At 40.8% G+C, this 288,358-nt stretch overlaps 3 protein-coding genes and 2 long non-coding RNA genes across 10 annotated transcripts; 3 read left to right on the top strand and 2 right to left on the bottom strand.

The window, feature by feature from the left end:
* Positions 1 to 16,256: 16,256 nt before the first annotated feature.
* LOC116518601 (membrane-spanning 4-domains subfamily A member 12-like) lies at positions 16,257 to 43,230 on the bottom strand. Its single transcript, XM_032232112.1, has 6 exons — positions 43,141 to 43,230; positions 36,732 to 36,851; positions 28,007 to 28,063; positions 20,638 to 20,769; positions 19,400 to 19,510; positions 16,257 to 19,075 (listed from the first exon to the last, which is right to left on the bottom strand). The coding sequence occupies exons 1-6, from the start codon at positions 43,228 to 43,230 to the stop codon at positions 18,953 to 18,955; spliced, it is 633 nt and encodes a 210-aa protein (XP_032088003.1). The 3' UTR covers positions 16,257 to 18,952.
* A 24,347-nt stretch (positions 43,231 to 67,577) lies between these two features.
* Positions 67,578 to 91,155, top strand: SLC19A1 (solute carrier family 19 member 1). Of its 4 annotated transcripts, none has more exons than XM_032219467.1 (6): positions 67,578 to 67,763; positions 77,704 to 78,019; positions 83,559 to 84,315; positions 85,328 to 85,520; positions 86,217 to 86,358; positions 88,017 to 91,155. In XM_032219467.1, the coding sequence occupies exons 2-6, from the start codon at positions 77,843 to 77,845 to the stop codon at positions 88,209 to 88,211; spliced, it is 1,464 nt and encodes a 487-aa protein (XP_032075358.1). In that variant the 5' UTR covers positions 67,578 to 67,763; positions 77,704 to 77,842; the 3' UTR covers positions 88,212 to 91,155. The 4 variants fall into 4 exon arrangements, with proteins under 4 accessions (XP_032075358.1, XP_032075344.1, XP_032075353.1 ...); XM_032219453.1 differs by lacking the exon at positions 67,578 to 67,763 and adding an exon at positions 68,305 to 68,448; XM_032219462.1 differs by lacking the exon at positions 67,578 to 67,763 and adding an exon at positions 68,455 to 68,562.
* On the bottom strand, positions 89,473 to 284,267 carry COL18A1 (collagen type XVIII alpha 1 chain). 2 transcript variants are annotated; one of them, XM_032219441.1, is made up of 41 exons: positions 284,180 to 284,267; positions 283,747 to 283,814; positions 164,087 to 164,631; positions 155,749 to 155,832; positions 154,260 to 154,313; positions 149,531 to 149,651; positions 146,337 to 146,443; positions 140,063 to 140,266; positions 137,744 to 137,770; positions 136,842 to 136,904; positions 136,607 to 136,693; positions 135,799 to 135,852; positions 135,218 to 135,376; positions 134,556 to 134,618; positions 134,351 to 134,395; positions 130,066 to 130,188; positions 128,442 to 128,513; positions 128,301 to 128,345; positions 127,480 to 127,524; positions 125,443 to 125,505; positions 124,203 to 124,238; positions 123,593 to 123,673; positions 122,788 to 122,817; positions 121,419 to 121,472; positions 120,318 to 120,392; positions 119,926 to 119,961; positions 118,816 to 118,869; positions 117,099 to 117,173; positions 115,697 to 115,762; positions 115,513 to 115,555; positions 114,862 to 114,915; positions 106,289 to 106,332; positions 104,432 to 104,542; positions 101,004 to 101,157; positions 100,830 to 100,906; positions 100,275 to 100,403; positions 99,384 to 99,419; positions 97,624 to 97,935; positions 95,736 to 95,933; positions 92,548 to 92,663; positions 89,473 to 91,588 (listed from the first exon to the last, which is right to left on the bottom strand). In XM_032219441.1, exons 1-41 carry the CDS (start codon positions 284,188 to 284,190, stop codon positions 91,375 to 91,377), a joined length of 4,035 nt encoding a protein of 1,344 aa, XP_032075332.1. In that variant the 5' UTR covers positions 284,191 to 284,267; the 3' UTR covers positions 89,473 to 91,374. The 2 variants fall into 2 exon arrangements, with proteins under 2 accessions (XP_032075332.1, XP_032075323.1); XM_032219432.1 differs by lacking the exons at positions 283,747 to 283,814; positions 284,180 to 284,267 and adding an exon at positions 192,658 to 193,409.
* LOC116510092 lies at positions 192,030 to 278,179 on the top strand. Of its 2 annotated transcripts, XR_004255616.1 has the most exons (6): positions 192,030 to 192,114; positions 204,159 to 204,225; positions 269,050 to 269,128; positions 269,851 to 269,913; positions 277,230 to 277,331; positions 277,930 to 278,179. It is a non-coding gene; the product is annotated as an uncharacterized LOC116510092 (long non-coding RNA). The 2 variants fall into 2 exon arrangements; XR_004255614.1 differs by lacking the exon at positions 269,050 to 269,128.
* On the top strand, positions 214,677 to 242,256 carry LOC116510101. Its single transcript, XR_004255617.1, has 2 exons — positions 214,677 to 214,720; positions 241,604 to 242,256. It is a non-coding gene; the product is annotated as an uncharacterized LOC116510101 (long non-coding RNA).
* Positions 284,268 to 288,358: the final 4,091 nt, after the last annotated feature.

The following is a 288,358-nucleotide window of genomic DNA, read 5'->3' as shown; positions in this document are numbered from 1 at the left end:
GGCACGAGTGACTGTTGTGAGGGCCTCCCGGTTCAGGTAGGGACGCAACTGGTGCACCAGGCGAACCTGGGCAAATGCCCCCCTGGTCACAGCTGACAAATGGTGTTCAAAGGTCAGCTGTGGGTCCAGGAGGACTCCCAAGTTGCGAACCCTGTCTGAGGGGCGTACAGTTTGACCCCCCAGCCTGAGAGATGGAACACTTGGCCAATTCGTGGGAGGGAAACACAGCAGCCACTCGGTCTTTTCTGGATTGAGCACAAGCTTGTTGACCCCCATCCAGTCTTTAACAGCCTCAAGACCCTGGCTCATCACATCCATCGCTTCGTTGAGTTGGCACGGGGCGGACAGATACAACTGAGTATCGTCCGCATACTGGTGGTATTTTATCCCGTGCCGTCGAATGATCTCACCCAGCGGTTTCATGTAGATGTTGAAAAGAAGGGGGGACAGGACCGAACCCTGCGGCACCCCATATGTTAGGGGCCTAGGGGTCAATCTCTGCTCCCCAACTAACACCGACTGCGACCTGTCCGAGAGGTAAGAGGAGAACCACTGTAAAGCAGCGCCTCCCACCCCCACCTCCCGCAGTCATCGCAGAAGGATACCATGGTCGATGGTATCGAAAGCCGCCGAGAGGTCAAGGAACACCAGGATGGAGGCATGGCCTCCATCCCTGCCTCTCCAGAGATCATCGGTCAATGCGACCAAAGCGGTTTCTGTGCTGCAGCCAGGTATGAAGCCTGACTGGAAAGGATCGAGATAACTATATAGGGAGGAGAACAGAGCAGCAATACCACTTAGATATATACAGCTTCACAGTGCTTTACAGCCCTCTCTAAGCAGTTTACAGAGTCAGCCTATTGCCCGCAACATTTTGGATCCTTATTTTACCCACCTCAGAAGCAAGGGTGGGATTCAGCTGGTTTGAACCTGCTTGGGTGAACTAATTTTGCTAATTTTCCATCTGATTCACCAAATCGGTACTTGGAAGGAAGGGCTGGCTCAGCCCACCCTGCCCCTCCCCTCCCAGGAGTCTCTACGTGGTCCATTCATCATGCCAAGTAACTGCAGGGCCCGCACAGAGGCTCTGGAAGGGTGGAAAATGGGCTTCCCAGAAGTTCCGAAGTTCCCAAAACAGGCCTGTTTCAAGCCTCCAGAGGGCCTCCGGAGTCTGGGGGAAGATGTTTTTGCCCTCCTGAAGGCCCACAGAAAGCTTCCGGAGCCTGGGGAGGGCGAAAAACAGGCCTCACGGAAGTTCTGGATGTCCAGAGGTCCTCCAGAGCCTGAGGAGACCATTTTTACCCTCCCGGAGGCTTGACAAAACCCTCCAGAGCCTGGGGAGGGCAAAAATGCTCCTTTGCGTTACTGTGCAAGGGCCAGGAGTTGCTCCGAAGCTTCAGGCACCCGGGGAGGGGGAGAAATGCTGCCTGACTGCCCCCTCTAGAAGCAATCTCAGAAGTTTTCAAGCTCGTATGGAGAGGCGGGTTTTTTTTATTTTAAGAAAACCCTGAAAAAGTCACAAGATCCAGAGCTGCCAGTCTCTGGTAAGATGCACCTCTTGTGGCCCACCCCATCCCTTGCCCCACTTGCCACTCTAAATTGCACCCCACTGCGAGAGTCTCTCAGCCATTGTGTGCAGGGAAAAACCTTGCACAGTAAAGAAAAACTTCTCATGAGTGTGAGGCAATTAACAACTTCTTGCACTCACTGAAATCTATTCTTTACTATGCAAGGTTTTTCCCTGCACACAACAGCTGAGAGACACTTGTAGTGGTGTGCAATTTGGGGGTGCAGGTGGGGCAGAAAATGAGGCGGGGCGGGTCACGAGATGCGCATCTTACCAGAGATTGGCACCTCCAGATCTTGCGGCTTTTACAGGGTTTTCTTTAAGAAAACCCGCCTCTCCAGACAAGCTTGAAAACTTCAGAGGTTGCTTCAAGAGGGGGCATTCAGACAGCATTCCCCCCCTCCCCAGGTGCCTGCAACCTCAGAGCAACTCCCGGCCTATGCATAGTAAAGAAAAACTTCTCATGAATGCGAGGCAATTAACAACTTCTAGCACTCGTGAGAAGTTTTTCTTTACTGTGCAAGGTGGAGCGGGTGAGCGATGAAGTGGAGGAACTGCAGGGAGCCTTCTGTGTGTTGTCCCCCTCCCAGCCTTTGAATGCACCTCTGTGCCATTTTCGGGTGCCCAGCTACCAGGCTGCACGGTCCTTATCCCTACCGTGGCTACAATGACAGCAGTTTCAGGATATGCTAGCCTGGCTGGGAGGGGGGTCACCTACCCGGCAAGCTTCGTAGCCACATGGCTGCAAAGCTTGCCAGTCTGCCTCCCCACCCCGCTGTCATGAGCCAGCGGGTGGAGATACTGCAGGGCATGGCTGGGAGTATGCTAACCTTGCCCTCCCTGAGTGCCAGACTATCCTATTGCCATTGCCCCTGGCTGGCTGGCTCCTGCCCGGCTCCCGAGCTAGTAGGTAGCAACCTGTTCCTTTTGCCCTCTGGATTGCCAACATGAGCATGGCTCTCCAGGAACTGCAATGGCAGCGGCTTCATCCAGGTGCCCCAGCAAGCTTCATAGCCACATGGCTGCAAAGCCTGTGGACTTCACCTGTCCCCGCCGTGGCTGTAACAGTGTGGGGAGGAGGGTAGACTAGCGCAAATGCTTACCTGTGTGTAGCAGGAGGAGGCATTTCATTTTCATTTCATTTTTTTCATTTATTAAAATTTATAGGCCGCCCTTTTCCCTGAGGGGACTCAGGGCGGCTTACAATCACAAGGGAGGGGGGTGCAGTATCAAAAAACAAAACAAAATGTGAACAAAGAAAAATAATAAAACACAACTTTCGTTCAGCAATCAAACACTCGGGCGGGTGAATTGGGAACCTATCCCCAGGCCTGCTGGGAGAGCCAGATCTTGAGGGCTGCGCGGAAGGTCTGGATGGTGGTGAGGGTACGGATCTCAACGGGGAGATCGTTCCACAGGGTCGGAGCTGCAACAGAAAAGGCTCTCCTCCGTGTGGTCGCCAGTCGGCATTGACTGGCAGATGGGATTCGGAGGAGGCCCAGTCTGTGCGATCTAATTGGTCGAAGGGAGGTAATCGGCAGAAGGCGGTCTCTCAAGTACCCAGATCCACTACCATGGAGTGCTTTAAAGGTGGTCATCAGTACCCTGAAGCGCACCCGGAGACCAACAGGTAGCCAGTGCAGCTCGCGGAGGACGGGTGTAACGTGGGCGAACCGCGGTGCGCCCACTATCACTCGCGCGGCTGCATTCTGGACTAACTGTAGTCGCCGGATGCACTTCAAGGGCAACCCCATGTAGAGCCCATTGCAGTATTCCAGCCTAGAGATCACAAGGGCTCGAGTGACTGTTGTGAGAGCCTCCCGGTCTAGGTAGGGCCGCAACTGGCGGACCAGGCGAACCTGGGCAAATGCCCCCCTGGTCACAGCTGACAGCTGGTGGTCAAAAGTCAGCTGTGGGTCCAGGAGGACTCCTAAGTTGCGGACCCTATCTGAGGGGTATAAAATTTGACCCCCCAGCCTAAGTGTTGGTACATTAGCCAAATTATTGGGAGGGAAGCACAACAGCCACTCGGTCTTGTCCGGGTTGAGTACCAGTTTGTTAGCGCTCATCCAGTTCTTAACGGCCTCTAGACCCTGGTTCATCACGTCCACCGCTTCATTGAGTTGGCACGGGGCGGACAGATACAGTTGCGTATTGTCCGCATATTGGTGGTATTTTATCCCGTGCCTCCGAATGATCTCGCCCAGCGGTTTCATGTATATGTTAAATAGTAGGGGGGATAAGACCGAACCCTGCGGCACCCCACATGTTAGGGGCCTCAGGGACGATCTCTGCCCCCCGACCAACACCGACTGTGACCTGTCCGAGAGGTAGGAGGAGAACCACTGTAAAACAGTGCCTCCCACTCCCACCTCCCGCAGTCGTCGCAGAAGGATACCATGGTCGATGGTATCGAAAGCCGCTGAGAGGTCAAGGAGAACCAGGATGGACGCATATCCTCCATCTCTGGCCCTCCAGAGATCATCGGTCAATGCGACCAAAGCGGTTTCTGTGCTGTAACCAGGTCTGAAGCCAGACTGGAAGGGGTCAAGATAACTAGCTTCCTCCAAGGCCCGTTGAAGCTGGAAGGCCACCACCTTCTCAACAACCTTCCCGATAAAGGGGAGGTTGGAGACAGGACGAAAGTTGTTTAAAATGGCTGGATCCAAGGATGGTTTCTTCAGGAGGGGTCTCACCACCGCCGTTTTAAGTACGGCGGGGAAGTGCCCCTCCCGAAGGGAGGCGGTCACGACCGCCTGGATCCAGCCATGTGTCACCTCCCTGCTGTTGGCAACCAGCCAGGAGGGACACGGGTCCAGAATACAGGTGGAGGCACTTACAGCTCGAATGGCCTTGTCCACATCCCCAGAGGCAACATCCTGGAACTCAACCCAGAGATGATTTGCCAAGTGGTCCTCCTGTGTCTCGGCTGGATCTACTGCGGTGGAGTCCAAGTCCGACCGAAACCGAGCTACTTTGTCCGCCAAGAATTGAGCATAGTCCTCAGCCCTACCCTGCAAGGGGTCTCCCGCATCCCTCCTGTTAAGGAGGGAGCGGGTTATCCTAAACAGGGCGGCTGGGCGTGACTCGGCGGACGCAACCAAGGCAGAAATGTATGATCTTTTGGCAGTTCTTAATGCTCGGACATAGTCCTTGGTGCAGGTAGTTAGAAGCGCTCGGTTCGCCTCGGACTTATCGGACCTCCACAGGTGCTCTAGGCATCTCCTCCGGCGTTTCCTCTCCCGGAGCTCCTCGGTAAACCAAGGAGGCCTCCGGGATCTACTGACCCGGAGGGGCCGTAGTGGCGCAATCCGATCAAGAGACTCCGCCGCCGCCGAATGCCAGGCGGCAACCAGAGTCTCCGCCGAACTGTGGGCGAGAGTATCAGGAATGACCCCAAGCTCCGTCTGGAACCTCAACGGGTCCATAAGTCGCCTGGGGCGGAACCACCTGGTCGGTTCCTCCTCCCTACGGTGGGGGTTTGGCCTCCGGAAGTCAAGCCTCAGTAGGCAGTGGTCTGACCACGACAGGGGTATGATCTCATTACCCCTCAGACCAAGATCACACATCCACTGCTCCGAGAGGAATACGAGGTCGAGCATGTGACCCGCTGCATGGGTTGGGCCCCAAATTACCTGGGTCAAGCCCATGGCTGTCATGGAAGCCATGAACTCCTGCGCCCCATCAGAGCATTCACCGAGCGATGGCAAATTGAAGTCCCCCAGAACTATAAGCCTGGGGAACTCAACTGCCAGCTCGGCTACTGACTCGAGGAGCGAGGGGAGGGATGCTGCAAAGCAGTTGGGAGGCAGGTACGTTAGCAGCAAACCCACTTGACCCTTGAGGTCCAACTTTATCAGCAGGGACTCACACCCGACAAGCTCCGGAGCAGGGACCCTACGAGGTAACAGAGACTCCCGGATTACAATAGCCACACCGCCACCCCTTCCCTGGGCTCTCGGCTGATGAAGCACCTGAAATCCCTCTGGGCACATCTCTACAAGGGGGACTCCTCCTTCTGTGCCCAGCCAGGTTTCAGTAATACATGCCAGGTCTGCCCTCTCATCAACAATTAAGTCCCGGATGAGAGGAGCTTTGTGTACAACAGACCTGGCATTTAGCGACAACAGCCTGAGACCAGGGTCCTGACTACTCGCGCCATCTGGTCTTGGAGTGGGGCTCATAGGGCCGGAAGGAGGGATCTCTGTGATGTAGCGAACCCTCCTTCCCCGGTAATGGCCAGCCCTAAAGTCCCCGCCGTATCTGCCCCTCCCCGTAATGACCGTAATGCTCCGACCCACTCCCGTGACAGTAGTCCCCCCAACCACCCCACTGACCCCCGCCTTCCCCGGCAGGCCCTCCGAGTCAAACATTCTCATTTATCCACTCTAACAATTCCCACGTAATATTTAAAACATATAAAATACAATAGTAACAATTAATAAAAGTGGGCCATTCATTCAATTCCAGTCAACTCCCATACACTCAACATACTATTTTAAAATTGCGCAGTTATAATGTATAGTAATATGGAAACAGTGGAGGAAGCGGTGATCCGCTCCTCTCCCTTCTTATGTCCTGGGGAGATGTCCTTGGCCACCAAGTCAAAAGTGCGTAATATATAAGGTGGCTGTATACAAGCAAGATAGAATGTGAAGATCCAAAATTCATAGGCGGCAACCATGTAGTCTTACCCCACTGGTGAAGGTTAGCGGGCTGTATATTCAAAAGTCTCTTTCCTAAAGATGGATAAGGGCCCCAATGTAGGGGGCCAGAGTTCGAGGCTGACTTGTGCCACTCTCGCAAATGGAGGGAAAAGTACTGGTGTTTTCGGGGCTCAGTCCTCGCCACTGCAGCCGCCATCCTCTATCGCTCCCTGCTAGCTCAGCCACAATCCTACTCCTCCTAATGGTTAAGTAAGCCAGGAGCAAAGTCCGGAAGAGGCTACAACGACGCAGGGCCCAGTTCAAAAATTGTCCTCTTCCCTGCCCGGGTAAGCACACCAGTCAGCCTAGGATGGCCAGGTCTTTCCTAGGGGCCGCGGGAGAAGGCAGCAGATAATAAATAGTAGGATAGGTAACAGATAGTAAAGTGAGTAAAGATAGATCCGAGGGGGGGGGGCGTCTGGGGCGGCAGCAAACACAACCATTCAGTCCGCAGTTTCAATGCAGCTTCCGACAGCCCCCTTCTTTAAGATGAAAAACTAAGTTAAAAATTAACCCCTCTCAGCTCACTAGTCACCAGGGCTCACAGTCACAGTCACAGTCACTCGGCTCCAGCAAAGTCAACAGGCTGGCCAGAAAAGGAGGATGTAAAGATGTAAATGCTGTGAGTCAGCTGTTTGGCGCCGCCATCTTTCCCTCCACGCTTTCCTCCACGCTTTCCTTCCAACTCCAGCAGCTGCTGTTCTGCTGCTCAGGGGCGACTGATAGGACCAGGGGCCAGCAGATAAATGGCCAGGGGGCTCACCAGGCAGCACCAGGGGCTTCCAGGAATCCAAGGTGGTAAGGTGGTAAGGGGAGACGCCAAACGTCCACGCGCCGCTATCGCTGCCGCGCACCGCCGTCGCCGCCGTCCTCACGCAGCTGGACAACCCGGGCTGCCACTGTGGGGAAACGTTAAGCCTCCGGATTTCTTCGGGTCCTTTGGGTTCCGCAGATCTCAGGCTCTCCCAGGGACTCTTTCCAAAAATTTTGCGGTCCATTTGGAGGCTTCCCGGTGCTTTTTCGCCAAGTTTGCATGGAGCGAAAAAACCCGGTCGCCATTCCAAACCCGCACATGCGCACTATTGAATGAATTTCATTAGGCAGTTCTGTGGATGCACGTGGTGGGTGAGGCAGGGCAAACATCTGAGCCGGTTCAGGGGTGTCTACCAGTTCAGCGACCGAGGCCCAATTTCCACTACCGGTTTGCCCGAACCGATGCGAACCAGTAGGAACCCACCTCTAGAGTAGGCCATGCCCCCCATGGCCATGCCCACCCAGCAACTGGGCAAAGAATCGGTTGCTAAAAATTTTCAATCCCACCCCTGATATAGGCTAATTGTAAAACTAATTCATGTACCCAGCATATTTTGCACTTGAGAGAATGGGAAATCAGCTAATCTTTAAATATTGCCTTTTCCTCTTATGGATTCTTATGTTAACAAATGCCAGTGAGTAGAATATTTAGATAGTCACTAAGCAACAAGACTTACGAGATAATCATACATTGTGAGTTGACACGATCTGTTCTGTTCAGGATCCAATCTTCTTAAAGGCCTTGTAGTAACATGTAGATATGGGAAATACAGCTGAAGTGCCTGATGTCTATGAATGCATTTTTAAATATCATTCCCATCCATTGCATTGTCAGAAGTGTGATATTTAATGGTTATACAGTAGCTAAGTAAATCTTTACATTTACAGAAGGATTTTCATTACCGAGAAATTGTGTTTCTTATACACACAACTCATGGTTCTATGATGCTGATCAGTAATAAAAGTAAATATGACTCCTCCTTTTGGAGAATGTATTTATTTTAGTGAAGTCTTGATAGTCCCATGGCTTTCCAAGGGCAAGGAACTTGCAATACTGCAAACAAAAGAGGCTTGTGCTTTGACATCATTAAAAATAAATCAGCAAACTGGAGACAATTCCACAGATGACACAAGGCCATAGCTTTTGAGCTCTTGGAATGAAAAAGAGGTATTCTGTTTTGATATAAAGAGGCAACCCAATTGCAAATATCCCTCCTGCTATTTTGCGGTGCAAAAGTGACCATCATCCCAAGGAAGAAAATGCTAGAGTTCAGGAGGACTTGTTAAAAATAAGACCAAAATTAAACTAAAAATCAATTGTGGGAAACTGGAGGAGGCTGACTACCAGTACATAAAACAGCCAGTTGATATAAATAATGGCTGAAAATCAAGTCTGATTACGTCAAGGCTACATCTGGGGGTACTTGTTGGGAAACCTCTAAGATAGGGGTTGTCCAACCTTGCAAACTTTAGGAGTTGTGGACTTCAATTCCCAGAATTCCCCAGCCAGCCATTCTGGAAGTTGAAATCCACAAGCCTTAAAGTTACCAAAGTTGTCTCTTTACTCTAAATATGCGATTTAGAGGTTTCCAGGCAAGCACCACCAGATGCAACCTTGCTTGCCTTCCATCTTCAAATAAAATATTGTTAAGACTACTTAGTAGTTAAAGATGAAAAAATGTTTTTTAAAATTCTCTTTTGCACATTGTATGTTTAAACATGCTCTGTATTGTCTTTTCAATTAAGTCAATTAAGGCTAAGAAATATGATCTTTTGAAACATTTGCAATATGTTAGATTGGCCACTCATTATATGGGAGGTAGGGTTAAGTAACCAGGAATGGATGTGATCTTTGGTATGTTTGGGGAGCATTGGGGGGTACAAGCAGAACCCCCTAGACCCCTCCACAGCTGCCTTCTCAATCATTTCCCTCCCCATGTTTGTCCTCTGCAATGGCACTGTATTTCTTGTATTACTACCATTGAAACTAACTTTTCCTCCTGGCTTCCAATAAAAGGTAAAGGAGACACTGCTTCCATTGGGAAGAAAAGAAGGATCATGTTTGAAACATTCCCCAATATCCGTGATGGTGAACCTACAGCAAGTTGGCATGCAGAGCCCTCTCTGGGGGGAGGATGCGTGCTGTTGCCCCAGCTCAGCCAGCTGGTCATTAGGTTTCCGGCGCCCGGGCGCATGCACATGTATGCACACTGCACACCTTCCGGTTTGGGCACTCTGTGCCTAAAATGTTCTCCATCACTGCCCTATATCTATCCATTTCAATCCCTTCCTCTCCACACCCCTTGTGCAAGAAGAGCTGAAGAAGCCCAACAACTAATTCATTTCCGTTCTCCCACTCTACAGGACCCAGCACATAGTCACAACAGAGTTTAGTTTCCTCATTCTTCTATCTATCTATCTATCTATCTATCTATCTATCTATCTATCTATCTATCTATCTATCTATCTATCTATCATCTATCTATCTATATTGATTGATTAGCCTATATGCCATATCAACGTACAGGTTCAAACAAATTTACCAATAAAATTATAAATAAACAATTTAAAATGAGAGTAGAGTAAAATACAATAGTTATAGGATAAAATATAATAATTTAATACATAAATACACTACATTGCCAAAAGTATTCGCTCACCCATCCCAATAATCAGAATCAGGTGTTCCAATCACTTCCATGGCCACAGGTGTATAAAATCAAGTACCTAGGCATGCAGACTGTTTTTACAAACATTTGTGAAAGAATGGGTCGCTCTCAGGAGCTCAGTGAATTCCAGTGTGGAACTGTGATAGAATGCCACCTGTGCAACAAATCCAGTCGTGAAATTTCCTCACTCCTAAATATTCCAGAGTCAACTGTCAGTTGTATTATAAGAACGTGGAAGTGTTTGGGAACAACAGCAACTCAGCCACGAAGTGGTAGGGCACGTAAACTCATCCAAGATCAGTGTGTGACCTCACTAATGCTCTTCTGGAAGAATGGTCAAAAATTCCCATAAACACACTCCTAAACCTTGTGGACAGCCTTCCCAGAAGAGTTGAAGTTGTTATAGCTGCAAAGGGTGGACTGACGTCATATTGAACCCTATGGATTAGGAATGGGATGTCATGCACAGTAAGTTCATATGCGAGTAAAGGCAGGTGAGCGAATACTTTTGGCAATATAGTGTATATAAAATAGAATAAAATGACATAAAATTATATTTCTGTATCACCCCAGGATTCTACCCCAATCAGTTCCTATATATGTCGATCTCAGTCGTACCATTTTAGTCAGAAATTGTGCTGTATTAAATGTCATTTTCAGAATCTGGCCACACATGAGATAAGTTGTTTTAATATGAGCCTCCCACTGAGCCATACATTTAATATGTGGATCAAGGTATTTCTCTCTCACCTCCTTATACAAACAATAATCGAACAATATATGAGTCGGATCTTTTAGTATCTATTTCTGTCCCAGAATCTTCTCATATATTCTTGCTTTCATGCATTTTTTAACTTGGGAAATGCCCAAATGGGGTATGAAGGATGAGGCAGAGAAGCCCAGGTAGAGTCCCTAAACAGATCCCACCCTCCTTCATGCTGTGGTGCCCAGATGTTTTCCCTGCTACTTATTGACATGTTAAAAACAGCAAAGACTAGAGAAGAAAAGCATTCAACGACTTGCACCGCTTCATTTGGCAGTTATTTGGAATAGCTACAGAGGAGAGGAAGGAAGGACAGCCCGATAGGGGTTGGCAACAAGGCAGCAAATTTTATGCAGACACTGACATTGTTTTATGTGTATTCAAGTGTACAGTACTTTAGTTCAGTAGTGTGGAAAGGCCTTTAGAGAAAGAAGTGAGACAATTGGCTTAAATCCTGGCATGTAAAGTCATGACCTGCTACCTATCACCCTTCGACTAATTCCCTTCCATTCTGGAGCCCTAGATTACCTTTCTGTTTCACTAATGAAATACGTAAGCACCAGTCCCACTTTATGTCAATGTCCCATTTTTAGTACAAGCCCAGCCTGACCAGAAAATTTGTGGTGCCATTTCCTTTTGCCTTGCCAAATAGTTCTCCCCAGAGGGATTTCAGAAGCATCAGCCTGGCTCCAAATCCAGGAAATTTACATTAAAACAAAAACAAAAACAACCACCCATAAATTGAATTTTTCCAGTGCTCTATATTTAGTTGTTATGTGACATTGAATCAGAAATTGCCTTGCTACTTGGAATATCTCCATGTGTTTATGATTTTATTCTTTTGAACTGGACAGCGGCATCTCCTCTTTTGTGAGACACACACACACGCACACTCCTGCACCTACCTTTAAATTTGTTATGATACCCTGAAAATATAAACTCCCGTGGGATAAATAAATCTGTCATTTCACTGTAGTCAGCAGAGCTTCCATAATTTAGTCTAGCTTGATGTTCTATCCTGTTTTCTATATTAAGCACTCTTGTCTCCTATTAGCTCCAGGGTGTTTTTCTTTCTTTCAATTATTATGAAGCTCAGTCATCTCTTTTCACAACCTTCTAAACAGTTCCCTGGGTCAAGATCTTTTGAAATTTTCCCTTAACCCACGCAATAACTTACGAGAGCATTTTAGTCATCAGCACAGCTTTGTGGGCTGCCCCTGGCAGAGCAAAAGGGCTAAGAGGGGGAACAAGGGAAATACTTGACTTCATATCCGAAATTCATACAATAAGAAAGGACGTGCTTCCAGATAAAACTTTCATTATGTAGAGATATCAAATGTTTCAGCAAAGAGAGGAGGAGGAATTCACACGTTGCAGCCCTCCTGTATCTTCCTTCACATAAAATCATCTTGATGTTCAAGTTGAGTTTGATTCCTGGTGACACACCATGTTTTCCCCCTTTGACAACTAACTCTTAGCAGTAATTGCTCTGGTTTACTCTTTCCTTTTTCCATGTTGCTTTTCCATTTTCCTGATGATCTCCTGCAAATATTAACCTTAACATTTTTCAGGATTCACTCACAGAAGTTAATCAATCACCACCCATTATGACATGCTTTCTTTAGGGATGGACAATTATTAACATTTTCATTTTTTGTCAGTTTTTATTTCCCCACCAAGATATTGTTTCCCCTTTCTCGCAGTATTTTCGCCATTACTGCTGAATACATACTTTCCGTACCTGGTGTCCTAATAATCAAATGTTTGCAAACAAGACTCCATAAAGCATGGTTTATTATTAGAGAAATTAAACATTTAAAAAAGCAAATTTGAGATTTCACAGAATTTTGGTTCTGGAAATACAAATGAGGTAATTTTATATTTAAATACTAAGTGAATAATTATCTCCAATTCTCTACTTATTTTTTTTGTAAAAAAAACCTCCAAAAATATTGAAGGAAATACTGAATAGCAGCAAAATGAAAATATCTTTTGTTAGGGAGTGAATCAAGCTATTATTCTGAAGTATCTCTGGATTTCTTTAAATATGTTTGGCATGGTAGAATTTTATTTATATGTTTATTTGTTTATTCCATTTCAAGACTACCTCAATTATAGACAGCTTATAGTACAGGATTAATACATCAGATAAATAACAGCTAAAAGCAAATAAATAAGACCAGAGTAATGCATGACATACATCATGGAAGAGAACAAGTCAAATATATCCCCTACACACACACACACACACACACACACACACACACACACACACACACAGAAGACCATAAGGAAATACAACTGTCTGACTTCCCCAGGAACAGATGAAAGACCCAGGGTTTTACAGCATTGCAAAATCCAAACAGAGTTTAGGGCAGGTTGCTCTCAGGGGATATGCCAGTGATGGCTAACTTTTTTGGTGCCGAGTGCCCAAAGCAGGGGCGTGAAACCCCAAAATGCAATGTGAGCACCCCCACATGCACTCCCCTGTACATGTCCCCTGCCCCCGGCATGCATCCCGCCCTCACGCATGCACCCTGTGCATGTTTCCCATGCATATGCCCTGCCCCATGAATGCACCCCGCCCCGTGCATGTGCATCCTCTGTGCATGCGCCCTACCCCCCCATCCATTTTTGGCTTCCAGGTTAGTGCAGGAGGTTTTCCAGGCCCAACATGGGACATGGGGGGGCGTGCATCACACAACTCCCAAAATGCAATGTGAGTGCCCCCCGCACATGTGCATGCATGGCAGGCAGAGACCCAAAGACCAGCTGGCTGGTGGGAGGTGTGCATGCATGCACGGTGAAGCTGGGCTGGGGCGATGGCTGACGTGCCCACAGAGAGGACTCTGCGTGCCACCTGTGGCATGTGTGTCATAGGTTCACCATCATAGGGATATGCTGTTTTCCACACATCTACCAAGAAGTCACATCTCTTAGGTCCTGCAAGCAAGAATGCTTGCCAGCTTGTCCAGATCTTATGGATTGGGCATGAACACCAGGAAAAGGGCAGAAGTGAGAACCTAATCTCTGTGTAGGTGAAAAGCCTTGAATTTTACCCTCAAACCTACCAGTAGCCCAAGGCCACTCACAGAGCAGTAGTGTTATATGAGTGAAACAAGAAGCACTTAACCAGTTGTAGGTTCTATGCAACTTTCAAGAATAGCCAATGTAAAACTCTTAAGTGGGCTGCTGGGGGTTCTCAAGGGTTTGGGAGAACCTCTAGCTAAGTTTCTGTGCAGTTTGGAGAATCCCCAAATCCCACTCCTGGCTGGCCCCACCCCGCCCACCCCTCCCCTCCCAGGAGTTACCACTCAGCCAGTTTTGGATGCAGGCCGCATGCGGAGGCTTGGGGAAGGCAAAAAATGAACCTACCCGATGTTCGGGAAGGCCGGAAAGTGGCCCATTTCCAGCCTCCAGAGGGCCTCCAGAGCCTGGGGAGGCCATTTTCACTCTGCCGGAGGCTCAGGGAAAGCTTCCAGAGCCCAGGGAGGGCAAAGATGTCCCCACCCTGTGGTGCAGAAGGGCGACTAGGCCATGCCCACCATGGCCACGCCCACCCAGAAACCGGGCAGAGAACGTTTTGCTAAAATTTTTGCAGTCTAGCCCTGATAATACCTATAAAGGGAGCTGACTAAGCCAAGAGTGTCTGTGAGAAGCACTTCCCTTTCTTTAAAAGGATGTAACTGAAACACAAGATAGATCTCTGTAAAAGCTGTCTTGGCCATAGATGCCTCCTGCTCTTTGAGCAGGAGCCAAGTATCCAAGATGATTTTAAATTTTATACCAGTTCTACCTGGGGAAGTGCCATTCTGCTGAGTGTTAAAGATGGTAAATCACTATGAGTGGCAGTTTCTTGAAACCAAAGCCACTTAGTCTTGGCAGTGTTCTTAAGCTTGTTCTTCTCCATTGAAACACTAATACCCTGCATGCATGGTGACAAAATTTCCTGTCCAAAATGTCACCGTCCAACCTGGGGACAAGATGTAAAGCTGGATATAATTTGTCTACTTATGATACCTGACCTCATTCAGAATGGATGACTTCACTTATCATGTAGATCATTGGTTGTCAACCTGTGGTCCGTAGACTCTTGGGGTGGGGGCTGCGATGTCATCACAGGAAGTCCGTGAAGAAATATTATGATTTAAATTTTGAGTTGAGTCTTGGTGGTCCTTGGCCCTAACCCACAAAAGGTATTTAAAGGAGGGTGGAGAAAAGGTTGAGAACCAATGACTTAGATGTTAAATAGGAGTGGAGAAAGCGTTGAGACTTTTGGGACTCCACGAAAGAAAGGGCCTTGGGGTAGATCTGTCCCCATTTACCAATATTGAATAAAACTGGTCCCAAAGGAGGAGAACCATTGTAAAAAAAAGTATCCCTTATTCCCAACCCTCAAAGTCAGTCCAGAAGGATAAGAGCAGTGGTGGGCAGTGGTTAGAGTGTAGTACTGCAGGCTGCTTCTGCTGACTGCCAGCTGCCTGCAATTTGGCAGTTCGAATTTCACCAGGCTTAAGATTGACTGAGCCTTCCATCCTTCTGAGGTCGGTAAAATGAAGACCCAGATTGTTGGGGGCAATATGCTTACAGCCTTAGGGCTGTAAAGCACCGTGAAACGGTATATAACTCTAAATGCTATTGCTATTGCTATATTATGATGTATCAGGTGCATACTGAAAGAGTATCAAATGCAGCTAAGACCAGGATGATCATATCATTCCAATCCCAAACTCACCAAAGATTATCAACAAACATGCAATCTTACTGTTGTACCCAACCCTAAAGCCTGACTGGAAAAGGTCCTTTATCAAAAAGGAAAGATTGGGAACTGATTAAAAAAAATCCATCAGTGGCTTCTTGAGAAGGGGGCATACCAATATCTCCTTGAAGGTAAACAGAATGACCCCCTCATTCAAACACTTGAAACCAGCAGTTTGTCACCTCCTGGGAAATCTAAGCAGGAGGGACATTGAACTAAAACATAGAAAGCAGCTCTGATATTCCAGAGAATCCTGTGCAATTACTTGACTTTTGCAGGCTTAAATTCCGCTTAGATAATAGAATTGTTCATCCAGGGTGCACTTCTTAATGAATCCATCAGATGCCTATAATATTTTTCACAGCAGCTGTTCTTCAGTTGTTCATCCTCAGCCCTCATGAGAGAGCAGGTTACCTTAAAAAAGGTTACTGGGGACATTTCTGCCAATGTATAATGTGAAGGAGGAATAAATAAACTTTGCTACTCTTTTCACTACTGTGTGAGCCTTAATATAGGACCCTACACATGTGTGATCGGATGAATTCTTCATCTTTCTCTAGCAGTACTTGATGTGTCACTTCTGATGCTTCATTTCCCAGAACATCTCCAAAAACCAGTAAGTCCAACAGATCAAAGAAGAAGAGAGGCAGATCAGGTGTAATCTTCTTTATTAAGCTGGATTTTATTTCATTTTAGCATTCCAATATTTCTTGATAAGTGGACATGTATGTATATGTATGTATATGGAGTTTTAAGACATGTATGTATATGTATGTATATGGAGTTTTAAGATTTTTTTTTCTCCCATTCAATCAAGCCTGATTCTCAGAGACTATCTGGACAAATCCATGCATTTTGGGGGGAAAGCTTTTTCAGAAGTAGTTTGCCCTTGCCTCTTTCCTAGGCTGAGAGAAAGTGATTCATTCTAATGACCAGAAAGTGACTACAAGTAGTCCCTGACTAACAACTGTTCATTTAGTGACTGTTTAAAGTTACAATGGCACTGAAAAAAGTGATGTTTTTCGCACTTACAATTGTAGCAACCCCAGTCATGTGATCAAAAGTAGGTAACTGGCATGTATTTATCCCAGTTGCAGGGTCAAAATTCACTTAACAACTGTCTTGCTTAAAAACATAAGTTTTGGCCTCAGTTATGATCATAAGTTGAGGATTACCTGTAGTCACAAGTTGGCCTCTGCCTAAGGTGAGACCAGAACTCTCAGGGTCCTAGTTTCTAGCCTGATTTAAACACTGCACTTCTCTGATTCCTGAGAAATTTATGAGCTAACAAATGTATTGTCTTACATTCATTTAACATTTGTCTGTCAGACCACTTACAGAAGAAAGTAACAGGGCTCTCCTAGTTAATTTTATGTTATAAATTTGGTTTACATACAGTATAGCACTACAGATCAGAGTATACAGTCACCATGTGCTTTACTGCTTAAATGTTTAGCTGTAACAGGAAACAGGAAACTCTACATAGAACAAAAAGAATATACCTGTAGAGTGTATACCATAGATCCAAACTTGTAAACACTGCCATCTACTGCCTGAATATTACTGTAATTGTTGCACAAAAACACATTCCGACAACATATTCCATTATTTTCATCTGGAGAAGTTAAGGCCATTCAACATTATGAAGGTGGATTCTTTGTTAAGCATCAGATAAAAGCCAAAGGACAGACATGAGTTGTCTCAAGTACATGTTTTATTGCAGTTTTTAAAAACATTCATGAAAAACAAGGTTAATTTTTTAAAAATAGTGAATCACTGAAGAAATCTAAAACTTAACTTGGTCTAAAATCAAATAAACAGCTACAAGAACCAGACCTCAGTGAAGTCACCCAAGTTAGGTATCCCTGTTTCACAGATAGGCATTAAAATTGTAGAAATTTCTCTTAAAACATGCTCTGAAAAAAACATTAGTCAAGATGCTTAGAAGCCAAGGAATCCAATCTCAAGCCAGAGAATTCCAAACTCTGAAAATAATACAAAATACATAATATGGAGCCAGAAACAAAGAAAGAGGAAAACATCCCAACCTAGCGTTTTTAGAGGCCAGGATCAGGGTCTATCAAAACTTCTCCTTTCCAAATTCCATGATCCATGTTCACAAAGTTTACGTGTCTTATGAACCTCTCACTCATTTCAGTGCTGTGTGACCAAGAGAATTTCCTGGTGGACTGAGAAGCAGTCCTGCATTCTATTACAGCCATGGAAGCTGCACACTTGGCTAAGGGTCAGGATCTGGTCCAAATGCTTTCCTTCTTACAGTAGACACTTTTAAATGAAAAGCCAGTTCTTCTAAGCCAGACTTTCCAAGCTTAGGTCACTCTTAATTTTGCCTGTCCCTACATCCTCTCTGAACATTGCCTATACTAGCTGCAGTTATAGTCTTAAACAGTTGGAGGAAACCATTTGAAGAATAGTAAGCTAAATCCAGAACCAATTCAGTCTGATTATCAATGTAGGACCAGACATCTATGCCCATGTTTCTGCTAGTGTTTCTGGTCTTGCATCTGGGTTACAGCTGCCCTTCAGTGGTACAAAAAACTGTCAGTGGTCCATCAATAGAAATGATTACTACAAAACACAGTCCAAGATTATCTGATATCCCCTAGAATTTGTGCCTTCTTTCTTTCTTTCTTTCAAGACATGGAGGTACTAAATTGCATGTCCAACTTTGAAATACATAAAGTTGAACTAGGTTTTAATGTTCTGGGGTGGGAGTGTGCTGTCTCCTCTGATTTCTTATTTGGTACAACCAAGCCAGGGCCAATCGAAAGAAACCTAAACAGCAATTTTGGCTCAACAAAGCTGGAAGTGAGACTGTCACAAACAAGCGGTCCTTGCAGAGAATAAAGGATGGAACATTTCCCAAGGCTGTTCTATGAATATCTTAATAGGATGTACTAAATGCAAATATAGATGGCAAACAGTATAACAAGCCTCCAAAGTTGCAAGTATGCTTCATGTAAAACCAATCAGCTTTGCTCAAATTAATCTGCAGATGCTGCTTTCTACAGTATTCTGATTTCCAGCTCCCATAAGAAAACATGAGGAGGAATCAATTACAGAGACTGAGGCCAGGAGAGTGGCATATACTGGGCATTTGCCAGGACACCTAAGAATGTTACAGAGTCTTTATTAACCAGCTGCAAGACAGGACTTTGGCCAACAGAAATTAACATCATGAACTGGTTTCTGTGTCAACATGTCCCGAGTCAATAACAGAGCCAGTCAGAGCTGAAAAGATGCATTAATGTCCACATTGGGCATCTATTGGCTTCCGTTCCATGTTCTCAGTCTGGGTCGCCAACTATTTTGTGACTATTTCCAATATGGTATCACGAGTATCCTCGAACCTCACTTTGACAGCTTAACAGTCCACGTGTCACATATGGTTATTTCCATACACAGCCCATGCAAAATGAAGCATTATTACCTTTTACTCCGAGGCAAATAATATCAAGTCACATGTCTGTTATTCCAGGCTTAAATTGAGACAGTACAGGAGAAAGTAGAGAGACAGGCCCTTTGTCTTTACTTGTCAGCTAGAATACTGACAAAAATAAAGGAACTCTGTCATGCAGGAAAAGGTTAACTTTTATGCCCCAAAAGAAATGCAGCTGATGTGACTTCTCCATACAAATTTTCCAGCCTAGTCTTCTACACGTCCTCAACTTTTAAATCATAACTTACATCATTAGAGCTTGGTGGATAATGCATTGAAGATTCTACAGAAGGGACTTCATTATCTGTCCTGACGGTGTTTGGGTCAATCAATATAGCCTAGAAAACAAACCACATTAGTCTTGCCTCCCTTCTAGGTTTTCACACATTCATTTGAGGAACTCATTTTCTCCCCCACCCCCAAGCATCAAAACTCAACCAATTGGATCATTTTTTAAAAGGTATTTTCATTTTCTGACCTCATTCCCTCTCAGATTAATTCTGTTTAATTCCCATTCATCTGTCCATCCTAGCTACAATATGCCATTGTTTTCATCAAAACCTGACACACAATGACTGATACACTTTAATAATCAAAATCAGAAACATTAACAATAAACTCACAGATGTAGCTGCAATTATAATTTGGGTATGAAATCTCACCTCATTGGAGTCAGAACGGGTCGCCCGGCACCAAAAATATGCAGTTGCTGATGCAATGCAGAATTCCACAATGGTGAATGTCAACAGCACAATGGCGATCCGATTGCCTGTCTTTTCCCCAATGGAAACAATGATACAAGCCGATTAGCATTTACTTCTCTTGGAGGCTGTCTTAGTCCATATAATTGCTTTGTTCTGTTCCCAGGGTCCCACTTCATGCCTTGGAGCCCCAGGACTCTTGCAGACATCTCCTACTGGGTCTGATTGGTTTTGTCCTACCTCTGTACTTCTAGGTCCATTTAATTTCAAAACCATAAAAGTTGCTATAATACAGTGGCTTGCAGCAGCATCTTCATTTCTAATAAATGTTTCAAATGGTCCTATAAGCTATTCTTAGAAAATAGTGATGAGCAGCAGCAGCAGCAACAGTCCAGAAACAGCTGAGCTGCTTAAAAGGGGGCAAAAGTGATTGGGGGAAAGAAGGCAAAAGTAATTGGGAGAGAAGAGAAGTCCTCTAGAAAGAGGGTTGGGAGAAAATATCACATTTGGATAAAAGAACTCTGTCCCTCAGCCCTTTACAAGAGCTCCTCAAAGACCAAATGCCCCCTTCAGATTTGAAAGGTTCAGGACTCCTTCTCTAGTGCTTGTGAACATAAGCCTTTTCAAAGTGAACATATTTGAATATTCAACATTTAAACTGTGTCATATCCATTCTCTTCTGCATTGTGATGAAATTATCAGGTGATCCTGAGGATGCCTTACTCCAATTCACATTGGAGAGCCAATTCAGAAGTAAAAGTAGGTGTCATGCTAAGGAAATCATGCCTAATAGTATAGTCCAGGGGTGTCAAACTTGGTTTGTCGCATTGTTGTCACATGACATATTGTGATTTCCCCCCCTTTGCTAAACTGGGAGTGGGCGTGGCCAGCGCGTGACCCATCCATCCTGTGGGCTGAGAGTTTGAAACCCCTGGTATAGTCTAACACTAGAGAAGGGTGGTGCTGAAACCTGGCTAATCATAGCTTGAACCGAGTGACCAGTTTGGACTCAAGTATCTTCATCTGGGTTTCAGCTGTGCTGTATATAAATGATTGACTGCCCACATGAAATTTTCTTCAGTTGGATACATCCTTATATTTTGATGTTTTCCTTCTCAAATATACAATAACTAGACCATAAACTCTTCTAATTCCTTTGCTAATGTCAGATACACTATATCTGAACCTTTGACACTTACCATCACTAGTGAATACTCGTAGTTATCATCTGAATGAAACGGTCCATTTATGCTCAGGTCTACTATAAAAGTCAATATTCCAAGTAACGCAAAAATGGCACTGATGATATTCATGGCTTGTGAGCCTTTTACCTAAAAGGCACAAACATTGAATGTTAGGTAATCACAGCAAGAACATTTTTTACTGTATTGAGATTTAGGACAACCTTACCCAATCAGGTGTCATCCAGATGGGTTGGAACTATAGCTTTGAGAAAGAGGTTCCTCTAGTGACTTAAAGCATCTTCTAGCATCATCAATCATTGTGTTGCTGATTATATTCAAAGTCATAATAATGATTTAGTGATTCCAGATGTTCAAAGTAGTAGAGGAACAAATGTTTCAAAATCTCCAGAGCAAATAGCTGGGAACTTGGGAATTGTAATCCAACATGTTGGGAGAGAACAAGGATAGTAAAGGAAGCACTGATGATGTTACCTAGTTTGGATAATGAAATCTCTGCTAGAAAACAACCAAGCTCAGAGACCACCAAAGACCCTTCATAGTGAATGTTGATTTAGAATATTAATACATGGGAAGAACTACTTCAGCTCTACTTCTGCTTCTCATATCTTTGGAAATTCAACGTTTTCATAGAGAATTAGAAAGTTTCAAGTAGTGTTGCCTTCTACAGATGTTGGTTAGACTGGAGACAGAAATGTTTTAGAGGGGTGAAGGTGATGACAGAGATACCATTTTCAGTGTTGAGCACTCTAATCTCTTTGGTCCTACTCTCACCTTTGTTTGAAATAGGTACAATACTCCCTGCACAATCTATACACCCAGCTGCAAAATCAGCAGTACAATAAGATGGCATATAGTGTTACATACTGACAAACAGTATGGTACTTTCCACCAAAGTCCTCCGTTCCAACGGGAACAGTATTCAAATCTGATTGGTTGAAAGGTCTGACAGCTTCCTATAAAAGGGCTGCTGCCAGACAGAGTCGTTGCTGGATTGTATATGGTTGTCACTTAATAAAGGGCTGTTTGTTGCTGAAGCCTGAGTCTGCCTCATCCATTCACCCTATCTAACACTGGTGACAAGGATGGGATTGGAAGGCAACTAGGCACCAAAAGAGCAAATAGAATCCAGCGATCCAATCCAGCCCGGAGCAAAGCGCAGCATCAAGCAGCCATCTTAAAGCAGCTAATTCAAATCCGCTTGCCAAGACAAGATGACTACAAACGCCCCACCAGCTCCGTATGACCCAGCCACTGAGCACCGGGACTCATATATGATGAAGTTCGAACGCTTTCTTGAAACCAACGAAATGAACCTCACTCTCCTGGGCCTGTCCGAAGGCCGGAAGAAAGCAATGCTCCTGAGAAACTGCAGACCAGACGTGTTCGAGATGGCTAAAGACTTGTTGAAACCAACGCCGATCCAGTCGGTCACTTGGTCGGTCCTACAACAGATGCTGTGGACACACTACGCTCCCAGACCACCTAAATACATGTGGAGGCACAAGTTCAACCTCCACAACCAGAAGGAAGGAGAAGCAATCAATCAATATATTGCTGCACTTTGGAAGGCTGCGGCTTACTGCAAGTTCAGGGACATAGATGAAATCTTGCTGGACAGATTATTTGTGGTGTTTGGGACATTACTTTACAGAGGAGGTTGCTCACCAAAATGAACCTCACTCTTACAAATCATCCTGGACGAAGCCAGGGCTACCAAGTCTTCGACCAAGTTGATGGAGACGCTGCAGAGGCAGAGCAGCCCAAAGAGTGCATGCAAAACTGTGGAGGTTCATCGTGAGTCTACGGAGCCAGAAGCTTCAGACAGCAAGGACGACATCTACAGCATGCACCGTGACTGCAAAGAATCAGCACAGAATTTTGAAACGCATTTCCCGGCTTGTGCCGGCTGTGGAGGGAACTACCAGAGATCAGCTTGCTGCTTCTGGGACACCATCTGCCAGCACTGTGAACAAAAAGGACACATTGCCAGGGTCTGCAGAAGTGAGTTCCCTGCAGCACCAAAGCAGCTGAAAGGCTAACCTGCATGCCCAAAACTGCCAAGAAGAGACTCATGGCAACCACGGCCAAAACAGCCTGGGGCAGAATCTGGTGCAACTTTCCAGACCACCATTGGTCAAGCACGGATGCTGCGGGCTAAAAAGCTGAGGGGCACCATCTTCCTTGAGGGATCTCCATGCTGTATGCAGATTGACACAGGGTCATCACTGACCATTATGTCCTGGGCTATGCTTAAGAAGGCCGTCCACAACTTGAGGAGGCACAAGCTGAGGGTTCCAGACCTATGCCTGAGCGAATACCATGGGAACCAAATCCTGGTTCTGGGCCAAGAAAATCTCCAAGTGCAATTCAAATCCTTTGACAGACTGTTTCCTGTGACAATGGTCGGCAGAGCCCTGTAGAGCCTCCTAGACTTAAACTGGTTCAAATCCCTGGGCCTGGGAGTGATTGGAATTAACACTGTTCGTGATGAGAGCATTGAAGAACTCCTTAAGGAGTTTGAGGACGTCTTCGGCACCGGTCTAGGTAAGTATGTGGGGACTCCACAGTCTCTTTTAATTTGGACCCCAACATAGCCCCTATTAGGCTTAAATCCAGGAAAGTCCCTTACGGTCTCATCCCCAAAATTGATCTTGAATTGGACAAATTAAATGGCCAGGGAATCTTAGAGCCGGTAGAGCACGCATGCTGGGAGACCCCTATAGTGACACTGGTCAAGCCTGACGGGTCAGTCCACATCTGCGTGGATTACAAGTGCACAATAAATAAAGCTTTACAATAAAGCACTTATCCTGTATCCATTGTACAGCATTTACTACATTCACTAGGCCCTGGAAAAGTGTTTGCTAAATTGGACATGGTGCAGGCATACCAACAATTGCCTGTAGATGGTGCCACAGCGGAGGCCCAAACCATTGTGACACATAGTAGTGCTTTTAAATGCACCCGGCTACAATTTGGCATTAGTATTGGCCCTGGACTGTTCCAAAGTGTCATGGAACGGCTTTTGCAGGGGATACCAGGAGTTGTCCCCTATTTTGACGACATATTGGTATCAGCTACAAATAAGGCGCAACTTTTCGAATGACTTAGGGCTGTTTTGACTAGAATTAGCAAAAAAGGTCTCCGTCTTAAAAAAGAAAAATGCCAAATCAATGGGCCAAGGGTTGAATTCCTAGGGCACCTCATCGACAGCTCTGAGATTCACCCCACAAACAAAAATATTAAAGCAATCCAGAACACCCCTACACCTCGCAATCAGACCAAACTCCAGGCATTCCTCGGACTCCTTAACTTCTACAGCATCTTTCTTAAACAGAAAGCCACGGTTGCTGAGCCTTTGTATCAGCAAGAAGGCGAAATGGACCTGGGGCAGAGCTGAAGCTGCGGCATTTGCCATGGTGAAAAGACTGCAGTCAGCGGACACGTTCCTGGTCTAGTACAACCAGACTCTCCCACTTGTGTTGACTTGTGATGCTTCCCCATTCAGCATTGGGGCCATCATCAACCACCGCATGCCCAATGGAACCGAGGCACCCATCACCTACTACTCAAGAACCCTGTCAGCTGCTGAGCAGAACTACAGCCAACTGGATCGTGAAGCTCTGGCTGCAGTAGCTGGCGTGAAACAGTTCCATGAGTACTTGTATGGCCATGATTTTGAAATCATCACAGACCATAAACCATTTCTGGGCCTGCTGGCCTACCCCAGCATCACTGTCACCGCAAATGACTCACTGGACTATTTTCCTCATGGCCTACAGCTACTGCATCATCCATCGACCTGGCACCACATTAGGGCATGCTGATGCCCTCAGCCAATGCCCTCTACCAGAACGGCTTGCCGATCCGACCTCTGAGACACCAGTCCTACTCATAGACTACCTTGAGGCTGCTCCTGTCTCCTCCAGTGAGGTCGCCCACCACTCAGCTAAAGACTGAACTCTGAAACAGATTTTGAACTGAGTGTGGATGTGGTGGCCCAAGGGGTCGGTTGGGCCAGAGTTTAAAATGTTTTTTGGTAAAAGGGATGAACTGTCTGTTGTCAATGGTTGTTTACTGGGGGGGACAGGGTCGTTGTTCCAACCAAACTGCGAGTTGCAGTATTAGATGCTTTGCATATAGGGCATCTGGGAATTTTCTGGATGAAATCTTTGGCCAGGAGCTATGTGTGGTGGCCTAACATAGATAGGGGGATTAAGGAATGGGTGGCTACCTGCACACCATGCCAGGAGTCCAGACCAGCTCCCCCAGAGGTGCTCGCTAAGGAGTGGGAGTGACATCAGTCATCCTGGTCTAGGGTAAGACATTGGCTTTGCCGGTCCAGTTCATGGCCAAGTATTCATGGTAGTTGTGGATGCCTACTCGAAATGGTTAGAGATAGTCCTCATGGCCACTACCACAGCAGAAGTGGTCATCAAGGCACTACAGAGACTTTTCTCCACTCACGGCCTGCCCGGCATCTCAGTCTCTGACAACAGGCCCCAATTTACGGCCATGCAACTTAGCTTCGCAGGGAATCAGGCATGCCCTGGTCGCTCCATTCCATCCGGCTAGTAATGAACAGGCGGAGAGAATGGTGTGATCCACTAAAGAAGCCTTATCTAGGATGGGGCCGGGAGATTGGCAAATATGGGTTGATCAATTCCTCCTCATTCAGCACATCACGCCATGTGCTACCACCGGGAGAAGCCCCTCTGAGCTTCTAATGGGTCACCGGCTAAGATTGCTCTTAGACCGGCTACATCCAAACTACTCTGCTGCGATGCCCCCAGATTTGACCACCAAAATTAGACACTTTAGCATAGAGAATCGAGTTTATGTCCACAACTACGCTGGGGGGGGGGGGCTCTGGATTCCTGCCACGGTTACAAGAATTACCGGACCTCACTCATATCAATTGGAGCTTGAGGATGGTAGAACTTGGAGGCAGCACATTGACCAACTCTGTAGCTGCCTCTCCCAATCCAATCTTAGGCAGCCAGAGGTAACTCCTGCACGAGTTATCCAAAGCCCTACCCAAAAGGAGCATGAATTCACTCCTTCCACAGACTTCTCAAGCCCAAAGGTATCAGGGTACTTATCTGGTGAAGTTGCAGGGCCGCAATGAGTTCCGAGTGAACCGGCTCCAGAAACTCCAGCAGCGCCCTGTGGAAAATTCCAGGAGGCTTCCACCAGGCAAAGCCAGAGAGACAACAGGTCCATCTGACCTGACTGAAGTTCCAGTACTGACTGAACTGCACAGGTCTGGGCAAGTCACCAGAAAGCCCACCTACCTGCGTGAGTATGTTACAAGCTGGACGATCCCAACTAAGAGGGGAGGGGTGTTACATACTGACAAACAGTATGGTAGTTTCCACCAAGGTCCTTTGTTCCAGCGGGAACAGTATTCAAATCTGGTTGGTTGAAAGGTCTGACAGCTCCCTATAAAAGGGCTGCTGCCAGACAGAGTCTTTGCTGGATTGTACATAGTTGTCACTTAATAAAGAACTGTTTGTTGCTAAAGCCTGACTCTGCCTCATCCATTCACCCTATCTAACATATAGTGAAGAATGCTGCCTTCTGTTTCTCAAAAAGCAAACTCAACTTCCAAAGTTTGAGAAGTTCACTAAGAAAGATGAACCAGTGAGTACCCTCAGACTGAATCTCTTCCTTTGTGGATGTAACTTCTTTCGTGATAACATTAGTCCAAAATCTCCTTAGAAATGTTTGCTGCTCCTTTCTAGAAATATGGTCACTAAGAAAAACTCAGAACCTCTCTATCTCCTCCCCATAGACAATTACTCAGACCTAAGCCCAATGAGTTCTGTGTGGATATATGCAGAGGCAAAGAACTGCTGCATAGTGGCTACAGATAACAGAATAACAGAGTTCAAAGGGACCTTGGAGGTCTTCTAGTCCAACACCCTGATCACACAGGGACCCTATACTATTTCAGACAAATGAAATAAAACTATTGAATAACAAATATTCAATTGCACAAGGGATATCAATAGATACAAACTAAATGTAATCCGTTCTAATCTTGATTGCAGGAAAAACGATTTCAGCAATAGAGTAATAAATGAGTGGAACACCCTACCTGATCCTGTTGTTAGTTCCTCTAACCTCCATACCTTTTACCCTAAGCTGTCCACCGTGGACCTTACGCATTTCCTAAGAGATCCCCAAAGGGGCAAGCATAAGCGCACCAGCATGCCTACCATCCAGTGGTGGGATTCAGATAATTTAACAACTGGTTCTCTGCCCTAATGGCCAGCTGGGTAGGCGGGGCTCAGTGGTCACGTGACTGGGTGGGTGTGGCAACTCAACGTCACTCCCATCGATCGGCGCTTCGCCTTAGCTCTTACAATGTAATCAAGGTTAACCGGAGAGACAGTTTCAGTAAGCAGGTCAACAAAGATGAGGCTAGAAACAACACCAGAATGTTTCCTTCCTGCCTTCCTTACAGGATTAGCCCTGTAAAGTGGGGAAAAACAAAAGGAGATTTCTTCCAACAACCGGTTCTCCGAACTGTCTGGAAAGTTACCAACTGGTTCTCCTGAATAGGTGCGAACCGGCTGAATACCACCACTGCTACCGTTCCTGTCCCATTTATATGTACTCTTTTTATGTGTTTATGGCTATGTTTTGCTTACTTATATCCATTTATTTGTGCCACTTTTTCATGCGTTTTCATACTTGTTTCCTTGTACTTGTTGACAAATAAAATAAATAAATATATAAATAGCTGCCCAACCTATTATTAAAAGCCTCTAGTGATGGAACACCCAGCTGAAGGCAAAATCTAAAATACAGTTTAATGCCCTGGACAGAGCATATTACTTTTGGGAACAATATTTTTGGTTCTAATAACTGGTGTTATACGAAATATTGTACTAAAAGACAGTTAAAATCCTGGAATGGAAAAAGAAATCTCTTCTAAAAATGCAGTGGGTTTTTAATAGGACAAATGAACAATGTCTATGTACTCTAATGCCACCTTCACCCCCGGCCTCACCACATGAATATTCTCCTCTAAAAGATTCACATGCATTTAATGGCTTGCAAATCTTAAAGCAGTCATACTTGCTCCTGGGAGGCAATCAACACCATTTGCAGCAACCCGGATGATTTCCCAAAAAATATCTTGCATGTGGTAAGATCATCATACAAATGCCACACTTATGTACTTGTATCCCCATGTCCAGCAGAAGTAAGTTGTGGCATTTGTGTGATGAAGTTGCCACACTTTTGCTCCCTTCATGGATGTAAATGAAGTTGTTTCACTAAGATCTTTTCTAGTATTTAAAGCATTAAATTGCAGATCATAGTAAAGAAAAAAAACAATGTGAGGCAGACTCACTGCACATTCCGTAGGGCTCTTCTCAGCACCAATTGAGAGACATCCAGAAACAATGAACTGTGTGGAAAGAAGGAAAGTAATAATCATTTACATCTCAATTAAGAGAACATCCCTTACAACCTTCACTAGATAATCTCTCATGGTGGTAGAAATGAAGAGGAAGATCGGTACCATGAAATGCTTTGTCAAGAAAGAAAAGCTATCTGTAAACTAAGCAGTGGGATATATAACCCAGTGTCTGCCCTGGAGGTCAAACATTTAGTCAAGGATGGGAGACAAAGGGCCCTTCTGCTAATAATTCATCTGAATCCACAGTGAAAACACTTAGCTTTAATCTGACACAACGGGGAGGAAAAGACAGACAAAGAAAGAAAATAAAATAATATCTCCCATAAAAATAGGATAGAAAGGGAGGTATCAGTAAGAATAGGAGTGGGGAGAATCTTTCACTTTTGGCTTGTTTGTTTGTTTGTTTGTTTGTTTGTTTATTTATGAAAACATATATGGCCGCCCATCTCATTGCAAAGATATTTGCTTATATACTTTCTATTAATATGTAAATCTCTATTAAAAATATTGTCCTATTCTGATATCTGAGAAGTCTTATCTTTTCAGGCAAGTCAGTCTCATATCCATCTATATTGTTTGTCTGTCTGTCTGTTTGTCTATCTGTCTTTCAGTTTATCTGTCAATGTCTGTCTGTCTGTCTGTCTGTCTGTCTGTCTGTCTGCCTGCCTGCCTGCCTGCCTGCCTGCCTGCCTGCCTGCCCATCCATCCATCCATCCATCCATCCATCCAGCTATCTAGCTATCATCTATCTATTCTATCCCATCCCATCCCAATCTTCCATCTTGTTCCAAGACCTTGAAAAAAGGTTGTTCCTGCTCTGCCTTTTGGTAGGCAGAAGTTAAGAGGCACTCTTTTGCCTTCAAATTATAGATTCTTTGCTTCGGAGCTATAGAACAGTACAGTCTGTGCTCAATTATGATTCATTTTAGGGCTGAGATGAATGTATTTGCCATATTTGTGTGTTTTATATTTAAAAGCCAGTTTCCCAACCTCCCTTGTCCTCATTTGCCAACATTGCACTTTAGCCCTGCTGGCTGTGGTAGCAAATCTAAATAGTTTAGTAAATAGGTTTATCAAAATTATGAAGAAAAAAAGTCTACTCAACATAAGCACATAGACCCTCACAACAAAAATTCAATGGCACTGAGCAAATGAGGACATGAGTAGTGAGGACAAAAATGTGATTGTTGAGTGAGACCAATCTTTTTATCAATAATAATTTGTGTTGATTTGTAGAGGAGATTCATTGCAGCCCTAGTCAGATAAGGAAAGTAAATGAATTTTGGGAAGTGATTTTGCTAATGTAGTTTTGGGTATTTCTCTATATGAGGCTTAAATAGACTTTGGGTTCTTCCCTTGCTACTTTTCATACATACAAAATTGTGATTGTCAGATTCAGAGTCAGCCCCTAGTCAGTTAATAAGCATCATAGCCATTTTAATGTCCTTTGTGGCATTGTGGGAAAGTAGAGTGCAGATCTGTAGGGAAGCCAATAGCTAGAGTCCTGTTGACCAAGGAGAGGGTCCAAGGTAAGGCATTTGGTACAGCCAGCATCAAACCAGCATTGTTGTTAGTTGCTGGAAAACAGGAGAGAGTCAGAGTTTTGATTTCAGACTTATGTCACATGCTCGTTTAAGCAAACCTCATCTTAAGCCTCATATAGGAATGTACACAACAATAAAAAAGAATGCTGGGAGGATACTAATGAAAAGTGAGCCAGGGTGATCAGACTGAAAACTGGTTTGAGACATATGGAGAAATGAAGTTGTGTGAACAGAGGCAACTACATAAACACAGGTGTAAGAATATGGACACCTACGCAGGAAATTGATGGTGAAATTGTTCAGATGACAGTCACAGAACTGAACACGAGTCAGACTTAGCATTGACAGTACCTCACATTGCTGCTTCACACACAAACAGAATTTGCTGGATGCAGTTCTCCTAAAGCTAGCAAAGAAATATCTGGGTTTATGTATAATCTGTTAGAGATTGTACTTTCCAGATTTGTCTTATTATATGAAAGTGCCTTTGCTATTAAGCATGAAGATATGAACATAGAGTTTACATTATAAAAACAAAGACTTAACCACAAAAAGGTTTAGACAAAACTTCCATGGTATATCTTCCTGTTCCCACAAACACTATTCAATATTTATTTATTAAATTATTTCTATATTTTTCTATTGGCAAGGGTGCATCATTGTGTCCAGGTAGACTTTGTTGAGGTCTTTGGTCTTTTCTCTCTCTCTCTCTCTGATAATTATGCTTAGAGGACACTCAACTTATCTGCTACATCATCTAACTCAGTGTTTCTCAATCTTCACAACTTGAAAAGGTGTGGACTTCAACTCCCAGAATTCCCCAGCCAGCTAAGCCAGCTGGGGAATTCTAGGAGTTGAAGTCCACACCGCTTCAAGTTGAGAAGTTTAAGAAACACTGATCTAACTGATCCTTTCTCATTTTTCTCCCCATTCTCACTCTACATCCAATGCATCAGGATATATAAGAGTGCAATTTATAATACAGTATGTAATAAAACAGAACAAAGAACAGAGCTTCATTTCTAGGTTGAAAAGGTACAACAAGAATGAGGAAATAGTGTAAACAGTGAGGGAGAAGTGAAATAAGAAATGGATGCCAACAACAATGCAGATTTAGACACATCTAAGACTAAAAAAAGAAGTGTGTGTGCCTATGTGGGTGCATCCGTGTGTGTGTGTGTGTGTGTGTGTGTGTGTGTGTTGCAAGATAGGCTAGTTCCAAGCCATATACCAAATAAACATCTGGTAAGAGGACATTTTACCACTTTCTGGATTGACTGGATTTTGTCCCCAAATGAAAGAGTCATTTTGTGAATAAAATAACCAGAAGACCCTCATATGTGTTCATTAGCCCTTATCTTAAAGCTGTTTATTTCAAATTAAATCTATTAAGATTTGTATTCCAAGAATTAGAGCCGGTTAGAATGCCATACTGCAGGCTACTTCTGGCTGCCTGCAATTTGGCAGATCAAATCACCAGGCTCAAGGTTGATTCATCCTTCCAGCCTTCCAAGGTGGGTAAAATGAGGACCCAGATTGTTGGGGGCAATATGCTGACTCTGTAAACTGCTTAGAGAGGGCTGTAAAGCATTGTCAAATGGCATATAAATCTAAGTTCTATAGCTATTATGTTTAGGAGGCATGATAATTGATAATACACAGCCCCTTCATACAATATTTTGCATTCTACATGAATGAAAAATAAATAAATGAAAAAACAATCCAGACTGAGAGAAAAGCATGTTGAAATTTTTCCAGGATGGTTGTATAGTGACATCCCATTCATTGTAGAGAAGATGATTGGCACACCATTTTGCCCCAAAATTGCAGTAACAGAACCAAAAAGCTGTGCTAGACTTATATCTGAGCTGCAAACATTCAGACAAATAGGTGCAGCAGAGAGCTAGCAGTTTCTGTATCTTTCTGCTGGTATCCAATAATCACCTAGTTGGTGTTAAAGCTAATGTCCCATTAACTACAAATGTGTGAATTATCAAGGCCATGATTTTCTCAACTGAAACACACTGTACTGTAAGAAAAGGGATGCTTCTAAATTGTGGTTTGGAAAAATTACTGAGGACACCTTGGACCACAAGAAGAGTACATAAACCATTCATTATTAGATGAAGTTAAAGTAGACTGCCCATTGAAGCATGACGCTAAAGCTTAGCTGTGTTGGACATCTTATCCAAAGGTCACTGGAGAAGCCCCTTGTGTTTAGAAAAAGCTGGTTGACCAAAGACAAGGTGACTGGATATCCTCTCAGGTGATGCAAGTAAGAGATTACAAGAACTTAAAGAAACAACTATTAACAGACAATCATGGCAACATGATGCTTACCAGGTCAACAACAGTCAATGTGACTGAATGAGGGAACAGCAACAGTGGCAACTCAGATCCAGGCAACACAGAGATGGTAGCTCTAAATCCTAATTATTTATTTCTTAGATTTATATTCTAGCTCTTCTCTAAGTGCTCAAGGCTTACAGAAACAGAGGGATTTCCCCTTTATTTTAGGCCCACATCAGCAATCCTGTAAGATGGATTGGGTTAAAGAGTGACTGATCCAAAGACATTGAATGTGGACCCAGAAATATTTCTAGCATGAATGACGTTCTTGCAAACCGTATGTGACAAAGACCTTTCACTCTACTGAATTAAAGTGTTCTCCACACATCCTTGAGGCATCAGAAAACTCTATTGGCTTCAGGTTTTTTCTCTCCATTGCTCACTCCTGTCCTGCCTCTGTTGCCTCTGGCTCAGTTCACTGCCATCACCTGATTCCTCCTCAAAAATGGGTGAGAAAGCCTTGTGGAATGTCCACACCTTGAACATTTTATGAGAATAAAGGAGAGGACATTATTTGAATAAAAGGTAACTAAGAATGACTTTGATGGATATGTCATTCAGAGCTGGAAATAGAAGAATAGAATAAGAACTTGCCAAGGTGTGTTTGCATCCAGATTTGGCAGAAGTGAAGAAAATACTCTCTGTAAGCTGAAAATGAAGTGTATGGGTTGATTAAATAATTAGATTAAATAATTAGATTAAATAATTAGACATCTTAGCCTGTCTTCATCTTTCAGATCTCCCAAACTGGGTGTCAGTTGTCTCTGATCCCACAAAACACCATAGGATCAGAGAGCCTGGTTTTTGGAACAGCTGCCTTCCCTCTTGATACTCCTTCCAGCCTGAGCACAGACAACCTGAGCTCTTTAAACTTGCTAAGACTGCAACACTAAGGCCAAAGCAATGGCTGGCAGTGGTGGTGGGGGGTTGTCTGAGGCAGCTACAGTCTCCTTCCCATTTCATGGCACATTGCCCCTTCCATGATTGAGGTGTTGAGTTCAGTGGTGGGTTTCAATTTGTTTTAGAACTTCTTCTGTAGGTGTGGCCTGCTTTGTGGGAGTAGCTTGCTGGCCATGTGACTGAATGGGAGTGGCTTGGAAGTCATGTGACTGGGTGGACGTGGTCAACTTGTAAAATGTGGTGAAACTCACTTAACAACACTCTTGCTTAGCAACCAAAATGTTGACTCAGAAACTCTGGCATTTGAAGCACACAAAGTCTTAAAGCTGTCAAGTTACAAGACCCTTGCACTCCTAACCCTTTAGGAAAAAACCTCAGGGGTGTTCAAACTTGACAACTTTAAGACTCGTGGACTTCAACACCCAGAATTCCTCCCCTTGCTCTTCATCTTGATGATGTGCAGATGGGCGGGGGGAGGGAGCTGGAATCGGTTCTAAACGGCACTGTAGATTTGTGGAACCTCTTCTATATAAGAGGTTAGAACTGGTAGGAACTCACCCCTGGGTGAGTTGGAGGGATTCTACTCTCTGAGATCAGGATTGACTTAGAGATAAGTGAGTACAGGTGAAAGGCAGATTTGTAAGTTCTGGACTCTCCCACTGTCCCAAACAGAATAATCCAGGGAAATAGTGCCTAGTCATATCAACCCCATACCTCAAGTAGTGGATGAATGCTAGGCTGATTCCAATCCCTGAATTCTCCACACAAAGCACCAACTATTTAATGAAGTGTACAGATTGTGCTCACAGGAAAATTGCCACAAAGTAGGCCATTTAAGAAGAAATGATATATTGTTAATACCAGTAATAATATTGATATTGATATTAATATCTCATCCATCATTTCACTCTGAATTTAAATAAAATGAATTTCAATACTTTCTGTTTTTTGGTGCATATTTGTCAGGTGAATTGAAAAACAAACTCTCAGAAGCTATAGAAAAGGGATCTGAGTTTTAAATCCCACCAAGGTTTCTTAACTCATGTTCTTCTGCTGTGTGAAAAAGCAGCAGTTTGACAATTTGTGGCCCTTTTCCCAAAAGCAGTGACCATGGTTGCAGGTTGCTATGGTGGCTGGGATGGAGAAGCTGGAGAGCAATCAACACTGCTTAGAGACAGGAAGAGGATGCTGTACAGCTTTGGAAAGGGAGGTGGGAGAAAATGCAGTGGGTGGTTTGACCTCAGAAGATGGAAGATATGAGAATCCTTGCCAATAGGAAAGCAGATTTCCTACAAGGGTTGCAAACCTTCAGTGATTCCAAGGAAAACACCAGCTTTGCTGCTATCACTAATAAAATGGTGCAGGCTTACTAGGTTCCCAAAATAGATGATAGTGAGAGCAATGGTGATGATTTGTTAGGTCTACCCACTCCAGAAGACAGTATAGATTCACAACTGATCCCTAAGAGATACAAATGTATGTGTGGAAGAATATTTTAAGTGACAACCTTCTGGGAAGTTAAATAAGCTGTTCTTTTTTTAAAAAAATGTAATTTTGCAGTTTGGGGCCTGCCTTTTTGCCTCAGTTTAAAAAGGATATTAACAAGCTAGAGCAAGAGGAGAGAAGGGCTACCAAGATTGTGAAAGATTTGGAAATCAAGTCCAAGAGGAATGGTTCTAGGAATATTGAGCTTGAGAAGCAATGTCATTGCTGTCTTCAAATACTTGAAGGACCGTAGCATCGTAGATGATTTAATTTCCGATTATTCAGGAGGAAAAGACTAGAATCAATGGGATGAAACTTCAAAGATTTAGAGACAGATTAGAGATTCCAAAGAACTTCTTGACAGTAAAAACTGTCAATCAGTGGAATCTACTGTATTTTTCAGAGTGTAAGATGCACCTCCCCCCCCCCAAAAGACCGTGGAAATGTTAGTGAGTCTTATACAGCAAATACAGCCATTTTTGGCCTTCCGAAGCCCCGCCCCCGCATCCCATTTTTGAGAAAAACAGGCCGTTTTTTGCAAAAACAAAGGCATTTTTGCCTTCCCCCAGCCCCCAGAAGCAGGCTTCAGCAGGGCTGGGGAAGGCAAAAATGCCCCCATTTTTGCAAAAAATGGCCCATTTTCTGCCCGTTTTTTTTGCAAAAACGGGGGTATTTTCCCCTTCCCCCCAGCCCTGCTGAAGCCTGCAGAGTCCTCCTGGGGGCCAGGGAGGACAAAAACTTTTTTTATTCCTTACCTCTTCAAAATCTTGGTGTGTCTTATACACCCGTGTGTCTTATAGTCTGAAAAATATGGTAATTCTTCCCCTTCAGTGAAGGTTTTCAATTAGAGGCTGAATAGTCATCTATCAAGGATGGTGTAGTGAATCCTGCAATATGCGGGGGTTGGGGTTGGGGGGTTGGCTTGATGTCCACTTAGGTCCAGGGGTAGGTTCCTACCAGATGAACAACTGGTTCACTTCACGCGCATGCGCAGTTTAGCAAAAATTGATCTTTCACATTGCAAACAAGAAAAGGAGCAAGGAAAACAGCTGAGAAGTGGCAATTCAATCTGCCTCCACTGATCAGCTGGGCTTCGGAAGCAGAAATAAAAATCAGTATAATCCAGGGGTGGCCGACCGGGCCTACTTTCACACAAACAGAGAACCGGTTTGCTCTCGGCTTGCAATCAGAACTACCGGTTTGGCTGAATTGATCTGAACCAGTAGAAACCAACCACTGCTTAAGTCGCTTCCAACTCTATGGTTGTTTCATACATGCAGCAGATTGAAATTGCATTTTAAAGCAAATGATAAGCACGTAGTAGAAGAAAAACAAGATACATTCCTTTGGCATGAAACTGAACCCACATCCTAATGCTATTAAATCTCAGAGCAATGGTGTTTATATTTAGAATTTAAATCCCTCTCCTTTTTTTTAGGAGAATAATACTGTGTTTCCCCCTCAAACTAATGATGCTTTTAACAAAATGGAAAAAAAAGGCAGGTGGGCCAAAGTGAAAGTACTTTCTTTTTAGCAAGAACATTGGTACTAATAGAATAAAAAAATTACAAACTAAAAATTTGGATGCTTCAAATGGAAGAAAAGAAGGAAGGACATGCAGCTCTGTAACATATTTTTTTGAACAGAGAGGACAGTTTTCAGCAAGAGCTAATGATGACTCATGACGGGGCAGACACTTTGAAGAACTCATGCAGGCACCTGAAGGTTTGTTCCACAACATCAAAAGGAATCTCAGCTAAGGGCTGGTTTAGCTGGGAGGAAACAAGACTGAACTCATTGAGGAGGAAACGTATGGGTAGTCCTCGACTTACGATCACAGCGGAGCCCTTGAGTTGCTAAGTGAGGCATTTGTTAACTGAGCTTTGCCCCATTTTACGGCCTTTCTTGCCTCAGTTGTTAAGTGAATCACTGCAGGTTGATAAGTTAGTAACTCGATTATTAAGTGAATCTGGCTTCCCCATTAGCTTTGCTTGTGAGAAGGTTGCCAAAAGGGATCACATGACCCCAGGACACAGCAAGGTCATAAATATGAACCAAGCATCTGAATTTTGATCCCATGGTCTTGGGGATGCTGCAAAGATTATAACTGCAAAAAACAGTCATAAGTCACTTTTTTCAGCACTATTGTATCTTTGAACAGTCACTAAACGAACTGTTGTAAGTCGAGGAGTACCTGTTCTTCATCATAGAACTCGGGAACTATTTTGCCTTCATCAGCTCTTTCTCACCCAGGACCTCCCACCACCCTTCCTCCCTTCTTCTTCATATATAATCTCTCTGTCCCCTGCCCTTCTGCTCTTCCAGCCACCACTACCTATCTGGAGGGAAAGGGGGTTTCTCTGGTCTGTGATACTCACGGATGCTCCTCCCAAGAAGGGAATCTCTCCATATACAAAGAATGAGGTATATACACTGGACAGGGTGCTGAGAATGATCCCAAAGCTAATGTGTATGAAGCCAGTCATGATCTGGATAGTCTGTGGGAACAATCAGGGTAATAACATTCAACACTTGATGGATAAAATTCACACATGCACACACACACACACATACACACGCACACACACAAACCTTGAATGATTACACTGACTTCAAAGGGTTGGCACCAGAGGATCTCCTGTCCTATCACCTATTTTATTTTAAAGTAGTTTTTGCCATCCTGGAGATTTGGAGATGTGTAAGAGATCATTTCACCTCTCCAACTCACCATAATTATAAGCTGGGTTGACAAAATCAGAAATGAGGAGGCGATAAGCCACCTGGGAAAGCAAAGGGAAATCATCAAAGCCCTTAAAAAGCCAAAAGTTCAAATATTTTGGACATGTGATGTGACCCCCAGAAAAATACGGCATCCTTCACTTAATACTCCAGGGGAAGATTGAAGGCCAACGAGCTCCAGGCAGAAGACAAAACATCATGGCTTCAAAACCTAAGGGACTGGTTTGGAGAAAACTCAGCAGCACTTTTTCATGAGGCTGTTGACAAAAATAGGATTGCCAACATGATCGCCAATGTCCGATGAAGGATATGGCACACGAAGAAGACGAACTCACCACAGCCAACTCTCCATGGTCAACTTGCCACAGGACAACTTACCGTACCACAGCCAATTTGCCATAGGCATAGGACAACTCTCCCTGGGACAAGAGTTACACTAATATTGAAGAAATCATGGGATAGAATCATTAAATAAAGGATGCCAAAGGAGAGACAAAATGAAATGTGAATGACAAAAATTAAAATATTAAAAAATATATTTTAAATAATTAAATTGAATTGTCCCGTGACAAATTGGCCATGGCGAGTTGTCCCGAGGCGAGTTGTCATGGTGAGTTGGCCAATACAATCAGTTGTTCCATTCCACCCCTCTTCTCCCACTCAGTTTAGCCAAAAGTTTGGAAAGTTGCTCTGGAGCCTGATCAGGCACTTCTCTCTCTCCTCACCGCTGCCCTAAATTTTATGTTGCAGATTATCAGCTTCTAAGTAAGAACTCCTAAAGATTAGTGAGAATAATTTATGACTGCTGGTGGAAAGAAATCCGGGGTTTATAAATCTGTTTAATTAACCATTCATTTTGGCAGCAACTAGTAGATATCCCGTCCAAAGTTGGCCCCAGTCATATTCACCTGCAAATCTCTTAAAATGAAGGTTTTTTTTCAGCAGGCCTGGGGATCCTGTGGTCACAGGGACCCCCACAAGTTGGGTATACTATATGTGAGATTCTGATGCAGTCTCCCAAGATCTGTGCTTAATTCTTTTTAATAATTACTTACAACTGTTTTAATTGTTAGTTGTAGCCTCAGGACTGTCTGTAGCTGTCACCTCAGAAATGTGACTTTAGGTGGCAATAAAACTATTTGTTCAATGATCTTTTAAAGTTATGATGGCACTGAAGGAATGATGACTCCAGTAGTACTGGTCATTGCAGCATCTCCCTGATTATGTGACAGAGATTTACGATATTCCTGGCCACCTTCCTGACCAAGGAGAGATTCAACCTAGAAATAAGGAGGAACTTTCTGACAGTGAGAACTATCAACCAATGGAACAGTTTGCCTTTGGAAGTTGTGGGAGCTTCATCACCGGAGGCTTTCAGGAAGAGACTGGACTGCCTTTTGTCAGACATGGTGTAGGGTCTCCTGCTTGGGCAGGGGGTTGGACTAGATGACCTTCAAGGTTCCTTCAAACTCTGTTAATCTGAATCTGAATCCTTCTTTCGAGCAAAGTCAATGGGGAAGCCAGCAAGAAGTTGGAAGTCATGGTCACACGAGGTCCTCACATAATGACCTGCACAGTCCTCATTTAATGACAGCTGGACTGCTGGAATTGCCATCGATAAGTGACATGGTCATGTCACATCACAATTCATGCCTGCATTACTTAGTTATAGCAATTCTAGTCCCTATTGCCATCATAAACCAAGGACTACCTGTATATAAATTCAAAAATAAATAACTAAATAATAAAATCCAGGTGACTCTGTGTCTGAGGTTTGGGAAATGGGATGCTCATCAGCCTAGAAGAGTTTGTAGAATGAATCAAACTTCTTTTAGGGCTCCCAGGGCTCTGGTCTCCTCATCACATGGTCCTTAGCTCAACCAGTGTCAGCTAGAGATCATAGAATGGTTTTACACAAGGTGTGCCTAACTGGTTATATTGGAGCCACCTAGTCTGCATGAAATAAGGAATTTATGGGAGCATTCTGGTGTTCCTATCTGCTTGGGGTCTACCTGTTGTTGCTTGATGGACCATCTACAGGTGCATCAGAGATGGTACAGTGCTGTGGATAAGGATCTGAATTGGGACAATTAAAGATACGGTAGATCCTCTTCACACAGGGAGCAGCTTAGGCCTTTTTATTGGTTGCCTTAGATCAATCAATCCTAATTAGGCCCTTCCTGGCTTATAGCTTCCATCTTCACTATTCCCCAAGCACTCAAGCAAAGTCATTGTCTGTGGTGAAGAAGGTTGCCATAGCGAATATAAGGACTGTGTTAAAATCCAGCTTTTCATTCAACCCAGATTTCATAAATACAGTACTTGTATCTTTAAGATATGGGGGATGGGAACAAATCCCCCTGCCCTCAAATAGTACACCTGAAAAAAAACTTGTAACCTTTTCACTTTTGTTGGTGGTTTATGTAAACCTCAATTGGGAGCAGTGGTGGCTCAGAAACTCTAGCATTTGAAGCACACAAGTCTTAAAGCTGTCAAGTTACAAGACCCTTGCACCCCTAACCCTTTAGAAAAATACCCCAGGGGTGTTCAAACTTGACAACTTTAAGACTTGTGGACTTCAACTTCCAGAATTCCTCCTCTCACTCTTCATCTTGATGATGTGCGGACAGGCGAGGGGAGGCAGCTGGAACCTGTTCTAAACAGCACTGTAGATTTGGGGAACCTCTCCTATAGAAGAGGTTAGAACTGACAGGAACCCACCCCTGATTGGGAGTCATAACAATGGGTGTAGCTAGTTGGAACTGCAACTAGAAGACTTTCCAGGAGCAGCTTTTTATTGCCACCTGGCCTATGTTGATTTGAGCACTCCAGTTTTTACTTTTAATCTCTTGACAATAATCAAAAATCTAGAATGGACAAATACAGAAGAGTAATATAACAAGCCCTTGATTTACTGTAATTGGGGAGAGAATATCTGGTGTTCTCAAATGTCTGTTAAAACTCAAAGTATATCATTTGTGTCAATCTATGTCATCTTTACAACAACATCATTTTCATCACTCATAAATATTATCAAATTAAAATTTAATTTAATCCCCTTGATCAATTATTTTGGATGCAACAGCCTTGCCTGTTATTTCAGGAGATAAATGATTGGAAATGTTAGCAGTTGCATTTAAAGTTCATTACATAAATTCTGAATTATTCAATTGGAGCAAGTTTCATTGTAGTAAGGAAATGCTTACGTCTACTTGATTTTTATAATTTACTTCTCTTTATGAAGGAATTCCTAATATATTGCCTCTGTCTGTAGAAGTGTCCTTTTAGATACAAATACTGGATATGAATGTTTAAAATTCCATTTCACACCTTTGGGTGGAAAATGAATTTTTATGGGAAATTAAGCAGGAGTTTGGTTTTCAAATTTTGTTTTGTTCTGCTATGGTGCAATTTTTGTTTCTTTGTTTGTTTATTGTGGATGAATGGATGGATGGATGGGGAGGGAGGGGAGGGGGAGAAGGAGAAGGAGAAGGAAAAGGAGAAGGGGAAGGAAGGAAGAGGGCAGATTTTCAGAAGAGAGTCCAATGTTTGGGTAAAAGCTACATAGTTATTGTAGTGTTGCCAGACAGCCTGACAACAGTGTTTGGGTGGATTATAAGTAGGAAAATTTATCATTATCCTCATGGTAAAATGTGAAAAAGGTACTGGACTGGAATCAGCAAACTCCACACAATGAGTCTGGTAGCTTTGGGATTGCTTGATTAATTTTTCTAAGTTAAGAGATACTGATGCATCAGATGAGGCTGGCAGATGTCTGGGAGAGCAAATGCCAGTCAGAGCAAATCAGTCAGAACACATCTAAAATGGCAACATGCCATATGGATGTCTTTACAGAAGGCATTCCTTTGTCCAGGGCAAGCTGAAAGACCGGGAGAAACAGAAAGACAAAGGCATGGAATTGCTCATAAGTAGAGAGGACCTGGAATGGCAACTGTGCAGGAGAACAAGCCATCTGCTCCCTTCTTCCCCACTAGGCCTGGTTTTTCTCTGTAAAATGATTATTGCTAAATGTGAATTTTGCCTATGCAGATCTACCTTCTGCTTTGCCACTGCGTGGAACATTTTTTTAAAGGCAGAATATCTGGTTCAAAAACAGATAGAATCTGCCATCAACAGATGCCCCCCTGCATAACTGAAACCTAATGGGAAAAAATGTTACGATAACCCTGATCAAAGTTTCTGGATTTTCTTTTTAAAAAAAACAACCCTATGATATTTATTGCCTCCTTTTGGTTTTTTGTTAATTATATAATCTGTATCCCTTATTTCTATTGGAACATTATCTTCATTTTAATACTTTGGTACACTGAAAGAGACAATAATGCAACTTCTGCAATTAGCTGGGACGGGAAAAGTGAATATATAGTTCCTTCCATCTAAGCACGGCTTGAAAAACAGGGCAACATGCTGTTACTGCTTTTTTCAACCAGATATATATATGGATCCAGAGCAATCTTACAGCCTATCTGATATTTCACAATCCCAGTCATCCCAGTTAGAAGCTCTGTTGCCTTCAAAAAGGGACTTAGTAGTTGTCATCTGGGCAATCCCAAGAGAATACCACATCTATTCTTAGAAAAGCACCTTTATGTGCTTCTATAGTAGCAAAAAAGCACTGACTCAGTTGCAGGATTTCCCTTTGCAATGTAGCCATTTATTTATTCAGCATTTCTCCATGGCTGATACCCTTTAGAGAGTGCATGGCGATTTCTGTACAAAGATGAATAGAGATGGGTTTATGCTTAAGCTTCAATCTTTAAATGTATTTTGTCTCTAGAAGAAAAAACCTTCTTACTGACTTACACAATGCAAGAGAATGCCACAGCACTGGACAGGACTACTTATGATGTGCTCTTGAAGGACAGTTCTAAATGCCTTTATTTTCCCCAATTATTAATCACTGTGGGGGAGACATGGAAGAAAGATGGAGGGTGGTGGCAGGGACAGGGTTAAGAGAATGCTATTTCTCTCTAGCTGCAAAAGAAAACATGCATCTTTTGGCTTAATTTATAGAAGCTGTGGCTTTATCCTTTGAAGATCAGGTTTTTTTTAAATTAGAACTTACTAAATTCTAACTGCAGCCTTAAAAAAAGGCTGCAGTTAGGCTGAGCACTGGGTGGACAATATGGATTTAAAAAATAATAATAGAAATCATCCCTGTGGGTATGTGTAATCACAGATACAGGGACTCTGGGTTTAGTTTTCTGGGCAATCCAGGATCAACCTAATCCTAGAAATGTTTCCCCAATTAGGACCCACGTAGCTGAACTTTGTCATTAACTTGAAGAAGCTTTAAATGGCATAGAAATGATGGGCATTTTTAATGGCTGGATTTAATATTTGATATTAAGAGCTAAACCTCCTCTAAACAAACAGGTTTCATTGATACAATACAATAATTCTCAGCTGTGAACACTGTCGACAGCTTTCTGCTGCATTTTAATAGATTTTCTTCCTAGATTGACATTATCCACTTCTCCTATGTACTTAGGGCATTGACTTCAGCATTTAATCAGAAGAATGCTGCTCTCCCAAGTCAAACACTGAAGATAGTGCCCAGTCTTCACAAGAGAGAGCAATTCTGAAGTTGTGGGTCAGCCAGATCATTTATTACTCTCCTTGCTGGCACCAGACTTCATTCCTACTGCTGGGGATATTTAGCACTGGAATATATATAAATATACATATGTTGGCAGAAGATCATTCTTAAAATGAACAAAGCAAGCTATTTTCAGAAAGGTGTTCTAGCCAAATTGGTCATTATTTTCCCTAAATGGGGACATGATTGGTTCCCACGTTTACATTGATTTAGTCTAAAGCTTTTCTCTGATTCCACCTCTTCCCAGCCACCCACCCACCCCCATTCACACATACACACACGCATCAGAGAATCACACTGCTTAGCCTAAATCAAGAGAGCCGGTACCATGCAGGAGAAACCCATCCCCAACTCTTCTATCCACCCCCCAACCTTACCCAACCCAGCTCCCTACCCAGAGGGGGTTCTCCCAAGCTTCTGTCACTCACCCCCAGCACTCGGTTCTTCCCTTTAGGAATAGTTTCCACTGTGTACATCACAGTCCTTCTCCCCAGTCGGAAGTTCCCCATTCCCTGCATGGGAAACAGCTGTCGTGTGTGCTCCTAGGCCCTCGGGACCCTAGCAACTGAACCCTTCGCTGCATCAGCCAGATTGACTGAACATGGATAACAGCTCACTGCTCAGCTCCAGCACACGCTGTATTCCAGAGAAAGGGGGAGAGTGGTCTTATTGGCTTCTGTCAGCAATGATGTCACAGGCAGTCAGAGAGGCTGCAAGAGACTGAGGGGGGTAGGGAAGGGAAGATCTGGCTGGTAGGTAAAGCTGCCTTCTTTCTCAATTACCTTCTCAGCCGGCAGAGTGGCACCGCAGAGCCATGGGATTTACACAGAATGGATTTCTGAGCAATCAGATTTGTGCTGTAATAGCCATTCATAGAGGTGTCTCTTTCACAAACAGAGGAGAAGACAATTTTTTTTAAAAAAAAATGTGTCTGGGAACTGTCTTCTCTAGTCAGTAAAGAAAAGTTCCCTGAATCTTCTCCATGGTGGTGTTAATACCTCTGGTGAAAATGCTGCTGATCAGTTTGGGTTTCATGCACACATTCCGCCCACCCCCCCAAAGACGTAACATCAGTGTAGGTGATACACTGCTTTCTTCTTCCAGCACTCCCCACCTATTACATTTTATTAACAGGTTACTGATGGACTAAACTCAGAGAGAGTCTGGTTCAAATGCATCTTCTGCCATGGAACAAGACTTCTTTGCAATATTTCCAATTTGCTTTTTGGAAGATTTCATCGGCACCTTCAAACTCCTGAGCTTATTTATCTTACTTTTGTGTTATTTGTCGAGATTGTTTTCTACTTGAAATGTACTGGAACAATGACCACAATGATTGGACTTTTTATGAAGTGAATGAATGGCATCTCCTTCCCCACCATCCAGTCAGAGCTGAAGAAGCTTCTTGGGTGAGAAGTGAAACGACTTCAAAGAAAAATCAGAAAGTCCAGTTGCCTCTTTAAAAAGCCCCTTTGAGACAAGCATGACCTGGATGATTGAGAATCTCCATAGACATGGCGTCTCCTTGTTAATGATAAACTGAAAACCAGCTCACTTGGTTGATATTCTGTAAGTAGCAGCAGAGAATCATCTCCAGGGCTGTGAAAACCTTCAGCTCCTTTCACATATTCGCTCTGCAAGGAACCATTTGAACTTTTTCTCTTAATTTTAATTCACCCTTAAACTGAGAGATGTGGGGTAGAACCTACTGGAAACTTTAGCCCACTCTTTGCCTATGCAATCTACCTTATAGCATGTGAGGATAAAATGCAGATTCCCATTAAACCATATTGAGTTCCTGGGAGAATGATGGAAGACAGAAAAATAGTTTTCCTTATTTAAAGATGTGCCATGGATGTATACAGTGGTGGTGCATGATTAGAATGCAGTATTGCAGGCTAACTCTGCCCAATGCCAGGAGTTTGATCCTGACTGGCTTAAGGTTGATTCAGGTGGTTGAATAAAATTAGGACCCAGATTGTTGGGGGCAATATGCTAGCAATATATAAGTCTAAATGTTAGTGCTATGCTATTGAAGGTGAGGGTGGTGGTTGAGAGTAAATGCTAGATGTTGCCATGACTTAAGTACTTACATCAGCTGTCAGGATGTAAATACATGATGGAACATTGGCGGAATGGTGTCACCTAATGCATATCATTGTGCTGGCACCGTTATAGGTAGTTGTAGATGCTACTGAGAAGTATGTGCCTATTAATTTGGTATCAAATAAAATAATAAACTAGGAACATACACCAGTGATACGGTTAAGATTCACGATATTTCTGAATTCAATATTTCCATGGCAACATCTAAAATAGTCAGGAACTCCCTTCCCACATACACACACAGAAAAGAAAAGAGAACTGAATAGCTGAAACTGCTGAGTAGCAAGGACCCTTAAGTCCTTGCTACTCAGATATACATAGCCTTGTATTAGGGCTTTTATGATGACATTTCAGTGTACCCTAATGATGTGACTCATGGCCCATCATGAACGTGTAAAGACTCCCTTGAGGTAGTCTCAATAACTGGTGCCTTAACAGAAGTGCTTGGCTAGGGTTTTTCCCCACCTCAGTGTTTTTGCAACTGGCTTCTTCCAGGACTTATATGGAGTGGAGGGAGTTCCAGGTCTGACCTGCAAGTCTAATATTTTCCAGTGATCTGTTTACCAAATCTGATTCTACTACGTTTTTCAAGATCAGCCCAGGTTAGTTATATGTTTGAAAGCAGGGAGGAGAAAGAAAGAAATTTAAGGGTTGAGGAATTTGACTCATACTATAGCTTAACACAAACAGGTGCAATTTCCCCTTTGAGCAAATCATCTGTAGGGCTGGGCTGTAAATCTATTATAAGCTTAATTCCCCCTTTGATTCCAGAACTGAACAATTGCAGATAAGCTAAGTCACTCTATTAATTTCCATCCTGTGCATTACTAAACATTTGCTTGGGGCAGAGACAGGTTTTATTTATTTATGGAAGCCTCCATAAAAGCCAGAGCACTGTGGTGTTCATGATCCATCTCTCATTAAGGCTTTTCAGTGTCATAGTCATCCTTGCAAAGCTTTCTTCTCAAAAGACATTCACCTGCATGGTTTGCAAGCCCAGGGAAGCAATGATGTATAATGTAACATATTGGAAAGGAGCTATATGTTTTACATCCAAGAAAATCACTGGATCAATTCTGGCAATAATAAAAATACTAAGCTGCAGGTCATGAAGCCAGAATCCTTTAGGCTTTGATCTCTTGACAGCAATATTGCCTTACATTGTACCAATACAATACAATAGCAGAGTTGGAAGGGACCTTGGAGGTCTTCTAGTCCAACCCCCTGCCTAGGCAGGAATACCGTTTCAGACAAATGGCTATCCAACATCTTCTTAAAGATTTTCAGTGTTGAGGCATTCACAACTTCTGGAGGCAAGCTGTTCCACTGATTAATTGTTCTAACTTGTCAGGAAATTTCTTCTCAGTTCTAAGTTGCTTCTCTCCTTGATTAGTTTCCACCCATTGCTTCTTGTTCTACCCTCAGGTGCTTTGGAGAATAGTTTGACTCCCTCTTCTTTGTGGCAACCCCTGAGATATTGGAACACTGCTATCAGGTCTCCCCTAGTCCTTCTTTTCATTAAACTAGACATACCCAGTTCCTGCAACCGTTCTTCATGTTTTAGCCTCCAGTCCCCTAATCATCTTTGTTGCTCTTCTCTGCACTCTTTCTAGAGTCTCCACATCTTTTCTACATCGTGGTGACCAAAACTGAATGCAGTATTTCAAGTGTGGCCTTACCAAGGCATTATAAAGTGGTATTAACATTTCACGTGATCTTGATTCTATCCCTCTGTTAATGCAGCCTAGAACTGTGTTGGCTGTTTTGGCAGCTGCTGCACACTGCCCGCTCATATTTAAATGGTTGTCCACTAGGACTCCAAGATCCCTCTCACAGTTACTACTACTGAGCAAGATAGCACCTATACTTTACCTGTGCATTTCGTTTTTCTTGCCTAAATGTAGAACCTTACTCTTTTCACCATTGAATTTCATTTTATTAGATAGTGCCCAAAGATCAAGTTTGTCAAGATCCTTCTGTATCTTGAGCCTATCTTCTGGAGTGTTGGCTATTCCTGCCAGCTTGGTGTCATTTGCAAATTTGATGAATTCCCCATTTATTCCCTCATCCAAATAATTGATGAAGATGTTGAAGAGTACTGGGCTTAAAACAGAGCCTTGGGGTACTCCACTGCATACTTCCCCCCATATAGCAATAGCAGTAGACTTATATACCGCTTCATAGGCCTTTCAGGCCTCTCTAAGCGGTTTACAGAGAGTCAGCATATTGCCCCCAACAATCTGGGTCCTCATTTTACCCACCTCGGAAGGATGGAAGGCTGAGTCAACCCTGAGCCGGTGAGATTTGAACCGCTGACCTGCTGATCTAGCAGTAGCCTGCAGTGCTGCATTTAACCACTGCGCCACCTTGGCTCTTGCAGGCTAACTCTACTTACTGCCAGCAGTTCGATGCTGCCATGTAGATGCAGTTCCATTGAGGACTACACGTTGAGTGCGGTTGGTCAGCCAGATACGAATCCATCTGGTGGTGATGCTATCCAACCCACAGTGAACTCCTGATTCTCTCAGATGACACCCACACAGCACTAGCAATAGACTTATTGTGTATATACCATTTCCCGGTGCTTTACAACCCTCCTTAAGTGGTTTAAAGAGTCAGCATATTGCCCCCAACAATCTGGGTCCTTATTTTACTGAGCTCAAAAGGATGAGTCAACCCTGAGTCGATGAGTATCGAACTGCTGGCAGTAAGTAGAGTTAGCCTGCAATACTGCATTTTAACATTGCGCCACCACTGTTTTTGTTGACTTTGCTTCCTATCCAGGAGCCAGAAGGACCTCATGTCACCCTGCTCTATGCTGACTTGAAATAACTGCCCACACCAGGATTCTGGTCTATCTTCTAGAAACTAAATCAGCACTGCAAAACAATTACTGATGCCAGATGGCTGCCTGAAGGGACTCAGCCTCATGAAAGTTCTGACAGACCAGCAGATCAACTGGGTATAAGGATATCACAACTCCCAACCGGATGACCTCAAACCTTCTTTTCCCTGTACCATATATTGTCCTGATGGGACAGCTTGAACCAGAATAGTAGAGGAAACATCACTTCCAAAATGGAGTCCTTAAAGCCAGTGGTGGTATTCCACCAGTTTGCACTGGTTTAGTCGAACCCATTGTTAAATTACTCACCACCACCACCACTATCAAAGTGGATCCTGGGCACTGTGCTGCAAGGGAGAAACAGGCAATGGAGCGGAAATAATGAGGGAAGGAGAAGGATGTTTTCCCTCTTTCTTCTCCCTGCTCCTCCTCCTTCCCTCATGCCGGCTGCTCCGTTGCCCATTTCTCCATTGCAGCGCAGCGTCCAGGATCCACTTTGATAGCAGAGGAGGTGGTGTAATTTAACAACCAGTTCACCCAGGATCAGGTTGGGCGATGCCTCTCACGACAACCAACCTGACCCTGGGCGAACAGGTTGTTAAAATTATTTGAATTCCACCACTGCTTAAAGCTGTCTTTGGGTTGCCTCAGGGGTTGCATGAAGATATGTTCTCTAGAAGTGCTTCATGGGATGTCTTTGTGCTGTGAAGATGCGGCCTAAATCTGCAATGTCCACATCCCCCAAATAGCTTGAAAAGCTTCTGTGAGCACCTTCAACAATAGAGAAGATCTTATTACTTTTTCCTTCAACATATTTTAGCACACGCTTCAGCCAAGAGCAATTATTGAAATAGAGCTGAGTAAACTACATCATAAGACTTTAAGTTAGGAGACAGTGGCTTGCCCTGGCCTTCCTGCTATGAATGAGAGAGGTCTTTACAGGTCACTTGTGGTGGCAAGAACAGAAGTAGTTTTCAAAGAGCATTGTGGAGAATCACAGGCCCTTGCAAGCTCACAACCTTGAACATGCAGGGTAACATTTCATCCCCTCCGAGCGAGGAAGGCCCTTAGATACTGAGCTGGAGAGATGATTTCTGTAGGGACTGCCAGCCATGCCCTCTGAAATGGCAACCTCCAGAGGTTTTTGTTTCCTTTAAAAGAAACTTGAAGTCTAGGCTTGGGATGAGGTGTTGTTTTCAGGTGACTATTTATAATCAGACCTAGTTTCTTTCTTTCTTTTTGTTATATTTTTGTCCTGCTAAATTTGAAGATGAGGTACTGTAAGCTGCAGTACAGAATCAGTTGAGTGGGAGTCCTGTGAAAATATGATAAAATAAACGCCTCTCTTTTCTCTCTGCCGAAGTCTTTCCTATCTCCACTTGAATCCCTCTGCCTTCTTATTTTTATTCTAAATAATGGAAGGATCTTTGGGACCTCCTGTTTCCCACGGCTTCAGAAGAATATTGCCACTTATAGCAGCTCGAGCAGTTAAATGTCCCCTCCGCCACCACCACTTTAAGGGGGCAATCATTGTTTCAGGGGTATAAGAAGCAGAATGTGGGGACATTAGCGTGCAGAGTGACATGCTTTGTTCTCATCTTGGGGAAGAAAGGAAAGACATCCTTGGGGTTTCATGGATGAGCTGTGAGAGGGAGCATATTTAAGTCCTTTGACAGACCTGTCTCCTGCTTGGGGGCGGGGGCTGAACTAGATATCCTATAAGGTCCAACTCTGTTAATCTGTTAAAGACCTGAGATCAGCGATCCAGGGAAAGAAGCGTATACTGATAGGGTTTCATTATTATTATCATTCAGAGCTTCTGTATTTCAGAGACAGATACATTTCTACATAGTTAAAGCTAAGCAGAGTTCAAGAGCTCCCAGGCCAAGATCTCAACCACAGACAGACTGAGTCATTGAGGAAGTTTACAGAGTAAGTAGCCACTGTTCCCTTCCTTCTCATGTCAGCTGCTGAGATTATATAGCCTCTCGATAGAGATACCATGGTTTTGACTGACAGGCATTATCTTTAACACTTCTTAGCAATGAATTCTAGAATGCAATTGTGTGAAGGGTGTTTGGTTTTCAATGCTAAAACCACTGCCAAGCAATATAATTGCTTGTATTATGAAAGATGGGACAAAATTATCTCTAAACAATATGTTTATTTTATGGAATTTATAAAGAGGCTGCCCAATTCTGTATCAACTCTGGGTAGCGTACAATAAAATCAATACTAAAACACAAACCAAACCCCCAAACATCCAGAAGAAGAAATAGCATTGTAAAACAATAGAAACAGCAATCTTAAAGCAAGGCTTGTGAGAAGATTCAGGATTTGAAAACTGTTTTAAATACAGCCATGATGGGGGGGGAGGGTCAGTTATACATTAGGTGGGATGGTATTCCAGGGGGCAGGTCCTGCTGCAGAAAAATCCCATTTCCTAGGTCTCATCACAAGACAATGAGGTATAGACTAATGTTTCTCAACTACTGTATGAAAGACTTGAAAGGGAGATTATGAATAATAATAGCAAAAGCGCTTAAATTTATATACTGCTTCACAGTGCTTTACAGCCCTCTCTGAGCGGTTTACAGAGTCAACCTATTTCCCCCAACAATCTGGGTCCTTATTTTACCCACCTCGGAAGGCTGAATCAACCTTGAATAAAAAGTACAGTAAAGCGTTGGAGCAAAAAGGAATGAGAACAATTTGGTCTGAAACAAACACTGAGATTTGTTGTTGTTGTTGTTGCTGCTGGTTTTTGCTATGCATCGCTATAAACTTGCAGACACGCATGACTACAACCCAAAAATATTAGGGTGAGCTCCATTCCACTCCTCCTGTGCCATTTGCTGTTCATACTAAGTGGGCATATTTTGAGATTTATAGGAACCTATATAGATGATCAGTAGCTAGTGGGAGCCTATCCTGTTCTCAGCCAGAAGAGGACTTCTCCGCCCTCACCTCACTTCTCTTGCTGCTACCCCAGGGAAATTGGATGAAGTTGGCCTACATAATTTTCTTACAATTGTTAAAAATACTGAAAAATAGGTGTTTCACTTAGTTAAGATGAATGATGATAAATATGATTATCATATTTAACACCTAAGTGAGTTTCTTTGATGTGCTGCACAGAGGAGGTATTTTAAATTTTAAATTAACCAATTATTTCTTTTTGTTTATTCATCATATTTGGTATATGTACATGATGGTATATTTGCTTAGTTTCTGTTGGTTATTTTCTTGATATACTAGGAATTTTTATAGTTTCTGTTTCATATAAGTCCTTACTCAGCAGAGCATTTTGTATGATTTCTAACTTCTAGCATGAAATATAGGGGGATGTTTTGACATGTGATGGGCACATAGCAGAGCTTAAATTACCATTGCAGTGAAATGGAAGTGATTGTGTTGAAATGAAATCTACGATTCTCCAGTATTTATATCCCTGAAAATTGTGATCAGGGAATGAAATCATTAGTTTAAAATTATCTATCTAAACATGTTTTTATAGAATAATGCAAAGATATGTAGTTCATGTTAATTCACTTCATTTTTTTTCTGTCTCCATTTCTGGTAAAATATGTCTGTCCTGGAATTTTTAATGTTTCTTCTTCAATGCTGATTTTAAAAAACCAAATCAAAACCTTCATATATAAGGATTTTGAGACCCTAATGTATTTTTGAGTTTACATTTTCTGAGAAACTTTTCACTACAAATGCATTGTTTGCTTGTAAAATGTCCCAATGAGAGTTTTTTTAAAAAATATCTCCCCCCTTTATTATTTTTTAGAATTATTTTGACACAGCTTTTAAAAACATGATTTTTTTTTCAAATGGGAAGTTTTGCTGCTTAGCTCCTCAATATTTTTTCAGCACTCTGCTTATGTTCAAGAGCCTAATCTTTCAAATAGGCTTCTGCTGAATTCAGATCTCCAACAATTTTATTTTGTTCTGGAACCCTAAAAAGCAAACGAAAAATAAAATAAGATAAAAATAGAGAAAAGTTTTCTCACTGAAAAAGTGTTTAACATGCCTATAAAGGAAGCAACAAATAATCTCACAAGGTTCTAATTTTCACTGCATGTATTCCTTGATTTATGAATATAATTGAGCTCATAATTTCTGTTTCTAAATGAGACAGTTAATTTGAGATTTGCCCCATTTTACAACCTTTCTTGCCACAGTTATTAAGTGAATCTGGTTCCCCCATTGATTTTATCAGAAGTCGCAAAAGGTGACCCCGGAACCCCACAACTATTCTAAATAACAGTCAGTTGCCAAGCATCTGAATTTTATTCTTGAATACATTTTATTTATTTCATTTTCATTTTCATTTTATACAATCACTTATATACTGTGCGTAAAAAAAAAAGAGAAAAAAAAAACCCAACATGACACTTCATTCCCCCATACACCCTCTCTTCTCCCCCTCCAACTTTCATTTCACCCCTCCAGCATTCCTCTCTTCTACTTCCCTTCCCCCTCAGACATCTCCCCCTCCCTCCATCTCACCCTCCTTACATTCCCTCTCACTCCCTCTTTACTTCTCCCTCCTCTTTCCCTCTTCTCCTCGCTTTGGTGTATCCATACATTTCAGTTTGTTTTAAAAGAGAAAAAGAAAAAAAGAAAAAAGAAAAACGAGCCGCAGTATACAAGTGAATTCTTATTGTTCTAAGAATTGAAACTGTAATTCCACCCTCCCCCCTCCCCCCTATAATCCCCCCTCCCTAACCCCCTTACGGCTTCGCAGGTCCCATACCCGGCATAATTCTTTAACAAGCATTTGAGTATAATAAGGCCAGCTAACTTTAAAATTAAAAAAATAAAATAAAAGTAAAGCCAAAGAAAAAAAAAAGAGAATAGTAAAAAATACAAAATAAAAAAAAACACACACACACACAAAAAGAAAGGAGAAACAAGAAGGGTCAATAAACCCACTACGTTAACACAGCTTCCCATTATCTGTAAATCTTAAACAATGTAGCTCATTCCAAATTTCGGTTATTTTACTACTTGCAGGGTTTCAAACTGTATTAGAGCCAGGTAAGTTGATCAATTAGGATTCCCCAACTAAAAGTCTCATTGCTTTGTCTATCTATTCAGACCTTTAATTTATCTCTTTTTTATCCGAATATCCAAACCTTTCTATAAAACCATTAAACTCAAGTACTTCTTTCATTTTTCATTTCCAACACCTCCCTTTCTATCCTTACCCACCTCCACATGTAAATTTTTTTACCTTCCACCCTGCCTTTATCCATATCCACATATATATTTTATCCGCATCCATTGCTCCTCCCATATTTACTCCACTTTCCTGAAGACTCTCCGACCAATCTTTCTTGACCTTATATTGAAATAGCAACTCAAACAAACATCAGCTTGCATTCTAGCCCCAGGTAGTCTAATTAAGCTTTCGCTACCCTTCCCTCTCCCACGCGCCTCCCAACTCCGTTCGTCCCAGACCACAACTCAAAAAGATCGCAATCTCCGCTCTCCTCGCCTAGGAAAATAATTCATGCGCAATTTGAGTTAGAGTTCAGACAAATCTTATATACAATATGTGTCCACAATCAGCAACGCTTCTTTCAGTCTCCATGTCTCATCATCGATATACAACTTTTCCATTTTATCCCAGACGGAAATCATAAAGCTTTAAGAACATCGCTAAGTCTTTATTCTTTACTCTTCTGCCCTTCCGGAAGAGGAAAGCAACACCCTCCGCCTTGTAGCCACGTGTCTCGCTGTTTGTCTTCTCCTTCTCCTTGTCTCTCCCCAGGTCCGGATGAATCAGGAAGTCCCGCCTTCAGGGTCTCGTAGTAAAATTCTCGGGCTTCACAGAGAGAATTAATGCGGTGTTTTTGGTTGCCAAATGTAACTGTAATACCAGCTGGGACTTCCCATTTGTATGGAATCTGAGAATTTCTGAGTTCTTCGGTTAAGAAAGCGTACTCTCTCCTTGATCTTAATATTTGAGATGGTAACTCTTTAAAAACAATCAAGTCCTGTCCATCAATTCTCAACCTCTTGCTGTAAAGCCTCTGTATTATCTCATTTCTGGATTCCCTTGTGGTAAAGTATATAATTATGTCCCTCGGAAGCTGTCGCTGTTTTGCTACCCACGAATTCTGGCGGTAAATTCTTTGAATCTGCCAATCAAAGTTAAATCCCGGACTTCCCACCAAGCGGCTGAAAGCCTCAAAGAAGATCTGTTTCAAATTCTCCTGTTGGTTTTCACGCAATCCTCTAACTCTTATGGCAAAGGCAGTCTTATTATAATTTATCATGACAAGTTGTTTTTGAGCATTTTCAATTTCCTGTTGTAACGTTTGAATTTTGGATATCAAATTAAGATTAGTTTCTTCCAAAAGTTCCAATTTGTCCTCCGTTTCAGCAATATAATCTGTCATGACTGTCATTACTCCGATCATATCCTTCTTTGCCTGAGCAATTTTAGCATCAAATTGATCATATAAATCCGATATCAGTTGATTAATTTCCTGTCTGAAATCATTAAGCGTTTTGAGAAGAAATTCTTGTGTTAACAAATCTCCCGTGGAGGGTGTAGGAGGCAAGGGTAGCGGCTTCATAGCAGTTTTTGGAGATATGTTATTAAGGAAGCGCTTCTGTTTAGATTTGGGAGCCATTCCAGAGTAAAAATAAAAGACAAGCAATCAAGCGAGCCAAAAATCAAAGTCTCTGCTCCCCTCAGTTAATCTTTTAGCAATTAGTACGGAGAAGCCTTCAGGAGGGTAGGGCTGACTAAGTACGTCACATCAAACACAAAAGCTACGAGATCGCCATCTTGTGACGCAGCTAAAAAAGAAAGGGAGCCTTTTGCGAAATTGAAGCTGGTATTTTAGATAGTAATAGAAGAAATTCCTCAGGAATGGTCCCCGCCCGGATTGACTTTTAAATAGCTTAGCTTTGTCCTGGGGGGGGGGCAATCTGCCTAGGGCTGCAAAAAAGGCAGCGCGGAAAACTGGCCGGAGTAAAGGCTCAGCTAATGTTGAACCTCTTCTCCATTCACAGCAAAAAAAGGCTATGAATTACAAAGAGATCCTAACGACTGACCTTCTCCCTGCCCCTTTCTGCCAGAAAGGGGAGATATCTATAGATCTTATAAGATATACGAACCAGAATCCTGACAGGAGCTTCATTGAGCTCCCGACGGCGGCAGGCTCCTCCCCCCGAAGCCCCAAGCATCTGAATTTTGATCACGTGACCAGAGGGGTGCTGCAACAGTGATTTTAAAAGTGATAAGTCATAAGTCACCTTTTTCAGGGCTGTTGTAACTTCGAACGGTCACTAAACAAACTGTTGTAAGTCAAGGACTTCTTCCCTATTACCTGTCTCCTTATCTTCTTATGACTTTCACTTTGTGCTTGCATCTTATGATTTCTATTGTTTACTTAGTATCCTAGTTGATTTATGTTGATTGCTTATTTGGCATCCGTGACTATCAATAAGTGTTATAGCTAATGTTTTATGATGAATGTATTTTACAATGTCTATGATAATGATGTATCACTATTGTTGTATGACACTAAGAGCTTATGCACTGAAGACAAATTCCTTATGTGTGTCTAATCACACTTGGCCAATGAAGAATTCTATTCTATTCTATTCTATTCCATTCCATTCTTTTATAAATGATACATAATCTGTCGTATTGCAGTGAATGTATTCCCTATACAATAACGAATGGGACAGTTCCTCTGGTTTCTCTTTCTTTCTGTGATTGGAGGCTTTGCAGGATCTGTAAAAGAGAAGTAAGAAGTTTCTCTCCTTGCATAATTCTATATTCTTTAGTTTGCTTAAGCAGCATTTTAGATAAGGGCTTCATCTGGCAATCAGTGAACAGGGACTAACTGGAACCACCAACATTGTGGAAGGTTTAGAAGGCTGACCCTCCCTGAATTGGCTTCGTCACTGACTGAGGATAGTTACAAGAAAAGTAAGTTTCTTCAAAGAACTCACTGCCCTTGGATCTACTTGGTTATATTCCGCTAACACCGGCAAAAGACAAAAGTCAAGTAAATAACCAGACTTACAATCACTCCCAGGAGGATTTTATTTTGTTTGATTGGGAATAGACAGCTAATCCTGAATTACTTTTTTATCAGAACCTTAGAATAGAATAGAATAGAATAGAATAGAATAGAATAGAATGGAATGGAATGGAATGGAATAGAACAGAATAGAATAACAGAGTTGGAAGGGACCTTGGAGGTCTTCTAGTCCAACCCCCTGCCTAGAAAGGAAACCCTACACCATTTCAGGCAAATGATTATCCAACATCTTAAAAACTTCCAGTGTTTGGGGCATTCACAACTTCTGGAGGTTGTTCCATTGATTAATTGTGCTAGCTGTCAGGAAATTTTTTCTCAGTTCTAAGTTGCTTCTCTCCTTGATTAGTTTCCACCCATTCTACCCTCAGGTGCTTTAGAGAATAGTTTGAGTCCCTCTTCTTAGTGGCCTATGTTTGAACCATATGTTTGTTTCCATCATGATTATGTACCTTGATTTAGAACTGAAATGTACCCGATTTTTGCATAGATTGTAACTTAAAGTCTATGGAGAGCAGGGCAACTAGAAGAGAAAGTTGATGGATAAGTTCTCCCACCAATTATTTTAGGTAGGGGCAGCTATTAGTATACTCTTGTGTATCGTATCATATGACTTGGGGACAAAGCAAAGCGTGTGTGGTACGGGAAGAAAATGAGTAAAGAATTTAGGAAATGTTAAAACCCATGTGTCAGCGTTCCAAATATCATGCAAAATTAAATTAGAGTCCAAGGCAAAACTATCCTTAAAGTTCCAATTTAATAAGACAGACATATTGGCAACGACTGTGGAATCCCAAATCTAACCCTTCCTGGGATTCCACCTAGTTGAAAGTTCATGATCTTATCCCCACACCCATAAATCTATCACATGGTCCAATCTTCTTTGGCCACGCCGGCATCTCCACCCAGCTGGTTCCAGTTAGGTGCAGAGGTGCGGAAGATGACCTTGGGCTTCTAGAAAGGAATGACAACAACACATTCCACAATTCTACTCCTTTCTATTCCCCCTCCCAATTACTACACTAATGAAACAGCATAGGAAAATAATAGAGAGTGTGGCAGGCCAAAAATCCCAAAAGGAAATTAACTGCAGGCCTGACACCATAAATAAGATGTTCATCACACACACACACACTCACACACACACACACGGAGGAGGAGGAGGAGGAGGAGGAGGAGGAGGAGGAGGAGGAGGAGAAGGAGAAGGAGGAGGAGGAGGAGGAAAGGAAAAATAGAACAATTTTCTCAGTAGCTGAATTGTACATCAGGCCCTTGGTGCACTAGTCAATAATCTTACTGCTATGTTCGCAGTGCTTGTTGCAGTTTCTGGACCACTGAGAAGGGTAGCTCCATGGTAACAGAGAAGAGATTCCACTATGGTAACTAAGAGCCTTTTCTGTCATTCATGGCCTGGAGCCAGAAAGCATCAGTGTCAAAGTAATCTTTGTTCAGGAATGCTTATAGCTGGCATATTAATCTAAGATGTTTCTTGGTTATTTCATCATTAGTGATTTCTACTGGATTCTGGAATAATCTAACGATCATTGTGCCTATCTAATGTTATGAAGGCAGGCTTTATATTGTCTTAGTGATGGCTGAATAATGCTATAAAATGCTATTAGTCCCCATAGCCACTTGGTCTTTGGTGATCATTACAGTCGTAGAAATATCTCCGAATGATACAACTGTTTCTTCAGAGAGAGAGAGCCATTTTGTCCAGTCATCCACTCATGTACAAAGCCTCCAATGCACGCATGCGTGCGTGCGCGCACACACACACACACACTTCAAGTAGAACAGCAGCTCTCAGCTTTTATGTCAGCTGCTATGTCTCCATCAAAAGCTTTTGAGAACTGCCTTATCCCAGAGATGATTTTTGTTGCTATCACTTAGGGTTGTTATTTTACTTTTAACTTTGTAGTTTTCTAAAAAGATTTGTTCCATTTGAAACGTAACGGAACTTTAACTTTTCAAAATGTAGGATTTATGGGCTTATTGTCATTTATTTGCTAATGGGGGTTCAAGGTACATTAAAATCTCTGAAATATTTAAGGGAACAAAAGAAGATGGAATGCCGGTTGCCCCCTCACTAAATGAAAAGAATCACTAGCATCTGTATGATGAAATCTATATTTTGGCCACAAATGCTTATATTTCATTATTCAGTCAAGAGTTCAGGATCTAGAACAATCCAATTCCTCACAAGTTGTCAACTTTCAACTGAGGGGGGAAAATGTGTCTTGGAGTTACAGATGGACAAGCTTACTTTGTAACAAACAGATTACTGTTTCTTTTCAGACTTCAAATTTTTATTAGTTTATCCAAATATAAAATAAAAGTTAAAGGTAAAGGTTCCCCTTGCACACATGTGCTAGTCGTTCCCGACTCTAGGGGGAGGTGCTCATCTCCGTTTCAAAGCTGGAGACCCAGTGCTGTCTGAAGATGTCTCTGTGGTCATGTGGCCGGTATGACTAAATGCCAAAGGTTCATGGAACGCTGTTATCTTCCCACCAAAGGTGGTTCGTATTTTTCTTCTTGCATTTTTACATGCTTTCGAAGTGCTAGGTTGGCAGAAGCTGGGACAAGTAATGGGAGCTCACTCTGCTATGTGGCACTTGGGATTCAAACCGCCGAACTGCTAACCTTTCTGATTGACAAGCTCAGCGTCTTAGCCACTGAACTATCATATCCCTACAAATATAATATAAAATAGAGAAATACAAAAAAAGTGAAAGTCATAGGAAAATAGGAGAGGAAACAGGGAAGAGGGAAAACTGTAGGGGAAAGAGGAAAAGAAAAGAAAAAGCCAAATTCTTGTTTTTCAATAAAGTAACCAAAGATGAAGGACAACATAATGATGGACTAGCAGTGATGACATTACCTAGTTTAAGTAATGAAACATCTGCACGGAAACAACCAAGCTCAGAGAGTACCAAGGACTCCTCAACATGAGGCTTCCCAGAAAAAAGGAGCTGGTATTGTATTCATAAACTCGGGTTCTTAGAATTAATGCCTTCACATGTTGTGCCAAGCCAGCCAACTGTAAATTTTTCAATAAACCATGGTTAAATGTAATTGTTTATTTAGGGCTGTTTGAAATTGTAACAATGCAGGATTGGCAAACACTTGGCAAGTCACAGGACAAAGCAAGGCACTGCTTTCTTGCTTCTGTATGATTTAGGGATGTCCACAGGGTATGGTCAGAAAGGTCAGCTGTGATCTTGAAGTTCTGCCCTTTTTCTATATGTAACATACATCTTGACTTTTCAACCATATTCTATGGACACCCCGGTGGAAACTAAAGGTTTTCCCCCATTGCTATTGAAATGCTGTCACTTTTTTCCTGAGCTGGCAGGCTCCCTTTCTAGACTTTCTTTTCGCATCACAGCTATCACTAGGTTTCCTTCTATGGTAGTGAATGACTAAAACCTGGCATATTTTTCCACCTTTTTTAAAAAAAATACTTTTTTTATTTTCCACTTTCATAACATATAATCACATGTATACTATTACATAGACAGTATCCTATTGTATTAAATAGTAATTACATCCGTTCCTCTTGTCATCAACGCCCAGAAAGATAAAAACCCATTATTAGCTCTTCTGCTCTCCATACACCTCTTTCTTCTACCTCTCTCCTACCTCCTTTCTTCCCTTCATCATCCTTTTCCTACTCTACTTCCCCTTCCTTTCTCCTTCTCCTCTCTCTTCATTCCACTCCTCCTTATCCTCTTCATCTTCCCCCCTTACCCTCTCTCCTATCCCTCTCTTCCTATCTTTCTTCTCTCCTCTGTTTCCCACTCTTCCTCTTATTGGTGTATTTCAGCTTCTGAGCAAACTTCATTCTATGTTGATGGTATTTATGCTTTCATATCAATATACTTAACATATCTTAGTTTTAATGAAGAAATAAGAGAAGACAGTATACATGTGCAATCATATTACATTAAAATCTAACACCCCTCGTCAAGCCTAATATTCATCCCTCCCTCTCACCCTCCCCCCAACCCGCCCCCAGCCTTCCCTCCCCCGACTTCCCAGAACCCATACACGGTATAAATCTTTAACAAAAACAGTCTAAAATATATTGGAAAAAAGAATAAAAAATTGATAACATCTTTACATTGAGCTTAGCTCCCCCTTGCTAGGCTAACTTTAAACAATTTATATCATTCCTGATCTTAATCATAAGCTATCTAGAATTTCTTAGTCCCATATTTATTTTGTATATAATCGATCCATTTTTTCCAGTCTTGTTTATATCTCGTTTGAGTGGTCCTTAAGATATGCAGATATTTTAGCCATCTTGGCTAAATTTATGACTTTCAATGTCCATTCTTGAATTGTAGGCAAATCTTCCTTCTTCCAGTATTGCGCCACCAACAATCTAGCTGCCGTTATTAAGTGCAAAATCACATTAATCTCTACAGCTGTACAATCAGTAATTATGCCTAACAAAAATAACTGAGGGGTAAACTTTATCCTTTTTTAAAGAACATTTTGCATAATCCACCATATTTTTATCCAAAATGCCTTAACCTTTTGGCAAGTCCACCATATATGAAAATATGTAGCGTCGAGAGAATCACATCTCCAGCATTTGGGTTGTAAGTTCGGATACATAGAAGCCAACTTTTTAGGATCTAAATGCCATCTATAAAACATCTTATAAAAGTTTTCTCTCAAGTTTTGGGCTTGTGTAAATTTTACATTTCTTACCCTGATCCTTTCCCATGTATCCAACATTATTGGTTCTTCAATATTTTGAGCCCACTTTATCATACAGTCTTTAACTAATTCTGTTTCGGAATCCATCTGTATTAATACATTGTATAGTCTCTTTATATGCATTAAGCTTTGATCTCTTATTTGTTTAAATAAATTATCCTCCACTTGCATAAAACTAATTTTTTTATCTGATTTCCACCTGGCCTGTAGCTGTCCATACTGGAACCATGTTTGAATTACCTTTTCCTTTTTTAATTCATCCAAGGATTTTAGTTGTAATACACCCCTTTCTAGGGTAAGAAGCTGTCTGTAAGTAATTATATCCTGTTTTTGTACTATGTTCATATTTTCTATTGCATGTCTAGGAATTGCCCACATGGGTATCTTATCATTTAATTTGTATTGATATTTTTTCCAGATCCACAGTAAAGCATTCCTTAAAATATGACTTTTAAAATTCTTGTCCACTTTTTTGTTATATAGCAGGTAAGCATGCCAGCCATATACCAGATCATACCCCTCGATATTAAGTATCCTATCATTTGTTAAATTAATCCAATCACTAATTACAGATAAAGCTACTGCGTCATAGTATAGTTTTAAATTGGGTAATTTCAAACCTCCCCTCTCACGCACATCTTGCATTATTTTTAGTTTTACTCTTGGCTTCTTCCCTGCCCATACATATTTTTCCACCTTGACGCTGTACTTGGCAGTACAGAAACAAGGAGGAAAATATCATATTACTTAAACATGTTGTTCTTGCAGAGCAGGACTGAGCTGGGGGCCAATGCAGGATATCAAGATGGGGGAAGGGTTTTTTTGTGATTTTTGTTATTATGATCGGTGTGTCCTTCTCACTCAGTGAATTATAGCCTATCTGATGATGATTACCATATTGGAGATGGGCATTGTTTCTGTCAACTTCAGCAGTTGCCTGCAAAATACTGTATTGTATTGTATTGTAACATTAAGTATACATTTTGAATAATACTAGGCTTTGGATTGGGGTGCATGGGAGACTTAACTTGGTACCTCTTTGTCTGTGAATTTCAACTAATCGTGACTAGGTCTCCAGCAGAGATGAGGAATTATCTGCATTTAATCTTTTAAAAAATGAAACATTAAGATAATTTCACAATAACTAGTGCTAACAAGAGTTCTTTCCCATGGCCCTGTTAAAGCGCCATCCATCAATCCTTCAAGTGGCAGAATATTATTCCAGCGTATTTGCTGCCACTACTGCCAGTCCCTAGTAACCTACCACTGGAAGCATATGGCCAAATGTTGTTGGTGGATTCCCCTACCTTAGTTTCCTTCCCTCCATCCCATCCTACCAAAGTCCCATTCATTCTCCTCAACTGGAATGAGACCCAGTGAATTTGGACAAATGGCTAAGACTCTCAGATTTAACCCCCTGTGAAAACTCACTCCAGATTCTGCATAAGCTCCTAGCAAGTAGTCACCAGGGCAACACCGTAACCTTCCAATATTGGTCAACAAAGCCTCAAAGTTCAATTCATATTGGTTGCTGGGAACTTGCATAGTCAGATGTTTTAGGGGCTACATGCAAACACGGATTGAATAATCTTCTGAAAGAGCACTAAACCAGGTTCAGCACAGGTTCAGCCTTCTTTCTGAAAAGTGCTGAGTTGGTTTTTAAAAGTAGCCTGAGTAACTGTTGAGAGATTTTTTTTTGGGGGGGGGGGGAGGGCAGGGAGGTGGCGCAGTGGTTAAATGCAGCACTGCAGGCTACTTCAGCTGACTGCAGTTCGGCTGTTCAAATCTCACCGGCTCAGGGTTGACTCAGCCTTCCATCCTTCCGAGGTGGGTAAAAGGAGGACCCGGATTGTTGTTGGGGGAAATATGCTGACTCTGTAAATGGCTTAGAGAGGGCTGAAAGCCCTATGAAGTGGTATATAAGTCTAACTGCTATTGCTATTGCTACTGCAGTGGTGGTGATGGATTGCATAGGTAGGCAGGAGAAAGTCCTGCCATTTCAAGATCTAACCTCCTCCTACTCCCTGCACCCACTAGCTGTTGCCAGGTTATTTTAAGCACAATTTTAGCACAGGCTGAGACAAACTAGATAATATAAATGCCTTGGCAATGAAGCATGTCTTAACCTGATGACAAAAAGATGTAAACCTTACTGCCAATTAAAACTGTGGAGAGATCATTCAACTATAAAACTCTGAAAAACTCTCTTTTAATATTTCCCCATTTATATTCAAACCTCTCTACCTTCTCGGTATGTTTACACTATATAGACAGATTCAGGTTGATTTATTTGGTATTTAATAATCCTGGGAAGATTTATTGTATGAGCAGGATACAGACTTGGCATCCCTTGCCAAATTTTCAGCATGCTTTCTAAATTAAAATTCTTTGAAGGAAATTAAAGGTTCAGTCTCTCTTGAGTCAAGCTCTTAGTGACTACAGGGACTGGTCCATGGTGTTTTCTTGGCAATTTGTCCAGTAATTTGCAATGGCAATGGCTTTCTTTTCGTATACTTTGCAATTGATTGCATTTCTATGCCATTCTCCTACAAAACAATTGAGTTGCACTTTGCCTTTAATTTCCATAGAGCATTTAAACTAACACCAATGTGGATGTATGTGTCAGCATTTAGTGCCTTGTGGGAACCTAACTAATGTGCTTTATGCAATAAACCAGAAATAAATAAACTATAGCTCAGTATAATCCAGGAACTGATCCTCCTCTTTATTCGACACACTCTACACCAGGGGTTCTCAAACTTTTAAAAAAGGGGGCCAATTCACGGTCCCTCAGACTGTTGGGGGGCTGGACTGCCTGGGTGAGCATGGTTAGGTGGTCATGTGACTGGGTGGTGAGGGCCAATTTAACAGTCCTTTGAACAATGCACACACATTAAACTTTAATTTCTTTTGCTCCTGGGGGTATTTTATTTGCTTTTGTTTGCATGTTGCTCTTTCGGTTGCCTTTTCTTTTTACTAGATTGTTTTTTTCAGTTATTTGGGAGTCTAGTGGTCCAGAATGCAGCTGCGCGAGCGATATTGGGTGTACCTAGATACACCCATGTTACACCCATCCTCCGCCAGCTGCACTGGCTCCCGATTGGTCTCCGAACGCGCTTCAAGGTGCTGGTCATTACCTTTAAAGCCCTGCATGGCTTAGGGCCTGGATATCTACGGGACCGTCTTCTGCCACATACCCCCCAGCGACCGATAAGATCTCACAGAGTGGGCCTTCTCCGGGTGCCGTCAACTAGACAATGTCGTTTGGTGGCTCCTCAGGGGAGAGCCTTCTCTGTAGCTGCTCCGGTCCTATGGAACGATCTACCCCCAGAGATCCGGACCCTCCACACTCTCACGGCCTTCAAAAAGTCTATTAAGACCGGGCTTTTCCGGCAGGCCTGGGGCTGTTGACCTCTTGAATGAGGTCCAGCCCCACTACGGTTGAGTGTGTTGTGTTTTTAACCTGCTTTGTTTTCTTACTTTTAAACTTTTTAGTACTTTTTAAATTGTCTTTTATGTAAGCCGCCCGGAGTCCTTCGGGATTGGGTGGCATATAAGTTTATTAAACTAACTAACTAACTAACTAGGAAACTCGGTTTTGCAGCAATTCTTCTCAGCCTCAAGGAGCTTAAGAAATGTCTGTCTGTCTGTCTGTCTGTCTCTGTCTCTCACTCTCTATCTCTGTCTATCTCTCTAGCTATCTTCTAGAGGCAGGGGAGGTGAAAAATGGGCCATTTTTGCCCATTTTTTGGCCTCCTGGGGCGTCTGTGTGCCCCTTTTTTTACCCCCACCACCTCCAGAAGCATTCTGCAGGCCAAAATTGTTGGCCTTACCTTTCAGTTCCAGCCCGCGGGACTTGCGAAGGTAAGTCCTGTGCTAGGCCGAAGGATGGGTGGGGTGATGTGGGTGGGGCACCCTCATGGTCCTCTGAGGACCCATGTTCTACACATGTTTCATTCATAGTCTTGATGCTCCTAATAGCCCCTTTACTAAACCTATCAGGCTTTACAAGGAGTCCTCAACTTACGGCCACAATTGAGATCAAGATTTCTGTTGTTAAGTGGGACATTTGTTAAGGGAGCTTTGCCCTTACAATCTTTCTTTCCTCCATTGTTAAGTGAATCACTGTAGTTGATAAGTTAGTAACCTGGTTGTTAGGTGAATCTGGATTCTCCATTGATTTTGCTTGTCGGAAGGTCGCAAACGGGGATCAGATGACCCTGGGCCACTGCAATGGTCATAAATATGAAGCAGTCGCCAAGCATCTGAATTTTGATCACATGATCATGGAGATTCTGCAAAGGCCGTAACTCTGAAAAACGGCCCTAAGGCATTGTTTTCAGTGCCCTTGTTTTCTGTTGAAAGCCCGAGGTGAAACTAGGTGAAACTAAGAATGCAGCTCAGGATATGGACAACAGTAACTGAACAAGCAGCGAGAAGGGAGGGGGAAAAACCAAAAGGAGGGGGGAAGAGGAAATGATTTCAAACCATGAGGATCCAGCTTTCAGTCACGCTTCAGCAGCTGGTGCTTTTTTTAGTTTACTGATTCCATCTGTGCCTACTTAGAATTGTGCTTGCTTGCTTTCTACCTAGATAAAAACTGCATGGGGATCAGCTACCAGTGTTTCTGAGCCCTCATATCTCCTTATGGCTACAGGTAGTCCTCGGCTTACAACCAGTCACTTAGTGAATCTTTGAAGTTACGATGGACTTCCCCAGGGAAGTCCATCGTAATTTCCCCCCCCTGGTCACATGATCACATTTGTGCCGCTCAGCAACTAGCCTACATTTATGACCTTTTTCATGTCTTCTTGCCACATGACCACAATTTAGAATGTTTTTTGCTGGAAACTGATATTTATTTCTGGTTTCTGGCCAAAAAAATGCACATTCCAGACAAAGGATTTGCAGAACGACCATGGTGTTTGCTTATCAACCATGGTGATTTACTTAATGACTGCTGCAAAAAATGTCATAAATCATTAAGTGGAGAAAGTTTTTAAAGGTCACAATTCAGCATAAAATACTGGAGTTCAGTTTATCTTAACCAAAGTTTGGTGGGAAGGGGACAACTTGCTGCAGACAACTCACATGGCCAGCTCGCCAGGGGACAACGTGCTGCGGGACAATGTAACAATTCTATTTAATTATTTTAATTAAATAAATAAATAAACATTTTAATTGTTGCCATTCACATTTTATTCTGTTCCTCCTTTTGCATCTTTAGTGATTCTATCTCACCATTTCTTTGATATTGGTAACACTTGTCCCGCTGCCAAGAGTCAAAAACTCTTATTTATTTATTTATTTATTTATTTATTTATTTATTTATTTATTTATTTATTTATTTATTTATTTATTTATTTATTTATTTATATTTATATGGCGTTCAATCCTGAAGGACTCCGGGCGGCTTACAAAAAATGTAAAAAAAACCCCACATAACAATAAAAGAAAACAGTTTAAAAACAGCAACACCCTCACACATTCATTCTAATCAGGGCTGGACCTCAACAGGGATCTCCAGGGGTAGCTGGTTCCAGAGAGTCGGAGCAGCCACAGAGAAGGCTCTCCTCCGAGGGCCTGCCAGCCGACACTGTTTGGCTGATGGCATCTGAAGGAGGCCCAATCTGTGGGATCTTACTGGCCGCTGGGAAGTATGTGGCAGCAGGCGGTCTCGAAGGTACCCTGGCCCTAAGCCATGTAGGGCTTTAAAGGTGATAACCAACACTTTGAATTGAGTCCGGAGACCAATTGGTGGCCAGTGCAGCTCATGGAGGACAGGTGTTACGTGGGTGTACCTTGGCACACGCAATATTGCTCGCGTGGCCGCATTCTGAGCTAACTGCAGTCTCCGAACGCTTTTCAAGGGTAGCCCCATGTAGAGCACGTTACAGTAATCCAGCCTCGAGGTGACAAGGGCGTGAGTGACCGTTAGAAGTGCCTCCCGGTCCAAATAGGGCCGCAATTGGTGCACCAGACGAACTTGGGCAAAGGCCGACCTGGTCACAGCCGACAGATGATGTTCCAATTTCAGCTGCGAATCCAGGAGGACTCCCAAATTGCGAGCCCTCTCTGAGGGGTGTAAATTTTCACCCCCCCAGGGTTAAGGATGGACTGTCCAAGCAGTCCTTCGGGGGCAACATCCAAAGCCACTCAGTCTTATCGGGACTGAGCACAAGTTTGTTTGCCCCCATCCAGATCCTAACAGCCTCCAGGCATCGGCACATCACGTCCACCACTACACTGAGCTGGCACGGGGTAGAAAGATACAATTGAGTATCATCAGCATATTGGTGGTACTTTACCCCCAAGTTAAAGGCACGAGCATGAATGCATACAAAAGAAGCACCCTATGGGAGCCCCCCCCCTTTTTTTTTACAATCCTCTAATCTCTTACCAGTCGGTAATACTGGATGGAGATGAGCATTTACTGGCCAGATGCCCTTCCTAATGCCACAATTCTGAGAAAAACTGTTCCAGAGTAGAGGGAGGTTAGTTGAGTCCTAAAGTGGACTCTTAATTTAGGGGAAGCACGGGGAAATTAATGAAACTGACCAATGCAGGAGAATTGGAAATTAAGCTGCCAAACCCCTTTTCAACATCCTTATTTTCTGACATTAGGAAGAGCAAGGGTCCTGCATCTAAAGCTGAAGATACATTTCAGAATGTTATTAAAGCATTATGCAAAAAACGTTCTCCTATCTCCTGATCAAAAGCTCTGCTTTCCTCCGCTCTCTCTTTTTGGCCAATGTAGAGTGAGGCTTTTCAATGGGTGACTCCTGGGAATTCCAGGGCTGGAAGTTGAAAAAAAAATATCTGCAAAGAAAGCAACAATAAGCCACTTCGGTAGTACCGTAAAGAAACTGCATGGAAAAGCAATAAAAAAGAATCAGGCTCTAGGGTGTTCTTATTCCTTTGCAATGTAAATTTAAGAGTCAGTCGCCACTGTCTGCAAACAAGCTTGTCTAAGGTTAGAGAAAGTGCGCACCAACTCTGTCCTGTTTCATCAGCTAAACTAAGGATTAAAGATGGGACGCTTGTGAACTCTAGTGGAGAAGTCCAGCGGCTACAAGGGCAGGGAAGTAACTCACCAAGTACAGATGGGCTGTTCCTTGGCAAGCCTTGACAAGAACATAAAACCTTCAACAACCTCACTACCCAAGGCAGGCATCCTATGATAAAGAGCCCGGAAATGGAATTCTCTTCACGTCAGCATTAGAAGTGCTCTCAGATAGTTAGACCCTAGATTAAAGAGAGGATTGGATGGATTGTGGCCATGTGTGTTACTTTAATTGTAAGTAAAATATCATGTCGTTTGTCCTTCTTTCCATGCCCATCCCATGTGTGTGCTTTATAATTGCTGCTCCGTGTTATCTTAAAAAAGAGAAAAAGAAACGAAAGCATATTGAAAGTAAACGAATGCGTAATCTTAACAGAAACCGCTTTGCCTTTTAAAAGTCATTTAACTCTTAGGAAGATGGATCACGACTATAACAATGCAGTGTTGTTTTGATTTTGTATAAACACACCCAACGTGGGTCTGCCAGTGACTTGCGGCTTCCAATGTTATACGTTATTACCAAGTAAATGGTTGTGGATTGCAACTGGAGGGTAAGAACAGACTGATAATATTCGGGAGCGCGATGATCACTTTATTCCCAACAGGACGCGTCGTTTTCTTGGATTAAAGATCAAGGCATACATACATACACGCACATATTTCTATCGCTCCTTTTCCGCCCTGCTTGCATTGTGGGAATAGTAGTTTAATGGCGCTCTTGCCCTGTCCTACCCACAGTAAGAACTACACTTCCCAAGGAGCCGTGAGTCCCTCCCGCCTTCCACGTGCGACAACTGCGGATTAGTCTGGGCGATAGGTCTGTAAGGCAAGAGCCTGCAGCCAGGGAATCTCTCTCGCGTAATAAACGCGGGACTCGTGCCCCGTTCATAAAGCCGAGCCAATGGATTAAAAGAGCGAGGTAAGGCAGAGGCAGAACACTTCGGAGACCCGTCGGAGAAACGGGCAGTTTAGGCTGGCAGAGAATATCCACGGGCCACCTGGAAACCGCAGGACAGCGATGTGCCTTATCCAGGTTATTTATCTTCTTAAGGAGGGAGGGAGAGTGCGTGGGAATGGTGATCATTTGCTGTGTACTGGGTGCAGAATAACAAGGCGCACTTCCACTAAGTTGGACTATAGTACACAACACGTGCTTATGGATCTAGTTTGTCGCGTTTGCATCCCCGCTAATTGTTCACTACTTCTGTGATAAAGAGAAGATACAGGGGACAGAAGCATCTATTTGGTCCTGAGTGCACAGAGGTAATCTTATTGGGAAACGGAGATTAGGAAAGGGCAAGTGATTGTATTCAAAGCTTTATCTTATTTGCGGATGGGAAGTAATGAATTAAAAACATTTTGTTTAATTATCAATTTTATGCCTTTTCTTACATTTTTTTTAAAAAGTTGGATACAAGTATCAAAGGCAACAAAATTGGAATGTTAAAAATAATTAGGCTTCTTTCAACAGGTATTCCATACAGCAAGTTCAGTTAAACCCCCCCCCCCCTTCATCAAATGCAGTTTGTGTTATATTTTAAGGACACAATAACAATATAATACATGCATTTAAGAGCCATTCATGGTTGAAAAACCTAGCTAAATTAGGAGGCTTTAGCCTTTCTAGACAGTCTAGACAGTTTACTTGTAACATGTTTTCACACAATAGATTTCATTGCATTTCAAAAGATTTATACCTTCTTCAATTTAAGGTTGTGGTTTCAGATTGTTGGAATGTAGTTGCAGTATATGCCAAACATGCATGATAAAGTTAAAATGAATATTTGGTCTTTGGTGTGTCACGTGATCAACAGGCTGTTTTGTCTACCGATCTATGTGCTCTGTTGGAAAAAGGCCAGAATGAGTGTTAACTGTGCGCCATCTTTTCTACAGAATGGGGGTGACTAATCCTGATCTGCTTTATGATTTTGGACAATAATACACAGTTGCATATATGGCCCAGTTAGGAGTCCGACAAGACCTGCTGGTGTAGAATTGGCACATGATTGTGCTAGCATGCATATGGACAGTATGAAGACCTCCAGATGTCAATGTACTCCAGATCTCTTAGTATCTCACCATAGGCCCTGTTAAATCAGGAAAATGGGAGTTATAGTTCAACAACTTCTAAAGTCACACATTTTTATCTTATTGCTAGAAAATTGTTGGACTGAGACAAAGTGGAGAGTCCTGTCTTAGATAGGTTGTGATTAGTCTTTTAACTTGGCCATGTTTAACAGTGCATGATTTTTTCTTTTATTACAATAAATACTTTAGACTTGAATTCTGACTGAGCAAAATTCATATCTTTGTTGCAAGAAGCATAGGGGTGCAAGCAATCACTCATAAATGATACTTACTAGGATTAATTGGGGTTAAGCCACTTCTAATGACTTGCAGGTGATGGCTAGTTGACTGTTGCCTTTGTGTTTATTACTTTCCAGAAGCTGCCCCATAAACCTTATCTAGCTATCTGGTTCCTGGCTCGGTTTCTGTACATGTTCACTGGGCAGAGTTTATTTAACTGTTTATTTCAGATATTTAAACTAGAAACCCTGCAGGACAAATGACACAATTCTGAAACTGGCAAAATTCAGGGAATCGGGAACTGATTTCCAGGATAAAGTTTATGAACTATGGTTATAGAAAAAAAGGAAACTAAAAACAAAACCAGAATTATAGAGAATTGTAATTACAGAGGAAAAAACAATTTAAAAGTTAAAAATAACCCACCAACACTAAGATGAATTTCCGGAGGGAATATGGAGAGCTGAATTGACAAAATGAACATATTGTATGTTATGGGAAAACAATTTTTATTATTTAACCAATTTTAGGGACATCTGCAAGGGTGGGGACTCATAAAAGTCAAAATGGCAGCTGTGACTATGCAATTAATGCCTTGTCATACAGCTAATCCTCAACTTACAACCATAATTGAGTCCACAATCTCCGTTGCTAAGCAAGGAATGGAGCCATGTTATTAAGGAGCCATGCCCCATTTTATGATCTTTCTGCCATGGTTCTTAAGCAAATCATGCGGTTGTTAAGCAAATCTGTCTTCCCTCATTGACTTGGTTTATCAAAAGTTTCCTAGGAAGATTGGAAATGACAATCCATTGTAAATGCATCCTGGTTGCCCAGTACCTGAAGTTTGATCACATGACTGTGGGGTGCCCCAGTGGTTATATGTGTGAGAACTGGTCATGTCACTTTTCACTGCTGTTGTAACTTTGAATGGTCATTAAACAAATGGTTGTAAGTCGAAGACTACCTGCATCATATTTGTGGCACAGATAAAAAAGGGGTGCCATCATGACTTTTTTACTTCTTCCTACATCACACACTTCAGCAAAATGCTGACCTAGCCACAGAAGCAGCTCTAATTGTTTTGCACTTTAGAATTGGAAAAAAAATCCAAATAATCAAACAGCCAAAGAAACAGTAATAAAACCCTATTATATTTCAAGGAAAAAGCAGACCAAACTCAGTTACAGTCATAAGATCCACCACACTACAGGGAAATAGCTCATAGCCCATCCTTCTTCAGGGATTACATGGCCATCCAGTTATGGCTGGTGCCAGGGGGAAGTCTTGTTCCCTTGTGCCTGCCAACTGTGGTTCGGATGCTGGGCAGTCATAGTCAGTTGGTAAGATCATGTAAGGAGAAGAATGGCTTCTGCCTTGAATGGGACCAGTAACAAACTGGCATTCATAACAGAGAATATTGGAAAGGCCTTGTGTGCTCTGGAAAAACAAATTTCATACATCAAGTGCCTCAAGCTGGGGTAACTAAGCTATAGTGACTGCCAGAATAGAAGGGCCATAGAATTACCCTCTTCAATTGTTTGAAAAATGTAACTTGCGTGGCTTACAAATTGAAGTAGGATAAACATTTTTTTAAATCTGTTTTTTAGGAACCTATATTCCGAGTACTCTGCATTATTGGAAATGAGTGACTCAGTTACCCCGAGGGTTAATGTTCAGTTGGAAGTTAATGGTCCAGGTGATAGTTCTTTGAGAGTTTCCTGACATATGCATGTTTGTTCTGAGTCTCCATGAGCCTTCATGTGTGTTTGGGTGGAGAAAGACCCAAGTGCCTTCAATTCAAATACACTCATTGTTTTAATTTTACAGCAATATGGAATTTTTCATTTAATTTAGAACAACATCATTGGACAACATTCAGATTTATCCATACTACAGAATAAATTCATAAGAATCAATGAAGCTTGTTAGTCATGAAAAATTCAGACCTACTGTTGACACTATCAAGTAGAAGTCTACTCAGTATTTTTATTTAAAGGCTGTTCTAATGGCTATTGAAGGAGACCAATTCCGTGTCCTCTAAATAAAAAAGTTTTGAAAAGATTAACAGTATATTTGGGAGCATATTTGCTCTGCTTTTATAAGTGCATTGAGTTTGTTTACCCCATAGAGATTGGCATAGGATTTCAGACTAAGACAAAAATCCTGTACTTGTTTACCTTGGCATCAAGCCTCATTTATATCAGTTAATGGTGAGTATGTAATGTAAACTCCTTCAGGTTAAAGTCAACTTCTGGAGATTTCATGTACTGTAAGTGACGTCTCTCTAGCTTTATTGGAAACAGTATGAAAGTTGGTTTACAAGTGATTCCTGCTAGGATGTTTTGAAAACTTCCCAGTCTAGTTTATAGCCCTGTTATTTTCTGGTGGTTCCTCATCCATGTATTAAGCAAGCCTAACTTTGATTAGTTCCACAAGCCAAAATCTAGTTGGGGGTTTATTACAAAAATGTACTAATAAGATACCATAGATTGTATGTGTTGGTATCTTCTTTCACATATAACTAAATTTCTATGGAGATTCTTAGTCATCCAGGTCATGGTTACCTTAGATGCTTTTTCAAAAGGAAACTGGACTTTGTTTTCTCCTTAAGGAAGATATTTTGCTTCTCATCCAAGAAGCTTCTTCAGTTTTGACTGGGTGGTTTGGGGGAGAGGAGGATGGAAGGATTTAGATTCCCTTGTGGTTGTTAGTACTCTTTCTGAGAGCTGTTGAGGCCACTGAAGAAGCAAAAGGTCATTTTCAAGGAAATAACAAAGTCCAATTGCCATTTGAAAAAGCACCGTTTACATATACAATAATTTTACTATTCTGTACCCATTTTGCAAGATATGTGTTTTTTTGCAGTACGTGATACAGTTATAGTATAGTTAAAATTAGATAAAAACCTGCATGTGACATATTTAATTTGGAGTACAGGTACAGGTAGTCCTCAACTTACAATCGTAACGGAGCCTGGAATTTCCATGGTAAACCATGATGGTTGTAAGATGAGACATCACATGATTGATCAGATTTTACGACCTTTTTCATGGTAGTCATAAAGTGAAAGCCATGATTGTAAAGCTAATGCAGTGGTGGTCAAGCAAATAGCACAGTCGTTAAGTGAGTCAATGCGTTCTAAGGGACGTTTTGTTTTTTTCTGGCAAAAAAACTCATTGTAAATCACTTCACACGGACACAGAATGCTGCACCTGGCCATAAAGCCTGGTTGCCAAGTGCCAAAAATTAGGTCATGTGACTGTAAGCGAAGTACCGCCATCGGAATGCTGGAACTGTGCCACTTTTGGGGGAGGGGGGGATGAGTTGTAATTTCAAGCAATCACTAATCAACCAGTCATTACTAAGGACTACAATATTGTGAGCTACATTTGAGAACAGGATTTCCATCCTTAAGTGATGCTGCTATAAATCTCCATGTTACATGAACACATCACTTAGTGATGGCAATCCAGCATTCTCTGTTTTGTCATGAATCAAATCCTGTCTGTCATTAGCCAGACGCCACTCCTGAGGCTTCACAGTTCTGAGGCTACGTGGCACGCCACAGCTCTCTAAGGGCTGCAAGAAGCCATGGCCCAGCATGAAACTGCAGCTACCTTGGGCAGCTATAGCCACCCCAAACCCAGCCTCAGGCACCCTGCCGTTCATGTCTCCTGCCTCATTGTGCTCCACTGCCCCAGCTGACTATTGCCATCTTCTTGTTCCCACTGCTGGCGCCATGCCTGGCCTGATGCTTTGTGAGGCCTTCTTCCCCAGTCTTCAGAAGCATGTTATCTATGGTAATCCATGGTCTGCTTACAAAACAGAAGATACAAATGGCTTAAGTGCAGGGTACATTTAAGAGAAAAAAAGTAATGGATAGCAAAGGCTTAATTAGCATCAAATTGCTGACCATAAATACAACATATTTGAATCAGAATAAAGGTTTGTTTTCGAGGTAAAGGCGACTACAGGCATATCTCACAGTTACAGCGGGTTCGTCTCACACAAATTTGTGATTCCTGTACATATAAAATTTATGTTTGCTAAGTGTGCAATAGCATTAGGTCTAAAAAAATAGTGTGCAAACATGATTTTAAAAAAACTTTATTGCTTAAAAAAAAGGTTAATTTGTAAAAAAAAAAATCAAATATCTGTAAAGCACAATAAAGCGAAGCACAACAAAATGAGGTGTGCATACTGACTTGGAGAATGACTTTATTTCTGTCTTGTGCAATTAAGCAGGTTTGAACTTTGCTCCGAGATGATCACCTGTAACGTTCGTATATGCTATTTTGAGGCCTTTTAGGAAATAAATTGACAAAGCAATAATTGACTTGTTAAACCTAGTCTGCCACTTTCTTTTTAGGCAGTTATTTGGCTTAATACAGGTAATATGTAGCAGTAGTGAGAAAAATCCAACTTCTCTGGATTTCAGAATTTTAGAAGGTGGCATCCAATGATTTGTTTTTATAAAGGGAGCTCTTGTGGCTTTTAAAGTTTGACTTTCTAGGATTGGAGGAGATGCTAATATGCTTGAAGAGTGGGGTAATTTTTTGGATATGTAAAGCTTTGTTGATTCTTTAGAACTTGAGCACATTATAAAGCTCTTATCAGAGATATATAATGAACTCAGCTATTCATTTTCCATGACTTTGGGGAGAGGCTGGAGGAGACTTGAGTGGATCCTGGAATGACTGAAGCCTTTGTGAAACCTTCCAGTGTAGTCAAAAGTGGTTTTTTAGGAAACAGAAAGGGGCAGCAGATTTAAAAACTGGGAGCAGAGGGAAGTAAAACCAGTATTAGTAATTGCTTCCTAGAGATCTCCACGTGTTCAGTACTTCATGTTTTTTTTCTTTAAGAGATATGTTAAGATGTCTATAAAGGAGATGGTAATAACTGAGAATAGCTTTCCCATAAATGGGTAAAACGTAAACAAAAGGCAAAACAGAGTAACGACTCTATGAAATAATGTAATCCAATCTGGAGGAGGTTGAAGGTGGGATCCAATTACAATATGGATCTCTTAAGAGATATATTTGATCATTTCCCCATTAACTCATATGATGCGCAACGGCTTGTTAATCAATCTGTGTGGTATTCAACTGCCCTGCCTTTTCTTTATCCATGTGTGTAGAGTAGTTCTCTCTTTAATGGTTGGACCATAACAGCAGCAAATTGCTAGCATCAATTCTGCAATGAAGGGTCCATTTTTCATATACTGTACAACTTTCATATAGAACTGAGTTCTATAGGATGATTTAAACACTGTACAGAGTTTGGTGAGTTGTTTTTCCTTCTGGGAGGAAAACTGAAACCCATTCCATAATATTGAAACAGATTGCGAAAATAGGCAGAGAATAAGAGAGGATGTACATTAGTTATCTCTCACTTTTGCCAGTCAGTACATTGCATTACATTTTAAATCTGTCACTATATTGTCAAAAACAGGGAAGGTGAATTGATACATATTGTAGTCCCATTTTCATTAATCTGTCTTCTTAGCAGAACAGGCCTTATTTCTGAATAGGCACGGGAAAAGATGGACAGCTACCCTTGACGATTTGTTCAATGAGAGCGTATGTAGAGTTCTGGGAAAGCAGCAGATAAAACATCTATTTTCTATTTTTAAGTATTTTCCTTAATTTTAGATACAAATACTTTCTGCTTGTGACTAGGGATTTTTTCCTCTTTATAGTCATATAGCTTAAGTCTAAAGTCCTTAAAACTTTATTAAGAGTAACTGAAATGTAATAATTGCAAGCTTTGCAGGTTCCTGTGGTAATAATTAAAAACTTTCCTGAGTGTGTGATCTTGACTATTCAGGCCATTCTTGTACCAGGTTTCAAGCTATTTTCCTACTAGTCACTTGTAATCTCATCAAAGTATCAACCAGCTGTTGTTAAAAATAATAGAAAGCATGTCCTTGCTGTTATTTTGGGCAATGATAAATGGATGACTCTATGACAGTATTTCTTAAAATGTGATCCAAGGAGCCCTGAGGATTCCCCAAGACCATCTCAGGGGTCTTTGAAATAAAAATTATTTATAAGATATTAAATATATTTATAAACTCTTACATTAACATCACTCTCCTCATTATTTAAATTTGTTAAAAATAAGGCTTTTCATGAAAAATATTTTATTAATGTTAATATAGAATGGGTTTAATATTATTTTTACATGATTCAATAAATATTCTATGACTGCATCAATTGTTAATATGGTAAAACAGTGATAAATTTAACCCACACAAACGAAAGTTCTTTTGGCATCCTCTAATTTTTAAAAGTGGTCAGGGATCCTATTGCAAAATATTTTAAAAAACACTCTTTTAGAGGATGCTATAAATTGTTAGTGGGGAAAATGCCTCACCTGTAGGGAAATATAGACCGTTCAACACATTGCAGTTGCTAGTGTAACTCTTAGAAAAATAGGAATATGTCTTTTATTGAGTTAAATCATTGATCTACATCACTTAGTAATGCTTATCCAATCCTTTCTTGTCTTTAACAGAAACTGGGACTTTCTCCTTGACCATTAAGCAACAATTTTCTTGGCAGACTTGTCTTGGATGCTAGTGAGAGCTTTTTTGTAGCCATGTGATGTGGCTGAAAGTTCCAGTTAACCTTGAAAGACAGCTTTATGCCTAGTGCATTACAGCACCCTAACTAGAATAAGATTCAACTGAGATAAAACTGAGTGAATAAGAAATTGTTAATTATCAATGTTCACAGATGTAGCACCAACTGACTTTCCTTGAGTTTCAAGATTAGGCAGAATACAGGTAGGAAACTACCACAATATTTCAACAATGTAAGCTAGACAGGAAAGTCTAAACAGGCACACAAAAAAGCCAACAGGAAAATATTTCTGCATTGGCAAGAAAAGTGCAGATATGAACATGAAATCACAAGATGTCAAAGTTGACTTGAAGGTGTCTTTGTACTTTCTAAATTGGTAATTATTGCAATATTATGATCAGAATTTAGTATTGTTGTTAGTGTTGAAGTTGTCTCCGACGCATCATGATCTCATGGGCAATGTTCCTCCAGGCCTTCCTGTTCTCTACCATTCTCTGGAGTTCTTTTAAGCTCACACCTACTGCTTCATTGACTCCATCCAACCACCTCATTCTCTGTCGTCCCTTTCTTCTTTTGCCCTCAATCTTTCCCAGCATTAGGCTCTTCTCCAGTGAGTCCTTCCTTCTCATTAGGTGGCCAAAGTACTTGAGTTTCATCTTCAGGACCTGGCCTTCTAAAGAGCAGTCAGGGTTGATCTCCTCTAGGACTGACTGGTTTGATTGCCTTGCAGTCCTAGGGACTTGCAGGAGTCTTCTCCAGTACCAGAATTTAGTATAACAGAATGCTATTCTGTATTGTAGTGTTGAGTTTATGTGTAGTTCAAGTCATTCCTCCATTGTGAGGAACCCTGTATGCTCTTACATTTTTGGCCTCCTTGTCTGTCCTCAATGTAGTAGATGAAGAAATGATATTAGCATTAGTTATTATTTATAAAGATAGCAGTACAGCTGAATAAACTTTGCTTCACCAAAGTTTTCCATGTTTCTTTATTTGGGTTTCCTGATTTCCTCAAAAAAAAAAAACATTTTTTAAAGAAAAGAAAAGAAATATTCTGACCTGGTTGACTTGACATTCCACTGTGTTGGTCACTAGTATCAAGTAAATATTTGCTAGACCATAGAAGACATTTGTGGAAACTGAGCACAATTTTGTTCAGGAAATATTGCAAAGCCAGCACATTCCTGGCAAGATGAAGGTAGGGATTAGTTTGTGATCTTCTCACCAGGAAATTTTCTGACGTGCCACTTTCTCTCCTTTCCCCCCCCCCCTTTTTTTTACAGACATACCAGCGAGGCATACCTCTGCATGTTGGAGTTTCTACACAGCAGTGAAAAGAGAAACCGAACAAACAGTAAATCAGCACTGTGGCTTTCACCGAAAAGAATCTTTTCAAAGTGACCAAGAAGCTACCAGGGAGTTATGTCTGAAGAGGCTAAAAAAATGGAAAAACAGCCTCCTGACCCTCCACCAGACCCACGCTGGAAGTTCCTTGTTGGCTACCTCTGTTTCTACGGCTTCATGGGCCAGATTAGACCTGGGGAGAGTTTCATCACACCCTACCTGCTGGGATCGGAGAAGAATTTCACAAAGGAAATGGTGAGGTCATCTGACATATTAGCCACACAAGGGATAGATTAGTTGCAGTGGTGTGAAGAATGCACTGAAATGTGGGGTGTTGAGTGGTCTTGCAGAAGACTTTCTGAGTAGCAATAGTTTTGACAAGATGCTAGGAATGACTGTTAATTGGACAGTGGAGGGAGGGAAGAGTGTGTTGCAACAGTGCATGGAAAGAGTGATGAATCCTCATTTTTTTCTTCCTTTTTATTTGGCTCTTGGATCATGGACTGATGGAGCAAAGAGGGATGATTGGGTTAGGAACAAATGGACCTACATAGACCTTTTGTGACTAAAGGCCAGCATGAGGGCTGAGATGGGAAGAGAATTCCACAGAGCTAGGTTGCTACTGAGTTAAATTAGAAAATGTATGGGTATGCTTGCAATCTGCTCCAACATATTAATGCAGTAATGGTAGTTATTAAAACTTATTTTGCAATAATAAAGCAGTGGGATGACCTGCCTTTTTCCCCAGTTAAAATAAAACTGAAAGGAATCTCAGCTTGACCTGCTGCCTGTTGCCCTGATAATCTGAAGCGGAGACTTACATTTTAACTTTTGATTCAGCAAATAGTTTGACAATGCAAGCTAGCAAAGTAAATGCCTAATCCAATTGCTTCTGTGACCGTTCATTCCATTCTTTCCGTTCTGGATCCCTCCAGAACACTTGGACTACAGTTCTCATCATTCTTAGCCAAGTTGGCTATGTTTGGAGTTGAGGTGCAGTGCACCTGGAAGAAGGTATCACACGGCCCATATTAGAACCCTTAAAAATACCAAAAATATATACCCTTGTAAAGTTTTCATCCTCTTTTGGAGTTATTTTGTCCTTCTTTTCCTTCACCATTTTCTTTCCTGTTTTTCTTTTTTGTAGAAGTGACTCGGTGATTATTCTGTAGTAACTCTGCCTCATTTAATGCTTTGTGCCAATTACAGGTGGTCTCCTAAATTTAGTGAAATCAATTAACAATTTCTCTAGCTTGCTTGGAGCTTTTTCATCCCATTCCAAACTGTGATATTGACTCCATTGATGAGCTGATGGAAGGCTAAATTTTGAGTGTCGCACTGTTGCCTTAATCAAATGAATGGTTATTCGCAGCTATTTCCATGGATTGAGTAAAATCGAGCCGACCAAAGGCTGCATTTAACATTTACCAAGGTCGGTAAAATGAGGACACAGATTGTTGTGGGTAATATGCTGACTCTGTAAACTGCTTAGAGATGCTGTAAAGCACTGTGAAGCGGTATATAAGTCTAAGTGATATTGCTATTCCTAAGTAGCGGAAGACCGTGACCCATCAAAAGCGCGGTCGACGAAATCGCGTATGTGACGTCATCACAACGCGACGAAAAAGATCGAAAAATTGAAATAAAAATTAAATTACAGCAAGCCGATTCACATAAAGGTAAGGGTTAGGTTAAGGGTTAGGGTTAGGTTAAGGGTTAGGGTTAGAGCGTTAGCGTTACGTTTAGCGTTAGGTTAAGGGTTAGCGTTAGGTTTTTCGTTACGTTAAGGGTTAGGTTTAGGGTTAGGTTAAGGGTTAGGTTTAGGGTTAGGTTTAGGGTTAGGTTTGGGGGGGTTAGGGGAAGGTTTTAGCTTTATTTTTACATTTTTCGATCTTTTTCGTCGCGCTGTGATGACGTCACATACGCGCTTTCGTCGACCGCGATTTTGTCGTCCGCGGTTTTGTGGTAGAACCGCGGAAGACTCCTGGGAGCTTGAGATACTGATTTTTAATATACACACTACATTGTTCCACTCATTTTTAAGTAGAAAGCTGAGTATAACTATTTTTATAGCAGTATAAGCATTTATAAAAATGATTATAAGGTTGGGTACCTCCCAGGTATTGTTTTATTTAAATAAACATTCTAAATACAGATTAATATTTATTTCCAGGCTATTTTCCTAAGAATCCATTGACCAATCTCTCAACTAGCTACTATACTACTGTTTTGTTTCTTTAAAAAATATTTCAAACACTTAATGTTCTATGCATTTCCCTATTTAGTAGTTTTAAAGAACCGAAAGCTTAGAATGAGGAATTAACTGCCCTCCCCAAAGGTGGATTTTTGCAATGGCTGTGTGTAGGTGGCTGTGACCTGCTGCTCTGGTTTCATTAAGTTTCTATTTGAACACTTGATCTTCTTTTAGTAATGAGCAAGGTCTATTTTCTCTCCGATCCCTTGTGAGGTCTCTCTGGGACATTGGCAGCTCTTGTCGTTTTGGCAAAAAACAATCATACACAGGTTATCTGTTCCCAAACACTTCATTCTGCCTGACTGCTGTGCTTTTGGATGAGTGAATGCTCAGCACCTGAGGTTATCAATTAGTGCATGGCAGCTTTTTCGCATGCTGAGAGCAGAGTTAGATGTCTGATTGGGGGGGGGGATCACTCCTGACTTATGGAAACCTCTTTTTTTTAGTGCTGTGTATCATAAAAGAGCCTCAGTGGTGCAGTGGTTAGAATGCAGTACTGCAGGCTATTTCTGCTGACTGCCGACTACCTGCAATCTGGCAATTCGAATCTCATCAGGCTCAAGGTCGACTCAGCCTTCCATTCTTCCGAGGTGGGTAAAATGAGGACCCAGATTGTTGGGAGCAATAGGCCGACTCTGTAAACTGCTTAGAGAGGGCTGTAAAAGCACTATGAAGTGGTATATCTCTAAATGCTATTGCTATAATGGGTGGAGAGTTGTGGAGTAGAATTTTCACTTTAATCTGTCCAATAGCAGAAGTTTTGGGGGCAAAGTATTTATTTAAATTTATTTAAAACATTTATATAGCTGACCATCTTTCAACCAATTCTGGGTAGCTCCGTCAAAAATGAAGACATATAAAATCATATTAAAACTCAACCAATTAAAACATTAAAAACAGCCAGCAATAAAAGTTACTTAAAATATGAAAACCCAAAGAATAACTTCCCTGGCACACAGTATTGCAAGTACTAATTAAATTAATAAACTATTGGTAGTCCTCAACTTACAATAGTTCATTTAGTGATCGTTCAAGGTTACAACGACGCTGGGAAATGTGACATGAACCATTTTTCACAATTACAATGTTTGCAGCATCCGCATGATCATGTGAGCAATATTCAGATACTGAGCAACTGGTTCATATTTATGACGGTTGCAGTATCCCAGGCTCATATGATCCCCTTTTGTGACTTTCTGACAAGCAAAATCAGTGGGGAAACAGATTCACTTAACAGCCAGGCTACTTACTTGTCAACTGCAACGGTTCACTTAACAATGGTGACAAGAAAAGTCGTAAAATGGGGTAAAACTCATTTTGCTGCAAAATTCAACAGAAATGTTGGGCTCAATTGTGGTTGTAAGCTGACGACTACCTGTAGTTACAAAAATTATTCAGCAAGAGAAACGGGCTGGCCTGATATTAAAAAGACACCAGAGCGAATATCTCAATAGGCAAGCAATATCAGAAGACATTTTCAGATGGAGTTATAAGAGAAGATTCACGGCTGAATATGCTAAAGCACGGGTGTTAAACTCACCGCGTTATGTTGCCATCACATGACTTTTGTGGCATTTTTTCCATTCACGGAGCTGGGGTGGGTGTAGCCTGCGTGTGACGCATCTGGCCTGCAGGCCACCAGTTTGACACCCCTGTGCTAAAGGTTGGAATGGGGTTTGAAGGCATTTCATGATGGGCAATGTTTTGCAGGGTGAAGGACTTCATTATTTCTGAGGAATCTGGGTACCACATTAGGCAGAACTATAGCTATTAGTGGAGCTGATGTATTCACTTTATTTTGTCCTGTTTTGGAAGGGAGAGCAGCTGGGGAGGGCATTCGTCACTAAATTTAAGCCTAAATTCTTCGGTTTGTGCTATTGTTTTTCATTGTTCCTTACCTCAGTGCCATCAAATCATGTCACTGATTTTCAGCCACTGTGGTTCAAAGGGGCTCCAATCCTGCAAATCAATTCATCTACCAGCCAATTGATCCCTGGAGCTCAGGTTGTCCATCCCTGATCTAGAAGTATAGATATATGAATCCAAAGATAGAGGAGGCATCATATATTCTGCATCAACTCCATTTGTAAACTGTGCTCAGCTACTTTTGCTAAAATATCCCAAACGTCTTGACCAGAACAAATGGTCACGTCCTTTGAAGGTAGAAGAGAGAGGAATGATAAAGTACCAGATGGCAAGTTGTAGTGATCTCATGCTAACAGGGCTGATAATACTTTTGAGTTACGGAAAAGGAATTATTCATCCTTCCTGAAGTATATTCTTACATACCATTCTTCCCCCTGGAGTATGTCAGAAAGTTGGACTTCGCCTCCCCAAATTCCAAGGAAGAACGCTCGAAGAGAAATTACCTCTGGGAGATATCAGGCTGGGGAAATTCTATGGGATATTTTTTTTTAAAATGACAAGATGGTCCAGAGAAAGATCTCTTGAATCAAAATCTTTGGCATTCTTGTCACTGAAATTTAATATTATTTCCACTCTCCTGTCTGTGGGAGATTTAGAGGAGCAGGGTTGGTCAGCACATTCAGTCCGGTCAAAGTTCAGAGTCTCCTGCTATTCTGTTGCCATGGCTAAAACACGTCAAATTCCAGTCTAAAGCAACTGTAAGAAGCTTAATCAACCTCCTTGACAAGAAATACGTGTGGATTTCAACCAGAGCGGAGATCTCAGAATGAACGTTTGGAAAAACTAAAGGGGATGGGGGTGGAGGCGGTTTCCTAAGACACCAAAACATGAAAAATTCTAGTGTGAAATGTCCAAGAAATATTACCAATCTAACAATGGTCTGGTTTGGTATAAAGCAGCTTTCAGTTTTCCTATACTTTGTATTTCCATAAACGGGGGGTGGATGGGAGGTATTCTTCCAAATAATTGTCTTCAACATTTGAGTGGAGATTTCCCCCCCCCCCTTTTCCCCTTCAGCCACCATGGTCCTTACTTTTTGAAGGTGCTTTGCCTTCTTTTATAAGCTACCTGCTGTCATTTCATTTCCCGTTGTGGACAACTCCATTTCATCCCTAGGAATTTTGATTAAAAATGGTTTGTCTGATGAACTAGGACATAATCTAGCGTTTGATAGCTTTCTGGGTTAGTTGTGAATCTTTGTTTTCTCCTTTCAGTCCTGCCCACCCAATGATCAATGTATTTCCATTCATCCAGAATTCCATCAAGTTCTTATAGCTATGGAGGCTTCTTTCTCTTATGGATACTCCAATCCCAACCCTGGTGTCCCTGAATCAGCTGATCCTTCTTGTATAGTTGTTTTGTTTCCAGCTTCCCAAACACAGGATGGCTAGTACCTAGAATAAGTCTTGGTGCCTGTTGCTAAAAAAAAGAATGTGAGTAAGAAGCACCCAAATTATTAGTAAATCATGAAGGAGGGGGACCTGCCATAGATGATTAGAATATAGGTGAGATAAGGTGAAAATGCATGTGACCTCTTTCATACTAGAATTCTTTATCCCTCTGGTTTACTCACTAGCCTAAATCAGTTGCACTTTGTTTGGTTTTCTCTTGCAGGTGACCAATGAAATAACACCTGTCCTGTCGTATTCTTACATGGCAGTATTAGTGCCCATCTTTCTACTCACAGACTATCTGCGGTACAAGCCAATGTTGGTGCTACAGAGCTTGAGCCACATTGCTATCTGGCTGCTGCTGATCTTTGGTACCAGCATCATTGCCATGCAGTTCATGGAGTTCTTCTATGGAATCACGATGGCTACGCGAATAGCCTACTCCTCCTACATCTTCACCCTGGTCACTCCGTCACGCTATCAGCGCATGGCCAGTTATTCCCGGTCTTCCGTGCTGATGGGTGTCTTCACCAGTTCCGTGGTGGGACAACTCTGTGTCACAGTTGGAGGCACCACCTTCATGACAGTGAATTATATCTCATTGGGCTTCATGTGCTTTGGGCTAGTCTTGACCCTCTTCCTGAAGCGTCCGAAACGCAGCCTCTTCTTCAACAGGAGCAAGAGCTGGTGTAATGGTACCTCGCCCTCAGAACTGGACAAAATGAACCCTGGGGCAGGAGAGCCCATGTGGTATAAGATCTCTTCCTGGAAAAATCTGGTCTTATTCCGGATGGTAAAGGAGTTGGGCATTATTGTACGAAAGCCACAGCTGAGACTTTGGTCCCTTTGGTGGATATTCAATTCTGCTGGCTACTATCTGATGCTTTATTATGTGCATATTTTATGGAATGAAATATATCCCACAAAGGACAACAGAAAGGTCTACAATGGTGGAGTGGAAGCTGTTTCTACCCTGCTTGGTATATATGGATATTACTCGTCTTCTGTAGTTGGATTTTATGTATTTGTCTTTTTAGTCTGCTATGCCCCCTAAAAGGACTAACCAGGAGCTCCACTAATAATGAAGTAGACTATCCAATTCCACTGCCCTAAGCAGCTTCATGCAAAGGCAGGTTCTGTTGTTCATACTAAGGTCATCGCGGATATTCTATAATTATTTGGTTGTGATTCCCATTCTTGTAGAACTAAGAAATCTGCAGCTGTTGTTGTAAAAATCATTTGGGAATGATGAGATGGCCTGTGTTAGTCACCTTGCATAGAAAGTGGTTGGGAAACATAGCCAAGGTGCTAAACCCTCAGTGAGTGTGCTTTTGCTTGGTCAAATCCTATTAGGTATGCAACTTCCCCCATTGCCAAGCATATAAAATTAACATCTTATCTGGTTCACTAATGACAGGGATTACAGGCTCAGTTCATGTCATCTTAAGTCAAAAAGATAGGGAAGCACCACTTCCAGCAAGAAAAAAAACCACCATTGGAAGAAGTGATCAATACTTTATAAAAAGAACTCAGATATTTCCCTGAAATATTTCTTTTTATATTATTTCACAACAGTTCTACTGCAATCATAACCCTCTTAAATTGGAACTTTACCCCCCCCCCCCAATTAATTTACACTATCCTAAAATCCATGTGAGTCCGAATGCATTCACTTTGATTCATCGTATCTCAGGCCTTGGACAAAATCTATTTACCTGTATGCTATTCAAAGTGAGTCAACATCCTTGAATAGCCTATATGTAGTTGATATTTGTGTCAGCTATAATGAATGGATGCAGAATAATTGGAGTCGCATTCCATTAAATCAGAAAGTTGTCAAATTTAGTTTTAAGGATATTTCCCCCCCATGACATTTCTGGTATACTATGGCTGCTTCATCACAGAAGAAGGTAGAATACTGCATAGAAAACTAGAGCCCGGTTTAGCTATAAAGGACTTGTCTCCTCTTGACAATCATTTGTGTTTTCCTAGGTGCCATCACTGCTTTTTCTGCTGGCTTTGTGAAGATCCGATGGGCCTTCTGGTCAAAACTGGTGATTGGGGTTGTGACAGCAGTCCAGGCAGGCCTACTGTTGTTGATGAACACAACTGCCAATATTTGGCTGTGCTATGTGGCCTATGTCCTCTTCAGGGGCTCCTACCAGTTTCTTGTGCCTATAGCCATGTGAGTGATGGTGGTGAGAACTGACAGCTAAATTTACATTTTTACACTGGTAAAAATGGATACATAGAGCTTCCGCCAGCCAACCTAGGAAACTAGTTCAGCATTGGAGCGAGAGCTATCATCCACGTGTCTGTAAAGTTACACGGTTGCACACGGAGCGAGATCCAAACAAAGTGCAATATTCCAGGATAATGCAGGGTTTTTGTAAGGATGTTAAAACTGAAAAATACTGGATCAGATGTTCCTACTATCTTACCAGGCCAATGGGTTAATGCACCTAATCTGAAAATAGTTCGCTAATAATGATGACAAATAATTTTGTCTTCTAAATATCTTATTTTCCAGGGGTTTTTCCCTCTAAGGGCCCTCCTCCCACAAATTTATAGCAGTAGTATGTATTGCGGTAGCATCCTCTTCCCTAGTTTGCTGTCCTCAGATGGGTTGGCTGTAATCCTGCACATTTTGTTGGTGTATTATAAATATCAGGAGGAGGATGGAAGAGTCTGCTGTAACATTTTGAGACTTTAAATAAAACTGACAGTAGCAATTGTGGGTGACCCTCGTTTGCCAAGATGTTTCAACAAATCAGCAGAATCCAGCCAAAAGCTGATCCCTTACCCAGGATGTGTGTCTTCTTTCTGCTCAGGATATTTTGAAGTGGCACAAAGCTAATTTGTTTTCTCTCTCTGACTGAAGCTTCCAGATCGCATCTTCGCTGTCCAAAGAACTCTGTGCTCTGGTGTTTGGTGTCAATACTTTCCTTGCCACAGTTCTCAAAACCATCATCACTATCATCATAACCGATAAGAGAGGTCTGGCTCTCCCAGTCCATTCCCAGGTAAGGAAAAGTTACTCTACAGTTACCTTAGCTGCTCCTTGTTCAGTGGAAGCTGCCTATCAGGAAGGCTTTGCCTTGCCTGTTATGGGAAGCCATATAAAAGTTGCCCCTGACCAACAATTTTGTTTGGAAGCTTGTGTGGAGATAGATAACTCCTCACAGTGGGGCTTTCCCATTTTTCCCAGGTGGCAAGATTCCTCTGCATGTCCCTCTTCCTTCTTCTCTGTGTTCACAGGAAGGAGATTGGGTCTGACTGCTGATGGTTAGGTAGGGCCAGTGTTTGTGTTTGTGTTCAGGCACTCTAGGTCTGGGATGGTGAACCTACGGCACGCGTGCCAGAGGTGGCACATAGCCCTGTCTGTGGGCAGGCGTGCTGTTGCCAGCTGCTCTTTTGGTTTCTGGCGCACGCGTGCACTGTGCTCTTTGCAGGTACCGGAGTGCTGGAAAACAGCCTGAAAATGGCCCAAAAACGGCCAAAACCAAGGCCCAAAAATGGCCAAAGAATGGTCTGAAAATGGCCCAAAACAAAACAAAAAAACCTGCATGGCATGCCGGCCAGCTGGTCTTCAGGTTTCCAGTGCACTTACATGCACGTACATTCTGGTTTGGGCACAAAAAAATTCGGCATCATTGCTCTAGGTCTGGGATGGCGCACACATGCCACAGGTGGCATGCAGAGCCATTTGTCAGGCCACACAAGGCATTGCCCTGTCAGCTGGCCAGGGCACATGTGTGCATTGGCCTGCTGACTTCAGCCTTTTTTGAGGCCATTTTTCGCCCTCCTCAGGCTCCAGAGGCTTTATAGGAGCCTGGGGAGGGCGAAAACAGCCTCCCCCCCCCCTCCCGAAAGCCCTCCGGAGGCTTCAGGAGCTTCTCTGAAGCCTCCGGAGTGCAAAAAAACCCAGCCCTCTGGTCAAACCGGAAGTTTGGGAATGGACTCCGGTTTACTTGTAGGCCAGTTTTATCCCTCCAGAGCCTTCAGGGGCCTTCCAGAGCTTCCCTGGAGGCTCTGGAGGATAAAAAATGACCCTGCGAGCAAACTGGAAGAATTTTTAAGAGGCATCTGGATGGTCACTGTGGGCAGTAGGGTGGTACACTGAATGGCCCCATTGAGCCGAGCCAATTTCAAGGCCCTTTTACAGCTAGTCCTCGACTTACAACAACACGTTTAGTGATCGTTCAAAGCTACGACGGCACTGAAAAACGTGACCATTTCTCACACTTAAGACTTGCAGCACCCCCATGGCCACGTGATCAAAATTCAAATGCTTGGCAACTGGTTCATATTCAGGATGGTTGTAAGTGTCCTGGGATCATGTGAGCAGCTTTTGCAGCCTTCTGACAAGCAAAGTCAATGGGGAAAACCAGATTCATTTAACAACTGTGTTAATAACAGCTGCAATGATTCACTTAACAACTGTGGCAAGAATGGTCGTAAAATGGGACAAACTCCCCTAACAAATGTCTCACTTAACAGAAATTTTGGGCTCAATTGTGGTCGTAAGTCGAGGAGTACCTATACTATTCTTTTAATGGTCCTTCTTTTCAATCCTTAAGTGGATTGATGCTTTCATTTTTGTGTGTTTGTTTGCATTGAGGTTAATGAAGTAAAGGTATTGTTCTTTCTCAAAATATTCCTGCATTTTCTCCTCTTCCAGTTCAACGTTTACTTTGGCTACTTCACTGTTCTGGCCACGCTGTATCTTTTGTCATTTGTGTACATGATGGCAAGGCACAACGCTTGCAAGACACCCCAAGAAGAGACCACACCAGCCAAGGAACTCTGCAGCCCAGTTGAGGAGGAGAACGTGGACAAGGAAGGAAGCCCGGAACTGGCTAGTTCCAAAGCCTGAGAAATACCCCAATCTATGTACGTACATGGAGATGGATTTTCCTGCAAGGTCTCAGTTGAGATGAGACCAGTGCAGCTCTCGTGACAATCAGCACTTATCAAAGTCAATGCATCCCTATTTTCACAATATTGGAGCTCTGTAGCTCAGAGAAAAGCTTGCTTGGTTTCAAATGCAACGTTGATGCAGTTGACTCTTCTGGCAGCTACAGTTCTCCCTGTTTCTTGAGCCAAGTTACACTGAAATAATATTTACCAATATTGTAATTGGGCACTTAATTTTATGATTGTGTGAATTTGCCTTTAAACATTTATCTTCCTAGTTCTGTCGTGTAAATTTGCCAGTCACCAGAGCATCGAGACTAAAGCACTTTTAATGTTGCTACTGGTTAATATACTGTGATGCGATTCGTAGTAACGCGAGACACATTTCTGTTTTCCCCTTTATAGGAAAACAGATGCTTTTCGTATTTGACCCCTGATGATTGTAATTGCCACACTCAGAAAACATATTGCAAAGAATGAAATTACCAGGCTTAAAAATGCCCTTAAATTCATGAAAATACTAAGATAGGACCAAAATGAACCAGACAATCCAATCTTCCAATTCATTTAGAAACCAAGAGCTTGCATTTTTGATTGATGCTTGTGCTCCTCTTTCACAAAACCCAAGCATTTCTTTTCATTTTATGGAGCTGACTCACGTGATCCCTTCAGGAGCCCGCTGGAGAAGCACGATTTGAAAGGAAAGTAGGTCAGAACATAAGCAGAGGCATTTCAAGCAGCAGCTTGTATATATTTCTAAGCTTGTTGAATATGTCCACAGTTATAGTTTACAATGCAATTTTTTTTTAATTTAAAAGATGCAGCAAGTCTTATGGCTTAGGAGTCGTAGTTTCAACACTGAAGCTCCCCAGATGCTGGTATCTCTGCTTCACAGATACCCAGAAGCATCTGTCACCAGTTCTTATGCTCCAGGCCAGGTTTAAGATTTCAGTAAAGACCCAATGCAACAGTCTGGAGGATACTTTCCTTTATTCAGTGCCTTTAGAAAACAGTTTATAATACACAACACGCAACTGACAAAGATATAAAGGTCCACAGGCTTTTAAAACTGCATTAAAATGTCACAAAATACAGTAGACAGTAAAAAAAAACTGACTGTATGGACTTGCATGGATTTTCCCCACTGCAGTAATAACATTTTGTTAGGACAATAAAAACAAAGCTTAGGTAGGAATTTAGCACCTTGGTTTTTTTTTAAAAAAAAAACAACTCAAATGGATGGATACGGAGCAAGCATCAGCCTGGCTTGAGTTTTGGACACCAAAATGCAAGACCGGTGATGTGGATGAGACATTTCCATAGCGGTTAAGTCTACATGCAGAGGAGAGATGCCAAGCTGTTTTGCTGTGACTTGCCCTTAAGATGGCTTTTGAAAAGGCTGAAGCCAGGATCAGGAATCCAGCCATGCTTTTATAGGGGAAGGAAGCACTTAAGACACAACCCCAGCCTGTGCTCCAGAGGTCTCCACCCCTTGAAATAATGCTTTGGAATGTGTAGGCATGGTTCCTGTCCCAGTATTAGGAGCAGAGGAAGACTAGAGGAGTGGGTCTCCTTTAACTTTGGTTTGAGAGGGGTGGCAAACAGCATTTAACTGATTTGAACCTCCAAGCCTGCACTAGCGCTGGAGGTGGGGTTCGTCAGGATTTGACTTAACCCGATGTGACATGCTGAAGGCAGCTCCTTGTGGGTGCATTTGGCTTTCTTGTCTAATCCACTGTTACCTGGCAACTGCTTTTGCCCCCGCTGTGTGTTCCCTGGTTATTTTGTAGTTGAGATTTGAAGGTGAATGGGATGATTGGCCTGGAACAAACTCTCTCTCCAAGAGGTGGCTGCTATCAGCAGGGCCAGGGAACAAGATTGGCAGGGCTCTGATAACTAATGGGAACTCTGGGGCTCTCCATATTTTTCTGTAACCCAATTTGTATGGCAAATGCTGGGCAGAGGTTAAAAAAAAATTGGCAACTTCCCTGCAAGGCAGAGAAGAAAAACATCTTTAACAACAACAAAAATCCTCAATAAAGGAACAAATATAAATTCTTTTTGTGTGTGGCAACTTTGCTCGGATTGTGCTCCCCTCCAGGAGAGCCCTCTAAGGAAAATCCTACATCTAAATTACCTTTAAGGTGGTTCCTTTTAACCCTTTTGCCTCTTTGAAGAACAAGGAATGAGCAATTAAAGGAAGAATGGTGCCTAATAAGGACTAAGTGTTCTTTGTCTCTTTCTTCTGACCCTGTTTTTGCAAAGGATGTTGTAGTAAACTGTGTATCAGGAATTGTAAATAGCCTTTGAAGGGAGCATTATTACTTCCTTCTGTGTCTGAAATTTAAAAAGCAAAAGCAGCTGAGACGGCTGGCAGTTGCTAAGGCAATTTTTTTTTTAAAAAAGAAAGTTTTTGAGATAATGTGGGGCAGGTGCAGGAAAGCCTGCCTGGGGTGGGGGTATAAAACTCTCAACTTTGGTCCTGAATTTTTCAGCAAGATCCTATGTTTCCTTTAGCTCCATGCCCCTCATAGAAGAGCAGATGGAACCCAAGTTATTGGGATTCAACATGCTCACCATCAGGGCTTCCAAAGGCAACGTTTTCCTCAGCACTTCCCGTGTTTGGGGAAGACTTCTTGTACTAAGTCAATGCAAATAAATAGATCTTCTGACATCACACTCCACCTTGGTTTTCTCTTTTAAAGAACGGGTGGACTATTTAGAAAGGCAAGAGGGAAAGGGAGGTGATATGGGAAACAGGAAATTTTACACAGGGGCAGGAGAGAGAGAGAGAGAATCAGAACCATTTTGGGAGCTGCATTTGCCTGGAGACTTGCCTTGCACACAAATCCTGCCCTGTCTGAGCCCCTCCAGCAGTGGTGCTCAAGAGGAGACGAGAACAACAAAAAAACACAGCATCAGATCTGTGCTGGACTCATAAGAAGACGCTCTTTGGCTTTCTTGTTCATTTATCTGCTTGGTGGATGCTATATTATGAAAGTGGCTGGACACATTATTCTGATTGATGGTGTAGGGGAAGGAATCTCTTGCCTGCTCCCCATTGCAGAAAGGGGGACATTTGGACTCCCCGCCTCCACTCGCAATCAGCACATTCAGGGGTTCTATTTCTTGGAAGATGTCATGAAGCTGTTTTCGATGCACAGGACAATAAAGGCATTTCTGCAGCTGTTGCTCTTCTGTTCAAGCAGCTTGCCTGATGCCAGCGAGGAAGCCTGGCCAGTCACCACGGTGTCATCCGTCCGCCACGTCTCGCAGTAGCTCTCTGTTAGCCGCCGTCCCTTGGAATCGGAGCCGTGCCACACGTACTTCTGCGGCCTGAAAAATACCCTCACGTCAAGGCCATTTCACACATAGAAGCACTATGACTGTGTTCATATACCCTTCTATGTTACTGTTCAGCTATAACTGAGTCAACTGTACTTGGCTGGGTCAGTAGCAATAGCAATAGCACTTAAGGTTTACATACCGCTTCACGGTGCTTTACAGCTCTCTAAGCGGTTTACAGAGTCAGCCTATTGCCCCCAACAATCTGGCTTTTCATTTTACCAACCTTGGAAGGATGGAAGGCTGATTAAACCTTGAGCCAGTCAGGATCAAACTGCTGGCAGTTGGCAGAATTAGGTTACAATACTGCATTCTAACCACTGTGCCACCATGGCTCTTAATAGTGCAACTTAATAAGGGATAAATCGTAGTTTTAAGGGTAGTGGCTAGGCTCATAACAGTGTAACCATCCTATGGCTTAATCTGATGCATGAACTCTGCCTCCTTGGTTGGTGGATTTTGTGTAGGCTTTGCTGTGCTTAATAGTATCTTAACTGTTATGATCACTACTCATGCGCCATAATGTTAAAGAAAATCTGAGCAAATCTTAATATCTATCCCCTATCCTCAGGGAAAGGAAAAAAATAGGTTGGGGCCACACAGTGGCTTCACACAAAACTTCTCTGCTTTGGACCAAATTCTACAAATAATTTTACAAATACAAATGTTGCTAAAGGGCTGTACATAAGACAAAGCAAAGCTTTGCATCTGTTGTCTTAAAAAGTTTTGCAAAGCTTTGCATCTGTTGTCTTAAAAGTGCATCATGTGGTGTTGGGAAAGGGGGTAGGGTGGAGACATAAACTGCATTGCTTACAAAGGTTGATCAGAAAGGAAACCTTGGATTCCTTTGAAAACACTGCCACTCGGCAGGAAGTAGCATGAATTTACAATCTAAGCACATTCCAAAATCTTCACTGGAAACTAAATCTCTCTCCTCAGCCCCAACTTACCATGCAGAGTCTCTCAGGACATCCCTTCCATCAAAGGAGAGGATGCGAACCCCAGTTCTGAATGGAGCTTCAGAGCCTGAGAAGAGGTTCTCCCAGTTATTAAACAACACTTCATCCTGGGAAGAAACAAAGCAGAGCAACGTGTTTGTTCAAGCAGTATTAAAAAAAAAACATTTTCTATCTAGAAATATTCTTCAGTCTGAGCTTTCCATTTCAAGAATTTTTCATCAGCATCTTTCCAATTGAAGGAACCTGGGAAAGAACCCTATCTAGAAAATACTCTTGTCTATAGCCTTGGGAATATGAATGTCAGTCATTTGTTCATTCATTTATTTTATAAAGCCACATTTAACACAGACTCTGGGGAGTATAAAATGCAAGCCAATATAATATCTAAAGAAAGAACGTAAAAACAGATTGAAACACAACAGGGAACACTTATCTCATTGGGCTCACCATCAATCTAGTCCAGAGCTTGGGAGAAAAGAGAGATTTTTAGAGGAAGTCTGAAGACTTGCTAGGTTGAAGCACTCTAAATCTTGGGGATGCCAAGAACAGATTAAGCTTCTATAGATAGTCCTTGACTTACTACCATTCAAAGTTACAACGGCACTGAAGAAAGTGACTTATGACCAGTTTTCACATGGCTGTTGCAGGATCTCTATAGTCACATGATCAAAATTCAGGCATTTAGAAGTTGTATATATTTATAACAGTTGCTGTGTCCTGGGGTCAAGTGACCACCATTTGCAACTTTTCCATCCAGTTTCCAACGAAGTCAGTGGGGAAAGCTGATTCGCTTAACCACCACAATAATTTGCTTAACTGGGGGGGAAAAGCCATAAAACAGAACACAATTCACAACAGCTTTGTTTAACAATGGAAATTGTATGGGGTGAAATTGTAGTCAAAAGACGAGGACTACCTGTATTAAATTAATTTTTGAATATTCTTTGGAAATTAAACATTCAGAGTCCAACATTGAACTTGTTGATCTGGACAACGGCATTAAAAAAGGTGGTTTTTTTTTTAAAAAAAAGGGTCAAATGGCTTTTAAAAGCCATTGCTCAAGTGCCTATCATAAGTAAAAATTGTTCTTGCAAAGAAAGATATTACTGTAGTCATTTTGGATTGCTCCAAAATGACAAAAAAGACATTAATGTGGTCTTGCATTGCTGAATTTTATTTGCTGTACTACAGGTAGTCCTCGACTTATGACCATAATTGAGCCCAAGCTTTATGTGGCTAAGCGAGACATTTGTTATGTGAGTTTTGCCCCAGTTTACAACTTTTCTTGCCATAGTTTTTAAGTGAGTCATTATAATTGGTAAATAACAACGCGGTTATTAAGTGAATCCCATTGACTTTGCTTGTCAGAAGGTTGCAAAAGGTGATCACATGACCTCGGGACACTGCAACCGTCATAAATATGGGTCAGTTGCCAAGCATCTATATTTTGATCACATGACCACAGAGATGCTACAACAGTCATCAGGGTAAAAAATGCTCATGTCACTTTTTTCAGTGCCATTGTAACTTCGGTCACTAAATAAACTATTGTAAGTCAAGGACTACCTGCAATTCACCTTTTGTCAAGGCCTTTTATCAAGGCCAAATTGAACCTGGCCGCAGCCATCTCTCTCTTCCTCAGTTGCCACACTCGGGAATGGGGGGAAGGAAGTTGGAATGCATTACTAGACACAACAAAGAACTACATCATGAGAACCAAGGTCATCTCTACTGGCAACAGATAAGGTTGAGGAAGGAGTGCCTGAAGAGCCTGCCAATTAACCCAATTGGCCAACATGACCTGTGACGGATGGGGATGGGATTATTTCTTAGTTTTAATTATACTGAAACTAAGGGAAAGATTTAGATTTGATTTCCCATTGAAGCCGTGCTGATATGATGTACTCATTAAAGAAGACCTTTGAGAAGGAGCCAAGTCTCAGGGTTCTGATTTGCTTGGGTTAGTTGGAGTCTTGATACATTTGCTTTAAAAAATTACCTTTAAAATTAATCTCTTGCTATGTTTACCATCTTATTGGCCATGTTCCATCAATACCTTAATTTTATATGCCACCCATACATTTAAATAAATAAACAATACCCTTAAAACATCTGCATTTTAACACACTACTATATTCCAGGAGAGATTTTACTAAATATGAATCCTAGAATAATTCTAGATTGCCTCTATGGACATTTTTTTCCATAGATGTAAGTAGACATAAAATGTCCAGAGGCAATCTAGAATTATACTAGGATTTCAGTTGCTTTCCTGCCCCGCTGATTCATATTTAGTTTGTAGTCAAAAATTATGTTTACAACTTTTCCTATTGTGAGTTTATGGAACCTATATATGTGGGAAATGACCCTTCCTATTGAAAGACAGACAGATAAATCCACTCAATTTTTTCAGGTTTTGTTTTTCTTTTGCATCCATCAAAATCTTGTTTGCTGTACTAAAATATCACCCGAAAACGTTACAAGCTTTTCCTTTATTCTTTTGCTCAAAAATTTACAAAAATGTTAAACAAAACCCATCACAGAACATGATGCCTAGCTGCCTTTTTGCATGGCTGGACTGAGACTGGTAAGCACTTTTGTTTTCATATTACCAACAAGAATATTGTGATCTATCTATCTATCTATCTATCTATCTATCTATCTATCTATCTATCTATCTATCTATCTATCTATCCTATCATCTCTCTTAGTCATCTGTACTGTAGCTCTCTATTAAAAATTTAAGATGAAAAATAAGAATATTTAGAATAAAAAAGAAAGCAGAGAAAAACAAAAAAGTGCAGGAAAGAAAAATATATAAAGAAATGACTTCCAATTTTCTTTGACAGCAGTTATAAATATAAATTAACCTCTTGATCCATGGTGACAATGCTTATATCTTTTTCTATAAACTATTTTTTTCCAATCATCAAAGCCATATATCATAATTTCATTGTGAGCTATCTTGTGCAAAGTCTTGCTTAAAGTAAAATCAATTAATTAGTTGCATAGTACAAAATATCTTTTTCTGCAATTGTTTGGGGGAGGAGCTACGTTTAGTCTGCTATGATTTGTTCCTGCTTTCTGGGATGACAGTATTTTGTCCTTTAAAGGCTAACAGATTGTCTTCTCGGTACTTTAATAAAGCTTAATTTGCTCGGGTCTGTGACCCAACATACCCTGAGATTGACAATTGGCACTGTGCTCCTGTCTGCTCTCCGCACTATGCTGTAGAGGTCTTGCAGCCGAGAGGAGAGGAATGCTCGGAAAGTGCCAGACAGTCCAACCTGCCGAGCTTGCTGGAAACACTGGAAATCAGCTCCTCGGATGCCTCGCATGCTGCCGCTCTGGGGAGTGTTCAGGGCTATAAGATGCAGCTGGAAAAACAAACAGAGCCAGGATAAATATTTCATTTGGTTTGAAGCCTGCTGTGACTTCCTAGCAATGGAAACTATCTGTTCTTATCTAGTTTTTCAGCTCACTGCTGAAACAGGGTTTTTTGTTTTTTGTTTTGGCTATTTAACATCTACATCCTGAAAAAGAGTCAGTGTGATACAGTGATTAGCAGATTTCAAATTCTGATTCAGTTCTGAAGCTCATTGATTCTCACTGTTTGGGGGCAAATCATTATCTGCTAGTCAAATCCATTTCAAGATAAAATGGAAGAAAAGTCCAGTGATCATATTCATCCAAGCTGTTTAGCATGGTTATTCAATTAATGCATTGTCTGGAAATACATAATACACAGAGCCATATATTAACCAAACAAATTAGTATACTGTGCTAATCCATAAATAGAAGGCAAAACTAGCAATTCTTATCATTATCATGTTTTGTACAGATAGATACTGTATCCTGAAAGAAGCACCAGAATAGCTTGTCTGTACCATTTTAGTGGAGGAATGGATTATATATACCGTATTTTCACCCATATAACCCGCGGGCAATATGCGTTTTTACCTACCCCGCATGCCCCCGCGGAGTATAAAAGTGGGCGGGGTATACGGAAAATATTTTACACGACAGCGACTAACAGATTAACTAATCTGTTAACAGATCTCAGCACTTTCCCTTCTCCTCCGTTCCTCCCGATGCGGGAACGGAGGAGAAAGCCTGGGCGAGCTGGGGAGGGGTTGGAGGAACGGAGGAGAAGGGAAAGTGCTGAGATCGGGGAAGGGACGGGAGGCAGGAATGGAGGAAAAAGCCTGGGTGAGCTGGGGAGGGGTTGGAGGAACGGAGGAGAAGGGAAACTGCTGAGATCGGGGAAGGGACGGGAGGCGGGAACGGAGGAGAAAGCCTGGGCGAGCTGGGGAGGGAAACTGCTGAGATCGGGGAAGGGACGGGAGGCAGGAACGGAGGAGAAAGCCTGGGCGAGCTGGGGAGGGAAACTGCTGAGATGGTGGAAGGGATGGGAGGCAGGAACAGGCAGGAACGGAGGAGAAGGGAAACTGCTGAGATCGGGGAAGGGACGGGAGGCGGGAACGGAGGAGAAAGCCTGGGCGAACTGGGGAGGGAAACTGCTGAGATGGTGGGGAGGTCCCTTCCAATGCAATGTTTGCCGATTGGTTTTAATGGGGAGGTCCGATGGCTTACTTGTCGCGGGTTATATAAGAGGGTGGGGTATATGGAAAATATTTTACACGATCTTGAAAACCTGTGGGTTATTCGCGTGGGCGGGTTATTTGCGTGGGCGGGTTATATGGGTGAAAATATATTAGGGAAGCACGAATGCCATGGTGAAAATGGCAAGATAACCCAGTGGAAGAAGTTACGTTTGCCCCTAAAACCGAGTCCTCATGTTTTTCATTTTGCATTTGTATTGAGTTCAGTTTGTTCTGCTCACTGGCGGGATAACAACCTAAAGAAATCATTTCAGGAGTTTTATTATTATTTTTGTCCATTCTTCAAAAGCCACCTCCATGTGACATCAACCCTGATCTCAACTCCGTTTACATTGATGCTATTGCTAGCTGTTTTCATAATAGCAACTTAAATCTGAGTTGACACTACAGCAAGCTGCGGCAGATACTAAAATGAAGGACACATTGATGACACATGGAAACTCACAGCAGGCTGGAAGTCTTGATGTGTGTGAACTGCCAAAGGAGCAGTCTCAGCCTGGCGGTTGTTGGGAAAGAAATGGTCCAAGGATTCTTGCTGGGCTCCCTGGCGAGGTGGGTGGACGGCAGGTTGCTCAGGAAGGTGGTGTGGGTCGACGACACTCTCGTCACCTCTCCAAGGCTTGGCTGTAGAATAAGCGCTATATTCCGGACGTGCATGTACTGGTAAGTGTGGCTGAAATGGACGATGGGATCCAGAGGAGGCTGTCCCTCCATGAGAGTAGTGGATGCTGGAAGACCTTTCATAGACTTCATTGTCCTGGAATGGAATGAAGAATCAGATTCCTTTGGAGTGTTTGCCTGAGTAATCAATGCTACAGAGCAGAACCCTTCACACCTCTACCACATTTTCTGTCATTCATGGTGCCATCCACCCACCCACCCACGCAACCAGCATGCTGGTTTGCATTGGTCTACCATTCAGTATTGATGCTTCAAGATCTTCACTGGTTCACTACAAACTAACAACTCATGGAAGAAACTGGCTGTCTCTCCCAATTTAAATGTACCTTCTGCTCAGAAGAGAATTAGCATGGTCACAAAAAGTGTGAAAGCCATTTTTTAAAAAAGAGCTCTAGTGTACTCGAAGAAGTGCTAAATCTGTTTGTAAGAAGCTGTCACTGGAAAATGATAGTCACTAGCAGGTGCCTTTGTTAAAGCCAAACGTCTGGTCTCTACTGCCACATTGTTAATGAAACATCCTAGACAGTATCAATGGCAAAAACTGTTGTGAGAAGAAAAACACAACTTGAAAATTGAAACATCTAGAACCAACTAAACTGCCCCAGGTATGAAAGGCATATGAGCCAAAGGCAATATGAGGACCTGCCACAAAAAAAGGGTTTCTAGGACATTTTTGTGCTGAAGTCAATGAAACATGTAGCTACGGTGACAGCCAATCTAGTTTTGCAAGGACAATGGATGGCTTCTCCCTCATTCAAATGAGTGAATGATTCTCTACTCACTCAGAGTCACAGGCAAAGGCCTCCGTGCCAAAAAATGGGATGATTTTTTAAAGGATCCTTGAGCAATAGGAACTTCCCTTCTTTTCTTTTTGTTTTTAGCAGTGCAATTTCTCCCTTTACAGTTGGCCTAGACTTACAACCATAATTGAGCTAGGAATTATGGTTGTAAGTCATGGAGTCATTAACAAAGACTGCACAATCACACCCGGTTATTTGAGTTGATCGAAAAACATCAAAAATCATGGTCACATAACCATGGAATGCTACAAGTGGCCATAAATATGAGCCAATTCCAAATCATCCAAAATGCGATCATATGACAACACGGAAGTGCAACATCGGAACTTCAAAAATGGTTGTAAGAATCTTTGAGGACATATTTTGTAACTTTGAGTGGTTGCTAAGAGACCAATGATTAAGCAAGGATTACCTGTTTCATGTGAATGAGGAAATCATACAATTTTGTTTGCATAAGGGAAAAACTTGACCTCCTCCTAATTTTCACCGCCTAATAACTCTATAGTTATATTGCATTCTGTTAAGAGATAAGCTGTCTTGATTTGTTACACACAAAGGAAGGGCACAAAGGAAGTAATTACTATGGAAATCCAAGCATTAAACAAATCCTATAGAACCATAAATATTCTCGAAGCAGAAAAGTCTTAGCAGCAAGTGTAGGATGTTCCAAATATAGTAATTTTTCCAGCTACTGGTTAGTATTAGACAATAATGTTCTACCTACCAGTCCAGAGCTAGGAATGGATATTCTTTCTTCCATCTGAAATTGAACCAAAACAATGATTGAAGAATTTATATAGCACTTGCTTACAGCAATTCCCAGCCAACCTCTTGAAAAAGCTAATTTTTTGGAAATAATACTATTGACATACAGACATTATAGGTGGAAAAAACCCCAAATATTTTCAGCATGTCATTCTCCTTTCCAAGAGTTTTTCTGGGGGGGCAGGGGGACAACAACATTTGATAAGTCTGTTTTCTGCTGCCTCAATCTTCTGAGTTCCAAGACATAAATGGTTTCCCCAAGACTATGAGGACTTAGTGATGATGAAGCTGGGTTCATAAAAATTCTATTTATTTGCATAGCATAAGACGAGAAGATCAGATGCCAAAATCTGGTTGCATTTGAACTGACATTACCAAATCCAATGGGAACTAAGCTTACTTATCTCAAAGATGCTTTTTCAAAAGGCAACTGCACTGTTTTTTCCTTGGGGAAAAAAAAACAGTCCAGTTGTTTTTTTGGGGTGGGAGGGAAGCACCTTTGAGAGAACTATGACCTGGATGACTGAGAATCTCCGAAGACATGAGTTTATTTTAAGAAAGCCCTTTCTAAATCAAGAGTGGGAAGTTCACCCAACCTTATGGGAGATTGTTCCTGTCCGATCCCATTCTCTAGTTCTTTTTCGCTGAAGAGAGTTTTCATTCTGCTATAATAATTGTGCATCTAAAGTTTCATCCCTTAGGTCGAAGCAGAGTAGTGTTTCTCAACCGTGTCAACTTTTAAGTTAAGTGGACTTCAATTCCCAGAATTCCACTGCCAGCATGTGGGGATTTGAAGTCTATACATCATAAATTGCTATGGTTGAGCAGTGCTAAGTCAGAGGGTACTCACAAGGATTTTTCTGAAGCCATTGTGGACACGGATGTAGAGCTCTTCTCTCTCTCGGATGAAAAGGAGCTGCCCTTCAGGCACCTCATGAGCTCTGCTCATCAGGTTCTGGTAGGTTGCTAAAATCCGTACCTTTGGGAGAGAAAGCATTTTAAAAACATGAGGTAAAAAAACTTGTATTTTTGCTATTATTGGTTAGTGTTGGCAATAAAAGGGGAGCAAGAGTGAAATGGAAATGAAAACCCTCCAAGAAGTGCAATATTATCGTTCTCGTCTTAATTAACCCAAATACCACCACTCACATTTGACCATTCTGTTGCCAGATTACAGCAGTAATCTTGGGAGGTTGAGGGGGAAGGCAGTTGAAAGCTACAGGTTCTCCATCTTTGTGTGAAGACAATGGCTGGGTCTGTTGAACCAGAGACTGACACTGCTATAGTCTAATCTGTACTTTGTGTAAACCCAGATTAAATCTGTGAGGCTTAATTTTAAGCTCAACAATCCGGAGTGTAATAAATTGGAGAATAATGCCCTAAAAATACGAGTTTTTCGTCTTACCCCCAAAGAGGGTGGGTCACTAATGCCTGGAGATCCTGGGGGTCCTGGAGGCCCTGGGGGTCCTGGAATACTGATATCTGAAAGAAAGCAAAACCATATTTAAACCATGATCATCCGGAAGGCGTCTTATATTTATAACAAATTAACTGAAAAGGCATTAAGTATCTTACTCACGTTGCCTGTGGGGACCTGGGAAAGAAGGGGGCCCTGGAGGACCCGGAGGGCCAGGAGGACCTTGCGGCCCTGGACGTCCTTCAAAACCTGCCCCTGGAGGTCCTTGGGGGCCTGGAGGGCCAGGTGGGCCCCTGATGCTCTCACCTTTGGGGCCCTGGAAAAGCAAATATTACATAGATGCCATTACAGTCATAAAAGCAGAGAGTGATCCAATATTAACTCCTTGCCCAAAGGAAGGAATGTAGTTATTAATTAATAATCACAATTATTGATTAATCTAAGCCTGAGAAGGGGAATATCCAGTTTACACGGCTGTTTCCCATTCTTACTACATCTGCAGATGTGATTTGGTAGCCCTTTTTACAGTGACTTGTTCTTTGCTGTGGAGAGCAAACCACAAACCACTCTGCACGGCTAACATGAGGAATATCCTTGGATTTGGTGGATAAAATCTGTCAGATTCATTCAGATTTGGTAAGATCCTGTTAAGGTTTTAGAAGCAAGGCTTTGCAGAGTTAGCTGGGATGAATTCAAGCTTTTAACTTCCATGGAAGTGAATAGGATTGTCAGGTCTGTTAACTTGGCTACCTATCCATTAGATCCTCTTCATTGGTGAAGACTCCCCAGGATCTGATATGATTAGATCCATGGAAAAATATTGGCTTTGGGAAGGGATGTTTTCAGATGCTTTGAGAGAGGTGGTGGTGGTGTGCCCCCACCTTAAGAAACCATTGCTGGACTTAACAGTTGTAGAAAAGACAGGAGGAAGGAGTATTAGATATGTTTGCCACCTTGACCTATAAATAATAAAGATGCGATTAAAAATAAAAATTGAAAAAAAATGTTCATCCCATCTCCAACATTCTCTTTTAATGGAAGGTTGTTGAGAAGGTGGTCAGGCTGCTGCCCAGAAAATCCAAATGAAGAGATTTTCCTTGTGGAGTTAACAAGCATTGCAAAGACAGAAGAACCTATATCAGTGTTGGCTAATCTTTTTCCCATCGCGTGCCAAAAGTGGGGAGGAGCACAGGGGGGGGTCATGCACAGGTGTCCCCACACCCATAATCCTATGCGCATGACCCCCCCATGGACACCCTCCCCCCGCCTTTGGTGCACATTGGACCCGTTTTTTGCCCTCTCCAGGCTTCTCTGAAGCCTTCAGAGGGCGAAAAAGGGGTGAAAATGAAGGCCAAAATCAGCTGGCCAGTGCACACATGTGCACTGGATTGGTATAGTTAAGGATGAAGGATGTGCGCCATTTGTGGCACGCATGCCGTAGGTTCGGGCCTATATAATTAGACTAATTCTTTGGAACATTTTCAAATAAGGAGATATATGAGATAATATAAGGAGATAATATGTGCTCACAATGAATTGTTGTAAGTATTTTGCTTCATATTAAAGATAAGTGACTTTATGGTTTAATGAATTGGACACTAAAGCTTCTGAGTAGAAGAAAAAATTACAAGCTAATTTTTGGAATCAATTAACTAGGACTTACAAAATGACACAAAACATCTTAGTATTAGAAATTTTAAAGGAGATCTTTGAAGAACACAGCCAAATATTAGTAGCTATAATATCAACAGTGTCAGTAATGAAGCCTGGCCAACACTTGAAGCCGACTGAGAAGAAATTAACCTCAGAGTGACAAATAGATAAATCCCACTCTTGCTTTCTTCAGCTACTGCTGTAAACTACAGATAATCCTTACTTAGCAACCACAATTAGAATCAGCTGGGTCAAAAAATTATGTGACCACAATGAGCTTTTGATCTAACTCCCCATTTGGTTGTTAAGTGAAAAATCATGTGATTGCAATTTCTGATTTCTAGCCCTGCATTCTCTATTAACTCTGTTGCAAGCTGGTTGGGAAGTTTGCAAATTGCAAACACATGACCACAAGATGTTGCAATGGTTGTAAATGTGTGCTGGTTGTGAAACTCCCAAATGGCTATCACATAACTGCAGGATATTGAGACAGTCATAAATGTGAGGACTGGTTGCAAAGCTGGTTTTTTAGATACCATTGCAACTTCAAATGGTTGCTAAATGTGACCATCGCTATGCAAAGACTGCCTGTGTCAGGTCCCCTAGACCTCTATTGGGACCTTGCCATTCTGGTGAGAGGAGGGACGTTTGGGGGTTATGTTTGCATGGGGTTTTCCTTTGTTCCTTTCTCTGCTTTGATGTACCTTTGGGGAGTGGGGAGTGGGGAAAGACTGTGCCTTGGACCATCTGTTTTGTCTCAACTCCGGAGGAGTGAGATAGTAGCACCTGGGAATGCCTCTTATAACCTTCACAGCCTGAAATTCTCACATCTTTGCATCTTGGAATTGGCTCAAAGTTAAACTGAACATTGGGGGAGGGGGCTCAAAGAAGTGGTTTAACTTGAGAGGATGAGCCAATGTCGCGATGAGATGGTTGTGTGGTCTCAATGCTCTGAGACCACAGCCAACACTTTTGCCACTGGGTGGTCCAAACGAACCTAAACCATCCAGAAGAGAAGTTTGTTATTAAATATTATGGATGTTCAGCTAGAATAGGACATAAGGATTTGGTGTCATTGGAGGATTTTAGAAATAGTAAATGAAATGCCAGTATGTGGTTATGTATTAAATCTAGGTATATTTTATGATGAAGGACGTTTAAACAACTATAGTCAAATTAAAATGGAGGTATGATGACGGCAACATGTATAAATATTTGAGTTAAAATACTTGAGTTAATATGAATTATGCTTGATGACTGTGAAGAGATGCACGAAAGTCTTTTGTAACCAACTGATATACTTTCTACAGTATGTAAAGAAGGACGATTTTATGTGTTGTGTTTGTTTTGAAAATAAAAATAAATTCTATTTTAAAAAAGAAGTGGTTTAATTTAATGCTTTGGCGCGAGAAATGCAGATTCTGCCTACAGTCTTCCTGCTATCAATGTCTTCCAATAACAGTTCCTTTTGAAATGCCATTTGTTTCAAGAGTTCTACTTTCTTGAGAAGGCTGGTGAGGCAGGACCTTACAACTTATATTCCAAACGTGCCTCAACCCTATTCTAAATTATCATTGTCTTTACACTAGAGAACACTAGTTTTTGCTAAGCAGCAACACTGAAAAGCTTCTGTTCTTTGAGAGTATAGACTTTTTCCTTTTCAAGACCACATAGACCAGAGTCGTCAAACTCGCAGCCCATGGGCCAAATGCATTATGAACTGGCCATGCCCACACCCAGTTTAGCAAAGGGGGGGGGGAAGTCCCGATACGTCACATCACACTGCCGTGATGACATGAGTTTGACACCCCTGACATAGACACCCAAAGCTGCTACATATATGGTAACATTTTCACCCTCTTGAAAACTATCAAGGAATATGGCAAAAGAACATCCCATTTTATAAATAAATTGTTGTATGCTATGAAAACTCTCACCGGAAGACCAGGATACCCTTGGGGACCAGGAACTCCAGCAGCACTTGATCCACCACCTGATTCACCCTTTTCGCCTTTCATTCCAGGATCACCTTTGTCCCCTCTTTCTCCCTATGGAAAGAGAAATAGTCAGCAAAAATGCTACCATCATCAACTGAAATGCATCTGCTTTTTCTCTTGCTTGAGGCAGCAAAGGAACAAGTGAAACCTCCCAATGGGAATCAAAGAAAAAGCAAGAATGAGACATAAGGACCAAATTTCTAATCCTGAACTTGGCGACTATGCAAGGCTGATTTAGGTGATGATGATGATGATATTGTTGTTGTTGTTGTTCCTTTGTGTCAATTTCTGATTCTTGGTGTCTGCCTGGACAACTCCCTGCAGTTTGCTTACCAAGATTAGAGCCGAGGTGGCACAGTGGTTAGAGTGCAGTACTGTAGGCTACTTCAGCTAACTGCTAGTTGCAGTTCGACAGTTCAAATCTCACCAGGCTCAAGGTTGACTCAGCCTTCCATCCTTCCCAGGTGGGTAAAATGAGGAGCCAGATTGTTGGGGGCAACAGGCTGGCTCTGTAAACCGCTTACAGAGGGCTGTAAAAGCATTGTGAAGTGGTATATAAATCTAAGTGCTACTGCTATTTTGGAACTTTGTGCCTAAGGCTGAAACAGACGTCCCAGTTTCCCATTTCTAGCCTGCTGCTTAATCACTAAAACAAACTGGCTTTACATGCCCAATTGAAGACAAAACTCTTTGGAGATAATTGTCAAATACCATTGCCTCTTCCATATGGCTAAATCAGACATGTTTCAAATGATTAGGTTCAAAGGTTTTATGTTGTTATTCAGCAACAGAATCAGATAGTTCTGCTTAATAGTAATAATCACTGCCAGAGTAATAGCCAAGTAAAATGTCAAAAGTAGCTTTTTTTTTGCACTAGAGGTTTTTTATTTAATAAATGTATGTTTAATGGCATATTGGAACATACTTAATTTTGGTTCCCTAGAGACCTACATTATTGTATGAAAAAGCTTATGTAGCTTATAGGCTAATGAACTTGTTGCCATGACAGTTTGAGCTGGGAACTCCTAGTTAATGTTAAACTATATGAAGGCAAACATATTAAATGTCTGTGTAATTTGTGAATCTGTCACTGAGAAGTCTGAGCGAATGAATGATTATTTAGTCGTTTGAAGACTAACATTAATCAATTTTGAATGTGCATACCTTGATCACGGATAAGTTATAGGTAACCAAATACAACATACTAGGCATGCTTTTTGCAAGACTAGATAATCTGAGGCTGCTTGGTTTAAAAAGCTACATTTTCAGCAATTTGTATCCTGAGGATATGGAAATCAACCCAATCCAAATAAAGTTGTGTAAAATTGATTCATTGACTAGCCCACCAGCCTCATCAGTATAGCAGCAAAACTTTAGCTCTTGCACACCCACAGGAATCATCAATAACATAAGGGTTGGGCTTTCAGCCATATTTAGTAGAATACAACTTCAATGATGTTGAAATGTAGAAGCAAGTGCAATATTGAAAAAAAAAAGATAAAAAAAAGCTTAGAAGGCAGCTATGCTCACTAATGCAGGTTGATACTGAATGTAACTCACAGAAATAAGCCTGCAGTGAAAATTTCAAGCCTCCTTATATTATTATCTAATCTCTAATAAACACATGTTGGGCAAAATGGATTTGCCATCTTGCTGAGGTCCAGTGTATCAATTACCCTAGCAGTCTTCTTGGGATAAAGAAACTTTATCATAAACTTCTTCATAACATATCATAAAATGTGGGTTTATGAACTTCTTCATAAACCCACATTTTCCTCCCAAGTGAAGGCTACTTACCCTGAAGGTGGAGCTGAATCTGCTGAGGTCATAAGGAAACTGGCCTGGTGGAGAAGAAAGAAAAAAGAAGTAAAAGAATTCAGTTGTCTTCCTGGCAAAGCATGTACCTTGCTGAGAAACTTGCTTCTTTTCTCCTCTCTTTTACAATGGACTTTCAAGGCATGCCAAACCACTCAGGGTTATATGAAACAAATATTTACGTATATTTTACTGGATGGACATTTTGGAACTCACTTTCCAATAACTATGGCTCTTCCTGAATAAATACAAGCAGGGCTGAAGTGAGAGGAATGTGCCGGTTTCTGACAAAACTCAGTGGAGAGCTGAGTTTTAGCAAAGAAAAGCAGACCCCAAAATCTTTTAGTTCATTTTAATGATAGTGGGAGAAAATAAATATAGAAAACCGATACCCAGGGAGAAAGACAAATAACTATCACCTTTTTTTTTCAGAAAACAAAGATAATGTGCTTGAAGACAAGGGAATTCGATGCTTAAAGTGAAGCATGTAAAAAGCTGGTTTCTCAGAATTGATGGGTTCGCTATTTTTGCAGACACGGCTTGTTTTTTTCACTAGTTTCACATTGTGAATTCTAGGGAACATTTAATAGGCAATATAGTTACACCTGCATCGTGTGCAAATGTTCATCATCCTCACATTTGTATTCAAAAAGTCAGGACATATATACTCTGAGAGAATAAAGATGAACTCAGTTGAAGGTTGGCTTCCTTATTTAAGAGATAGGCCATGCCATAATTCTGGTTTTGCATTGGTTTTTGACATCTCTGTTTAAAGGAACTGAGGCAACAGAGCTGGAGAATCTTCCAATTCAAATAATGGGCCAAGAACCGTGATGGTGAGCCTGTGACATGCATGCAGAGCCCTCTCTGCTGGCATATGAGCCATCATCCCAGGTCAGATCTCTGTGGCATTTCTTTTGTGAGCTTCTGCTTCCCTGCAAATGGCGAAATAGAAGCTCACAAAAGAAAAAGATCTTATCTCTTCCCACGCTCCTGGTGTTGGGATGTTCCGCCTCCTGCCAGCCAGTGTTCTTCGGTTCTCTGCTGCACATGGGTGCATGCCCGCGCATGCACACTTCTGTGCATGTCTGCGCATGCACCTTTCAATTTGGGCATACGCGTGCACGCAGTTTGGGCACTTGATGTATAAAAGGTTCTCCATCACTGGCCTAGAAGATTTATTCCAGGCTTAAGATTTTATTATTATTATTATTATCATTATTATTCTGAAGGTCTGAAGAGATAACCACATAGGAAGGACCATCAGAATGCTGTGTATAATTGCTTACTTGCTTGTTTGTTTGTTTGTTTATTGGATTTATTAAAGCTCTCCAATTCCAGTAAGATACTGGGCAGTACAGAATAGTTAGCAAGACAGCAAGACATAGGAAGCAAATCAAAGGAAGATGAACTGATACAAGAATAATCAGTTGCAAAGCAAGAACTCATCTGGGTCACCCACAAACCAGCCCACCCTGAGGTCCAAGCATGCTATATTTTCAAATGGGTCAAACAAATGAAGGAAACCATAATGAGCATCTCTTCTACCTTCAGTGACATGACACACGACAAGTCTTTATTTCCATCCACCATATCCAAATCTTATTTTAATGTATTGATTTGTGGGAAGGTTCTGTTATTCACAAATTTTAAACTTTTTATTATTTATTTTATTTATCAAAATATAAAATACAAAGAAAAATGAAAATAATGGGAAAGTACAGGAGGAAAAAGGGAGGAGGAAAAAGTATAGGGGAAAAGTGGGGTGGGGGGGAAGAAAAGCATTGACTTCCAACCCTTTTTAGCACTGTAGAATAAGGTAATAATCTGGCGGGCTGCAAATAATCAGCAGTGGTGGGCCGCAAATTTTTTAACAACCAGTTCTCTGCCCTAATGACTGGCTGGGTGGGCGTGGCTAGGAGTGTGATAGCACTCAGTCTCCTGCAGCACTCTGCCAGCCAAAACTGGGCGGGGTGGTTAATTACAAAATGTGGGCTTTGCTTTGTGACCTCCAGATCCAGCAAGCAAGGGGTGTGAACTGCACTTTTGTTTGGTTATGAAGAAATATCCCCAAGGTCAGATGTAGACAGACTTTTAGCTATACACCTTCCCAGCAAACAGCAAATTTTGAAGCTCCAGGTAAAGAGGATTCATTTTAGGAGGAGAAACCACTTTTTGCATGTTGGAGGTTCCTAAAGGAATGCTGGGAAACTCTGAACTTCAAAGAACATTTGAGGGAGGGATGCAGAATAGCCCTTCTCTGCCTGAGGCTATAGAGACCTGACACCAGTCAAACACTTTTTGTGAAGCAACTGATCAACACTGACAGGGTAAGCTACTAGTATGTGAAAATAAGAGCAAATGCCACTCCCTTCTGGTACTGATGATGTTACCTAGTTTGGTAATGAAGCATCTGCAAGAAAACCATCAAGTTCAGAGAGCACTAAGGACCCCACAGTTCTACCCTGAGCTACAAAAATTATCTTCTATCAATAAACACTTTTTGGTTAGAGAGACTCAGAGCCTGCCTTATATAAGATGGCTCCCAGTGGATTTCATTCTAAATCTTGATATGATTTCTATAAATAAGGAATGCAGAATTATAATGAATACTTGATCCTTAATACATCAAAAAATACAAAGCTAAGTGATAAATGAATAAAAAACAGATTTGAAAAAAGAAAAAACACAGGAAAGAAAAAGAGTGAAAGTGTAAGAAAAAAAGAAGAATAGAAGGAAACCCGAAAAAGAATGACTTCCAACTTTCTTTGGTACAGATATAAATAAAAATATATCAAACTCTTACTCTAAGATTAACATTTGTCTACATTATTTCCATAATTCCACGTCTAATCATCAAAGCCCCAGATCAACTTTTAATTTCTGTTTCTCACAAAAAGTCCAGTAATGATTCATATCACTTTAATCACTATGTGGGGGGGTGGAGAGGCAGTCGGTGCAGCTGGAGCGTGTTTTATTTTATTTTATCAATTTTTAGTACTCCCGTTGGATCCTTTTTTATTTAATTAACATTTTTCAGTGGAGATAACAGCGTAGAACATAACACAAACAAAAACTTTTGCTGCTACTGAGGAGTAAAAAGGCATGGGAAAAAGAAAGAAGAGCCGAGAGGACAAGGGATTGCATGAATACAAGATCATGGAAAATAGAAGCCAAGACCCAAAGGGGGTTTTAGAGGTCCCAGTAGAGATGGAGATGCTCTCATCCCTGTGTGAATATTCCATGATACCTTCAGCACCAAACCAAAAAACTGAGAGACGACCCATGTCAGAGCCACCATCTCAAAGAATGAAATATGACGTAATAATGCCTTGTCCTACACCCAGAGAAAAGGCCTCAGAATGGCAAGCTCTATTAGTTGGTGCTAAAACCTCTTACCCTGAACAAGTTCCTCAAGAGTCTACACAGGATTTAGATGGGACCTCCCTACTTTCAAAGAAGGCCAATTCTGTGTGCGATGACACCTCAACCCATGGCAACAACCAGACAACTTCCCTTTGTTTAAATCAAGTTTCCTGATGAGCTGCAAAAGATGACCCACTTTTCCTTATGACCTGGAATATAGCGGGTTGGTCTGTTCCATCAAAACACCAACTCTTTTTTGACTATATATCACAATTTGACATCTTCTTCTTACAGGAAACCTGGGCCTCCACAGAGATTCAGTTAGATGGTTATTGGGTTAACTCAATCTCGGCTGTCCCAAACAAGGTGGGGGGGGGGAGCTAAAGCGGATATTGTGACATTAGTTAATACACCCTTGCAATTTAAATGTGTATCACTGCCACCTTTCCAGCCATGGGTTGTAACTATATTACTCTTATTTAAACGGGTGGTGATTTTGCTTTTTAATATCTATATTCTTCCACTTAACAAGAATAATGTGATCAACAAGATTTGGGACAGCATAGAAGATTTTATTCTTAGTTGTTCAATCAAATACTCCAAAACAGAAATAATTATAGGGAGGGGGACTTAAACGCTAGAATGAAAATGAAACAGGAGAATCTTTGCATTCCAGACAATTTTAAGACCCTAAAGCAAATCGGGCAGGTTTGTGTGTAAGACAAATGACTGTACATTTGGATCTTTGTATCCTTAACGGGTCCACATGGGGGAACTATCCAGCAGAATATACATATTGGGGAGCAGGAAGAAAATCCACAGTTGATTACTGGATAATATCATATGACCTCCTGAAGTTCTTACAGAAGATGGAGGTAGACTCGAAACTGGAAAGAGATCATGATGCAATACTCCTTACTCTCACATTACATCAGAAATCTCTAAGGGCAGGCACAGCCTACCTCCCCAGGTTAGAGAGTCAAATTACCCAGGTAAAAATTAAATGGAATGAGAAAAATGCTAAGGAAGTTACTAAATGGATGTTAGTTCCAGAAACTACATACATCTCTATTAAGGAATAAGTTTGGAGGATCTTACTTAGAGGGGTTTGAAACTTTAATTTTAAATTTGAATTCACTTCTCATTATCAAAACATTTGCTCACTCCAAAAGGCCGGTTTCAAAGAATAAAAAATGGTTCGATAGAGATTGTGTGCAACTAAAAAGGATATATAATATGGAGTACAGGAAAAGTAAAAATGCCCCTTTTGAGGATCACACTCACTACTTAAAGCAGCTGAAAGCACAATATAAGACCCTTCTAAAAGAAAAGAAAACTGCGGCTCTGAAGGAGTCTTAGCATAGACTAATTACGAGCCAAGGTGGCGCAGTGGTTAAATGCAGCACTGCAGGCTACTGCTAGATCAGCAGGTCAGCGGTTCAAATCTCACCGGCTCAGGGTTGACTCAGCCTTCCATCCTTCCGAGGTGGGTAAAATGAGGACCCAGATTGTTGGGGGCAATATGCTGACTCTCTGTAAACCGCTTAGAGAGACCTGAAAGGCCTATGAAGCGGTATATAAGTCTACTGCTATTACTATTGCTATTGCTAATTACGTCAGTCAGGACAAAAAATACATCCCTTTTTTGGTACATCACCAGAGGATTGGGAAAACCTCCCCTACCCCCAACTAACCAGGCACTGATTCATGCCTGGGAAGAATATTTTAGGGAGCTTTATACAGGCCCTGACTATGTAACCAAGGAGAGCCAAACTAGTTTGGACCAAACTCCTTACTGGCCCCCTGTTACACCAGAAGAGATATCCCGGTTGATCTGAGCCCTAAAGGCTAATAAGGCATCTGGTGCTGATAATGTCCTGCCAGAAATAATCAAAAAGAACACCAGTTGGTGGGCTCCGCTTTTAGCATCTCTGTTTACATTTATAGATAAAACAGACCATATGCCTAGAGATTGGGGAATAGCAATTATCATACCAATTTATAAAAAAAAGGTAATAGAAATGACCCAGGCAATTATAGATCCATTAGTCTTCTGAGCATTATTAGTAAATTGTATGCTAAACACCTAAACTATAAACTTCAGGATTGGCTAATTTCAGGGGGGATAATCAAAGACGAACAAGGCAGTTTTAGGAAGGAAGATCTACAGTGGATCATATTTTGGTACTCCACCTTTTAGTACATATATATATATATATATATATATATATATATATATATATATATATATATATATATATATATATATATATATATATATATATATATATATATATATAAAAATCCTCTCTTTTTGTGGCCTTCCTTGATTTTAAGCAGGCCTTTGATTCAATATCCAGGATCACCCTCTGGGAGAAATTAAAATGCACCACTATCGATAAATGCCTCATCTTCCTCATACAAAAATTGTATACCAATTCCACCTTGAGGTGCAATCCCCAACCGGCCCAGTAAGGGTACAAAAAGAGGTACAGCAGGGTTGCATCCTGTTCCCCTCCCCCTTTAACTTCTATATGAATCCCCTGATTGATCTCTTACCGAACCCTGATTTCCATCCTCCTAACCTAGCACAACGCAAAGTTCCAATTCTCTTATATGCTGATGATGCCGCTATTATTTCACAAACCCCTGTAGGACTGAAGAGAGCAATTAGGGCAACACTCGGCTATTGCAGGCAAAACAAGCTGGTCCTTATCTTTGATAAATCAAAAAATTTAGTTTTTGGTAAAAGACCTAGCCAATACCCCTGGAAAATAGAAGGACATAGTTTGGAACAGGTTAGAACATTTAGATACCTTGGGGTGGTTTTCCACTCGCAAGGGACATGGAAGGCACACCTGGATCACACATTGCAAGCAGCCAATAGGTCCTCAAACGCAATTAAACGTTTCTTTTACACAGGCAGAGGTCAGTTAGTACCTGCTGCCTTAAAACTTTTTGAGGCCAAAACATTGGTATAAATTCTATATGGGGCACAAACAGGAATCTTTGCAAAGAAAGACTTGCTAGAAACCATGCAAACCAAACTCCTACGAGCCACCTTAGCTGCACCCAAAGGAACTCCAAATGCCCAGTTAAGAATTGAGACAGGCATGCCTCAAATTCAGGTTAGAGCCTGGAAGATGATGATCATTCATTGGCTTAAAATGCATTTCTTTCCAGAGGGACTGTCCCCACTAGTGTTGACTGACAACTTCCCCTCCCCCTGGAAACAGGCAATTAATCACAAGCTGGGCTCTTATGGGCTCTCACCGGTATTTTTAATGTCTCTAGGCTTTGACAAAGCAAAACAAGTAGTAATCAATAGAACGAAGGACATGGAGTTCCAAGAAGAACTAAATAGGTTGCCTCTCCACAGTAGGGACAGAATCAAACAGGGTGTGTGGGAATCGGCAAGATATCTTAATGACCTGATCTTCCCAAAACAAATAATAGCTGTCTTCAGAGCCAGATTTAACATTCTTCCTTCAGCACTCCTCCAGGGCAGGTATAAGAGAATACATATAGCAGAACGCGTTTGTATATGTGGTAAAGGAGAAGTGGAAGATATCTCACATGTTCTATTACACTGCGAGATATACAGAGGTTGTAGGTCTGCACATATTCTCTCCTTATTAGAGAGATTGCCAGAGAGGGCAGACAATTTTTATCTAGGCTTTTTCCTCCAGGACACAAACCCGGCTACCACGTATGCAGTGGCAAAGTTCTATGCTGCTGCAATGTCCACAAGAAAAAAATTGCTTTCAGAAGTATAGTTGTCATCTTGTACCAATTATTTGGACATACCTCTAACAATTTCTGGACCATTGTATTTACTCCCTACTTATCGGCTTTGCACCCAGGTAAACCAGGGAGTGACCCAAACAATTTGAGAACATGTATGCTATTTTCCACTTCTGATGTCAATACTTTTTAATTATATCCTAATGTCAGTATTTTTTAATATAGTGTAAAAAGTAATGTGTATTGCTGGTCTTTGACCATAGTAAAGATTTATACTATACTTATACTTAATCACTATTTGTTAGGGAAACAACAACTGAACTCTAAATAAATCAGGAATGGGAAATCCTAAATTGCAGTGTAGATCCATGCTTCTCAACTTTGGCAATTTTAAGGTGCATGGGCTTCAATTCCAGAATTTCCAAGGCAGCATGAAGTTCACCCATCTTAAACTTGCCAAGACTGAAAAACGCTGATCTACAGATAGGGATTTTTTCCATCCTTCTTTTACTAGTTCTTATTTACTTATAAGCAATCATAATGCAAAATCTTCACTTCCACCCCATTCCAGACCATTGATAATGCAAATTCCTCACTCCAACCCCATTCTAGACCAATGATAATGCAAAATCCTCACTGCCACTCCATCCCATTCTCTGACTAACCTGCCTTCCAGCTCTGTTCTCCTATATACAGGGCAACAAAAAAAGACCATGTGACTTCCAGTTTAAAAAAAGTTCAGTGAGACCTTCCAACTTCTCGGAGGGGGGGGTGGGGAATCTGGCGAAGTTGGAAGGTCTGACTGAATTTTTTTTTAATTGGTGGTCACATGGTTCTTCTTTTGGCTGCAGGGTGGATGGCAGCCTCCCAGCTGATTGGCCCTGTAGGTTAATTCACACTTTCAGAACGTCCCAGGTGATCAGTGTGGCCCCCAGTCAGGCCCTTACAGCTTCCCCACCCTGAATGGCAACCCCAAGGGGGTGGGGGTGGGGTGGAGGGCAATGGAGTGGCTTGGGGGGGGGCAGTCAGTGGTGGGATTTGCTGGTTGGCTGAACTAAGCAGAATCTTAATATCCAGTTTGCTTGAACCAGTGCAAACTGACTGCAGCCCACCACTGGTAATAACATACCGTATAATGCCAACTTTTTGTAATCATATATATTAATCATTATTATAACAACAAACCTATCTAATCAACAAAACCTAAAATCAAAGTTTCATTTTTGACACCTCAAGGACTAAGTCCAGAAATGGTTTCCAAGTGGAAACAAAGTTAGCTGTGCCCTTTGATTAAAGCAGTAAATTTAGCCATCTCTGCTAACTCTATCAGCTTTTGCAATCAGTCGCCCATTGTGGAAATCAAAGTATCTTTCCGTTTTTGTATGATTCATGACAAGTCTTGATAATGTGAAATTAAATATGTATCATATTTTAGGGAATCTTACCTGGCGGCCCTGGAAGACCCTGTTCACCTTTTTCTCCCTTCTGACCATGGTAGCCTGAAATAGAAACTGGCATAAGGCTTGGCACCCCAAGAACTACTGAGAAAGCATCGCATTCCAAACCCAAGTGAAATCTAACAGAAAACCAAATGTTCAGAAACTGCTCATTTAAACAGCCCTGTAAACATAAGTGTAAATTGTGGCTTCCTTTAAAACAAAATTATTTAAAAACCTTTAGGTTTTAAACAATGTAACGATTCTGATATAAAAACTACTAGATGGGGGGAAAGTTATTTTTTTTAAATGGCAACTCAAGACATTCCGAAGAAGAAGGGAAAAAATTATTACATTTCTATCACAGTATTTCCCACTTGGGTTCCTCCCAAATGTTTTGAATCACATCTTCCATCAGTCTCAGCCAACGTGGCCCTTATGCAGGGTTAGTGGAAGCAGGAATCCAACAATCCAGTATAGCTGGCTGAGGAATTCTGGGAGTTGAAGTCCACACATCTTAAAGTGGCCAAGGTTGAAAAACACTGCCCTATTGCAACTAGCCCTCAATTCAAAGTTAAAACATGGGCGAGAACCCCCATGGTTGTAGGCCTTCTTAAATCCACCTCCCTCTTCTTTTATCCAGATCTAGCACTTTCTTACCAGGCAATCCTGGAGGTCCTGGAGGGCCCAAATCACTAAATGCCTGAAACAACAACAACAATAATAATAAAGTTTCTACCAAAGCATGTGGCTGTAAAGAAAATTAGGCATTCCATTTTCTGCCCTAAAACAATATATCCCCTTAGTTTCCTGGAATATGAGGTGTATTTTAGCTATTACTCACATTATTCTCATAAACCGGTACAGGGCTGCCTGGGGGGCCTGGAGGCCCTGGGGGGCCAGGAGGACCCTAGGGGAAAAGGGGGAAAAACATGACATTCATTACATTTAATAGGGTGAAATATTAAACAGAGGACTGAGGGAATGCAATACATCAGCAGCCACTCAACTCTACCTAAACACAATAGAAAGAAATGGAAAGTATCATCGCCAGCGAAATCTTGTTCCAGCTTTATCGTTTGCAACATAGGCAACGATGAAAACATACAATTTTGTGTATCATTCCATCAGTCATAGATTAAAAAAATAAAATATAATTGCTGCCTGCAGCTTTGCAAAGAATACAGCAATATATCCCTTTTCATTAGTCTGCACTGGCAGATGGCTGATTACTCAGTGTGTTTGAGAAATCTGTTGAGATTCATATCACTGGATTAGAACATGGAGACCCACAAGTGGAGTCATTGCTGCTGCTTTCTCCCTGACTGTGTGCTGCTTCCCATTGCTTAGACCTCAGGCAACCAAAGGGGAGAGCAGACTCTTCAGAGCAAACTGTATTCATTGGTGGGATTCAGCCAGTTCGCACCACTTTGGGAGAACTTTCTGAGCAGTTTGGTGAACTGGTTGTTGGAAGAAATCATTAGGGCAGAGAACCGGTTGTTAAATTATTTGAATCCCACCACTGACTATATTCCCTATGAAGTTGTACTTTTGTAGTAGAGGGACTTGACTGTCAAAAAACTTGGCCAAAACATCGAGCAATTGTCTATGCTGGACAAAGTAAATGAAGGCTACATTTGATGTTGTTGTAACTTCATCTTTTTCTCCCCACCACCACTTTTTCTTTCAATAATAGAACCTGAGAAGCTTCACTAAATACTGGCTGAACGCAGACAGCATCGCTGCCCACCATCCTTCAGCCTAAGGTGCAATATAATTATGTCCCTCTAAGTCAGGCTTGACTCTGGCAACTGGTTGGCTATATCTCTACAGATTTTTTGGCAAGAGTTTTGAAAATCATTTGCCACTGCCTCCTTCCTAGAGCTAAAAATGAGGGGCTGGATTGAGGCCACCCAGCTAGTCTACTTTTCTAAGGTGGGACTAGAACTCAAGATCTGTTGATTTCTAGCCTGATGCCTTAGCCACTATACCAAATTCCAGTTTTTTGGAATTGTATTCAAATGGATTTAAATGGAACTGACAAATTGCAAATACAAGCTGTATATTTGAATGCCAACTGCTAGAGAGGAACAATGGCAAACAGATTTTATTGTACAGCCTGCGTTTCTGAGTTTCCCAAATAAACCTGGTAAGCCACCATGGGACATAGGAAGCTACTGGAGAGGCCCCTGGTCTCATGCAGCACATCTATTCTTTTCTTATCATTCAAAAAATTACTTACTTACCCTTAAGCCCAGTGCTCCGCTTAAATCTGCTGGGTCACCTTTTTCTCCTTTCAATCCATTCATACCAGGCCGCCCCTAAAAGGATCAACAAATCAATGGAATTGCCTTCAAAAGATGGTGAGGAGTAGCTGGATAAAATGCAGTCAAATATCCACAAAAAGAAAATACTGCATTTGCTTATTTATAATTGGATTTATTTATTTAATAACACAAAACAGAGAAGAAAAAAGAGTGAAAGGGGGGGGGAAACGAAAAAGGAAAAGCAATGCAACAAAACATCTCTATCTATCTACTTCATTTATATATCTACATCTGGGATTATACATGTATATGAAGCTAATCTTTCAACATCAGAAAGATAGCTGTATGGATGACTTATTCAGTAGATTAAAGATCTTACGTTACCTGCAATTTATGAATGAGCTACATACAGACGTAGATTATAAAAGGCAAAGTATAATGAAATATAAGCTTTCAAATACATTTATAGTGAAACAAAACAATCAAAATAAAACATGCACAATTTAAAATTTACAAACTAGTAAATAAATTAATTACAATCTGTTACAATGCTTGCAGAAATGACATAATGTGAGGAGAGCTTTCATCTTCCCTGCTTCTAATGGATGCAGAGCAAAAAAGTGGAAAGAGATTATGGCTGTGCATTTATTCGTGAACAATTTGGGGAGACCATTCTTGTGTCTAAAAAATCACGAGGGAGAGCTAGTATGTTACAGTTTGTCTTGAATGGGTGGATAAGCTAAAGAAGCTCAGGCTTGACCACTGGAGGATAGCCAAAAAGCGTGAAGGACACTCTTGGCCCTAGAGAGATGCTCAAGGATGATTCTGGCTGGTGCCTTGTGTGACAGCTGCTCTCCTTCATTAGTGCTCTTTTGACATTGCCAGAGAATCTAGCTGAAGTGCAACATGCACTGGAAAGTCATTCCAACAACAGCTGCAGATGTGCCATGTAAGTCAAATTGTGGGCTAGTGGGATTATTTTATTGAGCAGCTGGATCCTGGCTGGAAAAGGACAGGCCCTAAAAGAAAGGGAGCCATTGTAGTGAGATAGCCATGTGCTTATAGGAAGATAGAAAAATACCATGAAGTTGACATAGCTGTATCTGTATAGAGCCAAAATTCTGCTCTGGAGAGGAATAGCTAAGAAGACTCATGAGTTCTAATAAGGATTCAGGAGGTAGTTCACTCATTATTGTCAGTGAATTGATTCACCAGTCTACCAGTTCACAGAAAAGCAATAAAAATACAACAAAGAAGAGTTTATCCTAATGACTTTAGAATATATTGGTTGTAAAGGGACAATAGTTCAGTTGCTGGATTCTTGAAATTCCCTGCCTTTCCTCTTCATAAATTTTGCTAAGGAGGCTCTGAGAATAATGGTTGGAAAAGGAGTTACTTTTAGTTCGCACAGATACTATAGAGCATGGCATGGGTATTTATTTCCTGGAGCAGTTGCCTGCATTCCTCTTTTTACTGATTCATTGTTCATTTTCAAGAAAATATACATAATTTTAATTTCTGCCACTTCTTTAATTCCAGCAAAATACAGGATGATGAGTTGAATGTTTTTGTTTCTTCTTCATTTACAGAAAAGAATATAGATTGTATATCTCAGAAAGGGACTAAAACCTGAATGGAATAATGGATGATATATAAATGAAATAATAACTAGATAGATAAAAATTAAAATTCTTACAGGTCTTCCAGGAAAGCCAAGTTCTCCCTTCCGTCCATATCGCCCAGGTGGCCCCTAAAAGAAAGCAAAACGGAAAACTCTATTTAAAAAGATAGAAAGAGATGGTTAAATGGGAAGACCCAGAATCACTGCAATGTTATTTTCTATTTATATCACAGGATTCATAACCCCAGCAGGAAGCAAAAGGGCTATGCAACTGTTCCTTCCAACAGAAAAAAATTGCCTGAGTCCTGGCAAAATCAAGGTCAAATGCAGCAACTGGACAAAAAATAGTACTAAGGCTCCTGGGGAAATTACAGAGGTCAAGAAAATGCCCTGATTTAGATATATTACAGCAGTGTTCCTCAGCCTTGGAGACTTTAAGATATGTGAACTTCAACTCCCAGAATTCCCCAGCCCATAAGATACCTGGGGAATTCTGGGAGTTCAAATCCACACACCTTAAATTTGCCAAGGTTAGGAAAACACTATATTAGAGAAAACCCTAATATTGTCCTCTGCCCCACAGAAAACCCAATGAGAGCATGCTGGTCAAGCATGAAAAAACTAAGCTTCAGTATGAAAAATAACACAGGACATAGGATAGAAATGGCTGTCCTGGGCTTTTTAGGTTTAACTAGGTCTGGCTGGCAGGTTTCAGTCACTTTCAGGTGAGGATGCCTACAATATTTTGTTGCAGACTTTACTTTCATAATCTATCCATAAGATTTCCTAACTGTACCTACCAAAACAAAGAGAAAGGGTGCAGCAGTATTTAAATCACAGTCAGGACAATTACGAGAATACCATATTTTTCGGAGTATAAGACGCACCATGATTTTGAAGAGGTAAATTTTAAAAAAAAAGTTTTTGCACTCTGTAAGCCTCCCAAACCCTCTGCATGTCCATTTTTGCAAAGGGGGCGGGAGGCCAGAAATGCTGTATTCAGTGTATAAAACACACCCAGATTTTCATCCTCTTTTTTGGTTGAAAAAGGTGCATCTTTTGCTCCGAAAAATACAGTAATTTTATAAAGTTTCATAAGTCAAAAGAAAATGAAATAAAAAGCATTGTGAATTAATTTTGGAATTAATTCCTTGCATAAAAGCAAAGATACCATTTATAACTTACTGCTGGTCCCATGAGTCCGCTTGGGCCTGGTTCACCCTATAAATAAAAGGGTGTATGGTCAGCAAGGCACATCATTTTTGGAACAGTTCCCCCTAACTGGACACCTCTGTATGAGACTTCCTCTTTCAGCATCGCCTAATTACCGCAGAATTACAAGAAGTGAAGTATAGCATAATCTGTAAATAACTTCGAATAGGAAGGTAGATTTAAAGAATCCTAAAGCCAACTGAGGTTTTATGTCAAAAGCTGAGTTAGGGGCCCTCTTTCCTTTCTTTCCCTTACAAGGAAGTCCTTTACTATGTGAGAAGCAGATCCTTTAGTATCTTGCTGCACAAAAGCAATAGTAATTGGAAAACAATTTTTCAAATGTAAGCAAAAAAAAAAAGCTATACCTTTTCTCCTTTTGCTTCAGATGCAAGGATTGTTCCATCAAACCTAGTTATAACTCCTGGCTCTCCTTTTTCACCCTGTCCAGGGGGCAAAACACAAGAAGGAAACAGTGGTTTATATCATTCCTAGGGCAAATGCAGCACACATTATAAGCATCTCTTTAGTACAATGCAATCATTTTATAAAGCAAGGAGAAATTAAACTGGATTCCAAAGTACCAAACGATTTTTTTGCACTTATACCCAAGGCATACATACTCCCATTTCTGACACAAATTAAGTACTGAGTGCAATTATTATTCTGAAGCTAAATAAAATATTATTCCAACTCTCAATTTTTAAAATAAATTATTCAAGCAAGCAAGTTGTATGTACTGTAAAAGCTGCAATACAGGAATGAGACGAATCATGCATTTTGGCTAAAAACTCTTATAATTTTTACTTCTGACTGTGCTTCTTTACTATGTTAGGGTGCTCATGCAGCGACATGGTCAGTACAATTTTACAAGGGAATGTAATATCTAACTAAACCAATCTTAAATATGATATTTCCTAAAGTATTTGCACATTATGTATATCTTTGCTGTAAATTTCTACAGTGGAAAAAACATGAATATGGCAATAAAATGGGGTTTTTTTTTTCCTACCAATGATCACACAATAAGAGATACTGCTCATTTAACAAAGGAAAAAATAAAATACCATACAAAAGACATTTTAAATAGGGGAACCTGACTAGTAGCAATAGCCATTCAATCAGTTATTTTTAGTTATACTCTTCTTGTTTTCCAGAAATTCAATTACCAGCACATCATCAAATCCAATTTCTCCTGCTTCATTTTCTATTTAGCTTTTCCACAAATTCCAACCAATGAAAATGCTTGCTAATATTATTCTAACTTAAGGAAGACTTTTAAGGGAATCTTAATTTAAGGTTGAAAATGAGCCAGGGATGGCACTTCTGATGATAGAAACAGAGTCCGTTATACAGCAATAGTAAAATTAGAAGCAAACTAAAAACATCTTGGATAAGAGACAATTTTCCATTATGATAATGATCTTTCAACCCAGATTTCTTTTTAAAAGTACTTTATACAATCTTACCTTCAGTCCAGGATAGCCTGGAGTTCCCGAGTCACCTTTTGGTCCCCTGGGTCCCTAAAGAGGAAGGTAGACATTTCCTGTTATCAAATCTCATGTCCGATTCTTTCATGGGGCTAATGGGGCAATTTTATTTTTGAGCGCTTTTATTAACTGCATATGCGTCTCCTATGGCACATTAAAGCATGTGGTAAACCACTAGGGCCTTGTTTCCTTCATTAACCTACTTTGAAATAGAACCTGCTGGAGAAATATTGCCCTAAATATAATGGTTTCCTGAAGATTTATTATTAAACTGTTTCTTTCTTGGAGTTTGTAACCAGTTTGGCTATCTCAGAGTATAGAATGCTATCTCCTGCATTCTCTTCCTGTAGAAGATGATTAATTGCTTGACTTGACAGTTAGACAGATAATGAAGTTTTCTAGCTACAAATTTGAATAACTTATAAAGGACATGAAAAAAAATATAGGACAGGAGGAGAGGAGAGAAGAGAAGAGCTTTAGGATCAAAGGAAAGCTCAGAAATATTTCTGTGGCCTGAAAAATATAATAACTCTCTCAGCTCCTGACACAGAGGAGCATCCAGGCAATTTTAATAGTTCTGCAAACTAAAGTTCCCTTTAACATGCTGAAAAGGAAAAGAGAAAGAAGACAGCTTTTCAATACCCCAATAACACATACTTGTTTGGTTTCATTTCATTACATGCCCAATTCTTACCTGCCTAATTCTTCACCACTACACAACAGCTTTTCCTCATTGCCAAGGTTCAAAAACTGTTATTTTTCATCATAATGGAAGATCTTCCCTTAATTATACAGCACTTCAAGGGTACTTCAAGGGCAGTTTCAAAAGCTTGAAATTACATCATGTGGGATACCCATGTAGCACCACTTCATAATCTATGTATGTTTGTTCTGAAGAGACCTCAGATGGTCCCTTTCCAGAACAGAATAGAACTGTTTCAAAATATGCAACAGAACACTCCCTAGAATGCCTTCAGGAGAAATCTAAGCAGAGCGAATCCTTTCAGAGTGGGCAAGTAGATAAGACCTTCAAAGAAAAGCAACTTCAGATCATAGATTTCATGCCTATTACTCTTCAACCACCTCCAGGACACTGTCCACTCATCAGACAATGTCCCAAAGGAAAAACTGAGGAAATTTAGCCCTACTTCTTGAGAGTTATATTGAGAAAAGATTGTCATAACTTTAATCTTAATAATAAAAATTCAAATAAGGACCAGATTTACCTAGGAAAAGCTAAAGTTTATACTGTTGCAGACAATCTAATCCTATTTTAGGCACCTAGCAACAAAAACTAAATGTTTCTAAAGCTGGAAGCAATATTTATAAAGCCTTCCTTTCTACTTACCTCTGGGCCTGGCAAAACAGGCACAGTTTTCTAAAAATAATAAAACCATTTGTTAAACATGAGATCACGACTGCTTTTCCTTAGATTGCTCAGCAAAACATTTAAAGAGAGCAGTTAAGCAACATAAAATGCTGATGAGCACACTTAAATCTGCATCTGCATTGCATGCATTGCATCTGCATATAACTGTGTTTTCAAATACTTCTATTCGGCATATGCCTGAAAACTCAGAAATTCAGGATTTAATTTTTTTTTAAAAAAAAACCACAACCCAAAGTATCTTCATTTTAGATGTTTAGCTATACAATAGCAGTAATTGTATAGTAATATCTTTATGATTACAGCATGTTTTTCTCAACCTTAACAACTTTAAGATGTGGGGACTTCAATTCCTAGAATTCTGGAAGTTATAGTTCATACATGTTAGTTTCTAAGATTGAGAAATATTGGGTTAAACCAGGGGTGAAATCCAGCAAGTTCTGACAGGTTCTGGAGAACCGGTAGCGGAAATTTTGAGTAGTTCGGAGAACTGGCAAATGCCACTTCTGATTGGCCCCAGAGTGGGGTGGGAATGGAGATTTTGCAGTATCCTTCCCCTGCCATGCCCACCAAGCCATACCTTGTCCACCAAGTCACGCCCACAGAACCAGTAGTAAAATAAATGAATTTCACCACTGGGTTAAACATAAAATAGTTAACATTTAGAATTAAAGTACTGTAATTTCTGGAGCATCACTCCCTCGCAGATAACATTATTCCAGAAGAGTAACAAAATATAGTTAGTAAAAGGTAAAAATATGCTTACATCCTCACTAGACAGGTACACAGCTTGTCCTGGAGGGCCAGGAGGGCCAGGAAGTCCTATTCCATCTTGACCCTTTTCACCCTTAAAGAAAGAAATAAAAAGTCTTGACATACGTTCTGCTCAAATTGTGTTCCTGTATCGTTTAGAAAAAATATTTGCAAATTTTAGATTTTTAACTTAGATTTGGGGGGAACATATAAAAATTCTCCATCCACATCTCTTAATGCAAAATTCAGTTCTGCATAGGTTGCTATTATTTGCGGGCATTCAAAGATGGAGCCATATCAATGCTAGTCATTCATTCTCCTGCCTAGCCAACAGTTATCTCAGTCTTCTCTAAGAGCTGGGTACAGATAATCCTCCTCATGCTTTATAATCCCAACTAGACCACTGAAGATATAGATTGCACACATTTCAGCAATAGGTGAATTGGAGGTATTTGTTAGATGTCATAGGAATCATCAACTAAAAGTTTTGAAATGTGCAGTTTAAAGCAAAATAAATTGTAATGTTCTTCAGACTTCAACAAAATTCCTCAGGGGGAAAAATCCAAATTTTGTATTACACAACACACAAACATAATTTCTTCTCAAATCTAGATGGTACTCACTTTAGACCCTGGGCTTCCTTCTTCACCCTTTTGTCCCTGAAATAGGGAGGAAAAGACATTTTTAAGAAATAAGGCAATTTCACACAATGGACAACTATGGAATTGCTGTAAATGATAGTGACTGTAGTCTAGCATATGGAGGGCTGAACTAGGATCCAGAAACTGCGGTATAACTAAAAGGTCACTGTTGATTCACTTGTTTGACTTCTATTTTTCATTTCATTTGGTCTATTAAAGCATCTCAAATACTTCGGCTGACCTAATAAAAAGGGCTGTTGGTATTGGGAAAGATTGAAGGTAAAAGGAGAAGGGGACGACAAAGGAGGAGATGGTTAGATAGTGTCATTGATGCAATGAACATGAATTTGGGCAAATTACTGGGAGACAGTGGAGGACAGTGGGGCCTGGCATGCTATGGTCCAAGGAGTCACAAAAAGTCAAACACAACTTAGCGACTGAGCAACAACTTGGTCTATTCTCCTTTTATAAATGATCTTGATCATGAATGAATAGAGCCTACTTACATGAATTAAAAGCTATAAACAATCATCACCATTACAACAAATATTTGAAGTATGTGTGGTCACTTACAGACACTGAAGAAAATATCACTGTCACTTTAAATTGACCAAATGGAAACAGACACCATTCATAAGGAATCAATGTCCATTTTCAGCAGCAGCCCTGCTACTTGATGTTTTCTGGAGAACTTTGTATACTGGTTATTTCTATCATAATCTGCTGGGTCTCCTCCAGACCCGATTATAAGAAGAAAAATCTATGAATGTGCAGAAATGGATAGACTGTCTATGGAAATGAAGGAGCGGGACAAAACCAAGTACTGTCAAATCTGGAATAGATGGTATTCCTGGCTTGAGAGTAAATGTAAAACTTAAGGTATAAAATGTTAAAGTATAATATAAAGAATGTAAAAGGTATAGGAAATAGATGATATTGACTTGATGCTATTATAATCTAAATGATATAATTTAAGATAAATAGGATTGTAAATAGGATTGTTACAAACGATATTGATACCAATATAGAAAAGCTAGTATAAGTGTACATTTGTGTTTTGTCTTTTAAACGTTGGAAAATTCAATAAATATTATTTTTAAAATTAAAAAACCCATAATTTTCTAGGTCCGAGGGCTAGAAGCTTTCAAAGAAATCATTCTAATAATTCCTAAAGTCACAGGGAATTGGAAGGAGTAGTGCTTGGACTGAATTTTCTACTCACTTGTGGTCCTGGGAAACCTTCTAATCCAGGGCGACCATCTAATCCCGGCAAGCCAGGATCTCCCTGTGGGAAGAGGGGGGGAAAGTCCTGGTTTTCATCACAAATATAATTTAACAATTCAATTCCCATTCAAATATATTTAAGGCTTCAAAAATGATTATGGTTAAGTGCTTCAGATTTCATGAAAGCACATGGCCTGTAATGTATGGATAACATTGGAGGATGATGGAAAAAGATGCTGCCTAGGTAGGAAACAATCAGACATTTGGTGGGCGGATCCCCCAATAAATTAATAGCCAGAGAAAGAAACTTAAGAAGGATCAAATGGACCAAGTATCAGGCCTGGAAGCCATCTTTTACATTGGGCTGTCAGGCCTGGTACATTTTATATGGCATATGGGAGATATAGTCTAAATAATATTCCTTTCTCAGAGAGTCAAGGACATCTTGCCCTGCACCTGGAGTAGTGTGACTGGGAGGCATCTCCAGTTTGGATGGGGCCTGATTGGACCATGTGATGGACATGTGGTTGCTGGGCAGGGACTTGAACTTTCACTTGGGTGGAGAAGCTTACAGATTCAGGTTTTCCCAGATGTGCCAATTTGATATCTCTAATAAAATGGAACTTTGAGGAAACTCGAGCCTGGGAGTCTTCTTTCGTTAGGGGTTTACTTTACACCAAGCAGGTAAAAATGGCAGTGGGAAGTCTGTACTTCTCGACTTCCAAAATTCCATTAACAGAGCCTTATAGTAAAGTAGAATTAGCTTATTTAGTTGTGTTTCCTATGAGGTTTTCCTGGGACAGCTAACATGGCTTCACTCCTATCAATTAAAAGCCACCTGATTTATTTCAGATTTCCATGTGAGTATGAAAAAATGTGGAGCCTCCCTTAAGAACCATATTATGAATAGATTCAGCATCATCAACCACAGTATCCTTCCAGAGTGGCTTCACGGTGGCTGATGCTTTGAAGCTGTTCTTTTTTTGTGGCTGGTTCTGGTGAGTGTTGGAGAGGGGGGAAAGTCTATCACAGACTCCTGCGATGTGGTGTATCTTAAGGATCATGTCACCCACTGCTCCTCCTAAATAGCTACATGAAACCGTTGGATGAGATCATTCAACAGAACTAATTGCAGTATCATCAGTGTGATGATGACAACCAATTGTACAATTCTATCCCAGGTCAGACTGGCAATGACATCATGTGATGACCCAATATCTGGAGGATGTGAACATCTGGATGGGAAGAAACAAGCTTCAACGGAACTCTAGCAGGATAGAATGACTTTGGGATTTGGGGCCTTCTGGATCAGATTGTGCTTATCTTTGACTGTGGATTAGGATAGCACGTGGGTGTCAAACTCGTAGCATCACATTGATGTCACGTGACATATCGCAATGTTTTTTCCCCTTTCATGGAGCTGGGATGGATGTGGCCTATGTGTGACACATCTGGCCCACGGGCCACCAGTTTGACGCCCCTGGGATAGGCACATTCCCAATGGTGCTAGTGGCTCTTCTTCCAAGTGTTGGGACAGTGTGAGTCTGCAGCTCATTCACTCTAATTGCTTATGAATTGGGGAATGTGGTCTAGGGTACCAGAAGTTATTTTGTTTGCATGCTTGCTTGTATTTTTTTATAGGCTATTGTTGTTGCTATTATGAGCTGCCCATTGTTATGGCACATAAGATGGGTGACAAATGAGCCAAACAAACAAATAAATTTCATTAAGCATGCATCTTTTTTTCTTAAAGACACCCAACCAAATAAAAGTCCTTAAAACAGTGCCCTTTTTTATTTGCATTTTGTGCCATATCTTGAAAATAACAAGTTGCTTTCATGAATTGTAGAGATGAACAATGCTCACGCACATGCAAAGTCCAAAATGCCTTTTTACTGTAGGTCATTGTTTATGTATGTACAGCCCTAATTTTTTTAATAGCATGTGAATAAAACATTTCTTTAAGCTAGCATCAAGGAAGAGAAATGTAATTATTTTAATCAAACATTTTAATCAAACATTGACATGAACTTACCTTTTCACCTGGCAACCCTGGGAGACCAATGATGCCCTCATCTCCCTAGAGTTAAAAAAAGACTGATATATGACTCTCTTCTTTTACATATACTTCTTAATATACACATGAATGGGGGACACATGAATCAAGAGTGTCAATGTGTCACAGGATCTAAATAAAACACAGAAAGATAATCCATTTGCATGTCTACCTATCTTGCTTTTGGACTGTGGGAACAACAGATATTCCTGATTTATGATCCAAACACAGGATCACTAGTCTAATAATGAGGAATGTCCACATAATTCCTCTATCAACTACTTGTGCAAAATCTTGGGTAGGATCAATGACTTGTGCAAGATACAGCATATATGTACCATTCTTATCAGTGCAGTTTCTGAATAGAATAGCACAATCATCTATACTGCACCAGCTCTGTACACCTTATTTATTTCAAAGTGAATTTGAATAGGCTAATGGAAAAAAATAGCATTAAAGTGTATTCTAAAGACAGGAAACGTTTTAGAATAGCAATAGCAGTTAGACTTATATACCGCTTCATAGGGCTTTCAGCCCTCTCTAAGCGGTTTACAGAGTCAGCATATCGCCCCCAACAATAATCCAGGTCCTCATTTTACCCACCTCGGAAGGATGGAAGGCTGAGTCAACCCTGAGCCGGTGAGATTTGAACCACCGAACTGCTGAACTAGCAGTCAGCTGAAATGGCCTGCAGTACTGCACTCTACCCACTGCACCACCTCGGCTCTACAAAGCTACCCTGCTAAACTAATCAAGGGTTCAGGTAAAAGCCAAAGCATCCAACATTTTAAAATCCAGACCTTGGGTCCTGGAGGCCCTGGGAGTCCTGGAAGTCCTGGAAGCCCCTGCAAATAGAAAGAAGTTACAGCTAAATTCAGTCATTCTTCCTATGCTTGCATATCCATATTCCTATCCATGAAAAGGAATATAAAGTGGATTACCGGAGGACCTTCTGGCCCACGAGTTCCAGGACCACCAGAGACTAATGGAAATCCTGAGCCTTCCATGTCGACCTAAAAAGTAATAGAAGTTATTAGTCAACCAGTATGTTGTCATGTAAGAGTCTTCTTTGGCTGTGTCTCTTTCCCCGCCCAACAAATTATAAATACTTGAAGGGAACAAGCCAATGAATGAAGATAGGAAGGATCCTAGTCCTAATGACAGCCCAATCCATATGCTGATTTCCTAGCTTGTTAAACCCTACACAGAGGACTGTGTTTTTCTTTCTTGCATCTTACTTCCTATTGGCTAATATCTTGGTTGAACTGAAAACAGCTCATATTCTAAACCTTTCTAATTTCAGTTATATTTTTTTATACTTACAGATCTGAGATGCGGTGTATATTTCTGATAGCTAAACTCTTCTTTTATTATCTCCCAAATTTTAGCTTTTCCTAGCTTATTGGGTTTGTTTTATCTAGTGGTTAAGTCACCCGGCTAGAAACCAGGAAAGTTTTAGTCCCACCTTAGATGTGAAAGTCGGCTGGGTAACTCTGGGCCAATAACTCTTTTTTAGCCTAACACACTTCGCGGGGTGGTTGTTATGGGAAAAATAGGATGAGGAAGAAGTATTATGAATGTTTTCCCCTTTGAGTTTTATAAAAAAAATAAAGGTAGGATATAAATAAAAAAAATACAAGTGTGTATGCATGTGCGTGTGTGCGCAGATGTGTGCATGTGTACACACACATATATGATATGTATAACATAATAAATACTATTCAACCCCATTTTTGGCACATTTATGTCATCAATGACACAGTCTTCCTTTCTGTGATTCTCCTCTATAGCAGCCTTTGCTGCCAAAAAGATTTGTCTTTTGTGCTTGGTCTTCCAACCTACATTGATTCCCTCTAACAGATCGAAGTGTTTCATATTGAAGGGATAAAAAGATGAGGGGACAGATTTGTCATTCCTGAGCTCTGAGCATGGGTGGTAATCCCCCCATTTAAAGAGTTTTCCAACAAAGCTTTCCACAGGATGTCCTCCTCTCCCAGTAAACCACTGCCTTAATCTTTTCTAGTCTTCATCCTTCTATTTCAGAAGCAAACAACCTTGTCCATTATAAAGGATGGAGGGAAGCCTCCCCACTGTTGCACCATGTGGGTGGGAGAAAGAAGCAGAAGAATCAAATCCTGATTTTACTATAAAGTAGGCTTGTATTTCATACTTAGCAGTTATTGGAATTCCTTCTTAACAGCTGGTTAACCTGGTTCTTGCAATAAACATATTTATCCAAGAACTGCATCCACGAATCACTGCTTGCCCAACATGAGTTCTAAAACTGACCAACAAGACATTAACACAGAGCCTTGCTGGGTATAATAAATGAATTGAAGGGGCATTCTCCCTGTATTTCTTCGACTTTATCTGTCTTCTCACTGTATTGAATTTCAAATTGTTATAGTTTTGGTCAACTTCTACTATTTTTCCCTGTGAACTACCAAAGGCATTGATGGTTCAGTAATAGCAATAACAAGTAACAAATAGATCAAACTAGAAATTGCAGTGCTCTTCAACCTTTTGCACCTTGTTGTTAAGCACACTGAAATGTTTGGTACTCACAAATTCTGCTGCAATGCCTGGCCCAGGGGGGCCAGGCAATCCACGGGGTCCCATTGGCCCAGGAAGCCCTGCGAGACCAGGTTCACCTGGTATTCCTGGCACTCCTGGCACTCCTTGGTTGCCCTGAAAGAACATTGGCAATTAAGATAAGTCTATTTCTAACAAGGGGTCAAGTATTCAGAGCCATGCAAATTAGAATTTCAAAATAGATGAAAAGGAATTATAAATACCATCAACATAAAATTGAACTTGCTCAGAAGCTGAAATACACCAAGTAAGTGATATGAAGAGTGTGGAAGAGAGGTAAGGGAAGAAGAGAGTGATAGGAGAGAGGGCAGGGGGGAAGAGGAGGAGAGAAAGGAGGAGTGGAAAGGGGAGAGAGGAGAAGGAGAGAGGAAGGGGAAGTAGAGAAGACAAGGATGACAGAGGGAAGAAAGGAGGTAGGGAAGGGGAGGAGAGAGGGAGAAGAAAGTGATGGATAAGGTACAGTTATGGTGTATGGAGAGCAGAAGAGCCAATAATTGTTTTGGGGAGTTGATGCAATGGTGGGTTGCAGGCGGTTTGCCCCAGTACGGGCATAGCGGAGTTTGCCTGGAGTACTGGATACCGTTCCAGTACAGTGCTCCAGAGGGCCCACCCACCCGCCTGACCTCTTTACCGGTCTTTTAAGTCTTTGGGGCTTCCACGCACATGCATGACATATACAGTGCCTGCGCGATGCTCCGCTAAGCAACTGAAGCATCACAGAGGCGCTAAGATGCAGGCATGCGCATCCATGTGGACGCCGCCGGGCCCGTTCCAACTGTACCGGTTGGAACGGGATCCAGAACCCACCACTGAGTTGATGGTAAAGTGAATTGATATAAACATTTAATAATACAAGATGATGTTGGCTATGTAATAGTACATGTGATTATATGTTATGAAAATGGAAAAATAAAAACACTTTTTAAAAAAGAATTTCAAAATAGAAAGATAGGAATGCATGTATCCATGATTCACAGACGTCTGATTATAGATTTATAATCCGGTTTGAATTACATATGTATGTCTGCACTTATACATGGAGTGCTCTCTGAGCTTGGTTGTTTGCAGATGTATACAGATGCCTAATTACATCATTCATCCCTTACTACATCATACCAAGGAAGGTATTCACAGAAGAAAATGTTCCTCTGCAAGCATTAAGCTAAGTATATTTGTTGGAAACAAATCTCAGAATTGCATCTACGTTATACGGAATGGGTAAGGTCAGCTTATAGGGGAGATGAGTGGCATAAGAAATTAATAAATAAACAAAATAGACGGTTATGATTTTGCTACACATATTACCACACATTGCTTTGAGATTCAATAAAAGTGCACTAATATACACATTATGACTACTTCCTCAAAACTGAAGAATACAGTTGATATTTTAGGTGTGACATCACATCTTGTGTGATTGTGATACTGCGTTTATGGATTGTTGTGGAACCTCAGAAAAAGAAGCATCTCACATAAGCAAAATGAGTAGGGGGAAATTTGCTATGACTCAGACATTTAACAACATACCATATGTTGGCTTAGAAATTATGTTCATACCCTTGTATTGCATGATAGAATGAGCATGCTGAAAGGCTAAAGTAGTTGCGACAAATACATCAGCAAATACAACCCTTTTATATTTAATAGAATTCTGCTCTTAGCTTTTCAATTTATTAATTAAAAAACACCCCATCTGAAATGCCAACGTTGGTTTCATTAAGTCAGGTCCAGGCATATTCTCTTCATGTGTTGGATTGCAGCTCCTACAATGTCCAACTATTGGCCACCTTACTTGGGGCTGATAGAATTTGAAGCCCACTGATTTAAAACAAGTTAAAATAGGACTCAGCAAATTAATGGAGGAAGAAATGATCAGTAGCTTTCAGGTTTGGGGCTGTTTATTACCTTCTGAATCACAGTCAGCATATTTAAACAATACCTGCTTGGGAGCATCATAGCCATTGTCTTTGCTGCGGTTTCTGACCTTCCTGAATGTGTCTAGTTAGTTCCTGCATTAGGAAGTGGATTAGATAGTTTTTGGCCTCATCCAGCAGGACTCTTATTAAGTTCTGCATGTTGTGTTTCACAGAGGAAATTTAACCCATCTTGTAGCAGTCGTATGATTAAGTGGCTGGTACAGGAATCTAGAAACTATGCCCACTTCTTGAAATGATAACAATGGAATGTTACATTAAGTTGTAAACCTTTGTGAGAAATTTCTGTTGTGAAGGAGTTGAGAATTTAGGCCAACATTTTCTCACTGGGAGCCAAGTTGGCGGCTGCCTCTTCAGTTTGTTAGATGGAAACTATGCTATTTATTGCCTTTATCAATGGAAGAGTAAAAGTCCATCAAGAAAACCAGGAGAGGCCAGATACTGAGCCTCCAAAATACTTAGAGATGTTTCGTTGGCAATACTCTTGCATTAGATTCTGCATTAACAACCACAACTTATAAGTGAACATTTTAAAGAATCATATAAAGGGCAAAGAGGAAGAAATCAAGATGTGGAAAATGTTAACCAAAGCAGATGGCTTTATGAGCAGAGGCTATTAATCAAATGAAATGTGTGTACTTTATAACATATGATGGCATGAAGATTGGAATTTGGAAGAGGGTTAAAAGTAGCTCAAAGAACCCCACATGTATTTGCTAAAGGAAGATGTTGATATAAAAGAAATTCCACCTTTAACAATCAGGCGGGGCAGTAATGGAAGACACTTCAGCCAAAATATCAAATGCTGATAATTATGTTCACATCTCACAGTGGCCTATACAGATTTTTCTGGGTTAATAATGTATTATGATACTGCTTTTTTGCATAATTCCATTCTCTGGCACATATCTTCAACACAGAGGGTAAAGACAAACTGTAGAGTTTTATAAAGTTAACAATGGTTGAAGAAGTCCCCTAATCTAGTACATTTGAAAACCAGACCAAGCTGCTTTCATGGCGGGAGAAACTATCTTCTTAAAAATATGTATTATTATATGTATTATTTACAAAATTAAATAATATGTAACATTGTAAAATAAGATTATATTCTCCTGGATGGCAATCTTGGGACATACTTCCACTACATGTTTTGCTACCATGGTCTAAGAAGGAAGAAAATCACATTTCTCTGTAAGCGCAAAAGACATCTCTAACACAATATTGTATCACCCGCACCTGCAATTAGAACACTTACAATGCCTGATAAGCCCTGGGCTCTTTAAAAGGGAGTGTGAGCTGTAAATATGTTTTTTTCCATAGAACACTGGGATGTCTTTGAAATTGGATTGATAAAATCAGTTATATGTAACAAACACAAATGCTTGGCAGAAAAGTAAAACACCCAGCCCTGACTGATCTTGACTTGAAAAGTTAAGAATATGACCCAGTTCTGTGATGGCGAACCTAGGTGACACGCGGAGCCCCTTCTGCGGGCACGCAAGCCGTCGCCCCGGCGCAGGTCCACCATGCATACACACATGCCTCCCCCTGGCTAGCTGATTTTCAGGTCTCTGTGTGGGGGGTGGGGCACATGTGGGAGATGTGCGTGCGTGCATGGGGTGGGTAGGGGGGTCCCCCGTGCATGCGGGGGGTGGGGGGAGTGTGCAGCGGCCTGGTTTGTGTCCCAAGGGACTTCAGGGAAGCCGGCCAGGCCCAAAACAAGATTCAGCGGTGTGTGCAGTACCCCCCCCAACCCATTTTTGGTCCCAGGAGGCTTCAGGGAGGCCTGCTATGCCCAAAATGGGCTGCAGGGAGCATTCGTGCATGCGCAGAGAAGGGGGACCGGGGGGATCACATGCTCATGTGCAGGGGGACGGGGCACACAAGAATGGGTATGATGTGATATTGCATTATGGGTGTGGGCACATGGCACGTGTGTGCGCTTTCGGCACATGACAACAAAAAGGTTAGCCATCACTGACCTAGTTAGTAGTTGAATCCTATCCTATGAAATAGGCATTATAAAGACTGTAAGATAATCTGGAAATTCCTGTCTCTCCACCCACCCACCCACCCACCTATTCCACCACCAAGAAGAGATTGACAAACTAGTTTCATATTTTTGCCAAGAAAACTACATGGACATATTTGTAAAATCAGCAACATTGGAATCTGATTCAGTGAAATTTAAAATTGAAAAATTTTACACACTTGCACTCAAAAAACTTAGCATATACATAAAAAACTTAAAATATTGTAATGTTACCAAACTAGGATCAACACAGGGACTAGTAACTATTTCTTTAGAAAATAAGTAATTGTACCTTTGGTCCAGGTGCTCCTGTAAAGCCCATTTCACCTGATTCACCCTGGAAATACGAAAGGAAAATACCAGTGAATTTACACTGAAGTGCTGAAACATACCTTGACAAAGTAGGCAATGGCAGAGGAAGTCCAGTTTCCCTGGCTGGTCCTCCTCAGTGTGTACCCGGGTGATCCTGAGCCTCGTTGAAAAGGAAAAATACATACCGGTGCTCCTTTTTCTCCAGTTTGACCAGGGATGCCATCTTTTCCTGGAGGCCCAAGTGGGCCCTGGAAAACAGTATGAAATTTTTTTCCTCAGTTAAATCAAACTGATCAGACATTACCCTATGCAGGATTTTTGTGTGGCATTTATGCTTTGGAAAATGTGAATGCAGATGAATAAATGCTTGGTTTTCTTACCACCATTAACCTGTCTGTATTTATTTATTTATTTTAATTAATTTTATAGGACCTCAAAGCATCATGCATCATTTCCTTCCTCTAAATTTCCCCCCACAATAAGCCTACAAGGTACGTTGGACTGAGAGAATGACTGATGAATGACTGATGGAAGTCACTCAGTGAGCTTCAGTGACTGAGGGTGCACATGAACCCTTATTCTAGTCCAATACCTTAACTACTAGACCACAGAAGTCAAATCCAACCCTCATTTCCAGACACTTCCCAAATTCTACTAATACACCAATGAGACATGTTCTTCATTAGCACCCAGCATTCAGCATGATAAGCACAGCTAGCAAAGGGGCATATAAACCTCCTCCCACTACACACACACTTCACAACAGTAAACTGGCTTACCATGACAGAGTGATGAACCTGGGTAGCCTTTGGAGACAGAGTTGCACGATATTTTCCCCTTTACTCACCGGAGGTCCTGGGATTCCTGAGTTGCCATTTCTCCCTGGAACTCCTGGGAGGCCTGGGAGGCCTGGAAAGTCAGTGCCATTTGTCCCAAATCTTCCAGGTTGTCCTGGTAAACCAGGTACACCAGGAGGGCCTGGAGGCCCAGGTGGCCCTCTGGGACCCTGAAATATAAATATAATGTACATTCTAACCCAGGGGGCTCCAAGCTTGGCAACTTTGAGATCTGTGTACTTCAACTTGGCTGGCTGAGGAATTTCAGGAATTGAACCCCACAAAGCTGCCAATTTTGGTGACCTCTGTTCTAATCTGAGGTGCGCCTAACAAATAAATATGTTTATGCTAGCCAAGTTAATCTGCTTGCTGAGCAAATGCTACATCATTCATGTTTGAAGATCATGCTGTACAGAGACTTCGGGCTTCTGGTTAAAAATTAATGGAACTAATATTGAAGTTAGTGTATTGAAACATCTGAATGACTCAATATTGAGGAAGGCCACTATTATTGTTTCTCTCTTTCTTCCTCCCAAATCCAGTATAATCAATGGAACATCGGTTCCCCTATTCATAGAACTTAGGTACTTACTCGTGAAGACTCCAAGTCACTTCCAAAACCAGAGCCCTCCATATCAATAAATGTCTGGAAGAAAAAAGCCACAGATGCAAACAAACAATATGCTAAGCATATCAAAGCTAAATGCCATTGAAACAAAGACCTAAGTAGTTCAAAGAAATATGTCTGCCCAATTTCATCTGCTGTATTCCTTGGTTTGCATTGAGAAGAAATCCAGACAAAGAGGGCATGTTAATTTCGGGGGGTGGAAGTGTTATTCTGCAATTTAATACTTACCTTATATACTAAATCTTCCACCTGGTAGACTGAATGGATAGCCAATGAATAATGAATATTTATGTAAGTTCTCCCAGAAATATGTACAATAAAACATTACAACAATAAATATACAACACTATTCAAGGCAGAACCACAAATATTTTCAAGCAATTTAGAATGTTAAAAGCTGGAGAAAATTAAAGGAAGGAAGGAACAGGCTTGGCACATACATAATAAAGCTCCACCCAAAGATACAGAAGTGGGTTTGCAGTGGTGCAGAGTGATTTTTCCCTTGTTCTCCTACCTCCTGCATAGCTCCCAACATCTGTTTCAGATTTGAGAATGGGGGCAGCAGGGGCACATGCAATCCCTGCCACCTGGTATTTTCATTCATTCAATGGAAAGTCAACATATAGATCTAACTCAGGTTACAAAAGGGAGATAATTTGCCTAAAGAGAAAAGCAGAGAATGATCCTGGCAGTGCAGCATCATTTCCTGGGTGGGATAAGGCCACGAAAACAAGTTCCACTCTTGTCTTTGTTACGAGCTTTTGGAACTCACCAATTTATCCACTCTGGAACTCAATCCAGGTTTCCCAGGTGGGCCTGGGGGGCCAGGAGGACCTCTAGCACCAACACTTGGTTCTCCCTAGATGGAAAGAACAAGTTATACAGCTGATTACAGTCACCCCTGTCCCCCAAAATGCCCCCAGAATCCCTCAGTCAAATCAGACTACTCGGAAAATGCTCCAGTAAACAGCACAGCCATATTTCTATAGCTTTAGGAGTATTTGTACCTTTTCGCCTTTCAGGCCAGGCTCACCCGGAGTCCCAGGGAAACCTTGGGGACCAACATCACCCTATAGAATAAATACATAAATGTGTGTTTTGATCAAGCCTAGTTAGTTGATTTTTTAAAATCCATCATTTTGTTTACTTGTACAAAAAATTATGACCTCCCTCTAAGTCCCTTACAATCCTCTGATGGGCCCTGACCCCAGTTTGCGAACCCTTGGCTTAGTTCAATGTGTGAGTCATATTCTCTCTGATGCAACTGAGAAGCACTTTTTGCTGAGATGTGTTCTTCCCATTTTAAAGCCTGCTGGTTTCCATTTCAATCTTTCAACTCTTTCAAATATTTCAAGCAACATTTCCACATTGTTTATTATTCATAAACAAATATGCATCAACACATCTGAGATTGACAAACTGCATTTAGAAATAATTAATTTTTTTAAAAAAAGAATACATTTTGTAAGAGCATTCCAAATATGATACTTACATGCCAATAGTTTACTCTTTTGACTTCTCAAGTTTTGTTTTTCATATTACTTAGGTTGGGGGGGGGGCATTTGGGGAGATTACATTAACTCATGATATTGGGTAGTTTACAGATTTGACTACCTAATCATTACATATTTCACTTGAATGAATTTAGAATGATCATGTTGCTTTTTTTTATTAAATAGCTGGCCTGAAAATGTCTATATAAAATGTGGCTTAGGATACAATCTTATTCACATCTACTTGAGAGTTAACTCATTAAACGTAAGGGGAGTAACGTCTGAACAAACTTGTATCATTTTTCTGTAAGATGCTCAGGACAGTTTTGCATGGTATACAAAATTTCTTTACAATTGCATAGTTCAAACCTAAAAAGTTTGTATCTGAAATGTGAGGAAGAAACAACAGAACTTACTGGTTTGCCATCTTCACCAGGGTCCCCCTAAAAAGAACAAAATGTTGGAAAAAGAACTTAGGCATTTTTTTACTGTTGTGATTTAAATTTCAAACTCCAGGCTAATCTCCTCTGCAACCTTCTCACACTCATATGATATTTGGCTGAATCAGCTACAGGGATAGCTCACTCAGATGTGCACAAAACATAGGAAGAATATCTTGGCTTAACTCTTACTGTACTAAAGAGAGTGCAACAATATAGCAGCTCAGAATGGAAGCAAAAGAGACGAACAGGGAAAATATCAGGATTACTAATGAGAAGAGAAGCAAATGATAAAAATATCTAAAAGGAGCACCAATAGGGGGGAAGAACAAAGGGGCACTCTTTCCCCTCTAAGACAAAGGACTGTTCCCTTTCTTCCCTGTGACCATCTATTTATTCTCAAATCAGTTTCAGAGATTGCAGAATCTGCCAGAATATATTTCAGAAACATTAGGAGTTTCAGGATAGGAAAGGTATGTCAAGTCTAATTCATGTGACACTGGAGTTGGGGACTGCAGGAACAAAATATTCAGGCAGAAAAGCAGAAGGAAAATTAAAATATATTTGAAAGAGAGAATCTGTTCTGAGCACAATTAAGAACCAAAGATACATAAAAGTTCAGGTGAAATTTTCCATTGAAAATGAAAAATTCCTGTCTATAGAAGCAATCTCTAAAATTCAAAACCTGATTGCACACTATTCTGTAACAATTTTCTAACAGATAAGGACCAATCATGGATTTTGTATAAAAGACCATCATGCCTTTATTATTTATGTCCTTGATTAAATGGCCTATCAGAGCCTTCAAAAATAATCTGCCAACTAAAGCGTTTTCTTTGCATTTAGAAGGTTACATTTTTTAATTAATCGTAAATCTGATGGATGAAACAAAAACTGAGAGGGAAGCAAATGAATAGGAAAGTCATGTAAAGAAAATAAGAAAATGGACAGAAAAAAATCACTAAAATCTTAAAAAGGGCTGTGGGCTTCTATGGTGAACCTGGAAGGTTATATCAATATGGATCTATTTGTATACAGAGAATGTAATCATATTTTGCTCATTCCAATGTATAGTGCATACGTGTATACATACCTATGAGGCTATTCCCTTTCAGGATAAGTGATGTTATGCAGAGAGCAGAAAAGGAGTAAGAAATAGTAAGCTAAAGAAATTTAAGCCATGAAATAAGAAAAAGAAAATATAGATTGATCTGGTTTATGCCGATATCATTCAGCATTTCTCTCCATAGCTTCCTATCTTTTCAAACCATCTTTCCTTCTACCACGTCCAATCACTGATTTATGCATTGCTTCATAAACTCCTCAACTTTCTCTTCTTGAGAACGTCATCCAATCACACCAACTTCATCCAATCAGTTTTTGTTTTATTTTGGTCTTTCTTTCAACCCATGCCTTCATATATTTATTTTGTTATCCATTCAATCTTCATTCATTCTCTCTCTACGTGCAAAACTATACAACATAATTCTTTCATACTGGGCACTCAATTTTGCATTTAATCCAGATTCATTTATAGTATTCAGGTACTCTTGATTCTTGTTTTACTATACACATTTCTTCAGTGCTTCAGTCCTATGCCATTCAACTTACTTTTAAGTTTCTCCTGATACACCCAATTCTCATAACAAATATATAACAAATGAGTAAAAGCATGTTCTTCCACACAAAAATTCATCCATCACAACAGACTACATACTTCCTGTTTTTTTTTAACCGGCATCTGCATGCTTTAAAAGGTCTCTATATAATTTCACGAGTACTGAGGTACAGACATTTATCCACTTGCCCTTCTGTAAGTAGTTTATACTCATGCATGGTTTACTTCCATCATGTAGAACAACCAACTTTTATCTTCAAATACATGTAAAGTTCCATGAAACCAGACTATTCGCTTTATTGTATATGTATACTAAATCGATAAATGATTATATATATATATCTTGCAATAGAGTAGAATGATGGCAACAATATGTTGGTTTACAAGGCTGTCTTTAGGTTAGAAATCCCAATTTTCCTGAGCACACTTGGAATAAAACTGGACTCTGGTTCTGCTTGTTGCATATTGGTAAAAATCTGTCCAAACAGAATTGTCTTGTTAATAGGGAATACTATATGTGACATGAGTCCAGCTAAGGCTGGTACCTTTGGCTATGCCTTCCATGAATGCCAATGTATAGTGGCAATAAATTAATGAACTCTAAACAGTAAGCTGTTCTAACCCCACCTTCATTCAATTCCAGCTGAAGTCAACCATCATATAAAAAGATTACTTACAGGCTCTCCATCCTTTCCAGGTTGACCATCTTTTCCTGGAAGTCCTGGTGGGCCCATGGCTCCTGGTTGCTCAACAGTAGAGCCATCAGAGTGCCTCATAATGGTTCCGGGAGGTCCTGGGGGCCCAAGTGGACCTGGAAGCCCTGGAGTACCAGGCTCACCTTTCTGTCCTTTAGAGCCAGGATAGCCAAAGCCTGCACTTCCCTAAAGGGGGAGAAAATATGAAAAATGAAAACAAGACAAATATAATTTCTTCTACGTTGGAAATGGACATGGGTAGGAATCATTATCTTCCCATTTCCTTATATCACATACTGGAAGTTCTGAGACAGGCAACTTGATAGCCTCCAGTCACTTTGGACTTCAGCCCGCATAAGTCCCAGCCCCCATCAGCACGGAACTATGGGAACTATCATCCAAAATTTATAGAGGACAATAGGCTGCTACTCCCTCTAATATATTAATTATTGTGTATTTGTGTTGCTTTCTAGCCTTAAATCAGAGTTTATGCACATATAAGTTCAAGTACTTTACACAATATTATTTTGGAAGAAGGAATAAGATCTACTGCTGGCAACTTGTTACCTACACATCAAAAACGACAATGCAAACATATACGCTGGCCTGTGAGCAAAGGCTACATACAGGATGCTATTGCCAAAGCAAAAGAAATAGACATTAAATCTTACTGCATGTCATGCCTTCACCACCCATATGAATCTGATCTATAGATGCTGTTTGTCCATTCCACCTGCCCATTTGAGGCAGTGGAGGAAGTGCAGCCTCCAGTGTGGCAGGGATATAAACAACTTCCATGGTGGCCGAGATTACAATTTTGGCAGGTGCAGAGGGAAAGGAGAGAAATGGAGGCAATAAAGGCCTTCAGTCTACTAAGGAGAAACAACAGTGAATGGAATTAAAAAGAAGGGAAAAAAGGGGAGGCTACTAATTCCTTTTCCTAAAGGGAGGAAACATTCAGGAGGCGCAAAGTCTAGGCCAGAGGTGTCAATTCGATTTCATTGAGGGCCACATCAGGGTTGTGTTTAACCTTAGGAGAGGCAGGGGGGCATGGCTTGTGGGGGGCATGGCCAGTTCAATGTCACTCATGTTGGGGGTGCCTATGGTGGTCAGAGTGCTCTGCCAGTGGAAATGGGCTCCTGAGCTCTGTTTTCACCTGCAACGGCCCTCTGCCAGCAAAAACGGAGCTCAGGAGAGCCGCCTGCTGCCCTTGTGAGCTCCATTTTCACTGGCAGAGGCTTCACAGGCCAGTCCTTTGCTCTTTCCAGGGAGGCCCTGCAGGTTAGATCTAAGCATCCCCAGGTCAGATCCGGCCCCCGGGTCTTGAGCTTGACACCTCTGGTCAAGTCCTCTTTAATGTCATTGTTCCAGGAAACATCCCTATTGTTATTTGACTTTTCTTTCCTGAAGAATTTAGGTTTCCAGTTGCTTACCTTTTACGCCATTTGGAATTTAGCAATGATTATTTATTCTTTTTTCCACATCAGGCCCTTTTCAAATAATGCAAGTTAACTATTCATTGGGATAAAGCTAGAAATATTTGACCTATGTTGTGCCCATTTGCCAGGTTTTGGGGGTGCTATATTGCTAATCGAGATTCTTCCTTTAGGGAAATTAATCTTGTTATGATCCCCCTGAATTCCAGGATATCTCCCCATCTTTGGTAGGTACTAATGGAGGCTCTGCATTGCACAATTGCTCCAGGACAGAGTATATAGAGATTCTATCTATATACAGTATTTTAAAAGGAAAAGGGAGAGGAAAGCAATTATGTTTTAAATGGAACTCTTGCTCTATTTCTTGCAATATTAGACTAAGTATAGGTTGATTTAATTGTTTTGCCTTGTAGAAACAGCTCAATAACATTAATCTAAAAATAGGGCTTCTTACCAAGCTGTTAAGCAGAAAAGCATTCCATTCAATCTCACGATGGAAAGTGGGTACTTTTTGCGACAAATATCTTAATTCCAAATTCTGATAACACAATAAGCATCTTTCACTCCCCAGGCAAGTTCCAAGCAATGATTCATTTGGTACCAGTAGATGTTAAAGGCAAGATAGCCCAACAGCAAATATAAAGAAGGAGATATCTCTATATTTAGGGATTCTGAGTGCAAGCCATCAAACCGAGTGTATTAGTTTTTTTAAAAAAAGTCTTTATTTTTGTGCAAAGAATAGCAACTGTGCACAAATAACTGCACAAAGAAACTGTTGTGTTTTAGATGGAAACCCATTTCAATCAGAAAGGATTCCCTCAAATTAACGTCATTTCGTTCTATCATTTGCTGAAACTTTGGAATTGGAAGATGTAAAAACAGAATTTGGACACCATGGAGTTACCCTGGGGATAAATTATCCTAGGTCTAAATTAATGCCTGTGTGATCTAATTTTATTTTAAAAGCATGTGAGAGCACTGCCATGAGAAAGAATATTATCCATGGGCTTTGTCAAACTACTGTGTTTCCTGGCTATTCTACTTCATTCCTATCCACTTTCTATCTCACAAGAACAGCTTTGATGAATCTAGGCAAGTCCCACTTCAGTCCAGCATTTTTTATTTCAAATAGCAGCCAGATTTCTACCAGTGACTCGGAGACTTGAGCTTCTTCTGCAACTTTTTCCCCTACTACAGTTGTTGGAGGCAAGTTGCCCCCAGTCCAGTAGTAATGAAGAGACTTCTAGATAAATACAATAGCCTTTGATTTGATTGACCTATCTCAGTTTTCTATATCCCTGTTGATCCACTCAACAACTAGTTTACATTACTATGTATTGGGCTTGCAGTACACCAAACATTAGCCTATAATGGGGTTTGACAAGGATCTCTAAGGATTTTCTCCCACTGCCAAATATGATGCATTAACAAAGTATATTTTGCCCAAAAGATAAGCAAAGTGTCACTAGATAGTGAGATAGGAATCATGTAAATATTAAAGGAAGGAAGGATGGAAGGAAGGAAGGAAGGAAGGAAGGAAGGAAGGAAGGAAGGAACTAAGGAAGGAGGTAGAACTGTCTGCTGGGCTCCAGCTGAAGGAGGGATTGAGTGGCACAAGGAAAGGAAAGATAAAGCAAAAGCATAGCAAAAAGAGGAAGGGGGCATTTTCTCTCCATGACTACTTCTGGAAAAGCGATAAAAACTGACAAAAACTGAGGGGAACCAATAGCAGCTCATATTAATAATGAAAATAATGAATTGGGGATGCAATCATTTTAATGTCAGGCACTCCTGTTTGACTTTTTAACATCATTTTGATCTATCATTTTATATATAGTTATCTTTCAAGTTGCATAAAAATATGTAACGTCAATGTTTTTTTTTAAAAAAAAACCAATTGGGATACTATGAGCTCCAATCCTGCCCTAGGCATGAAAGGCAGCTGGGTGACTTTGGGACAGTCACTCTTTCTCAGCTCAATCCATCTCAAGGGGTTGTTATGGTGGGAAAACAGGAGGAAAATGGGGTATTACTGTATTTTTTGAAGTGTAAGACACACCTTTTCCTCTCAAAAAAGAGGGTGAAAATCTGGGTGCATCTTATACACTGAATACAGCATTTTTGGTCTCCCAAAACCACGCCCTTGTGCAAAAATGGCCCCACATAGCCTTTATGAGGCTTCCAGAGTGCTCCTGGGGGCTGGGGAGGGCAAAAATGAGTGAAAATGGGCCATTTTTTGCTCATTTTTGCTCCTCCAGCCCCCAGGAGCACTCTACAAGCCTCCTAAAGGCTATGCATGCCCTTTTATAAAAACAAAGCGGCCTGTTTTTGTGAAAAATAGGCCATTTTTGTGAGGTCTGTAGAGTGCAAAAACTTTTTATTTTATTTTGCCTCTTCAAAATCTTGGTGCGTCTTATACTCCGGTGCATCTTATACTCTGAAAAATATGGTAGTATGTTCACCATGTTTTAATAAAAATAAGGAAGGTGAAAGAATAAAGAAATAATAAAATTTGTAAACATAGTAGATTATGCTTTTTTTTAAAAAAAAAATCCCTGCTTCTACTCTGAAAGCATGATGACTTCTACATCTGCTGCCCTGGCTTAGAGCAGAATTTTCAAAATCAAGAGATAAAGCTCCCTTAGGGAGGTAAAGACCGAGTCCAGGAAAGGTGAAGAATCTTTTGAGTTGTACATTGTTAAAATAAATTCACCATTCCCAAAATGTCATTACTTTGTTTTCACTGTTCATTTTTGTTAATTTTGACATTTGCAATTTCGCGGGAGGTACGTATGTACGTTAAGATTACATTAAAGGGAAGTGTGATGGCAAAAGGTTTAGAAAAGCATTCGCCGACCTTTCCAAGTTGGCGGTCAGGCGCAGGGGAGGGAGGGGAGCGAAGAGGGGATGGTTTTGTGTGAGGACTTGACAAGTGCACATGAGCACTTGTGTGCACAGCTTCATTTGTGGGAGCAGCATGTCTGGCACACGCCATTCCCCTGAGTTGGGCTGTGCGCATGTGTGCCTGTAGCGGTCCACCACTCATGCAGCCTTGTTGCAAATGCCTGGTAGTAGACTGTGGCCCATAGGTTGGAGATGCCTGGTTTAGAAACCTCTAGTTTAGAGAGAACACTGATGTTGGGTTGTTCATGTTCAGTGTTTTGTGGGAGTTTGGTGATTGTTTTAGCATGTTGTGAACTAGGCTATTGTGTTAATGCAGGGGTGGATAACTTTGGCACCTTTTCAACCTGTGGACTTCAACTCCCAGAATGTCCATTGGTCATAAAGGGGCCATAGTTGCCCACCCCATGTTCAGCCGTGGTAATGTTTGTTGCATGAATTTAGATCTGCATATAGTAAAATAATTATTAGCATGTCAGATGCATATGCTATTTTCTCACCCCCAATATTCCTTTAAAACCTTTTTAAGAGGCAAAAAAGATAATTGCAATGCTTACCTTTACACCCAGCTCCCCCTTTTCTCCCTGCAAAAGCAAAAAGCAGAGCAAAGCAGAGCAAAGCAAAGCTTTTCAGTATTGCGTAATCTAACACACAACAAAATCCAACAATCAATCCAACATTCAGCAAAATTAATTATCCACTGAGTTGCTGTCTGTGGAAAAAGAAAGGGGCTGCGTTGCTGCTATATCAGCCTTTTCTAGTTTAGAACATTCTAGATGTGTTGTTCTCCACCTCCCATCAGTTATTATTAGCAAAACACTGGCTGGCTAGAGCAGGTAGGAGTTGTACCCCAACAGTGGGAATGCTTTGTGTTGGGAAAAGGAACATTAACATTAAACGAATGCAAGCACCTCATCACCCACAAACCAAGTGGGCTTCCCATAAAGTTCACTTTGGTTCATGAGCAATAAAAATATCAGTGGCCAGACATTAGAAAGAAACAATTCTTCCTAAGAGAGAAAAATGGGTTTTTTAAAATCACCTTTACAAGAAGTTGCCTTTCCCCTTGATCTCACACATTCCTATGTTTACCCCCAAATGCACTTTAGTCATGGACAATCTTTCTATCCTTGTGTTGGAAAAGTGAGAAAGTTCTACTACTTCAGATGTATGCCTTCTTCATCAGATGTTACCACTTTTTAGACTGCAGGGGTCTCCAACCGTGGCAACTTTAGGACTTGTGGATTTCAATTCTCAAAATTCTGGGAGTTGAAGTCCACAAGTCTTAAAGTTGCCAAGGTTGGAGACCCCTAGTTTAGAGAACAGAGGCAGGTGATTAATTCTTTTCTCTTTAGTTTTTGACTCCTGATCACCAAGGACTATATGCAACTGCAAGGAAACAAGTTTTCCCAGACTTCCATCTGAAATGCCTTTGATTCCCATGCTGGCCTAGCTTCTTCCTCCCCACCACGCCCCCTGAAATTTGTTGTAGAAGATACTCCCAAATTCAGGAAATAGTTGTTAATTGGTGGAAGCTCACTTCACTGCCTTTGGGGAATCACCATTTTCTTTGTGCAGGTGGAATATCTAATGGAGGCAAGGCTCAAATAGAGGGGCAGGAATGAAGGGGACAATAGGAATACTTTTAATAAAGGAGGAAAGGAAAGGTGGAGAGGCCGTCCTATATTCCTTCTTTGAGTGAGCTTAGCAATAGCAATAGCAGTTAGACTTATATACCGCTTCATAGGGCTTTCAGCCCTCTCTAAGCGGTTTACAGAGTCAGCATATCGCCCCCACAGTCTGGGTCCTCATTTCACCCACCTCGGAAGGATGGAAGGCTGAGTCAACCTTGATCACAACATGGTTGCCTTTCAATAATAAAATAGGAAAGGAGAGCAAGCTGTTTGTTGCTACTTCACCTTTTCTCCTTTATCACCATTGGTTGACAAAACCCCAGTCCCCGGATCTCCCTTGGGGCCACGGTCCCCTTTCTCTCCAGCGTCTCCCTTTTCACCTTTGGTTCCACCTAAAAGCAGAATGAAAAAGAATTGTGCAGAATTATCCGCTTCGTGCAATACAGGAGTCTGGAAATCAGAATGCTTGGTGTTCAGGGTTAGGACAAAATGTAAAATGAACTAAGTAGAGGAGAGATTATTATCGTGAATTCTGTTTCAGGGAGATTTTGTAGTACAGTGTTTCTCAACTTTAGCAATTTTAAGATGTGTGGCTTTCAACTCCCAGAATTCTGCTAGATGGGAAATTCTGGGAGTTGAAGACCACACTTCTTACAAATTGTTAACAGTGAGAAACACTGCACGAGTGCATAATTATACTATTGGCATGCATGGCATGTAAAAAGTATTCTTTTCATCAAATTAATGCATTAATTAAAAAAAAATCACAAAGACTACTGATCCCTTTCCGAAATATTGTTAACACTCATACTTACCACACATCACATCACCGAAAGCTATAATGTGACCAGTTAGATATTTTTTTAAAAAATCCTAACTTCTTTGTAACTTCACATTTGAACTTACATACCAATAAACCGGTTCAACTGTAAAACTAGACTCTTCTCCACATCTCAGGTGACACATTCATTTATATACCTTTTTCTTCTCAGTAAAAGGTGCAGAATTCTTTACTGTACTTTGTCATGTATACTTCGGTTTGCTCTATACAAGCTTAACTTGAAGGACATACAAATTCTGATTATTTTTGTACTCCTTTCTGCACAACTATCTTACAACTTTCCCCACTTTTTACTTTTCTTTAAAACAAAGTTATATTTTAATGTTTTATAGTGTCGCTTTTATCTTGTAAGCCGTCTAGAGCAGGGGTCTCCAACCTTGGCGAAGCTGGCTGAGGAATTCTGGGAGTTAAGTCCACAAATCTTAAAATTGCCAAGGTTGGAGACCCCTGATCTAGAGGCCGAGATAAGAATGTGATAGATGATAGATAGATAGATAGATAGATAGATAGATAGATAGATAGATAGATAGATAGATAGATAGATATAGATGGATAGATAATTTATAAAGATTCAAAAAAGACAATATCTATAGATAGTTATTGAAGTTGTGCTATATTAATGTTCAATCTAACATTAGTAAGAGATACTAACTTGAGAACATTGTTTGTTTTCATGATATGAAAAGAAAACTTTTTTGTGCTTAATAGTAAATCTTCATTATATTATTAGTATTATCATATACTTTATTCATCAAACATGAAACTCAGCCAACTGAACATTCAAAAATGCATTACAAATACCATTGACTGGTGCTAATGGTTGATACGGTTTGCTGCCAGCATCCTAGGTATCAACCAAGTACCTTCTTAAAATATAAGATGTTCCGAGTAGTGCAGTTGTCATCATTCCAAGTATCAGTAGCAGTTATATCCCTTTTAGGATCTTTGGCCTGCCAGCAGTTTTTTGCAGTTCCGCTGGTATTATTGCAGGAAGCTGCAATTTGTTGATGTATCTTATAAAATTCTTGGACATGGTACCAAGTGCCCCAATGACAATGGGTATCACTGTTACATGCTTCATCCATAGCTGTGTAGTTTCAATGGCCAGGTCGCAATATTTCATTATTTTTTCTAGTTCTTTTTCTTTTACTCTGGCATCTCCAGGAACAGCGATATCAATAAACTGTCCACTTTGGCCCTCTACAACCATGATATGCTCCAAAAGATGATCCATTTGTACTCGAAAGTCACACAAGATCTTCACCTTCTCATTTTCGATAACTTTTTCCACTTTATGTTCCCATGACTTTCTGGATACAGGTAAATCATATTTTTTACATAATGACCAGTGGATTAATTTAGCAACTTGGTCATGTCTAGCTTTGTAATCAGTTTGTGCAATTTTGCTGCATTCACATATTAAATGTGAAACAGTTTCGACTTTGTTATTGCAAAGTCAGCAGTTTGGGTTGTCAGTGGATTTTTGTATCTTTGCTTTCATGGCATTAGTTTGTCGTGCTTGTTCTTGAGCAGCATGTGTTAAACCTTCCATTTCTTTCTAGATAGTTTCCATTTTAAGCCATGTCCATGTCAAGTTGTCATCACATTTTCCTTTAATGTTTTTCAAGTGCTGTCCATGCAAAGCTTTGGTTTTCCATCTATTTAATCTGTCATTCAGCTGTTTTTCCTTATATTCTGCCTTGGTTTCTGTTGTTTTTATCCTGATTTTAATTATTATTATTTTATTATTATTTCTTTTATTCATTAAACATGAAACTCAGTCAAGTGAACATTTAAAGATCTGTCACAAATACCATTGATTGGTGCTAATTGTTGATACGGGTTGCTGCCAGCACCCAAGTATCTTCTTAAAATATATAATGTTCCGAGTAGCACAGTTTTTTGCAGTTCCACTGGTGTTATTGTAGGAAGCTGCAATTTGTTGTGTATCTTATAAAATTCTTGAACATGGTGCCAAGTGCCCCGATGACAATGGGTATCACTGTTACATGCTTCATCCATAGCTGTGTAGTTTCAATGGCCAGGTCGCAATATTTCATGATTTTTTTCTAATTCTTTTTCTTCGACTCTGGCATCTCCTGATACAGCGATATCAATAAACTGCATGATTTGGCCCTCTACAACCATGATATCTGGCATGTTGTGTTCCAAATGATGATCTGTCTGTATTCAAAAGTCCTACAAGATCTTCACCTTCTCATTTTCAGTAATTTTTTCCACTTTGTGCTCCCATGATTTTTTGGATACAGGTAAGTCGTATTTTTTTACATAATGACCTGTGGATTAATTTAGCAACTCTATCATGTCTAGCTTTGTACTTAGTTTGCGCAATTTTGCTGCATTCACATATTAAATGTGAAACAGTTTCAACTTTGTTGTTGCAAAAATCAGTGGATTTTTGTATCTTCGCTTTCATGGCATTAGTTTGTAGTGCTTGTTCTTGAGCAGCAAGTATTAAACCTTCCATTCTTGATGGTTCCCATCTTAAGCCATGTCCATGTTGTTGTTGTTGTTGTTGTTGTTGTTGTTCTTGTTCTTGTTCTTGTTCTTGTTCTTGTTGTTATTACCCACTTTTTGATAAAAAAATTTTTGCCAGTACTAGGAAACAAGAACTTACTTGCAGGAACATATGTTGGCCTCTCAGTATATTCAGTCTCCTCTAACGGCACAGGTTTTTTGGCAATGGCAGGGGAAGTAACAGGTGGAGGCACTGGAAGTTTTGACAACAGAGGAATCACCTAGAGAGAAAGAATTGAATTAGACCTCCTCTTGTACCCGAGCTGGCAACCCAAGACAAACAACTGATTCTGAAAAAGTGACTATTGGGTCTAGCAATTCTTCTCCTTCCCCCTTTACACATGAAGGACGTACACAATGCACACAAGCACAGAGGAAAAGCCTGTTTGGAAAAAGAATAAGGGATGGGCCTGCAACAACCCCTTTGCATAATTCCTCTGTCCCATCAATTGCCAAAAATTCTCTCAATTGTTCCCACTATCAGTCTGGCAATACTTGGGGGGGGGGGGGGGAATGAGCCAAGGAGAATACAGGGGGAAATTAGGATAGGGAGAAATTCAATTGATGGCACAAAATTTGGTCAAAGTCTTCATGTGGTCCACAGTTAAAAGGTCTGATTTTGAGTTTTGTGCCTTGTTATTTTTTGCCTATTCAGATGAGTTAAGCAAGTTAATAACTAGGCCCACATACCTTGATAAACTAAAGGTTGGCTCATTTTTTAGTACATATATGATTCCATCCATGGTGTAGTTCGCACAACATGATTTATGATTGAACCTAGATAATTGTAGCTTATTCTGTCATTGTCAACAAAATCATGCTTAGCATGTTGTATGAATTCTTTAAAACTTGATTTCAGTCAAACAACACTACAGAGCATTTAATTTTGCCTTAATTCAGTCTATTAAGTTTAGCATTATGTTATCAATGAAAGTTTCATGTTGTTAAGACATTGCTTTTTTAATATGCAAAAGCACACTGCATTAACAGAAGACTTGCCCACTTAGCACTTTAATATTTAGCGCTACAGAAATTATGGTTTCAGTTAGAAAAAACAAACAGAAAAACTTGGAATGTTTCCCTACCATTATCAGACCTGGAATTGATAAACTGGACAAATCGTGTGAGAAAAGAAAAAAATTTTTTTATACTTTCTCATTTAGAAAAGAAATATGTATTAAATCAGTGATTTTTTAAAGAAAATATTGCTTCAACAACTTCCTTCTATTGTAGATTACTTAGATAAAAGATTACAATACAATGTTACTGTAGGCCTAGTTGGGGGGAAGGGTTATTTTTACTTTTATAAAATCAGAACAAGCCTCACACACATGGAAAAACTCATATATGTGGGGAAAATATTAAAACATTTCATTCATTCTACATGCCTTTTAAACCTAGGGAGTAAAACATTTTTTAAACTTTCCATGTGGTTCACTTAATGAGCATGTAATTAGCTTATCAAACATTGTAAAAACGGTTGTAAAATCGAGTCAGGTCAGTGGTGAGTGACTTCACAACTGTAACAACTCACAATCAAAATTCTTAGAGTACAATCTGTAAAAGAAAAAAAGTATTGCTTCTTAAATCTTTTTGGACGGTTAAGTGAAAGATGTATGGTATTTTTCTTGCCTTGTTTGTTTTTGGGTTGGTTGTTTTTTTGTACTTGCCTGCAATTTCTATGTTTTAGCTTCACTTTCACTAGAAGGGAATGTAAACATGCTGGTTCCGGGTGGATCTCCAGTTCACTATAGCACTTTTCATCTTTTACCACTCTCTGTACAGGAGCTTTCTGTTGTTATTAGATGTTGGGCTCTAGGGATCAATTTCCACCCCTACCTGTATCTTCTTCCCTGACAAGAACAGTGGCAGGAAAGCTTATGCTTAATATATATTGCACATACTGTATTTCCAATTTTCCACAAATGGTTCTCTTGGATAATATTTTAAGTAATCCCTTTTGAATTTGTGAAATTTCATGCATTTGAATAAAACCCATGGGGGATCATGTAGGACAACCATGTGTCTTGCCACTAGGTGGCACCTGTGCTCTGCATTCGTCACATTTTCTTCGCAGCCTTAAGTGTCGGAGTTAGACATATTATATGTCTACCATCGTTTTCCAGGCACATTTAGTGTTCTTTTCCTGTCTTGATGAAAAAGATACAATGTGATATAATGCTTAAGTATGACAGTGTAGGAATGGGGCACACAAGAGGGATAGACTTAGCTGTGAAGCTGACTGTGGGCTGGTTACTTTCTTGTAGCCCAGCTTCACAGATTTGCTATGAAAGTGAAATGGGAAGAGAGGAATGTTATATGGGACTCCTTAAAGACAGTGAAGGGTGTGTACCTATAATACTTTAAGAGCCATCTGTTCCTTATCCTATTTTCCTTTTGATTATTTTAAATTAATTGCACCATTGGTTTAAAAGTTTCCAATAGCAGTAGGAATATTTGAGGTGGAAAATTAAATAAATAAATATATGGAGAAAATTAAAACTCACACTTTCTACTCTACCTTGTATACAATATGATGTTGTATTACTTATGAGCTTTGCATTATAGTAACTTACTAGACAGTTTTGAAGTATTTCCACAAGGCTTCCAAACTGATTAGTTGTGAAGATCTCATATTTCTAACACACACACACACACACACACACGAGGGAGACTGACTCAAACACAGAATGAAGTAGATCATAAACTTTGAGAACTCCCAAATAATCAGTCCAGTCTTACAGATTACAGTCCCTTCAGTAATTGCTCAATAAATGGACATTGGAGGGGGGGTGGGGGGTGGAAGGTGGCTTTATGCGTAACCCATACCTGTTTATCAGGCTGCGTATTTCCTCATCCCTTCTCATATTTAATCATATTACATGTGTTCAGAACATATGCAAACATTGAAGTTTTTTGTGTCAAATATATAATATATAAAAACAATTTAAGTTTTCAAAATTGTTACTGTTCCATTTATTCCAAAGGGGGAAGACAGAATATAACATCCAGGAAGATGTGACGAAGTACAGCAGTATGCAAAAATGAGTATCTGATTGTGAAATAGGATTTTTCCTCCCTCAATTTTCTTCTTCCATACAGAAAGTCTGCCAAATCTTTCTCAGAAATTTGGGGCAAGTTTTGTAAATACAGAAAGTACTGCACAGAAAGAAAACATTCATTCAACAGAACCATTTTCACTCAAAGAAGTACATATCTGAATTCTGCCTATTGTTATATTTAAATGTATTTAATTGTATTAATATATAAATTGTCTTTTCATCCAATGCTCTATGTTGCATAGAATTAAGATTAAACAGCTATACTAAATGACCCACAGACACATCTGGAAAGAATTGGAAGAGAAAAGTTTAATTACAAACAAAACAAAAAGAAGTCCTTGTATATCATCCATTCATGACTTTGTTGCTTTGACAATCCAATAATACTGGCCTTAGTTTCCGTAAGTTGAGCAAAATCAAAACTGACTTCAGAATGCGTAAAACTGTACTTTGGAAAAATAAACTATGGGAAGGTCATCCCTGTGCCGATTGTTTTTTTTGAAAATTGATCATGTACTATTTTTGTTCGAGTGGATGACGTTTATGGCAAAGCCAAACGGAGTTTTCTATTACTCCCTTGAGAAAAGGTATAAAGGAAAATTAACTTTTGGGAAAACACAAAACAACTGGGAATCACAAAAACCAAAACCCAGCATCTATCAATTTATCTGCGTCCATAGTAGTAACATCAACAAATCTTGTTAGAAAGAATTGTAGAAGCTGGGGAGTGGTTCTGTATTTTCCTGAGTATGTAATGGTATGTGGGAATGACCTTGGGAGACCCTGAGAAGGATTGGAAACAGTCAGAGAAGGGGGAGCATAGCCCATGGCTGTTTAGTGGGCAGGGCAAGTGGCTCAGGAGGGACCCTCCCCAAGTTATCAGGCTCTAAAGATGATGCCAGGAAAATTGTATCGTCAAATTTGGTGTTGTGGTGTGGGGTGAAAGACAGTTCCATTCTTAATCTATAAGGGAAAGTCAGGTTAAGTAGAGTGAGTCAATTGATTTGTGCCACTACTACAAACAAGGCAAAATAAAACTGTTTTATGTGCAACGTGCATATGCAATCTATATAATGTAAATTATATACTCCTTTTGCAAATGTGAAAAACAGTTTCATTAAGGAAAATTGAATTTTATCTCGGAGAGGGAGAGGGAGGGAGATGCTTTCAGTTTTCAGTGAATTTCCAGGCAAAGCCGGAATTGCAGTCTTGATCTTCATTTATTTCCACACCAGTTTTTATCCACTATGTTATACAATTAGGCAAAACAATGTGCATCTATAGCTTCTAACTACGTTTCATAAATAAGGTGGAACATCTCTGAAAGGGAAAAAAACATTTTCTGATCTTTTAAAATACATACTCCATATGCATTTCCCTGTGGGAAATAATTCAAACTGATGCACAATAATGAACTTTATTACAATCCGAGACCAGCAACATTGTGATGGACATGGTCAGCTAATGGTTTGTAATGACTGTTGTTTCTCCTTGGCCTGCAGCAGCCCTAAGCTTGTGATAAATGGTTCACCACAAGCAGATGTTGTTAGCAGCTTGTCAAATTAAACCTCCTCATTGTGGGTTTAAGAAACACCATGAAACCAGACGCTACAACTAGAGGAAAAAGAGAAGGGCGTAGAAGGATAAAGTGGAGGGAAAGGAACTGATGATGAGGTGAAAGAGAAATGATGGAGAAGGAAAAGGAGGAAAGAGATTTCTATATATTGGAAAATAGAAACACGATTACAAAAATGGCATTGTACTCACGCTTTCCTTTTCGGAAGATGGTTTTATGTCTAATCCACTTCCACTACCACCACACTAAAGAGATTTTAAAAAATATATAAATAACCAGTACATTAAATCAGCAGATATAGTTCCACTAAGAAAGGGGGGGGGGGGAATCTCTGGTCTACATCAATGTAGACCAATGAGGAAACGTGTCCATACAGATGCTGCTGAACTACAATTCTTAATGTATTACCCTATTTTGGCCTGCTAGTTGGGATATTAGGAACTGTAGTTCAGGAATGTATCAAAAGCTACACATAACTAATTGGGTTTATCTTAATTTTTTCTCATACATCACAGTGCTTTAACATAAAATATTAACATAGCTGTATAGCCATCTTCATTTATATTCTGGAGGTGCAATCTGCAAAGGGAAGATCATGAGTCAGTTTTTGTACCTACAAAGTCCAAGTTCTCAGAATATTTAGCTAAATATTTTCAGAAATCAAGGCTGAAAAAGTCTTCAATTTGAGTTGAACAGCAGCTCTGCCAATAGAACAGTAATATTGGCCTAAATTAACTACTAGTCTGATTCCATGGTCTCACTAATCTAATCTTCCTTTAAATTTCCATGTTCTATTTCTTAGACACAAGGAGATCAAACACTTCTGCTTGTGTTTCAAATTAATAACAGCTTGGCTTGTTACTTGACATTTTAAGTATGATTGGTGAAAACAACTTAATGAAATATGTTTCAAGTTTAGTTAAGATTAATCAAAATTCAGTTAGGTTTGGAAAACTCTACTGTGGTTAAGCAAAAAACAGAACTTCCGTTGGAGGAAAAATTGGAGTATGTAGGTTTGACAGGAAGCCAAGATCATTCTCAGAATGTTAAACTAAAATTCAGGTTCCAACATAACCTGCCCAGCATGAAGGGGCTTCCATATATTCATATGTCCCAAAGGTGCTTTTTCCAAAAAGTTATTGTTTTTTTTTCTTTGAAAACGTTTCACTTCTCATCCAAGAAGCTTCAAAGAAAAAAACCCAAGAAAGTCCAGTTGCCTTTTGAAAAGCAATTTTGGAACTTTGGAACAACCATGGCATGAATGTTTGAGACAGGGGTCAGCAACCTTAAACACTCAAAGAACCACAAAGATCCTAACTGGAAGCCCACAGTTCAATTCTGGAACTGACGGGAATTCCGGTTCTGCCATCATAGAGTCTTCTCCTAGCACTGTGTCCTTTTTCTTCTACCTGTCCTAACCGAAAGCCCTATCATTGTGGACTTTTCCAGAAAACCCACACCTTACCATAGAGTCTCCTCCTGGCAGGCACGCTTCCACCCCCAAAAAAACTGGAAGCTCCTCTCAAAATTGCGGGGCCGATTGGCGACAGGGAGCCACAGCAGAGGGATGATAGAGCCGCATGCAGCTCCAGAGCCGTGGGTTGCTGACCCCTGGTTTGAGAATTCCCATAGACATATGTTTACATGTTGGAAAAAGACATTTGTGATAGAGTCACTTACCGTATCACAGTCATCATCTTCTTCAACACACTGGTAACCAGCAGCCCAAGGATTATCTTTTATTTTTAATTCTACAATGATGCCCTACAAAAGCAGAAACAAATATTACTAAATCTTCAGCTTCACAATGGCAAAAAAATTTCTTCCTCCCAGTTTAGGGAAATAAAGAATTCCCAGGACTGTGTGCCCCCCCCAAAATCCCCAATTTAATTTAAGTCAATATTTTTTATAACACAAACACTGTTAGCTTATGATTGAAGTATTAATACCCAATGTAAAAAATAAGAAATGTAAGGCAGGAGGAAAAAAATCAACACAGGTGAGGAGAGTGGTATAATAAACATTGTGCTTTGTGGCAGGGTTACATTTAATCCTTTTAAATTTTTCCATATTATTATTCTGATTGTGGTTTTTGGAGGATCAAGATCACGAAGATTTGGCATTTCCAACATTTATAAACTATTTACAGATTGCTGCTATTTTCGGCTGACCCTTTGTAATCTGCATGACCCACTAGCAGCAAGATGCATAATTTTGTAACTCTAGGTAACATTTCCTAAAAATAGTGACTTCTAAGTCAAAATCCAAGTACTGGTTGTTGTGGTTGTCTTGTAATATCTTTAGATACAACTTAGCAGCACTGCACTAACTCAAACAAACTATCTCAACAAGAAACATCAAGATATTTTTCAAAGTGGGTTCATCCATTCAGTTTCTTTATCTTGACTTCCAAGATGGCTGGTTTACCATTAGTTGAAAACATCACAACAGAACCTCCATCATGGGTACTGGCCTGCCACCAATGTAGACTGAAGCTAGAGCCTGGCAAAAACCTGTTTCCATCAGAAATTGCAAGTATGATTTTTAATTCTCTATTGCAGGGGTCCACTACTGGGCCATGGCCTATTGGCCACCAGGCCACGTGATGGCTGGCCAGTGTACACGCTTGAGTGTGTGTGCATGCACACACACACACACACATCGTGCTAGCATCGCTCAAGCATCACACGGGAGCGTGCCTCATTTGCATTGCGTGTAATTATTGGGGCAATAATTAGAGTAATATTGACCTTAGGGAAGACCCCTTCCCTGAGGTCAACATTCACTTTTGTGCTCAATTAAAAAAAAATTAAGAGAGCGCCTGTTCAAAGTTATGGCCACACAGCAGCAGCTTCCCCAGTGGCAGCTCCCACTGTATTTTCTTCCTTTTCCTCCATATTGCAGCCTAATCTTCCTTTATTATCTCTCACTTCAGAAGCTTGGAATAGTCTATTTCATGGCTGAAAAGGTCGGGATTCTTTTCATTACGGAGAACAAGAAACAGATATTTTGAATGCCTGCTCTTGCCCTTGGCTCTGTCCTTCCAAAGGCTGCTCAAAACTTTGCCTGGGGAACCTATTGGAGGCCAAGGCCCTTTTAGTCTAGCCCAACATGGCTCCCAACATCAGCAGCCGAAAGTACCACCCACTATCCTTGCCACCCTTAAAATAAAGACATGGCAAGTGCTCACCATGCTAAAAACTTCCATAAGGGGATAGAATGAAAATGAATCCCCAAACGATCAAAAGACATTCCATTCTGCTATTGCTTTTAGCCATTTTATCTATCATCAACAAATATCAGATATTTGTTTTTGCAAGGCAATATAAAGGAAATAAATGCTTCCCCCCCCCCCCCATTGGAACATTAGGACTTGGATGCTAAAATGTTCTCGCCTGTCTCAGGCACATGATACATATTTGTCATATTGTTTTGATACGTAACTGTTGTGGCCCAGCAGGAGCCGTTGGAGCTGCAAACGATAGTGAGGGACCCTATGAGTCGGCTCTGGAAGATGTGGAGGACCCTGGACAGGGTTCAGACTCCGAGCAGGGACCAGAGAGGCTGGTTGGACACCAAGAGGTGCCTGAGGCATGGAGCAGCGGTGAAAGCCAAAGGGAGTTTGTCCCTGACTTCAGGCCCTGGAGCAGTGGGGAGGAACTAAGGGAGGTGGTCCCGGATGCCAGGCAAAGACGGGCAGATAAGCGCCAACAGCAACTACGGAGATATAGAAGATAATTGGGGCCAGGTGGTTGTGATTAGGCTCCTCCCAAGAGAGTATATAAGAGACTTTGGGAGCAGGTTTTTGCAGGACACAACCGTTATACTAAAGCTGGAGAAGCTCTTGTGTGTATTTCTTATCTGTGGAAGTCTGGGTTGCTGCCAAAGTCTTGTCGGTATGTTAATTTACTGTGAATAAATTGTCTAGCAGTAATCATGTGTCGGCGTGACTCACCGTACAGAGGGAGGTCAGAACACGTAACTATGCCAGATCTTCAGATTGTGTATTAAACAACTGAACTCCTTTATAAACTGATTTATGAAAGTACTTTACAATATTTTAAGTACTATTAATTTTAAAAAGTTTCCGTATAAAGTTCAGATTTCTCCCAACATGAGCCTAGGTACTCTGATTGGGAGCGCACACCTAGTTGGACTGATTCTTAATCCACTGCCATTGACCTGGAAAAGACTAAAAGAGTTCTGCAATGGCCAAAGTGGATTATCTATCTACCAATGATTCCTGTGTGTGTCGGGTGGAGTTGATATGCAAGATTCTTTTTTAGGTAGGGATAGAAGCAGTGACATGCTTCCTTCTATTCTGTGATTCACAGGCATCAGATTTTACACAGACCCACCGTATGAATTCTTCAGCCACATCGGGAATGCAGAGCCAGTGGGCGGAATGAGCATGCAGATTTAAACAAGATTAAAGGTGGGGGGTGAAGTCTCTCTGAATCTGTGGAGGCCTTTCCTTTCAAGTTAACAACTTGGAAACAGAGAGCAGAACATGATTGTCAGGCAAATAGACACCCCTTGGAATTATACACAGAGAACATTCCTGCTGTAGCCTGCCGATTTAATGGGGTCACAGACAAAAATCACAGGGAGGAGCAAGTTATTTTTTTTAAACCCAGATTTTTGTGTGTGTAGCTGGTTTTCAAAGCTGTTCTGGAGCAGGGATCCCAAGGTATTTTACAATACTCATCTCTTTGCTATCTTTTTCTCTCCAGGGTCATGAAAACTAAGCAACCCAAACGAGGAGGCTATTCCGTGGGTGAAGTCATACTTCAGTACAAATCTGTGCATGCACAGATTTTTCTCTGCAGGAAAAAGTGAGAAATATCACTTTTCTAGCTCTAAACTTCATATTGAGATGACTCAGGGAGCTAGTAGCTTGAGATCACCTTAAAGCCCACCAAGGGCAGCTGTGAGCCATAGGCCCTCCCCCCTCTTCCAACTTTCATGTGTTGTTCATTTTTATGTTCCCAAAGGTTGACAGCAAACTACTGAATTGGAATGGGGTAGTTTCCCAGGGCTGTCTTAATGCATGGGCCTGATGGCCACTTGCCCATGGGCCCCACGAGCATAGGGGCCCCATACTAATCTATGCATCTTAACCTTCAATGCACCTTGTATCATATAAATACAGGAACATATTTATTACATTTTACTACGTTTTTAATTAATACTAACATGCAAATATATGTTTAATCTTATTGACCATTTGCATTTTTATTCCTGTGAGTAGTTGTCGTAGGGGCCACGGTACACTGCTTTGCCCGGGGCCCATATTGCTATTAAATGGTCCTGAGTTTATCCCAGGTTTTTGGTGGGGAACAAAAGAAAACTGGTGCATTGAGCAAACGTAGCACACCTATCTGTGATAAAAAAATAACATCACAGTGGGTGAGGAGGGGAAGCCAATAGACAAAACAATCAGCTCCATAATAACAGTATCATTACTATGCTACTGAAAAAGAAGAATTAGTATGAAACTTCCAGCCCTAGCCACAAAATAGGTACTGCTGCTAATTTACTGAGCTCTAAACTATCAAGAAATTATAACTCAACAATAGTATAATCTACTTGGAAGTGGAAAAAACTAGATTTATATCTCAACTCCGTAGCCTCAGGCAAGGATATTGGAGTAATGAATGGTTAGATTTAAAGAGGCAGAAATAATGATTGCATTGTTTCTTACACTCAGATCCCTATTGAACCCTGTGATATAACCATAGTTCTTATCTTGTTTGAACCCTGAACAAGAGAAAGAGCCTCTCCTTCTCCCTTTTGATAGCGCCCCAATTTTAAAAAATGATCTCCCTGTTCTTTTCTGTCATTCCCATCTCTTTGACAGAATCCTATAATCCATTCTCCACACCCTGCCCCTCTGCCTCCTGAAGCATCTCTTCTCATTCATGCATAGATTCCTGACAAGATGTGGCAAACATTTCTGGGCGGTGAGATCTCGATCTGGGATATTGCCATATTCAAAGGGTATGGCTGAGATATCTTGTCTCATTGTAAACACACATATAGTATGTGCTCAATCTCCAAGGATATAGATAAGTGGAAATAGAAACAGGCAATGACAGGCCAGAGGCTACAAGTAGCTGCATGACTAGAAATGGCAAGAAAAAGATCCTTCCATGATGTTTATATATTCTTAGGAAGCAAAGGCAAGGACAAGCCGGCCTTCTGTGAAATTATTCTCAATAATGTTCTAACCCTGTCCCTCAGGTCCTAACTCAGTGTTTCTCAACCTTGGCAGTGTCAAGGTGGGTGGACTTCAACTCCCATGGTTGGCTGGGGAATCATGGGAGTTGAAGTCCACCCAATCTTAAAGCAGCCAAGGTTGAGAAACAATGACCTAACTGCTCTGTTGGTTCCCTACTGCTAATTAATCCCATCTCTGTGTCATGGGAACCAGGCATGTGGAAGCTGCTAACAGAAAACAGTGTAATTATACCTGGACATAATAGTTCATAACTGACCAGTTATGAACTTATGGAAGATAATAGGAAATTTCAAAATTCCTTGTTTGTTTTTTTAGCATGCTATTGATTGCTTCTTTCCTTAGCCCAGAGCTTTAATTGTTAAAAGCCCTAGAAATAATTGTCTTCCTCATAAACCAATTCTAGACAATGCGAGTTTATGTAGTCATGCCATGATATCATTATGCAATGCATGTAACTATGTCTAAATGACCATGCAACCAAATTCCACCAAAAAGGCTAGCCCTGATTCTGAAAATACTTCCTTTTCATATCATGCAGCCCATCAAATTTTATTTGGGGACATCATGAAAATCAATAAAAATGAGATCATTGCTTCCTGTTCTTATTTTTTTACATTTTCATTGGTAGGTGAATCCCCACAAAGCATTTTTAGCATAAAATAAATGTATTTTATGGATTTTGGATATAAAACATTTCCCACTATACACCAATAACATTCTAAACACAATTCTCCAAATTAACTTTAAACAACTAACATCAGAGCTTGTCTGTGGGTCTTTGTTTTTAGCCTTCTTGTGCAGATCTTCGTCATGCAAAGACCTTGACCTCAGAAAGTAGACAATCACTTCAGATTTCTTAGTTCTGTATGTTTATTAAGTTGTTTAATTACAGTGTTCTCTAAACCATGCTTCATCCATTAGCATGTCATGTTGCTACTACATGCTTGTGTTCCTCAAGATAATCCCTACTTCCTGTGAATTTGTTTAGTCTTGCTGCTGTACAGTATACATTTGAAATACAACAACTTTTTTTCTTAAAAGTCCAAAGAACCTGCCAATCTAAAATCCGTACAACTTACCACTGATCAGGGGAGTAAAAAATATAGCTGCCTCTTGCACTTTATTACTTATAGAAAGAAAGAAAGAAAAAGTAAAAGAGTCCCTGAGGGTTTTACTCTGCCAATCATTACCAGCCATAGGGGGAGGTGCTCACCTCAATTTTAACTGCGTTCTGTGAGCCTCGGCATATAGTCATGCTGGCCACATGATCATGAAAATTGTCTTCAGACAACGCTGGCTTCCTCAGCTAAGAAATGGAGATGAACATTGCCCTCTACATTCGGAAGCTGAAGTACCACTATGATTCTAGGCAGTAGAGTAGTACTGCAGATGGCAAGAGAACCAAAAACCTATCCTATAGTCTTCTATGATGATATCAGTGGTGGTATTCAGCCGGTTCGGAGCGGTTCAGGCAAACCGGTAGTGGTGATCTACGTGTGGCGCCTCGACTTTAAGCCATCCTGTTTAGCCACATTTTCTAAGCTGCGTGCCCTGCATATGTGCAAGCCATGTGCACAAGCAAAGTGCATGCGCAGAAGGCACATGCACTCACACGCATGCTCACAGTTTCTGTGTGTGGCGAACCGGTGGTAAAACCGGTTGTTATTATTATGTGAAATCCACCTCTGGGTAATATCCAGAACTTTGAGTCTTTTGGGGCCAGCTCAAAAACATAACTGATCATTACAAAGTACAGGAGAACTTTTATACAGGTTTTCCTACAATTTTACCTTTGTAATAATGAGGCTGCCTAAGGCCTAAGCTCATAATCCAGCCATTTTTTCCCCATAAGGTGGAACTGAAAACTTCTCTGTTCACTTCTGAGTTGTAAGTGTGTTAGAAACATGTTAGGGAAATCATGGTTTATTCTAACTATGAACAGAAGAAGCAATAGCTCTCTAGTCTTCTTGGCTTCCTGCACAAATGGGAAACTGAACCTATAAGATGCTGTTTACGCCCTTCAGCAATACGAGTTCTAATCACATACTGTCTCAAAGCATCATTCAATATGTAAGCTCCGGCATAGTTTAAAGTGTTGGACTAATTCGCTGGATGGCTTTGAGCTTATCATTATGCCAGTGATAAGCCATGGATAAGAATGACTCTGATTGCTCTTAACATAAATCAACATCACTTCAGTGCTTGCTGCTTCCTCATCTGAAGTCTGAGTTAACATTAATTATCAGCAGGCTTCTTAGGATAGGATAATGAACTGGTATTGCAGATGGTGCAAAATAAAATTCCTCCCAACTTTGTTCCTTAAATCCAATTAATGTCTACACATAATTACGTATGTCACCTATGCGTGCTGGTATTTGCTGTTGTCTTGCTGTTAGAGAGACTATATTAGTCTCCAGTTCATATCAACAACTGAAATTATTTTAGTAATTTTAGTCAGGGTCAATCACCTCCTACTAAGGTTTAGCATTTATTCTTCCTATATATTTCTGGGACACTTGAAGCTTGAAGAAAACATCAGCTGCATGTACTATGGATAATTACCTACATCTGTTTCTGAGTGGGTAGGCAAGTCCTCTCTACACGTGTGCACTGAAAAGCAGTAAAGTTTGCTTTTATCCTCCTTCCTACTTAATTTTTAACAAGGGTTGGGTGGGGGAGAGGGAGAGAATCCTCCTTGTTTGTCTGGAATCATTAGCACCAGAAGATTTCTGCTTCTCTCTATCCAGCATAAAGAAGAATGCAGCAATGGATTTGATCTCAGTGGGGAGCCCAGGATAAACCCCAGGAATGACTAGACTGGCAAATTAAGCCAGTGTCTGAACATGAACTTGAAGATGAAAAATGTGAACTATTTTCACTTCATTTTTTCCCACCTCTGAATATCACTACCGCAAAAATGGTTCTGCAGCCATTACCTGCAAATATTCCTCAACCAATCCTTCACAAATGCCATTAAAAGAAGAGAGAGAGAGAGAGAGAGGGAGGGAGGGAGGGAGGGAGGGAGGGAGAGAGAGAGAGAGAGAGAGAGAGAGAGAGAGAAAGAGAGAGAATACAATCCACAGGGTACTTCGATATGTGGATGGTATGAACACACACAGAGAGAATGGGGAAAAAAAGAAAACAGATTTTTAACCACAGACATATTAATTTATACAGATTATCCCATATTTGCTGCAACATGAATGCTCAGGAACCCAATTCTGTCACATTATTGATTGTGGTCTGTTGAGTTGCCAAGTATGCAAAGTAGACTGAGAGTTGTTGGTTGCACACCTGACCCGCTTCTCAATGTACCCCACATATCGAATGTGGTTTCTATATAAGTCCAGAAAACACATTACAGCCTTCTTTCAGTTTTTTTCTTCCATAATCCTAGATCTCAGATGCATAAAACAGAGAAAGAAGTAAATAGATTTTCTTTCCAGAATGCCCAACACTTATGCCAAAAAATATTGATGGCATGGGGGGGAGGGGAAACAAATATTATCCAAAATGTTTTGCGGTAATTCATAAAACATAGATTGTATTCATGCCTGTACTTCTGATAGTTCCTAAATTGCACACACTTGAAGACAAACTGATAATGAAAGATAGCTAGACAGATATATGATGGAGGATAAGCCACAGATTGAGTATAGGCATCAAGAGAAATCTCCCACATCATTAGGATGAGGGGAATAACTAATCTTTGCTCCTTTCACTTTTGGGAAAACATCAGCTTATGATAACCATCTCACTGGAAATAAGCAAGCTCACCTGGTATTTATCAGGATCTGCACCTCCAGCTTGTCCCACAAATAGTCCTGCTCCTTCTTCCAGCTCTATCTTACCAGATGACCTCTCAAGATGAACCGTCTTAAATTCTTCACAGTCCATATAAAGCACCACATTGTAATCCCGCACGCTGAGGGCAAAGCGAGTCCACAGATTGACCAGGGAAGGGACGGTAAATGTGGCTACAATGTTGGAATTTTGAGAGCCAGGCTCCGTATAGTAGAAGAGGATTTGCTGTTTTCCATCTTTCACCTCCGAAAGCTTCACACCAACGTAGATGATTGACTGGGAGGCATCCGTAAGAGCAAAAAGCACCCCTGCGTTGTCTGAAGTGGATTGAATGTAGAACAAGAGTGAGAAGTCTCTGTAAAAGGGGCTTGGGAGGTGGTACCGTGCCACTTGTCCAGCGTTGGCATCCGGTCTAAACACATAAGCAGGACTTTTGTCTGGGCCATAGATTTTGGTTATCTCGTCTGGTGGAGGATCTCCAATCAACTCTAAGAGACCAACTTCTCTGCTGAAATTTTCTGTTAAGAAAAGAAATTGGGTAGTTTCAGAAACAACAAGGATAATAAACAACAACACCTGGAAAATCTCTTAAGAATCAGAGTGGTAAAATGATAATCCTGAGCTTGGCCCTATATTGAATGCCACTTCTTCTGTCCATCCTTATAACCCAGCTATTTCCCACCTGTAGATTTTTTTAATCTCTCAAAATATTCAATATAAATAACTTGTTGCACAGTATAGAAGGCATGTTGCAATGTCATCATTCTGAAACAAGTAGGATTTCCAGATGGGTCCAGTGCACAGGTGATATTCAGCAGGTTCTGACCAGTTCTGGAGAACCGATAGTGGAAATTTTGAGTAGTTCAGAGAACCAGTAAATACCATCTCTGACTGGCCCCGCCCCATCTATTCTCTGCCTCCCGAGTCCCAGCTGATCGGGAGGAAATGGGGATTTTGCAGTAACCTTCCCTGCCAGACCCACCAAACCATGCCCACAAACCATGCCATGCTCACCAAGCCACACCCACAGAACCGATAATAAAAACATTTAAATACCACCACTGGTCTAGTGTTCTACAAGATTGATTGCTTTCAATTCAATCAATGTTATTGTCTGACAAATTTCTATTTAAATTTTAATTGTAGTCTTCCATAGATTCAAGAGCTCTCTCTCTCTCTCTCTCTTTCTCTCCCAATTAAATAGACAAAGTCCTACATGAGCCAGGATGCTCTGCCAACAGAAACTCACCCCCATCCCCAATCACTCATTCCCCAACTGGAGTATTGCAGTATAGTCTGGATGGAACTGCTTTTCAAAATGACACTGAAGCTTCAATTGTTCCAGAATGTGGCAGGCAATCTACTAGCTAAAAAATTTGGTAGTATAGGATTACACCTATTCTTAGGTCACTGATTGCCAAAGGGCTCTTGGGCCCAATTCAAAGAGTTGGTCATTGCCTATATGTTGTGTGGCTAATATGGGCCTCTTGGATATCCCAACCCAATGAGAGATCCATAGGGCTGAAATGAGGTAACGAGACTTTTCAATAAGAGCATTTTGAAACAGTCTATGTGTACTATTGCAAACCAGGAGTTCAGTTCCGTTGATTTTCCTTTCATTGAGAAAACTCTTTATTCCAACAGGTCAATCATGTCTTTTGGGGGGGGGGAATCAGGTTTATTGTGTTAAAGATTATGACACATTATATCAACTCCCTTTTTTGTTTATTGGGCATTGGCCAGAATCCTAGTGATGGAGGCGGTATATGAACATCATAAAACCAAGAAATAAACAAATACGTCAGATAGTGCTGAGGAGTCAGAATGAATTAAAACAATAGCTGACCAGAAACTTTAGGCATAAAAATCACATTCTGCGATATATATATTAATTAGGACTTTTGTAAATGCATACAATCGAACTCCAGCTAGAATAGTGGAGTGAAATGGAATGGAGTAGAGTAGGGAAGGGAAGGGTAGGGTAGGATAAGATAGAATAGGATAGGGTAAGGGTAGGGTAGGTTGTGTAGAGTAGCATAAGGGTAGGGTAGGTTGTGTAGGGTAGGATAAGGGTAGGGAAGGTTGTGTAGGGTAGGATAAGGGTAGGGTAGGTTGTATAGGATAGGATAAGGGTAGGGTAGGTTGTGTAGGGTAGGATAAGGGTAGGGTAGGTTGTGTAGGATAGGATAAGAGTAGGGTAGGTTGTATAGGGTAGGATAAGGGTAAGGTAGGTTGTGTAGGGTAGGATAAGGGTAGGATAGGTTGTGTAGGCTAGGATAAGGGTAGGGTAGGGTAAAATAGGATAGGATTCTTTTTATTCTAAATAGTAGCAGTTGCATATGCATTCATAGAAAGATACCAATTCCTTTGAATGGCTGAATGTACAACACAGGACCAACAATGATCTAACATACACCACTGGAAGCATCTCATACAGACATTCTCCTAAAACCAAGTAGATTAAAGTTTGGTCCATAGCTGAATGAAAGATCATCCATAACTGTTGCCAGTTACTTTAAAATAATGAAAAGTATGGATTTGTTGACTTCTTGATCAAACGGTTTAAAAAAACTTGGAATCAGCAAGTCTTTAGAAAAAAAACCTATTTTAAAAAGAGAAATGAACAAGTCTCTCTGTTCTTCTTTCTAGGCAGCACATTACACTTTATGTACAGAATTCAACATATGACATTCTTCTTAAAACAATTCAGGTAATTGATCCAGGGAATACAACTCCATGTCCAGATTCTCAGGATAGTAGAGGTAGGAAAAGGCACTTTGAACTATCTATTTTCAGGATCAGCGCCTACTACAATTGGAACGGGAAATAATTGTTAGGTGGAAGGAAATTCAAGAACCGCTTTCCAGGGACCATCTTCCTCTTGCAAATACATCATCTTCTCTCCTTCTCCAAGAAATAAATCTGGAAAATGAGTTCAGAATGCCATTGGAGAATGTAGACTATGGCTTCCATCCCTGGCTTGGAAGACAACAGTAAATCTGTATACAGTAGCAACAAAAGCAGCAGTTAAAACAACTAAACTTAAGTTGGGAGAACTCTTTAACCTGGTGCTCAAAAGCAATTTCTCCCACAGTTCAAGTGTTGAACTGTGCTTAGAAACTAACTGGAAGATACTTAAAAAGTATTTAAATTCCAATAAAGAATATTTTCTAATTGCAGCCTAGAGCAAATATTTTAAATGAAGTACAGCTTCCAAGTAATATTTAAAAACAGCTGGAACATACATTACAGGTACTCCTTGACTTATGATGGATCTTGTTCTGACCTAGGCTTCCTGATACAGTAAAAAGCACACGCTCAGTCCCAAAAACCCTCTTTTTATTTCAAAGGCTGTGAATTATGTTCATTCACAGCCCGTAATGAGTCCCAAATAGTTCTAAAGAGTCCTACAGTAGGTTGCCAAAGTATTTCAGGATAAGGCTGATAAGCGCCGACTTTTATCATCCTTGAAACACTGCCAAAGACTCAACTGGCAATTAGCTTGGCAAGGCCATACGGAGCAAAAAGTCAAAAAGGAACTTCAGAAGGTAAACTGACCAGCATGAACCAAGTTGCTTCCTGCAAAGGCTCACGTGCCTTTGCTCCTCCTTTGTGTCCTATGGGAAGGGCCAATCACCTTCAAGCCTTACTCCTGAGTCATTCCTTCTGTCTTAACTGTTCTTGCCTTCTGGCAGCTCTACACATGCGTGCCATGGGAACAGGGGGAGCCTCTTCCTCTGCCTCGCTGCTGTCCGACTCTGGAGGCTCTGGAGACAGCACATAACTCCCAGATGGCCCTGGCCCCATCTCTGCCTTCGATGCAGTGCCCTCGTCCAAGCCTCCCCCAGACTCCAGGACTGGCCCATGTTCCTCCCCAACCTCCTCGCTGTCTGACTCTGCCGCCAGCTCTGCAGGCCGCAGGCAACAGATCTGCCTACTTTCCACCCAGATTCAAAATATCAATGGCCATCTCCCCCCCTCAGTCATGTGATCGCATTTTGGGTGCTCAGCAACCAACCAGCCCACATTTATACCTGTTTGCAATATCCCATAGTCATCTGATTGCAATTTGTGACATTTTTTGTCAGTAAGCTGCATTTACTTCCAGCTTCCAACCAAAAAAACCCTATTCATTTACAAACAATGGATTTGCATAATGACCACAGCTTTTGCTTAGCAAACATTACAAAAAGGGTCATAAAATCAGGTGCAGCCACATGGTAAGCTGCTCAATTATGGTCGTAGGTCAGGGACTATCTATATTGGAGTGTACATGATTTCCAGTTTGACTAGCAGAATTGTGTTGGATACTGCTTATCCCTCATTTCTTACTGATATTTTTATACTGTAGAAAAGGAAGGGCCCAGTATATCTGTGGAGTGATCAACCTCACTACAGTTTCAGCCTAGACTCCAAGATCTTCATTTTGACAAGTAGGTCAAGGAAAAGCAGGAATTCAAAATCCACCCTCAGGCAGGGCTCTGTTCCACAAGAATAACATTTTACGGATTTTCAAGACTTCCATGAAATCTATCACAGACCCAGCATCTGTTGCTTACTGGCAGGGACCAGGCACAAGGGACTAATTCACACCAACAGCAGGATCTATCTTGTTTCAGTTTGTATTACTTGGATGGGAAAACGTTCTTCCTGCACTACAACTGGAAATCCCTGTACAAAGTCTCTAGTGACTCTGCTAAAGGCTCACACTGGAAAGCTCATCCTGAGAATACAGATTCTGCAGCGGCTGCTTCCTTTCCCTTGGTGGCCCCAAGGGAGACAAAACATAGAATGTCATTTTTAATCTCATCATTTCTTTTTTCCAGACAGAATGGGTTGAGGATTCAAAATCATTTTCCATAGAATATATTCTAACAATGAAAAAAAAAGTAGTACGGCCAATGGTTAGAGCCCAAATACTTTGCATAGGATTAATTAAAGAAAACATGAGAATGGAAAACCAGAGCCGATAAAACTGAAAACTGATAACAAAGTTGTGAGCTGAATCTACAGTTCAAACCTACAGATTTCCTTGAAGAATTGAAATAATCCTCTATTCAGCGAAACATTATTCTTGCAACCACACAACTGTATTTAAACCAGGATTGTAATGAGTCATTCATCATCTCTAAATAAAGAGGCTGAGAATTTCTAAGCAAGCTGAAAAGAGACACTGGATATAAATTTGCTCTGGATGGAACAAAAACAGAATGGCAGGCAATTTACTTTTTAAAATGTAGAACCACTTTTATAGACTTTCTTGCATGGCAGGTTTACATAATGAATTTAATCTCTTTCCTATGGCAGCCAGAATATAATTAGCAACAAGGCGGTTCTTCTGCCCTTAAAACAGGATGAGTAACTTGGAGTCCAGGCCCTGAAATCTCTGGATGCAATTGAAGAGGGAAAGTTAACCTGATAAAATAAGAAACTTATTAAATGAATGATATGAATTTGAAGAACAATCCTATTAAGTATATTGAATTAGAATGAATTCAATTGTAATAATTAGATTTGTCAATGAAGTGAAATGTAGTTTTCGCCTTGCCCTGGACCCATCTGCTACGTCCTGGACAGCAACCTGCAAGGCCAAATAGTTTCAGCTCACTCTGAAAAAATAATCTGTCCCTCCCTCCTTTGGGAAGGGAACTGCTCCTTTTCCTCAAAACGTTGAGAACGGTACACCCACAAAGTATTGTAAATGCCACCATTGCATGGACAGTAGGGGCAACCTGAAAGCCAGAACAGAGAATTTTCTATGTTTTGAAAGTGGAACAACAAATAAAATATTCACGTGGACAGAAAATGAAAATATGTTCTGATTTAATAACCATTTTGTAGCCCTGGAATTGAGCTAATTTTAGTTGCACTTCACATGAACATAAAAGGAAGACGCACTATAGGGAGACGACATGTCAACTTTAATTCCTAAAATATATGCATTCATTACATTGCCTGAACAGAAACCTCCTCCAGACTCAAGCTCTGTTCAAATATGTTAATGAGTGTGGGTGGGAAATGACAAGGTCTTTCATTGCCCCCTTCACAGACACACATTCACCCTATATACTGTACATATAATGTTATGAATAGGGCTAAAACTGCTGCCACAAGAACTCTTTTAACAGTCTATGCAAAACTGCAGCATTCTTTGTACTTACAGTCCCTTACGCTCTTCATATATGGAAGCCCTAAGCATAGTTGCTGTTCCTATAAAGATGTCAGCTCCAAGCTCTTCCCCATGGCAAGTGGCCTTGCACAGCCTTTTTTAGATTATTTGTTTATTTACTAGTGCTGATAACCCGGCATTGCATGGGTATTTATTTATAGAGGGGAAATGTCCAGACCAAACATAATTTCTAGTGTTGGATTTTCCCCCTTACCAAAGGGAGTCCCCTTTTGGAGCACTGTGAAGCCATTACCATGGCAACTCCACTGTGCTGTATAGTAGAAGCCATTTTACAACAGTACTGTAGAAGATGTTTTAAGGCACAACAGGCTGTATTGTAACAGAACACACACACCAAGGGGTGTTAGGGGCGTCTAACACCCACAGTATTTTTTTCCAGACAGTAAGTCATCTGTGTACCAAGTTTGGTTGAAATTGTTTGAAGTGTTCCAGAGTTTGCGTATGGAACATACATAAACACACAGCCATTTAGATAGATAGATAGATGATAGATAGATAGATGATAGATAGATAGATAGATAGAGATAGATAGATAGATAGATAGATAGATAGATAGATAGATAGATAGACAGACAGACAGACAGACAGACAGACAGACAGACAGACAGACAGACAGACAGACAGACATTTAAAACTTTTCCATAGCCGCCTGTCTTATAACATGCCACATTTGCAGCGTGCAGTCAAAACAAGCATGAAATGGAGAACTCTTGGTCCTTCCGATAGTGCTGATCTCCAGTCACCTTGAGCAAAGGGACACCTTATGTACCATAGGCTACAGGTAGTCCCCGATTTACAATAGTTCATTTAGTGACCATTCAAAGTTACAATGGCACTGAAAAAAGTTTTCAGACGTATGACCAGTGATAAGTTTCAAAAAATTTTAGAACCTCTTCTGTAGGTGTGGCCTGCGTTGTGGGAGTAGCTTGCTGGCCATGTGACCAAGTGGGAGTGGCTTGCTGGCCATGTGACCAGATGGGAGTGGCTTGCTGGCCATGTGACCAGGTGGGAGTGGCCAACTTGTAAAATGTGGTGAAACTCACTTAACAACACTCTCGCTTAGCAACCAAAATGTTGGCTCAGAAACTCTGGCATTTGAAGCACGCAAGTCTTAAAGCTGTCAAGCTACAAAACCCTTGCACCCCGAACCCTTTAGAAAAAAAAACCCCAGGGGTGTTCAAACTTGACAGCTTTAAGACTTGTGCACTTCAACTCCGAGAATTCTTCCTTTCGCTCTTCATCTTGATGATGTGCGGACAGGCAGGGGGAGGGAGCTGGAACTGGTTCTAAACGGCATTGTAGATTTGTGGAACCTCTTCTATAGAAGAGGTTAGAACTAGCAAGAACCCACCCCTCCATATGACCATTGTAGCATCTCTATGGTCATGAGATCAAAATTCAGATGCTTGGCAACTGGCTCATATTTATGATGGTTGCAGCGTTCTGGGGTCACATGATCCCCTTTTGCAACTTTCTGAAAAGCAAAGTCAATGGGGAAGCCAGGTTCACTGAACAACCCTGTGACTGATTTAGGAACTACAGTGATTCACTTAGCATCTGTGGCAAGAAAGGTCATAAAATGTTTGTTGCTCACTTAGCAACAAAAATATTGGGCTCACCTATGGTCACAAGTCGAGGACTACCTATATTAAGATGAGTTAGAAGGTGGGACCTAGCCAACCTTTGGCTAATCTTGACCAAAAATAAACTGAGCAGGGTTCATCAAGTGATAGTCATATGGGATACTGAGTGGCATTCCTTGCTACCTGTCACAATGAAGGAAAAACAGTTTAGCTTTGTATTCTCTGATTATATTTATGCAACACAAAATGGCCCAGCCATTTCCTCCAACAGTCCATCAGCTCACTGTGTGTGTCAGCAGCAGATGACACAAGACAGTCGTAATAGTCTTTTATGTGGTGGCTACTTTTCCAGCCAAGAACACTTCACAGCTATCACTCCCCACCTGGCTTTCTGTCTCTTTCATTTTGTTTTTCCCTCTAGAGCAGGGGTTCCCAACCTTTTCCTGCACCCCTAGAATGCTTCTGATATATTCTCACACCCCTTTAAAAATAAATAATTATATGCATATAATTATACATCTACACAGTAATTTTGAAACTTCTAAACCCAAGTTTTTGCACCCCTTGGAATATCATCTCGCACCCCCAGTTGGGAACCTCTGCTCTAGAGAGAATGATTAAAACCACAATGAAATCACAAGCAGACAGGCCAACTCCTTTCTGTCCCCTTTACAGCATCCCATGAAAATTGAAGAACGGGTCCTTTTAGTCTCCAGAATAAGAATCACTCATCTCTCTGGTAAATATCATTTAATTTAGCTCCATATAAGACCAAGTTCTGTCTGTGATTAAATCTTAGGCTCCTTTGAGTTAATCAAGTGGATTCTCCAGGTTGAAAGTTCTCATGATATGCCGCACACATAGCAAGTGTGTCATGCAAACAGGCCTTTGGTGATGACCTGACATATGCTGGTGTTTCTTGACAGCTTGAAGGTCTATGGACTTCCACTCCAAGAATTCTCTAACCAACATCATATGCCGTTTGTTTAAGTTAAGGAAAATCAACATTAACTGAAACTTTGCTAAATGTTTGGTGCTTGCTATCACAATTTTCAAGTCCCACTTCACATTTTTCACTTCCACGTGTACTTGAACAGATTGTAATCCGTGTGACATTTGCTCACACAACATAGGATCAAGAACTTTTTGTATCACATGAAAAGACTAAGTGACTCGTCGCTTCACATAGTCCATCTGTCCAATGCATTTTCAGAGTGTCTCTCTTTCATCAGGGAATTGCTCTGCTTCCAGGATTAGAAGTAATGAATGGAAACGTATCAAAGAGAGAAGCAACCTAGAACTAAGGAGAAATGTCCTGAGCGTGCTAACAACTAATCAGAGGAATGGCTTGCCTTCAGAAGTTGTGGGTGCTCCAACATAGAGGAGGTTTTCAAGAAGAGATTGGACAGACATTTGTCTGAAATGCTATAGAGTCTCCTGTTTGGGCAGGGTGTTGGACTGGAAGACCTCCAAGGTCCCTTCCAACTCTCTGATTCTGTACTCTGCTTAAGAGAGAACTCTGAAACTACTGTGATATCCTCAAGTACCAGCACGTTCCATAGTTCATGGTCATTCTGCTAGTGCTCCAGGGACTGTCCTTTTCAGGAAAGAACACAGCTGCAAGAGAGAAAGAAATCTCTAGCCTTGCAGATTTTGGCTAGATGAGGCAGACATGAGGAGATCCATCCAAATATCTGTTCCACCCTTAACAGCGACCTTGTGTTACCTTTCTGTAACTTTCTGTATAAAATGAAATAGCTCCAGCAAAGCCAAGATTCTGTAAAAAAGAAATTGCTGCACTGTGCAAGCATAAGAACTGGCATGCACACGAGAACATAAACTTCAATTAGGGAAAGAATGATGCTCCTATCACTCACTTTCCCACCCACGACCTCTTTCTCATATGCATAGTTATTAGTCACTCTGAACTCAACTTTTTCCCCCCCTAACTGCCCTTTCCCTCAGCTGTGGAATATTGAGCAGCATATACTACAACACGACAAATTGCAGAAACAACTGTTTGTTGGATGTGAGGGAGCATGGCGCTGAAGTGAGACAATTTCCAGAAGACATAAAGATGACATACTGTATAAATGAAAAAGAGGGGAATAATAGCCTTAACATGTGTATTCCGCAGATAAATATTTTATGGAAAAGTTAGATTGACAGATTGCTTCTTACGCTTTTCTTTTCTTTCATTTTTAAATGGAAAATATCCCTCAGCCATTCTAAAGTGCTTATTTTATATTCCTATATATCAAATGCCAATAAAAGTGTCACATAAACTAGGCCCTTTATAACTTGGTACAAGGAAAACAGAAATAGATAAAATCTAACCCCTCACTCAGCTGATTCCATAATACCTTAATATCTGGCCAGTCACTGAAATGAAGAACAATATTTACTCAACGAAGATCCCTTTTAAGGCACATCTGCAATCATTGCTTTCCTGAGATATCTCCTGCAGTCATCTTGTATCTTGACTATGTCCTTGATAAGGGCTTCAATTCCAAAAGTTTGTGCTTCCTCTTGTTTCTCCCAAAGTCAAAGGCCTCCGCCAGCACTGTTTTCTCACTTGGCCCCTTCACTACTGCAGTCAGTCAGTCAGTCTTGCCCCAGGCAAGTGCTTTCCAGATGTGCCATTTGGTCCTGCCTGAAGCTGGCTTCTTACCTTCCTTCCTCTCTCCCACTGGCAACAGCAGGGGTGACACAACAATGCCCTGTTGACAGGCATATAAGTAATCCCAATGGAATGAAGACTGATGTTATAAGAGTGGTTGCCCAATAAACTGTATATGGGTCTGTGACAAAGGCAACATGTGGCTGTTTGAACAACCAGAGAGGTATGAGAATGCTCATGTGTGCATTTCCAGTTAAAGTAAGTACAACTAATCATATATATTTTTCTGCAGTGGTTCCATCTTTTCCTCATTAAAGATCCTTGTAAAATTCCAGAATGAAAGCCTCATCCACAGCAGCCTTTATGTTGCCTTGGAGTCAGAAGGGGATCTCAGTTGTACACCCTACGTTCGCCCTGCATCTTTATCAGGCATGTATAGCAAAGATCATGAGTGTTGATATACATACATGCAACTCAACATGCCAGATTGCATAAGACACAATTGGCAGCTTTCCTCCATACAACCTGTCCCTCATTTTCACCCCACAAATAGGCCACTAACAGGAGATCTAGGCAGAATAATACACTGTTCACAGGTGGGTTATTTTTAAAAAGAAACAATAGCTTTTGAACTTTCACTGTTAGGATTTTTATTTTTGCATTGACTTATCAACCATATTCTGATAATTGTCCTGCTGCAAGTAGAATCACAGAGAGGGAAATTTATGTCACAATTTCTGCACATGTGACTCTCGTGTTTGGAGTGTGTGTTGTGCCTTTTAGCCAGCAAACGGTCCTCTTTGTGTCCTTTAATACTCAGTGCATGTCAACATCAAGCACCATTCTCTCCCAATTTTCTCTTTGGGAGACACAACTTCCCAAAATAGTTTGTGTCACTGATACGAGAAAGTCAAAATTGTGTTGGACCTTGCTCTTTAGCCCAGTTGGAATATTCATTTGCCATCTCTAGTTGCTCTTTGAACTCTTTTCCTGGCTAAGAGTTTTGGGAAGGGAAGATTTCCATGCATACAACTTGAACAGGTGAAAGCCAAGTTCTACAGGCTCCGGAGGGAACATGGTGGGCTGTCACTTCTTCTCATTCCTCACCCAGTTTAGGTAGCTGAAAGTAGTCATGGCTTACTTTTCACAACCAGTTGCCTACCTAATGTACTCCGGCAATATGCTATTTGGTTATAGAACTCCCTGAAAAGTGGATTTTGAACTCCCTGAAAAGTGGATTTTGGTCCTTGAGAACCTTTCACAGCTGAAATATCTTTCAAAAGGTTTTACAACCATGACAACACACAGGAGATACGCGCGCACGCGCGCGCACACACACACACACACACACAATGCTATACTACAGATCCACTTAAATTGCACAATCTCCATAGGAAAACTCTGATTGGTTTATACATTGCTGATTGCTCACTTCATGCTTGGAGTGCACTGGCTAGTATCTGGAATTCAACAGAGCTTCTTTGTGCCTGTGCTGAAAAGTACAGGAACTAAAGCTGGCAGTATAGATTCTTGTTTATGTAGGTAAAATCTAGCTGTGTACTTTGATATGAACTCCATAAAGCATGTGCTAGAGCCCAAAAAAATGTCATGTGGACCATTCCTTCTGCCACTCATCTTCCCAGGCACTTCCTCATGTGTGCCTGGGAATGCTGTGGGGCACCCTATCCCCTAAGACACATGGCCAATGGGCTCTCTGACCAGGGATGACAACTGCTGCTTCCTGCTTGAGGTCATATATTTCTCCATGGTTCCTCCTTAGCCCTACCATGACTACCATGTATGGTCAGATTAGATGCACCAAGTTGTGACCAGTGGTGGAAAGGCATCCTTGTGCAAGTAGTGGAGTATATACAGTGTACTGCAATTTGTGCAGGGTTTCCTTCTCTGCTGCTATTGGTCCCATGGTCCCATCAGGAAATATGTATGTGGAAATGTCACCGATTCCAGCAAGAGTGGCCAATGCCAGGGTCATTATTATTCATTCCTTTTACATATCACAATAGTCACAGTGATTGGGGCTGTGGTGTTCCTGGGTAGGCTGATGGGTTACACAATACTTTGACATTGCCCTGGAGTAGCATATTGCACAGGAATTGCAATATGCTGAACAGTGGGAGTGATGTTATTCTAGCTAGATCTGTTCCTATCTATGCAATCTGCTATGTTCCTTTGAGAGCCAATAACTGTGGACTGGGAAGGAAGATTAAGCAAACCCAGCCACAAAATAATTGTTCAACATTCCATTTATAATCTTACACAGATTTATGCAGGAATCGGCTACAATGAATAGAAATGAATGTCCATTTCAGCAAGTAGGCCTACTTAATATTAAGCATGGAAAACATTGAAAGGGTTGATTATGATTATACTGAACCCACACCCACACTACTGCTCCCTTACTATCCTCTCCTAATAAATTCCATTCCTCTACTCCCTGGGAAAGCTGCTTCAATGGGCGTTCCATGCTTCCCAATATAATTGGACATTTTTATTTTGGAAAATGAAATATTTATGAAGAACATCAAGTTTCTCACGAGACAAGCTGGTCACTTCTTACCCAGTAATAATTCATTTAGCAACACCAGCAGAACACTGGGATATTTATATGTTGACCCCACACAATAAATTATTATGCTTCTGTCATAATTCTTCCTCTCTTCTCAATCACCCATACAGCTGCTGAGACTTTTTCTCCATCATATATGTTAGGAAAACAAGCTAGAGCCAACTGATGCAAACAAACATCTCTATTTTAAAAAATTAAATTCTAAATAATATAATAATTATTATGCCTAATGCATTGCATGTATTTTAGACATGATTTAAAACATCCTTTCAAAATAAAACTATTACAAAACCTGACACAATTACAAGGTGAAAACTATCCTGGACTAGGTGGGAAAGAAACCAAAAATATAAATCAAAATGTCTCTCAAATTGAAAACCCAGAATTGATTACTGTGCTAAATCATTTGGCAGAGAAAAATTAAGAACCAAATAAGTAACCCTAATTTACAGTGATGCTAAAATTCAGTATCAGAATCAAAAGAAACAAGAGTACTTGAGGAATAAAAATGTGATGCCTTTTCTCAAGTACATTACTGCATGAATAAGAATATGTTTTCCACAACTTAAAGAATTGAGAAGTTGGGTTAATATTCTTACACATAAAGTAATTAAATCAAATCAAAGGTTTTTATGAAAAGTTTAATTTGGCAATTACAGTGTTTCTCAACAGGGTTAGATATGGCCTTTTTTATACAAAAAAAGGTTGTTTTAAAAAAAGATCATGATTTAATTATAATTACATAATTATATCTGCTCATATTCTGAAGAGAACTGCTAACATTAAAAAAAAAAGATTCTAACTACATAAAACAGGGTTATGATCTTTGCCTTTTAGTTAAGAAACAAATTTTTTCTCTAGCAATGCCATCTTTTACAGAACAGCCCTGTACCTTTTTGAGAGAAATATTAACTACATCATCTAAAGTCAATGACTCATTAACTAATCAACAGACCCAATCCTGTGTACATTTTCATTTTAGTGCATCCACAAGCTTTACAATCTGCAAAAGACATTCATCTAACAAACACCAAAAACGCTTGGCCAGTAAAACCCAGCCATGAGGTAAGTGTTTAGATAAAAGCTGGCAAAGTTTGGAAATCTTAGGTGTCAACTAAAAGCATTCTGTTCCCCCTGAAATTAAGATAGTGAACACTGAACCAGTTTTTCCCTTTTAAATGAACAAACAAGTCCTAATTCTTTCAAGTCCATAAAGTGTTGCCATTTGGCCTTTGCAAATGTTATGTTTGGATGCATAGGATACTCAAAACTAAAAAGAAAAGCTGCTTTTAAGAAAGATAAAATGTGCAGTCCACAATCTTTCATTCCCACGCAAGTACTGCAAACGAAGGCTGTGAGACCTACAGCCCACAGGAAAAGAGCTAAGGGACACCCTACATTGCTCCAGGACTGCCTCCCCTTTGACCCCAGATCAGGGTCTGCACTGTGAACAAAGATAACCCTTGTTAGTTATGAGTCACCCATCACCGCCAGGCAGATTAATGGCTCCTAAAAGATGAGCAATCAAAAGAGATCGCCAGATGTTTGTTCCCTTTTATATACCCCCCCACCCCAAAATAGAGTTCCCAAAGTAGCAAGCTATCTTCCTAATAATGCCTGCCAGTATTCAGCTACCACACAGACAAGCAAAGGTCAACTCACATGACCGCCTTGACCTTTAGACTGTGTGAGAACATCGGAGAGCTAATTTCTCTGTCCCAGTTGTCCAAGTCTCCCCTGGGTAGCAAACAGGGACCCCACCCCCAACTGTAAAGCCTGTGGAGCTCCTTTAAATTCAACTCGACTTGTGTGTACCATAAAACCTCCTGTTATACATATTAATGCAAACTGATACATCGTATAGAAATTTAAAACATCAGCCAAATAAGCAAAGTAAATTAGATAACATAAAAGGAGTGAAATCACAACATACGAAGGATCAAGAACAAATTCTCTTGGCATCTAAAGGTATAAGCGTCAGCCCCAAAATGGCTCTTGCTCCAACTCTGTATTTGATAAAGTGGGTTGTGGTCCATGAAGTTGTATGATGTAATTAATGTGTTAGCCTTTCTGATGTCACTAAATTCTTCCTTATTTTAAAAGAGAACACTATCTTGGTGATCTCTCTCCAAACTTTAATGTCCTTTATGTTGTCCCAGTAATTTGTGAGTTGTACAGTTCTGAGTCAGTTCCATACAGTAATCCTTCATCATTGCTCAGAGCTGATCGAAGGGCATAGTCCAAATCATCTGGAGGGCCCAAGGTTGCCTAACTCCATCTTACAAGTATCCAGGCTTTTTACTATTCCCACACATGGAGAGGTATATGAAGATATGCAATTTAATTTCTAATTACAGTTTATGAAAGAAATACAATCGTTCAGGTGGTTCCTGCTAGCTCTATTCCACAGCTTTGAGGCCTAGATTGAAAATTAATAAAAATTTCCAGGAAGTTAGGAATTAAGACTCTTTAAATAGCTTTGAGAGTCCAAGAGTCGCAAGAGCAAAATAACTCGCTCTTCCTTATTCTGTTCCAGCCTTAGGAACCCAATCCATGCTTGGATGATTTCTCAAGGCTTTGTGAAGCCCTACTAATTCCAGGGCAATCGAGCATGATGAGAAAATCCTTGCTGAGGGAAGCCAAGTAACCAACAGAGCTTTTACTCGGGATGTCTCCAGTTCAGTGCAATGTCTCTAGAATCAGATTCCATTTATGTACAAGTGGGAAATCCATGGCCCACTTGTAACACTTGGGTACTGCCCCTTGGCTTTGAAGACTTCAGGATACAGATGTATCATAGAGACATGGTGACACAGTGATTAAAATGCAGGATTGCAGCTAACGACTGCTCACTCCAGGAGGTCAATCCTGACTGGCTAAAAGACTGACTCATCCTTTCATCCTTCTGAGGTCGGTAAAATGAGGACCAAGATTGTTGGGGGCAAGAGGCTGGCTCTGTAAACCATCTAGAGAGGGCTGTAAAGCACTGTGAAGTTGTATATAAATCTAAGTCCTATTGCTATTGCTATCACCACAACTGGGATCAGAATTCCCATTCCTTAGTAAGGCAGTTAAGTGAGTTGCACCTGATTTTATGATACTTTTTGCCACAATTGTTAAGAGGATCAGGCTGTTGTTAGGCATATCTAACTTGCCCTGATTGATTTTACGTGTTGGAAGCTGGCTGGGAAGGCTGCAAATAGCAGTCACATGACCCCAGGATGCTGCAACCTTTGTAATACATGCTGATTGCCAAGTGCTTGGATTTTGATCAGGTGGCAGTGGAGATGCTATGACAAAATTAAGTGCAAGGACCAGTCGTAAGTCATTTTTTTCAGTGCTGTTGCATTGATCATTAAAGAAATGGTTGTAAGTGAAGGATTATATGTACCTATTCTTTTTCTCTGCTGGTAGGAAAAGGATGGCTGTTCTAACATTGTTTTCAGCAGATCCAAAGAACCAATATTGATAAACAATTTGGAGGGTAAGGAGGAAGCTTTCACCCCAGCTCACTGATTCTCCCAGTGGAACTGAGTTGCCCTTTCCCTCCAATAACTGCAGTGGTCTTCAGTAGGAATGGTGGGGAAGAACAAACTTTAACCCCATTCTTCCTCTACATGGAAGGATTTGGGGTATGTGCTGTTGATGGAATAATGAGTTTCCTCTCTTTTCCTGTCATTAAATTACATCTTGAGCAGAATAAATGGATGGAAGGAAACTTGACTTCCTGGTGAGCCCAAAACAGCTGTGTATATAATTGCATGGATTCTGGACAGTTTGCAGATATGCTTCATAAAAGGAATTTATTTGCAAGGCTGTTGCCTTTAGCAGATATAGGCAACATGTCATCCATTAGTACAGATTCTCAGAGATGTTTAGTTTGTCGCCCAGTTCAGATTTTATTGCCATCCTCCACCCCTTTTTTAATTTCTTCTTAGTCTTTACTATCATCTTGTTTACAAGAGTGGATCTGGGCCCAAAATAAATTCCGCAGTACTGTACTCCATAGTGGTATTGGTGGTGATAGTTGCAACTCAGTGTTCTACGTAGTGCTGCCTGTGAGATGGCAAGACCGGGGGATTAAAGAAGGTGGTAGAGGACTATCCTTACCAGTTTGTCTTATGGTAACTTTGCATGAGCCATAGTGGTGCAGTGGTTAGAGTGCAGTAGTGCAGGCTGCTTCTGCTGCCTGCAGGCTGCCTGCAATTTGGCAGTTTGAATCTCACCGGGCTCAAGGTTGACACACCTTCCATCCTTCCGAGGTGGGTAAAATGAGGACCCAGATTGTTGGGGAAAATAGGCTGACTCTGTAAACCCCTTGAGAGCGCTGTAAAGCACTATGAAGCGGTATATAAGTCTAAGTGCTATTTCTATTGTCTGGTTGACCTGGACACACCTCCTTATACTTTCAAATTTTCAGATATACTCCTAGCCAAAACATTCCACCCTCCAGACTACAGAAATTTAATAACTATATCTTGTGTACCGTAAGTTTGTGTTTTGTATTCTTAATGTGGGTAAATATGTATTACATTGGAAGTTCTTCCTATAAATCTGTTCAAGAGATTTCTGCTCACTGCAACTACCACAATTATCCATCTTTTTAAAAAATTTCCTACACAAGTCTGCAACACATGGTTCTGTAAACCTAAATACAGGCCTTTGGCTGAGAAAGGACAACCTACCCAAGTCACCCAGAAAGTTTCTGTGGCTGAGGACAGACTTGAACCTGAGTCTCTGCAGTGCCAGTCCTTAAGTTCTTCATCACTTTGGCTCGTCAAATAATAACTTCTTATATCAAGAAGAAATATTTCAAATTAACCAAACTAAAGACCAATGCTAACATTTTTTGGGCAGGGGAAGGGTGTCTGTCTCATTATTGACTCCTAGCAACTGCCTGGACTAGTCCCTGAAGTTTTCTTTCCAAGGCTTTTCAGAAGTGGTTTGCCATTGCCTCCTTGCTAGGGATGAGAGAGAATGACTGGCACAAGGTCCCCCATCTGGTTTCATGTCTAAAGTGGAACTAGAACTCACACTCTCCTAGTTTCTAATCTGATGCCTTAGCCTCTAAACCAAACTGACTTCAAAGCTAACATACAGCATGTAATATGGGAAAATGCAACAATAAACAATTGGATAACACAATTATATTATATGCACATAGTTGACATAAGCAAAGTTATTGCAGTTAAGCAGTGGTGGGATTCAAACATTTTTACTACTGGTTCTGTGGGCGTGACTTGATGGGCATGGCTTGGTGGGCGTGGCAGGGTAAGGATACTATAAAATCTCCATTCCCTCCCCACTCCAGGGGAAGGTTACTGCAAAATCCCCATTTCTTCTGGATCAGCTGGGACTCGGGCGGCAAAGAATAGATGAGGGTGGGGCCAGTCAGAGGTGGCATTTACTGATTCTCCAAACTACTCAAAGTTTCTGCTACCAGTTCTCCAGAACTGGTCAGAACCTGCTGAATGCCACCTCTGCAGTTAAGGCAATCCTATCTCCAATAAGGACAGCCAGGTTCTGTCAAGGGTCCATCTTATTTGCATGAAAGGCATGGCATTTTCTCATGAGGCCCTTGGCAACCGAGACGGTGTATGGATTGCTGTTATTTTTACAGAATTAGCCACTGAACAAATGGTGCAGAATAGAATGGCTTCATTTGTTAAGACCCCTGAAGTATCTGCAGTTACAATGGCAGGAGGTAGAAAGAGGAGAACAAGAACACTGGATTCATCAGACAATCACGTTGCTCTTCGTGAAACAGATTGCACAAACTGGATTCACGTCCAGACTTGACCAAGGCTTTTTCATAGCACTGTTGACTACAATAGTGTATTATGTTATATCCTCCAGACAGCTGTAAAAATTACAAAGCATGAATGCCAGCAAGTTTGAAGCATGATGCAAATGCTTTGTCCTGATTGGTGCCACAAAAAGAAGGAAAAAGAGGGGAAATGCCAGATGTTCTAAACTATTAAAGTAAGGAAACTCCTGATAGGAAGAAAAGCATCTATTTGTACATTAGGGGGTGGGGAACACTATATTGAATGGATATCCTTGGACACGGCAGTCCTGTATTACACCTGGATTTGGTATCTATCTAAATTCCAGTATAACTGAGTCTTGTAAAACATTCTGTGCAAATCTAGCTTTTCAAGAGAAGAATGTTGGCTGTGGATTCATATCTCAAAAGGCAGAGGGAAGAGCTTTGCTGCTTAATTCTTTTGGTTGCAGTTGCAGCACAGTGTTAATTTATTTTATTTTTTAGATCTTTTTATCCTACTTTTATAAGTAACTCAAGGTGGAGAACATAGCTACTATTCTTCCTTCCTTCTATTTTCCACATAACAATAACCCTGGTGATGTAGGTTGGACTGAGAGAGATAGAGAGACTAGCCCAAAGTCATCCAGATGGTTTTCATGCTCAAGCGGGATTAGCACTCATAGTCTCCTACTGTGAGTTCCTACAATCCTACTATCTGGCTCCTATTGTCTAACTGACAACTGAAGAGGTCCAGGGGGTTAACTACCAGGTGAGCAGATATATCTAATGGAGACTAAATGCAAATATTACAAGGGGAGGAAAAACTGCTCCACCAAACTGGGGACAATATTATATGTACTGGTTCAAAATATGTAGTACCTGCAGCCCAACTGGTCCCTCAGTCCCAGGCAGCTATAAGGATGCCAATACTGAAAAGGCAGACAAAGGAGCCACATTCCACATGAATTATGTTTCAAATTAATAATAGTTCCAATAAGTTGCTTTGGCAAGTAATACTACAAGTCAAATGGGGTATTGGTGTACTATCAGTGGCTCAGAGTGAACAAAATTTCTCTTGTGGTTCACAGATGTCCTATTAGCCACTACAAATGAGCTGAATGCTTCCTCTTTAGTTCCTAAGGCATCATCTCCCAAGGCTTTTCAACACAAAGATGACTCAAACCTTGGAAACTGGCAACAACTAGCTTAATGTGTTTCAGATAATAAATTACTAACTAATAAAAAAAGTTATGGGATGAAGAGCAATTAAACCCCCACACAATTTGAAACATTTTATGTGAAGAGGAAAGAAAGTAGTTTGCAAGAGGCCTGTTTCTGGAATCAAAAAGTGACTAAAGGAGAGGGAGCATTTGTCGATGCGGATTTATTTCTCAAGAAAAGAGAAGGAAGGAAGGAAGGAAGGAAGGAAGGAAGGAAGGAAGGAAGGAAGGAAGGAAGAAAGAGAGGGAGTGGGGTAGAAAGAGAGAAATAGAAACAAACAAACAAACTACTGTCTAATGTGCAGGAAAATGGCAAATATTTCAGACACAGAAGTGGTTACATTGAAAAATTAAAGAACAGTAGGTAATAATATTAGGTTTTATGAACTACTTATGAATTTACCTTGGCTTTGGAAACTGAGATAACTGCTATCTTGGGGTTCTTTTATATTTATTTATGTTTTATTGTTTATGGTTTAAAAAAACTATGATTATGGTTTTGTTATTTTGTTTGTATGGTGCCCAGAGTTATTTATGCAAGATGGGGAGCTTTATAAATGTGTTAATTAAAAAATGGAACCTTACACACACACACACACATACACACACACACATACACACACACACACATACACACAGGGAGGGAGGGAGGGAGGGAGGGAGGGAGGGAGGGAGGGAGGGAGGGAGAGGATATTCAAGACTTGGATTAGAGAAAAACAGGTTTTAGATGATCTCAACCTGATTCCCTGTCTTTATGTTGTTTGGACATATTAATGCTGAGTTTGACTTAAGAGGAATCATGCCAACAGTGCCACAACCATTCAAATGTATGGAAAGCTTGAAGCCTGCTGATTCAGCTAATACTTTTTAGATAACTTGGTAATCTTTGGAATATTTTGTATTACAGTTCCCAGAACTCCTGACTATTGGGCAGGCTGGAAGGGACTTTCAAGAGATGTAGTCTAAAACCTGGAGAAGAGACCAAGATGTCTATTCCTGACATAGCCTCTAAGCCTCTAAGCACAATTGACACTATTTCTCTGTCCCATGCAACATACCCCAATGTGTTGCAGCTGCTACTGATGCTGAGGAATAAGGTGCAATGGCTCTTTTATTTTTCCACTATGATTAATTTTTTTTTAATCTATTTGTGCCCCATTTCATAAACATGTCAGTCCCATGAACTAAAATGAACCTAAACCCACAAAGCACATTTTGACCCTAGCCCACAACCTGTGGAAGTTAATGATCCACAAACGAATCAACAAAAAGAAAATATTTTGTCACAAGGCAGCAAGTCAAAAAAGAGTGGAGTAACTGTCAATGAAATGATTTTCAATTCTACCCAAACTTTTATTCTGCATAGTATCTAATTTATTCTGCACAGTACCTAAAGGGGAAAAAAAACCTTCCAAAAGCTAATACAGTGCTAGAAAATATAGGAGTTTTAATGCATGAAAGCAAAAATCACTGTAACTGAACAATAAATATTGTATTTATTAAAAGCTGGAAAGAGAACTGCATTGCATTCCCCGAGGCCACTCCTGACACTTTTAAACCAGAAGAGGCAACCAAGGTTTTGCCTGCTGTGATCTCAGAACAGCTATTTCCATCTTGGCAACCTCCAGATGTTTTGGGACTGAAACTTCAGAAATCTCATGGCAGTCCGCACGCATGTCTCATATGCATGGGACCAGATCATGAAATCCTGAGCTTCAGTGATCCTGAGTATGAGCCTCTTCTCCGCCACGAAAAACAGGACTGCTATATTCCAGCCATTTCTCTCTAAGCTTTGAAAGGCTATGTAGAAGAAGCCAGAGAGAAACAGAGGGGTGCCTCGGCATATGGGACTGGGCCTCTCCACTCCACTATTTGTCAAGGGAAAGGAAGAGGTGGAAAAATTCAACTCCCTTTTTCTGAAGATGAGACCCAAGGAAGCTCAGATGCCCCCCCCCCCCGTTCCACATTGTTCTTTTGGCATTTGGACTTCTGCCTTTCCTGTAAATATATTTCCTAGCCTGGACTAATAATGCCAGGAACCGCCCTTCTCTTACCTGGAGGGAAGGCATTTAAAAGCACCTTGAAAAGGAGGTGGTGCATTCATAACCTCTTGAGGGAAACGGTTCTTGGGCATAAATAACATTGCCAGGAGGTGCTTTTCTCAACAGAGAGTGACCCAAGCCCTTAAAACAAGTTTCACTACCATCAGAACATTTTTTTAAAAAGCCCAGCCAGGAAAACAATAGCTCTTATAGACAAGATGCCTGTGATTAAAATAGATTTATCTTTCCCATCTAGGAAAAAATAAGGATGATCTAACAAGAAAACAACATTGTAAAGAGTGTATTTTTTTCAACAATACTGTATTTTAAATGATCTATTTATATCAATGTAGGAAAATGATATAATAGTGTTAATAATGTGATATTATAATTAAAGAAAAAGAAAAAAGAGCCCTGGAAAATTATGAGGACAAACAAAAGGTCTCCCCAAAAATTGAGCCACAAATGTCTTCCTGTACTTGGCAGATAAATATAGAGAACTGCGTAACTGCTAGTAATCTCTGGCCTGAAAGACACACTTGAAACAATCATAGAAAGCATAGAAAGAAGAGCAAGAAGAAAGAGCAGATAAAGCAGGAGATGGAAATTATCTCTTGCACTCATAATGCAAAAATAAAGCAACAAATTAGGCATTAGAAACTTCCAATATACCCAGACTTTTATTGATGGGTGTGTCCTGCAGACATGTAGAGTGAACAATTGCCTAGACATTCAAGCTAGGTTCTCTGTGATGTTTGAATCGTCTCAAAAGATTGCATGATACTTTGATTAAAAAGGACAGTTAGCCATTATTTTTTCATTCCTAATTGCTTTTTTTGCACCTTCTATTCAATCATATCTGATCTTTGGTGACTGCCTGGACCAGTCCCTGCTTGCTTTCTTAGCAAATTTCTTCACAAAGGGTTTGCCATCGCCTCCTTCCTAGGGTTGAGAGGGAGTGACTGGCACAAGGTCCCCCACGTGGCTTTGTGCCTAAGACAGGACAAGAATTCAATCTCCTGGTTTCTAGCCTGATGCCTTAACTACACCAAACTCATACTCCATAATTGCTAGCTGTAGCCTAATTCACACACACAGCATCCATTTCTAGCAAGTCCATTAAGTTTATAATATATGTCTTTACCCACACTGCAATTTTTTTCCTGATTCTTCTCTGTCCTCTGGAGTTTGTAACTTCTTATTTGATGAAGAGTTTGCATATGTTTGTGTCCTGTTTTGATGGGATCTATTAAATGGTAATAGGGATTATAATCATAAAAACCTAGAATTGGAAAGGACCTTAGAGTGTTTTTCAGTCCAACTCCTGCCCAGTTCATGAATCACCATAGTCTTCGGGACAAATGGCTGCCAGGCTCTTCTTGAAAACCTCCAGTGATGGAGCACAGACTACCACTGGAGGCAGATTGCTCCAATGATTTGGGAAACAGTCACAGTCAGACAATTCCTCCTGAGTTCTAGTTTGGATCTCTCCTTGAAGTGCTTCCACCTACATATACTTTTCTCCCCCCTCAGGAGAATAAATCTTTTTCCTCTTCTTTGTGACATTCCTCCATGCACAGGAAGACTGCTCTCATGCTCCCCTTAGCCTTCTCTTCTTTAAGCTAAACATCCCAAGTTCCTTTAAGTGCATTTCCTAGGATTCCACCTCCAAGCCTTTCACTGTCTTTGTTGCTCCTCTCTGCGCTCTTGCCAGACCAATCTGAGACACCACAGATGAAATTAACACCCAAATAAATCTCCAATGATCTAATCAGCAATACAATCAGAATATGGCAGATGAAGGTCTTACCCAAAGGCCTTGGCTTTTCAAGCGAAGCGTGGCCACAGATAAAAATGAGAAATTTGAAGTGAAATTATCTCTAAGGCAGATTTCCTATCAGTTTGGCTGCCTCCTCTGAGGGCAATACACAAATCACTGTGACAGGCAAGAGTAAAATATAGTTGTTCATACACATCCTTCATCATCAGCCAACCTTCAGTGTGCAGTTCTTGATAAAACAGCTTATTTTAAGTAAATAATGGTTATGGTCTTGATTTAATTACAAGGCTAATGTGTGTGTGTGTGTGTGTGTGTGTGTGTGGTTTTATAGGAATTTGGAGTAACTCAGAAGGGTTACAGAACATTATTCTTGATAACGACCTTGCTCAACCACACAACTGTTGAATTAAAATGTATTCATTTAAATAGAGGTAATTTAAAATGACTCTTTTCTGAGTTTGAAACTTAATTCATATGTCATACTAACGTGCAAACTATGGTTTCCAAACCACAGTGACTAGATTCATATAATACACTGTTACAAACTGTATTACAGGTTAGTGTAGGATTGGAATCAGTGGTGGGTTTCAAAATTTTTAGAACCTCTTCTGTAGGTGTGGCCTGCTTTGTGAGAGTGGCTTGCCGGCCATGTGACTAGATGGGAATGGCTTGCCAGCCATGTGACCATGTGGGAGCAGCTTGCTAGCCATGTGACTGGGTGGGCGTGGCCAACTTGTAAAATGTGGTGAAACTCACTTAACAACGCTCTTGCTTAGCAACCAAAATGTTGGCTCAGAAACTCTGGCATTTGAAGCACGCAAGTCTTAAAGTTGTCAAGTTACAAGATCCTTGCACCCCTAACCCTTTAGAAAAAAAACCCAGGGGTGTTTAAACTTGACAGCTTTAAGACTTGTGGACTTCAACTCCCAGAATTCCTCCTCCAGTCATGTTGGCTCAGGAACTCTGGCATTGAAGTGTGCAAGTCTTAAAGTTGTCAAGTTACAAGATCCTTGCACCTCTAACCCTTTAGGAAAAAAAACCCCAGGGATGTTCAAACTTGACAGCTTTAAGACTTTAAGATTTAGATAGGACTCTTAAAGGCGGGCAGGGCGATTGGTGAGCCAGCCAATCAATGAACGGTGGGCGGGGCAAGCATGGTGCAAACAGACGGGGAGAGGGAGTTGGAACTGGTTCTAAATGGCATGGTAGATTTGTGGAACCTCTTCTATAGAAGAGGTTAGAACTGGCAGGAACCCACCCCTGATTGGAATCTACCCTCTATCTGTTCTAAGTTTAAGGAGCCGTGTCATCTGGCTTCACTATGACCTGGAGGAAAAGGATCAAACAAATTTGATGAGGTTAAACCACTCTGGATTTAGTTAGTACTTAAACGGGAAAATGATCCCTTAAATTCTATTAAAGTTTATATCACTAGGAAGTCCCTGAATTAGACAAGTATGTACACATGCACATGTAGAAATGTGCTTCATTTCTTCTACAGACTCAGTCTTCAAAGTTCCTTAGTTTAGAAAGTGTATTATTTTTGCTTCAAATTATTTTTAAACTTGAAGGGGGGGGCAAACAACCCATCTTTTTTCATACACCTACAAGAGTGAAGACTGTAACAAGCATCACTCTCATCTTATTGTCCAGGCAATTAAACTTTCTTGAGAAATCTCAAGCAAGTCACAATGGTAACAGCCACCCCTTTTTTTGCCCCCAGAGTTTGCTAATCAGTGACAAGAGTTTCTCTTTTTCAGAGAACTGAAAGCACTTTTTCAAAGAAGAATGTTTGATCATAGTGTGTGTAGTCATCTATCTTTCATCTCTGATAAACAGGTCTTGCCATTGTTTCAATAACTTGCAAAACTCCCTTTGATGAGTGGGCCAAAAAAAACATATATCTATCAATATCAGGGGAAGGGGAACCTATCTCAAACTTTTCTACCTCCAAAAGAGTGGTTTTAAACATGGATGCCCCGTATATAATTAGGATGAATAGCTGTCATTGTACAGGTTTAGGAGGGATAGATTTATCAGTAAGAAAAAACTGTTGAAGCCAACCAGCAGCTATTGTAACATCCTGTGACCAGAGATTCTATATCCTAAATTACATGTTGCATGAAATATTTCTTTTTGTCTGAGCTCAATCTACTGCCAAGCAAATGTTCTGGATGACCCCCAAGTTCTAAATCTATGAGAGAGTGTGGAATAGTCTTTGCCAGCAGAAATCTGAGATATCACAGGCACACCAAGAAATATTCTTGTCTTGTACGAACTTGTTTTCTGAAACTTACAGCTTCTGCACATGGTGAAAAGAAACTTCAAGATATAGGAAATGTGGAAACACCCAGGGCCAGATGACTAGGAAAAGAAGGGTTTTAGGAAATATTTACCTGTTTAATAGGGAGCATTTTTTGAAATTCTAAACTACAGTTTGGATTGGAATACTGTTTCAGTAGTGATTCTAACAAAGATAAATAGAAAAGCATTATGCTACAACTGAAAATGAGTACAAAAATAAAAGAATTGTTCCATATGTGTTATTCTAAAAATTGCATTGCACTGTTGTTGCAATTGTAATTTTTAATAACACTATTATTTTAAAAAAATAAAATTACATTGCACTGGTTGTCTGTTAGAATTCCTGCATCCATGCTTTTTTCTTCCTCAAGAGAGGAAGACACACAATCAACTATCTTTCCAACCCTATAACATTGCCTTATCATATTGCTTCTTGCAAAGCATTTTAAAAGAACAGTCTTTCTGCTTATCATCACATATGTTCTTCCATGACTATATTCTTACGATAAGAAGGCGCCTCTGTGCAAAGCAATGGAGGAAAAATCCTGTCAATGGCAGTCCACTGTTTCCTGACTCACTTTGATCAAATCAGAGGAGGGACATAAGCTCTTCCTCTATGTTCATATCCAAAGTATCACAAACCCTAATTCTTAGCATGCTGCCCCCTTATCTCTTTTTCAGTATAAGTTCATTTCTCACTTGAAGCCCCAAGATTACATCTAGAACCTTTGAATACTTTGGAGGCAAAACTGTCTGAGGTGTACAAAACAACAGCATGCATTAAGCCAACACAGTATTTCTCAATCTTGGCACCTGAGATGTATGGACTTCAGTTCCCAGAATTCCTCAGCCAGCACAGCTATCGAATTCACACATCTCAAAGTTGCTGAGGTAAACAAAATCAATGAATGAAACATGTGGTCTCTCCTGTGAGTTAGTGTTGCTTTGCCGTTACTCTGCAGAATCAAGGGTGTAGATAATAGTTTTGGCCTTAACCATGACAAAGAAAATTATGGCTCTTCCTAGCCTTGCCAAATACTGCCCCCTTCTTTGCCCGGTGCCCCCTTTACTACTGGTGGTAATTTTCTCCTGGTTAACAGGCAATCCATCATTATTACAGAAGAATGCAGTCTTTCCCAACCTTTATGCCCTCTCTCTTGTGGACTTCCAAACCCCAGAGTTCTCAGCAATGGCAATGTTGGCCAGGAATTTGGGGAACTAACGTTTATACATCAGAAGAGGACCCCAATTTGGAAAACCTGACATAGTAAGAAGTTCACATTAAAACAATGCTGGCTGTGGCACCATAAAGCCTGTACATCATCTCTCTTCTGGTTAGCAGCACTAACTCTCTTCTCAAGAAGAGAGGAATGGTGGCTATCTCTATTTTCTCCTTCTTTTCTGACCTTTTGCCTGTGTCCATGTAGAGGGAGTGGCTCTTTTTTTTCATATTGGGATCTATTACAAAATGAGCTTACCTGGCAATGGGAAAGAATGGAAAAGAGACGATTAGCCTTGACTTATTACCTGCTGAAACATTTACAAATACACATGAATATGGACCATCCTCCTCTGGGAGAGATTCACAGGATATTGGAAGGTGCCCCTCTTTCCACTGAGTCCAACACAGATCTTTCAGGGCCTCACAAAATCCCCGGCAGGGTGGTGGGGTGAGCGGGAGAGAAGCATTGCACCCAGGTACCAGTAGCAAGCAGAGAAACCACTCCAAGTAGCGGTGACACCGAGATTTAAGAAGCCCCTCCCACTCATGCAAAGCAGCCCAAACTTCCTCCTCACTGCTGTGGTGCAAATAATTCGGCACTCGGAAATGCTTCGTGCCCAGGTGGTTGCAATACGACAACTTGGTCGGTAAGGGCAAGCACCGGCCAGCCGATGGAGACAATCCAGGTAAGAAGGAAGGAAGCCCTGAACTGCTATTGCTACGTTGCACAGCGTAGGTTAGTAGAAACTCAAGAGAGTCAGAGTTATTGGCAGGGGGGAAATCCATAATGTTAGCTGCACTGGACTTAGAAACCGAATCTCTAGAACGGTTTGTTTTTGCACCAGCTACTCCTATCCCAAAATGTTTAAAGAAGGGGTGGCTTTTAAAGCTGAGGTGTGCTCCGCTGCCTTTGGAGACAGGCTGGCTGGGATTTGTAACATAAGGCAGCACCCAGCTGTCTAAAGTACCCACCACCTTGGACGGCATTCCTGCATGCAAGCTGCTGTTGCTGCCACTGCTGCTGCTGGTGCTGCTGTTAGCCTGGGACTCTTGCAATTTCAAAGCTTTTGCAGTGGCTAAAATCCCTTGTTTTTTTGAGAAAGTGCCCCAGGTTGCCCTTGTTGATGGGGAAGTGAAAGCAACTTCTTGCCCTGCTTCTGGAGATTCTTGAAAAGCCAACAGGGTGCCCCTGAAATGACCATCAGGTGAAAATGAGAAAGAGGCACTACCTTGCCGTGGCTTCCCAGGTTTCTTCGGGAAGGCGTGTGTCTTGTTCCACAGAAGAGCCAAGTCTTTGCTCCACAGACGAGCAAGCTTCGTTGCCCCCTCTGGCTTCTTCGTTTTCAGGGATGTCTGTATGTCACCCGTTAAGTTAGCCGTAACGTTCTGGATGCTCTCTGGTTCTGTAACAGGGGCAGGTGATGCGCTGGTCCCAGTTGTGGCAAGTACCTCGGTCCTCTCCGTCCTGTTGGTTGTCCTTTCATCCAAAAGCTGAACCAAATTCTGAATGCCTTCAGCCACGCTGAGGATCTCCACTCCCACTCCTGTAATATTTCTTTCTCTGCCTTTTTCCTGAGAGGCAGATGCTGCTGCAGGGACTGGCACGGTTGAAGTAAAGTCTGGTTGCTTCAGGGTAAATATGGTCCCCGCTTTCCCCCTGGGCTCAGGATCAGTAGTACTTTCAAAGGGGGCATTTGGGCTTGCGGTAGCTGCAGGTGTGGAAAGGTCCTGCCTTGTCTCATCTTCAGCCTCGGCAGCTTTTGTGGGAGACAGCGTGGTTTCTTCTGAACCTTTCCAAAACCAATTCCTCCAGCCCTGGGCATTGGCTAAGCAGCAGAGGAGCACCAGCAGAAGCCAAGCACCGACTATTACTCGAGCCATTCAAAGGTTGCTATGGGGAAGTGCGCTGCAGTGAGTGGTGAATGAGAGAATTCACATTGATCTGTCCTCTGGAGTTGTGGGGTTAGGAAGCATGCTGCTCTCAGCCAGGCAAGATATACAGTAAAAGGATGGGAGGTGTGGCTAACCAAGCCCTCCCCTCCAGCCTGTTTCCTATTAAACCAACACTTTTCAAACACAGCCTGGGAAGGCTTTTAACAGAAGGAATATACAAACGGATCTTAAATTGAATCCTTCCATTTTATTTACTATATCCAAGCAGTTAGAAAAGCATGCCTGGAAGCTAGCAATTTCATAATTTCAGCAGCGTGCCGCTTCCTCTCCTCCACCCAAACCTTAGAGAATATTTGGGCACATTAAGCTCCTCCCTGCCCTGAACTGATATGAAAACAAAAGGTAGAGCTTCTCTTCCCCCCCCCCCCCCCCACTTTTCTAGCTGCTTACATCTTCTTTCTCCAGCCATTAACTTGGGAGCACAGATGCTTATCTCCAGCGAAATCCCATCTAAGGGAGAATAGAAGCATCCCCAAAACCTGCAGAGGATGAAATATGTTCTGACTCATTCAAGAAAACATTTGTTACTCAATAGAGTACTACCCAGAGAGATCCTGCTCAGGATCGTGGATGTGATCCAGCCAAAGCAACTAATTTTCAGTGCATTTTTAAAAAGTTTGTTCTGAGCTGAGCCTGACTCCTGATGACTATTATAGCAATCTAAGCCAGGGGTGGGAAACTATGACAACTTTACAACCTGTGGACTTCCATTCCCAGAATTCCTGGGTCAGCCATGCTGTTGCCTCAGGAAATCTGGGATTGGGAGTCCATAGATCATAAAGTTGCCATAGTTGTTCACCTCCTGAACCTTTCAATGTATTTAATAACAGTATGACAGTCATTTGCCATGCCCCTTTTTCTGGAGCATTTTTCAACTTTCCAGTGTCACTTACTATCACAAGCTCTCTCTCTCTTTTTAATTCTATCAAATTAGACTGACCCAGACTCAAAAGAGCCGCAAAAGAATCAGACTCTGGACAGGTGTTTTTTAAATATCTCTACATAAAGGCTGGGAGAGGTTTTATTTTGAAAAAGCCAAGATACTTTTCAACTTTCCAGTGTGGTTTAGAGCATGCAAAACAAGTTTAAATCTCCATTGAAATGACTAGGATTGAACAGAAATCTACTCAGGCAATATGCTTAGTTTTCTAAATAAGCAGGGGTCTGATCTTCTGCCATTGTGAATTATTAGTAGTATCTGGAGTAGACTGGCCCTTACAAGTACCCAGAGAGTGGTGAATATGAACATCCTATATGATCGTGATGGTGAACCTGTGGCACCCGGAGCCATATCTGTCAGCCCGAAGCTATCAGCTCTAGCGCACATATGTGCACTGGCCAGCTGATTTTAGGCCTTCGGAGAGCCGGGTGAGGCCGTTTTCACCCTCCCCAGGCTTCAGGAAAGCCTCCGGAGCCTGTGGAGGGCGAAAACAGCCTTCCCCGTACCAACTGGAAGTTTGGGAAAAAAAACTTCTGGTTGGCCTGTTGGGGCCATTTTTCACCCTCCCCAGGTTCTGGAGGCTTTCCTGAAGCCTGGGGAGAGTGAAAACTCCCTCCCCCCATGTGGGACGGGTCGTGTGTACATGCAGGGAGGGGTGTCACACATGTATATGCAGGTGAACATGGCGCATTGCATTGTGTTACACGTGTTAGACTAACTGCCCTGTCCTGTACATAGTTATTCAGACTATTCTCAGTTCTAAGTTCTCAATTCTACACTTCCCTCCATGGGATTATTGGAGTCCAAAGAACTTACTTCTATGTAAGTAGAACCAGAACAAGAAACAGATGGATTTCTGGTGCTAAAACTTTGAACAAAGCTACTTGAAAGCAGGAATGGGCTGGAAGTCTCACTGCCCAGGGAATGAAATAGCTGAACATGTTCAGTATTGTGCAAGCTCCAATTTGTCTAGGGAAGGTGGGCTATTGTGTGCAAATGTTACTGAGATGACAAATAGTACACTATTTGAGCAAACCATTCTAGGGTCTGGGCATGCCTAGATCAGCAAAAGGGACACCCAGCTTAGCAGCTAAGCATCTGCAAAATGCTTTTATCTTGTTTAGTGTCCTTTCAACTGGCAAGACGATGGGCGTGGAGGTATATAATTTATTTCATCTAAAATTTCCAACCTAATCCTCTCAACACAGCAAAGCAGGCAATACCTTAAAAAGTCTAGAGCACTGGGGAAAAGACACACACAAACACATGAATGCAAACCCAAGCTGGGCTGGAACTATGAAATACTTGTCTCAACAGGTGGCAGAACTTAGCTTCTAAATACAGGCAAGGTTGGCTAAGCAGGATTAGCCACAGTTAGTAATGGACTGGGAGACCACCAGTATCTTCTAATAATTCCTATCAGTGCACAGATGTACACTATACTGTAATCTTCCCCAATTTAGGGCTTCCCATATGAATTTAGCTCCCATTACCCTCAACCAGTGTGGCTGTTGCTGGCTAAGATCATGGGAGCAGAAAGTCATCAAAGCTCAAGGGTGTGGAATTGAAGAAAGCTGCATCAATTCCCTCTGGACTATTGTCAAAGTCGGCATCTGTTCTCCATAGACCGAAAAGATGGTTGGCATCCTGCGGAATAACCATCATCCTACAGTTTTCACTGGAAAGCTTCCTTTCATTGATTCAAATGGGTATTAATATGTGAAAAAGCTTCTTGTCTAGCAGAAACCACTTTTTTTCTTGTAGCACTGCCTATGCTACAAGGCTAGTATTGTATGCAGCTGTTATCTTAGGCATAAAAGAAAGCAATTCTTATTTATGCACACGCAGGAGAAAAACTGAGGGATTCTTAAAAAGTCTGCTATATGAGGAGGGAAATAGTTTCCCAGCAACAGATTAAGATTGAAAAAATAATAATTTTAAAGCAAAACATTAACATCAATATAGAACTTGCATTAAAGACATTTGAAAATATTATTAAAAGCTCAATTTATGAGTTTTGAAGGCTACTCAAGAACCTCCAAAGGAGGCCAGTCTCTGGTATTTTAAGAGCCGAGGTGGCGCAGTGGTTAGGGTACAGTACTGCAGGCCACTTCAGCTGACTGTTATCTGCAGTTCAGCAGTTTTAATCTCACCGGCTCAAGGTTGACTCAGCCTTCCATCCTTCCGAGGTGGGTGAAATGAGGACCCAGACTGTGGGGGCAATATGCTGACTCTGTAAACCGCTTAGAGAGGGCTAAAAGCCCTATGAAGCGGTATATAAGTCTAACTGCTATTGCTATTGCTATTTTATAGAGCCATGATGGTGAACCGATGGCACGCGTGTCACAGGTGGTGTGCAGAGCCCTCTCTATGGGCACACCAGCCGTCACCCCAGCCCAGATCCACCACGCATGTGCACAAGCCTCCCTCCGACCAGCGCAGGGGGTGGGGCACATGCAGGGGACATGGACATGCATGTGTGAGGTGAGCAGGCCCATGTGCGGGGGTGCTTGCACTGCATTTTTGGGGTTTGCGTGCATGCATGTGCCCCCGCACCTCATTTTGGGCCTGGAAAGCCTCCTGCATTAATCTGGAAGCCAAAAATGGGTGAGGGGGGAGGGTGCATGTGCGGGGGTTGCTTGCATTGCATTTTGGGGTTGCGCATGTGCATGCACGCTTTGTGTACTTGGTACCAAAAAGGTTAGCCATCACTGTTATAGAGAGCTCGTTCTGCAACCTAGGAGAACAAATGAGAAGATCCGATGAGCTGATGGCACCCAAAGACAAACCTATTCTAATGACCTCCAAGAGGCCCCATGGATCATGCAAAGAAAGAACGGATTGCTCTTCCATAATAGACAAATGACTGACCACACTGGGCTGTGATATCTTAAAAATCCTAGGGTGCCATGTACCAGGTTGGGAATTAGAGTCCAATGCCTTGGATAGTCCCAACAACAGGTGTTCATCAGACATGCAGAAACCATTCTTCCAAATCTTTCTTCCGCCAAATCACTGGGCTTTGCCCCTGATTCCAATTCCAAGCCCTGGCCAAGTGCCAGGATTTTTTTTAACTATCACATATGGATATTCAAAGTTTGCTTGAATGGGCAATGATGTAAACTTTTCTGAGGATTAAATACAGTGAATGTTAAGACAGCTGTACAATCAAAGATGAACTGTTTTGTAGCCAATCCTCCCATTTTAACTAATTTGTAAGCATGCAAACCAAATGTGAACTGAACAGAGAATTTATTTTTCCATTACAGAAAGGGTGGGGGAGTTTAAAACAAACCTAAGACCCCATTTAAGTGACTCAACTGGGCATTTCATCTATTAATACTTGTTTGAGAGCCTGAAAAAGAACTGTATGTTATGGCAACTACTACATGAAAGATTTTCAAGGAACCAAGTAAGTTCAAAAGCAAAACATAATACTTCACCTTAAAATGAGTCAAGCTCAACCCCATTACTCATTTCTCAGATTTTCCACTGCTTTGCAAGTACTTGGTAAGAACAAGAGAAAACTTATGTAGTACAATTGTGTTCAAGTTTAAAACAGAATTGGGCTCCTGAGATTTATCAACAATTGTGAAAAAAGGGATTTCAGCAAATGTATATTAAATGGCAAGCTATACTTGCTGAAATCCCCCTTTTTAAAAAAGTACAAGAATTCTTGCCTACTTTTGGCACTTTTAAGAAGGGTGCAATAGTAACCCAGCATCATGAATATTGTGGTGACAATCAACCACCCCCACATTTCAAACTACCACCCTAAATTTTCAATTTATTTTTATTATTCTTTGAATAGGCTAAATATTTTGCCTATTCATTTTTATCTGGTTCTCCCAAATACAGATGTGACTCATACATTCAAGAGACAGTACTTCTGTACATTCCTACAATACTACTTTTAATCAATTTATGCAATCCCAAATATATTGTAAATAAAACCATTAACTTTAAATTAATCATTTTTAATGATTAACGTGCTCTACAACGTGCTCTACATGTGGCAGCCCTTGAAGAGCATTCGGAGACTTCAGCTTGTCCAGAATGCAGCCGCGCGAGCGATTGTGGGTGCACCTCGGTACACCCACGTAACACCTATCCTCCGCAAGCTGCACTGGCTGCCTATTGGTCTTCGGATACGCTTCAAGGCGCTAGTCGTCACTTATAAAGCCCTTCATGGTATTGGACCTGGGTACTTGAGAGACCGCCTGCTGCCAATTACCTCCAATAGACCGATCAGATCCCACAGATTAGGCCTCCTCCGAATTCCATCCGCCGGCCAATGCCGACTGGCGACTACCTGGAGGAGAGCCTTCTCTGTGGCTGCTCCGACCCTCTGGAACGAGCTCCCCGTGGAGATTTGAACCCTCACCACCCTCCAGGCCTTCCGCAAAGCCCTTAAAACCTGGCTGTTCCGACAGGCCTGGGGCTAAAGAGCTGTTGCCCCCCCTTCTCGAATGGTATGGTTGTTGTGTGTTTTTAAATCTTGTATTGATGTTTGTCTTTTTATCCCCCTGTCTGTACCCCCTTCCCTGACTGAATTGTGAGCCGCCCTGAGTCCCCTTCGGGGAAAAGGGCGGCATATAAATGTAATAAATCCAATCTAAATCCAATTTTAAATTAAATTAAATTAATCATTTAAATCAGAGCCGAGGTGGCGCAGTGGTTAGGGTGCAGTACTGCAGGCCACTTCAGCTGACTGTTATCTGCAGTTCAGCGGTTCTAATCTCACCGGCTCAAGGTTGACTCAGCCTTCCATCCTTCCGAGGTGGGTGAAATGAGGACCCAGACTGTGGGGGCGATATGCTGACTCTGTAAACCGCTTAGAGAGGGCTGAAAGCCCTATGAAGCGGTATATAAGTCTAACTGCTATTGCTATTGTATTGTATTAATTTTAGGACAACTTGCCTGTCCCTTGGTGGTGGGGAAGCTTGAATTACTATAAAGTTGCTAAGCCTGGAGCAGAGGGATTCGTCTTCCAGTTCCTGCATATGGTTTGAAAGAGGGATAGCCTCCAGTGTCAACAGGGGCATAGTCTTATAGCCCTAAGATATATAGTTCAAAATACATAAATTCTAAAGGCTTGATCTCAGCTTTAGAAAGATGGAAATAGCAAGCACTATTGTTACCAAGAAAACTTCAGGGACTTATCCAGCAGATAACATTTGACTTGAAGGCACAATATTATTAATGAAAGGTCCCAGAGAGCATTTTTTATTTACTGCAGGATGACAGACTCTGTGATTTAGCATCACATTTCCCGAAGCCTGGCATGAAACTTGCCCTGTAAACCATTTGTTTGTTGATGTTGTCTCTGATATTGTCTTTCTTCTATCCTCAAATCACAGCTGAAGCAGCTTAGAAGGATCTTGAGCTGTTCCAGTTTTAAAGCAGGTTTCTTGTCTCAATACAATTTCTGCCATAAAGCTCAAATAGCCATGATGGTGAATAGCCTCTTGCAAACGTGCCACAGATGGCACACAGAGCCCTCTCTGTAGGCATGTCAGCCATCGCCCCATCCCGCTCCACCACATATGAGTGTGCTTCCTGATGGCCAGCTGGTCTTTGGGTCTCTGCTGCACATGCACAGGGGGCAGGGCCTTGCCTTTCTCCTCCATTTCTGCTGCCCGCATCAACCAGAAAGCCAAAACAGGGCATGAGGGCACCACACAAGGCCCCCCTGCACCCGTTTTGGGCCTGGAAAGCCTCCTGCACCAACCTGGAAGCCAAAATGGGGCTTGGGGGTGCATGCGCGGCAGAGTGCTTACATTGCATTTTGGGGATTGGGGCACATGCGCTTTGGGAACTCAGCACCAAAAAGGTTAACCATCACTGTCATATAGCATATTCCATCGCCACTGAGGCTGAGGACACTGTCAAGCACCGAGATCTCCCCAGCCGTTGGCCTCTAAGGCTGTTTTCTTCCCCTCTGATCATGGAGAACTTCTCTACATGGCCTTTTTGAACTGGATGCAAGAGAGACCAAATCCTTGACTTCCAAAGCCTTGTCAGATGTTACATGGATTTCTTATAAACTAGGACCTTCCAGTTGAGGGTCGCTGCTTTTGTCACCACTGAATATGTCACAGATTTTCTCCTGATTCTGCTAACAAAAGTTTTTTTTACAGCAATACATTTTACTGTTTTTATTTTGGTGAGCAAGTGGCATCATCAGGCCCACTCAACTGCAGGTCCATGCTTGTCCATGAGCTACTTACAGGCGCTATTGGACATGAAAACAAAACGCCTGAGAGTCTTGTAATACAGTCCATGATGGAATTCACTCATTCTTGATGGCTTCTTCCTGCACCCCATCCTTGGAGTCTGTGACCGGTCAACTGGGCTATTTGTGGATTGAGTTATATCCATGTTCAGTAAAAGCCCACTGGAGCACCTCCCTGCCCGCAACCTGTTAATGGGGCAATTCTGCACATGAGCCAACACACCATTCCAACATCCACCTACACATACCCATCCCTGCCCTACCCCATATTAGGGAATGCATTTAGCGGCTGTTTTCCATCTTGTTGGAAGGGGAAACAAAGCTGGGAAAATCCACCAGTTGCTTTCCTTAACCCATTCCACATTAAAACATTAAGGAGGTGTCCTGGTCACCAGCCTAGTCTCTGAACCAAACACTGCCAGCAATTGAGATATAAAATGTTATATCAGCAGCATAAACATTCTTTTCTTATGAAGAAATGGTGGACGGCACATTAACATGGCCATCCAGCTATCCCCACACTGCTGCTTATTGCTCAATCACTCATCATGCTGCCAGGCAAATGGCAATTCCACATACATGGTCTCAGCTGAACTTTAAAACAAAGTAGCTTCTGTTTTATATCTATATAACACACCCATTGTGTAAGAGGAGTCCCTGTATTAAGCCAGCTAATTGTAATTCTTTTTCACAAACATGGAATCGCTCTGGAAGACTTAGCATGGTGGCGGTGAATGGGCTGATCAGAGAACGGTGAACTATTTTCTTCTCTCCCTGAACATTTGCCTAACATATTTTAAATCTGTTTTTCAGGGTATGTCTGCTCTGTACATTGTAAATCTAAACTGGCCCTTATCCTAGAATACAAGGCCAGTCATTTTTCTTGTCCTTCAGTGCTTAAAGCCCCGATTTTTTGCTGTTCAAACAAATCCACACAAATAAAGACTTCATTATTTCACACAGAGCTCTGGAGTTTTGGAGTCCAACCAAAAGCCACTTTTTCTCATGGGCCACCTTCAGCAATTTAACTGTTGAGAGGTACCTCAGTGGAAATCACAGCATTTAAAATGGAATTTATTCAAGCATCAATCAGGAACTAAGGAATAAAAAAATAAGCCCTTTCAAACAACCTCGAGAATCCATGTTGGATGCCAAACAACCCAGTTTATGACTGACTTAAACAGAATGGAGTGATTGCCTAGGCCAGTGTTTCTCAACCTTGGCTACTTGAAGATGTCTGGACTTCAACTCCCAGAATTCCCCAGCCAGCGAATGCTGAGGTAATTCTGGGAGTTGAAGTCCAGACATCTTCAAGTGGCCAAGGTTGAGAAACGCTGGCCTAGAAACAGTCTGGGAACAAATAAGGCAAGAATTTTATTGAAGCTAGGCAGGATATTACTGTGGGTGGCTGTGGGTGTATACATATACATACACACACACACACACACACACACATATACAGGTACAGGTACATACACACATATACAGGTACAGGTACATACACACACACATACACATATAAATATAACTATTTATGCATTCATTATATACCACACAAACACAACATAATTAATGCATAAATAGTTACCACTGCCTCCTTTCAGCAGAATTGTTTCACCTCCCAATTCATTCTAGGATTGTGGGATTTCCTGCTTGTCCCCATCCAGGTATTAAGCATGTCCAATCCTGTTTAACTGTTTGCGATCAGCGACGTTGGGTAGATGTTACTCCATTTAGATAGACAAGTATTAATACAGTACTTGCTATGTGCTCCTAAAATGCCTTCTTCAAAAGTTCATTGGATTTAACAGTAACTGCCTTCTACTCTGGGATCACAGATTTTGAGTGTAAATTATACCATAGGTAATTAATTTCTGTAGAAAATCTGAAGGTTTAAATTTAAATCTACTATACTTTGACTCAGTATCTGCCAGCTGTTCTGGTTTTCATTCCCATAATGTCCTATCCAGCTTTGGTAAGGTTGATTAAGAACTACAACTATTTTGAGTTGAGATTATTAGGAGCCTGTGTGGTACTTTGACAAAACTTTGGCAGCCAGGTGAGGCAAGCTGTAAAGTGACATGTTATCTATACATAAAAGAATACCTACAATCTGTAGGATGAATTTTGCTATTTTTAGTTATATCATGGTGCCTATCTTGCCCCAATATTTATTTTAAAAAAATTTAAAAAAAATAAGCAACTGCAACCCGGTTTTCCTTTATTTTGCTTTCCTCCATTTTTTTCTATGCATATAGTAGTGTAATTGATTCATATTAATTTATATTCATACTCAAAATAACCTCAAGCAGGGCTTGTTGTTTCAAGTTTTATTAAAAAAGAATAAAAATAAAAATCAATTTTCAACCTTATTTTTTTATATGATTAAAAAAAAGGAATCTGAGATTGAAGGGGTAAAAGATGAAGTTGCACAATCTGATTATTGATTCATAAATAAACACCATTAAAACAAGTGGGATTTATTCCTTACTAAGTGTATACAGAATTGCTGTCTAAAACATTAATTTTAGTAGATATTACCTAAGGACTACAAATTGCATGGCAAATAACCTAAGGTTGGGACAAAGAGAAGCAGCTACGAATCCACCTGTGTGCCCTCAGAGTTTAAAACCAGCCACACTGGCATAAAGGATATTGGAGTGGGCTGGAGTCTATGTCTTCTGACATGTCCCAATCATCCCTATTGCTATGCTTTTGGCTATAAGTCAAAATACCAGCCTTCCACTGTTCTCCAATTGACTAAACCACCTAAAGATACAGCAATGAAGTGAGTGGGCCTATGGTCATTCTTTATGAACATCTTTCATTCCCTAGTCTGGTAACCTCTAGATACCTGAAAAAATGCTGGTCTGGAAACTAGAGCATGGATGTGTCTGGACACCTCAGAAAAGTTCGATTTTTGGCCCTGTAGTTTAATTCAAAGCAGTAGTGGTGGAAGGTACAATGGGACTGCTATAAAAGTCACACATCTCCCTTCACTTCAGTTCTAAGCTCTGTGTGTTGCTCTTCTGTATAGCAGCCTTATGAGACTCCCGAGCATTTCTTACAATTAAACTGCCAAGCAAAGGAACCTTACTTTAACACTAAGTGTGGAACACTGGATCTTCCAGCTTCTCATTTGGATAAAAAGAAGAGGGCTGCTTTTGGAACAGCAAGCTCACGTACCAAATAAATTACCTCTATTTTTCAGAAAGGCTGGAAATATAAGGAATGTTGTGGGTCCCATCCCCTAAGGAAATACATCCCATCACCAGAAGAAGGGCCTTCTCCATGGTGGCTCCCTCTCTCTGGAACACCATCCCCCCAAAGATTAGACTGGCTCTAACACTCTTTCGGAAGGTCCTGAAGATGTGTTTCTGTCAGCTGGCCCGAGGAACCCAGAACAGGATGGAGCCCATTAAATAGCTAGTATGAATGTGTGTGCTGAGGTGCAGGGTTATTACTTTATTAATTTTATTTCTTTTGTATGGTATTTTTATATCCTTGTAAGCCACCTTGAGTTGCCATGTGGGAGTAGGCGGCAATATAAATTGAATCAATGAATGACCAAACTTTTACCAAGCGTTATGTGCTTTTTCTAGGCAACCTGAAGAATGGATGATAGCACCCAGGGTTGGAAAGGATGGCCAACCATTAGAATAAAATTGGGTAAGTCTGAAAACTGTTTACTTTAGTGATTGGTGGTATAGAATGGAATAAAAGCCTATTTCTGAAACATTTCTCAATTTTTATGTCCCATAAGTATAACATAAGTAGAATTCCCTTTTCTTCTGGCTGTTTCCCCAGACTTCACACTATATTTTGTCTTTGGAAGTTGCTACTGTATCTACTGTACCTCCCTATTCCATTTCATTTTAAATAATATAACAGTTGCTTCTACTCTATGCAAGGCTTCTATCAGTCTCGGAGATTAAAGAAAGTTTTCCCCGCCTCCCACTCTTAAGAAAAGGACATTCTTCTCCATAGAAGTACATTCCTAGCTTCATGAGTTTGGCCCAATACATTTTTGAAGCACCTGGATTTCCTCCTATAGTCATAGCTCAGATAACACGGTGCCTGCAATCAACAAAAATATCCTTAAAAGTGGGATTAATTCCTTCCTGTCAGGATATGCAATAAGATGCCATTGTATTTTGGATTTCTGAGCTTGTTTTCACATGAAAGGAAACACGGTTGAATTCACTATGGAGCAACAACCTGGCAATCTGCTCGCACTGCTTTGGAAACCTGCCAGGACACTGTTTCCTTTCTTATATGTTCCAAATTTTCCTATGCACCTCCTAGTGCCAATTGAACCGTAAGGATAAAATAAACCATGACTTTCAGCTAGCATCCAAACTAAATGCTGTGCAGGAGAATTATTAGTGAAAACTTTGACTCTGGGTTAGAATATACAGTAATTTGGATTGGGACTATGGGACTGGGGAGAAAGGACCATCACTTTCTCCCTGAACAGGTTTCCCCCAATCAATTAAAAAAAAACTCAATTCCTATGACATAAAACAAGACAATATCTCAGAACTACCCAAGCCCATGATGGCGAACTTATGGCACGCGGGCCACAGGTGGCACAGAAAGCCCTCTCTGTGGACATGTGAGCCGTTGCCCCAGCTCAGCTGCAATGCACATGCGTGCACAACTCCCTCTGGCCAGCTGATTTTCGGGTCTCTGCCGTGCATGTCCAGGGGAAGCACAGGGGTGGGGTTCCCCCCGCCACGACCACTTTTGGTCCCAGGAGGCTGCCCAAAATGGGGTGCGGAGGGAGCACAGGGCAGGCGTGGGATTGTTGCGTATGCACTGTATTATGGGTGCGGGTGCACGCTGTCGCACGTTGTTACACGGACTTTCGGCACGCAACAACAAAAATGTTCAGTGACTTAAACTATGCTGAAGAAAAACTAAAGAGCTACTTCAGCAGGTGAGTTCTACAATTCTACCAATATCTCGAATTTACGATGCAGATGAGCCAACTCTATTATTTGAAAAGTAAAATGCCTTTCACAGAGGCATCTTGGTAGTGGGATTGTTTTACCTAGTAATGTCTAGATCACAAATTGGAGGCCTTTTGCTGAACTGAATCAGCCAAAGATCAATAGAGCAACCTTCTTTTTAACTATCACCTTTTAAACCATTTTTATAGATCCAAAATGATTTCTTGGTTACCAGCTATATACTTAAATGAGATAAAGTTATTTCCAAAGAATGAATATCTAGTATCCTGGATTAATGTCATAAAAGTGGGATTAAAAACTCTCCTCTATTCATTTGAAGATACTAATCTAGGATTTTTGAATCACTACATCTAAGCAATTTAAATCTCCCTTGTAACTAATCAGAGTTTGACCAGGAAGAGGCTGAGAATTGAAAGACACCCCCCCCCCCAGCACTAGAGGGGTTTATTCTTTCATTTTTAATTACTCACATATGACAATTGGTGATGTTTAGCTATCTTAACATGCACAAAAGATCAGGGCTACCATTTCCTAGAAGCACTAGCCTGGTTAATGATGGGATCAAGGATTCATGCTTTCTACTAACATCCCTATTCACTCAATGTTCAATATTGAGGTGTTTTTTAAAATAAAAAAAACCCACCATGTAAGTGAAATGCCTAACGCTTGGGAACAGGGGCCAGAAAGAAAAAGGATGTGAATATTTGAGCTCATTGTTCTCAAGGTCATGCAAAAGCCTTAACAAGTAGGCTTTTCTTCAAAATAGAGAGCCAAACTGATTTCTCATGCTGATGAGCCAAAGACCAAAGAGAAAGTCGCTGCTCTTTCTGATACTGCAAGGAAAATATTTTGAATCACTGCTGTACAGCTGTGCTGTTTTATTTTCATCTAATTAAAAAAAACTTCCAGCAAATTCCAAAAAGAAAATGTTACTGGTAACACAAGCAACCATGACCTAGAGGAGAACATTAAATGCTTTCTGCTGGTACTAACTATACTGTGTAGAATGCTATCATCTGGCTGGGCTTGTCCCTGTATCAGAGATGTGCCGTTGGGTTCCATGAGTGGCTTCAGTCATGACCCTTGAGAAAGGGCTGAGTGTAGTGACTGTCAACTGAGATACTTAATTGGGCTCCAGCAGCACTACTCCACAGATTAGCAAACCCCATTTGCTAGGTTGAGCTCTAATGATCACTTGGGACTGTTGCTTTTATAGCAATAGCAATAGCACTTAGACTTATATACCGCTTCACAATGCTTTTACAATGCCTCTCTAAGCGGTTTACAGAGTCAGCATATTGCCCCCAACAATCTAGGTCCTCATTTTACCCACCTCGGAAGGATGGAGAGCTGAGTCAACCTTTCAGCCTGGTGAGATTTGAACTGCCAAACTGCAGCTAGCAGTCAGCTGAAGTAGCCTGCAGTACTGCAATCTAACCACTGTGCCACCTCGGCTCTATACAGCCTCCCTGCTCCATAGCAACCTCCCTGCCTACCTCTGTTGGTCCTCAAGTGTTCGTGGGTTGCCATTCACTGAAGGGAGGCTGGTCACTTGGTCCACTCCATTCAACTGTCTGCCCCAGGAAACTAATAGATTCATGTGGCTTCCAAATAGAATTTGGGTTTGTTCCTAATGGTCTGCTGCATGGTCCATCTGAAGTCCTGTGGCTGCCTGGAATTGCAGGGTGACCAGGGGTTTGGATTAGGTCCCATTATGTGGCATGACCTTTTATGGGGTTCCTGCAACTCCACTTAGTTTACGGAAGACTTGAGTGGGATGAAATGGGTGAAGAGATGTCCGGAACATTGCTGGAGGGCAACATAGAGCAAATATGACTGAACATGGGCTAGAGCCATTATTAGGGCCTACCTCCTGGCTGTAAAGGCAGTGAAATATCAATATTTCTCTGCCCTTATCACATGGAGTTTGCAGTTTCAACTACAAGGTTACTTTGAAGAATATGTTCAGCAAATGCCATATAAAGTTGCTCAAATTCATGATAGATTGGATTCTGGCCTTGGAGCAGGTCCCGTAGAAGTTATTGGAGATTGATCTGGCTTGATATCTGGGAGGAGTTTGATCTTGTTGCTCCTGAGAAAGAAGACAGGGTTCTTGCAACTGTTAGTATGGCCACCTTTGTTTTAGACCCATGTCCCTTATGATTTGGGGTTGAGTCTTGGTGGTGGTAAATTTCTCTTTGAGAAAAAGGGTAGTTCTGCTGGCTCTTAAGGATACAATGTCTGCCTTTCCTTAAGAGGCCATTCTGGATCCAGCTATTCTGAACAAGTTTGTCTTTTTAGGGAAGGTTGTCGAGAAGGTAGTTACACGGTTGTTCCAAGGAACTCTGGATGATCTGAACTCTTTCAGTCAGGATTCAGATCCAGTTATAAGATTGATATGGCATTAAACACACTTGTAGATGACCTAAAGTAGGTCCACTCAACCCTACCAAGACTAAGTAGTTTTGGGTTTTACGGTGCCACAGTTCTGAGGACTTTCAATCTCCTGTTTTGGATGGAATTGCACTATCCCAAATGAAACCTGTGCACTCTTTGGGGTCCTCCTGAATTCATAATTCCTTGAAGAACCAGTGACAGTTATGGCTATGAAGTCCTTTACCCAGCTTTGGGTTGTTCAACAATTGTACCTGTTCCTGTACCAAGAGGCTCTACTCACAGTTTACCGAGATACCCTGATGATTTTCTGATTAGACTGTTGCTATGCTCTCTGCATGGTGCTGCTCTTGAAGAGCACCTGGAAGCTTCAGCTGATGCAAAAGGTAATGGAACATGTAACATCATTGGTTTGGTACATCTAACATCTCTGGTCTGCAAACTTTATTGATTGCCAGTTTGCTTCTGGGTTCAATTCAAGGTGCTGGTAATGACCTATAAACTCTGGGGACAGTCTCTCCCCAATTGTATCTACTGATTTTATGAGCCTTAGTGGGAAAGATATGGTCCCATCTGTTACGAAGTGTCATTTGGTGGTTCCTGAGAAAAGACGGGGGGGGGGGTGCCCATCTTCTGTAACATCATTGCCCTGGAGATCAGACTTGCTGGCTTTCCATAGGCCCTAAAAACTGACTTTGTTGCTGAATCTGGGGCTCATTTGGTATGGTGGAGCCCATACCTTACTAGGCTGATTGTTTCCTTGGTCTTATCTTACATTTATTAGTAGCCAATAACCTGGTATTTATTTATAAGGGGGAAATGTCTGGACCAAATGTAGTTTCTAACGTTGGATTTTGCCCTTTACCAGAGGAAGCCCCCTTGTGGAGCACTGTGAAGACATTACTATGGCAACTCAACTGCCCTGCACAGTAGAAGTTCATTTTATGGCAGTACAGTAGAATGCATATTAAGGCACAATAGGCTGTATCTTAATGGAATGCACACCCCGAGGGGTGTTGGGGGTGTTTTACCCCCACATTATTTTTCCCCAGAGAGTAAGTCATCTGTGTACCAAGTTTGGTTGAAATTGCTCGAGGCATTCTAGAGTTATGCTGGAACACACACACACACAAATAAAGTATTTATCTTGTTTTTTCTTCTGTATTAGCTGCCTGTTTAATATGGGCAGCAATATAAACTGAATGAATAAACAAAACAAATTTTACCCAGATTCATGCATTTGAATTCTGTGCTTGGGATTATGTAAACCAAGTATACAGTAAATGAATTATCATTGCTATGGTCAATCATATGAGTAGCAAAAATGTATTTTAAACTTTACCAAATTCACATTAACAGTGGTTTTACCTGAATGCAGATCCATCATTTTAACTAGGTAGAATGTTCTTCACCCTGGATGGTGCCATTCCATTTTTTCCCCTCTGAAGAGAACTCCATTTGTGCCTAATCCCTTGTCTAGCCTGCAGATTCTTGGCAGCACAGAAAATCTTGTATGGCTATTTGGATTCTTGTACGGTTGTTTAAGTATTTAGTGCTAGTGCTTAATGAAGCCAGAAGTTGTGTCATTGCTTCTAAGTGTGGTTCACAGAGGATCCAAGCAACTGGATAATCAACAATATATAAGTGCATTGTAATGAGTGCATATTGTGCTTTCATGTCTCTCATTTTATACCGTGCTTGGCATTCTGGCTGGACAATTCTCAGAGTACAAGTCATACATCTTAAAGCTGTTGAGGCTGAGCTATGCTGTTTAGGATAGCAATAGTACTTAGACCAGTGGTAGTCAACCTGGTCCCTACCGCCCACTAGTAGGCGTTCCAGCTTTCATGGTGGGCGGTAGGGGTTTGCTGTAACTCTGCTTTATAAATTTTATAAAGTAAAGTTACTTCCCTACTTTATAAATCACCATTACTGTGGAACCGGTGGGCGGTTAGAAAGTTTTACTACTAACAGAGATACAAAAGTGGGCAGTAGGTATAAAAAGGTTGACTACCCCTGACTTAGACTTATATACCTCTTCACAATGCTTTACAGCCCTCTCTAAGCAGTTTACAGAGTCAGCATATTGCCCCAACAATTTGGAAGTAAGCATATTCTTTTAAAGAAATGCCAATTATTGTTCATCATTAAAGAAACAGCACTATTCCAGTTGCTTTATTCTGGCTTGAATACCTCAATGTAAAAAGACTTGTATCATTATCTAGCTTGTACTATAATTTAGCAGGATATACAAACGATATAAGGCAGACAGGTGAAACAAGATCCCACTTCAACTTGAAAGAGCTGGATTTCCTGAGCTAGCTTCAAAAGACTTCATGTGTTCTCCAGGAACGAGCCTTGCTCTATGTTCTAAGCACATGAGACTGATGGAAGGAGTGCATTGTTAAGAAAGCCTAGGTTTATTTATAAATAAATTTAATTTCTACCATTAAGAACTATCATATTCAGCTTTTTATGAACCTAGTTTACTCCTTAGGTAGCAAAAATAAGTCTTGCAATCCACATGAAAAAGTCTTGTATAGTCATATGCACCTTACTAATTATTTTTCACATTCTTCTTAAAGTACTATAATGATCTTGTTAACTTAATGCAGCTGGCAAGATCCAAAAAAGGTGCAAAGATTGTGAGGAAATCTATAACCAATCCATTCTGAGGTGTTTGTACTTAAATCCCAAATCAAGAAAGTAAACTATTTGAATTGCAAGAAAACAGGAATCCTAGAACCCTAAGATTAGAATGAATGCAAAATAAAAGCACCTTTAACCTGGTTTATCAGGTGGAAAAAGACCTGTACTTGCCACTGTCTGTTCATCTGTCAAGTACAGGTAGTCCTCGACTTACGGCCATTCGCCTAGTGATCGTTCAAAGTTACAACAGTACTGAAAAAAGTTACTGATGACCATTTTTCACACTTATGACCACTGAAGCATCCTCATGGTCATGTGGTCAAAATTCAGATGCTTGGCAACTGATTCATATTTATGACAGTTGTAGTGTCCCGGGGTCACTTTTTGCAACCTTATGACAGGCAAAGTCAATGGGGAAGCCAGATCCACTTAACAATCGAATTTAGCAAAAAGAAACAGGAAGTTACCCTGTTGCAAAAGAGACTTATGGTGCCTTAAAATCAATAGAACCTTAAAAATTAACATTTTTATTATCACATAAGGTTTGTTTATCACAAGTTATGACAGGAGATACAGAACGCTGATCATGAAAAGCAACAAAAGTTGTATAATGTTCAAAATACAGTGTATAATTAGCCAATTATCTCACTTGCCTCAAAATACTGTCAAAAAGCTTTTAGAAACAAGCTGTTACTCATGATCAAAGCCCAAAGTGTTTGTAGTTTGTGGCACAGAAACAAATTCCTTAAGTTAAGCTTATATTGGTTACATGAACTCTTTCAATGTAGCTTCCATGCACTTACTTTCATCCAGGATATTTTTTGAAACTTTCCAAGTTTTCTATCCTATCCTGGAATTGTTCACTATTCTTCCATCCAAGAACTGATCAAGTCAAACCCTTCTCAGCTGCTTTCAAGATCTGCCAAGCTTTACCAAGTGCTACCACCTAGGAAGACAATTACTGGAGGCACAATAGAGGTTTAAAAATAAATTATGAATGTGATGCAGACAAGCAGAAAAAGTTTTCTTTCTCTCTTCGGATACTAAGATTGGAAACAATAAATGTCATTAGGTTAACACGGCTCTTTGAAAACACTGGTAAATGTTATGAACAATAGACTGTCAACCACTGTTACAAACAATAAAGAAACCTTACTGTGTGTAAAGAATTAGCATATATTTGAATACTATCAGGAAGCAAGCAAGTTGGGAAGGTCAACATCAATATATCCGGTTTTATAAGTTTCCAAGAAACATTTGGCTAAGCAACAGAAGGCTGCTTAATCATTCTATGCATTTGGAGTCAAGAGGGAATTGTTATGTTTGCAAAAATGTATCTCTAGAAGGTTCCAAAGTTGGTCATTTTTTAAAGTAAGTAAATAAATATTCAAAAGTCCTCAAGAAGGTTTTTGCCCAGGAGGCTTGCCCGGCACAAATCTTGGCTGGAAGAATGCTTCCAAGGCACTGTGGCAAAATGTAGACCGAGTTTGATATAGGAACAAGCATTTGATATATTTTGCTGCATAACAAAATGCCAGTTCACACAAGATGGCCAAGGTCCAACCACCACTATATAGCTGCCTCTAAAGAAGTATGTGTATGCTGAAGTTATACATATGAATTTAAATGATTACTTTATTTCACAAGCTGCATAAGGTAAAGGTTCCCCTTGCTGATCATTCCTGACTCTAGGAGGCGGTGCTCATCTCCGTTTCAAAGCCGAAGAGCCAGTGCTGTCTGAAGGCATCTCCGTGGTCATGTGACCAGCATGACTAAATGCCGAAGGCGCACAGAACGCTTCTACCTTCCTACCAAAGTGGTCCCTATTTTTCCTACGTGCATTTTTTACATGCTTTTGAACTACTAGATTGACAGAAACTGGGACAAGTAACAGGAGCTCACTCCGTTACACAGCACTAGGGATTTGAACCACCAAACTGCCAACCTTTCTGATCGACAAGCTCAGCGTCTTAGCCACTGAGCCACCACAAGCTGCATAGTGAACTACTATACAGGAACGAACATTACCAGCTACAGCACTGCTTTATTTAAAATGGTCTCTTCAGTGTGCTAGTCAGATGCAAAAATGAAGCTGGATGAACATCAGGATCAAGAATGACACCTTGTCCAATACTAATGGCTATTGGTTTACAAACATTCTACATTATCTTTGCTACTGCTGGAGCAACTTAATGGTTTCTTCGTCTGTTTAATAGTCTTATCAGCCCCAGTGCCATGACAAATTTTGTGTGAACATACCACACATTCGTTTCCCACATATATCAGTTAAAACGTTCCACAGATTGCCTGGCATAGTAAGACAAATGATGTCAGAGTTCTGTATTACAACCCACTGGTTCTCATTTTACATGTTTTCAGCACAAAAGCATAAAATGAGCTTCTATAAGGATGCAGCTTGGTTTTCCTCCCAAACCACTGACAATGCACTGGTTGTTTTTACTCAAGCAATTCAAAAGCACACCTGAGATTCAGCCTAGCTTCCCAGAGGCCAACATAATCTATTATCATCATCACCAGTCTTTCCACCTCTCCAGCTCCTGACACTGATGACGGCATTGGTGTGGGTCGAAATCAACCTGCTACCCTTTAAAATCTCTTTTCTTCCCAGCACAGTATTATTCCAGAGCATAATGGGAAAGCAAAATGGTTGTTTTGAGATGAAGAAGCTTTCATAGAAGGCAGCCACAAGATTTTGAAGACACTGAAACTTTAGTAGCTGTCCAAGGAAGCCATGTACTTTGGGATTTCAAAACCTCTATTCGGGAGCAAAATATGATATCACCACAATGTCTGCCGCATTCTGACTCCATCAGAAATAGTTCATGTTTCTAACTTCCTTATCCATCTTCAAGATACGTAAGATATATTATTGAGGCATGAAAAAGGATAGGAGTCGGGATCTCCCTCCATGGCACGACAAAACAGCGAAGCCCTTATCCGCGGAGACATAAGCGTGTCGCTAAAGCCGCGACGTCATCACCGCGCATCATCACCGCCGCAACAACAGCGCGGCAACAGAAGGGCGCTTTAAAACAGTGCGGTGGCAGAAAGCCGATTTCAATTAAGGTAAGGGTTAGGATTAGGTTTAGGGATTTGTTTTAGGGTTAGGTTTAGGGTTAGGTTTGGGGTTAGGTTTAGGGTTAGGTTTAGGGTTAGGTTTAGGGTACTGAGTGCTTGGGAATGCGCGGATTTGCCCTCCGCGATTATGTCATCGCGGTAGGGTCGCGTTTTTCCTTAGCGCTTCGAACGGCGCGAATTAGTCTTCACACTTATGTCTCCGCGGATAAGGGCTTTGCGGATTTGTGGTGGAACCTCTCCCTCCACCTCACAAACACCTTTAGTTCAAATAGAATCATTCCTCATTTGCCAAACTTACTCTTTTAAATTTAAGTTGGGGGGGGCATGTATCTGACTTTGCACATGTATATTGTGTGGGTATGTCTGTATACACGAAAATCTGAATGACCTTATGCAGCTGGTATACAAGTCGAAATCACAATTAGATCTGTTTGTGTACAGAGTTACAACAGTGCCAAAACCTATCCTTTGGCTTCTTGAGCTATTTTCTTTCTCTGTGAAACAGATAACAGTAGCATCTGTTTATCTCATTTGTGAAGCATTTTATCATTCCTGTAGGTTTGTTTCTAGCCTAGAATGCTGAAGGTCAAAGTTTTGTATTTTGCACACCTCTCAATTACTTTGCAGCTGTCCTAACTCCCTAATTCTTGTTGTGAAATGGTCTCCTGGCAGGAATTATCACATAAGATATAAACCATGAGAAAGCAGAGGAGAGGCTGGTGAAAAAAAATGGCTGAACAATGAAGATGATGCATGTACGAATGGACACAAACTTCACAAAAATCTTCTATCCTACCCATCCCGAAATATGGATAGTCTTCAACTTATGATCAGAATTGAGCTCAAAATTTATATTGCTAAATGAAATTTGTTAAATGAGTTTTGTCTCATTTTACAACTTTTCTTGCCACATTTGTTAAGGGAATCACTGCAGTTGTTAAATTAGTTATATGTTTGTTCAGTGCATCTGGCTTCCCTATTGACTTTGCTTTCCAGAAAGTTGGAAAAAGAGGATCATGTCACCCCGGGACACCGACACCATCATAAATGTGAGTTAAGCATCCAGATTTAAATCATGTGACCATGGGGATGCTACAACAGTCATAAGTATGAAAAATGGTTATACGTCACTTTTTTCAGTGCTGTTGTAATTTTGAACATTCGCTAAGTGAACTGTTGTAAGTCAAGGACTATATACATTACGACTTTCTTCTCTGAACATCTAATTGAAGAATAGTTGAAAAATGCAGAAGAAATATTCAGCCCAGCACTAACCAAAGGCTTCCTGTGCCTCATTGAATTTTGCTTCAAAAAACATTGCTTCGATTACTCTGAAAAACACCACATCATCATAGATTATAATCAATCAATCAATAAGAATAGAGCTGGAAGGGACCTTAGAGGTCTTCTAGTCCAGCCCCCTGCTCAAGATCCTATACCATTTTAGGCAAGTGACTGTCCAGTCTCTTTTTAAAAACCTCCAGTGATGAAGCATCCAAAACTTGTCCAGTCCACTTCCCAGTGCAGGAGTTTTCTGCTATAACATCTCCAGCTGACCACCATCCAACCTTTCTTTAGACATTTCCAGCAAAGGAAATTCTACAACCTCCCAAGCAATCTCTTTAACAGTGGAACAGTTCTTCCCTTGTCTAATCAAAATTTATTTAATTTAAAACTTTTGTTTCTTGTCTGAACTACTGAAACAATCTTGAACAAGTCCACCTTATATCTCTATCTCTATCTCTATCTCTATCTCTATCTCTATCTCTAATCTATCTATCTATCTATCTATCTATCTATCTATCTATCTATCTATCTATCTATCTATCTATCTCATTTTGTTCTGTCCTCTAAGATGCACATTTATAAATTAGAAGACAATATAACACTGAGTACATCTGAATGAAGCCTTGCTGCAACTTGAGTAATGAAGACAACTGCATTAGATTGTGTTTGATAAATATATTTCCACTGTTCACATTCATTAACCGAAGCCATTTTTTAAAATAGCAATAGCAATAGCAGTTAGACTTATATACCCCTTCATATGGCTTTCAGCCCTCTCTAAGCGGTTTACAGAGTCAGCATATCGCCCCCACAGTCTGGGTCCTCATTTCACCCACCTCGGAAGGATGGAAGGCTGAGTTAACCTTGAGCCGGTGAGATTAGAACCGCTGAACTGCAGATAACAGTCAGCTGAAGTGGCCTGCAGTACTGCACCCTAACCACTGCGCCACCTCGGCTCTGAGGATAGGAACCTTCTTTCCATAGCTGCTATTTTATAAAAGGACCAACAGCACGACCTCAAAAATCCAATTCAGTGAATTTTTGAGATATATTCCACATTTTACAAATGTATCCACTGACTTGGAAAACACTGTTTACCTATCATGACATAAATTCATATTCAGCAACATAAACACTAAAGAATTTAAATAAAATATATGCAGATTAAATTAAAAGTGTCTCAATTACTTTAAAAAGCAATTAATTATAATTTAATTTTGACCCCAAATTGATAAACTTTTAAAGTAAGCCGTATTCTACAAGAAAGAGTTGGGTTTCTATAACTATCAAGAGTTACCCCACTTTATCAATAGCCGAATGCATATTGGAAGACCCACATTTGTTCTGCCATTTTCTTTCCACAGAGCGCAGAGTTTATTTTAGTCCCTTGCTCCAGTTTCATTTAAAAATGGTTATCTCGATGGTTTTGCTGGGGGGAAAAAAGGGTTCTCGGGGTTAAGCAGCACTCTGCCCCATTATTATTTTTCAACATTAAAAACAGTTTTTAATTCCTAGAGCTAGATTAAACCATCCGCTAAGGCAGTGGTTCCCAAACTTGGCCACTTTAAGACTTGTGGACTTCAACTCCCAGAATTCTCCAGCCAGCAGAGCTCTGCTGGCTGGAGAATTCTGGGAGTTGAAGTCCACAAGTCTTAAAGTGGCCAAGTTTGGGAACCACTGCGCTAAGGCATGTTGGGACCCCCATTTTTCTGTCCTTCTTAGAAAAAAGAATAATCTGCTTTGGTCTTTAGATCAAAGAATAACTTTTATCCTGGAAACAATGGATGAGCCACTATTGTTCTCTAAGAACTACCAAAATTGTTATTCTGGATACTATAAAAAAAAGGTGTTAGAATGCACATTCTTTTGAAAGCCTGTAAACTTAACCTTGGCTTGAGAACAATCCTGCTTTTCTTCATAACTTCAACTTTTACATTCATTGCTTTTCTAAACAAAACTCTCCATCTGCACAAATAAGTCCAGATGCAGCAGCAGATGGGGAGAAATCTATGGGTCGCAAACGTCTATTTTAGAAAAATGGCCTAAGAGTAAAAAGCATAGATTTTGCCAGGTAAGTAAAATATTACTACGCAAAGTAGCATATGGGGTTGATTGCAACAGAAATAGTCCATTGAGTGAAATGCCATTTGAATCATGCAGGCTTTCAACCTCCATGTCTTCTGAGAAACACAAGATATGATGGGAATATTTGGAGGAGTTCAGATAAGACATCTGGTTTTCGTAGTTTACTCCCCTACCTATCTATTGTGTTTTCTTAACTCCCATCTCTACTCTCCATATTCCAAAGAAAGAGATAAGCATATAGCAGCAATTTCAAATGACAAAATACAGAAGGCAGCCACAACTGGTGGTCCATCATTCCTGATGCAGGACGTGAAATAACTGTCTTAAATCACAAGAAGACAGATCTACTGGAATGTTATAAAAAAATTCTTAACAATAAAATATATTTCAACAGTAAATCAATCCCAAATGAATGGCGGGAGCTTCCTTTTGCTAGAAGGATTCAGGCAGAGGCATCTACAGAGGGAGAAAAGTAGCATCAGCCCTTTTGTACATGCATTGTGGCCCTGTACAAACATACAAAAGAGATGAAGCTTGCACTGCCATAGCAATATGGCTTTGTCATCTTCCTGAAAGGCTATGATCCTGTAGATGCCTCTGTTTGTACCATGTTTTGGTGATGCTTAACTGGAATTCATACACTGAGTTTTAAGTTTCTGGATGTTATCATAAAAGAGGACTTGGGGCGCTCACATTGCAGCACTGGTCAAAAGGGCCCAGCAGCGATTATACTAACTAAGACTTCTCAGGGAACAACAACTGAATGAAAAACTGCTGGTGACTTTCTATCGCTGCACCATAGAGAGTATTTTAACTTGCTGCATCTGTGTATGGTTTGCCAATTGCACAGGGGCAGATGGGACAACACTCCAGAGGGTTAACGTCATGGCCCAGAGGATCATTGGTTGCCCTCTCCCCTCCTTGGAAGAGCTTTATAGCTCCCGCTGCCTTAAGTAAGTTCAAAACATCCTTAAAGATCCATCTCATCCTGGCACCTTTTTTTTTTTTTGAACTATTACCATCTGGCATGATAATAAAAACAAGGACAAATAGGCTGAAAAACAGCTTCTATCCCAGGGCAGCAACCATATTGAATTCTATGGTATAGTGTAATATCAGGTTTTCAATTTCAATTATATAGAAAGCAAAGGATGTATGTTTGTGTTTTTATTTTTATAGTTATAATATACACTGAAGACGGCATTTAATTTCATTGTACCATGTGCAATGACAATAAACTAAACTAAACCAAACTGAGGAGGAGGTTGGACACGGTAGTCTAAAAGAACTTTTCCAACTGTATGATTCTAAGCATTTCCAGATTGCCACAATATTATATCCACACCCATCGCATCAAAGGCATTTGGAGATGACCCACAAACGATCTTTCAATCACAGGCTGTTAAGAAGCAAAACCAGTCTCTTGCATGAGCTGCTGCAGACCTCACAGCAAGCAAATTTCCTTTATAGCAAAGGAAAATTAAATTGCTTTATCCCATCTCCATCCTTATTTCGTGCCATTTTCTAGTCTAGTCATATGCACAAAAAAACAAACAAACCAATGGTTCCAATGAAACCTTCTTTTCCCCCTTAAATAACCTAAGGAAATGTGAAGAGGCAGGAGTTTCTGTAAAAGGGGAAACGAGCCATCTAATGTCTCCATTAAGCTGAAGTGTGTTTTTCAAAAGAAGTCCAGTTTTACTAAAGTAGTTACAAAAGGGCGTTGGTACTTACCTGATACGCCTCTTCTCATAGTGGGGGGAGGAGTATCCAGGATGGGTTTGACCTTATCCTCTCGTGATTGGTTTGAGTCAGATAAGCTCTTTGGGCTCCGCCCCCTGGCAGTGAGCATGCCCAGTTTTATGACGAAGAACTCTCTCCGACTCGTTGCATCATTCACTCCAGACTCTTGATTCAGTTTTTTTTTTTTTTTTTTTTTTTTTTTGCTTTTATTGTCTTCAACATCAATAATTAAATAACAATATAAACAATGAACATAACACTTAGTTGTACAAACATAGTCAGGGAGGGACTGGATACTCCTCCCCCCACTATGAGAAGAGGCGTATCAGGTAAGTACCAACGCCCTTTCTCCATAGTGAGGGGGGAGGAGTATCCAGGATGGGACGTACCAAAGCCTGCACGTCCCTAGGGAGGGAGATCCCTGAGGCCATATGTCCCCCTCTCAGGCCTGTTGAGGCACGGGTCCTGCCCTGTGAACCGCCTGCAACACCCTGCGGCCGAACGAGGCCTCTGCCGAGGCAAAGGAGTCCAACTTATAGTTCCTAACAAAGGGAGAGGGGGAAGCCCACGTGGCTGCCCTGCAGATTTCGGTCAGGGATGCTTGTGTGGCCCAGGCCGTGGATGTGGCTGCACTCCGTGTGGAGTGGGCTGTGATATGATTTGGTGTCTGTAACCCCTGCGATTGGTAAGCAGTGGCAATGCAGGTTCGCAACCACCTGCCGATAGTGGTGGAAGTTACCTTATTACCCAGGGATCCTGGTTGGAAGGAGACAAACAGGGCTTCGGATTTCCTGTTTGGCCTGGTTCTCCTGAGGTAAATCCTCAGAGCCCTCCTTACGTCCAGAGTGTGCCACTTCCTCTCCAATGGGTGAGAAGGGTCTGGACAGAAGTTGGGCAAAATCAGTTCCTGGGCCCGATGGAAGCAGGAGCACACCTTGGGAATGAAGGATGGATCCAGCCGTAACACCACCCTATCTTGGTGAAAGACACAGAGATCCTCCCTGGTGGACAGCGCCTGCAGTTCGGATATCCGCCTGGCGGAAGTGATGGCCACCAGGAAAGCCACCTTCAGGGTCAGGAACTTAAGGGAAACTGTTTGTAATGGCTCAAATGGGGCGCCCGTTAGAGCGTCCAATACCCTGTGTAGATCCCAGGAAGGGTACCTGTGTACCGTAGGTGGTCTGAGGTTGGAGGCCCCCTTAAGGAATTGCCTGACCATGGGGTGGTGCGTCAGGCTCTGGTTTCTGCCACACAGGAGAACTGATGAGATGGCTGAGACCTGTCTCCTAATTGTGTTAGGAGCTAACCCTCTATCCAGGCCCGCCTGGAGGAAGTCCAGAACCTGAGGCACCGTAGCCTGGATGGGGTTGAACCCCCGGGAGTTGCACCAAGAGTCAAAGGCCCGCCAGGTGGAGCCATAGATGCGCTCTGTGGAGGGCCTGCGGGCGGCCTGGATAGTCCTTATCACCCTAGGGGAGAAGAGGTCTTTCCTCAGGATGCTCCGCTCAACCGCCAAGCGGTCAACTGGAGCCATTGAGGATCCGGGTGCTCCAGCGCCCCCTGGCTGAGGGAGATCCTCTCCTGGGGAATTCTCCAGGGCCTCTCCACTGACAGAGACTGGAGATCTGCAAACCAAGGCCTCCGGGGCCAATGAGGAGCCAACAGAACCACTTCCGCCCCCTCCTGAAGGATCTTCCGTATGACCCTGGGAATCAGGGGCAAGGGAGGAAAGGCATACAAAAGACCCCTGGGCCATGAGCTCCGCAGAGCGTCCGTCCCTTCCGCCCCCCGTGTCCGGTACCTGGAGAAGAACCTCGGGAGCTGAGTGTTGAGGGGAGTGGCGAACAGATCGACTTCCGGGCGCCCGAAGCGCTCGGCCACCTCCTCGAATATCGCAGGCTGTAGCCTCCACTCTGAGTTGTCCACCTCGGCCCGGCTGAGCCAGTCGGCCCTGGTGTTGTCCACCCCCGCTATGTGTTCTGCCCTCAAAGACCGGAGGTTCCTTTCGGCCCACTGACCCAGACGTTTGGCCTCCTTCATGAGGGCCCTTGATCTTGTCCCCCCCTGTCTGTTTATGTGAGCCTTGGTGGTGATATTGTCTGTGAGGACTAATATGTGCTGGCCCCTGACCGAATTCTGGAACCGTAACAGAGCCAGGCGGACCGCCCTGAGCTCCAACCAGTTTATGTTGTGAGTCCCTTCCGCCTGAGTCCACTCTCCTTGCGCCATCTGAGCCAGCAGATGGGCACCCCACCCACTCAGACTGGCGTCCGTCGTTACCGTCAAGCGGTCTGGTGTCCAGAAGGTTTCGCCCTTTGTGATCGCTGGGGATGTCCACCAAGCCAGGGAGCGGGAGACGTCTAGCGGGAGAAGTACCTTGGTCTGCGAACAGCTCGTGCGTCTTCGCTGGAACGGCAAGAGGAACCATTGGAGATCTCTGGTGTGGAGGCGAGCCCACGGGACGATGCCAATGGCGGAGACCATGGTGCCTAGTAGTTTAGACAGAGTGGCTAGGGACACCTTGCGCTTCCTGGCTATCGAGGAGGCTAGCTGTCTAAGCGCTATCTGTCTGTCGGGTGACAGGAAGACCATGCCCGCCTGGGTATCTATTCTGGCTCCTAGGTGAATCAGACTAGTAGAGGGGTGGAGGTGACTCTTGGCTAGGTTCACTGTAAACCCATGGTCCCTCAGGACTGTCATGGTGATGTCTAGGTCTTGCAGAGCGCCCCTAAAGGAAGATGACTGCAGGAGCAGATCATCCAGATAACATTGGATGCGCACCGGGACCTGTCTCAGGTGCGCTGCCAGCGCTGCCATTACCTTTGTGAATACCCTCGGGGCCGAAGACAGCCCGAAGGGGAGGGCCCGGTACTGATAGTGGTGACCCATGTAGCAGAACCTGAGATACCTACGGTGATCCTGGGCAATGGGGATGTGCAGATAGGCCTCAGTGAGGTCTATGGAAGTGAGAAAGTCTCCTTGTCTAACCCCCTCCAAGATAGAGTGTAGGGAGTGCATCTTGAACCTCCTATAGCGAATGGAACGGTTCAGGCGTTTCAAGTCAAGGATCGCTCTCCAGCCCCCAGAGGCCTTGGGGATGACAAACAGGATGGAATAGTGCCCCTGACCCTGTTGCTCTGGAGGCACTGGCTGGATCGCCCGGATCTCCAACAGGTGTTGGATGGCTTCCTGCATCAGCAGCCTCCGGGTCGGGTTCTTAGAAACCGGACATATCCGGAAGAAGCTCGGGGGACTGGAAAGAAATTCGAGTGAAAGGCCATGCCTGATGGTCTTCTGCACCCATCTGTCAGAGGAGGTGAGGTCCCAGCGGTCAGCGAAGTGCGCTAAGCACCCCCCAATGGGGAGAGTGCTGGACCTAGCTTTAATATCTGCGGAAGGAGCGCCCCCCTCCGCCTCCTCCGCCCCCTCGAAAGGGCCGCTTCTGTTGCCTGCCTCTTTGCTGTCTGTCTGGGTACCTCTGTCTAGCAGGGAATCCCCCTTGATACTGCCTGCCTCCTGAGAAACCTGCCTCTGACCCCCTAAGGAAGTCCTGACCCCGAAAGAAGGAACCAGAGTCCTGACCCCGGGAGTAGGAGCGTCTGGGGTATGGAGTTGACCTGAAGCTGCCTTTCTTCTGGGCAGTGGCGAGGACCTTCCTCTTGTCCTTGTTCTCAACCAGGAACCGGTCCAGAGCCGAGCCAAAGAGGGAGTCCCCTGTGAAGGGGGCTGAAGCCAGGCGCCACTTGTGACGAACCTCCACCTGCCACTGTCGAAGCCACAGCAGCCTGCGTGATGCCACCGACGATGCGATCGCCCTGGAAGCGAATCTGGCTGCAGCCAGGGTGGCATCCGATGAGAACTGGATGGCCGCTGCCAGCCTGTTGATGTCCTGATGTGACCGGGCATCTGCTATGGGGGTGCGTTGCTGTAGCTCCTGCAGCCACAGCAAGGAAGATCTGATGATGAAAGAGGCTGTGGTGGATGCTTTCACAGCCCAGGCCGCTGCTAAATGGCCCCTCTGCAAGGTGAGGTCTGCCTTCTTGTCCTCCGCCTTCAGGGCATCCTCTGGCTCCCCAGGCATGTTGGTGGATGTATGAAGAGCCACGATCGGATCATCTATGGTGGGCTGTGCAAGTAGCTTAGCCAGCTCTTGGTCCACATTGAAGAACATCCTGTCTGAAGAGGAGGGTGAGGGGCCCTTTGTAGGAGATGCCCATTGGCGCCTTATCAGGCCTAGGAAGGTCTTGGGCGTAGGAACAGTGTCTGCCTCGATGGCCTGCTCATCAAAGATGTTCTCTGCTGAGAGGCCCTGGCGTTGGGGTGTGGCCTCCGCTGCTCTGTTGCCTAGCTTGACCGTTGCCTTGGCCTTGAAGAGCAGGGACTCAAACAGTGAGGGCTGGAACAACCCAGTGAATGTGGGTTTAGGAGGAGGCATGCCTTCATCCTCTGATAGCTTGAGTTCTCTGATCTCGCCTTCCTCACTTTCATTGTCACTGTCCTCCTGGGATGAATCTGAGGAGCTGTGAATCTCTTCCTCCTGGGCCTCTGGGAATTCAGGGGCCCTGGGGGTGGGGGGGAGGGGGGCCCCCTGAGGCTGTGGCTGCTGGAATGCTGCAGCCATGTATTGCTGAAAAGCCTGCATCATTAACTCTTGGAAGTTGGGGGCTCCTGTGGGAGGCGCTGGGTTGGGGCTGAAGCCCCCCTGAACAGGGGGGGGGCTGCCCAAAAGGGGAAAGCCAGTAGGCAAGGCTGCCCCCACAGTAGGGGTGATAGGGGATTGCCACCCCTGAGTGGAGCCCCAAAGCCCCGAGGTGTCTATAGGGATCCTTGTTGGCAGGGCTGGATTCTCCCCTGAGCCTCCGCTGGATAAGGGAGTGCCTGAATTTTCCCCCCCTTTGCCTGGGGCGTTCTGATGGCTGGCTGCTTGGTTGCAAAGTCTCTCTAAAGCCTTATGCCTCCTCCGCTCGTATTTAGAGGGCTTGGGGGGCTTGTGACCCCTCCCTTCCTCTGGATCTGCCCTGGGGGAAAGGTGCTTGGTTTTGCATTTAGCCTTTCCTCTTCCCCCCCCTCCTCGGGCAGTCTCTGGGGAAGCCACTGACCTGGGTGCTTGTTCTTCTGCCCCTCCGGTGGGGCTGCAGTCCCTGCTTGCAACTGCCTGGGATTCTCCTTCCTGGTAGTTGCTGGGCGCCGCCATTTTGGACCACGTGGGTCCTCCCGGCTTCAAAATGGCGCCGACCGGCTTGCAAAGGGGCGCGAAATTTAAAAGTGCCTGAAGCGAGGCTTGAGCTCCTGAGAGCTTGCCACGTGCGCTCCCAGCCGGATTCTCTTCCTCCTGCCTCTCCTCCGATGCCGCTGTGGCCAGGAACAGCTTCTTCGGATTCCTCACGATCCTCTGGCCACGTGGAGGCAGCACGGGCGCTCCAGGGCGTTTGAAAGCCCTGGTTCGTCGCTCAACCCTTGAGGGGAGCAACGGAGCGCTCCAGCGACTTACAAGCCTCAGCGGTTGGGGCTGCCTGCTAGAGGCTTTTGCCCTTTCTCCTGCTGCCTGGTCAAGCTCCTCACTGAGAGACTTCGGATCTCCTCAGTGTCCAGGGCAGCCTGCCGCCCCAGGGGGGCTAGTGGCAGTTCCAATCTTGCAGGAGGAGGCTGTGTATGAAGCAGGGAGGCAAACTCGACGGGTCCAAATGAATTTTCCTAGTAAATTCCTGGAGCTCTCGAATGAGCAACTTCTCACGAAGGTTTTGAGTCAGAAAAACTGGGCATGCTCACTGCCAGGGGGCGGAGCCCAAAGAGCTTATCTGACTCAAACCAATCACGAGAGGATAAGGTCAAACCCATCCTGGATACTCCTCCCCCCTCACTATGGAGAATTATCAAGCTCAGCCTTGGACAAAGCTGACATCCTTACAAAGATCTGAAGCTGCTTTTGTATCAATGCAGAGTTCTCAGGTGGTAGAGTTGCAATACAATGAGCATTTCACTAGATTTGGACATGGCACAGACCCACCCATGAAGAGACACCTCTTATGAAGCTCAGTATGGGATCTTGTCCTGGAGAAAATCTGTGTGGTCCTAAAAGTTGCTCTCCCCACTTATAGCCGATAATTAATCAATGCCACCTTTGGGAAACTTACTATTACTTTAATTATATTTCCAAAGAGCACTTCTGGGAATAAAATAAGGACTTTCTGACTTTCTCAGTGAAAAATATTTCTGCATCATAATAAAACAAATGAAAAGCAGCAAAATGTTTGTGCAAATAAGGACCATTTAAGTAATAGTAGCTTGGTATTAATTTCCTGCTGCTGGCTCTCTTTTTGCAAAGGAATATGTAGCAACTGTGCTTTGTATGAGTTTTCATCATGACTTCTAACTCTTGTGCGATTCTCATATAACCTTTTATCATTATTTCAAACACCTTTGCTATGCTCCATAGATTCCCTTGAGAATCAAGCAATCCCAGCTTAAATGTAGTTTAAATGTAGTTCTCTATGGTTCTTCGAATCCATATGCCCATAAATTGCCCATATGGTTACCCTCAGAAATGGTGACAAAAATCACTCTACAGAGCTGTTACTTCTGGACACTATTATTCCATGTGGAGCTTCAAACAACTATTGAACCACATAGCTGAGGTTCTGATTGAGGCAACATGTGACAGGCACTATCAATTATCAGGAACAGTTTGTTTATTTTTGGAGATTCTCCACATCAAACCAAGCAAGTTGCTACAGAGTTCTTCATTGTTTGCATTTGGTCACCATCCCCCAGAAAAATATATTGCCACTGCGGTAACTGCAGTTTACTTTACTCATATTTAATGGGCTCCAACTCTGCTTATTAAACTGAACAAATACAGCAAATGTGGTTCAGTCTGCAATGATTCTGAAAGACTCAAATAGTTATGAGTTGATGAGGAAGACTTTTATAGCGTGAGGCCAATAATGTGCTTTCCAGGAACCTATTAAAAGCCTTGGTAGCCAGAGCCTACCTTTTAGCAGTTAAAAGGACAGGACACAATTTCTTTTTTACTGTCAGGTCTAAAGTAAAGCAACTACCCAAAACAAAGTTTCAAGATAAAATGAGAACTTTGGAAAGAGTTTGCCCTGTCACAGACAATTGTAAATGTAAGCTTTCCATTTCAAGGTCATTCAGCGCCATCTATGGGCCAGCCATAACCATTTAATTCAATATTTTCAGTATTTGTATACCTTGGAAAAGAAAGAATAGTAAAGGAAAAAAACAGCAGGGGGTTTTCAAATCAAAACTTTCTAGAATTTTATAATATTTTAAAGTTCATTTTTGTTACAACACAAATGGCGGTGCAAAAATGGGATACTGTACATTCAGACCTCTGGAAAATATTACGTGATTTTTGGAGCCATTTATTTTTGTTGCAAAAAACTAATAAGTCTACTCTTTGGAAACATTGTAAAAATACGAGCAGTATTGGATGAAAATATTTCATAGCTTTAAAAAAGGTATTTGGTTGATAACAATTTATGGTTTTAAAGCATATGTATTCAAATGTATTCTTACGGCTTTGCATGTTATAAAATTATATCATACACCAGCCTGTTATAGGAGGGCAAAGACTAAAGAGCCATGAATGCTGCCTTTTCCTCCTGGGAAAAATGGAAGGCCGTGTTCTTGCAATTGTCCTGCACTGCAATGTTACAAATTTTGTTTCACTTTTGAGGCTACAGCAAGAGAAATGCTATGGACATAGTATATTTAGACTTCATAAGGTATTTGACAAAGTAGACCACAACCTACTTCTTGGTAAGCTAGAATAATGTGGGATACACAGCATCACCACCAGATGAATTTGTAACTGGCTGACAAACCATAGTCAATGAGTAGTCCTTAAGAGTACTGCATCTACATGGAGGGAAGTAAACAGTGGGGTACCACAAGGTTCCACCTGAGGCCTAGCACTCTTCAGTATCTTCATAAATGAATTAGATGAGGGACTACAAGGGGAACTCAACAAATTTGCAAATAATGTTAAGCTGGCAATAATAGCCAATACCCCGGAAGAAAAAGATCTTGACAGATTTGGGCCAACAGCATAAAATTTAACATAGAGCCGAGGTGGCGCAATGTTTAGGGTGCAGTATTGCAGGCCACTTCAGCTGACTGTTATCTGCAGTTCAGCGGTTCTAATCTCACCGGCTCAAGGTTGACTCAGCCTTCCATCCTTCTGAGGTGGGTGAAATGAGGACCCAGACTGTGGGGGCGATAGGCTGACTCTGTAAACTGCTTAGAGAGGGCTGAAAGCCCTATGAAGCGGTATATGTCTAACTGCTATTGCTACTGCTAACGTGGAGAAAGGCAAGCTTTTACAGCTACGCAGGAAAACCAACTGTGTAAGTACAGATTAGGCAAAACCTGGTTCAAAACAGTGAGAAGGACCTTGGAGTCCTAGTGGACGATCACTTAAACATGAGCTATATTTTTTTGGCAACAACCGAAAAAGCTAATATAATCTTTGGTTGTATAAACAGAAGCACAGAATCAAAATCACACGAGGTATTTGTATTGCTTTATAAATCCTTAGTAAGACCACACCTGGAATACTGCATCCAGTTTTGGTCACCCCATTACAAAAAAGATGTTGAGATTTTGGAAAAAGTGCAAAGAAGAACTTGCCTTTCTGCTTACCCATCCTTCCTTTGTCTGCCCTTTTCACTAGAATCCCCGATTCCTTTTGTTTTTCATTTTTAGCCTATGCGGTTGCCCAGGCAACCAGACAAGAGACAACCATTCCTTTTCTCATAGCCCTTTCGCTTTATTCCCCTGGTGCTTCTTCTTTCACCAGTTGTCTGCACTTTTCCTTCACACAGGTTGTCCCGGCTATGCACTTCCCCTTCTGTTGGGCCATTGTGATGATGGAAAAGGAAGAATTAGTGGCCCACCACTGTTATTCACCATAGGGTTGATCCACCAACTAATACATTGCAATACAAAGCATCCCACTGATGTCCATGCTGTTAATGCTTTCATATGACCATCATATTTGAATCCGTTGTTTGAGGGACCAATATTAGCGAATAGCAGGCATTATGACACATTTGGTGCTGCTGTTTGCAGGACTCCACTGTCTTCTATTTTCAATGGGGATCCATGACTTCTACATGGGATTATATGATAAGCAGGGGTTCCATTGCTATGCTTACTATTTCATTTTCCATTGTGCATTCCTGACATGCAGGGCAGATCAGTTACCTGCAGGGCGTTGGTTGATGAGGAGGATCTTGTCAAAGGCAAAGCCATCAGGTTCCTTCTCTCTCAATAATAGCACTCCTGAATAGGCATCAACCGAAAAGCTAGCACCAAACATTCCTGTTCCAATTCTCAAAATAGTTTTGAAACTAATGAAAGTTCTGGGTTTTTTTTACTGTTCTTTATCATTCTTTGACCTTCTGATGGAGCACCATATGGAGGAGAGATAAGATCAGCCCCTCCTGAAAAAAGAAAGGTTAGGCAAAGACTCAGGAGCAACTCTATTGTGGCTACATGAACTTTGATGGGGGTCAGGTAGATAGCAGAGGTCCCACAAACCAAGGTTTATGATCACTCAGCCACAAAGTGCCATATGAAAATAAAGACACTTGGGCTGGTATAAGTGTGTGCTGTTGAGACAACACTCAGCCATGGAACAACTTAGCCATCTGCCCATATTTCTATCAGATTCATCTCATTGTATAGGGTAACTAGTGGATAGGACCATGAATCTATTTTCACCATGAGACTCAGATATGAGCCAGCAGTGTACTGCAGCTGCCCAAAAGGCCAATGCAGTCCTAGGCTGAATCAACAGAGGGAATATGGTCAATGTTATGTGAAGTGTTAGTACCACTTTATACTGCTTTAGTAAGACCACATTTGGAGTACAAAAAAAATGTTAAGACATATTTAAAAAGGGCGCAGGAAAGAGCCACAAAATGATGAGGAGATGCAAGAACTGAGTATATTCAGTCTAATGAAGAGAAAGGTCAGATATGACATGATAGCAATCTTCCAATATTTGAGGGGCTGTCATGGAGAAGACGGGGGTCTATCTATTCTCCAAAGCACCTGAGGCCAGGTCAAGAAGTAATGGATGGAGAGATAAAACCTAGAACTAAGGAAATAAATTTCTGACAGCAAGAACAATTCACCAATGGAACAGCTTGACTCCATTGAAGGTTTTTAAAAGAGATTGGACAGCAATTTGTCTGGAATGGTATATTGGTTTCCTACATAGGGTTTGAGTAGAGGGTTGGACTGGTAGACCTCCAAATTCCCTCCCAATTCTATTATTTGGAGAAGATGTTGTAGCTGTTGTGAATAGCCTTGATCTAGAGAACAACAAAATGAAAAAACATCTTTCCACAGCAGCAGCACTGAAGTACTTCCAGAAGCTACTTTCCACAGATAGATGGTGTTGATCAGTGCTGCTTGGGATATGCCTAGGGTATTGACATCCATCTGGTGCCTCAGTTTGGAAGTCTTATGGGAGGTACCAGCATGCCTGTACTTCTGCTACCATCTGCTGCTACATTTTCCTCTTGTTGCTGGAGATCCCCAGTTCATTACTAGAGCCACCCTAGTCCACAACACTTTTTGTCCATAGATCAGCTGCTGTACTGATCATTCTTCTGGCTACAAGTATCCTTACAGTTTCCAGGATCTGGAAGTCACCGAGATGCCCCGGAGAGAGTCAGACTGAGCAGGATCCAGATAATGTTTCTTACATGGGACTTTTCTCCCCATTGTGCATAAGACAGGTGTAAGTGCTATACAAGGCAGTGGCAGCACACTGGTTAGAATGCAGTATTGCAGGTTAACTCTGCCCACTGCCAGGAGTTTCATCCTGACCAGCTGAAGGTTGACTCAGCCTTCCATCCATCCAAGGTTGGTAAAATGAGGACCCAGATTGTTGGGAGCAATATGCTGACTCTGTAAGTCTAAGTGCTATTGCTATACTCACTGGATTGATCAAGGTGTAGCTTAGTTGGGGATTCTTTGTGATGAAACTTTTGTCTGACCCCTTCCACCAAGGAATGTTGGTGCTGTGACACCAGGGATAAAAATTCAAACTAGACTACTACCCATAAAAAGATATGCACCACATTTCCATATGTGCTTGTAACATGGAATTTTCCTGCACCTAGAATAACGTACGGATATCAGTGAATTTCCCTGGCTATGCTTTCCTCCCTTTCCAGCAAAACTCTTTAGGAAATGATCCATTTCTCAGTATCAGTAACTGTAGGATAAGAACAAGAGAATAGAAGCTAAATGAATTATAAATATATTCTGAACCACCGGGTGGCGCTGTGGTCATTGAGCAGCACACTGCAAGTTAGTAAAAACTAAATATCTAGTGTATTTAAAAAGTTTGTTTCACGGGGAAAAGGCATTAAACACTAGGATCTTATTACATATCAGGCTTAGTGGAAGTTTTTAGGGCTTCTCTTTTTTAAAAAATAGTCTTTTCTTTTGACCTTGAAAAAGCAATCATATGGAGCATTTACAAATGTAATGTTAAAAGAAAGAAAGATCAGATATAACTACACCAAAATTAGCAAATATACACCAATTCTTTCCCTGCTTTTATCTTAGCAGGTGGGATGGGGTTTATTTATACTCATAACCCTACCATAACATACTCCGGCTCAGCATAGGTTTCTGGCCACACAGAGAGCAACAGTCTGCTGTGAACTGAATTCACAGTGGAAGGTAATTTCCTGCCAGCCACATCCCAAACTGAAGTACTGCGTCCAGTGAAAAATTATATTGCTTAACTGCTAGTGGCATTTTAAAATTGTTTTAGCATAAACCAAGATTATTTGCTTAAAACATTGCTAATACAGTCCCCCATGGCCAAAATCAAATCAAATATCAGATCAGCTACTTTAAAATAAGAATAATTAGGCATTAGGTATGTTCTCAGTCTTAAGCCATACTACTGCCCAAAGAAGAGGATTTTGAAAGAGACAATCTCTTCTAAGTGTCCTTGTATTTCCATTGGCTGTGCATCTACTTTTTTTTCTTAGTCTTCCTTTCTTTTCTTCATCTAAGATTATCTTATAACATCTCATCATTTACTATGGTTATTGGTTACAAATCCAGAACAGAAAACAATACCCTTTTACAGATTAACAGAGTTGGAAGGGACCTTACAGGTCATCTAGTCCAGCCCCCTGCCCAAACAGGAGTCCCTACATCTGCCTCTGCCTAGGATTGAACTCACAACCTCCTGATTGTGAGGTGAGAGCGTCACCTCTAGGCCACAGCAGCAGGTGCTTCCATTAGGCTTCCATATAAACAGTCCCCTCTACAGCATATAAATTGGACTTTACAGATCTTTTGCTGAGACTTGCAGAAGACAGAACAAAAAAACCCCAGACACAGTTGCTGTTCCTTGGATTATGTCCTTCACTTATTCACAGCATTATTTCCATGAAAGGAAAAGGGTCTATCTCTGCAGATCTGGAAACATGATCCATTTGCCAATGCTGTTGACATCTCCATGGGGATAATTGCCTGAAATTCCTGCTAGGCCTGCTATTTATTGCTCATTTGGGATGCTGAATTTATTTATTTTTTGATAGCAACTGGATGTGACCAGCCACTCATATCCAGGAAGATTAAATTGGTGGAATTGTAAGCCCTTTCAAACAGTCCTGCGAGCAATCCCTTGGCCCAAAGTAAGATTATTCATTCATTACATCAAATGTATAAGGCTGCCCATCTCAAAGAAAGAATTTTAAAAAACAGATAAACATTATAAAAATAATAAATAACAAACATGGAAGCCAAGATAAAACCAAACAACATGGTCAATATAACCAAGATACGGGTTCAACCACACAATCCAGGCCTCAGGCTCGGCAACAAGATTTTTAAAGCCTTATGAGAAGCCAACAGAGCTGGGACAAGTCTTATCTTTGGGGAATTACGTTCAGAGGTGGTATTCAGCCAGTTCTGACCAGTTCTGGCGGACCAGTAGTGGAAATTTTGAGTAGTTTGGAGAACCGGCAAATACCACCTCTGACTGCCCCCGCCCCCCTCTATTCTCTGCCTCCCAGCCTCTGAGTCCCAGCTGATGGTCGGTCTATTGCTGCCTCCCAGCCGATTGCTGGGTCTTCTTTTGTTGCCCTGCACTGGAGAACGGAGCTGGAAAGCAGATTAGTGGGATGGGGAGGGAATGGGGATTTTGCAGTAACCTTCCCTTGCCATGCCACCAAGCCACACCCTCCAAGCCACAGCATGCCCACCAAGCCACGCCCACAAAACCAGTACTAAAAAAATTTGAATCCCACCACTGATTGCATTGCACACAGCTGTCAGCATAACAGAAAAGGCTCCACTCTCTCCATTGCCTGCCAGAGAGCATTCCCTAACAAGTGAGAGCCTTTGGGTCCCACAAAAAGACTCAAAACAACTGGGAAGAGATGGTCCTGCAAATAAGGCAGTAACCCAAATGGCAAATCACCTGGAAGACAGCAAGCATGATTAACACACACACTCTCTCTCTCTCTCTCTTTTAATGTCCTTAGGCAATGTGCAAGAACATCAAGGCAGGTGGCGTGGAGGGCAAAATCTGTCCTCCAACACCTTAACTGCTGGACCACACTCTCTTCCTAATTAGAAAGGGATTCCCCTGCAGAAGGGAATTAAGTCAGGGCAGCCATGCCCTTTAACCCCTCTTGTGCTGCAACCTGAGATGCAGCCCCCAAAAAAGAGATGAAAGGAAATTCATTTCAACACAAGGGGGATTACTGCTCTCCTTACCGCTGATCTGACCTTTAGAATTCAACATCAGGAAGGCCAGATACAAAGACTGTCTCATTTTTTAAATGGGGGGAGGGTAGTCTTTTAATGGCAACTGAACAAAGGGACAGCAATCACAATATAATAGAAACTCTGGTGTCGAGGAAAGGAACAGCACGCAAAGTTTGGGCATCTGGTCATTTCTTTTCCATTTGACCTCTTTTTGTTGCCTTCCTTTATGGAACCTGGTTATCATCTGGAAAAGAGATAAACTTGAAGGAGGAATGAAAGAACAGTTAAATAAACATCAGCCTAGTCCTGGGAAAGAAGAGAGGGTGAGAAGGAGACTCAAGATAACCCTGTCTTGATTACACTTGGACAGAGGAGGCAAACCAAAAGATGGAAATTCTGGCAAGTTTTCAAGATATTATTGTTATTATATTTCTAGCTTGCCTTTCTAAGTCAAGATGGCATCTATGAAGGAGAATTCCAGTAGTCCTTGAGGTGATGGCTTCCTGGCATGGCATACCTCAAAGAATTGACCTCATCAATCTTAAAAGAATAACAGAATGCATCATGGCATAATGCAACAAATATAATTTTAATAGGAAATTGACAGGTCTCATTCACAAACATTTCAAGAATTATAAATAAGTATAACAAAAAGCAATTAGGAACATTAAAAAAATGAAGAAAACTTCTACTGATCTTGAATGTAGTACAAATCTGGGGCATTGCACTAGAACAACTAGACAAAAGGACAGTTTTTTCCCCAAATGCCATCACTCTACTTAACAACTAATTCCCACAACATTGTCAATAATTTACCAAGAATGTATCACTATTATTCTTCTCTTCCTTCCTAGTATCTATCTCTCCCCACTTATGACTATAACTATATTGCTTGTATCTTTCAATTTATATTGTTTTTATTCTTTCCTAGTACAATTTGATAGCTTATTCGTAACCTTGACTATCACTAAGTGTTGTATCTTTTTATTCTTGATAAATGTATTTTTGTTCTCCTTATGTACACTGAGAGAATATGCACCAAAGACAAATTCCTTGTGTATCCAATCACACTTGGCCAATAAAGAATAACAAATTCTATGTCTTCTTTTGAAGCCCCGAACAAGGCATTTGAGCTCCAAGAAGTATTTTCTCCATTCATTCTCCCTGGAAACAATACAATCCCTCTTTACAGTTTATATGTAGCTTCAATTCTTAGCACACTTAAAAGAAAAGTTTGATGTAGATTAAGATGAACTATAAGTAACAAGATGTCTATAATCCAATTAAACCACATTCTGCTTCTCTGCTCCTAATCAGAGCTGAAAGCAAATTATGGGTTTCATCCAGAACCATGAACCAAGTTGCCTAGGGATGATGTGAGTTTGTTCCTGGAGAGAAGCAACTTTTCACCCAAACCCTTAAGACCCCTGCCAGACTCATTAACACTTGTATCTTGCCTTGCTATTGTTATAAAAGGAACTACTCTCTCAAAACAAAGTTTAAAAAAAACCAGAAAGCAAAGAGAGACAATGAGGTTAAAATACCACCTCAAACTAATATAAAGAAAATCATTTTTTACAATTTGGTAGATCTGAAAACAAAAGGATACAGGAAAATCCTACTTCGGATGGTGAACACTAACAAAGCTTTGTGATGCTCCCCTTCAACCCATAAGATATGAAGGAAGGTCTCCATATCACGTGTAGGGAGATGATGAGAGGAGCAGTCTTTTGATTGCCCTCATAATCATTTTCATAAGTAGTCTAAGGAAACATTAGGTGCAAATGCAACTGAATAGATATTGCTGCTATTATTATTGCTGGTCTACTACTACTATACTAGGTGATTAGAATTAAGATGACCCCCCTTCCCAACTGTTTGGTGTCTCCAGCTCTTTCCCCTCAAACTTCTTTTCCTCCAAGCTGCTGCTTGAAGGATGCCAGTGGTTTCTGTCACGATGACGGAGGAAGGAAACTATTCTTCCTTTCTGAGAAATGACTCCATTTATTTCATTCCCACGGTTAAAGTCCTGTATTATCTTCTTCAACTGAGATGTTATTGAGTAACTGATTGTTTGGCTATATAATCCCCAATGCGGCTGTCTTGTTTGTATACTTAAAGAGAGGGAAATTACATGGGCAAAAGTTCATTATCCATATCATGATCTCTGACCCCTCAACATTTGAGGTTGGTTGTTAACATCAGTTAGTCTCTTCTTGTGTTGGTTCCCCAACAGTCTCCCTGAAAACACCTCTCCTCCCTCTTCAGACTTAGATGCAGAATGCAAGACAATCCAGCCTGCATCTAGAGTCAGTATTGAAGACCGATTAAACCTTCCATAAATTATGTAGCAACACTATTGCAATTTTTGGGGTTTGCCCAAAAAGATCCTGTAGCTCAGGGATCTCCAACTCCCAGCCTGCGGACTTGTAGCGGTCTGTGGCCTATTGTAAATTGGGCCGCCCAAGGGACCAAACGGCAGGCACACGTAGAAAACCATCTCTCCCACCCCTGCCACTACGACTGTCCATAGAGCAAGAAAGGCTGTGTATCACTGCTGTAACTCATATCATTGATTTCTGACTTTTTCCTATTAAGTCTTATATCTCTTTGCAAATCGTTTGCTGCCATTCTGCAATGTTCTGGAACAGTGTTTCTGAACTCAACTTTGGGAATTTTCAGATGAGTAGACTTCAATTCAAAGAAATCTACTGATCTTAAAGTTGCTAAGACTGAGAATCCCTGTCCTGGGTCATCTGACTTTGAACTGGAGCAGTCAACGAAAAAAAAAATAATAATGAATAAATATCACCAGTTTCATCATTTTCCTAAACTTGATAAAATCTTAACAAATATGTGTATGACAGTAGTGGAATTTTTTTACTACTGATTCTGTGGGCGTGGCTTGGTGGGCGTGACAGGGGAAGGATACTGTAAAATCCCCATTCCCTCCTGATCAGCTGGGACTCAGGAGGCAGAGAATAAATGAGGGCGGAGCCAGTCAGAGGTGGCATTTACTGGTTCTCTGAACTACTCACAATTTTCGCTACCGGTTGTCCAGAACTGGTCAGAACCTGCTGAAAAGTATCTCTGGTGTATGAAATTTTCTGTACCGCAACATTCAAGTGAAGCAAAATATTCAGAAACTGAACAAGTGAAAACAGAGGTAGTAAAATGTCTATAAAAAGCAACAGTATTGCAGTGATTTAGCAGCGATTTCTGCAAAATCTAACCATCAACATCTTATGTGTTCTGCGTTCTTGCTATTCTATTTCTCATGTTTGTGTTCTGACCTTCTTCCATAACAGATATTTTAATCTCACAGCAACCTTGTAAACTAATTTATGCCAAGAAACTTTCTCAAGGCCACTTACCCAATGAACTTCCAACTGATCAGGGAACTGAGTCTGGGTTTCCCATCACCAAAGCCATCCTCTAAACCCATTGTCTATTTTACAATATTATCCTAGTTGAGTTCATTCACCCTCTCCTTTTGCCCTTATCCTCACTTTAGTACAAAAGAAATACTAGTAAAAGCAGGCATGTAATTAGCCTCAGCAACGGGGACATTGTGAAACAGTTTATCTCAACCAATGAATGGGCCATGAATGGGCCATAACTCTAAACCACAAATTGGAAGACTTCAGGCTTTGGGTATCTACTTTGTCTTTATTTGAATGGTCACCAATAAATATTCACTAACAGCAGTCTCTCTCAGTGGGAAGGACAAAAAACTAAAGAAAGGGAAAGGTTCCCTTAGCACAGTTACAGTCCAGTAGTTTCTATTTGCCAGAACTGAATGTTCAGCCTTTTCTCACATAAATCAATCCTGTTCCATCTCACCTTTCCTTTATTTCAGCAAGCAGAGTGGTACTCTTTTAATTTTGCTATTTTAAATGCCTGGAAGCAAAACACCCTTCCTGGAAAGTGGCTTTAGCCCATTTACCTTTTCACAACCTTGGCAATTTGAAGAGGTGTGGATTTCAACTCTATGAATATTCCACCTAGCAGTTGGCTGGGGAATTCTGGGAGCTGAAAGTCCACACTTCTTCGAGTTGCTAAGGATAAGAAACATCCAGGAGTGTCAAACTGGCGGCCCACAGGCTGGATGCATCAGGCTCAGGCCGCGCCCACTCCAGCTCCACGAAGGGGGAAAACATTGCAAAATGACATGTGATAACGTGATGCCGCGAGTTTGATGCCCGTGCAAGTTGGAGTCACACTTCAGTGTACAATGAAGAAGATATATTTTTTGAGTCCATGAACATATCCCCCACAGACAATCTCATAGGTAAGTGAAGAACAGACTATTTCCCTCTTCAGATCTGTCCTAGAATCTCAGGAACACTCTAGAGCAGGGATGTCGAATGTTGGCAACTTTAAGACTTGTGGACATCAACACCCAGAATTCCTCAGTCAACTATGCTGGCTAGGGTATTCTGGGATTTGTAGTCTACAAGTCTCAAAGTTGCCAAGGTTCGATATCTCTGCTCTAGAGCATATTTAGGAAGCTGATGAATAAGTATGAAGAGGAAACCTGTGCAGATTTCAATGCCATTTTACACACATTATTTGAAATAAGTCTGGATTGTACAAGGCCATGGTTTTTCAGAAAATAGGCAAGATAGTTATTAAGGTGCACCTGGAAAAACTATAGATCCCATGTACTTAATATATCTTGGTAATTAGAATTCTCAATTCCCAAAGGAGGAGAGTTTTAAAAAACGTAAGAAACTTTCTGATAGAGAGGAGGGGAAAATTCATTTCACCAGATTCTCCATCCTGCTGGCCATTGCACATTGTTGGATACCACCCTTAATTTCTGGCCTCGGAAGAGTAGATTTTTCTTCGTGCTAGTCAGCAAAATGTAAAACAGCTGTTTCCCACAACTGTCTGTGTCACTTAGCAAACCATTTTAGACTCTCCATTCATAAAGAAAGAGAAGCTAGCAAACTAAAGGATCAGCTGTTTAAACAACAGAACGACACTTTTATCCACTTTCAAAAGCAGGTGCTGATTGGCAAGTCATATTCTATTATTTATATTTAGGCATCTGCAAAAGGTTTTTCATCTATTACACTTGACGAAAACCTCTATGAGATTCAGTTTCTTAAATGCTAACATCTCAAAGCCCTGGAAAAACCACAGTGCTGATGGAGGATTCAGACTTGGGCTACTTCCAGAAGACCCAGCCTTCCACAAACTGCAAGAGTTCTGAGTCCTAGGTCAAGGAGGGGGAAAAAATAAAACTTGATATGGTTCCTTGGATATCTAGGCTCCTTCACCACAGTTGAGTGGAAATGCCTTCCTTTACCTAAGAAATGAGACAATAGTAAAAAAAAAAAAAAAAAAAAAAAACCCAACACCTCACTCACTAAGCATTACAAATGAGAGTGAGGCAGTTGTGAGGAATATTGGTCTCTGCCATGAATGGTAGAGCCTAGTAGCCCAACATTGCTTTTACTGTATAGCAATAGCACTTAGACTTATATATACCGCTTCACAGCCCTCTCCAAGCTGTTTAGAGAGTCAGTCTATTGCCCCCAACAATCTGGGTCTCCATTTTACTGACTTTGTAAGGATGGAAGGCTGAGTCAACCTTGAGCTGCTGAGATTCGAACTGCTGGCAGCTGGCAGTCAGCAGAAGTAGGTTGCAATACTGCATTCTAACCACTGTACCATCATATAACCGATAGGCTCTTTTGCCTATCTCAGATATATAACTGCATGTCTGAGATAGGCAACACAAGCAGGGGAAATCACACCCCCTAGTATCCATAACTCCTTCTACAAAGGCTAGAATAAAAGAAGGCTTCCCATCCTCTTCCCCATCAGAACAGGGAGGACTCAAGGTTCTCTCATTTCAAAAGAAACCTTTGAAGGGGCTGATTGTCTTCTCTACCATTGTAGTTAACATGATATTCCAGTTAAAACTCTGTTCAGATATTTAAATTCATGACCTGACATGCAAATGAAGCTCTAAATCAGGACATCATGGCCCTATGGCCCTCTAAATGTTGATAAACTACAGCTCCCAGCTTCCCTCAACTTTAATGCCAGCAGAGGCTACTGGCAGCTGGGATTTAGCAACACCTGGAGGGTCATGTGTGCCTCACACTCTAAACGTTGGTCTAATTTTAGGTAGATGTTCACTTTTATTTTGCCTTTCACACAGCAATCTTGAATTCATTATTAAGAAATCCAATAGCAATGGCACCTACACTTATATATTGCTTCACAGTGCTTTATAGCCCGCTCTAAGCGGTTTACAGAGTCCACCTATTGCCCCCAACAATTTGGGGTCTCATTTACCCACCTCAGAAGGATGGAAGGCTGAGCCCACCCTGAGCCTGGTGAGATTTGAACTGCCAAATTGCAGGCAGCTGGCAGTCAGCAGAAGTAGCCTGTAGTACTGCACTCTAACCACTGTGCCACCACTGTGCCACCAATCATAATCATCATTTCAAATTTAATATTTTTTTAGAAAACCAAACCCTTTTACATCTCTATCATTTTGGTCAGATAGCAGTATGATTTCTGATAGCACTCCACATCTGGGCTATAAAATTAGGGACAGACACAATATGGCAGCAAGTAGATACAGAAAACACTTTTACTGCCATTTAATTGTTACCTAGATTTCTGCATCCAAGGCTGGGAGCCTTACTTTCTAAACAAAGAAGCATTTGTTTCAAATATATGGGGAATCTCCCCCTTTTTTGGTTTCCTGGGAAATTTGAAGCACAACTGCAAATCTGAAAGGAACAGTATTACCCAGAAATACAATTAAATAGCCCAAATAATTCAAGATAGGAAAATAACCAAATGTTGTGGATGACAAACCTCACAATCCTTTTCTACTAATCAAGCCACTTCTGTACAAAACAGAGGTTACCATATCATGCGTTACTGCCTTACGTCAATTAGTCAAACAGATAAAGTGAAAGCTTGAGGTTAAGCATGTTTATGAGTTAGGAAGGACTAAAATAATTAGCTGAAATCTATAGACAGATGGTATCTTTAAACTTTACTACTTGGGCTGATAGTAATCTCAGTTTGGCCAGAGTCCGGAAATAATAGGTCAGGATTTCAGAAACCAGCTGGGTTTTTTTCTTTTTTTTTCTCCCTGGGCACTGGAAGAAATTGCTACTTTTGAAAAAGGTTGTACTTTACTTTTTGATAACATATAATCAGTAATTTCAACTGAAGAAGCCCTGAATCAACAGACTGCAAAGTTTACCAATTATCAGTTATTGTAAGCCTTGACTTACAATCACAATTTCTGTTGCTAAGCAAGACAGTGAGTTTTGCCCCATTTTATGACCTTTCTTGCCACAGATGTTAAATGAATCACTGCAGTTGTTAAGTTAGTAACAGGTTTTTAAATGAATCTGGCTTCCCTGTTGACTTTGCTTGTCAGAAGGTTGACCAAGGTCATCAAATGACCCTGGGACACTGCAACCAGCATGAATTCATGTCAGTTGCCATGGTTGTAAGTTGAGAATTGCCTACATTTATCTGGATATGTGCTTAAAGCTTTCCCAAAGAAAAAAGAAGGGGTTTTACGGTATATGGACTTCAACTCCCAGAATTCCACAGACAACATGGCAACAAGAATTAATTTTGCTTTGCATTTGAAGAAAAAAATATTCTTGACAACATTTGATTGAGAATTTAAATGTCGATAATATGCAGCAATGGCAAACTAACAGTATATATCCATAACAGAATTTTAACCAAATTTAAGCAAGAATGATCACCATACTTCATACAGCATAGCCAGTTTGGTCTAGTGGTTAGGCTAGAAATCAGGAGACTGTGAGTTCTAGTCCCGCCTAGCCATGAAGGCCAGCTGGGTGACTTTGGGCCAGTAGCTCTCTTAATCAGCCCAATTCACTCCGCAAAATTATTGTTGTGGAGAAATACAAGGAGGAAGATGTATTAGATATCTTTGCTGCCTTAAATTATTTGTAAAAATAATAAAGGTGGAATACAAGCAAATAAATTAATATATAAATGGAAAAAATAATCACTTGCAGGGGGGAGTCTACATATCTACAAATATTACAAATTAACAGATGTATAAAGAGGGGGAAAACAGAAAACCAAATCTCCTTTTTTCCTACTTTTTGATATTTTGTGTTAAATTTGCTTCAACTATCTACCTGATCGATAGACATATAACAATACAATGGCGACTTTAACCCTGTGGGAAACTAACCCTCTCTTAGAAGAATGAAATATTTTGAGAAATATTTTTTAAAAAGGCAGGTTAAAATATTTCCCTTAAAAGAGAAATAAAAATCTTAAGGGAGACAGAATCTCAGAGCCTCAACTCTCTGCCACCAGAACCTACAAAGTTAGCTATGACCCCTACAACATCCAATAGAATATATGTTCTTGCACAGGAACAGGAAGTTAAAGTGCAAAGCCCAAGAGAGGATATAAATACCCCTTTCTCACAGCTCCATGTACTCAGCAACCCAGAACCCATGTGGTTTTGCTTCATTAAACCATTTTTCCAATCACCCTCCATGTTTCCAGTGTCTTTTCCCAGCTTGGAACGGAAGCAGATTGATATTTCTTCCAACCTTTCCAAATACCAATACAAAATAATCAATTTAAGATCAAAATCAAAATGTTTATCATACAACAAATCCCTTGATGCAATTCAAAGCAATTCATTTTTCAATGTTATGCTCAACTTTGGATGAAAAAGTCAAATAATTCTATGTTTGTAATATTGTTATCCTAAATTGTAATTACTATTGATAGAATGCTTTTTTCTCTTCTCCACCGTACCAAAACCACACAATGTATTAAGATTTATAATAACATAATAAAAAGAAAACAAAAACAAAGGAAAGGAAAGGAAATTGCATTCAACAAAGAATATAGAGTGAGTAATAACAGTTATACATAAATGGTGAAACATTACCGCAAGTAGATCAATATGTACACCCTTGTGCCAATGTTTACCACAGAATTTACTGGGAAAATTGAGAAATTTTAAGATTACAAATGCTGCTTTCTTGTTTCAGATGTTTGCTGAAGGAAGGAAAAAAATGAACAGACCTCTTCCTACAGAAGTGAGAGTTGTATGTGTCAGGAGAGAGAAATAAGATGAATGTAGCAGGCATGGCGTAGTTAAGCATTATATGTGCTAAAAGAACAGATTGTGTCAAAATGAATAGGTGATAAATAAATGTGAAGGGACTGACCATAATGAAAGAATTGTTTTGACTGGTTTAGTCATATTGAAAATGAATGAAGATTAGATTACAAATCAAATATACAAAGGGGAAAAAAATGAAATGGATGGGATGGAAGGGGGAAATTGAGAAGGCTGGAAGGAGATGATGCATGGCTTAAAAGGGAGGGATGGAAAATGTAAAGAACAAAAGGCGATGGATAAAAGCAAGTATGAATATGATGGAGACAAGATAATTTGCAAAGGTGTGGTATTAGGGTAAACTAGATCTCTGTGTTTTATTTTTCTGACTTCATGTTTTTATTTGGCTATTTCTTTGTTCTCTTTTTCTGTTATTTGTATAATGTTGCTTAACCCCAAAATGGCATACCATGAAGACACATATGCAATTATGTTGATATTATTTTTAAAAATATCACTAAGTGTCTGCATTTGAGTACTATCCTATACATGTCTATTCAAAAGTAAACTCTCTGTATCTGAGGTTTTCTCTTTTCTGGGCCCAATTCGAGTTAATGGGTTATTATAAGCCACTTATCTGAACAATTTAGACATACTATTTTCAGAGCTCTTTTAAGAGATTTAATTGAAGTAATACAGAGGGGTTTTGGGGAAGGGTGGATGAGGGAGGGAAAGGAAGAATTCCAGTATTCTAAGTTTTCACAGAATGATAAATTGACTCTGTTTTACTTCACCTAGGGCTAATTGACAGACCAGAGATAAGGTGACAGGGGGATATGACTGGAATGTGACCTCTTCACACAGTGCTTCGCAGCCCCCTTCCCCATTAATAAATTACCTTCAAGACTGAAAAGGACAGAATGGGATCTGAGAATGTTCAACTAAAAAACTTGCTAGGAGAGCTGCAGATAGTTTATTTAACCTTCCATCTATTTGCCCACGCTGTGCAGCTCCACTCATGCATTAAATATTTCACAGAGAATGAAAATGGATATTGGATACAACTTTGTTCTCAGCAAAAGTGGGAATTATATTGATTGGACACCTTTGTGAAAATAATTTGCACTTGAGCCAAAATTATCAATTGTCTTTTGCAGAAAATGGTCTTTTGGGGGGAGGGGTCCCCCAAATAAAGCAATAGAAAACTCTTCAATGACATTTTTATGGAAGATATTTAAACCTGCAGTTGGAACCATTTATTTATTTATATATTTATTTCCCACTTTTATTATTTTTACAAATAACACAAGGCGGTGAACATATCCAACACAGCTCCCTTCTCCTATTTTTCCCACAAAAAAACAAAAAAAAAATCCTGTGAGTGGGTTGGGCTGTGAGTGATTGACTGGGCCAAAGTCACCCAGTTGGCTCTCATGACTAAAGCTCACAGTTTCTTGCTTTCTAGCCTGGTACCTTAATCACTTGACCAAACTGGCTCATTAATCTTATAATATTATATTTTTCAAGGTTTTCATAAACAATACCTTCACAATACCTAACATAAAGGTATCCTGTTTCATTCAGAATTGTAGAAATCAAAATATTTCTGAAAGTTTTGTAGCTCAATACAAGAAATATTTATTTGTATTTGCAAACAAAAACTACAGCGGATAAATAAAAACCAAATATTTACCGCACAGAGCTAAAATGTTAGCAATTAAGCTTTCCAATTCTTTCACACACATAAGAAAGCTAAAATAAATCCTTAAATATTAGTTTGTTGAAAATAATAGCTATTACAGCCAGCTGACACTTCTTTTTCAAAACCCTGTATGAAATTTCTTTGTCGCCCTTGAAAATAATGCCATTTGGCAAGTTATGTGCTTATATTCATCCAAGAATAGATGTACTGCGAAATTTTGCGTGACTGACCTGGTACATTATGGCACATGGCAAAAACAGAGTTCGCGAGGCCTGCAGGCAGCCCTCCCGAGCTCTGTTTCTACTGGCAGAAGGTTGCAGGAGGCCATCATAGCTTAGAATGGAGCTTGGGACTCTGTTTTTGCTGGGAGAGTGCTTGGGCCACCACAGGCACCCCCAACATGACAGATGTTGAGCTGGCCATGCCCAGCCTGGCCCCCGAGGTCAAATACAACCCTGATGAGGCCCTCAATGAAATTGTGTTTGACACCCCTGTACTAGACCTTTTCTAGCATGGCAGTGCAGAAGAATAATGAGAGTTTTAGGTCTACAATATTCAGAAAACTAGATATTGTCTATGTTTGCCTCAGATAAATATGCTGGGTTATGCCTCTGACATAAACAGTGGAGATCTGCAGAAATCCACATTATATAGAGCACTAAGAAAGTAATATTTTATAAGGCCAATATAGCACTTCCTTGTTAAGAGATATTTTCTTTAATGGTTCGTAACATATAGAATTTTGTCATGCATCCCCACTGAAAATCATGTGTTCCTCTGATGGCATTTCCCAATCTGGGATGAGCCAGAAATATATTTGGAAGGCATATGCTGATAGAAGGCTACTCAATGAAAAATAATGTTACTCAAAATCTATTTGATGGCACACAACCAATCAATTCTATCCATATAGAAATACATCCAGTTTTATAATCTTATCTGTTTACACAAACATATGCTAAGGAATCACCCATTTCATTTACACTGAAACAATGCCGAACCTCAATCTTTGGGATAGAAACCAATAATAGAAACCAAAACCTGACAGTCAGGAAAGAGAGGAATCTCTACAAATTATCTTCTTAAAACTGTTTTCAGAAGCTAAGCCAAGGGAAGAAAATCTGGGGTTCTCAAATTGCTTTGGATTTCAACTTTGAATAACCTTGAGTTGGTATTTCCAATGCCAAGAGAATGTTGGACTGTAGTTAAAAACCTCTGGTGAGATCCAAGTTGCTTACCTGTAAGTTAAGGAAAAGGCTAGGTATTGTTCTCAATGATACCAGTGGTGGATTCCTAACCAGTTTACTACCAGTTCATTTGGAGGGCATTTTGTGCACACGCTGCTTGCTTCGCTCTCTCACGCGCCTACCACGTATTGCTGCACATGCACAGTTGACTGAAAATTGTTCTGCGCATGCGCAGAAACATGCCAGCAACAACAAAAGAGATCAGGGAACCGGTTTGGGGACCTGGCAGGCCTGTATCGCTGCCGGTTCCAGCGACCCAGGCTGCCATACCACTAATGGTAAGAACCCACCACTGAATGATACATATTGGATCTGGCAAGTCAAGGTACTACTGGACTGAATTCTGGTATACTTCTGGAATCTTAAATAAAAACAGATAGCATGACCAAGGCCTTCTCTGAAAAATGTCTACTTGATCCTGCTAAGGACAAGATAGCTGCCTCTTGATAAGCCCAACAATATTCTATGTATGTACATTCTGAGACTAATTTAGGAACTTTTCCAGAATAGGGCTCAACTAAAAGCCATTGCCTTTTTTCATTTTAATTTCATTTTTAAGCCCTTATCACTTAATCAATACTTTAGACTAGAAGCAAAATCTCTTTGCATATATTGTGACTCATGAACTACTCATCAAATTTGATAATTACTCACCAAATTTCTTATTAGCAGAAGGGAGTATAGTATGATTCCTATTCGTTTTCATTAAATAATATCACAATTTTTTTTTTTTATTTTTTTTTGTGTATAAAATATTTTATTCAATTTTCACATTCCATTTGCAATCATTTATATACAGGGTATTTACTATAAGAAAAGAAAAAAAAAGAAAAAGGGAATAAAACGAACAAATAAAAAGGAAAACAAATAAAAAGGAATATCACAAATTAAAGTACCTGTTATGTTTAAACCAGTACAGATGATAACCCTCTGCAAGTAATTAATCACTATAGGCTGCTACCAAAAACTTAACAAAAAGTTCTTTCTATCATGTAAGGATATTTCTCAATGGTTAATGCTAACATTTAATATTCACATCTGAAAATAGTTCTTAATGTCAATACTGTAATAGTTTTAAAATCGATTTTTCAAGTGAGACTTTTGTTTTAGCTATATATTTACAGTAGATCTCCAAGTATATAAAGGAGATTTGAACAGTTCCTATTTTGTAAGGCTAAAGAGAGTTTTTGACTCATCTTTCTTTTTTTTCTTTTTTGCCCTGTTGGATGCTTGTTTTTATGAATTACAACCCCTGGTAAAAATAAAAATATTGGGTTTCTGTCTGGATGGTCTCTTGTGACGAGCTGATGGACAGAGAATGGAAGCAGTGGACTTCCTCCCATATTTGGGCATACCAGGGGTTGTAACTTTAAATACATACCTATTCCCTGGGTCAGCTGATAAGGAGAAGAACTCTGTGACTTAGTGGTTAACACATCTGCCTAAGATGCAATACAGCACAGGTTCTAATCCCAGTAAGGGTATGGCTAGCTGATGAGAGCTAAATAGCTTGAAATAGATCTATACTAGTCTCCCTTTATTTATTTATCAGTACAAATACAACATGTGTGTGTGTGTGTGTGTGTGTGTGTGTGTGTATGTAATTAGTGTCACAAATACAAATACAACACATATATATGTGTATATAGCACAAATACAACACACACACACACACACATATATATGTGTGTGTGTGTGTTGTATTTGTGCTATATACACATATATATGTGTTGTATTTGTATTTGTGACACTAATTACATACATACATATATATATATATATATATATATATATATATATTAAGTGTCACAACCCCTGGTAAGCCCCAATCATGGGAGGAAGCTAACTGCCTCCATCATCTGTCAATCAGCTCGTCACAAGAGTCCATCACGACAGAAACCCAATATTTTTACTGTTGCCTTTGTTATATTTGTGTTTTATTTGTGCTGATAAATAAATAAAGGGAGACTAGTATAGATCTATTTCAAGCTATTTAGCTCTCATCAGCTAGCCATACCCTTACTGGGATTCGAACCTGTGCTGTATTGCATCTTAGGCAAACGTCTAAGCCATTAAGCCACAGGTCTCCTCCTTATCAGCTGAAGCCAGGGAAGAAGGTATATATTAAGTGTCACAACCCCTGGTAAGCCCCAATCATGGGAGGAAGCTAACTGCCTCCATCATCTGTCAATCGGCTTGTCACAAGAGTCCATCACGACAGAAACCCAATATTTTTACTGTTGCCTTTGTTATATTTGTGTTTTATTTGTGCTGATAAATAAATAAAGGGAGACTAGTATAGATCTATTTCAAGCTATTTAGCTCTCATCAGCTAGCCATACCCTTACTGGGATTATTTATTTATTTGATTATTTATCAGCACAAATAAAACACACACACACACACACACACACACACACACACACACACATATATATATATATATATATATATATATATATATATATATATATATATATATATATATATAACATCCCATCGGATGACAGTCACACTTCATATAATAATTAAATATTTAAAATCTCAGTAAAGCATTACCTACAGACTCACATGCAGATATTTTTCAAGTGTATTATAATAATAAGTAGATATATTATTTCAAATGTCTCTGTCTGTCTGTCTTTCTATCTATCATCTATTTGACACAATACAGAATATGTATGTATGTATGTATGCATTGTGTCAGACAGAAAGGCAAATACACACACGCACACATGTGAAGCAAGATATCTATTACTTGTAATATTGGATAGATTTCATAAATATCTAAAACAAATGAATATACAGTCAAAAATAAGATCTGTTTTTAATTTAAACATTTAATCTATGAGATGGATGACCTGATAAATATGATGAAATAAATACATTAATTGTTCAGTTCACCCACGACATTCTGTGTCAAAAAACTCTTTCATGTGTGCAGAGAGCACAGGATCAGCCTTTTTGTATTTTCAGAGCCTTTGACATCCTTTTGTCAGTTAGAAGAGACTAATCATTTTGTGTACTGTGATCATGTCATCTCTCTGGCATTTCTAAATTACTGTGAATTGTACATTATGTGTCTATTCAGCTGCTAAACACATTCATATGCAATACTCCATGTTTCCATATCTGAAATGGATCTCTCCTGATGGATTTTCCTGCTGTAAAACACTGGCTATGCTACTGCAGTGAAAGAATTAATTTCTTGGTACAGTGAGTTGCCATTCTTGCTTCGGCTCTTGCCAATCTAGTTCGAAAGCATGTAAATGCAAGTAGATAAATAGTACCAATTCGATGGGAAGGTAACAGCATCCCATACACCTCAGCATATGTCATGCCAGTCACATGATCATAGATACATCTTCGGACAATCCTGGCTACCTCAGATAGGAAACGGAAATGAGCACCCCTAGAGTTGGACATGACTGGATAGGGGAAACCTTTATCTTGTTACAGAAGGAGTTGAATTCAAGTATAACTCTTTGCAAAGGTCTCTGATTAATAAGCTGCAGAATGAAATCCACAATACAGCAAGATCAGAACCTTGCAAGGTTCCAGAGCTAAGAGAACATTCATTACACGCCATAGTTTGATCAAGCTTCTGAAATAAGCCAAATATATTTTAATCTATTTTAATACACAAAGCCCATTTTACCCCCTTTTTTTTGCAAAACAAGGTAGGATACCACTCAGAGGTATTCTCAGGATGAGCAGTAAATAAAAATAGAATCAATCCTGTTTCAACCTAACATTAATTTTGTTTCAACTTTTCCTCACTGAAAATATTTCTGGATTCCTCTTACTTGTAAATAGAGAACTTAAAAGCCACATTCAGTGGCCTTACTGATCTACATTTTCTTGAATCTTGTTTTTTATTTTTATTATTGAAAGCATCTTACTTGCAAGAATGCTTTATTTCAACAATACATTATGTCACAGAATTTAGTGCCTTTCAAATATACTGAACCGAACTTCCAGCATCCCCAGTGACTATGGGCAATAGCAGGCCAATCCAACTAGGAGAAGGCATCAAACTGGGGTCCTTGCTTCACATACTATCTGATTACATTAATATTGTCAGATTGCACCATGCAGTTTACAATCATCAAAAGGTACAACACAAGCTCAAACAAAAGTGCCACAAATGCCAAGAACGCCTAGAGGCTGGGAAAAACTTAGGAGAGCATCCAGGCACATGATGCAAGAACATTAAGCTCTTGTTTAATAAGCAACCTTGGCTCTCTCCAACAAAGATTATTAATGAGCCAGAATTCCAAAAAATAATAATAATAATTCTGTCAACTCCAGTTAGGACAAGAAAGTCCTAAGTTGAAGCAAAAATCACCCAGCAGCCAAACTTAACAGAAAGCAGTCAGAAGAACAAAAAAAAGGGGGGAGGGGGCAAATGTTTATTTTGTCATTCCACTAGCTCTCCCCCCCCCCATTCTGCATACTTAACAAAACAGCTGAGGACAAAACAAAAGGAACTACAATTGACATTACAGTTTCATAAAATCCTTCTATCAATAATGCTGTTTTCACAATCCCTTCATCATCTACTAAGCTAGAAACAGTACAGTCATTTCTTGAGACTAGAGTACAATCAAGACAAAGAAAGCCCCCCCCCCCAAAAAAGACAAGGTTACCCAAATAACAAGTCACGCTGTCCTTAGATACTTAGCTTGACTGAAGGACGCTGTATGTGTGTGTGTGTGTGTATGTATGTATGTATGTATGTATGTATGTATGTATGTATTTATGTATACACACACACATACATACAAACATACATACATACTTATTACTGCTGATTCGGCACACAATTTTTTTTGCCAAACTGGGCCAAACCGGTAGGAACCCACCTCTGATCCAGACCTAAGTCAAAACCCATATTAGATTTAATCCAAGAAAGAGACAATAACATTTAATAATCCAGAGCTTTTAACTCCAAAAGTTAAGACAACAGAACAAAAGATACATCTTTTCAAGCAAAGCTATCAGGCACCCATCTGTATACTGCAGGCTTTTTGAACAGATGTTTAAATCTTTCTGTTGGCTCCTTACAGCCAAACTGAACATTTCAGTAAAGTGCCATAATTGGAATATCCTAATGTAATTTATTTTCCTCCAAAAGGCCAGCCACAGAGAAGTCTGATTTAGACAGGAGACACAGGGGTGGAATGAGGTTCATCAACTTAATCTCTTTCTTCAAAAGCTGCCTATCAATACAGGAAGCTTTTCAATGCGGAGCTAAAGACCTTTATCTAAAGGTCTGTTCATGGAAGAAGCATGCATCATCGCTGGGAGGAGAATTAACTGGTAAAGGAAAGGCATGTCTTGTGCAGGTGATCTACACAGCATATGAGTAATGCATTCCATAGGCACCGCAGTTGCTCAGAGACTGTTCCATGCAGATCGGAGCGTGATAACAACAGGGTGTGATAAACTAAAATTATTCTGCTCCTTTCTACCCTCAGGCACCCAAGTTCTTCAGAGAATTCTATGGCAAAAGCACCCTAAGTCCTGCCTGCCCAGCTTGTAGCCACCAACCCAAACACACCTTCCATCAGGCATTTAATACATTTCCTGCTTTTATGGCCATACAGCTAGCCTGGGCATATCTTCTCCTTTCTGACCCAGAAAGCTCATGGCCATGACACAAAGAGTCTGACATTTGAATGACTAAGTACATGGCAAATGTAGCCTGGAGAAGATTCTCCTGGGAAAGTTTCAACTTTTTTTTCTAGAGAAATGAAGATTATTTCTCTTTTCGTTATCTATGACCCATAAAAGCCTTGAGAGAAAATTGACCATTGGTGGCCTTCAAATTCCACCTCTAAGTATTGTCCTTCACATGTTCCCAAGAGAGTATATTTTCCAGCTGTTCCCCCTTCCTCTCTCAACTTATCTCTTAAATCTCCAATAATAAAGATTAAATGTTCTCCGTGGCTCGGTCCCTTCTGAGAATGTACAGGTCAACTGAAGAACCTCTCTATGGTATTAATCATTTAGACATTATGTAGCTCCAATCAGTGGATACATATTGTATTTCTCAGCTTTATTGTTCACTCGTGCAATGTCTTAAAGATATTTAAGTATTTGCATACTCCTTATAATTCACAGGGGCACAGCCCGTGCTTCAAACTGTGCTTGGATCACAAGACAGCACCCAGCAGAGTTAATTTCTCTTGGCATCCAAGAGGCCTTATGCCCCATCTGATTGTTTCATGGTTTATTTATTTAGAGCAGCTAGCATATTACTAAGATGGGGGGGGGGGGCAACTATGGTCCCTTTATGACCTGTGGACTTTAACTCCCAGAATTTCTGAGCCAGGCTAAGCAGAGCACCAACCTTAAACATAATCTGTAATTCTGTCAATGCCAATGGACTTTACATAGTTTCAACCCTACAGAGTTTCAAGAGGCATTCTTAGGGAGGGGGAGGGGGAGGTTGCACCAACATTTGTGTTTAAGATCACAAATGTCACAGGAACCTGCCCAAGCAAAAGACAGAAATATAAACTTGACTACTGGGGAGAATTCAGGGAGGCAAAATAAGTATGTGAGGAGCAAACTCATCAGTTTTGCTTCTGGTAAATGCATATATTTGATTGACTACTTCCATTCTGGCAATCTATTCTGCCGCAACCTCCCTCACGAACCCTCCCAAATTTCATATGTGCTCTGTATTCCAAAAGTTGGAAACTTCTTAAACATAAAATTTGAAATGATATAAATAATAATAATAATAATAATAATAATAATACCAAAACCGAATTAACTGAATAGGGCTTTTCTTTTTCAAAAGGTATGCACACATTATATCAAGTGACTCTAATCAAGGAAAAAATAGATTTGCTACTTAAATAGGTTCTCATTACTTTTACTCCAGATTGAGACTGTGTGACAGAATTTAAAATGCTGCAGCACAATTTTCCATGGGATCTTTTTGTTCCAAGGGCAACCCACAGACTTGCAAAACATTCACTCTCTTCCCACACTTAGGCAAAAGGCACATACACACATTTAAACTTGTTTACAAAACACAAAAGGTCAGTTGAATATCTGAAAGTAGCTTGCTATTTGGGCTTCCATTTATGCTGCCATTCTATTTAAAAAGGAAATGGGTTTTTGTCTGTAAACGTTATCATCATCTTCAAAAAAAAATATAGAAGGAAAGAATTTTAAATAAAACAACGATTTCTCTATTTGGAACTTTCTATTTCTTTATTATGAAACCTTTGATGGGATGTGAAAATTGACCATGAATTTAGTAATTCATGATTTGTGCCCAAAGCTCAATATGAAGAATTTCTGTGACTGCTCTTTTTCTATTTAAAAATCAGTAATACAAAGTACCAAGCCATGGACTTGGGAACTAATAATAAATAGGATCTTGCCTTGAGGCACTGGGTGGGAGATAGGTTGTTCCATTCCTCTTCTATGAGCCATGTTCATGCTATTATCAGGATGTGCACAATGAGAAATGTTACAAAGGACTTCGACCAATGACACCGATTCCAAGAGAAACTGTTATTATATTTCTATCAGTTAATATAGTATTTCTACATAGAATTGGCCAATAATCATCTCAGAGAGTTGTTGGTCCAGCACAAAAAACAGACTTGGAATAAACACTGATGCAGATCATACAAAGGAAGGACCTGCATAACTTGCTTTCAAAGATTTCCTATAATATTTGCATCCACATAACCAATTATTAGGCTATGCTATTTGCTATTTTGCTGCACATTTAAACCATCTAGCAAATTCAATAATTTTGAGGAAAGCTAACAGGGTATTTTCAGTGAACGGCATTGAACATTTTTTAGAAAAAGGATCCTAAAGTATGATAGCTAAAAAGATACTTCAACAAAACTACGAAACTAAATTAAGTTATCCACCACTGAACTTGATTGGTATAATTGATGTTGCCTTTTTTCAATGGGGTATGAAAAAATAGGAGAAAATAAAATTTTCGTATTTATAAAGTTCTTTGGGCTATAAACTGCTGCCTGAGGGAGTTGGGATTAAACTGTTTTTGGATTTTCAAATAATGTTTACTTGGTTTTATTCCCTCCTTTTTTTCCCCTACTGCTACTTTTTTGTTATCATTGCAATTAGGAAAGACTGAATATAAATAATACATATTTTTAAGGGGTTGGGAAGCTTGATGAGCTCCGTGCTATTACTAGACTGGAGAAAGTTCTCTTATGTCAGCATGAAGCCAATTCTCCCAAATGCCTGTGTCAGCAAGAGGTGATTTAAGAAAATAAGTAGTCATGAATTAGTTTTCCAAACTTGGGGAAGAAAACCATGTTCATCTCAACATACTGTATACAGGCAGAAGGAATTCATTAGAATACTATTGGGAGGAAATAGTTTCCTCACTAAAAAAACGAACAGTGAGACAAGACCTCACTGCTAACTTAAAATGCACTTAATTTATGGCAGAAGGAAACAGGTGATCTGTTTTTAAAGTCTAACTCAATCTATTATTTTCCACAAATAAAATGAGGACAGCAATGATATATCATGGTTGAGGCTGAAGAAGATAAAAGCTTGCATGGCCTTTGAAATTTTATTAATCTTAATAAAAATATGACCAACTATGGAAAGTAAAGGTGAGGAGTACATAAATTAATAATAAGTATGTGTACATGGAGGGATGGGGTGGCTCAGTGGCTAAGACGCTGAGCTTGTCGATCAGAAAGGTTGGCAGTTTGGCGGTTCGAATCCCTAGTGCCGTGTAACGGAGTGAGCTCCCGTTACTTGTCCCAGCTCCTGTCAACCTAGCAGTTCGAAAGCATGTAAAAAAGGCAAGTAGAAAAATAAGGACTACCTTTGGTGGGAAGGTAACAGTGTTCCATGCACCTTTGGCAGTTAGTCATGCTGGCTACATGACCACGGAGACGTCTTCGGACAGCACTGGCTCTTTGGCTTTGAAACAGAGATGAGTACCATCTCCTAGAGTCAGGAACGACTAGGACATATGTGTGAGGGAAACCTTTACCTTTATGTGTACATGACAAATGCACACTGGCTTTTCAATCAAGTCATCATGAGCCCTGAAGGATATTCATCCTGTAAATTACAGCAGCATAAATAGAATCGTAATATTGCACAGAGGAATTCCCTTCTAGATCTTCTTTTTCTATGCTACAATGACACTGTTGTTCAGCTCTCCATTGTTAATTATCAACAGGCTGAAAAGCCATAGTATTCCCAGCCTACAAAAATGGAAAACTGGACTTAAGGGTGAAAATGTGTAATGTAACGGGTAGGAGGAGAACAGGATGGGGTTAACTTCTTCCTCCAATTCAGATGGCCGGGACAAACATCTGTAACATTCTTCTCCTACAGAGTTTCCTCAAGCAGAAGCAAAAATTGTACAATATTTACCCAAAAATAAGATTAGCCTTGAATTTATGATGCTTCCCCCAAGAAAAAAGGAAACAATTTATATTATAGATACAAAAATCTATACAATGCCCATCTTCTTCAATTTGTCAGTCTAGGAATCTCTTTCTAGACTCAGTTTCAGATGACAGGTAGGTTTTCCCCTTCTATAAATCATGTGCATGCATATTGTCACCTTCAGGTCAAAAAAAAAGGGAAGAGATAGAACCCTACTGAGCTAATAACTCAGATTAATAATGGTTTCCTGTGAAATACTGGAACTTATAAAAGTAATTTATCCTCATGGATACATGGGAAGGGCAAAATGTCAAAAAAAGTTAAAATTCACAGCTCCTTTTGAATGATAGTAGGCTTAGTTTTTAAGCAAATCTTCAATTTTAGGCATTTTGCATTTCCACAGTGGTACTTTATTTTCCATAAATATTCTGAAGAACAACTCCCATTTAATTTACATTTGAGGGAAGTCTCTCTTCTAAATATTGTACAAATAAAACAGAACAGGAAAGAACTAATGAACCAGGGAAGACATAACCTAATCTCCATTTCCACAATGGAAGTTATAAGAAATACTAAGGATGCTGAGAAACCACTGGCAACAAGATCACAAAAGCCTACTAAATAGAAAAATAGCTTAAATGGATTCAGAAGTGTTCTAGCACCCATAGAAGAAACTATGGCCTTCCTTGGAAGAACAGTCAGGCAAGCAGGCAACTTTTTATGTATTCACTACTCCACCTGCCGTTTCCTGCATTGCTTTATCCCATTGAAGCAACTCAAGATAAAGAAGGAATTAACAATATTTTTCACCTTTGGAAAATCTAGGATTGGACTAAATCCAGGATTATCCAAGCAGATTTCTTTTTCGTGCACTGGATCACCTTGCTATCTTTGATATAGAACCTGTCTCGTATGCCCTTCAAATCTGCTCAAGAGTGAGGAAAAAGTCAGATCATCTGCTCAGCCCATTCTGCTTAAGCAATGATATCACTGAGATTGTCCACCAGGAATTCTCTATACTTATATATTTTCTTATTCTCTGAGAAAATTAAAACTGAATGTACTAGGCTGATCATTCCAGACTCGTAAGGAAAAGGTATCCATCAGGAAGTTAGAAAGAATTAAATGTAATTCCTCAAATAATGAGGATTTTAATTCTAAGCCAGACTTAACATTGTCATGAGCAGGGTATTTTAATAATGCATTGTTAGTATTTGAGCAGCTCAAGAAAATGAAAATATATCCTTAAAATAAGAAGATCTAAAACTGACTGAGTACTATATGCCTTCTTATATTATTAAATGATAAGATATATCAGGAAATTTATTTGGAAAAGTAATATGCACATGTAGGAAATTTATTAAACCAGTGGGAGAAAGCAAATGTATAACTTTTCATGTCTTTATTAGAAGTTTCCACAATTAGTTATATAGAATCACCAGGAATTCTTAAAAAGAAGCAACTGGAGAGGTTAGTAACATAATGGATAGAGATCAAGGAATACCTTGGCTGAACACGGGATAGGAATTTATCCTATCCCATGATATTAGGTTTGCTTTCCAGGTTCTCCAGATATCCTGTATCTGTAATTATTAGAATACTTCTAGATTAGGGGTGTCAAACTCAAGGTTCAGGGGCCGGATCCAGCCTGCAGGGTGCTTAGATCTGTCCCACAGGGCCACTCTGGAAATAGCCAACAACCAGCCCACGATGCCTCTGCCAGTGAAAATGGAGCTTGGGAGGCTGTGACGGACTCCTGCAACCCTCTGCCAGTGAAAATGGAGCTTGGCAGGGCTGCATGCACCCACCCTAGCCACATCCACCCGGTTCCCAATGATGCGGTCCTCAATGAAATTGAGATTGACACCCCTGTTCTATGTTGTACTGTTTAAAAACTAATACTGGGTTTGGGGAGATCTGATTCAACAGAACTCATTCAATAGAACTCACTGATTAACCTGTAAAGGGGGGGGCATTCACTTTCTTTCAACCCCATCTATTTCACATGTAGGATGATCAGATCTGGGTTACAAAAATCCAGATGATTGCCAGCTGGCAGCAAAGAGCTACATAAACCTCCAACTCTTTGATGGTTCTATGGAATTGTCTGGCGTTTATTATGGGATTGCAGAGAACATAACATGAGAAGTGATTCCCCCATATGCCACTCAAACAGTCAAAACATATATTTAAAAAAATAAAGGCCAAAATAATAAGGTCCATCTCAAAAAGCAAAAAAAAGGGAAAGAAACCAGAGAAAGAGAACCTGTACTGAATGTCAATTGGCCCAACTTTTCTAATGAATGAGCTTACTTTTCCCTTTTAAAAAATAATCTAACAATACACCTATTTTTCTGCTTTATGTTCAGAATGACACATTATGCCTCAGGCCAAAGGGATTAAAATGTTTGAAAGTACAAAGATTCAGATTCATTATTTATCAGCTCACATACTTTACATTTTCCTTTTCTAGGAAGACTAGCATTTGCACAAGTTCAAAACTGAGACTGACACAACAATTAACTAATGGCCTTTATGAAGTTCTGCTTTCCAGGCACTACAATATGTAATTCCACACTGTATTATGAAAGCAGAATGTAAAGCAACTGGATCTAGTTCATGCAAGGTTCACTTGTGATAGCCCACCAAAAACCAAACAAACTAGATTTCCATGTTAATTCTACAACTACTGTCTTTGAATTACAGTTGCTGGTGGGCTTCAGGGTAGCCCACGATCATGCAGCAAATGGTATCAACATTGGAATCATAATATAAGCAAGCAACTAAATTTGTGCAATTACAGCTGCTATTCTTCCTGCCATAGGAAATTTTATGCAATCAGCATCCCCAGACAGCTCTGCCCAAATTGTAAGCCCACTGTAAAGAGTGACAAACATACTAGGTCAATGGCCTGGCGCCATATAAAAGGATAATTATTATCTAAACTCTGTATACATCTATAACAACAACAAAACTGTGACTCATTCAATTTACTTATAGCCACAGAAATATGGGGACATCTGCTTATTAATGAGATCAGAAAACATAATTTATCTGGGTTTGGGTATAGCTCATTCTATTTTGATGGTACCCTATACATGGTGATGTTCCATAGAGCAGGCAATAGAAAAGGCTTGCTTCCTGGGTCCCACTGGGTGACGTTCCCCAATTAATGGGAGGTGGAGCATGGCCCTCCTGTCAGGTTCATGAAACAGGCAGAAACAACTGAAGAAAGGAAGTCTCTCAAGTAGCCCTGCCTGCCACACTATGAAGGCTTTGATAGATGACAACTAGCACACTGAATTGTACACAGAAGTATATATGGAGTCAGTGCAGCTCTCATACAAAAGATGCAACATGTGCATAGCAAGATATGCACATAATTAGGCACATCATCACCTTCTGGAACAATTGCAACCTCTAACTGTTCTTCAATGGCAGTTCTTGTAGAGCACATTTTATTAATTCACTCAGGGATGACCACAGCCCAACTGACCACGTACAATGGCACAATTTGTTTTGGACTTAGTATGATATGCGAACCATCCCAAGAAATAAATGTGATCTGTTTGCAGCAACAAACCAATCTGTAGATGGATTATTGCTATCTACAAACCCCCGTTTGAAAATAGATGCCATGTCATTATTTCTGAGGCTTTCCTGAAGCTTGGGGAGGGCGAAAAATGGCACCAACGGGACAACTGGAAGTTTTGAAAGATCCGTTTCCGTGTTCCGAAGGGCCAGGAGAGGCCGTTTTCGCCTTCCCCAGGCTTCAGGAATGCCTTTGGAGCCTGGGGAGGGGTTGTGCACTCATGTGCAGTTGGGCAGGGAATTGAGTGGGCACACCCAAATGTTGCACAGGCACAATTTTGGCACGCCATAAGAAAAAGTTTTGCCCCTCACTGTCCTAGAAGGATTGTTTTCTGTTAGGGGCAGGAGCCTCCTGCTAGAATTTATATATCTTTGACAATATCTACCTTCCATTTTCATATAAAGTCTGTCCATTTCTGCACATTCATAGATTTTCCTTCTTATAATCAGGTCTGGGAGATATCTGTTTGTTTCCAGTTCTGTGCTAGTACAATTCTACTTGAAGTTAATAAGTGTAATATTACGTATTGTAATTTTTTCTCCATTTTCCCATCAAAGATTGGGACATTGGATGGTACTTTCATATGCATAGGGAAATGGTGAATAGATAAAGGTTTGGGTAGACTACACTTCGGATGAAGAGGTGGCTGGAGAAGGCTAGTTTGGGTGAATTCAAACTCCTGGTTTTTGAATCAGTTTTCTTGTTTTGCGCCAGGTAGGTTTCAGGGTTTCAGGCAAAAAAATAAATCTAAGTAGTTCTAGTGACCAGGTATTTCCCCAATATGATGAACTGAACTGAGCCATGAAGATTTGGACATTGAGATCTGCTCCCACAAACCTCCCCACATACATACATGACATACCACTCCCCACACACATGTGAACATACCCTAAGTTGATTTCCAAAAAGGATTAGCGTTCGTCTCTCTCTCTCTGACCCAAACTCATAGAGAATGCCATTCTAAGATATAGGGAAATAAGCAAAGAAGTAAACACCTCAGGAATTGAGGAAAGCAACTCTGAATTGTAAGAACAATGATCAGGCATTGCTAATTTTGTATTGTTGTGGAACATTTGTGCAGCACTAATTCTCTGGAGCAAACTCTTGGAGAGTCGATGTGATTTTTTTTCCCAAGAAGAATCAACCTAAACAATGAAAAAATAGTACTTTGCAAATAATTCTCTCAACAACAACAAAAAGATACTGAAATAGTTTATTGACCACATTTGCCTGTCTTCCACTACCAGAGGTTGCAGAGAACTAACTTTTTTTTTCAAGATCTAGACAAGGCTTTTGCTACTGTTTGCAAGCTGAGCACAAGTGGAAATCAAGAGGCGGTACAGCACTGGCACCACATACCAGAACAAGATTCAATGACTGTCAGCCGTCATTCTTAAACATTAATCCATGTTGCTATGCAACTAGCTGGGGGAAAATGTCATACTTTCGGATTAACGTCTAGACTGCCTGACCTTTCCCTTGGTTTCTGGATATAATTGGCAAAAAAAATCTGGGTTCATGAGTTGGTGGCCATTCTAATACAGCAAATTATTTCTAGGACAAAATGGGAGCAGGTGTGATTGGAGAAATTCTCAAAGATGAAAAGGCCATTAAACTACCTGTTTTAAGACAAGTGATGTCCAGAGACGAATTTCAGGCCTCACAATCCAACTGCCAAGATTTTGATTTGCTCAGCAACCAACTCAGACAAAGAGTCCTTTCACTGAATGGGATAATGTCAATTCTTCAATTAGCCAAGAAGAAACTGAAAGAAGATTATTACCTCCCGGGCTCTGCAGAGGGGTAATTGCCTTCCCCGACATTTTCATTTATTTTCTTTTTTTTTTAAGTGCAAGACAATGCAAAACTCCCTTGTTATTCCTCCTTTTTTACTCTAGTCTATTGCTTTTTCTTGTGTATTTATACTTTCATATGCAAGTGTACTGAGCACAGTGCATCATTTGCTACTTGAAGGTTCAGATTCTGAATTCTGACTTGCAGCAAAATTGATCGCCAAGAGATCCTAAAGGTGCTTTCCCTAATCTACTGAGTTTCCCATGTGTTGGACTTCAGGTGAAGTCCTTACTTCACAAGAGACAAGAGTGGGAAGAAAACAAGAAACAGGTGATCCTTTGACCAGCTCTCTGCCAACTCCAAATAACATCAGCCATCATCAATCTACTGCTGGCACGGCCAATGCCTGGCCACTTGCCCACAATTATGACAAGTGAAAGCATAATGGATCTAGAAGTCAAGAAGGATGGAACAGGTATCTGAGAAAACAAACCAGGCCTATGGGGGTTTTTTTCCCTAAGGCAGTAAATTTCATCTAGAACAATCCTGAAAGCCAGCATCTCCAAACCTTGCTGCAGCTGTCAGCTCCAATATTTATATACTAGTTCATTATGGCTGATTGGCAGCCAGGATATTTCTGTGGGACCCGAAAGGATTTTTAATATATCAATGTAGCCATTTTCCCCTGACAATTGTACAGAGCTGTAATAGAAACTGCTGAGGATCCTGCTTATGATTTGGCTGGTTTAAAATCATCCAGTGAGGACAGATTTGAACCTGAGTTTCTCAGGTATTACGCCAACATTTTAGCCCAGTGTTTCCTCAATTTAGTAACTTTGAAACATGTCAACTTTGTCTCCCAGAATTCCCATGCTGGCTCTGGGAGTTGAAGACCACACATCTCAAAGTTGCTAAGATTGCTAAACACTGTTTTAGCCACTACACCACTGGGTTCTCTTTACAAGATAAGAAAAATATGGCAAAGTCTTAAAGCTAGCAACAAGTGATGGGTACTATTTGACACCTCTATAGCTTCATCCTCTTGAACTGCATCTTTAGCACAGTCCTTCTGATGCACTTTGTTATTATATACTCTATCCAGAGTTACTTGTGATGAGGCTCTGAGAGCCATGTGCCTGAATTTTGATTATGTAATGATAGAGATGCTATGACAGTTGTAAGTGTGTGGACTGGTCATAAGCCACTTTTTCAGCGTTGTTGTAATGGTCCCTAAATGAATTTTAAATTGAGGACTCCCTGTACTGATGAATATAAATATTGTAAAAAAAAAGTTATAACTCCTAGGAGAAATGACTATTACAAATAGAAACGTGAATATTTTCTCAGTGCAGATCAGGGGTGGGTTCCTGCCAGTTCTAACCTCTTCTATAGAAGAGGTTCCACAAATCTTCCGTGCCATTTAGAACCAGTTCCAGCTCCCTCCCCCCGCCCATCATCAAGATGAAGAGCGAGAGGAGGAATTCTGGGAGTTGAAGCCCACAAGTCTTAAAGCTGTCAAGTTTGAACACCCCTGGGGGTTTTTTTCTAAAGGGTTAGGGGTGCAAGTGTCTTGTAACTTGACAGCTTTAAGACTTGCATGCTTCAAATGCCAGAGTTTCTGAGCCAACATTTTGGTTGCTAAGCAACAGTGTTGTTAAGTGAGTTTCACCACATTTTACAAGTTGACCACGCCCACCCAGTCATATGACTGCTAAGCCACTCCCACTCAGTCACATGGCCAGCAAGCCACTCTCACAAAGCAGGCCACACCAACAGAAGAAGTTCTAAAAAAATTTTGAAATCCACCACTGGTGCAGACATGCAAAATTTCTAGCTGAACATAGATAGGGAAACCCCTTGGGAATTATAGTGCTTTGTGGCTAGACTGACCAAACACCCCTAAAAGAAGGAATGACAAACCACTTTCATAACACTGTCAGGAAAACTACATGGTCGCTAGAAGCTGATCTTGACTAGAAAGAGGCTATAATTTTTGACAACTAAGTGGTCAATTAACATTTTAGTAGATTTAACAGAAGGTGACAATGATTAATTACGGTAATCCTCTAAAACCTTCTACATGGAGCAAGGAAACCAACTCTCTTGCATGCACTCTCAATTTACTTCTTATAAAATATAGTCTGGCTCATTGGGATGATTTGCTCTTTCTGGTCCAGGTAATATGCATGTACAAGAGTGTTGGCCACATGACCATGGAAATTGTCTTCAGACAACACTGGCTCCCTTGGCCAAGAAACAGAGATGAGCACTGCACCCTAGAGATGGACACAACTGGACAAGAAAACTTTATCTTTTATAGGTCAGGGAACCTTGGCCCTTCCGTCATAATTGCTATCTATTCCTAGCCAGTCAGAGATTCTTTGTGTTTCCAAAACATCTGCTGATCTCATCCGTCCTGTAGCAGCTGCACAGTAAGAAAATCTAGTAAATGAAGACTTTTACTGAGAATATAGAGTAAAGAAAGGAGCCCCAAGGACACTCTTGCCCTTTGGTTTTTTATCAAAACTTATTTTGCCGTTCTCTGACCAAATGCAACTAGATTTGATCCCAATCAGGCTTTTCACTTTTACAAATAAGCAAACCACAACCATTTCATTCCATAGGAGAAAAATCACAGAGAGAAGATTAAAATTTGCCTCTCCAGGTGACAATTTAGGAGCTGGGGGAACCACAATTGTTAGCAATTTTGAGAAACAAAGGTAGAGGTTGATTGTGGAATCTGTATGCAATCTCTCACTTGACTCTCCAAATGCCTCAGGTCACTTCATCTACCATTTGCATCTGGCCTTCTTCTAGTAACCTGCTGCATCTGACACGATACGGCTATATATTATATACTTTGGATTTAAATACATACAACATGTATGTTTGCATGTTTAGTGGCAGAGGTTCATTCCCAGAAATCTTTAGGTAGATTTGTACTATATTTTACACAGCTGGAGAATAAGGAGCAAATAAAAGAAACAGAATTTTAGTTAAGGAAAGATGGAAGGCTGTTCTCTTCTTGCATCTGATTATCATACAAATGTGTCCTGGCAACATCATTTTCCCACCAAATTCCCATGATAATGTCTTCATTTGATTCCTGAAGACTCACCTGTTATTTCAACAAGGTATATATGAGTATGTAACATCTCTTTGGCTTGATTTCCTGAGACCCTGGAGGTAATTTACATTCAGGTGATTGCCTGAATGTAAACAGGGGTCATAGAGGCAGGGATGGAAAATGATAATGTGGGAAACATAAAATTTTATCCAGGTATAATTTTACTGTACATCTTGCCTTTCAGTTCACTCAAAAATGGATGAGGAATATTTTAAGTTAGAAATGGGGAAAATGTCCTAATCTGGCAGACAGATTAGGGCTTTAGCACTTCCCATTATTTTCATATTATAGGCCAAGTTCTTTAAACCTACAGATGCGCTAAATTACAAGTGTCAGAAGTTTTAAGCATGCATTATAACATTGGCTGGAAATTGATATCCAATATGACTGAAGGACATCAGATGGGAAGAAGTTGGTTTTTTTAAACCTTTGAAGTTTGTTTATAAATTTTGTTTGTATAGGCAACAGATGTTAAACATGGCCCCAGAAATCTAAAGCACACAAATCAAGTAGTCCTTGATTATTTAGAAGGCAGGAAGTAGGGATGCTTTGTGATTCATAATATGTTTATTCTGGTATTAACAATTTGAACTTAAGGCTATTGAAAAATGGCAATTACTTAGTATGGGTTTATATGTATACCATATATATTTAAATGCTACAGGAAAACAGCTTTGCTTCCTGTTCAGAAGATGTGCACAAATTATTTCATGGATGTTAGATTTTGTTATGTGAGCAAAGAAGGAGTAGAAAAATACTTTTACTGAAGAAAAAAGTGATTAAGTTTCATAAAGAACTTTAAGACAAATTTTCTGTTGAAATTATTTTTACAATACAATGGAATAGAAATATTAGAAGTAAACTATCCATGATGAAGTTTCTTATTCTCCCCAAAAAATTATTAACATCCCTGAGTGCTTTTGTTATTAAAGTACTGCTTTTCAAACTCATTTTCAAATGAGCAAAACAGGAGTTGCATGTATTTTAAAAAGAACATTATAACTGTTAAAATAGATGAGTAAGAATTTTTCCCCTTGGAATTCAACCCTAAACTGTACTATGGTAGCAGCAACAAACAAAAGCGTATAATGAATTGAAGGCTGTCAGAAAGCAATATTGCAAGATCTGCAGCTTCACCCAGTAATAGTTGATTCTAGCAGCTGATGATACATCAGCTACTGCATGAACAGCACAGCCTTTGTTCTCCAAATGCCTGGGGTGAAATCTAAACTCTTTAATACCTCCAACGCACCTTTCTCTTTTCACTACCTGCTACAGTGAATGCTTTCTTTCCTAGACTTAATCTAAATTAGAACAGTCATCTCTTTGCCAGTGCCTGGTACTTCATGAATCTCCAAAACATAGCAAGATGAAATGAGCTGGAGTATTTTATCTGTTGCATTAACTGAGTAAATTACAGACCAAGTGCAGATATAGTATGTGTGGGTAAACTCAGAAAACTATCAAAGAATATTTTATACTTTCAGGTCCCAAATATTTTCATGCAGTAGACGGAATCCTGCAGAGTATTTCTAAGTGAGGTTCCCATAAAGGGGAAGCAAAGATGCTTGGGGGGGGGGAGAGATTTTTGTGCAGAGTAACTAAATCCCACAAACAAAAAAGCTAAAATGGTCAATAAGATATTTTTATGTAATATGCCGCACAGACCATGCAATGTGTTCTGCTTATATACTAAGTACAATATTTTCTAAGATTCTTATTGATATGTTATACAATAATCAAATCCTTACATGCATTCTATCTTTCCGTGGCTCTACCCCTTTGTTATTACCATTATATTTTGGTAACTGATCCACTCCTTTTCCCCAGGTCTGTTTCTACCCATTACGATTTCTACTGTGCTAACCTACTATTCTGCAACAGCCGAAGGGAAAATCTCGATGAAGATTCTCAGTCATCCAGGCAGAGTTGTCTGGAAGTTGAGTCATGGCAACTGGACTTCTTTTCTTTTTCGTTTCGTTGCTTATCCAAGTAGTTTCTGAAAAAACTGAAGACACTATTCAGTTGTCTGAATAGTGAAGACACTGTTTTGATAACAATGTTTCAAACAAAAAAGAAAAGTCCAGTTGCTATGATCAACTTGCAGACAACAGAAGGAAAAGCAATCTCATCCAGTAGAACACCATACCACCAACAATCCTGAGTTGTTCACCTTTGAATAGAAGTTCTCTAGATCAACTGGTTGGGCTCTGAACTACTGTATTTTTCACACCATAAGATGCACATTAGCTTTAGAGGAGGAAAACAAGAAGAAAAAAATCTGCCTCTGCCCCCCAGCATCCATCCAGTATTCATCTGGCTAGTGTCCTTGCGGCAAACAGCAAACCGCCTGGCCAGCTTCAGCACATTATTGCAGTCCTAGCATGTGGCTCATCAGGCCCACTCAGTTATGGGTTAACTGAGTTAACTGAGCTGAGCTGCTGCCGTCACTGGGAAACACTGGAGCCTTTGCTACCAAGCAGCTGATTGACGGTTGGATCAGCCGCCCGGAATACCGCTGATAAGCTATTCTAGGTGGCGGGGATCATCGCCGTACCACCTATCACCACCACCTATTGCTGTTTGCCGCCACCACCGATTGCCACTACCAAATGGTGGCACTGGCAAACAGCAGTGATCGGCAGTGAATGGCAGTGGCAAACAGCAGCAATCACCACTGCCTAGAACAGCTGGTTGGCAGTACTCTGGGAGGCCGAGCCAACTGCCAATCAGCTGCTCGGCAGCAAAGGCTCCAGCTTTCCCCAGTGGCGGCAAGCAGCAGCCGCGGTGACAAGCAGCAGCAGCAGTGACAGGCAGCGGCAGCGAATGCTGCTGCCATACCAACCCCCCTCCTCCCAGCACAATATTTGCTCTATAAGATGCACAGACATTTCCATCCACTTTTTGGGGGAGTGCATCTTATATTGCGAAAAATACAGTAATTTTGGATCCTTTTCTGCTTTATTTTATCACCCCAGACCCACAGAAACAGAAGAGTATGAATAAGAAAGAACTTTCAATGTATCCAAGACTATAAGGAAGGGACCTGGCATACCTAGGAAGAGGTGGTGCCTTCAGCTACCACATAACATCTGAATCTGAGCTAAATCATAATGGAAGGAACAGTTGCTTTAGAGCTCCAATGAAAAGTCTGAAATTTGGAAAAAGAAGAAATATCCAGATTCAAATCCTTACAACAGTATCTGCAAATATAAAAATGCAACAGTACCTATGTTGGCCATTAGGGAAGAAAATTTTATTAGGCCAATTGAAGCTTAAAGTTCAAGTTTTCAAATTTCCAAGAAATTTCATCAGGAAAATAAGAAGTCAGGAAAAAAGGGCGGAAGTAATAACATGACTAATATTTAAGGTATTAGTTATATCTGTTTCATTTCTAGTTGTTGGGACGGCAAACCTTCAGATATGCAACCTGGTCCTTTTCATGTAGAAAAGTATTATTACTAGGTTGCACTGTGGGCCTCCCAAAACTAACTAGGGAGGGGGGAAATGTTAAAGCCACCATTTTTAGAAATATAAATTCAGCTGTTAAAATAAAAATAAATGTTTTATTCTGTGAGAATTACCCAGTTTCCCAGTAGAAAACAAAAGAGAAAACAACTAGGCTAGTCTTTATATAAGCAATTTTGGATTAAAAAAGATTAGATTTTAATCTTTTGACTGATATTTGGGAAATACAAGTGATCCTACCATAAAAATTATCATTTCATGCTCAATACATAAAAAAAATGACATATCTGAAAATAAACTCAAAGACTATGTACAAGATGGAACATTTATGCCCTAGGACATGGATACATTTCAGAGATTCCAGAGTCCATTTGATTTATTTAGGAGAATTAAACAAGAATGTTTCTCTAACCGCACAATTTCTGCACATTCCCACCCAAAGGGAAATCCTGTGCTTTGGGATTTATGTTATGAATCATCCTCTTTGGAAATAATTCCACAGCCATTGTTTTACAGTGTGGCCCATGAGAAAGCAAAGATTATGGGTCATTAGCACTAGAATTAGGACCTACCACAGTGCTTCACAGTAGGATCAGAAGCCATTTCTCTCCCATTATAGTGAATATTTTACAATTTTAAATTCCTTTGTTTGGTGTGAGCTCATTTTGACCTTCTCAAAATGCATGCATATACTGTATATATGTGTGTGTGTGTGTGTGTATGTGTGTGTGTGTATGTATGTGTGTGTATATGTATGTATTTGCACTATATGTATATAGTATTCCCAAATATTTTGAATGAAAACAAGACTTACAAGAGCAGTTCAATTGCTCTTGCATACCCATGCTATACACATATACTTTAATGCCTAAACATTATATTTAGACTGAGGATAATCCTGTCCTGCCAAACTCAACAGCAGAAACCAGAGCAATAGTTTAGGAACTGCTGTAGAGCAACCTCACATATTGGATTCATGCTATCACTGGCAATTTCCAGTTTGTTTTGACATTCAGATTACTTTCTTTTATTTCTTGGTCTTTTGCAATTTGCTTTTCATAGTCATTATTGACAACGTCATAATTCCTCTGGTTCCTAATCAATAAGAGATCAAGACTTGAAAATGATGCCTGATGTTATCCTTGAAACTGGTGGGCATGTGCTCAAAATCATACTATGGAAACTGGCTAGTTTTCTTCTCCTGCTTTAGCTTGACTTGGAGCTTGCACAGGAACAGTTGATGATCTGTTCCACAGTCAGCCTCTGGCAATGTCTTTTCTATTATAACTGAGCTCTTCCACTTCCTTGTACCAGTCATACAGTCAAATAGTTTTCTGTGTATTCCCTCTGGTGATGTCTATTTATATGTGTGTGTTTTTTTGTCTGAATACTTTGTTAGCAACAAAGAAATCTTTGGATTTGCAGAAACTGAGAATCCCTCTTTTTTTGCTTCATTTTCATTTCCTTAGTCAGTATAAAGTCTACTTACTTTATATTTCTTTCTTTAATATTTTTCAACTTTGGCAAACCAGTCTCCAACCACAAGCAGCACATCTTGCTTCCATGTTTTCTCAATTTCTAATTCAACTTAACCATAAAACATATCAGCCTCCTCTTCTTCTGCACTAGTGATTGGAATATGAACTTGGATATCATATTAAAGAGTTGTGCACAAAGTCTAATTGATATTGTTTTGGTCATTAGTTGCATTGTACTTAAGTATCATCTTTCCTATGTTCTCCTTGACTGTGAAATCAATGCTGTTCCTCCGCATGCTTTTGTGACCTTGAGTAGTTCTGGAAGTGTCCATTTCCAAACTATTTCAGTTTGCTGATACCTAAGAAGCTGAAATATAGTTAAATCATTTCATCTTTCACTGTATCGTGCTGTCCCATGTGCATGCTTCTTTTGTTCCATGTTCCCACTGTACTTCTATCTTAGCAGTTTCAGACTTTTCCTCCTATATGGCAACATCAGCAACATCAGATAACCTGAAGCCACATCAGAAACACAATTAGTTCTCTGAAAGATCCTAGGTTCTTCCTCAGTGGTAGGTTTTGCATCATCCAACTTGAGAGGCCATTATCCAGCATGATCATTATCAGTCACTTTACTTTATCTATCCATGGGGTTGGGTTACAGGAGTGGTTTACCTCCCATGTCATGTGAAATAATGCTTTTATGGTTGTCACTAAAATGATCGTCCATCTCCAGCATTGTCCTGTTCCAGTATTACCCAGTACAGGTGTCTGTTTCCTACAGCTGGACAGACAAGAATTACCTTCATGCCTTGTGCAATCCTCTAGAGCAAGGATGTCAAACTCAAGGACCGTGGGCCAGATCAAGCCTATGGGGTACTTAGACCTGGTCTGCGGGGCCGCCCTGGAAACAGTGAAGGACCAGCCTGCAGTGCCTCTGTCAGCTAAAATGGAGCTTGGGAGGGCCACACACGACTTTCGTGAGCTCCATTTTTGCTGGCAGAGGGTTGCAGGAAGTCATTGCACCTGAAAAGAGAGTTTGGGAGGTCATTTTTGCTGGCAGAGCACTTGGGCATCACCGGTGCCCCCCCGACAAGAGTGACATTGAGCTGGCCACACCCACCTTGGCCCCTCTGAGTCAAACAACCCTAATGCAGCCCTCAATGAAATTGAGTTTGACACCCCTGCTCTAGAGGGTTTATACCCCTGGCACACACTCCCATCTTTCTTCACTCATTTTTCTCTGAAACAGTCTCTTGTTATAATAAGGCAGGACTTCAAGAACACATTCGTGCACCTTCTTTTTAACTCCAAGAAATTATGAACATTCGATACCATATTAAATGATCTGATCAAAATGATGCCTCTGTGAAGCAAAAGCAATAACAAGAAATCATAAAAGCAACAGTCCCTTGTCCTAGTATTATTTTTTCATAACTAGTGCTCAGGCGTCAGCTGCTGCCTCTGAACCTGCAAGCTTATAAACAATTGTTTATGTGCAAAATGTTTTATGTTCAAAATGGTTTGTTCTTATTCTTATTTACCAGGAAGTATAAGGATACATCTCTGATGACCATTTTCAGCACAAAACATGTTTAAATCAAAATGTTTTGCACAACCTGGAAGGTAGGGTGTCTCTTCAATATATTCTCCTTCAATGCTCTTACATTTAAAAGATTTTGAAAAAGACTGCCCTCCCATTACTGTGGCCATTAAGAATAGCTTTTATTTGATTGCCTTCTACTCTTAGGCTGATAACCAACTGTTACGCTGCTAAGCAGTAATAAAAGGCAACAATTTGCCAACTGCAGCACTTTACAAACATTAAATGCATCAGTAGACACAATGCAGACTATTACAATGAGCTCTTGAACTACAAATTCTGAAGCTAGCAAACAATACTGATCCTCTTTATTATCTGAGATCACAAAGCAAATACAGTTGGAAGTCTCCTCAAGTAAGCTAGATCAAGAAAGCTTCTTTAATGCGTATCTCAAAAAAGGTAAGGCTCCTTGCATGAAAATCTGGCTGCCAGTCTGCATTGCTAACAGGTAGCTTAGGTCATCACTAATAAATAGCACCAAGAGCATGTCCTTACCTGACACCATATCATCCTGTGACATAGTCGATCCCATAATATTCTCTATAGACAAGTGCATGTAAGGATTGTATTGCATTTAATCAGTTTATTTGTATTTCTAAAGCCCTTTTATAAAGCAAGAGATAGGCCATGGAAATGTACATTCAGCCCAATTGCGATACTCCCTCGTGCTTGAAAAGGGTGTTCCCATTATGGCATTGTTACTGTTAAGTGTTCGTAATTTTTTTGCTTTTAATTTTGTTTACAGATGGTGGGTCTGTAATTCATTCACAGTCTGCAATAACTGGAGCCACGTGCAAAAATAATACAGGTAATTCTTGCCTTACAACCATTGGTTTATTGACAAGTTGAAGTTACAATGGCACTGAAAATAGTGACTCGTTGACATTTGTCACATTCTCTGTGGTCACAAGATCAAAATTCAGATGCTTGGCAAGCGGTTCATATTTATGATGGTTGCAGGCTCACATGATCATCTTTTGCAACCTTCTGACAAGCAAAGTCAATGGGGAAGCCAGATTCACTTAACAACTGTTTTACTAATTTAACAATTGCAGTGATTCACTTGACAATTGTGCAAGTAAGGTCATAAAATGAGGCAAAATTCACTTAACAACTGTCTCACTTAACACAGACATTTTGGGCACAATTGTGGTCGTAGGTTGAGGGCTACCGGTAAAATAAATAATTTCATCTATGGGTAGCATTGTCAATAGTTATATAAAACCAGTTACCGAAGGAGAAACATTTGATACCATTGAATACAGAAGGGCCTCTTGAATTCTAACCAAAATAAAGTGATACTAGAAACTAGATTATTCTGTTTACTCTTTTTACCCTCTTTACCCTTTAATGGTAAAGTGTTGCTTTTTTATCAGCTTTTATAACCTTAATTCTATAATATGAGCTCATATTTCTCGGTCTCTCCATAAAACTAACTTCTTGACTTATTTGCAAATTGCAAACAAGTGGGGCTAAATACAGAGTGTACTAGGCTAACATGATAGAAATAACTTTATATGTCAAAAACCAAGAGGATACATTAAAGCAAAAATAAAGGCTACAAGTGTCAATCTAAGCTCTTCCTGCATATTACCCGATTTTATTAAAAATAAGACATGAGTATATCAGTGTAAATAACATTGTTGCACACTGTCCAGAGTCACGTTTTATGAGTTAAGTGGATATATGTTTCCCAAGAAGAAAAGAAGGAATTATACATGTATACATATGTAAATATAAAAGAAAAGAGTCTATTGTTGGGAAATATACACACTTTCCAAGGTCCCAAATCTAGAATCTATTCACTATATTAGTGCAATATTGTCCCCAAATAAATGGCTCAATTGACTTTTCCCCTGTTTTGTTCTTGCTATTTGAGAAAAATGACCTCAATAAAACTTAAATGTTTTGCCATGTTTGTCAGCTTTTATTGAGCTTTTAAAATCAACAAACCTTTGGGCTAGTCAGTCATCACTTTGAAAGTACCTAGGCTTGCTGGGTTCACATTTCTCCTGCTCCTGAAGTACCTCCAGGAATGCAGGGAGATTGAAAGCCATCACATTAAAATATCCTATTTCACATGAATGGTAATTCAGCTGATCCAGAAAGCCAATCAGTTCTGGTTAGTTCCTGGATGGAAAACCATCACATAAAATCAAGACAGTTGGCTAGATTGGAAAGTGCAAAAAAATAAGATGAAAGCAATAGCAAAATTTTGACATTATGCCAAGAAAGCTTAATAGATGAATCCACCTGAGTCCTCGGGAAGTGCTTGCCTGGATAAATTAAAGATAATTCGATTCTTTCCGTGAGGAGAGCAGTCTCTTTCTTCCTGCATTTGAACTAAGCAAAGAGGTTGTTCCTATCCATCAATGGTGTTCAGAACAAGGATGCAAAAGAAAAGGCAAAAGATGTTTGTTTAATGTTGATTATATAATAATTCCAATTTAATTTATTGCTTTTCAACATGAATGTGCATCCTATCTAAAATATTTTTTTAAAAGATGCAAATGTTTTGCTCACTTCAATATGGTCCATCTCTAAGCATTTCAAGAGGATGAGTGTACTTTTACTACTACTTCCCTTTTATCTTGTTTTCCCTTCACCTATTCTTTTCAGTGTTTGTATTATTTCCTCCAGTCATAGCAGCTGAAAAGGATCAGAAGAAGAAAAAACAGCATGACTGCAAATGATTCCAATCGTGTATATGTCCTTCCCTTCAAAATTGCTAATCTCAAGTGTTCAAAAGGTCCTAGTTATATAGAGCTAGCTTTAATCACACATATTACAGATGGGAGGGTTGACACAATATATTACATTCAATTTAAGGGGTTAGTTTATGATACAACAAGTTGGATTTTGTTTTTAAGCATACTGTGAGAATCAGGCCACAATATTACACTATCATATGGCTTATTTGTTTGGAGATAACTTAGCAGGAACTGACTTTGGAAATCTGAGACTACAATTTTTGTGAGCAGAGCACATTGTCTAAAACTTGTGCAAATATACAGTTACTCCTGAATATGCTCAGCTCTTCCATGGAAATTTTCATGTAGAGATGAACCAAATATATTCTTGGGTGTAGGGAGAGGACAATGGGAGTAAACAAGATGTGCCTAATTATAATCTATATTTTGATAATCAATGTATGGGTTCTCATATAAAGATTCATAATTTTAGCTACTGAGAACCAGAAATATTTTTCTTATTACCTGCATCAATATCCCCAAACTGCTGCTCTCAAAATACATTTGGAAACATGACCATGTATTCTGTTAGTTGAGAACAATATAAATTGTTCTCCGGTACATCTCAAATGTACTCCGATAATGGAAGGGCAATGTAGATCTAAGAGAAGTTTGAGGGTGCTTTTCCTCATTAAAGATATTTAAGGTTTTGAGTGCCAACATTTCTTTTCAGTATCCAAACTGATGAGGTGAGAAAGCTAGAAATGTTACCTGGTTAAGATTCCTTTCCTCTTTAAAAAAGGAGTTGGGTTGTTGTTGGGTTGTTGTTGTTTTTAAGTACACCTATACTTAGAAATTTAGAAAAGACCATTGGGATTTAAAAAGCAAATGAAAAAATAAGGCTGTATTAGAGAAGAATAATCATGTGAGATTTCTGGTTAAATAATCTGTCAAATCGAATGCAATAATAAAAAATAATAATAGTGGGGAAAGGGGGAAATAGAATAATTAAATGGAGAAAGGAATGGAGCAGAAATACAGCCAATTTAGTGAGGGCTGACACAGTTACTAACTACACAGTCAGTATAGTCAGCTATACCCATCATGATAAAGATCATTTTTATCAAAGTGATAAAATATGTGAGCTACAGGTGGTGCGGAGGTTAGAATACAATATTGCAGGTAATCCTTACGGGCTTACGATCAAATCAGCCTTCCATCCTTCCAAGCTTGGTAACATGAGGAGCCAGATTGTTGGGGACAATATGCTGACTATGTAAACCACTCAGAGAGTATGGCAGTAAAGCACTTTGGAGTACTATAGAAGTCCAAGTGCTAGTGTTATTTCTATTGTACTTTTGCATGGCTCGGGTTACATCCAACATTTGGGAAGTGCAGAGACCAAGGACTGAAGGGCGCACATAGTGACAATGTTTCTGTGTACCTCCCATTCAAATAATTGTAAGCTACAGCTTCAATTTTCAGTACTTATGCCCAGGATTGTAGAAACAAAGTGTAGAAGCCATATGCATTCTATAGCTGTGGATTGCCTACCATTATAACCTCACAGATCAGAGGGTTGGGTTTTTTTATTTATTTATTTACACCAATCTTCCATTCACATGCAGTAGTAATCGATAAAACTGATAGTAAGCAAAATGTTTCCTCCACAGTATTTACACGTGTTTTTACAATAAGCCCTGAACATCTAATGTAAAAAAGCTCTGCTTTAGGCTTATTTTCATCCCATTGTATGAATGAACCTCAGTCGTTTATCCTTTTCTTCTTAAAACCACTTTAACAAATTATAACAAAAAATAAGTGTCAGTAATGTTTTCATTCAATTTCAGTGCCAGACCATTAAGCAAATAGCATTCTCTATAACGTTCTCTATATCAAATACTCAAAAGACCTACTGCCCTGAATAAAATTAAGATAAATTGCTATTAGTCCTGTAATGGACGTTTCCCTTGATTTGCTTAAAAACTAAGTTGCAATATATTATGCTATAACATCATCACAAAACCTCTTGAAAACTTTACAGTCTCAAACACTGTTGTAGATTTTCTAGTTGAACAGAAAAGGTGTTGTCCACTTCATCAAATGTCAGTTTTCAAAAAACAATTAATAAAATGTTACCTTAAATCTTTAAAGCCCTCTATGTCTCCGAGTTCTGGTCTTTCCAAAAAACCAAGTAGCCCCACTAGTGTCTCTCCACATATTGAGATAACTTCCAGAAATTCCTTCAGGATTCTGTCCCTACAGGATTCTCCTGAGAGCATCCTGTCTGGCATCTTCATTATTTTTTATAACTGGTGGAAGTTCTTTTTATGCACCTGGGCTCTTACAAATACATGTTAAATCATTTTTAATTTCACCGCTATATCATTATGTTTGCAAGTTGAAGCCAAAGCAATTAATTCAAAGTCAAGATACACAAACATCTGCACTTGCCTTTCTGTAAACCTATTTCTAATTCATAGCAGACTTATTTTCTTAAAGAAAACACTCACCTGCATTAACTTTCAGCTTTCTTCCAATTGATACACAACATATTCTTTGGGTTATGGAAATGCGAATGTGATTATCCAGTGGATACGTTAGATAATTATCTAACGTTCTTTATTGGTACACACAGAATAATTAGGGTATTATATGACAAGTTCAGACTAGAAGAAGAGAGGATGAACTATTAGCACAACCTAAATTTGCATTAAATGTGTTACTCATACAAAGAACCTACTGTATAATGTGAAGTCTATGGAGTTATTTATGCCAATACATGTAAACAAATGACCACTTCAAAACCACAATACATATTAATTGCAAGCTGTTTTTAAGGTACAAGTTCAAGTTATTTTTATCTGACATCCTCATCAATCATCAAGCTGGTTTTTCTTTGGCCAGCACAAGAATAAACTTGTATTTTCTGCCAAAAGCAATCTAAGCATAGTTTCCTTGCATCTTTCGAATGCATACCGCCAACATATTTCATGCAAATGTTTCCTTTAAAAAGTGTCAAAAGAAAGAACAATGTGCACCCCAATCTAGCTCTTCCCTCCTCTGTAAAATCCAAAGAAAAAGAACATATTGTATCCTCCAAAAAATGGGATATTTGGTGGAGGAAGCACCTGTAGATAAGAAATGAAACAAAATGTAAAAAGGGATAAAAAAGATAACGCTGGTATTTGCTTTCCATGGAACAAATAATAATTTAAGTGGATAATTTATCATTCTTAGGAAAGGCAAACCAATCCTTTAATTATGGATTTCTCAAGTTTTGATGATTCTATAAGTGTATGGGTGTATGTACCTGTCTGTGTTTCTGTATACATAATGTTTTAGTCACTCTGTTTCCTATTTACATCTATATCTTAATGTCTGTTTTAAGCATCCTGGTCAAATAAAAATCAGGGCATAACCCGTAACATTAAAAAAAAACCTTAGTGACTAGATATGTTTTCTCTATTCTTATTTTATTCCTTCCTTTTCATAAGACAACCAGTATTTATTTATCTGTGCGACAGGAAAATGTTCAGAGATGGTTGTACTTAGCGCCCCTCCCCTAATTTACCAATATGTACAAATAAATAGACTTGGGCACTAATTCAACTATGACTTTAAAAATAGAGCAAACAAGCTATTTTTGATTTCCCCTAATACTATATATAGGCAACTATCATTAGAATCAGTGCCATACTTGCCACATTTGGGGTTTATAGTGAGTCAGGAACCATTAATACACAAGAGCAGGATTAGAGTATTTTCAACCTGCTCACTTATGTCTTGGGTAGAATGGAAAAAAATTCTCTATGTAACAACATCTTATTCCACTTTATGATTTCATGCCCCCTTCCAAGTCTTCTACAGATCCAAAAATTTCAAAACCTCTATACTAAAGAAAACTAGAAGGAATTCTTGCTTTTTGGATATTAACCACATATGCTAAACCCACATTTTAATGTAATTGTAACAATTATAATCAGCTTTAAACTCATTTCCAGAAAAGAAAAAGGAAATATATTCGGTAGCAAAAAGATATTTATCCAAAACTGAGATTGTGCTTACTAAAATGAGGCAGGATTTCCACACTGAGAAGCAATAAATATATTTATTTTACAGTTCAAGGGCAATAAAACTGAAGTCTGGATATGAGACGGCCACATTTTTTATTATTTTATAACTCAAGATGGCAAACATACCTAACGCCGTTCCTCCTCCTAGTTTTTCCACAACAACAATAGCTATAAGCACATAGACTTATATACCTCCCCATAGTGCTTTACAGCACTCTCTGAGCAGTTTACAGTGTCAGCATATTGCCCCTAACAATCTGGATCCTCATTTTAAGATCAGCCTGGTGCTATCATCTGCCATGACCCTAATACCAACTAGAGTTATTAAACTGCCATAGAAAAGCAACAATGGAGAATAGAAAAGCCTGCTTCTAAATTTTTGAGTCTTGATATTGTAAAATATACATGCTAAAAGCACCAAAATCTGGTTCAATGACTGTGGGATTACTGTGCTTGATTGGCCTCTCCATTCTTCCTCCATACTCTGGGTCCTTGGTTTCCAAATGAGATGCAAAAGTTGCTCTCACCAGAAAAGAGGTCTTTGGACCACTGAGCAACAGGACTTTGGACCACTGTGCTTCATTAAGACCAGGGTCAACACAGTTGTCTACTAGGAGATTTTGGAGCACTTCATGCTTCCTTCTGCAGATGAGACTTATTTTCCAGCTGCCCACACTGCCAAAAGCACCAAAACCTGGTTCAATAACTGTTAGATTACTGTGCTTTATTGGCCAGCAAACTTGCCTGACTTGAACCCCATAGAGAATCTATGGGGCATTGCCAAGAGAAAGATGAGAGACATGAGACCAAACAATGCAGAAGAGCTGAAGGCCGCTATTAAAGCATCCTGGTCTTCCATAACACCTCAGCAGTGCCACAGGCTGATAACTTCCATGCCACCCCGCATTGAGGCAGTAATTGCTGCAAAAGGGGCCCAAACCAAGTACTGAGTACATATGCATGCTTATACGTTTCAGAGGTCCGATATTGTTCTATGTACAATCCTTGTTTTATTGATTGCATGTAATGTTCTAATTTTCTGAGATGGTGGATTTGGGGTTTTCATAAGCTATGCACTATAATCATCACAATTATGACAAATCATGGCTTAAACTATCTTGCTTTGCATGTAATGAGTCTGATCTCATGTATTAGTTTCACCTTTTAAATTGCATTACTGAAATAAATGAACTTTTGCACAATATTCTAATTTTTCGAGTTTCACATGTGAATTACACTGATTAGGAAGCAGCAGAGAAGAGGGCTGTCGGTCTCATCTTAATGACTTTTCCTTTCTTTTGCACATACTGACATGGTAGGCCCCTTCCAACTCTGTTATTCTATATTCTATATAACAGATTAAGCCATAATGCAACTGATTTGCATACCATCGGAACCTGGATCAAGTTACGATTAAAGCAGACAGCATAAATGCAATTTGCCACCATGCCTTGATATTGGTTAGTTTACCTTATCTATCTTCTATTGGGTTACCTAATTCAGGAAAACTGCCTATTTTGTGTTAAAAGCCACTTCCAGAAGAAGAAGAAAAGATTTAGGGAGTAAATAGTCACACCAGGGATGTTACTCCTGTAGCATTGTCTTCTTGACTCCAACTTTGCTTTCACCCCACACTAGAGCAAGTTTGTGTGGTGTGTGAACTGGGAGCACAGAGGGAAGGGAATTCAACCTTTTTGCACCCAGTGCTTCTGGTCCCAGAGGCTTTCCTTTGATTTCATAAAAGCAATCAGAAAAGTGTCAGCAAATCACCACAGAGGCAACTGAAGAGAGGATATGTCATTGTATCCTGCACATACTCAATATTGAATTTCTTAAATGAGGTTAATATTAAGCCATACTTAGCCTCTCATGTGAATATGTTGCAGATATCAACCTTATACTTTTTTATCCTTGGCTATATGCGATATCCATATGGCTAATCATAATATATTCCCCAGTGTGCATGAAATAAATCTGGGTTTGTGAATGGTGTAAAACTAGAAATGTGAATTAGTGTACAGTGTAAGTTCCTTTTCTGTTTATTAATCTTGATTTTAGATCAGGAAACCTATGTGGATCTGGATCAAGAGAAACGCTTTGTTTTGCAACCCAGAAGCATAATTTCCTCCAGAAACATTTCAGCTATGAAGCACTGCAATCTTGATCCTTATCCGAGCTCAAATCTAGTAGCGAGATCATTCTGACACAGCACAGCAACAACGTGCCAGTCTGCAACGGAGTTTATTATCTCTATATTAATAAAGCCTGCAATGACATAGATGGCTTTGGGCCAGTCGCTCTCTCTTCCAGCCCAACTCACCTCACAGGACTGTTGTTGTGGGGAAAATAGGAGGAAGGAGGGTTATAAGGTACGTTCACCACCTTGAGTGTTCATAAAAATAATAAAGACAGAACTTAAGAAAAAAACTTTTAAAAACGGCACAGCAGGAGACACCGATAAAAAAACCGAATGAATAAATAAACCAACATATTAATTAATTAAACCCCACACTTTTTCTCCATGGGGTGCTATGTTGAGAAGAAGGAAATGACACCTGCCCTCTGCAAAGTTTCCTCTCCTTGCCCTGACATGTTGACTCCGCTGTAATCAAATCTAGCCTTAGAAGTCAGAGAATGAAACAGTCCCAAGCTGCCATTGAGCCACATTATAAAGGCCTCCCTTTCTTCCACTTACTAGTCAATACAAGCTTCATGGAATGTGTGGATTTGTTGACAGAATGTGTCGCTCAAGATTCCACTCAAAGGTAGTACATGCCGATCACACTTAAGCTTCAAAGCCAGACTGTGTCTTACATTTAATAGGTTAATAATACAGATACCTAGGTTGTTTATTAACTCATATTCATGAACAGCCAAGGGCATTTTAATTATTAAAGTGCCCCAGAACACTCACCAAGCAAATACTTCTGCTCAAGAGGTCTCCTCTATTGAATCTGCTCATCGTTATACACTAGTTCCTATGTAGGTCAAAGCCTGCAGAAGTCAAGGCTCCTTCATAAAACACTAGTAGCAATCACCCAAAAGCCAATACAGATGATCCTCAACTTACAACAGTTCATTTAGTGACCATTCAAAGTTACAACAGCACTGAAAAAAGTGACTCATGGCCGATTTTCACACTTGTGACCATCGTAGCATCCCGATAGTCATGTGATGAAAATTCAGAGGCTTGACGGCATCTGACTCATATTTGTAATGGTTGCAATGGAGTCACGTGATCACCTTTGTGACTTTCTGACAAGCAAAATCAATGGGGAAGCCAGATTCATTTAACAACTATGTTACTAAACAATTGCAGCGATTCGCTTAACAATTGTGGCAAGAAAGGTCATAATACGGGACAAAATTCACTTAACAAATGTCTCATTCAGCAACAGAAATTTTGGGCTCAGTTGTGGTCATAAGTCAAGGACTACCTATAACAGAGTTTTCCATCAGCCACAGGAAATACATCTTTTCACACTTCTTCTTGCATAGACTGTCAAAGACTTAACATCCAGAATTCTAGTCATACATGTAAGGCCAGGCTAGAAGTGAAAAGAAAAAAATATCTTATAATATATCAGCTGTGTTCACTATGCAAATTTGTACTCAGTGTCCATTGCAAAACACACTTAATTTTTTTAAACTCTTATGGAACACTTTTGACTTTATCCTTTTAATTCTAGCTTGGTTGTTAGTTCAATAAAATCCCAACTTTCTAAGGTCTGTCTAACTGGAGATTTCTAGAAGAGGATGAGAAGCATATACAACGATCAGCTGTCCCACACACAGACTCCAATTCTTATATCCATAAGGATTACCAGAAGTTGTATTGCCTGTAAAATAAGACCTCTAATGCCACTGCAAGGCACTTTGACATGTTAATTCTATGCAGTATTTCTTTCCACTTGCTCTGGAATTGTAGTATTAAAAGCTGTTCTGCCAGGGCAATCTTAAGCTGAATTTCAATGGGTTACACAGAGGCAGAGGATCTTATGACTTATAGCCTCGGGGCCACTTCCTAAGACTCAGCTAAAAGAAGCCTTTTAGTCTGGAATGTGTAAATTGCAAACACTGGGTAATAAAGCAGAAGAGAACCAATTTTTAATACAAAGGTATTTATCAAAATACTGTAGGTTTTTTATTGACAGAAATGGGGAATGTTTTTACTTTAAAATGCATGAAAAGGATTGAGATGCATTTTTAACAATTCTCATTGAATTTGACCAAGTTTTTTTTTCTTCCAAAGAAGAAAATTGCAAAGGTGCTTTTTCTTTTTCTTTTTTCTTGAAGACATTTCACTTTTCATTCAAGAAGCTTCTTCAGTTCTGACAGAATGGTGGCCGCTTCCAAAGGCGGCACATCCAACGAAGAATATTTCATTGAAACCATTGCAGGTGGGATACAAACTACCTGCACTGTCCGGGAGGTTTCAAAGGGAATATTCTGTCTTTTGGTCTACAATCATCTGTCTCGGATTTGTAGTTTTCCAGGGTTCTCATGCTTTATTTACAAGGATTGTAAAGAAATTTTAAAGCACTCTAAAAATGAACTAGAAAGGCAAAAAGCTACTTGTGCAAGAGGATGAAAACTTTCAGGAAGTTAGAAAGAAACCCTTGGCTACAGTTCAATTAAAACTTGATGAGAAAATGGCATTGAACATACTTTGGGTTTCAGGTTTTCCTTAAAACAAAAGAAAAGCCAAGGTGGATATAAATCCATTGCAAGGAGAAGGTGGTGAAATGATGTTGGGTGATGATAAAAGGGCAGAATTTCTTATTTCCTATTGTGCATCTGTCTTCTCCCAAAAGAGAAATGGAATCCTAGTTGGACATTGTTCTACCAGTTAGGAGTGAGAGCACTGCAGCTCAGGATAGAGCTGGAGAAGGTAAGGAAGGAAAGCATGCTCATTTTGGTTAATTCAAGGCTCCAGGGATAGATAAATGATATCCTTAAAGTATTGAAAGAACTAATGAAGGAAGTTGTAGAACTGCTTTCTAGATACACTGAGAACTTCCAGAGGATTGATGAGGTCCCAGAAGACTGACTGTTATCTCCATCTTCAAAATGGGTAAGGAAGAGACCCATTCCTTACCCACAGCTACAGACCTGTCAGCTTGACTCTGTGTCAAGCAAGACAGTCAAACAGATTAGGTAAGGGTTCCTCTCACACATATGTAGTAGTCGTTCCCGATTCTAGAGGGCAGTGCTCATCTCCGTTTCAAAGCTGAAGAGCCAGCACTGTCCAAAGATGTCTCTGTGGTCATTTGGCCGGCATGACTAAACGCCAAAGGTGTATGGAAAGCTGTTACCTTACCACCAAAGGTGGTTCCTATTTTTTTTACTTGCATTTTTACATGCTTTCAAACTGCTAGGTTGGCAGAAGCTGGGACAAGTATTGGGAGCTCATTCTGTTACGTGGCGCTAGGGATTCAAACTGCCAAATTGCGGACCTTTCTGATCGATAAGCTACACAGCGTGGCTCAAACAGATTACTCAAACAGATTATAAAGCCACATATGTGTGAGTACTTAGATACACTTGTTATAAGTACAGCAATAGGAGCCAGCAGTGGTTTTATTGGAAAGAAATCATGCCAGACCCATATTTTCTCTTTCTTGGGAGTTATCAGCTTAGCAGAACAGGAGAAGGCCACAGATACAGAATACTTGAAGCTCAGCAAAGCTTTCTGTAGAGTGTCCTAGGATAGTCTCCTTTATCAAACTATAAAATATGGGATAGATTATATTGCTAGAAGAACCCAAAATTGGCTTGAATAATCACATCCAAATAGTGCTCACCAAGGGCTTCAGGTTGGAGGGAAGTATTAAGCAGAGTGCCATAGGGCTTCACCTCCCTTGAATAAGGGAGCTGAGGGATGCTGATAAAGTCTGCAGACTGCCCAGATGTGATGGGGGTGGGGGTGGCTATTAATTTAGAAAGAGAGAGAGACAAAAGATTTAAAGAGTGCCTGATAGGTTTGAGCAATGGGTTGAAATGAAGAGAGTAGAACTCAACAAAGAGAAATGTAGAATTCTCCTCCTGGATGGGAAGCCTGAAAACCACAAACATAGGATGAGAGAGATTTGGTTTGGCAATTATTCTTGTGGAAAGGATCTGAACACCCTGGTCAACCACAAGTTCAATCTGAGCTAGCAATGTGATACATCTGCTAATAAAGCAATCAATGCTGGGTGAATGAGCAAAACCACAGAGTCCAGGTTATGGGAAGCAGTTGCTCCACTCCACTCTGCCATGACCAAATTCCACTTGGAATACTGGTTTTTATGCAAAAAGTGACAATGACAACTTTTAGCAACTTAAGAAAAATGCCACCAAAATGGTCAGATGGTCTAGAAACCAAACTCTATAAGAAACAGTTGATAGAATCATAAAATTGTGAAAAGGGGGGGGGGGGACACTACAAAGATCCTCTCATCCATCCAACCTTCTCCAATGTGCAGGGGAAACAATTAAACCATCCTCAAGAGATACTCCTTTAATTCTCCTCTTAAAAACCTCCATAGATGTGATACATGTGAACTCACCATTGGTTAAATGTTTCACTGGTATATAGATCTTATTGTCAGAAAAGTTTTCCTTGCTTTTAAATAAAACCTAGGTGTTTGCAGCTGTATCCATGAGTTCCTGGTTCTTAGTAAAAGATCTGAGCTTGTGCAATCTCCATAAAAAGAGTGAGAAGCATGGAAAGTCTTCAAATATCTGAATTCTTACCACTTAGAAAAGGAATGGATTTACTCTCTTTTGCTCCAGAACTAATGTGTTAAAACTACTAAGAAATAGATTCCTGACTGTACTGTCAGACGGTGGAAGGGGCTGTCACTTGAAGTGGTTCTCCTTCAATGGAGGGCTTCAAACAGAAGCTGGATGAGCTTCTTCCAGAAACAGTCTGCACTGAGGGAGGATAGGGGGTGGACTAAATTATTTCTATAGTCTCTTCCAATTGTGTGATTCCATGGCTTTCTTTTTAGCTAGCTAGGAAGCAGCTTCTGGACAAATATTTAACTTTAATTTTGACCTCAGGTTTATGGGTGGAGGGGAGGGAGAAGAGAAGAAGGTCTCTTTTCTTTTATGGCAAACACAACAATTTCTAAAATATGCCCTATCTCATAACACAAAACAGTATCTTATTTGGCATACAGTGGCAAACATCTTCATAAAAGGAGCCAAATCAAACCGGCAAGGGGTGTGTGTGTTAACCTCTACAAAAATCAACAAAAAATAAATCAGCCCCTTGAAGTCTTTTCTACGAATTTGCCACTGTAGCAGAGCCAGTGAAGTCATTCACCCACCGAAGCTAGCAAATTCTCATGAATATGGAGAAAGTTTCGGGTTAACCCTTCAACACCCCAAGCTCTGCATTCGGGCTACTTCATTCGGGTGAGAGTAGCAGAAGTCGAACCACACGGCCGTTGCCTATTCAAGAAGTAGTTACATTCATTTCCAGGGAAATGAGTTTCCAGCGAGGCTACTTGGGTTGCTGCCCCCAGAGTAGCGTCTACTCTACTACCCCTAAGAGAACCTTCCAATGCAACTTCGGGAAAGGGAGAAAGGAAGCCTTAGGAGAGAACCTGCAAACTTTCTGGGCTCCCCTTTTTGCTTCACGGGCTTCTGTCTGGATCTCACCGAAGTAACGACGCCCTTTGTGGACTGACAGCCCCTTGGAAACCGGCTAAGCCTTCCAACTCAGCCGCGCGGTGATCGCCAGGCTGCTAATAAACCCTCAAAGACGCTGGTGGAGAAGGCGCGCGCCCCTCGCTTCCCCGCAGGCTGCTGATGGAGAGAAGAGCGCGTTCCCCCCCCCCCGGCCCGCTCCCGTCCGCCTTTTCTGCACCTTTCGCCTCGACTTACCTCGCTGTGGGGACGCCGGTGCAGCCAGCCAGACAAAGAAGCCGAGCAGTAGCCGCCGGGGGAAACACCTGCAAATGAAAGTAAGGGGAGAGGGAGGGAGGAAGGGAGGGAGGGAGGGGGAGGGAAGGAAGGAAGGAAGGAAGGAAGGAAGGAGAAAATAGGGAGAGAGAAAGAGAGAGAGAGAGGAAGGAAGGAAGGAGAGAGAAAGAAAGAGAAAGAAAGAAAGAGAGAGAGAGAGAGAGAGGAAGGAAGGAAGGAAGGAAGGAAGGAAGGAAGGAAGGAAGGAAGGAAGGAAGGAAGGAAGGAAGGAAGGAAGGAAGGAAGGAAGGAAGGAAGGAAGGAAGGAAGGAAGGAAGGATTAGAGCTATTCCGAGCTGGCCCCAAGCGGAGCTCGCTGGCCCCGGTGCCCCGTGCTCGGCTGGGCTCCGCTCACCTGACGCGCATGGTGGCTGCGCTGCGCCGAAGCCAAAGAGGCAGCCGCTGCCGTCTCTTGCCCGCCAGAAGCAAGTTCGGAATAGGACTCGCCTCCTGAAGCGTTCTCGCTTCGTCGGATGCTCGCCAGGTCCTAGCGCCCCCTGGTATCAGGACAAAGTAAACGCGGAGCCCCTTATTAGTCTACTCTTAAAATAAGACTATTCATGATTGGTTAAAATTAAAGAATTCTCTCCCCCCCACACACACCAATTAAATGAAAATGCACTTATCCTAAATTAGTTTGTAGGAACATTCCACTTTATTCAATATTCTCACTTTTATTTTCAGCTCCTTTGCTTTTTTTTTCTTCCTGTCCATCCCCAGCAATCTTTCTTTTTCAATTAATTATTCTTCCCTCCCCGCTTTATTGAAACAATCCTGACCAGAACCTCCTTCCTTCTTTTTTTCTACTTGAAAACCTTTCTCCTTAAATATTTCTTTCAATTTGGAACATGGCTTCTGTTTCCCTCCTTCTTGCCAAATTCATAATGCCAGTATTACTAAATACTATTTTTTCCCTAGCCTAATTGAGTCATTGCTATTGACATTGAAATAGCACAGTACTGTGCTGTTTTCCAGCCCTTTTTGGAAATTGAACATCCATTAACTTTCCATGACATCATAGCAACTTTAGCCAATTATATGGTCTTATTTTAGGAATAGACAAATGAGATGTACAGTTCAAAGACATCCAGCACTTTGCTTGAGGTCAAAATCCCACCTTGAAAGTTGTTGAACCTGGATATCCTGATTGGTAAGGAAGTGTACTGCAACAAGAATCTATAGCACCTTATATATGTCTGATCCCTCTACAGCAGGGGTTCCCAACTCTGGTCTGCGGCCCAGTGTCAGGCCACAGCATGTTTGGAACTAGGCCATGGAAGTGGTGAGTTGTAAAAGCAGTGCATGCGCTTATGCACACAAAACCATCTCCTCTTTCCCGGCCCCCTCAACACCTCTGCCAGTCCACCAAGCTGGAAAGGTTGGAGGCAAGTGCTGTACATGTAATTTTCATTCAAGGTTGACTCAGCCTTCCATCCTTCCAAGGTGGGTAAAATGAGGACCCAGATTGTTGGGGGCTAGATGCTGACTCTGTAAACCGCTTAGAGAAGGCTGTAAAGCATTGTAAAGCAGTGTATAGTCTAAGTGCTATTGCTATTCAGCAATCATTCAAAGTTAGGATGGCTCTTATGGACTTACAACTGTTCTTTGCAGTTGCAGCCATCACAGTGTCCCTGCAGTCACATGATCACAATTTGGCAGCTTGGCAACACCTCACAATTATGACATCGCAGAGTCTCACAATCACATGATCATCATTAGCGACCTTCACTGCCATCTTTTGATGAGCAAAGTCAGTGGCGAGGCTGGCATGAGGTTGCAAATGGCAATCACAAGGGATCACATTTAATGACCACTAATATCTGCCTAATATCTTAAGTCAGCATTGTCATGTGATGTTGTGCTTTACAATTGTGTTGCTTAGTGTTGGAGCTGCAGATCCCAATTAATGTCTTCAAGTGAGGGCTGTGTATCTTTTCAGTGATCTGAGCAGTATTCCTAGGGCTGGTTAGAAGTAATAATGGAATACTGATAGATTTTGGAGATATAGCATTTTATTATTATATTTTTACAGAACACATTTCGCTTCATGCAATACAGGGCTCAAAGATTCTGGGATAATACACTGATTCCTCTGAAAGGTGCTTCAAGACAAGATTCTTTGCTATTTACTACAGAGACATCTGCTGGCTGCATCTCACTTTGCATGCATTGAAGGAGATTTAATAATTCCTCCTAAAATAGAGAATACAACAAAACTTTTCATTTATGTGAAGGAAATGACACATGAGACTAATGGAATTGAATTGATTTAGATCAGCTTGGACTCAGCCCTGACCTGAAACAAACAAACAAACAAACAAACAAGAACATAATATATTGCAAAGAACATATCATAAAAACACAAATTCAGCTTCTGAAAACTGCCATCTTTTTCACATTTCCCTCCTTAATAAAGTAAGGTTTTCAATGCTATTCAGTTAGTGCATTTAGCAACTTGATTGAACATTGACTAATATAATAGCATGCAGATATTTTGTGTTACCTACTTTAATCCTTCTGAGCGCTCTGCTGACAAGATTGTTCAGTGTCTTTGTTTTACATGAAACTGGAAGATGATTTTGATTTCAATTATCATCTTCTGTTCTGGTGTTGTTTTCACACAATAAAAGTGTGGAGAACTTTTCAACATCACTATGGTTTGAGATCCTATAGTTTCCCACTTTTACTTTGACACTTTTGAGAAGAATGGATGAAAAGATATAACTTTGATCCTGTAGCAAGAAATGTATATGTCTTTTGGTCAATACAGAAGAGTCCTTATTGAGTTTTCCAATAGGATAAGGGAACACATGTCGTATTGTAAAGGAAATGACTTCTAGTTCGTAAGAAGAAAGCAAGGATCTTCTGAAGCCTCACTAGAATTTCTCAGGAGAATTTTGACAATCCTTACATCACCTTCTGCAAGTCTATTTGATTATGGATATTTGGGACTTACAACATCTTATCTATAGCCCATGGCAAACATTTTTAATTTCACACCTACAAATTATAGCCCATTTACTGTTATCACCACTCATGGTATGCCATGTTGAATTAACATGTTTTGATGTGCTTGATAGTTGTTTGTATAACAAGTCATCAAGTTGATCTACACCCAAATATTTTGAAAGATAATTCAGTACCACAACACAGACTTTATAATGTAATATAAACAAGGCAATGCCTACCTTTTCCTTTGAGGACAAAGAATTATTTGAAGACTTCTGATGATAAAATGGAATGTTATATCTGATAAACCTGAAGCAAGTAATTCATGCTTCGGTATCAGAACTCATGGACAGACAGTCCAGATTAATTCTGGCATGTCTCTTGGACTTCTCAATAACCTGTGGAATCACCCCAAATGGCTAAATAAAACTGATTAATTTGTAGTTCCCCGAATCTTCCATTTACTTTTTTTTTTCAAAAAATAGGGACAACAGTTGGTTTCCTGCAGTTGTCTCCTCCTTCACCTCTTTTCTATGATGCCTCAAACAAAAATATTTAGCCAGACCATCAACAAGCTACAGATGTATTTCTTCTAGAATTCCTCTGTCCCTGAAGACAGACTATAAAAATAAATTAGGTACTCCTTGACTTTTTTCTGTCAATAGAAAGCTTCAGTCCTTCCCTTTCATTTTGTTTTTCATAGTTACCTGATAGAACATGTACCATCTTCTCAGGGAAAACAGCCAAAACAAGCACTGAGGGTTTTGATTATTGCATGTTGTTGCCTTTTAGCATTTTGCTATTTACCTATTCTGTCTTTCCTTTCTTTATACACAATTTACTCTTTGTTGCAGCATTGTGCTTTGAGCTTTTACCTCTACAATTCCAGCCTACCTGTCAGTAAAATTAGTGTGACCGGTCCCTCTTACTACCAGTTGAGTGCATTCATTTCTGTTTTCAGGTCAATGTAAATTTCTATGCACTGAGTATAACCACCAACTGAATATGCTAAGAAAGGACCATTCATTTGGTTGGAATTTTGATAGTTGTTGGTAAAGAATAAAGAAATTAATTTGAAATAATTATGCTAGTCCAAGTTGCATTTAGAGGCAGAAGTTTATTTGAAACACATTCAAGTAATTTGGATAACAATTTACGTGCCAGTCAAATCTGCCAGCATTGAGGAAATCAGAAAATATAGATTTAGATCTCAAGGCTCTCATTAATAATCTCCACCCTATGATTCATGCTGAAAGTATAGCCAGCCAATGGGTATAAAACTGGGGTTGTGAATTTTTACAAAGCCTGTTCAAGTATTCTTAAGTACAGTATCTTGAATCTTGTTTTGAAATTGGGACAAGTTCAAATGAGTGATCCCTATCTCTCAGCTTTTATGAGACAACAGAAAGAAGACTGGATTGCAGACATTCCCAGTAAGGGAAAATAACTACAGTGCAATAAACTGAAGCTTAAACCAGGCCTAAGCCCAGCATCTAAAGTCATATCCTAAGGACTCAATAACCACAGTCGATGGCTATGAACTCCCATTCAGATGGATAAACTTTCTGTAGAACTTAATAATATC

This window comes from Thamnophis elegans, chromosome 1 (assembly GCF_009769535.1).
Source record: "Thamnophis elegans isolate rThaEle1 chromosome 1, rThaEle1.pri, whole genome shotgun sequence".
Lineage (NCBI taxonomy): Eukaryota > Metazoa > Chordata > Lepidosauria > Squamata > Colubridae > Thamnophis > Thamnophis elegans.
The sequence above is the reverse complement of the archived record's forward strand: the minus strand, read 5'-3'. Positions and strand labels throughout refer to the sequence as shown.

Coding starts and splice junctions, on each gene's coding strand:
- LOC116518601 (XM_032232112.1), bottom strand. CDS start 43,230: ATGCAGGGAATGGGGAACTTCCGACTGGGGAGAAGGACTGTGATGTAC. Junction 36,852..43,140: donor GGAAGAACCGAGTGCTGGGG/GTGAGTGACAGA, acceptor TTGTTCCCACAG/ACTATCCAGATCATGACTGG. Junction 19,511..20,637: donor ACGAGTATTCACTAGTGATG/GTAAGTGTCAAA, acceptor ATTGGGGAAAAG/ACAGGCAATCGGATCGCCAT.
- COL18A1 (XM_032219432.1), bottom strand. CDS start 193,309: ATGGCTCGAGTAATAGTCGGTGCTTGGCTTCTGCTGGTGCTCCTCTGC. Junction 137,771..140,062: donor CTGGAAAGGATGGAGAGCCT/GTAAGTAATCTT, acceptor TGTTCTTTTTAG/GGGGACCCTGGTGAAGATGG. Junction 91,589..92,547: donor GTCCTGAGAGACTCTGCATG/GTAAGTTGGGGC, acceptor GGTATTTTTCAG/GCCGCAGAAGTACGTGTGGC.
- SLC19A1 (XM_032219467.1), top strand. CDS start 77,843: ATGTCTGAAGAGGCTAAAAAAATGGAAAAACAGCCTCCTGACCCTCCA. Junction 84,316..85,327: donor AGCTGTTTCTACCCTGCTTG/GTATATATGGAT, acceptor GTGTTTTCCTAG/GTGCCATCACTGCTTTTTCT. Junction 85,521..86,216: donor TTTCTTGTGCCTATAGCCAT/GTGAGTGATGGT, acceptor CTCTGACTGAAG/CTTCCAGATCGCATCTTCGC.